Source organism: Hemicordylus capensis, chromosome 3 (genome assembly GCF_027244095.1).
Source record: "Hemicordylus capensis ecotype Gifberg chromosome 3, rHemCap1.1.pri, whole genome shotgun sequence".
Classification (NCBI taxonomy): Eukaryota; Metazoa; Chordata; class Lepidosauria; order Squamata; family Cordylidae; genus Hemicordylus; species Hemicordylus capensis.
Genome location: NC_069659.1, coordinates 210,890,841 through 211,179,198, shown reverse-complemented (window position 1 = coordinate 211,179,198; position 288,358 = coordinate 210,890,841). Strand labels below are relative to the sequence as shown.

Genomic DNA, 288,358 nt, shown 5'->3' with positions numbered 1-288,358 from the left:
TGAGCCACTGTTATTCCTGGATACAAACTCTACAGAGAGGGCAGGGAGGAGTGGATTGGAGGCGGAGTAACACTGTATGTTAAAGAAGGGATAGAATCCAACAAGCTAGAAAACCTAGGAGAACCAGAGATCTCCACAGAAACATTATGGGTGATATTATACAAGGCCTAAAAGGAAATGTATTACTAGGGACATGTTTTTGCCCTCCAGATCAAAACACTTGAGAGTGACCTGGAGTTGGAGAAGCAAATCAGAGAGGCATCAAAGTCAGAACTGTAATAATGGGTGACTTCAGTTAACCTCACATAGACAGACTGGGCAAATTCACATGTGGGTATTGACAGTAAGGCCAAATTTCTAGACATGCTAAATGGCTAAGCCTTAGAAGAGTTGGTTGTTGAACCAACCAGAGAAAAAGCAACCTTGGACTTAGGCAACCTTGGACTTAATTCTGAGTGGTGGCCAGGATCTGATGAGAGATGTCAGAATTGTAGAACTATTGGCGAACACTGACCACAGTGTGATGAAATTCAGTTTATATGTGAGTGGAGCATTGCCAAGAAAGTCCAGCCCAGATGCACTGGACTTCAGAAGAGGACACTTCTCAAAAATGAGGGGACTGGAAAAAGGAAGCTGAAAGGGAAAGTCAGGAGGCATGGAACTTATTTAAAACCATAATAATAGAAGCTCAGTTGGAATGTATACTAAGAAGGAGGAAAGGCACCACCAAATTCAGGAGGACACCAGCATCGCTAACATTTAGAGTCAGAGAAGCTATAAAAGGGAAGAAGACTTCCTTCAGAAAATGGAAGGCCTGCCCAAATGAAGAGAACAGGAAGGAACATAAACTCTGCCCCTTCCCCAAATGCAAGGAGACAATAAGGTATGCAAAAAGAGAGTTTGAAGAGCATATAGCTAGAAGTTCTGAAGGAACTCAGATGTGAAATTGCTGGTTTCTTAGCAAAAATATGTAACGTCCCTACAATCAGGCTTTGGGCCAGAGGACTGGAAAGTAGCTAATGTAGCTCCCATTTTCAAAAAGGGATCCAGGAGGAATCTGGGAAATGACAAGCTGGTTAGCTTAACTTCTGTGCCAGGTAAATTGGTGGAAAGCATACTTAAGGACAAAATTTCAAAACATATAGAAGAATAGGCCTTGCTGAAGGAGAACCAGCATGGTTTCTACAAAGGCAAATCTTGCCTCACTAACCTTTTGGAGTTCTTTGAGAGTGTCAACAGGCATGCAGATAAAGGTGATCTGGTTGACACAGAATAATTGGACTTCCAAAAAACTTTTGTCAAAGTTCCCCACCATAGGCTCTTGAGTAAACTTAGCAGTCATGGGATAAAGGGACAGGTTCATGTATGGATTGGTAACTTGTTGAAGGACAGAAAACAGAGGGTAGGAATAAATTAACAGTTTTCAAAATGGAGGGAAGTAAGAAGTGTGGTCCCCCAGGTCTGTAAGCAGTGCTCTTTAACGTGTTCATAAATGATCTAGAAGCAGCTAAGTGACCAAATTTAGAGATGACACCAAATTATTTAGGGTAGTAAAATCCAAACAGATTGTGAGGATCTCTCAAATGATCTTTCCAAACTGGGTGAGTGGGAAACAAAATGGCAAATGTGGTTCAGTGTAAGCAAGTGTAAAGTAATGTACATTGGCGGGGCAGATTAAACTATTTGCCGCCCATAAGTGACCAGGGATTTGCCGCCCCAGCAAGGGTTCCCCTTTAAAAGTAAATTGCTTGGGAGAGGGATTAAATCTACTTTTAAAACATTTTCAACCCATTTCAGGCCTCATGTACATGTGCACAGAGACCCCCAAAACCCAACCTGTCATTTGGGAGGCAGGTGGGCCTGTGGGAGGAGCTCTCACCACCGTCTCTGCCACCATCCAGCCACATGTACGTATGAAGACAGCCTGACGATCTGTCATGATTTGGGAGGCAGGCACTAGGAGCTCTCACTGCCTTTGCACAGCAGTGGTTTTAAAAGTTTTAAAAGTAATTTTAATTTTCCCCTGCTTCCCCAAGTGCAAGTGGCGGATTAATGCATAGGCAAATTTGCCACTCTTCAAAATTTGCCACCATAGGCAAGTGCCTATTTTGCCTATGTGTTAATCCACCAATTATAATTATAATAATTACACCAATTACAATTATAATAATTGTAAACCACCCTGAGCCATTTTGGAAGGGCGGTATAAAAATCAAATAAAATCAAATAAAAAAATTAATTAATCTATGGAATTTTCTGCCACAAGATGTGGTGATGGCCAAAAGCTTGGATTGCTTTAAGAAGGGCTTAAACAAATTCATTGAGGTCTATCAGTGGCTACTAGTCTGGTGGCTCATCTCAGAGGCAAGATGCCTCTCAATACCAGTTGCAGGGGAGCAACAGCAAGAGATAGGGCATGCCCCCAACTCTTGCCTGTGGGCTTCTTGGAGACATCTGGTGGGCCACTGTGTGAAACAAGATGTAGATTTAGATAGGGCTTGGGCCTGATCCAGCAGGGCTGTTCTTATGCTCTCATACATGCATAGGTTGCCCAAAGTGGGTCTGGAAATCTCACCCCCAGTATGTCATTGGCATGTCAATCATTCTTCTGCCTGGACTCTTCATGTTTAGGACATTTATCTGAAGGGGCCAACTTCCTAAGTTTGAAAGGCCTGGGCCATGGGTTTTCCAGATCAACCTTGGCACACTATGCCTGAACAAGGCTTATCTTATGGTCACCTTGTTTTATGTTCTGTTGTGAGGTTTTGGTCTGCTGTCATAATCTGCTCCAAGACTCACATTTGTTCTGTTACTGTAGGTTCTTCTCTAAACACATATTCCTCTCCCTGTGAATGGAAGAACTTCTCTGGATTTGGGCTCATGTTCTTCATGTAATGCTCTTTTACTAGATTGGGAACAGCCTTTCTGTGAGCACAATATGCTTTTCACTAGCTGCTTTTAGTACAAGCTAATGGACCTCTGTTAGCTTATATTGCAATAACTGGAATCTGTAATTGGGCTCTGTATATATTTTGCCACATGATTACAGTCCAATTGTTGCATGTATGCGAGTGTTTCTCCATTCATGTTACTGTCTGCCCTGTCTTATGGGTAACCTGATATATGAGAATTGTAAAAAATGATCTCTAAATTGCATTGGATAGTGCTGCAATGAGATCTCGTCCCCTTTCTGTTTCACAGTGCCTCCTCCAATAACAATCTCATACCTGGGTGATCTTCTTAGAAGGTCTCATGGCCTTACTATACACCTGATCCAAGAGTAAACTCTCCCAAGAGAACTTGGATGTGCATCTCAGAAGTCCGAAACAGTCTGCTCATTATCAAAGGCTGTTCATTCTCCTAAAGATCTTCAGTGGAGACGTTGGAGGGCACCATCCCTATTGCATGGCTCCAGCACTGCCTGTTTTCTGCAATCATCTCATGGCTGTCAGTCATCTTGACAGTCAGCAGACTGTTTTGGGCTAGAAGAATTCAGTTGGGCTTTGGGCTTTGATCAAAGTCTGAGTTCCTCAAGTTTCTGAAAAGCCTGACCCTAGCCTTATCTGTTATGCACTTACATAGATGGATTATTCTTGCTGAATAGAGATGGGCCCGGACTGGTCCGGAGTCCATTGAAAAGGCCTCCAGACCGGTCCGGACCCTGGTGGTTCGGTTCAGGGGTGGGGGTCGCTTTAAGAGCGGCAGGGGGCTTTACTTACCCCTCCCGCCGCTTTCCCGATGTGGCGCCGTAAAGTTCTGAGTAATTGGGGTGGCAGGGAGGTATCCTGCCACCCCAATTACTCCGAACTTTACGGCGCCACATCAGGAAAGCAGCGGGAGGGGTAAGTAAGCCCTCCCGCCGCTCTTAAAGCAACCCCCCACCGCAGTGCCAGACCGCAGTGTGGCGGTTCTATGCACACCCCTATTGCTGAATGCAAGCTCCCTTCTGGGCTTTGCTTAGCACCCCACAGGTTTAAAGCCTATGTGGACAAGGGCAAAGTGTGTCTTGGGAAGCTTTCATATGGGTTGATGGTAGAGAATAAGCAGGGCTGGCCCAAGGATAGGGGGCACCCCAGGCAAAGTCTGGCTTTGGCACCCTTGCCCCCTCTGCCCATGTGGGCAGCACTTTTGGGCAGGTGGGAGGTCCCCATCACCCATCTCACTGACACTCCTGCTGAAGCTGGCCTGCCATGGCATGTTATAACATCACTGTGCAATGAGGCAATGCCATTATAATGCACCACAGCAGGAGCTGTGGGTGGAGGCTGTGAAGAGAGTAAGCAGGTGGGTGGTCCTTGTTGCCCACCTGCCTGCTCTCCTCACTGCTTTTGCCACTGCTGGTTGCTTATGGGCAGCTAGCCTGCTGGGGATGTGATATAATGATGTTGCTACATGAAGGGTGGGTGGCAGGAATGGGGAGTGCCTGCTCGGATGCCTGCTCATCTCAACCATGGGAGGAGTACCTGCCCGCAGGCGGTGCTGGCGTAGGTCACATGTGGCCCAGGCAATCGTTGCCCTTCCTTAGGTGCGGCACCTTAAGTGACCCCCTAATTCACCTAGCAGGCAGCCTAGCCCTGAGAATAGGTAAAGTTAGCTCTAGTTAACAGTGGCTCTTGTCCTATTGATTAGTAAAAAAACCTAGCATTCTTTTCATGAAGGAATATGCAAGCTTGTCAGATGTCAAAGAATGCATGCTCCTTTATCAACTGATAAAGCTCTGGAACAAATACTGTTCTTTCCCTGAAGTTGTTATGATGGCTGTCAAGAAAAGTCCAAGGCAGAGAGCAGAAGAGTACCTGAAAGGGGGATTGGAGCTCTGCAACACAATAATATTTTGTGGCACTGAGGGACAGTGCCACTTTAATAACATCTCATGTGTTTGCTTATTTGGTCTCAAAACAGCAGGACATGGCACAGAGAGGCTGCATCAATGCGCATGTGCATGGACAGAGTTTTTGGTTACCTTTCCACTCAGCATGACTGTATATTTGAAATGGCGGGGGGGGGAGGCTGCGCAGAATATGACAAAAATCAGGAACATTTAGTCTGAAAAACAGCTGCAAACTGTTCACAACCCTTGTAGACTGTTTGAAAGAAAAGGGAATTAGACTGCCAGCCAATGACTGATTTCTGACAGGAAATATATATCAGAGTGTGGAGAGGTGATAGGGAAGAAGAAAAATCACACAATCATGAAAAGCAGGAGAGAGAAAATTTATAAGAGGAATAAAGCAGAAATCATTGTCCATCTAAAGAAAAAAAAGGGAGGGGGGGAGAAGAAAAATAGGCCACTGACAGGATTTCATGGAAAAAGTTACAGAAAGCAACAATGATTTTAAGTGGGAAGAGACACTAGGAATCAAAGTATGAAGAAAGGAAAGATATACAGGTGAAACTCAAAAAATTAGAATATCGTGCAAAAGTTCATTAATTTCAGTAATGCAAATTAAAAGGTGAAACTGATATATGAGATAGACGCATTACATGCAAAGCAAGATAAGTCAAGCCTTAATTTGTTATAATTGTGATGATCATGGCGTACAGCTCATGAGAACCCCAAATCCACAATCCCAGAAAATTAGAATATTACATGAAACCAATAAAACAAGGATTGTAAATAGAACAATATCGGACCTCTGAAAAGTATAAGCATGCATATGTATTCAGTACTTGGTTTGGGCCCCTTTTGCAGCAATTACTGCCTCAATGCAGCGTGGCATGGATGCTATCAGCCTGTGGCACTGCTGAGGTGTTATGGAAGACCAGGATGCTTCAATAGTGGCCTTCAGCTCTTCTGCATTGTTTGGTCTCATGTCTCTCGTCCTTCTCTTGGCAATGCCCCATAGATTCTCTATGGGGTTCAGGTCAGGCGAGTTTGCTGGCCAATCAAGCACAGTAATCCCATGGTCATTGAACCAGGTTTTGGTACTTTTGGCAGTGTGGGCAGGTGCCAAGTCCTGCTGGAAAATGAAGTCAGCATCCCCATACAGCTCGTCTGCAGAAGGAAGCATGAAGTGCTCCAAAATCTCCTGATAGACGGCTGCATTGACCCTGGACTTAATGAAGCACAGTGGACCAACACCAGCAGATGACATGGCTCCCCAAATCAACACAGACTGTGGAAACTTCACACTGGACTTCAAGCATCTTGCATTGTGTGCCTCTCCATTCTTCCTCCAGACTCTGGGTCCTTGGTTTCCAAATGAGATGCAAAAGTTGCTCTCATCAGAAAAGAGGACTTTGGACCACTGAGCAACAGACCAGTTCTTTTTTTTCTTGAGCCCAGGTAAGACGCTTCTGACATCGTTTGTTGTTCAGGAGCGGCTTGACAAGAGGAATACGACATTTGAAGCCCATGTCCAGGATCCGTCTGTGTGTGATGGCTCTTGATGCACTAACTCCAGCCTCAGTCCACTCCTTGTGAAAGTCCCCAACACTTTTGAATGGCCTTTTCCTGACAATCCTCTCCAGGCTGCGGTCATCCCTGCTGCTTGTGCACCTTTTTCTTCCACACTTTCCCCTTCCACATAACTTTCTATTAATGTGCTTTGATAAGGCACTTTGGGAACATCCAACTTCTTTTGCAATTACCTTTTGAGGCTTTCCCTCCTTATGGAGGGTGTCAATGATGGTTTTCTGCACAACTGTCAAGTCAGCAGTCTTTCCCATGATTGTGATTCCTAATGAACCAGACTGAGAGACCATTTAAAGGCTCAGGAACCCTTTGCAGGTGTTATGGATTGATTAGCTGATTGGAGTGGGACACCTGGAGCCTAGACTGTTGAACCTTTTCACAATATTCTAATTTTCTGGGATTGTGGATTTGGGGTTCTCATGAGCTGTACGCCATGATCATCACAATTATAACAAATTAAGGCTTGACTTATCTCGCTTTGCATGTAATGCGTCTATCTCATATATCAGTTTCACCTTTTAATTTGCATTACTGAAATTAATGAACTTTTGCACGATATTCTAATTTTTCGAGTTTCACCTGTACTGTAGATGTTGGTGCAAAAACAAAAGTCCTGTTAGGGGGAAAAACCCTGTTGACAGCAGTACTACATTCAAGAAAAAGGAATAGCTAGCAATTTTAGAAGTTAATAGAATAAACTGTGGAAGAGGAAAAGGTGCTGAAAAAGTATTAAGGAGAATTTATATATTTTCCACCACTCAAGTGGAAACAACATATAACAAAAGCAGTGACACATTTGTGTGTGCTGGGGGTTGGGTAAGGTAGGTGGTCAGCAGGAACTAATACAGGGGTATTACAGGGTCCAGTACAGGGGTAAGGGGTTGGGAAGTCTCCTAAATATTTGAAACAGATATTAGAAAGTATATTGTCAAATCCCTCATTGCTGAGTAACTACAGGTCTGTCTCCAACCTTCCATGACTGGGCAAGGTAATTGAGAGGGTGGTGGCCTCCCAGCTCCAGACAGTCTTGGAGGAAACTGATTATCTTGACCCATTTCAAACTGGTTTCGGGCTGGCTATGGGGTAGAGACTGCCTTGGTCGGCCTGATGGATGATCTCCAATTGGAAATGGACAGAGGAAGTGTGACTCTGTTGGTCCTTTTGGACCTCTCGGCGGCTTTCAATATTATCAACCATGGTATCCTTCTGGAGCATCTGAGGGGGTTGGGAGTTAGAGGCACTGCCTTGTGGTGGTTCCGCTCCGACCTCTCAGGCAGTTTCCAGATAGTGTCCCTTGGCAACTGCTGTTCCTCAAAATCTGAACTTTTGTATGGTGCCCCTCAGGGCTCCATATTGTCTCCGATGTTGTTTAACATCTACATGAGACTGCTGGGAGAGATCATCAGGAGATTGGGTGCAGGGTGCTATCAGTATGCTGATGACACCCAAATCTATTTCTCCATGTCAGCATCATCAAGAGAGGGCATAACCTCTCTAAATGCCTGCCTGGAGTTGGTGATGGGCTGGATGAAGGATAAAAAGCTGAGACTGAATCCAGATAAGACTGAGGTACTCATTATGCGGGGTCAGAACTCGAGAGTTGTTCAGGGTTGTGAGAGGGCTAATGAGTGCCCCTCCTCCCCTGAATCAGAATCTGGAACCATCGATTACCTGTTGTGATGTGCTTAATGAATTCTTTGTGGAGGAAATCTCTCGTATTCGGGGCGACTTACTCCATCTCCACAGTTACCTCAGTGTCTGATGTGGAGGTGTCCAGCGACTCCTCCTGTGTGATTAGGTTGGATCAGTTCCAGTTTGTGACCCCTGAGGATGTGGACAAGCTGATTGGAATGGTGCAGCCTACCACCTGTTCTCTTGACCCTTGTCCAACATGGCTTATATAATCTGGCAGGGGAGTTGTTGTAGAAGGCCTGGTAGAGATTATAAATGCATATCTGAGGGAAGGTAGGATGCCTCCTTGTCTTAAGGAGGCAATTATTAGACTGCTTCTGAAGAAGCCTACCCTGGATCCCTCGGTCTTGAACAACTACAGGCCTGTGTCTAACCTTCCGTGGTAATTGAGAGGGTGGTGGCCTCACAGCTCCAGACAGTCTTGGAGGAAACTGATTAACTTGACCCATTTCAAACTGGTTTCCGGGCTGGCTATGGGGTGGAGACTGCCTTGGTTGGCCTGGTGGATGATCTCCAACTGGGAATTGACAGAGGAAGTGTGACTTTGTTGATCCTTTTGCACTTCTTGGCAGCTTTCGATACTATTGACCATAGTATCCTTCTGGAGCGTCTGAGGGGGTTGGGAGTGAGAGGCACTGCTCTGCAGTGGTTCCGCTCCTACCTCTCGGGCAGGTTCCAGATGGTGTCCCTTGGCAACTGCTGTTCCTCAAAATCTGAACTTTTGTATGGTGCCCCTCAGGGCTCCATATTGTCTCCGATGTTGTTTAACATCTACATGAGACTGCTGGGAGAGATCATCAGGAGATTGGGTGCAGGGTGTTATCAGTATGCTGATGACACCCAAATCTATTTCTCCATGTCAGCATCATTGGGAGAGGGCATAACCTCCCTAAATGCCTGGCTGGAGTCGGCAATGGGCTGAATGAGGGATAACAAACTGTGACTGAATCCGGCTAAGACGGAGGTACTCTTTGTGTGGGGTCGGAACTCGGGAGACGATTTTGATCTCCCTGTTCTGGATGGGGTCACACTTCCCCAGAAGGAACAGGTACACAGTCCGGGGGTGCTTCTTGATACAAACTTGTCCCTGGTGTTCAGGTTGAGGTAGTGGCCAGAAATGCTTTCCATCAGCTTCAGTTGATACGCCAACTACACCCACTTCTTGAGATAAATGACTTCCAAACGGTGGTACATCTGCTGGTCACCTCCAGACCTGACTACTGCAATGTGCTCTATGTGGGGCTGCCTTTGTATAGGCAGCCCCACATAGAGCACATCGCAGTAGTCAGGTCTGGAGGTGACCAGCAGATGTACCACCGTTTGGAAGTCATGTTTTCTGGAAACTGCAGTTCATCCAGAATGTGCGAGCCAGCTTGGTCTCTGGGTTATCCCAGAGAGACCACATCACTTCTGTCTTGAAAAAGCTACACTGGCTGCTGAAAAGTTTCTGGGCAAAATACGAAGTGCCGGCTATAACCTATAAAGCCCTAAACAACTTAGGCCCTGGGTATATTAGAGAATGTCTTCTTCACCATGAGCCCCACCACCTATTGGAATCATTAGTTGACGTTTGTCTGCAGCTGCCACTGGCTTCTCAGGCGGCTACTCAGGGATGAGCCTTCTCTGCTGCAGCCCCGAGGCTGTGGAATGTGCTCCTTGTTGAAATAAGAGCCTTCCTATCTTTGACAACATTTAAAGAGGCAGTTAAGACACATTAGTTCCCCCAGGCTTTTAATTAGCTACTGTTTTAATAGTTTCAAGATTGTTTCAAGTTTTAAATTATTGTAATGTTTTAACCTTTTTATTTGTTGTAATTTGTATTGTTTTATTGTAAACTGCCCAGAGACTTAAGTTTTGAGTGGTATACAAATATGTTAAATAGTCATAATAATTTTTACACACACATCCCTCTATAGGGAGAGTTTACATCTTCATGAAGAGAAGATGCATATCATTCCATTTTATTTATTTATTTATTTAAACATGTTTATACTGCCCAAAACTTATGTCTCTGGGCAGCTTACAACAGAATAAAAACAAAGTAAAACATTTGTTAAGACAAAAATGGAGGGGTGGGGGAACCACATTACAATTTAAAAATTTTAAAATAATATTTTAAAACAGCATTAAAACCATTAAAACAACATTAATTAAAAGCCTGGGTGAAGAGATGTGTTTTTAAGAGACTTTTAAAAAGCTGTCAGAAATGGGGAGGCTCTTATTTCACTAGGGAGCGCATTCCAAAGCCTCGGGGCAGCAGTGGAGAAGGCCTGTCCCTGAGTGGCCACCAGACGAGCCGGTGGCAGCTGCAGACGGACCTCTCCAGCAGATCTCAGTGGGCGGAGGGGTTCATGACGAAGAAAGTGTTCTCTTAAATACCCAGGGCCCATACTGTTTAGGACTTTATAGGTTATAACCAGCACCTTGTATTTTGCCCGGAAATATATCGGCAGCCAGTGTAGCTCCTTCAATACAGGAGTTATACGGTCTCTCCGAGATGACCCAGAGACCAGCCTGGCTGCCGCATTCTGGACCAACTGTAGTTTCCGGACTATATACAAGGGCAGCCTCACATAGAGTACATTATAGTAATTCAGTCGGAGGTTACCAGAAGATGTACCACTGTTTTGAGATCGTTCACCTCAAGAAATGGACGCAGCTAGCGTATCAGCCGAAGGTGATAGAAAGCATTTCACAATAGGAAGTACTTTTTCTGTCACCATTTTATGGAACATGCAAAGTAGCCCTCATTCACTAATGAAGCTAGCTAGAGCAGTACAAACCTTGGCACCCAGTAGCTGAAACTGTGACCCAATACAGTTAGATGGATCTGCCCCACGTACCTTACATGGGATAATCTTATAGGCAATACCACTCTATACTCATTCACAACTACACACATTTAGGTGAACAATTTTTTCCTTTCTGAAACAAAGGCAAATTTTAAAACGTAAGAGTATTCAATTTAATGAAAAAGAGAACACATCAGCAAGCCAACTTGCATTACATTCTCCTCACGTCAGACAAATTACATTGTTCTCCACAATGTTATATAAAGGCAAAGTACATGTGAAAAAGGGATCAGTGTCCAGAACCATTTCCAAACATTACACAGTCATTCAGAACTAAAAGCTGTATCTTTTTTCATTGCCCTCGAGTTCAGTGGGCATAATGCTGCTAGTGTCTCCTTTGCAAGCCCCATTTGAAATGGATAAGGAATACACAAAAGCACAGCTCTGTTTCTCTTTAACTGCTGTTTATTTCAATAAGGCTTGAGCAGGAGGCATTCTTATGCCCATTGCTAAAAGTAAAGCAAAGGGGAAAAAATGGACCAGTTAGCATTGCGGTCTACTTTTTAAATGCAGTAGTTCCAATTCCCTGTCCTCATCTAGGTGACTTGGCAAATTTCAGCATTTATTCGAAGAACAAGAGACATCAGAAGTGTCATAATGAGGCAGTGAAGTGAACTGCTTGTGTTCAAGACAGCCTTTATCTGTACATCTTGAAACATGCAAAAAAAACATATTTGGCCGATAGCTAGGATAAGCAAATAGTACACAAGCTCAACTCATTTACAATCGGATCATGAACAGCATGACAATATTGTAAACCACTCAATGGCCTCTCTTTTAACAACTTCATGTATATACATATATTTGCATATATTTATGCACCTGTTAATATTAATTCAGTGGATTCTAGCTGCAAAACAAACCATGCTTTTGCACATATTCTTCAGTGGCTTTTGCCTCAGTGTTTTATTCTTCCCATGAAGTGCATACATTAAAAATCTCTTTCTAAAAACTACAGCAAAATAAGCAGTACTGAATAACCAAAGGCAATGGAGAAGACAGTTATTGTTCGCTTGTGATCCTTACCCTCACATAATGCAAATCTGAAAAGTGAAAATGTTAAATAAAAATCTAGATGCATAAAAGTTAATTTTTCCCCCTTTGGTGTGCAGTCAAGCTTGCAAAAGCAAACTGCAACACTTCATTTCATTCAAGTGCCTAGTCTGGTGTGATATGTATGTAACAGCTGGCCAGAGGAAAAAGATCTTTGAACTCCTGTTCAGTGGGAGAGAGGCACTGCAGTTTTTTTTAGCTTAGTTTATTAAGGCTTTAGAAGGATGCTGGTTCATAGCACTATAGAGTCTTAGGATTGCAGGATCATTTTAACCTATTGCTTCACTGTTAGTCCTGTATGCCTGCTTCCGCAGATGGGCCTCAATCTCATCCCTGAACACCAACATCCCAAGATGAGAGTGAGATGCCTCGTTCATTGCTTTAGACTGGATACACATGCGATATTGCTCTGGAGTCAGTTCATCAGCACAATGCTTCTCATGCCAGAGGTGAAAGAGGCCTGGCACTGGAGTCCTGACCACAATTAGGTCACTGTGCAAATACTTTCGGTAAAGGTGAACATCCTCTCCACCCCAGCCTTTGACTTCCAAGTCAAACCCACCTGCCAAAAAACAAGGAGACAAGTCAGAAAGAACGTACTTCTGAAACAAAGTTAGATCACACTCTTTTCTAAGACCATGTGTCTGACTGGTAGGTTGTGTTCCAGCTGGAAGTGAGATTTGCCAGGTGTACCTCAACCATAAATAGAGTGCAGCTGTATGGTGAAAGAGTAACACTACATTCCATGTTTGGAGTTAAAGACAGGTTCTATATTGGAAAAGGTCAAAGTCTAAGGTCAGATTCTAGAGTAACCCAAGAGCAATGAAAATTCTAGACAGTCGCCGACAGCCAGACCAACAGGGTGCTGGTGGAAGAGCTTTCCCCATCATGCTGGGGGTGGGGTGGGGTGCAATTTTCAATAGTTTCTCTTTTCCCCGGCAGATGCCCGTGCCTCCCAAAATGTGTCCCTGAGGTTTGAGGAACCCTCAGAAATATTTTTGTGAGGCACAGACAGTTGCAATTGGGTTAGGGGTGGTGGTGGTGGGAAATCAATGCTCTTCCTTACATGATGGAATATTGCCACACCCCAGCCTTGTGCTAAGGGTGGTAGTCTTGCCTTACCAGACATTGCACAGAAAGCAGAATGCTGCTTTTGTTCAATGAGCACTCGGGGGGAGGGGGGGAAAGAGTTCGTTGTTTGCTGCACATGCCTCCCTACCAGTGGCTCCCTTCCCCCACTCTGATTACAGAATGGGCGCGAGTTCATTTTTTGCTGTCGCTTCCCCCCCCCCACCTGCTGTAATACACAGTAGGCAGGCACTCAACTCATGCCCAGTTGCCACTTGTATGCACTTTACAGGAAAAGCACTGCATTTTACACATGTGTGTTCACTCAATCTTCTCTATTCTCCTACCATAGTCAAAGCAAAAAATAAAGGAAACAAAACATTAGCAGCTGCAATTTTTTACACCAAAGTTAAGCTGAACAGGGCGAAGGGGGAAAGCAATTTCGCATCAAAGGTTCTCAGACTTTGCCATAAAGTGTTTCCCTAAAAAAATCAACACACACTAAATTTAAAACTTCCCAAAATTTAACAAAAATAAAAACCACCCCAAGTCAGCCAAAGAATAATATGTCACTGGGAGAAGGGGGGGATAGCCAAATAAGCCATACATTCACAGACTGAAATTTGCTTTGTGAAATAGTTCTAGATGGGACTTGATAAAGCTGGAGAAAGAGGCATGGTAAAAGTAGCATCTCAGCAACTCCTCTTCATTTGTCTTTGTAATTGTTTTCCTCTTTTCTTCTGGTCTCTCACTTTATTCACTTAATCTGCTGTATTTGCCTCCTCTGATTACAACTCTCCTAGCAACTGATTCACTTTCTTCAGAGGGCTAAACCTATACTGGTGCAAACTATGAATCTAAGGATCTTCTGTAGATGGGAAACTAAGAAGCCAGAGATACAGAGTTACATATATCTTGGCTTAGGCTGTACACAGGAAAACAAGCAATAAAACTGTCATTAACTTGATTTGTCTCAGCTATAGAAGCAGAGTAATTTTTTTGGTGCAAAATGTATTGTGTTCCTGTAAAATATTGTATTATTAATGCAACTAAAAACAAGGCTTATTACATGGGCAATTATATAAAAACTTAGTTAAGCCACAAGGTGGTGCCAAAGTATATTGGCAAAAACTAAAGAGTTCCAGCAGTTCAAGCTGTTTGAAAGCATAAAGTTAGATGCATGACTAATATGCATTTTCCAACATAATTTAAAAACTGGAAGTTAAATCTACTTCAGGAGAAAATCAGAAATAGATTATTCCTTTCAAGAAGCTGTTTAACTAGTGCAAGAGTCATTTTAGTTATGCATTGGAGCAGAAAACTGTTGGAAGCAGCAACATTCTAAGCAAGGTCAATACAGTCCTAAACCAAGATATTGTTCAGGTTTTGGCATCTTACCAACAGTCAAGAAATCTGTTCGATACTGACAAGTCATCCCAAAGCCAAAGTCTCGCCAAAAACCAGAATCCTTCTTGTGCACCTACAATTATAAATATATGAATGTGTTAGGCCTTTTGAGAAGTGTCTCCGAAAACAGCAACAATGTAGAACTTGAAATCAATTATACAGCCACAGTGCCTGTATAGTTAAGGTGAGCATACGATTATGCAATTCTCCATCATCTTCCACTGACCCACCCTATCCTATAATTCCAGATTGACATGTTGCAGAGTAAGTTCCTTTTCTTAAACTTTATGGTGCAAAATGCAACTCACATCCATGCCAATGAGTGCAGAATGAAACTAGACATGACAACGTATTTTGTACCACAGGACTTCCAAGTGCTGCTTGCACTCAGCGCAGAGGCGTAACTATAGGGGGGGCAGGGGGGGCACGTGCCCCGGGCGCCATCTTTTCTGGTCACGTGGGGGGCGCCGCCATGACAAAAAAATTTTTTAATTTTTTTTTAAATTTTTTGTTAATACAAATGTTTTCTGCTCAGTGCAGCAGCACTGCAGCAGTCAAGGGAGCGCGTCGGCGCCCCCTCCCCCACGAGAGGCCTGCGCCCCCCCCCCCCATTGCTTTGCTGGCGCCTGGCGGCCAGTCAGTGGCCTGGCTTAGCGGCGGCGGGCACTTGTGAGGAAAAACCTAAGTATAATGTAGTATGTTGGGGGAGGCGGGGGGGCGCCATTTCAGTGCTTGCCCCGGGCGCCGTTTTCCCTAGTTATGCCTCTGACTCAGCGACATATTGCCTATCTTGAAGAGCACTTCTTGAGCACAAACAGCACCCTAAAGTCTTGGTCCTGTGGCACAACAGCACATGCAACTCTTAAAAGAGAGGAATGCTTGTCTTGTGGTAGCAAGCATGAATTGTCCCCTTTGCTAAGCAGGGTCTGCCCTGGCTTGCATTTGAATGGGAGACTACATGTGAGCACTGTAAGATATCCCTTTTAGGTGACGGGGCCACTCTGGGAAGAGCTTGCACGCAGAAGGTCCCAGATTTCTTCCTTGGCAACTCCAAGATAGGGCTAGGAGAGACTCTTGCCTGTAACCTCGGAAAAGCTACTGCCAGTCTATGTAGACAATACTGAGCTAGACAGACAATGATAGGAGCTCCAATGATAGCTCCAATGATAGGAGCTTCCTATGTTGCTATGACTTGGGAGAGCTGCGCAGAAGCTCCTGATGCATCCCTGCAAAGCGCCTTTACAGTGCACTTTATTAGTCAAGATGCAGCATACCATATTGCAATTCTTCTTTCAGCTAAAGACATACACAAAATATTCCACCATTCATCACAACAGGCATGAGCAAATTGTTCATTTGCTCTGATTTAAAAAAAAGTTAAAAATCCAAATCAGAAGGATTCAGAGTTAACAAGCAACACATAATCCATAGACAGTGAACATGTTGGCCTCTGCCGAAATGTTTGCTTCCTTATTCTAAATATTCTGTAGTGAGGCTACAGTGACTGAGTTAACTCTCTTAATATGAAGCTTCTTTCAACTTCAGTCACTTACCAACTGCTGCTCCACAGGGGGTGGTACGTCTTGATTAGCATAGACAATTGCAGGATTATAAAGGCTAAATACCACAGGATAGAAAACTTTCTTGCCTACAAGAGAAGGAGGTGGTGTTATTCATTGTGGTGAAATCTCTAGCTGCATATCTCCTCCTTGTTAACATACTGAAACTCAGAGAGGTATGGGGAATTCCCCTGCCATTTTCTAAACTTAGGAGAAGAGAAGGGGATCTTACCAGAATGGGTGACATGCATTTGTGGATCCTGTTTAAATTAGGCAGGGACTAATGAGGTTTCGGGAGTGAAGAATAACCTTTTCTTTGCTGCCACCATAAAGCTTTTCTTCCTAGTAGCTGGTTTTGGCTTTGCGCATGGTATGGAACTTCATAGAACAGACCACTTAAATAAGTAAATAGTTTAACTTATTTTTCACAAGAGAATAAAAAGTTGTATTTTTTCCTTACACCTTAGTTGCAAAAAGATGTAAGTTTAAGTAGTAAAAACTGTGGCTTCAATTAAGAGGTTCCAATCCCCTTTCTTAAAGTTCAAATTTCCCCTTTTTCTTTTAAAATTTCATTTTTACAACTGCCCATTGAAAGAAATTTCTTACCCTTTTTTCTAAGCAGAAGGAAACTAGTCCTATTCTGATGCTTTATTCAATAGGATCAGGTTCTCACTTCAGAAAGCCATCTGCCCTGGGAAATTACTTTCCCTTTGGCACCTTTTTGGGCTTTCCTCTTGGTGATCTCTACTTCTAATTAATTAAGGTTTTTCCTTCTTTCATGTACCAGATCACCCTGATCATCCTCAGGCAACAGCAAAACTGAACTCTCAACCATAACTTCCCCCTGCCCCTTCCTAACAGTAACCCACCAGCGCAGCTGAAGTCACACCCCCTAACAACAGTTACTAGGAAATAAACTATCTGAAACAGATTCTCCACAAATAGCAGTTCTCCAATAGCAACAGCTCAGGCTCTTCATGCCGCCATGCTCTGTTTAGGTACAAGCCAGCCCATCTGCATCATCCACTGCTCGCAGATGGCTTCACTTGCTTCAACCAACATAATATGGAATCATAGAGCTATGGCAGGCCCTGTGTACTTTTCATAACATGGAAAAAAGGTAAAGGGACTGGACTTGATGCAGGCCATGAACATAAGAAGAGCCTGGCTGGATCAGGCCCAAGGCCTATCTACTCCAGCACCCTGTTTCCCACAGTGGCCCACCAGATACCCCTAAGAATCCCCCACCAGGAAATGAAGGCATGCCCCCTCCCCTGCTGCTGCTCCCTTGAAACTGATATTCAGAAGCATCCTGCTTGTGAACCTGAAGGTAGGCTATAGCCATTGAATGTAAGCCCCACGTAAAGCCATCCAAGCTGGTGGCCATCACCACATCCAGTGGCAGAGAAATCCATAGATTAGTTATACACTGTGTGAAACGGTACTTCATTTTGTTGGTTCTAAGTTTCCTGGCAATCATTTTCATGGAATGTCCCCTAATTCTAGTGTTGTATGTAAGAGGGGGAAAAGTCCTTTCTATCCACTGTTTCCAAACCATGCATAATTTTACAAACCTCTATCATGCCTTTCCTTAGTCACCTGTTTTCTAAACTAAAAAGCCCCAAATGATGTAGCCTTGCTTTGTAAAGAAAGTGCTCTAGATCCCTGATCATTTTGGTTGCCCTCTTCTTCACCAGTTCTACAATATTTTTTGAGATATGTTGACCAAAACTGTACACAGTACTCCAAATGTAGCTGCACCATCAATTTGTATAAAGGTGTTATAACTTAGGAGAACCTTGTTATTCACGGAACTGTTATTCGCGATTCCATGTATCCATATGGTGTCTCATTGACACCCGTATGCAGTATCCGTGGATACAAAAGGGTTGAAACTCACATCTCCGTGGCTCCTAGAGGGCCGGAAGTAACCATGGAGGTTGCTTCCACCTGCCATGTCATCTTCAGGATCGATTTTGTGGCTCCTTTCTTTACAACAATGGACTATTTCCTGTGAACTTTTGCAGTCGGAGGGTGTATTTCGGGGGATTCCTGGGCACATACAGACCCCCCGGAGCATGCCACAGTTCATTACCATCAGTGTTTTTCGCTTTTTTTTTTCAATTTCCCTCCACTTTGGAATCTAACCCCCATTTCCCATAGCCATAATGCCTCATTACTCGTGGTAGTAGGTGAGTAATGGAACCCCCATGAGTAACTAGGTTCTCCTGTTTTAGCAGTTTTATTTTCAATCCCCTTCCCAATGATCCCTAGCACTGAATTTGCCTTTTTCACAGCTGCTACACACCAAGTTAATATTTTCAATGAGCTGTCCACCACAGCCCCAAGATCCTTCTCCTGGACAGTCACTGACAGCTCAGACTGCATCAGTGTATATGTGAAGTGGGGATTTTTTTGCACAATACACTTTTTTGGACGTTTTAATATTTTAGTTAGCCACCTCAAGCATCTCTTGTTAAGAGAGGGAAGACAAGGTATACATTTTAAAGGTAAATAAAACAAACTGCAGCCTTTGCCTTGAAGTATAGGCTGAGTATCACTTATCCAGACTGCTTGGGACCAGAAGTGTTCCGGATTTCTGATTTTTCCGCATTTTGAAATATTTTCATAATGAGATATCCTGGGCATGGGAATGAAGGGGGGGGGGGTTTCCCTTTTCCCTCTAGCACCAAAACGAGAACATGAAAAAGCTTCACAATAAAAACAGAGCCGCAACTAGAGAGAATTACAGACAAATTACCGCATGTTTAAAAGTAGCAAAATTGGGAATCTGCAAGCGAGTGAGGGGGGCTCTCCTTCTCTCCTCTTCCGCTTTTTAAATGTTTTAAATAATCTTCACCAATCTCAGCAATTTTAGCCAGGGCAACGGGCTGAGCATCTCCCTCTGGGAATGTGCAGCATCCAGCCAGTGGCGTCTCCTCGTGGCGGAAGCTGAGAGGGGGGAGAGACCCAGGCAGGAGGAGCAGCAGGCAGCGGGGGTGGGCTTGCAATTGCAAAGGTGGTCTGCTTTTTCTCGCCTGTGTGTTCTGCTTGTGGATCGAGCACACACAAGGAGAGGAAGGCAGGTAGCTGCGCCTTCAGCTAGCTCGGTTTGGGAACTGAAGTGTTTTCCTTTTGCTAGTGAGCTGTGTGAGAGAGACAGCTATTATTACAGCAGTCGTCAAGGCTTTTAAAAGAAAAAGAAAAAACCACACACGTTTTGTAACTCCCTGCCTGATGGCTTCTGGCATAATCAAGGTCCATCAGGCTGGGACTTGCAATGGGTCTTCTAAAGCTACTAGTCATTGTAGTTCATCGGAGGAAGGCGATCAGGAAATGTATAGGAAAATGTGTAAGAAGCTCGCCCAGCTCACCAAGGTAATAAATAAGTTTTGTTTTTTGTTTTACTACAGTGCACGCTATGGTGGTTTCTGGATTTTGGATGTCCGGATAAGGGATACTCAACCTGTAATGCCAAAGGTTGCAAAACAGTGGGTGGGCAGACTGCCTCTAGCACAGGGGACTCAAACTGAAGCCACCTGCCTTACAAGGAATATATTGATAGAGTCTGTCCATTAGTAGCTATTGATTTATGCTTTCATTTGCCATCATATACACTTAACTCAGGACCCAAACTGTTAAAAACACAACAAAAATACACAATGAGGTTCCCATTTGCATGTTTTTCAATGGATGCAAGTCCTAGAATGCTTCATATACAGGCTGCTGTTGGGTAATATTTATTTTTCCTAACTGATATTAGCTTTGTCACACTAACCAATTACTTCTGAGGACTGCTGCCAACAGCAAGTTGCCATTTATTACCTGGATTACCAAGACTCTGAAAATGCCTCACATCTAGCTCATCCCTGGTTCATATATTTGAAATTCCCCTATATGGAGCAGCCATTTGACTACAGCTGGGTTGCAGAAATAATGCAAGAACCTTGGGCCAAGCTGCTTTCCAGTGCTGACAGTTCATGCAAGCCCACTTCTGCCACCCTCATGTAGATTGCCTCAAAGAAGCAGCATGCCTTGATAGCTCACACACTAATTCTCCAACACAAGTGTACCAACAGGGCCACTATAAGTGGGGGCTGGATTTTGAATATATGAACTAGGGCTCAGAGTTACCACAGTACTGGACTATTCTTTTTCTCATCAAGCCACCAACATTTGAGGACTTCATTTATTATAAGGTTGGTTGCATAAAAACTGTTTTCATTTTATAAGTTTAGCCTCAGACTCATGTTTTGAGATACTGACAATTTCATTGTGTTTGTGTTGTAGTGTTCCACCTTTAAATCAGTAAGTGGCTATAAAAGAGAGGGAATTCTAAGTCAATAATTATTTTCCTATTATGAACATTGAAACTCAAGAGTGATTTTTGTAAAGGTTGTTACACATTTATAAAAACTATTTTAATGAGTTGTTGGGGAGAAGAACTGGTCTTGCAGTAGCAAGCATGAATCGTGGCTAAGCGGGGTCTGCCATGATTTGCATTTGGATGGGTGACTACATGCAAGTGTGGTCTGCTGTAAGATATTCTCCTCAGGGGATGGGGTCATAGCTCAGTGGTAGAATATCTGCTTGCATGTCCCAGAATGTCCTAGATTCACTCCATGGTATCTCCAGGTAGTGCTGGGAGAGATTCCTGTCTGAAACCTTGAAGAGCCGCTCTAAGTTATTATACACAATACTGAACAAGGTGGACCAATGGTCTGATTCAGTACAAGGCAGTTTCCTTTGTTTCTAGGTGTCTTGCACACACCTCAGCCAAGGGCTGCGGGGCTTCCCTTCCCCCCGATCAGAAGGCAAACACCTTGCTCCTGGGGCTGACCCTGTCGACATTTGGTTCTGTCAAGCACCCAGCTTCAATCTTGGGGTGGGCCCAGTTGCTGACGGGTGAAGGGCCAGCGGGTACGTGGGGCTGGCTCAATGCACAGCGTTCTGGTTGCACTGAGCAGTGTGGGCTCCCTGCCCAGAAGCTGGAGTGCCGTCTGATCCAGCAGAGAAATTGGGCGGGAATGAAAGGTTCAGGGTGGAGCTCCATGGGCCACCAAGGAAACAGAAAATTGGGGGAAAGGAGCAGGGGTGGAGCAGGGGATGGGCGGGACCCAGGAGAGTGCCACGAGTGTGCTAGGCTATTTAGAGGAGCCTGCACTGCTGATGAAGGTGGTCAGTGGAGACATGCTGGAGCTGAGGCTGGTTCTCCTGGTGAGGAGCCAGACCTTCACTCTCCCTGGCTGAGTGGAAGAAGGGAAAATGATGGGTCATTTACCTCTACCACCAAGCCCACCACTGTGCTTCTAGCTATGGCCAACCAAATGCCTGTTGAAAGGTCACAAGGTGGGCAGTGGCATTCCCATGCTTGTCCCCAGCATTCTGCATTTGAAGGTAACACTGCCTCGGAGCATGGAGTTCCTATTTAGCCATTGTAAATGACAAAAGGACCTCTCATGGGCAGAATAGGAAGGAACAGCTTTGGATAAATGGAATCAAGGGAAGAAGAGATGGCAATGGTTTTCTAAAGTGAGTGGATCATGCAATCCTGCCCCCTTCCCACCCTATGGAATATTTTAAAAAAAACAACCATGAACCTACCTGGCTCAGCATTCAAGCGGCAGCTATTTAAGAACTCAGCCGTGAAATAAATATCAACATCACAGAAGAACATCAAGGCCTCGCCTTTTTCCCAGGCTCTTGCACCCACGTCCAGTCCTCGACCACGATTAAATTCCTCATTCAAGGAAACCAGAGTGTAATTATGGAAGTTAGCCTCTCTACAAAGGGGAATAAGAAAAAGAGTGCCGATTTCCTCCATTTTTCAGTTCACAACACAACAGCTTAATGAATGGTAAAATATCTCTTAAGTATGTACACAGCCTACCCCAACAAATCTGAAGGAATGTTTTTTGGGGGGGTGGGGGGGTGGTTTTTTTTTTGCATTTATGGATGTGCCATTTGGGAGAAGATTTATACTTGATTCCATCGGTTAGGGGCCTGAAGGATAATTTGATGGAAAGGCAGGGCATAAATCTAATCAAAAGGGTTCCTTGTTGTGGCATTCCATCTCTGAAACTCCCTAAGGTGGCCTATCTAAGCCCTTTTTGGCAGGTCAAGACATTTTTATTTAAGTTGGCATGATGGATCTATTGTTTTATGCTGATTTGGGTTAAAAATGTTTCACACAGATATGCCACATAAATGCTTAGGATTAAGACAGTAGTGAAATTTCATTTATTCCTCTAAATAAAAAAGGAAAAGCTACAACATCTAGATTGCCTAATTATTCATGGTGAAATTAATGCCATTTCCCCCCAGGCCTATCAGCTTAGGTGTCTTTTGAACACAGAATCAAACACACATCAAAATTTCTTCCAATATTTATTATTCTGTTTCCCCATACAATATTTATTCTGGTGCAGGATATTTTTTTAAGCCACACAAAGATTTAGCATTCCCTAAATGGCTTCTTTGAAAAAACAAGAGTGCCTTTGAAAGTTCTAGTAACTGCATTAGGGAATTTATTCTAGAGACACAGGATAATGTGAAGGTGTCCATATCCAAGCATAATGTACACACTACCATCTCTCACTAAACATGCTGGGAACTGTGTCAATTGAGATGTACTTATTTAGAACATTTCTATACCACCAAAACATGCATCTCAGGACAGTTTACACAAATGAAAATACAAGACACAAACATTAAAAGCAACACAAATCTGTTCAAAGTTACTTGAAACCAACCAAAGGCCTGGCTGATGTAGTACAGTATCTGGTTAACCCCAATTACTATCTTCTTCTATATGGCCCCTGCTGGGCACTTCAGTGGCCCTGTGCTTTGTCCCTCCATTTACTGAGGCTCAACAGATGATCCTAAGAGGTAGGGCCTTCTCAATTATTGTGTCATCATTGCGGAATGCCCTCTCCTGGGAGATCCACCTGGTTGCATCACTGTTAGCATTTCATTGTTTGGTAAAAATGGAGCTGCTTTGGGAGGCTTTTGGTAGAGGGAGATGGCTAATTATTCTGGTCATATATGGTGTTCCTGAGACTTCTGTGTAATGATGATTGTGTTGATTCTTTTCTGATGTTGTTGGATGGTTTTAATTTGTGTTGCTAGCTGCCTTGAATTTTCTTTTAAGAAAAGGGTGGAATATTTTAGTAAAATAAATGTTACTTATTAGCTAGTTAGAACATAAGAGCAATTTTAAACATGTCTATCAAATGTTTAGTACTTTGCCCATCTGTCCCACCTGTATCCTGGACATCACCAACCCCGTCCCTGTTACTACAAGCCTTTTAATGTAATTTGGGAAGTGTATCCCAGCATTGTATTAACTGCACACAAAAACCATGAGGCAAGCCGCGCACACACATGCACACACACCATCATGTTGTACTTGTTCAACTCACCTAGCAACTGACTCTAAGATGCTCTTGACTTCAGAAAGTCCCTCTTGTCCAAAATATACTACAGTGAGGTGAATCCATCTGTCCTGATTAATACACACTTCCCTAAGAGGAACAAAGTGGCAGTGTCTTGTTATAAAAGTTTAACAGGAGACCTCAACCAAGCATTCTGTTTAAAGATAAATATTTACCAAAAGGGTCAGTGGGTATGGGGAAGGGAAGAAGGGATACTGGGGTTGGGAGGGAGAATGGCCAAGCTGTAAATCGCATAATGCCATGCAATAAAATTGGTTAATTTTATAAAGGCAGCAAATATCACATATTATACCGACTGTTAAAAAGACATTTTCTTCATTCAACTTAGAAATCGACTAGATAAGATCAGCATGTTACTATGCTGCTTTCTCGAATTACAGGTGGTATGAAGTCTAGTTCACCTTAACAAAGAACTCCTCCATCCCACTTCTTCCTTTTGCCTTCTTCTCCTTTACTGTGTCTTATTTGACTAGATAGTCCTAGTACCAAGATACTACGTATCAGATATCAAATACTTCAGGAATCTTCAGTTTATTGGAGAGTGGAGATCAATGACATTTTACAAGGTTTAAACTGAGAAGATGCTTCTCCACACAAGAAACTGGAAATGCCAATTTCTCCGATACCATTAATTAACAGAATTGTAGCTGGGCTAGTTGTTGCACTAGACGATATACACTGTATTGCTCTTATTTTCCAGGACATGGCTACAGAAGATAGCACAGGGCCTGGTTCCCGATGCACTTACCTGAAATTCTGCATGAACTGTGCAAAAACCTCAGTCCTTCCAGCAAGGGGAACAATGATGTTTATTATTGACCTGGAGATGTCAATAGTTTCACTCTTCACTTTCATTAGGGGCCCAAATGGACGAAACAATGAGACATGCCTGTACTCCATATCATCTGCCTTCTTGTAGAACAACTCATATTGTGTCCCTTTGTCTCTCTCAGTGCGATAATAACCTTAAGAACAATTCACAGGAGGAACCAATTCAGTCAGAAATTCTAAATTTAGTAATGAAGTGTGTTGCTTTAGGAATTGCTACATGTTGGAAGGAATAGGTGAGCACTCTATCATTTACATTATTAGGGGGAACATCCAGCCACAGACTGCTGACTGAGCACATGCTTCACATATATAGAGGTCCCAGATTCAATCCCTAGCATTTGCACTTAAGAAATTTCAGGTACCAAGGCTAGGAAAGACTTTGGTCTGAAATCCTGTGCAACCTCCTGCAAGTCAAAGTAGACAGATCCATCTCCACAGGGCAGTTCCTTAACTATTTCTGTGACCAGAACACAGAGGCATTTCTTCTGCCCCTGAAATATTAGCTGTGTTGCTTACTGTATATATTCCAGTTTGCAGACAGAGTCTGCAGGAACCAATGCTCAAAATAAGTCTGGCTCGTGCTGTCATAATCTATTGTAGAATTTTATTGACAGATTAAGATGCTTAGTAGGTCAAGTCCTGCACTAAGCAGTAAATGATTTGGCTTGACTGTGTAAGCTGCAATTCTAATCCTTTTTCAAGAAGATCAATACTTTAAAATCAGTTTACTAACTTTCACAGAATAAGTCTGTTGTTTTCAAAATTCCAACCCACCTTCAAATCATATTCTTGAGGAAGTATATTTAATTAATTTAGTATTCATAAAGCTATTTTACCAATAGATTTAGGCGCTGAAATGTCAATTTCCACTATCTTTGAAAAAACATTGCTACTTTCACTTTACTAAAGTTTGTTGCATACAAGTAATCTAAATACGGAGAGCACAGGAAGGGGACAAGAGGATGGCAGAAAACAGTATTTATTCTTTAAATTATCCCCATATCCTTAATGTAATCTGCCAGCTTTCAGAAGCCCTGCACTACAGCAGTGTTTCTCAACTGAGATTATTTTATTTATCACTAATAAAAATCACACACACCCGCCCTCAAGGAAAAACAATTTTGGGCTGGTGGGGGCCGCCAGGAGCTCTCCGGAGCTCATTTCCAGGCAGCCCTCACTGCTGGAAAACTTTCATTTCTCTTCCTTGAAATGAACATTATCCAGCAGCGAGGGCTGCCTGGAAATGAGCTCCAGAGAGCTGCCCCAAATTGCTTTTTGCAGGGTGCCTGGGGTGGGGTTGGAGGCAAGGGGGGTGACCCCCTTACTAACGGCTTGTTCGAGAAACTGCGTACGAATAATGTACTGGTCCATGACTCCAAACACATTGAGAAACACTGCACTACAGGATAACAGATTGGGTTATCCAGGTTTGTTGCCACTGACTGCCCAAACAACATTTACTTGGACACTATAGAAACCAAAACAGAAGCAAAAACAGTTTCTTGCAGTCCACCTTAGATAGATATGATCCATTGCAAGTAGTAAATTATCCTCCCTCTCCCTAAACTATTTTGTTGATGACTACATTGGTGAATCAACTGTGGTAGTTCTCTAAATGAACAAATACTATTGCCCTCGCAGAGATTTTAGCCATGCAGCTCACACAGCCTTTTGAATTAAATCTTAGGCGGCGGGCAGAGGGGGTGGGAGCAGGGGAGGTAATTTTAAGCGAAGTGTGTAGAATTCTTCATGAGTAACTCCACTTTACATAGATCAATTTTAAGTATTCACCATCTGCCACAGCTATTCCAGAGAGCTAGTCTAAATGGGCGTAAACACCCAGAGAGTGCTTAGATGCAGAGTGTCTAAGTGGATAATTGTTCTCTACTAGCAAACAGGATTCTCATGTACAGTCTCTACCCACCAGTCCTGCTTGGCTTTCTAAAAATCCAGCCAAGACTAATTATTTCAAAGCTTTGTTCAGATAGTCAGTACACTGTAGTTACAATACCCCTGCCAAACAATTATGTTTCTGGAAATGGATTGCATTCAGATCTTTCAAATGCACACTTCCAAACAAATCATCTCCAGATTTCTGTCTCTTGATCAGTAGAGTGCCAGCTACCATTCAGAATTATCTCCTATCTCCTGCAGTTTGGCATCACCTCACTTTTGCTTCCCTAATAAACTCAAGCCTTAATTACCATTTCTGCTACAAATATCACTTGGAAGCTAACCAAGCTGCCCCAAACAAAAACACCTTGTACAATTACTCAAGAAAGCATATGTTAAAAGCAAACAGTGATGCAAAACTTCTCTGGATTCTTGATTTCTTTAAAGTATAGATTTGCCTCATAATTACCAAGATGAAAAACAGACAGCAGTACTTAACGTAAGTACTGATGGTTAAATCAGCAGTGTTTCTCAGAGAGAGAAACAGGGAAAATGAACATAATTTAATTTGTGCTCAATTATAGCTTTGCAGTATGAATTCTATCACAGAAGACAAATATATTCCTATACAATGTATGCTCTAGTTAGACACTACACACTAAGCAAGTTCATTTAAATACTAACAGTTTTAAATCTTCATTTTTCTATACAATCTCAAGTGAAATATTTAACCCATTTCCCAGGACCAAAATTTATCCTATATAGCAATCTCAGGCACACTCTTGCTCAAGGAGATTTGCATTTTTTTAAGCAGACAGTAAACTGTGGGTATATAAAGCTACCAGAAATATGGTTATTTCATGATTACTTACGTCCCACAATTGAAATACAGACGTGAATGATACAACAGACTTTACCCTTATTAAAAGCTAGTAATAGTCATGATTCTAGAGACAAAATAGTAGACAGAATAGCCAACACAGAAAATAAAATTAGCTGCATTTCACAAGTAATTTACAATATACTTTAGGAGCATACAAACTTTACTTGTACTAGGTAAGTCAATGTGGGGCAGGGAGTTTATGGTGTAAGAGCAGTTAGGTCATAATGTATATTACACCACTATATGGACACCATAAAAGCATCAAAGCAGTTGATAACTAGGAAGCACTCCACCATAGCTGAACCATGAGGTAAGGGGGCAAGGGGGTCCAGCTGGTCTCCCTCTCCAGCAACCCCAGTCCTGGGTCCTTGGTACACACTAACACAGGGCCTGACAAATCGGAGGAATATTCCAGGCCTGACAAACCTGGAAGCAAAGGGGGCCCAGAAATTTAACTGTGATGTCTAGACTAGGATATTCATAGGCTGAGTTATTAAATAAAATCTGCATTGGTCCCAGAAAGCCCTGTTTCTGTCTTAAGTATTTACCTGTACTAAGTATGCTCTAAGTATGTATACTACTTGTAAAAGGACATAAGGAGGAGCCAGTTTACCCTCCAACCATGTATGTTACCAAGTCTAGCATTTTGTCAAGTGCCCATTGTCTGGCTCCTAGATCCAACATTCATATTCCATATACTGATTCACAGGCATTTGTTTATTTACTCAAGGCCTTAAAATGAAGAGATTCAACCAACTGCTTTTAAAAATAAAGCATGCAGAGATATGCCATATATTAAGGATGTGGACGAACCACAGCTCCGTGAACCGGTTTGTCAGACCGACCAGCTGGGCCGGTCGAATCAACAAATCAGCTCAAGCTGGTTTGGATCCGTTCCGGGCAGACCAGTTTGACCATGAACCAGCCCATGCACACCCCTACCATATATAATGAGATTCAAGATATGCAAAGCAGGTGGCTGAATTTGTAAAAACACATGGAAGCATATGAAAGATGGTTAACAAAACATGCTTGTTTTGTTGAAGAACATTTTAAGTCTCACATACTGCTGGGGGCTTCTCAAACAAGTATTGTTGTATGTGGACCTTAGTCCAGCCAGTCTAGCAATCATTCAGGGATGCACACAACTACACACTATGTTCAAAATGTTTGCTAGCCAGCACATTTCTACACAACTCCAGAAATTAGAAGTTTAAGAACATAAGAACAGCTCTGCTGGATCAGGTCCAGGGCCTATCTAGTCTAGCATCCTGTTTCACACAGTAATCCACCAGATGCCTCTGGGGAGCCCACAGGCAAGAGGTATGTGCATGCCTTCTCTCCTGCTGTTGCTTCCCTGCATCTGGTCTATTTAAAGAGAGTAAAATCACCTAATTAGACTCCAGTAAGTCACCATCCTCACAAACTGCTCAACTAGTTCATTGTCTTTGATTCCTGCCCAAAACAACATGATAGATTCAGAAATAAGTGTCCAGCTGGGAAAAGATGAAAAGTAATAAACAAGTTGCACCTGAATGAATCGAAAAGTAGCAATGGACTCTCAGGGAGACTTGATATAAACCCAGTCTTTCCAGGCACAAGCATTTTAATATAATTCAAGGTGAGAGATTTTGCAGAAACCTGTGATGATATTTTGTAATAAAGTGTTCCATAGAACGAAATACACATAGTCTGTCTCTATGCTGCAATTTTTTAATGTTACTGTTCATTATTATTTATTATTTTTATAATTATGAGCTGCCCAGAACCAATTTGGAAAGGCAATATATTAATGTTTTAAATAATCACCACCAGTGGTAACTCTTTTCTATAGCTGGGATTATTTGTTTCTGCTATATATTGCATGGATCTTCTCTGGATTAGTAACTAACAGTGAGAAGTCCAGTCACATTATTCCGCTTGCCTAGAGGTATGGCCATTATCTTGGGGCGGGTGTGTGTGTGTTGTTATAACTGTTGGAGTTGGAGTAAAGCCAGTTCTTTCACAATACAGCTAACACCCTATATTTGTAAGTTCAGGACTAAGTTCTGGATATTTTCCACAGCAATTCATTCTTTATTGAAATCCTGCTGCATCTGGCCAAGCTCTCAGATACAGTGGGTATAGGAAAGAATCACCCCCTTTGATAGACCTTAAATTCTGGTTCCCTTACTTCCTGAAATGAAAACACAAAGAAAATTCCCTTCACCAGCTGTACTTATCCAATGCAACCTATAACATCCAACCGAAAAACATCACAATTACAGTCCAGAAAAAGTGTCAGAAACAAAAAACAAGAATTACTGAGATTGGAAAAGGATCACACACACACACACACACCCAAAGTCAATATTTTGTTGAACCACCTTTTGCTTTAATAACAGCCTTGAGTCTGTTGGGATACTTCTCTATCAACCTTGCACATCTAGACGGAGCAATATTTGCCCACTCCTCCATACAGAACTGTTCAAGTTTGGTCACATTGGATGGTAGGTGTTGGTGGACTGCTATCCTCCCTGGATCCGGTCGGCCCTCCAAACTGGATGGAAGAGCAAGGAGGAAACTGGTAAGAGAGGTTACCAAGAGGCCAATGGCCACTCTGAAGGAGTTAAAGGACTTCATGGCAAAGAGTGGTTGTTCTGTGCATGTGACAACAATTTCACGAGCGCTCCACAGATGTGGCTTGTTTGGGAGGGTCACAAGGAGAAAGCCACTTCTCATGAAAGGCCAAGGCACCTTGAAGATTCTGATGCCAAATGGAAAAAGGTCTTATGGTCAGATGAGACCAAGATTGAACTATTTGGCCTCAACACCAAACAGTACACCTGGCATAAATCCAACGCAGCTCACCATCCACAACACACCATACCTACAGTGAAGCATGGAGGTGGCAGCATCCTGTTGTGGGGGTGTTTCCCTGCCTCAGGGACTGGGGCTCTCGTTAGGGTAGAAGGAAAAATGGATGGGGCAAAATACCGTCAGATTCTGGAAGAAAACCTGCTACCCTCTACCAGACAGTTGAGGATGGGCAGAAGATTCACCTTTCAACATGACAACGATCCGAAGCACACAGCAAAATTGACCACACAGTGGCTGAAAGAGAAAAAAGTGAACGTCCTCATGTGGCCCAGTCAGAGCCCAGACCTAAATCCCATAGAAAACCTGTGGAGAGATTTGAAGATAGCAGTCCACCAACACCTACCATCCAATGTGACCGAACTTGAACAGTTCTGTATGGAGGAGTGGGCAAATATTGCTCCGTCTAGATGTGCAAGGTTGATAGAGAAGTATCCCAACAAACTCAAGGCTGTTATTAAAGCAAAAGGTGGTTCAACAAAATATTGACATGGGGGGGGGTGATCCTTTTCCAATCTCAGTAATTCTTGTTTTTTGTTTCTGACACTTTTTCTGGACTGTAATTGTGATGTTTTTCAGTTGGATGTTATAGGTTGCATTGGATAAGTACAGCTGGTGAAGGGAATTTTCTTTGTGTTTTCATTTCAGGATGTAAGGGAACCAGAATTTAAGGTCTATCAAAGGGGGTGATTCTTTCCTATACCCACTGTAAATCTTGTTGAGATGCTTGACTGAGGTGACCTAGGATAGTCAGTTTGTGCTGCTACGGCCTTACTGCTGTGCATTCTGGCATCACCTCCAATAGGACAATATCTACTGTTAACATGAATGAAACTTTTCAGGATAAAGAATCACAGTCCAAGACAGATCAACAGCAAATCTTGCTATCTCAGTTTATCCTTAAATTTGTCTCCTCTAGGAGCCGCTCTTAATTCAAGTAATTCCACACATGAATTCTTGCCAAGTAAAGGCTGCTCTGACAGTTAAATGTCTGGCCATATCTCTTCCCTCAGAAGAAGCAAAGTGCCAGTGTTTTTAATTTTTATATGGTTTCTGAAATAAAAACAATGTTTAGAAATTAGATCAAGATATGTGCCAGTGTGGTGTAGTGGTTAGAGTGTTGGACTAGGACTGGGGAGATCCAAGTTCAAATCCCCATTCAGCCATGAAACTTGCCAGGTGACTCTGGGCCAGTCACTTCTCTCTCAGCCTAACCTACTTCACAGGGTTGTTGTGAGGAGAAACTTCAGTATGTAGTACACCGCTCTGGGCTCCTTGGAGGAAAAGCGGAATATAAAATCAAGTCTTTATTTTCCAATCCAAGTGAACTACTAAGAAACATTAGCTGTCAAATGCTACTTTAAATACTAGGTCATCAAACTATATTTGAAAATCTGTTCTTAGTTCAGGATTTAACCTCATCTAAATTTCTGCACATGTTTAAAGCTTAATTTGAGAATTCACAAATTCTCTATACAGCTTTGAAAAATAAAAGATTCCAATATCAAATAAGCAATATAGTTAAGAGATCTCAGTTTGGCTTTTTAAAAAAACTTGTGATGTGCACAATATTTAAGCACATTTGCAGGGTGGATTTGATTTAAATCAAACTGATTTAAATCACGATTTAAATCACGATTTAAATCACTAGCAGGGTGGATAAAAATAAAAAAAATCCAATTTAAATCAAAAAAATCCAATTTAAATCAAAAAAATCCAATTTTTTTAATTTAAATTGGATTTTTTTGATTTTTATCCACCCTGCTAGTGATTTAAATCGTGATTTAAATCATGATTTAAATCAGTTTGATTTAAATCAAATCCACCCTGCACATTTGTAATCAATAGCTAGGAGATTTATTTTTAAATCCAGTGAAGAAAAAGAAAAGGATATTGGGTAGCATGCAGACTAAGCCCCACTGAAAATTAATGAAACTTCAGTTAGTCGGGTCTCTTATTTCATTGGTGCTTTGTCATGACTAACTTAGTCTGGATTCTGCCCACCAAGATGTTCCATCAAGAACATTGGATAAGGCAGCTGAGTGAGTCTGGAAAATTACAGTATTTGTTGATGCAAGCCAGTTAACATTCAAGCAGGGCTACAATTTTGTGAAGTGATCAGATATGCAACAAACTGCTGCCACCAGAGGGAACAAAAATATTAAGAGGAAAAGATTCAGTCACCAGTTGCTTAATTCTGACCAAAAATATTCTGTTGGTTTGCCAAAACAGGTTAGCTAATGCTATTTTCTCATACACATAGAAGTGCAGAGTAACTACCATTAAAATACACCCCTAACTCTTGCTAAGAGGACATGATGTTGTATTACTGGGGCCAACAACTAATCAACCAATGATTAATTGCTCAAAGCTATTTTTCCTTTGAGTATTGCAGAATGGTACAATTATGCAAACATTGTCTTGGCCATAAAAAGAGCAAGTTCTCTTTTCATTCAAGACAATATTCTTACGCTATATTAATAATCACACTTAGTACTTCGTGAGTGTTCAAAGCACTTCACATACTATATGTACAGTGTAACAGGACACCATCGTGGGGCCTGTACAAATGAGTGAAACAAACACCACAAATTTTTAAATAGCTATAAACAAATGGCACACGCACACATGCTTACAGAGAGAAAGCAAATTTTAAAAATCATGATAGTACTTACCACTATGATGTGACATCTTGAAAATGACTGTCTCAAGGCAATCTTGGACATAAACATTTTCAGTAAGGCTAAGAATTTGTTGCCATATTTTATGACTGCATTTGGAAACTATGACATGACTACAAGAAAGACATTCCTGCTGCCAGAACTAAAAGCCGTTAGAAGTGAAACCACCATTGCAAGTTTCTTACAGATCAAAATTATTATTCTGCGAGATCTACAGGTTACTCACCTGTAACTTTGGTTCTTTTAGTGGTCTTCTGTACTTCTACACAAATGGGCTATGCGTCTGCACAGAGACCTCATCAGAACTTAACAGGCTCAATTCTCCTGCTTTGGGTGGTAACCCCGCCCCAGCCGCTATATACGACTGTGCCACTCCTCATCCCCTCAGTCACAGAGTCAAGCTTCAGTGACCCAAGTGGGGAGGACGGGAGAGCATGTAGAAGTACAGATGACCACTAGAAGAACCAAAGTTACAGATGAGTAACCTGTAGTTCTTTGACGTGGTCTCTGTCTTCTACACAAATGGGCACAAAACAAGCTAGCACCCAAGGAGGAGGGAAGAACGAAAGCAATATAATCTGCCAGAATTTTTATTTCAGAAACAAATACATCAACTGAAAATGGATTGCAGGACATTCCTGCCAAATACAGCATCATTCCGTGCCCAGGTATCAATTGCATAATGGCCCATAAAGGAATGGGGTGAAGCCCAAGTAGCTGCCTGACATTTAGTATCCAACGGGACCACCCTATCAAAGGCCACAGACCTAACAGAGTGTGCCTTAACCGTAGCAGGCAACTGCTTTTGAGCCAGTTGATCACAAAGTTCAATTGTTCAAAGTTCAAAGTTCAATTTAGCCTCAGTTGCCAGAAGCCTTGTAGGGAGGAGGAGGCTTTAACATCTGCTTCCCAGAAACAGTGGCTGCCCAGGGGTGAGAGCCTGAGTGGTTACTGTTTGCTATTGTCAGCTTGCCAGCCTAGGTGCCCCCTAGCTTGTGGCTGCCCTGCAGGTGAGTCTATGTGGGATTGGAGCCAGAGGGGGTGAGTCAACAGTTCCTGAGGGTCAGCTTCTCAGAGTAGCCATATTTCTGGGCTTACAAAAGGACTGCTGCACTGTGGCGGCAGGCCTGACACCTGTGGGGTCACCACCGAAGAGGTGACACCAAAGGGGGTCACCCCTTTGGGAGAACCACTTCGGGGGGCAACGAGGGCGAGGGTCTGGTGATATTTGCTGGCTTCTGTTGTTGTTTCTGGATCTTGGGTGTTTCAGATGTGTCTTGGTTTGTATGGGGATGGGGAGACATGGGGTGTGTCCACTGACTGTGGGATGCCTATTCCAGTGGTGGTGTAGAATAGAGAAAGTAAAGTTGGCAGGTCAGCACAGTGTTACAGGGGAAGGGAAGCCAGAAATTTATTAGCTGTTTCCCCTTCCGGCTGCTCTGCCAGCTCTTTGACCTTGGGGAGCAGTACCAACCTCCAACGGACTCTCACTTTTCTCCTCTGTAATGCCAGGTCTGCCCAGAATAAGTTGGAAACTATCCATGATTTGATTACCAATGAAGAGGCAGACCTCGTATGTATTACAGATACTTGGTTGTGGGAGGCTGGTGGCCCAGTCTGGTCCCAGCTTCTTTATCCAGGGTACTCTGTTGAGGAGTGGGGGCGGGGACATGATCGCACCTAAGCGTCCTCTCCGACCCACTTCAAAATTAGCCCCTTGGTATACGGAAGAACTACAGGGGCTGAAGTGGCGAGGTAGATGACCGAAGCACAAGTGGAGGAAGACTTGACTCAAATATGACAGATTACAACAAAGAGCACATTTGAAGATCTATGCTCTGGCAATACAGGCAGCAAAGAAGCGATTTTTTTCAGCCTGTATTGCGTCCGCAAGTTCACATCTGGTGGAGTTGTTCAGGGTTGTGAGAGGGCTAGTGAGTGCCTCTCCGCCCTTGAATCAGAATTTGGAGCCATCTATTACCCGCTGATTTCTTTGTGGATAAAATCTCTTGTAGTCGGGCCGACTTGGATTTAGACCCCACAATTACTGCAGTGTCTGAATCGGAGGTGTCCAGCAACTCCTCTTATGTGGTTAGGCTGGATCAGTTTCAGTTTGTGACTCGTGAGGATGTGGATAACTGCTTGGAGTTATGAGGCCTACCACCTGTTCTTTTGTTCTTTTGACCCTTGCCGGCCATGGCTAATACTGTCTGGCAGGGAGTTTGTTATAGAAGGCCTGGTAGAGATAATAAATACTTCTCTGAGAGAGGACGGGATACCTCCTTGTCTTAAGGAGGCAATTATCAGACCACTTCTGAAGAAGCCTGCCCTGCATTCCTCAGAGTTGAGCAACTATAGGCCTGTCTCCAACCTTCCGTGACTGGGCAAGGTAATTGAGAGGGTGGTGGCCTCCCAATTCCAGGCAGTCTTGGATGGAACTGATTATCTAGACCCATTTCAGACTGGCTTTCAGGTGGGCTATGGGGTGGAGACTGCCTTGGTCAGCCTGATGGATGTACTCCAATTGGGAATTGACAGAGGAAGTGTGACTCTGTGGGTCCTTTTGGACCTCTTGGTGGCTTTCGATACTATCAACCATAGTATCCTTCTGGAGCATCTGAGGGGGTTGGGGGTGAGAGGCACTGCTTTGCGGTGGTTCCACTCTTACCACTCGGGCAGATTCCAGATGGTGTCTCTCGTGGACTGTTGTTCTTCAAAAACTGGACTCCAGTATGGTATCCCTTAGGGCTCCATATTGTCTCCGATGTTGTTTAACATCTACATGAAACCACTGGGAGAGATCATCAGGAGATTTGGTGCAGGGTGTTACCAGTATGTTGATGACACCCAAATCTATTTCTCCATGTCAACATCATCAGCCTCCCTAAATGCCTGCCTGGATGCAGTGATGGGCTGGATGAGGGATAACAAGCTGAGACTGAATCCAGATAAGACGGAGATACTTATTGTGCAGTGTCGGAAATCGGGAGATGATTTTGATCTGCCTGTTCTGGATGGTGTCACACTTCGCCAGAAGGAACAGGTACACAGTCTGGGGGTGCTTCTGGACACAAAACTCTCCCTGGTGTCCCAGGTTGAGGCAGTGGCCAGAGGTGCCTTCTATCAGCTTTGGCTGATACACCAGCTGCGTCCATTTCTTGAAATAAATGAACTCAGACCAGTAGTACATCTGCTAGACACCTCCAGACTTGACTACTACAGTGCGCTCTATGTGGGGCTGCCTTTGTATGGAAACTGCAGTTAGTCCAGAATGCAGTGGCCAGATTGGTCTCTGGGTCATCTCGGAGAGATCATATCACTCCTATCTTAAAACATCTACACTGGCTGTCGGTAAGTTTCTGGGCAGAGTATAAGGTTTTGGTTATAACCTATAAAGACCTAAACAGCTTGGGCCCTCGTATTTCTTCAAGGTCTTCTTCGCTATGAACCGCACCGCCCATTGAGATCATCTGGAGAGGTTCGTCTGCAGTTGCCACCAGCTCGTCTGGTAGCTACTCGGGGACGGGCCTTCTCCATTGCTGCCCTGAGGCTTTGGAACACACTTCCTGCTGAAATAAGAGCCTCCCCATCTCTCACAACTTTTAAAAGGGCAGTCACGATGCATTTGTTCAGTCAGGCTTTTAATTAGATATTGTTTTAATTGCGTTTTAATAGTTTTAAGTTTTAATTTTAATTGTTGAAATATTTTAATCTTTTATTGGCTGTTTTTATTGTTTTGTAAACCGCCCAGAGAACTTGTGTTCTGGGCAGTATAGAAATGTATTAGATAGATAGAGTGCAAACTATCCACCGAGACATGGACTGAGCCGAAACCTGGAGACCTTTACGTGGCCCATTGTACAAAACAAACAAGGAAGAAGATTTTCTCCACTCAGCAGACCTCTTAACGTAGAAAGACAGTGGCTTTCTAACGTCTAAATGGTGTAACCTTTACGCATCCGATTAAGGATTTGGAAAAAACACGGGCAAAGTGAGCGGGGACTAACGATGAAACATGGACACCACTTTGGGCAGTAACTGGACATCTGGCCTGAGTACAACCTTGTCCTTATGGAACTGAAGGTACAGCTGGCCAACCCTCAGGGCCCTTAACTCACTCACCTCTTGGCGAAGGTAATGGCTACCAAAAAGGCAACCTTCCAGGTCCGGAGACACAAATAGGTCTTGAGTCAGGACCCCCCCAAGTTACAAATATGTCGCTCAGAACACCATGATGCAATGCCCACTCGTGGGAGACCACTGTCATCCTGCTCAGGGTGTCCGCCTGAACATTCAGGCAACCTTGTACGTGAACTGCCTGAGGCGTCACCGCATGTGCCACGCACCAATGCTAAAAGGTCCAGAGACAGAAACAGAAGGCTCTTCAATGACATGCCACCTTGTCGATTGATGTAGGCTTTTCACTGTTGTATTGTCAGTTTGTATGGTCACTGTGTGACCCCCCAAGCATGGGCAAGAAGCCTTTGAGAGTGTGGAAAATGGCCAACAGCTCCAAATAACTGATGTGCCAGTTGTTCTCTTTGGGGGACCAGTGTCCACTCAGACAAAGTCCGTCCAGGTGTGCCCCCCAACCGAGCTCCAATGCACCTGTTGTGACCACCCACCAGGCTCAAGGGGCTTGAAAGGGAGTACCAACACTCAAGTGCCAAAACTCTGTCCACCACTCCGCAGTCATACATACCCATTGAAGGGGTGTGAGCTCTAGATGGTCCAGATCCTGAAGGGGATCACACAAGTCTAAAAAACATCTTCGAATGTGGGAAAGGCAGTCGGAGGTATCACCGGAACCGAAGGGGGCGGTTCATGATGCTCTGCATGGTCCCCCTTGGGGAGCGCTGCGGTGAGCGGGAACGTGGCCTCCCTTCCGAATGTGAGGGCAGCTCTTTCCAATCCCTCAACAGTAAGTGTTTTCCTTATACGGGATCCTCTGAGTAGCGGGACCATAGCCGGAGTAGTCAGACCAGTCCATTTTGTACTGATTGCACAATACAGAGTCCCAGCGCCACTCGCTTTAAGAAAGATCAACTGCGCTCAAGGGGGAGCGATATGTCATCTCTCTGTATTGATCCAGACAAGAATGTTGACAACAGTCCAAGGATCGGTCTCGTCTGTAAGTTGAGGAGTGTTCTTCCAATCCCCAATGGGTACCACGGTCTCTAAGAGGAACATAGTCTGGTTGGCTCAGAGCGGGTGACCGATGCCTAGGCAGCCATGAAGCATCTTTAGCAGGCCTGGTTGGAGAATACACCTCCTCCAATGAAAGGTGACCTGGTTCCTCTGTCACCACCGAAAGCTCTCTACTCGACTGAGTTCAATCGTGGGCCACGTCGAACGATTCCATCACTACAGGCAAAGTAGGCTTCGTCGATATCGACAACTTCTGAACGGTACGATCTGAAACCACTTTAGTTTTCTTGGCCACAGGGGCCTCTGATGCAGGAACCTCTTCTGCCTCCTTCCTGGGTATAGGGGGGAGGTGACGACCCACCAGCAAGTCCCGATGTAATTTCAGTTTCTTCTTTTTCAACTTCGGTACCGACCCCGAGGGTCCAGGGAAGACTTAGGTACCGTAGGCGCTGGTCACTGGGGAAGATCATCTAGGCGTGCAGGATCACTCAAAGTCGCCGACAGTTGAGCTACAGAGGACGCCAATACCGATATCAAGGCTGGGTTTTCAGACTCCGTAGGAGCAGACACTGCACGCTCTGATTGGACCAATGAAGCCATCTTTACTGACCACTTCCATGACAAGGCTTCCGAAGAACAAAGAGCCAGATCCCACAGGGCTGTGCACAGGTGAAAAGCCCTATTTTTGCGAGCCTGCTTTGTGAACTTCTGACAGTGAAGACAGGTCCGAACAATGTGGGATTCTCTCAGGCACAAGAGATACTCGGTATGAGTATTGGGGAAAGGGATCTTAGATCTGCAGCGGACACATTTTTAAAAGTTTGTCGTGCCAGGCATAAACGCCAAAGGTTGGTCATCCACCACACTCCATCCCAGCTGGGATCGGAGCTCTACAGGAGGAAAAAACCCACAAAATCGCAAAGAACGAAAAACGTTACTATGCGGAGAAATAAAGAGAGCATAAAAAAGAAATCAAGAAGCAGGGAGAAAAACAACAAGGGGATAGCTGGATCCTACTTGTTGTTGAGCTGCTGACTCCACAATGTTCACTGAAGCATGGATGAAGAAAGACTGAGGGGATGAGGAGTGGCGCAGCCGCATTTAGCAGCTGGGGGTGGGGTTCCCGCCCAAAGTAAGAGAATTGAGCTCGTTAAGATTCCGACAAGGTCTCTGTGCAAGTGCATAGCCCATTTGTGTAGAAGACAGAGACCACTTCAAGAACCCCCCAAATACATTGTTTCATGCATCAGTCTACTGCAGTCACAGGAGCTTTCTACTTTTAACTTTTTGAGTACACTACACACTAGTTACAAAAATACAATAGTGCCAAGTACACCCAATCTAGGATCACTAAGATATATTCCATTTAGACTACTCTTTTTGGAGGGTAAAAAAGGTTGCTAAGTACTCTGTTGGAATTCACACTCTTTCTACCTCAGACCTGCATAGTTTGTGCCCCAAAGTGTAGCTGCTGGCCTGGGATTTTTAAAAAGCTTGTGTGTAGATTGACTATGGGGTGGATAAGGGAAAAGAACTCAAGGTAAGATTGAACATGGCAAGTTAGGGGGTAGAAACAAGTCTTGAACTCTCATACTTCAAAATATATCTGGCTTATTCAACATCAACCCTTTACTGAACCAGATACTCAAATAGTGAATGGGCAAGTAACATAACTAAAGGTTAACAACTCTGTAACATGCCAAGTGCAGCCCACCAGATAAATTGATAAATCCTATGGGTTTGAAGTTGCAGGCATGCAAAAAGGTGGTTTACTGAGCCTCTGGACCACCATACATAGTGGCTGGATTCAGATGTAACACAAAACCGGAATTAAAATGGGGCAGAGGCTGGAACTCCAGAACATCCGAATTCATGAAACCATGGTTTCGTGACAAAACGACCTCTAGTATGTCTCATCAAACTCAAATTTGAACCTTCAGTTTGCACAAAGATTCACTGCTGAGACTTCAGGTTGGCTGCTGGAGGATTATGTTTGAACCCAGATGCCGCCATAACTGCGGCTCCATGCTGATTCTCAAACCGCAATCATAGAGGTGGTGGCCCGGGCTCATGCCCATTCCATCCCTGTGGTATTTCTTGCCAGCCACCTCTCCAAGCACCAGCCCCACCCCTCCTGTTTCCAATCCAGCAGTGCAGTTGCCCAGCAAAAAGGGACGCTGACACGGTCCATCCCAGGCTTGTCAACGCCTGTCAAACGGCAAACGGGCATTCCCTCTTCTCATTCTGTCCCTTGCTCCCCTCTCTTGGCAAACAGGAGGGATAGGGGATGGGATGACAGGATGGGCACTAAGTGCTTTGCTCCCCAAGAAGGAAGCAAGATGTATGTTCACAAGCACAAACACTCCAGGTGGCAACATAAGCAGGGCACCCCATCACAGCACTGAGAGCAGATTTGGCAGGGGTGTGAATGCTCAGGATTGGGTTTAAAAGGCAACCTCAAGCAGGGATTCATGAGCAGCCAGGTTCTATTTCTTCCATTGGAAGGTTGGAGAAGAGGGGCCCAGCCCCTTCCCCTTGGGGGTTTGCACTCTCTAGTCTTACTCATGAATGGAGTCTGTCATCAGGGTCAGCAGTGCTCCAGCCAGAATACTTAGTAGTAGCAGAAGGAACATGCAGACCCAGGCTCAAGTGTGCCGGGCCATGACACCCCCTTACAGCTCATGAGAAGGACCATCAGAGGGGCAGGGAGAGAACTGCCAAGCAAAATCTCTAATGATGTCTGACAGGAAAACATCCCCTTCTCTCATGGACTGCTCTCTCATGAGAATACCATGCCACTGGGGCTCTATATCAAACGAATGTTGCTCTATGCAGGAAGGCCGCAGCGACTGCCGCTAAGTAGCTATCAAAGTGTGCCCCCTGCCAGCCTGCCCACCCATGTGCACCCTTGCTTGTGCCCCGAAATGGTGACCCCACTCTCCCAGGATCGCTGGACATCATAGCTCCCCTCTCCTGCGATTCCCCATGCCAGCAGATCTGCATGTGGCACAATGCCGGACCGAACCCAGGAATTTTGAATTGGGTTTTAAGATCCGGACACACACACGGACCGGCTCCGACACATAGAGTGTCAAAATCTCCCTTGGGTCCATCCATGCAAGGCTTCACAGGGAGGGGGTGGGTGCGTTTGCAGCAATTCTGTTCTATTTTTTACCATGGAGAGTTGGGGGCCCCGCACAAGTGGGGTTTCCTTTGGTGGGTTAGTGCAACTCATAAGCATGCAGTACAGAGGGAGACCTAGGAGTTACAGCTGCATGGTCCTCCCCAATAACCCAGCCCTTTCATGAGAGGGCAAGCCCACCAGCAGCAAGCTACCAGTGGAACAGGAGTGTAGTCTGTCTGCATGGACAAGGCGATCCCTTGCAACAGCATCCTAGATCATGGTGTGACAGAACCCCCCCAACAGCCTTTGCTCTCCCTCATATTCATATTTCTTTCAGTATCCACGTTCCCCTCCCTTTCCAGGGTAACAGAAATATTGCCCCAACCAGCCCCCCCCCGCCACCCCGCACGATCATGCCTGTGTGGGACTAATGAGTGCAGAGCTCTTTGGTGCCATTGCTGTCAGAAGCAGTGCTGGCATGGTATTTAAAAGGGGATTTAAATGCTCTTTCCATGCCGAGGGCAGGTGGACCACTCCATCTGCCCTCAGTCTGGCCATGGAGCTTGCTGGGATCTGCCTCAGAAGATGAGCAGAAGGGAAGGGCTCCCTTCTCCTGGATATCGAGGTTGGTGGCAGTGTTCCCTCTAACAGAAATCCCCAGATGTTGTTGACTACAACTCCCAGAACCCCAAGCAAAAGCCATCGGAGCTGGTGATTCTGGGAGTTGAAGTCAACAACATTTGGAAATTCCTGTTAGAGGGAACACTGGTTGGTGGGCCGCAGTTTGACAGATGTCTGATGTGCAATTTACAGTTTAAAATTGAAACTGCGGGTTCACCAACCTCCAATTTCATGTTACATCTGAATCTGGCCAGTGTGCTGCATTATGTTTGACAGATTACATACTGTGCAAGTAATGCTAGAAAGCTCCAGGTTAGAGTCTTGACACACAAAGACATCAAAATACTGGCCTAACCTTTGATAAACTATGTAAAGGCATCCATAAAGACAACTGGCTGACATCCAGACTAAATTACTCCTGTGCAGTCTTAATGAAATTAAGTATTCATTTAGAGTAACTCCTAAGCAGTACTATTTAGTAAGTTAGCCTGGATGTCCACCACTGTGTACAGGCAATGTGAAACCTATTAACTATCATATGAGAACTCTTTCATCAGGCAGGAAGTGTGCACCAATGAAATTACATGTAATAGCTGCTCTAAGATGCTACAGCAATTTATATACATTATGGATTATCTAAAAAATTATGGAGCCCTGAATAACCTTTGTACAGCTTTGTGCACTGGACAAAGTTCTTAGCTGTCAGGTGTCAAATTGAAACCATCCTAATCTAGTAATGCAGATCTGTTTGACAGAGAGGCTGTGGTTTGAAGTACACACAGTTTCCTTAAACACCATGGTAATTTTTCCTCTCTCTACAAACATGAATTTAATATTAAACACATCACAGACACTAGGACAATAATCTTGTACCATCTGCTAGGGTTTCTGAATAACTTGTGTGTCGATTTACAGGTATGCTGTATGGTTCTTAACAATTCCTTAAAGTCTCATAAGCAGAGCAAGTTCTACAAGAGAAGGACTGCTATATAATAAAAATCAAGATAGGGGAAAAAAACTCAGGCATCTATTTTTGGGACGTGTAACTGAGGTTGAGATCAGTCAACAATGAATTAGAATTTAGATATCAGAAGCAGGCCATGGAAACGTATGCACTCTCACCTTTCACACACCAACCACCTTACATATCTATTTTATGCAGTTTTATAATTTCTGTTTTAATTGTTAATTGATTTTAATGGTGTTTTAATGTAAACCACCCTGAGCCTTTTGGAAGGCCGGTATAAATTTTATAAATAAATAAATAAATAAATAAATAAATAAATAAATAAATAAATAAATAAAATACCCGATTTCACAATTGTGCAGCTGTCACCTAGATTGAAAGAGACCTAGGTAAGCTCCTCAACTCATTTCAAGAACCATGTTCAGGAACATACCAGGGTCGAAGGTATAAAAGGATTTCATACATGAGAGTATGAAGTCAGGGGAGGGCTCTTGCAATTAACATAAGAACAGCCCTGCTGGATCAGGCTCAAGGCCTGACTAGTCCAGCACCCCATTTCCCACAGCGGCCCACCAGATGAATGCATGCCCTCTCTCTTGTTGTTGCCTCCAAGGCTGGCCTATAGACAGACTAGTAGCCATTGACAGACCTGTCCTCCATACATTTGTCTAATCCCCTTTTAAAGCAATCCAGACTGGTGGCCATCACTACATCCATGGTGATTCCATGGTCCTATCCCTAAATCCTAGTTTCAGCATCAAATCTGAACTGGACCCAAAGCTGCTCCCAATTAATGTACTTGTTTGCCCAATTAATGATGTTTTTCATACAAACAATACAAGCTAATTCAAGGTCCATCATTTCACAAGTTCTGAAGGTTATTTTGTGTTCAAGCATTTGACACAAAACTAGAACTTCAAGTTTATATAGAGTACCTTCTATGAAATCATTTTCATTGTAAAGCTGTTTCTCCCCTATTCCATCATCTTCATCTTGTCCATCTTCTTCATCCGGATTATTAATTACCTCTAAGCCAGCCTCAATTACTTCTACCAATTCATCTCGCTTATCTTTTCTAACCGGTTTCTCCTCTGGGTGTCTGGTAAGCCCCATCTCCAACTGGAACACCTTCATGGAGGTAAAACTTTCAAAGGGAATGACTCCATATTCACTAGGCAGTTTAGCCCCAACACTCACTTCAGCTTTGTCTATTTGTGAATGCAGATATTCTAAGAGATCATTGGGTGCTTGTTCTTTGGTGCCTTGGTAGCCCACGTTGTTGACTCTAGGGCTTTTCTTTTCCTGTAACAATTTCAATTTATCACTCATTTCTTGGAGCTCCTGCTTTAACTGAGCAATTTGACGTTTGAGGCTCATAGCTCTGGTTTGGTAGTGTTCTTCTTGCTCCTGCAAGAGGGCCTGGTAGCGTTCCTTGCCAAAATTCTCCACTATAATACCAGGAAGTGAGCCATTCCCATCTGTTTGTGGAGCACATTCAAGAAGGTACATGAATAGCAGCAAACTCAACAGCAAAGCAAAACCAACCATCAGCCATCGAGTCCTGGCTTGAAATATTAAGCCTCTCCTGGGCATTCTTAGAACACTTTAGTTGTATTCCAACTAAAATAATTGATGCTTTTTGTCATACCTTGCCAGTATTATCTGCAAGGAGTCATAGTTTTAAATCAAAACAATTTTCTCAATTGTTACACCTATTTGTGAGATTAATTTTTTTTTTTTTTTTTTTGCTTTCAAGAGCTTTCTTGTTCAAGCAAAAACTGCAGAGAATCCAAATCCCAGAATTATAACTTCCATTACAGCAAGCAATTACAGTCTAAACTGTCAGGTACAATTCCCATTATATTCAGAGCATTTTATCTAAAAGACAGAAACTTGAAGTTATGAAGGGTGCCTGTGTTTTCCAAAGATAACCTGTTGAGAATTTATCATCAAACTCTGAGAAAGTATAGATCAACAAAGTTCTCAACTTTTGGATTTTCTTACAGCCATGGGGGCATCTTTTGCTCACATCCATTTATACTCCTCACAAAAGCCATTAATATCTCAGCAATAGTAATTTTCCTTGGACAGCTTGTGTGAGATTTTCCTCTGGCATTTGTGCTTCTCTCTCTCTCCTTGGAAATCTGTGATCTGAGTCAGCAAAATTAAGGAAGAACCTAAAATTAAATAAAAAAGTACAGTCAATTAGAACTACAAAGCAGCCAAACATCTGGGAAACACATGAAGGCAAATTTTAATATCCTAAAAATGTAGACATGATGAATTACAAATTTTGTTTTTTGAGCTGGTCCAGGGGAGGGTTTTAAAGCTTCAGCTGTTTCTACTGTGTTACACACCAGTGATTTCCTCCTTATGGAAATGTCTGAATCAAGCTCATATGAAGGACTAATAAAAAACAGATTTTTCAGCCACACAACTAGGCTGTCAGAAATATCTCCCTCTGCTATTTTATCATTTCTGAAAAGCACCATTACCCGTTTTACTTAGTATAACAATGTATTAAGAAGCTGGAGAATTTAGCTTCCATTTCTGATTATTTGTACTATAACCCTTTGGATTTTCTGTCGTCTTGAAAATTGCACTGAGATAATTTGTGGTTTTTTTACAGAATGGACACTGACCAAATATGAGTGGGGTTTAGCATTTCTGAAGAAATTCCTTATGCTTTTTTTGTTCGATGAGTTGGTATTTACATTTGTCCCCAAAAAATTAAAAAGGAAAAGTGATGGGATGCCTTTTAACCTGCCGGAGGTTAAAAAGGATAGAACATACCTTCTGCAGAAGTGAAAAGAATGCCCTTCTGCAGTAGATCATCCTATAGTTATCTAAGTTGTCACAGCTCTGCAGGCATGTAAAGCAGCATGGGGTGGGGGGGAGGAAAGGAAAATGTTGGTCACCAGGACTCAAGAGCAAGGAGAAGTAAACAGGAAGAAACATGTGGAGGCCACGGACAAAAGTGGAAAGATACACAGCACAGGGTTGTGGTGGTGGGAGAGGGGAGACAGTGAAGGATATTGGGGGGAAAGAGGAGCCACCTATACTAGATCTTTTTGGCTTGCAGCCTGTTCCATTGTGTTTACATGCATTTTTGAACATGCCTTCTCCTCCTTGTTCACATGCCCTGCCCAGAGCCTGAGAACAAGATGTGTCACTCTTTTCCAGTGACACATTTCCTACAGGCATTGGAAAAGTTCCATCACTTGGAACCATCTCCAGCACATAAGAATAGGCATATGAGGCTCTCTAATCTGCACATGCATTCTATACCATTTACAATCTGGAACCTTCAGGTCCTTCTGCACTGCTATCTCCTCAACGCAAATACTCTCAGAACTGAGGACACCACTAGCACCTATATAATCTTGCAACGGCTCTCATTTCATCCCAATTTATAGCTCATGATCTATCTTCTGCCACTCAGCTCATGCTTCCTCATTCTTTTACAGGACTAGACACAATTTATATCAAATCCAGGACTAGACACAATTTATATCAAATCCAAAGATGACTGATCATTAGCAGACCTAAATTCTGCTATGAGGAAGAGGGGGAGATTGTGACTTTCTTTAACTGACTGTGTTTGACCTCCTTCAGTCATGTGACTTTGAAGCCTAAGGTTTATCACTGATGCATCAATGCAACTGGAAACACAGGCTGCTGTAGGTGCAAAAGTACCTTTCACCAGCAATCTAAAGGGTCTTGACTGCATTGGCCAATTCAGACCGCTCTTCACAACCATAAAACCTTAAAACCTATCTGTTTGGCCTAGCCTTCCATGATTTTTAATTAGTTTTAATTGTTTTAATGCTGTAACCTGGTTTTTAGGGTTTTAATTGTTCTGATTGTTTAATTGTTTTTAAGAAGTTTTAATTGTTAATTGGTGTTTATATTTATATTTCTGTTTTAATTGTTATTGGTTTTAATGGTTTCTGTTTTAATTGTAAACTGCCCTGAGCCATTTTGGAAGGGCGGTATAAAAATCTAATCCAATCCAATCTATCAATCAGGCTAGATGGATACATGTGTCTCTGTATGGGATTGGCTTTACAACAAGAGTTCAGCTCCTGAATGGAGTGGTTGCAGAGAATCCTATACACAAAACTGAACAGTTTCAAAGTAGATGGAACATAAGTCTAAATACTACCACTACTCTGGGTATCTGCACTGATTTCCAAACACAATTCATGGTGTAGATTTTGCTCTGTAGAGCCCAAAATGGCTTGAGCCCCACCCAGCCACTTTAGAAATAACTTCTCCCCCCCCCAAGTCCCAACAGTCTTAGACCACCTCAGCATACCCTCTCAACAATACCTATAACAGGGGTGTCAAACTGGCCCTCCAGCTGTTGTTAGTCTACAGACTACGACTCCCATCACTAGCGACTGTGACTGGGGATGATAGAAGTTGTAGGCCAACAACAACTTGAGGGCCAAAGTTTGACTCCCTTGACCTAAACCAAGCACAAGCAGAGATAATTTAAGCAGCTGTCCCACAATTGTATAGCTCTTATCCCCGCCCACCCCCCAAAAACACCTGGCAGCCTGAGTGATGTCAAGACCTTATCTGGCCTGACTTTTAGTGTTAGGGGATGCATTCGGAGGCAGCATGAGATTCTCTCTAGAGAATCTAGAGCAAATTTAATTTTAATTAAGACAGACACTGACAATGTTCATGGCAACTAAAGAAAAGTAGCATGTAGGGGGGAAAGTCTAGAATCCAAAAGAGAAAACTAGTAAGAGTTACATGCACATAAAAGCAATTAACACCAGATGAGTCTTCATATCACTGACCAAAGCTCAGATGTAATTAAGAAGAGAAGACAATACAGCATGAAATGAGAAAAGGCGTTAGGCAAACCCCCATCTTCCCGTCTCTGCATTAGTTTGCTCTATTTATTCCAAGGGGCTGGGGAACACAAAAGCTGGAGTTTAAATCCACTTTTGAGTATTTAGGAAACACTCCTAGTTTATGTTCTTGACTGTGATTGTGCTTCCTTTGAAGGCAACACTCAGGTTCTTGACACAATATAGGGAGTCGTAGGAACGCTCAGTGATGTATGACCATTTGCCACAATCTCAAAATATATTCTACACTTGAAAGAATAGTGATCCTTTTTGCAAAGAACAGGACAGCCAGCGATGGACTCACCATCTGGGTACTTTGAAAAAGAACAAGGATGCAATATCATTTAAAGCCTAGATGGCCAACTAGCAACTCAAAGCCCAGACTTAGGGCATGGTAACTTTGGTACAGCAGAGAGCAGAGAGAGAGAGAGAGTTCTAAATTCACCTATTATATGAATTTGGCATGACCCAAAACATTTGCACAAATTCCAAAATTCTGGTATTTATAGGTAGATTGACCAAGGCAGATCCCCGACTGACAAACAGTAAATTATGTTTCCTATTGTGGAACCTAAAGAGGGTTCCACAACTGTAGCCCTTGATAGCTCATCAGGCTAGGCCACAGCCTTAGCCTCTTGTGGTCCTTGGTTTTAGCCCAACATTCCTACAACTGACCGTCCATCTACCTATCTAGCATATTTCTATACGGCCCAAAACGCAGGTTCTCTGGGCGGCTCACAAAACAACCAAAACAACCAATACTAAGATTAACATATTTCAACACTTAAAATTTAAGAAGTTAAAACTATTAAAACACAATTAAAACAATATCTAATTAAAAGCCTGTTTGAACGAATGCGTCTTGACTGACCTTTTAAAAGCTGTAAGAGATGGGGAGGTTCTTATTTCAGCAGGAAGTGTGTTCCAAAGCCTCGAGACAGCAATGGAGAAGGCCTATCCCCGAGTAGACACCAGACAAGCTGGTGGCAACTGCAGACGAACCTCTTCAGATGATCTTAATGGGCGGTGTGGTTCATAGCAAAGGACCTTAAATACCCAGGGCACAAGCTGTTTAGGGCTTTATAGGCTATAACCAAAACCTTGTACTTTGCCAGGAAACTTATCGGCAGCCAGTGTAGATGTTTTAAGATAGAAGTGATATGGTCTCTCCAAGATGACCCAGACACCAACCTGGCTGCCGCATTCTGGACTAACTGCAGTTTCCGGAGATTACTGGAAACTACTGTTACTGGAGATTTATAGGTGCCACTCCCACAAGAAGCAAGACAAGTACCAACTATGTACTGCTCAACTAAGACGACCTTCCTGCTTCTTGCAAAAGATCTCACTAAGATTCTATAAAAACACAAGTTAACCAAAATTCAAGATAGTTTTGATAGCCAAACATTTCTATTTTACAATGACCTAATAGCACATATTGTTACTTTTAAGTCATATGTGCATTTCATGAAACTATCATAAGGTTTTTGATAGGCTACAAGCTCTTTTAACTTGTTCCGTGGTTATATAACAGTTTAGTGAAGTTCTTAAGTACAAAGTTGTTCATTAATTTCAACTCTAAGAGAAGCCTATTTTTCTTTGATTTTTCCATCTTAAGGAACCAAGACAGATTTTTTGCCAACCTTCTATTTTACATTTACAGGGAATATTACCCTTTATTTATTTTCATGGGGCCTACCCAGAAAAACATCCATAAGAACACACAAAGAAAGCCCTGCTGGATCAGGCCCTAGGCCAATCGAGTCCAGCATCCTGTTTCACACAGTGGCCCACCAGCTGCCACTGGAAGCCACAGGCAGGAGTTGAGGGCATGCCCTTTCTCCTGCTGTTTCTCCCCTACAACTGACATTTAGAGGCATCTTGCCTCTGAGGCTGGAGGAGGTGGCCTATAGCCCTCAGACTAGTAGCCACTGATAGACTTCACCTCCATGAATTTATCTAAACCCCTCTTAAAGCCACCCAGGCTGTTGGCTGTCACATCTTGTGACAAAGAATTCCATAAACTGATTATGTGTTGTATGGAAAAGTACTTTATTTTGTCGGTCCTAAATTTCTTGGCAATCAGTTTCATGGGATGACCTCTGGTTCTAGTGTTGTGAGAGAAAATTCTCTCTATCAACTTTCTCCATATCATGCATGATTTTAATAGACCTCTATCATGTCATCTCTCAGTCATCTTTTTTTTCTAAACTCATGAACCCCAGGTGTTGTAGCCTTGCCTTTTAAGGAAGGTGCTCTAGACCCCTGATCATCTTCCTCGCCCTCTTCTGCACTTACGTCCGATTACTTAAAAGAAAAAAACACTAAACAGGCTTGAAATTACTGGTTTATCCACCAGATGTGTTTTGCAAAGTCAGAAGGCTGAGCTATTCCCTTAGCTGTAAATATTGCTCATCTCATATTCAGCATTTTTGTCACAAAATAAGATCCTGCCACAGCTTAATTCAGTCAAGCAAATTTACAGTCTTGTCTAAAACTCTTTGAAAGCAATATGTTTCTTTCTGAGTTTCTTTTGACCCAAATCCAAAATTCTGCTGGGTCAGCAGCATCAGTAATATACAGGTGAAACTCGGAAAATTAGAATATCGTGCAAAAGTCCATTAATTTCAGTAATGCAAATTAAAAGGTGAAACTGATATATGAGACAGACGCATTACATGCAAAGCAAGATAAGTCAAGCCTTAATTTGTTATAATTGTGATGATCATGGCGTACAGCTCATGAAAACCCCAAATCCACAATCTCAGAAAATTAGAATATTACATGGAACCAAGAAGACAAGGATTGAAGAATAGAACAATATCGGACCTCTGAAAAGTATAAGCATGCATATGTATTCAGTACTTGGTTTGGGCCCCTTTTGCAGCAATTACTGCCTCAATGCGGCGTGGCATGGATGCTATCAGCCTGTGGCACTGATGAGGTATTATGGAAGACCAGGATGCTTCATTAGCGGCCTTCAGCAATTCTGCATTGTTTGGTCTCATGTCTCTCATCCTTCTCTTGGCAATGCCCCATAGATTCTCTATGGGGTCAGGTCAGGCGAGTTTGCTGGCCAATCAAGCACAGTACACTGTATACATTTCAGAGGTCCGATATTGTTCCATTCTTCAATCCTTGTCTTCTTGGTTCCATGTAATATTCTAATTTTCTGAGATTGTGGATTTGGGGTTTTCATGAGCTGTACGCCATGATCATCACAATTATAACAAATTAAGGCTTGACTTATCTCGCTTTGCATGTAATGTGTCTGTCTCATATATCAGTTTCACCTTTTAATTTGCATTACTGAAATTAATGGACTTTTGCACGATATTCTAATTTTCCGAGTTTCACCTGTATGTATACTATTACAACATTAACTGGTCACCTTAAGTGGTGCAGCAGGGAAATGCTTGACTAACAAGCAGAAGGTTGCTAGTTCGAATCTCATTTCTTTTAGGAACACAGGAACATGGTCAGCTGCCATATAGCGAGTCAGACCGTTGGTCCATCTAGCTCAGTATTATCTACCCAGACTGGCAGTGGCTTCTCTAAGGTTGCAGGCTGGAGTCTCTCTCAGCCCTACCTTGGAGATGCCAGGGAGGGAACTTGGAACCTTCTGCATGCAAGCATGCAAATGCTCTTCCCAGAGTGGACCCATCCAGTAAGGGCAATTTCTTATAGTGCCCACATGTAGTCTCCCATTCAAATGCAAACAGGGTGGACCCTGCTTTGTAAACGGGACAATTCATGCTTGCTTCCCAAAGACCAGCTCTCCTTTTGTTGGTTGGATGGTAGGTAGCACCAATCACACTGTACCACCCAATACAATTTGGTGTCTCTAGGACCCATTGGGGTGTTTCAAGTTCCCCATTGTTCCTTATGGCTGAAACAAATCGAACTCTCAGAGTGTACACAAGTTTTGCATTGCAATTTGCAGTGCATTGTCTGTCCCTGCCTAGCAAAACACTGTAGATTAGAAGCACACATTTAAAGGAATCTTTCCCTGCCATTATACGATACACATTTTAAAAAAAACAGTCCAAAAATGGTCAAAAAAGAATCACTGACCGGGAATCCACTGCTAACCACAGTGCCCCGCACTACAGTAACATCATCGGCACAAGTTGCTTTTTTACACACAATTATGACTCTTTGTGTTACTTCCCAGCATTGCAACAGCTGCCACTGGAGCACCCTCAGCAGCAAGGATAGCCATAAGCTCAACTAGAATGTCTTCAGCCACATTTTGACTGAGTACACCTTGCAATGCAGATTGCAGAGCAGACCAAAGTGAAACACAAGTTAGTCTCAAGGCCAGACATGGGGCACATCTCATAGCAATCGTCAAGAAAACATTACACATGCACACACAGAGCTGAGCTGCCATACTGCCCATTACTCATGACAACACCATCTCACAAACAGACCAAACCACAACTCAAGGCAGGCAGGCACCCAAGTTCTGCCTTTATCAATCTAAGATCCAGCAAAACTAGATAGTTAATAATACAGCAGCAATAGCACAGCATATTATACTCAGTGTGGAGAAAAGAAAAACATGAAATCAAACTTTCCTTGATTCATTCCTTCCTCCTCTCCTGATGTATCCTCTTCAAGGGCACCCTAAGGGCTCTCTTTGACTCCCCTCCCCAGGCCCTTTGAAAGCATTTTGAAATTCCCTTCTATTTTGTTTCCCCTCCTTTCCCCCCAAGCCAATGGGTGCATAGTTGCCCATGACAACACTTGATTTGTATGATAACAAGCCAACCAAGAAGCAAGGAAATCTCAAGCCAATTGGAAGCCAGTGCCAGAAAACCATCAGCAAGGGGGGAAAGCCAGCTCAGACTGGTGCACAAATAACCACAAATCAATTTGAGCTCTAATGGAGGTCATTTTGATTAGAACTTGAATCAGAACCGTTATTTTAAGGGTATTTCATTTGGGGTTCAAATCACTCAAAATGGCCCAATTCAAGCTCGAATCAATTCAAACTCATCTCAATTTGCGCATCTCTAGTGCCATTTACATTATGAAGCAGCAGTATCTTCTTTATATATATCTCTCTCTAAGGCATACCTGTCGCTAATCCCATGCGTGCCAGCTCTTGCCAGAGTTCGCAAGCAGCTGCCCGGATAGCGATGGGGATGGGGAAGAAAATGGCGGTGGCCACTGGTGGTGAATGAAAGGTAAGGAAAGGAAAGGGTGGTGAATGGTGGCAGGTGGCCGGACAGTCAGCCAGCCAAAGAAAATGGCATGGCAGCAGGCAGGAAAGTGGATGGGCACGAAGGAAGACGACGAAGGCAGCAGTGGGTGACTGAGCAAGAAGACATCTGGGGTGGGGGTGGGCGGGGAAGAAGGTGGTGGGTGGGCAAAGAAGTAGTGGTGGAGCGTGTGGGGGGAAAGCGGCAGCAGGCGAACTAGAGGTGCACATGCTCTGCACCAGGCCCAGGTAGTACTGTATAGCATATTTCACTGCCAAGTGAATACATTCAAACCCATCATAGGCAGCACAGGCACTAGACAGCATCCCCCCCCAACTCGATATCTAGACATTAGTCAGCCACATTTTTCATGTGCTGTGGTTTGTCAAAAACAATACACATATACAATATGATGCTCCAGACCAAAAACAAATTTCCTAGTGCTGAACAAACACACCTTTGCAAATATATAGCCCAATTCCGTGTATCAACTCAGAAGTAAATTGTACTGCGTTCAGTGGACCTTACTCCCAAGGAAATGCATAAGATAACAGACATAGTTATATCTCTTGCAGCATAGGTTGTATTTGCAGAACTGGGCTACTTACATTTTCTGTTTTGATTTTGATTTTAGAATAGGCAAGTGTGTGCCATACAAATCTGTTCTTCAAAGTTAGAGTCTGACTGGTATTTCTATTTCACACTAAAGGAACAGCAGCTCATCCACAGGACACTATGATAAACACTTTATAATCACTGTGGGCTCTTATAATAAGATGGGGGTAGTTGGGGCTGGGACAAAGGCTCTTACCCTATTTTAGGCAGATGAGCAGAGCCTCGGGGCAGCTCTGCAAGTCCCACTCCGAGACTAGCTCTGCAGCTGTGTCCTCCATAGCTGCAGCTGGAAGCTAGGGGTGGGGGCACCTCCAAGCACTAGGGAAGCCTCCCCAGTGTGTTCCATGGTGCCAGGAGAAGGAAAAACCTCCTTACATAATCAACTGCCCTCTGATTGGCCATGAGAGGAAAGAAGGTGGGGCAAGCCAATTTAAGCCATTTAGGAACATAGGAAGCTGCCATATACTGAGTCAGACCATTGGTCCATCTAGCTTAGTATTGTATACACAGACTAGCAGCAGCTTCTCCAAGGTTGCAGGCAGGAATCTCTCTCAGCTTTATCTTGGAGATGCCAGGGAGGGAACTTGGAACCTTAAGCTCTTCCCAGAGCAGCTCCATTCCTTAAGGGGAATATCTTACAGTGCTCACACATGTAGTCTCCCATGCAACCAGGACGGACCCTGCTTAGCTAAGGGGACACATCATGCTTGCTACCACAAGACCAGCTCTCCTCCCAGTTATGAATAAGTGATCATAGAGTGGGTTGTGCAGAGTGGCACATTCACAGATCACAGCCCCTCCAGCAGCAACTCTCTCTAACCAACATCCTTCTGGATCTCTCAGCGGCTTTTGATTTGATTGACCATGGTATTTTTCTGGGGTGCCTGAAGGTGTTGGGAGTGGGAGGCACAGCTTTGCAGTGGTTCTGCTCCTACCTCTCAGGTAGGTTCCAGATGGTGTCACTTGGAGACTGTTGCTCTTCAGAACAAGAGCTCCAGTATGAAGTTCCACAAGGCTCCATACTGTCTCCAATGCTTTTTAATATGTACATGAAACCACTGGGAGAGGTCCATCAGGGGATGTGGTGCAGGGTGTTATCAAAATGCTGATGAATTCAAGTTCTCCATGTCAACTTCATCGGGAAATGGCCTAACATCTCTAAATGCCTGCCTTGAGGTGGTACTGGGCTGAATTAGGGAGAACAAACTGAGACTGAATCCAGGCAAGACTGAGGTACTCATTGTGGGTACCGTAGGAAGTGGTTTAGATATGCTTGTTCTGGACGGGGTTGCACTCCCCCGGAAAGAGCAGATACAGAGTGTGGGAGTATTTCTGGACCCAAACTTCACCCTGATTTTTCAGGTTGAGGCAGTGGCCAGGAATGCTTTCTATCAGCTTTGGTTGATTTGCCAGCTATGTCCATTTCTGGAGATAAACAACCTTAAAACAGTGGCGCATATGCTGGTAACATCCAGACTTTACTGCAATGCGCTCTATGTTGGGCTGCCCTTGTATGTAGTTCAGAAACTGCAGTTAGTACAGAATGCAGCAGCCAGGTTGGTCTCTGCAGTTGCCTGAAGCGATCATATTACACCCATTTTAAAAGAACTACGCTGGCTGCCAGTAAGTTTCTGGGTGAAATGCAAAGTGCTGATTATTATCTATAAAGCCCTAAACAGCTTGGGTCTGAGGTATTTAAGAGAACGTCTTCTTCTTCATCAACCCCACTGCCTATTAAGATAATCTGAGGAGGTTTGGTTGCGGTTGCCACTGGTCACCACTGCCTGGTGGCGACTCAAAACCGGTCCTTTTCTAGAGCTGCCCTGGTACTCTGGAATGCACTTCCTAGTGAAATTAGAGTTTTCCCTTCTCCGAATGTTTTTAAGAAGGACCTGAAAACGTATCTGTTTAGCCAGGCTTTTAGTTTATAGTTTTAAAGCTTTGGGTTTTAGATTTTCTATTTATATTTTTAAATTGTTTTAATTGTGTCAATATTGTAATGGTTTTTAGACTGCGAACCACCCAGGCACTTTGGCGGTGGGTGGGGGGGGGGGTGGGGAATAAAGATTTTTTTTTAAAAAAGATGGTTTATTTAAAAAATAAACCAACATGGCAGCCAGCTGTCGGGACTTGCAAAACTGGACATACGATCAACAACCCCAAGTACCAGGGCCCCTGTGTAGACTGAGGGTTAGATGCAGGGTTACCCAGATTTGGACTATCAGGACTTGGGGGGTTTTCCCTGGTTCACACGAGCATGCAACCCTGGGTTACAGGAAGGTAACCCAAGTTTAGATGCTTATATGAAGAGGCTTAGATGGTTTCCCCACTATCCTCTGTTGATCAGTCCAGTCTCAACAGCAGAGAAAACTTATAAGCTATGTAGCAGGACTAAGCTCTCCATAACTAAGCCAAAATATAAAGAAATGCAGTTGGTCTGCATGGAGAACAAGCACAAGCCAGATCTTCCCTGAAAGTTCCCAGTTTACAACTGTAGCAAGTTTATTTTTACACCCCACAACATATTTTAAGAATTTCTACCACGCCCCTCACCAGAATCTCAGGGCAGCCTGCCTTTTAAATAACAATCCAGTAAAAACACCACAATAAAGCAACTAACCCTATCAGATCTTACAAATTAGACACCATGTTCGAGAGAACATGATCCTTCAGGTACTGTGATCCAAATACATACAGCTTTAAAGACAATCAGCAGCACCTTAAGCTGCACCCAGAAACAAACCAGCAACCAGTGCAGTTTATGGATATGTAATATGATCCATAAGTCTTGATTCAATCAATACTCATGGCAGCATTCTGGACCAGCTGGTTTCCAAAGAGATTTCAAGGACAGCTCCATATTGAGTGTATTACAGTACTCCAATCTAGATGTAACAAGAACATGGGTCACTGTGGCTATCTATGTCCATCTGTTTCAGATGGATTCATATGGTGCACCAGCTGAAGATGGGCAAAAGCTTCCCCAGTATCCAGGTGTAACAACAGGCAACAGGAATGCCCAAGCTACAAACATCTCTTTCAAGGGGAATGCAGCAGTCTGTACCAGGAGAACCTCCATCTTGCCCATATTTAATTTCAGCTTGTTAGCCCACATCCACCACCATCGCCAAACATCAGTTTGGTACATCAACTGCTTTTCCAGCCAAGGACCCACAGATATATGAAGCTGGGTGCCATCTGCATATTGGTGACACCCAATGACAAACTACAGACAACTTTCCCCATAGTTTAATGCAGATGTTAAAAAGCATGGGGGGCAAGATAGAGTCCTATGGGATGCCAAAGATCAATAGCCAAGGTATTGAGCAGGAGCCCTGCAGCTTGGAAACTATCCTGCAGGAAGAAGTGGAGCCACTGCAAAACTGTGCCACCTACCCATATCCCCACAAAACCATTCAGAAGGATATCATGGTCAATAGTATCAAAAACCATGGAGAGGTCCAGCAGAACAGTGAAACTCTCTCATCCAGCTCCTGATGAAAGCCATCCACCAGAAAGATCAACACAGTTTCAGTTCAAAAACTAGGATGGAAATCAGACCGAAAAATGTCAAGATAATCTGCTTCATCCAGGTCCCCTGGAACTGAGTCACTGCTACCCACACAGGTATCTTTCCCAAGAACAGTAAATTGGAGACTGGCCAATAATAATCACAAATTGCTTCATCAAGGGAGAACTCAAGGTGGTCCATCCCATGTTTTAAGGCCCAATGACACGACACAGTCAATATATCCCCTGTACTAGTTAGCCAGTTCTCCCCCATCTGTCTTTATCAGCCAAGGGTTGAGAATGCAAATGGACACCCCCACACTCCCAAGGAGCATAGCCAGATCACCAAGAAAACAAGCTGAAAAGAATCCCTAACAGGGCAAACACCATCAGTTCAACACATGGAACGGTTAATGTAAATACAAGTCATGGTGGATGTGAGCAATTTTATCTGTAAAGGGCTTCAAATACTGGTCACCATGAGCCAAAGAGGTTTCCTTCAATCAACTGGAAGGGCCAAGATGCAGCAGGCCCTGTGCTATCCAGGAATGACAGAAGAGTGATATCAGTCTCCACCACCACTAGCTCACCCACAACCCTATCCACAGTAAAACACTAAGTCAAGAGTGTGACCTGCTAATATTATCTGAGCTGTTGAGATTTAGCTATGTATTTCTGATCTGAGTGCTTCCAGAGCACAAGCAGTAACCCTCTTGCACAACAGGATACATGCAGGCACATCCTGGCACATCCCCCCCAAGACCACAATGTTGCACTTTGTTAGTTAGGATGTCAGCCAGCGACTTGACCAAGGCCATTCATTAAGTTTCCCAGCTGAGCAGAAAACCGAGCATGGGCTTCCTATATCCAACCCTAGCAATCTACACCACACAGATGGTGTATATATTTTAAGTCATTAAGACCAAAAATATTGTATACGCATTTTTTCTGGGTGAAATGTTAACCCAGTTGTCATTGTCACCCTATCCAAGCTATCTGAACATGTGTTGCATAATATGATTCAACATGAGACAAAATTCTTAGTTTGCTCTGATTAACTTTTAATTAGATATTATTTCAATTGTGTTTTAATAGTTTTAACTCTTTAAATTTTAATTGTTGAAATGTGTTAATCTTTTTATTGGTTGTTTTTATTGTTTTGTAAACCACCCAGAGAACTTGCATTTAGGGCGGTATTAAAATATGTTAAATAATAATAAAATAATAATAACTTGGAGGACAAAGGCAACTTTATAGCTTGTTTTTAACAGTTACAGGCATAAACAAATAAAAAAGGAAGTGATGACAATGCAGTTGTATACTAAAGCATCTCTCTGCTTCTCCTTCACTCCCCTACAAAAAACTATGAGTCAAACTTATTTTGACAACAGTAAACTTGACGAATCTACTTAGTTTCTGGAAACAGATAGCTAAGTAGTTCACTGGGTACAGAGTATCCCTCAATTTACTACATTCCGAGCTGTGTACACACTAGTGAAAACTCTTGATATTCTGCAAGGAACAAGTTAATAGAAATAAAGCCTTCTGTGAACACAAAGCAACCACCCATAGAGGCTGCTGCCTAGTGTCCATGCATCTCTCTGCTCCGGCCTCACTTTCTAATAGTGGCATTGATAATTCTGCTGGATCTCTGCACTAAGTGTGAAGAAGTCATTTAATTGCTCCCAGTGCAAAGATGCAGGAAACTTACCCATGCTCAGGAGATGCGTACCTAGAATGACTCATATGGAATTTTCCCAAACGGCAAATGAACACAGCTTTGCTACAGTTAGGTGGGAGGGGAGTTAATACGAGGGAACTATTTACAGCAACGTCAGTACAGCAACAGAAGCTGCTGTTCATACAGCCAATGAAACTATTCAGCTTTGCTCCCAACGATTCACTGTTACCGTGCATTATGTGCATCCTTTAAAAGTACCCCTTTGGTGAAGTGCTCAAAATGGCTCAACTTTAGGCACTTCCTGCTACAGTAAAACTGCCCATCTCGGAAAGCTCATGGTGGAGGAGGGTGGTCTTCTCCCAGAGACCATATAGTCTTATTCAGTCTCAAAGTAAACATTGGTGGGGGGGGGGGGCATAACAAATTTTAATTTTTTAAAAAAAATAGTGAATTGAAGTCAGAGGCACACGGCAGCTTGGAAGCATTACTTCTCCCCAATATACTAACTTGCTTGGTTCACTTTTTCTTCTCTTATCCTTCTCTCTCCTCTCTCTCTCACATATGCACGCACACACACACGTAGAATGAAGCAGTACAAGAAAAGTTTACGCTTTACAAGAAGAGTTTGTCATTATTGTAATCAATTGGCCAGCCCATGTTCTTTTTGCAGGTTTAACTAACAACCAGGACAATCACACAAAAGTCAGCAGTGCCAAAATACTGCCACTTGTATCAACTACTGCAGGGGTTCCCAACAGCATCCGGGGGGGGGGGGTTACTCAGAGGCTTCCTGCCTACCCCATGCAGTAGCCACACTATTTGTTCCCCATTTGAGAACTGCCAGCTTGAAGCCAATGTATCTTCTGTGATGTGTCCACAGCAAAAGGGGAGGGAGGAGGGTGGAGGGTAAGAACTAGGGATGTGCATGGAATGGGTTTTGCATTCTGTTCCGAGCTCGGAATGCAACGCAAAATGGCCCGAACATGCCAACCACAACACTGAGGCAACCTTGTGGTTCTACAGAACAAGCCCATTCTGTTCAGAACGTTCTGGCTTCTAAACAAATTTTAAATTTGTTAAATTTGTTATTTTAAATTAAATAACAGGGGAGATTTTCAGGAGCTGGTTTCTTAGTCTCTGTGTGTGTGTCTGTCTGTGTGTGTGTATAATCGCAAGGGTTAGAGTTGCAAGGGTTAGCTAACTCCAGTGTTAGCTAACTCCGGTGTTTGTCCCTGCAAGGGTTAGAATTTGCGATGGTTAGGTAACTCCAGTGCAGTGTGGCCAGAACCTAAGGGGTATACTCATGAGTCAAATGGGCCGTAACCCAAAATTTGGCTTTAAAAAAGCCAAATCTGGCAACACAGCTCCAGTGTTTGTTCCTGCCTGGAAGGGGTAGAGTCAGCTAGGGCCATGGGAGGCCCCACATTCCTTTGACTCACATTCTGTGTCAGTTGGAAGACTACTCTCTACATAAGAGGTTTAGGGCCGAGAGCATAGTGAACAGGAATAGCAAACAGGACATAGGAGTTTTGCAGGAGTTTAGCAGGAAGTGTGCGGGGGAGCCTGGAACAAGCCCCGGCGATCACAAGGAGACTGGTGGAGAAGAGATCGTAAGTACAAATCCCTTCCTCCTATTCTTGGGAAAGGCTGCTTGGACAGTAAATACCAGACCATTACAGCTGAGACGTATCCTTCTAATAAGCTATCTCTAAATACTGTAAACAGCCAACAAAAACAGTATGAAGACAGAAGGCCAGCAGGGGAGGGGACACTTCCCAGTGTATTGCACAGAGTGCCACATGTATTACTATTTGCCCCATGGCAGAAGTCATGGGTGTGTGCTCGGTGCAAGGAGCTCCTGGCTCTCCAGGAACAAGTTCGTTCCCTCGAGAACAAGGTGGCAGATCTGGAGAAGCTCAGAGATACAGAGAGGCATGTGGACGAGACCTTCAGGGAAGTGATAGAGACATCCCATTCCAGGGCTGATAGCTCCTCTGCTGTCAGGGAGAATGAAGGTCTCGGGCAAGGAGGACATCGGTCTGAAGAAGAGGGAAATGTTCCTTTAGAAGGGACCCCTTCCATGGATGATGAGCCCATATCCTCTCGCACAGGGGATATTCCTCTGGGGGGTGGGGGCCTCCTTGTAGTAGGTGATTCGATCATGAGAGATGGGTTTGTGACCCGCGTGTTGATCGCACGGTGACTTGCCTGCCTGGTGCGAAGGTTGCGGACATCACACAGCATCTAGATAGGCTCTTAGGCAGTGCTGGGGAGGAGACAGCTGTCGTGGTGCATGTCGGCACCAACGATGTGGGGAAATGTAGTCGGGAGGTCCTGGAAGCCAAATTTAGGCTGATAGGTAGTGTATTGAAGTCCAGGACCCACAAGGTAGCATTCTCAGAAATGCTACCTGTTCCACATGCAGGTTCATTGAGACAGGCAGAGCTGAAGGGTTTCAATGCGTGGATGAGACGTTGGTGCCGGGAGGAAGGGTTTAGGTTTGTTAGGCACTGGAATACATTTTGGGGCAAGCAAGGCCTGTACAAAAGGGACGGGCTGCACTTGAACCAAGATGGAACCAGACTGCTGGCACTTAAAATCAAAAAGGTTGCAGAGCAGCTTTTAAAATGACGCCTGGGGAACAGCCGATGGGAGCTGGACAGTATGGACAATAATGCTTCATTTATTTTATAACCTAGATCTGAAGATACTAAAGCACCAAAAATCTGTAGTGTGTGAAGAAAGATACTTCCATACTTGTTTTTGGCATGCATTTTAAAGGATTACTGTAATTCAAAGAAGTAGGTCCATATTCTTCAGTGTTCCAGACTTTGTTCTTTTAAGAGAATAAGCCACAACCCTGCTTTACCTTTTATGTCAAACAAGAATCACTAGGCTCATGCAGGATTACCATATGTCCCTTGTTTCGTAACCGTTTCCCAAACACCCTATAGGTTTTTTCAGTTTGGGAAATGTTGTCAAACAACCTGTAGACATGGAAAAGCACGTAAAAATGCTATATTAATTTAATATGCCCCCACACACCCCTTCAGATAAAAGCCACGATGAGGTTAATACAAGGCAGGGAGTAGACAAGGGAACAGCTGTCCTCACTCCAATGAGATGCCCCATGTGTTACATATGCTCTTAAGCAGCTGCACAAGAGGAGTGTCTAGCGAAGTCTAAGTTACTTCATTGGGATGGAAAGGTATCTCTCTACTTGATGGTTCATAGCTAAAGATGTGAATTGAGAAGAACTGCATATAAGTTGATATGTCGGTGATGCAATCTGCATAACACCATCTCAACTCTCTTCAAAAAGACCCTTTATTGCACAAAAATAAAGTTGGTATACATAAAATAAAAACATTTCGGCATACACACCATCATTAGTTAAACAAACAAGCACAGATAAGAGCAGTGTTCCCTGTAACACAACTCCCATAAGCCTCAGCCAAAGGCCACTGCAGCTGAGAATGCTGCGAGTTGTAGTCAGCAATGTCTGGGAATCCCTGTTACAGGGAACACAAGGTAAGAGGACTCTTATCTGTGCTTATTTGTGTAAATGATTATGTTACACCAAAACATTTTTATTTTATGTATACCAACTTTATTTTTGTGAATAAAGGGTCCTTTTGAAGCGAGTTAAGAAGAACTGTCCGAGGTGATGCTTAGAGATATAAAGGCTCTCTCAGGATAGTTTCACACATGAAAATCATCACTTGATATTTGCTGTCATTGAGTGCTGAATATGCGACTGTGAACAAGGTCTTAAGCAGAATTGACTTGATAAGCTTATTGCTCAATTCAATTATCACACTACTTCTGTTGGAGGTTAAGAGGACATGTACAGTCGCCAGTTTAAAACTGTCTCCAGCTTAAAACAGTCAAGCCAAGAAACTTATCGTTTGGACGATACCCCATGCTGACCAGGAACACCATCCAGGTATTATGAAATTTCCTGATGATCAACTGAATAACTATGTCTAGGGTGGGCGGGGGGGACTTGTATTATCCTTTGGGTGTGCTGAAGTTTTAAGAGTACCGAAAAGGCATATGAGACTTCACCAGTGTAAGTGTGTTGCACAAGCTTTATTATTCATGGGGTAATTTATTAAATGTGTGTCTGGAGAGGCTAGCTGTCCTTACCTCTGAGGACGGAATGGTGAGGGGCCCCAATGCGACAGGGATGGTTGGCAGCCAGGGAGAAGCAGAGGAAAAACTGCCAATGGGGAGGGGCTCGGCTCCAGTGGAGGAGAAGCAGAGCCCTGAGAAGGCCGAAGGGGAGGCGTGTAAAGATAACATCAGCAGCATGCCTCCCGAAGGGAGGGGGTCTGAGCAGGAGGAGGGAGAAGGGGGAGAAGCATTGGCAACAGCTGTAAAGGGTAGAAAATTACTGGGAATAAAGAGGGACATTTGCCCCATAATTGAGGGCGGGCGATGCATAGCCTGTGAGGAGGCATATAAGGACCTGGCCAGGGATGAGAAGGGGGATGGTGGAGAGTGTCAGGTGTCCCCGGAGAGGGGCAAACACAAGGAGCAAGCAGCCTGGGACTGAGGAGGCACAGGGTGACACTCAACCCCCACCCCATCCCTACTCTGAGGCCAGACCCAATGAGCCTAGCCAGGCTTGGTAAAGGGGACAGGGATGAGTAGCCGGACAATGTGCATTAACTATCTATCTGTGCCTGCATAGTACAAGAGAGAAGCAATACCATACTCTTTTCCATATTAATGTTTCTGAAAAGTCTTTAAGATTATTCCGTCCAATCCTCCTCAAATCTGGCCAGAACAAGTACATAATCACCATTACCACATCTAGTGATGCTCTTATGCCAGAGATGTAGCATATTTTAAAATCTCTATAGCACTATTTTACATACCTCCTTTTTCATTTTTTAAAATCTCCCTCTCATTATAACCAATAGTTCAGGTCTATACTTGAGTTGATTATTTTGCTTTTCAAAAAGCCATCAGATGACTGGTTTTTATATTATGAGGCTTTACAGTCTCCTCTTTGAATATGGGCATCAAATCAGTCACATGTGAGATGGGGGCTTGTTTTTTTCAGCTTTGTTTCCCCAAAATATATGGTGTCTATGTCCCCACCCACACAGATGAGGAAATAAATGAAAGAAGAGGTAGGCCCTTGTGTCCTGCAATAGGTTTTATACTTACTTGCAGTGTTCCCTCTAAGGCATGCACATGTACACGCGCACACCAGTGTTCCCTCTAACAGGGAATCCCAGATGTTGTTGACTGCAATTCCCATAATTCTCAGCCAAAGGCCATTGCAGCTAGGGATGCTGGCAGTGAACAACATCTGGAAATCCCTGTTATTTATTTTATTTATTTTTTATTTATTAATCAAATTTGTACACCATCCCTAACTTTCGTTTCTGGGCGGTTAACAATAGCATAAAACAAGTTAAAATATATACAAAAACTGTTAGAGGGACAAGTGGCACACAGACACTTTTATGTCCGCTCAGTTAATTTTAGATCCCGCTCAGGTTGAATCAGGAAGGCCCCACCCTGAATGCATGTGCACACACACTGCCTTGATACTGCCACCCAGAACAAAATCTAATTCCGCACACAGAGAGAACACTGCTTACTTGTCCTAACTTTTAAAAAGAGAAAGGAAGAAACATCAGTTTCAATATATATCAAGTCTGTTACACATTCCAAAGTGCTATAAACTAAGACTTGAACAATTTCAAGATGACAGACTTAAGCAAATCACGTTACAAAGAAACACAGGGAAGTGAAATTATCTAGAAATCTTCAATGTAAGATAAGAGTAAAGTCTCACCACATTTTTCTGCTAGTCTAACAAGTATGGAGATTAGAAGCTAATGTCGTGCTGAACAACAAGTTTGACAGGCAAAACTTCCTCAGCAGTTTGCTAGAGACTCCCTTTATTCATTTCTACCAGATATGTTACCAGGTAAAAATTCATAATTGTTCTAGCAACTGAATGCGAAAGTTTAGCCTGCTTAATTTGTTCCTGGTCTCAACTTGAACTTCCAGTTCCATACTGGTCGGACTATGAGAAAAATGGGGGAAACCTTTTCCCTCATCTTAAACCAAATAAGATATTTAGATATTTTAATTAAAATTGTTACCAGATGTATTGATAGCTATTAGCAGTGACAGATACTGTACAATCCAAATGAAAGCCACACCACCAAAACTGAATTATGTTAAATAGACCCATTATACACGGCTCACAAGAATCAGTAGAAGAACACATCCTACAAAGAAAATATTTGCAGTGGAGCCCTTTAAATATTTTTTAGACATCCCACCACAGATCCACAAGTTTAGGCTTAGCTCACTAGCTATTTGCTGGTCAATGACTGAATAAACATATATCCCCCCCCCCTCTCTCTCTCACTCACTGGTTATTATTTGTGGTTGTCACCAATCTCCCCCTCTTCCTTCAGATCTTTTTCTGGTGCATATGCAGGGGCATAACTATAATAGGGCAAGGGGAGACAGTTGTCTGGGGGCCCACTGCCTTGGGGGGCCCCCAGAGGCAAGTCACATGACTGACTCCCCCAGCCGCGCACCCGCCTGGGCTTCCTTCAGTTGTATTTATCCTCTGAAACTGATGTGAGTGTTAAGACCTGGAGCTACCAGAAGAGCATGTCTTTCTCTAGTACCATTAAATGACTTGCACCATCCACAATTTACAAAACCTTATTAAAAATAATTTAGGATGATGTTCTATTGTGGCACATAGGAGAGAGAAAGAGAGAAATTTTACTATGCTTTTTGTTACTACTATTCAGCCTCATTTAAGATTTCTTTACTTCATGAGCTGAGCTTCGGGGGGGGGGGGGGCATCTTAAAATCTTGTCTCTGGGCCCTCTCCAACCCTGCTACGCCCCTGTACATATGCAAAGAAGAGCAGCGGGGCTTCTCTCATTTGCATTACGATATGGAGATAGTAAAACAGCTAGAGTCCTCTCCTATTACTCAGAAAGGATCCCTGCTGTTTCTTACCTTCTCAAAAGTGGCAGTGACTTCTGGTGAGGAGATCTGGGTGGTGCTATGTGTCCTGCTTGCCAGCTAACTTTTGTTATACATTGTGGATTCATCTGATAGCAGTGACAGGAGTGAGAATCACTTTCTTCCTAGGCCTTGGATTCATACACTCCTTGTGTAGCAGGCACCACTCCTGCACGCCCCTCCCCCCACTTCTGCATCTCTTTCCAGAGAACTTTGGCTCTCTCTACTCTTGGTCTAGTTTACAGTCAACTTGTCACCGGAGAACTGACAGTGGATTTGTAGATAAGCATTCATAGGATCTGTACACATATCAGCTATCCTATGCACACTTATTTTTGTAGCTGTGTTGCAGCAAAGCTCAAGAAAACGCTAACAGTGATCTTTGTTGCTCAGTCCAACAAGCAGGAAAGGCAGCTAGGGATAACGCAGTCTCTCAAGCTTGTAATCTAAAGTAGGAATTTTACAAAATTCCTTTAGGAACAGGATTGTATCAAATAAGTTTCATTTTGGGGCTCTCCTCTCCAACACTAAAAAAAAAGGGAAGTCAAGGACTCTGCATTCATGGTGTACCCTCCTCTATCCTGTGGCTTGGTATGGAAGAACCAGCCCTGGGGCCAATCTTACAAGATGGTAACCATGTTGGCTAGTAACAACAATTGGGCAGGGGGAACAAAGGCTTATACCATTCTGTGGGCTTTAGTCATCTTTTTGCATTTTGGAGTCTAACATGTGCAGTCTTGTCTGGAAGATCTGTGCAGATTGCATTGGGCAACCTTCTCTCAGCAGGGGATAGAACTATAGGAAGCAGCACAGTGCACACTTGCATTTACAGCATAAAGCTCCCATGGTGCATGAATGTGTACTACATTACAATTGAAGCCACTGCCACCATACAAAGTCTTAGTATGAGAGTACTATGGAGAACCCACATGATTCTCAAGTGCAAAAATGATTCTGCGGGGTGGGGGGCATTTGCCGCCTCCAGTTCTGGCAACTAATTAAAGAGTTAAATTTGGCTATGGGCCACTGCAATAACAGTTGCTTTTCACTTCTTGCTTTCTCTTGAACCCTGCATCCCACTTCACAAACGCCTGCAATTAGCAATACATGCCAGTAGGACTACTAGACCATGCGGCTAATTGAGAGTAGAGAGAGCCAAAGTTATCTGGAAAGAGCTACAAAGCGAGGGGCTGCCCGCTACACAAGGAGTGTATGAATCAGAGGGCTGGGAAGCAAGTGATTCTCACTCCTACCACTGCTATCAGATGAATCCACAACGTATAACAAAAGTTAAGAACTGCTTACACAAGGGTAGACTCGACATTTTGAAATACTTTATTATAATAAGAGATCAACTGACTCATTAATACAGCACCCCAAACTAGTCCTTCAGCAATATTTTTTTCTGAAAACTACCCTAGATACTTTGTTGAAAGGTGATCAATATTCCCTTTAAGGCGTGCGCACTCAAACAGTTTTTGATGTCCATTCAGTTAATTTTAGATCCTGCTCAGGTTGAAACAGGAAGGCCCCACTCTGCACGTGCATACACATTGCCTTGATTCTGCTGCCTAGAACAAAACTCATTCCGCACACAGATGAAAAAACATTAGAGGGAATACTGAAGGTCCTGGACTGGACAGGAGAAGATACCAGAGGATGAATTTTGTCTGCTTGTCTCCTTGGTCTCGGCCAGGAGATATATCACAGTCTCCCCCTCTAGCCCAGCCTGGATAGCTGGAAAACCGGCTGTGCCTAGCTATTGTTCTGCTGCTTTGCTTTGTTCATTCCTTTGAGTGCCTGACAACTCCACCTGTGGGCACTAATTTCCATCTGCCCCAGCTTGAAGCCATTTGTGAGAGGGGTGACTGAGTTTTGGATGCTTATAAGGACAAACAGGGTGCTGGTGGTGCAGCTAACAGCCTCACGGCAGGCGGCTGCCAGAGGAGGGCAGCATTTGGTGTGGGAATGAGGTCTGGGGAGGGGGAGTTATATTACGGTGGGATTGGAGGTCTGGGCTAAGGTTTGTTAATCCTCCTTTTAATGGGTTGCCCCAGGCCTTTTACTGCCATATGTTTGGGCTCTCTGGGGAAAGGTGATGCAGGGGGTGCATCCGGCAACCTTGGGGCAGCTATTACTGTTGTGGCAAGGAATAGAAGAATTGGCATTGGCAGAGCAGCTGGCTGTTACAGGGGAAGGGAAACTAGTAATTTAGTAACAGTTTCCACTTCCGACTGCCCTGTCAGCTCTCAGGCCTTGGGGAGCAGTTCCAACTACCTGCAGAACCTAGCTATGCTCTAGGCATGTGCCCAAAACGTTTCAGAGGCCATTGTAAAGGCCTCCGAAACATTTCGGCGCTGGGGCAGTATTGGGCGTTTCGGCACGGCGGGGTAGTGCTTTAAGGGTGGGGGAGGGTGTACTCACCCCACCCCCCTGCCGGATTTTCCCCACCGGCGCTCTGTAAACTTTAAGCCCCTTGGGGTGGCAGTGTTCCTCCCTGCCACCCTATTCCCCCCATCGGCCAGAAGTGGCCGGAAGTTGCGAGTGCGCATGTGCCCATCGTGCATGCGTGCACCCATCTGCTGTGCACACGGACGCATGATGGGTGCATGCGCACTCGCAACTTCCAGCCACTTCCGGCTAACAGGGGGAACAGGGCGGCAGGGAGGAACGCTGTTGCCCCAAGGGGCTTAAAGTTTACAGAGCGCTGGCAGGGGAAATGCGGTGGGGGGGTGAGTAACCCTCCCCCGCCCTTAAAGTACTACCCCCGCCGGTGCCAAAGACCATTCGTGCACATCCCTACTATGCTCCTTTGTAATGCCAGATCAGTTCAGAATAAAACCAAAATCATCCATGACTTGATCGTGGGTGACGGAGCCGACCTGGCTTGTATAACTGACTCCTGGATTGGGGAGGCTAGTGGCCCAGTTTGGGCCCAGCTTCTCCCACCAGGTTATTCTGTTGTGAAGCAGGCTAGGGGAAGTGGACAGCAGGGTGGAGTGGCTGTGATCCATAAGAATACCATTTCCCTTACCAGGGCTCCTGTGTGACAGTTGAATTATTTTGAGTGTGTATTTTTGCGGCTGGGTTCTAGGGATAGATTGGGGATTCTTTTGGTGTACCGTCCATCCTGCTGCCCAACTGACTCCCTAAGTAAACTGACAGAGCTGGTCTCAGAGTTAGTGTTGGAATCACCCAGACTTTAGTGCTGGGGGACTTCAATATCCACTTTGAGGCTGACCTGTCTGGTGCGGCTCAGGAGTTCATAGCAGCCATTACAACTATGGACCTATCCCAATTAGTTTCAGGACCAACTCATGTGGCTGGTCACACACTCAATTTGGTCTTTTGTTCAGATCAGGGGGGTGTTCAGTGGGTGGGGATCTTGTGGTTTCCCCATTGTCATGGACGGACCACCACTGGTTAAGTCTGGTTTCACGGCCACAACTCAGCCCTGCAGCGATGGTGAACCTATTAAAATGGTCCGTCCGAGAAGGCTGCTGGACCCAGTAGGATTCCAAAAGTCCTTGGAGGATTTCAATATTGGTGCTGCCAGTGATTCTGTCGATGCCCTTGTTGGGAACCTGGAATAGGGAACTCACCAGGACAGTAGACATGATCATTCCCAAGTGTCCCGACCTGCTTTAAAAGTGGCCCCTTGGAATAAAGAGTACATGGTCTGAAGCAGCAAGGTAGGCGACTGGAATGCAAGTGGAGGAAAACTCTGCTCAGATTTGACAAGACACAGCATAGAGCCCATTTGAAGGTTTATGCAGAAGCGATGTGTGAAGCAAAACACACAATTTTGGTATGCACACATTTGCTTCAGCAGGTTCACATTCATTCAGCAGAGTTGTCCCTGGTTGTGAGGAGTTTGTTTCAGGCTCTTTCTAGTTCTAACTAGTCCCCAGAGACTATGTTCTTCTGTAATGCCTTTAATGGGTTCTTTGCAGACATAATCTCTTGTATTTGGGCCAACTTGACCTCCACTGTTTTTGCAGTCTATTAAGGCGGTGTCCAGTGATCCCTCTTGCAGTATTAGATTGGATCAGTTTCAATCTGTGATGCCTGAGGAGGTGGACAAGTTATTTGGGGCAGTGGATCCTAGCACTTGTTCTCTGGATCCTTGCCTAACTTGAATGCTTCTATCTAGCAGGGAAATTGTTGGATGAGGCCTAGTTAAATAGGGATGTGCACAAGTCGATTTTTTTTATTCGATCTGTTCCCAAATCAAATCACACCTGATTTGTTTTGTGTTCAAATCTACACACACACCCCAAAATCACCCGATTCAGTTTGTATTTGATTTGATTCAGATCAATGTGGACCACTTAACAAGGTCCTAGGGGCACCAAATTTGGGTGGTGGGTATATCACCATGGGTGCCACCCACCACCCAAATTTCAAGGTGGTGGGGCACTTGGTGGATTTTTTTTAAAGTTTTTACTGATTTTGTATATTTCTGCCATAGGAAATAATGGGGATTTGAAGTCACCCTATCCTAACCCTAACATGGATTCCCAGCTTTCATTAAAAAAAAAAAAAGCTAAGCTCTAGCCCTTTTAGAAGTGAAGTTATGGAGCAAAATGTGCACTCATTATTTTTCAAGTGTTTGGATTATATGGTGCATAATAACTTTTCCTCATGATGAATCCTTATGAGGATTCGTTGCACACCTTCATTTCTTCTATTTATTTTGACTGTCTTTTGGACAGTGCCAACGGTCAACTGCCATGTGCCAACACCCCCCTCCCACCCGCAAAGCAGTGGGGTACTATGCAATTTATGTAATTTTAGACCTTAGCTTTTTTCTTTCTATGAAAGCTGGGAATCTAGGGAAATTAATAGGAAGGATTTAAATCTCAAATTGATTCAATTTGGACCCGAATCTAGCCAATGGATAGACCACAGCAGTGATTTGCTCTTTCTCCAAATCACCTGAATCAGCTAGATTTGTGTACAAATCAATTTGTACCCGAATCGGTTCGCACATCCCTACTAGTTAATATCATTAACTCTTCACTGAGGGAGGGTAGGATGCCTCTGTTTGAAGGAGACAATGATTAGGCCATATAAGAAGGCTTCCCTGGATTCCTCAGTGATGGATCGCTATAGGCCAGTCTCCAATCTCCCATGGTTGGGCAAGGTGATTGAGAGAGTGGTGGCTAACGAGCTCCAGGCAGTTTTGGAGGAAACTGATTATCTAGACCCATTTCAAACTGGCTTTAGAGCGGGCTAGGAGGTTGACAGCCTTGGTTAGCCTGATGGATGACCTTTATCAGAGAACTGACAGAGGGAGTATGACTGTTTGTTCTTCTGGATCTGTTAGTGAAGTTTGATACCATTGACCATGGTATCCTTCTCGATTGCCTTGGGGAGTTGGGGATAGGAGGCACTGCTTTGCAGTGGTTCCGCTCCCCTCTCTCAGGCAGATTCCAGATGGTGGAGCTTGGTGACGGTTGCTCTTCAAAACAGGAGCTATTATATGGAGCCCCTCAGGGCTTCATTCTGTCACCAATGCTTTTTAACATCTACATGAAACCGCTGGGTGAGATCATCAGGAGATTTAGTGCAGGGTATTCCCAGTATGCTGGTGACACCCAAATCTATTTCTCATCATCATCAGGAAATGGCATTCACTCCCTAAATGCCCGCCTACAGGCAGTAATGGGCAGGATGAAGGATAACAAATTGAAGCTGAACCCAAGTAGTACGAAGGTGCTCATTGTGGGGGGTTGGAATCTGAGGGATGAGTTAGATCTTCCTGTGCTGGATGGGGTTACAATCTCCCAGAAGGAACAGGTATGCAGCTTGGGAGGGTCTCACCCTGGTACCTCAAGTAGAGGCTACGGCCAGGAGCATTTTTCATCAACTTTGGCCGATTCGACAGCTGCATCCATTCCGTGAAGTAAACAATCTCAAAACAGTGTTGCATCAGCTGGTAACCTCCGGGCTTGACTATTAAAATGCGCTCTACATGGGGCTGCCTTTGTACGTAGTTTGGAAACTTCAGCTAGTTCAAAACGGGGCAGCCAGACCCATCTCTAGGGTAACCTGGAGAGACAATATTAGGCCTGTTCTCAAACATTTGCATTGGCTGCCAATATGTTTCCAGGCAAAATACAAAGTGCTGGTTATTACATTTAAAACCCTAAACGGCTTCGGTCCGAGTTACCTTAGAAAGCACCTTCTCCTGTATGATCCCCCATCTCACGTTGAGGTCATTCGGAAAGGTCTGTCTCCAGTTACCAACATATCTGGTGGCAACTCAGACCATCTCTGGGACTTCTCTGTAGCTGCTCCTGGTCTATGGAATGCACTCCAGGCAGATATCCGTAGTCTGGGCTCATTGTTGGCCTTCAAGAGAACCCTAAAGACTTACTTGTTCTGGCCTAGCCTGCCAAGGTTTTAAAGTTGCTTCTAACTATTTTTAACTGGTTTTAAATGGCTCTGAACTGTTTTAGATTTGTTTTTATATTGTTTTAACTCGTTTGTTTTAATTGCTATTTGTTGTAGTATTTTGCCCGTTGTGCACTGCCCAAAGCTTTTGGATGGGGTGGTACAGAAGTGTAATAAATAAATAACTAAATATGCTTTTTTATATAATATATAGAAGTTGACCAAGTCCAAGGCAGAGATCTGGCCTCCCCACCTCATGGAGTGGGTAGACCAGGTCTCCGCTCAGGACTTAGCACATCAGCCTGCCTCCGAGGTCTGGACTATCCACCGCATGAGGTGGGTAGACCAGGTCTCTGCCCCGTTAGGCCAGTCCTCAGAGGTGGGCCAACACACTAAGTCCAGGGCGGAGGCCTAATCATAAGAACCTAAGAAAAGCCCTGCTGGATCAGGCCCAAGGCCCATCTAGTCTAGCATCCTGTTTTGCACAGTAGCCCACCAGATGCCGCTGGAAGCCACAGGGAGGAGTTGAGGGCATGCCCTCTCTCCTGCTATTACTCACCTGCAACTGGTACTCAGAGGCACCCCGCCCCAAGGATGGAGGTGGCCTATAGCCCTCTGACTAGTAGCCATTGATAGACCATGAAGTTATCCAAACCCCTCTTAAAGCCATCCAGGTTGTTGGCTGTTACCACATCTCGTGGCAGAGAATTCCACAAGTCGACTATGTGTTGTGTGAAAAAGTACTTCTGTTGGTCGGTCCTAGATTTCCTGGCAATCAATTTCATGGGATGACCTCTGGTTCTATGTGAGACATAGAAGAATTTCTCTCTATCCACTTTCTCTACACCATGCATGATTGTATAGACCTCTATCATGTCTCCACGCAGTTGTCTTTTTTCTAAACTAAAAAGCCCCAGGTGTTGTAGCCTTGCCTCATAAGAAGGATGCTCTAGGCCCCTGATCATCTTGGTTGCCCTCTTCTGCGCTTTTTCCAGTTCTACAATGTCCTTTTTTAGATGTGGTGACCAGAACTGTACAAAGTACTCCAGGTGTGGCCACACCATAGTTTTGTATAAAGGCATTATAATATTACCAGTTTTATTTTCAGTCCCCTTCCTAATGATCCCTAGCATAGGATTGGCCTTTTACACAGCTGCTGCACATTGAGTGGATACTTTCAATGAGCTGTCCACCACAACCCCAAGATCCCTCTCCTGGTCAATCACCGACAGCTCAGATCCCATCAGCGTATACTTGAAGTTGGGGGTTTTTGTCCCAATGTGCATCACTTTACACTTGCTAACATTGAACCGCATTTGCCACTTTGTCACCCACTCACCCAGTTTGGAGAGATCCTTGATCCTTTTGGGGCACCTCACAATCAGTTTTGGATTTCACTGCCCGAAAGAGTTTGGTATCATCTGCAAATTGGGCCACCTCGCTGCTTACCCCTGCTTCTAGATCATTTATGAATAAAGCACCGGTCCCAGTACAGATCCCTGGGGGACCCCACTTCTTACTACCCTCCATTGTTAAAACTCTTCAATCAGTTAGCAATCCACACATACTTGTCCCCTTATCCCATGAATGCTAAGTTTCCTTAGGAGTCTTTGATGAGGAACTTTGTAAAAAAGCTTTTTTGAAGTCCAGGTATACTGTGTCAACTGGATCACCTTGATCCACACACTTGTTGACACTCTCAAAGAACTCCAAAAGGTTAGTGAGGCAAGATTTACCTTTGCGGAAGCCAAAGGTCTACCAGCCGCATGTGGCAGGTAGACTAGCCCTCTGAGGCGGGCAGACATGCAAAGTCTGGAGCAGAGTTGTGGTCTACCCACTGACCCCAACTGGTATACCAGCTCTCCCCTGAAAAAAAATCCCTCCCAAATGGTGCTTGAAGCACTCAAAACATTTCAAATTGAAACAGGGTCATTTTGTTTCGAGCTTGAAGAAGGTCCTTTGTTTGAAGCACATTTTGTTTCGAGCTTGGGGTACTCGGAATGGCCATTGGAGCTCGAGATGTTTCACACATCTCTACACAGGTTACAGAACATGCCAAGAGACATTAACACGTCCTTCTACTTTGCTTTTCTCTGACCTCACTAAAGCAAGGCTGAAGTGTTAAGATGGATAATAGAGATATATTCCAAGGATACAAATTACTAATAGTTCACAGTGATGTAGTTCACAGACTAGTAGTTCACAGCGATGAGATTTATCATCAGTATAAACTACAACAAATTTATTCAACTGATACTAAATCACTAATATAAGGCAAGCTGAATTTGCTTACATTGATACAAAAAGCAAGACTTCACTGGTCATAAGACTGATTTGCTTCCAGTCAAAGATGACCCTGTTAGCTGCTAATGCAGCTTGTTGATTTACTATGTTTTCCCCAAACCTGAACATACTTAATACTAGAGACTTGCTGCCAATGATATTGCTGTTACTCTTTTCTACAGACAAGAGTAACACTTTTAAGTCACTTTCATTGTTTATAAATACTGTAGTGTCAAAACAAAAGTTAGAGTTATTGGTCAAAGCACCTCACATACATTATATCAGGATTTGATAAACTCTAGGTGCCAGAGAGCCATGGAACCTATAATTTAACTGTGGCACCTAAACTAGGATATCCAGAGAGAGCAGTATTAAATATAATATTTATTGGTCCCAGGCAGCTCTGTTTCTGTTCCAAGTAAGTTGATTGTACAGTGGATAAAGAGAAGCCCATTTACTCTCCTCCTGCATAATGCCCACCACCAAGTCTGCTAATTTTGTCAAGTGTCCATTATCTGGCTCCCAAGTTTTTGGGCTGGCTTCTAGATCCAAAGAAAATTTGTCCAGGTCTGCATTATATAATTACAATAATTTCAAATCAGCTCTGGAAAGTAGGTTAGCATTATCCACACATTGCAGATGGAAAGCAAAAGTGAAGGGGGTGGGGCTTTGTCTAAGGTCTAATAGTGAATTCATGAAAGAAGTAATGGTTCAGCCAGAAGCTTCTTCATCCCACAGCTCAGTCTCTTTGCCATTACATTACACACAGTGCCAGTCAGCTTAATTGGCTTTTCTCTAAAACTTTGAGTGGGGGAGGGTGGTGGCCTCCCAATTTGTTCCACTATACCTTTTTTTTATTTTTAAGGAGAGTACACAAGCTATTGGAATAATCAAGTGCCATAACAAGGCAGGGAATAGATAAAGATGAGTTCAGTTTCTAAATTCAACTTGTTCTAAACACTGCCCAGCATTAGTTTACCATCTCAGGCTTCTCATCCTAAAACATGGCTTGCAAAAAAAAGTTTAGACCACAAGCAATACAGAAATAAATCTTTCAGGCCTGAAGACCAACCCAGGAAGAGGAAAAGCTCTTCTAGGAGCAAGAGAAATCTAAAGAAAAAGAAGAAACTAAACCCCCCAAAAGGGGGGTAGGTATCAGTTTAAGGAAGAATAAATACACCATGGGACATGTGGCCAAAATTAACACACTTTAACCATTATTTTGGATTCACAATTAGAATGGGATAAGTAGATGACTTTTAAAGAAAATTCTTGCACAACATACTTTTCTGTAAAGGAAGACTTCTGGAGTATGTTAGCAACTGCAACAACAGAACAAGGGAGCGGGAGAGAAGAGTGCAATTGTATGCAGTTAGCTACAAAAAGGGACCAAGGAAGAGTTTCAACACCACCTGGCAGATAGGAGAAAGAAGCATACAAACAAGGAAAAGGAACTACTGAAAAACCTCAGTAATCTCGGTAAGATTACTAAAGTTACAGAAGAAAATTACTAAAGATAACTTATATTAATTCGTTCTGAATCACTGCTAGCCTTGCTACTGTACTGATAAATAGTGATCAGATTCTGAATCATTACTCCCACAAGACATGTACATCTAAAAGGTGGGTGGGGGAAAACGCACCCTTTTACACACCCCGAGTGTGTATAAGAGTATACTGTACTGCGTTAGCCGATTTGCATTCAACGATGCTCAGCTAATTGTCCTAAAACCCCGAGAGGATTTTCGGGGAAGGGGGGAGGTGTTGTGGTAGGGCAGGGCAAGGCTTAAGAAGATGCAACAAGACACAAGAGGCAGGAGGGTTCACTTGAAAAGAGACATACGCACAGGTAGGGTGTGTGTACACATATATCATACATACACCACCGGGGGAGGGGGAGATAGGGAGGTGGAGCCGCAAAACAATAGATTGGGGGTACGTGGAGGGCTGTATTTTCATATCTCCCCTAAACCTGTTCTGGAGTATAAACATATGGGTGCCCTCGAGGGGAGGGCTGGGATTCGTGGAGGCAGTCATGACAGGGAGAGCGAGAAAGGGAGGGGGGGTAGGTGGGTGGCTGCCTGCCTGCCTACCCACGGCAAACACAGCGAAACAGTGATCCAGACAAGCACACCGAAGTGCGGGTACAGCAGAGCGGAGAAAGAAGAATGCAGCGCTGGTGCTCGTGGCTGCAAATCATCACCTTCCCCCCGAAAAGCGAGACACTCACCTCAGCCGCTGCCCGCCACCATCTCCTCTTCCTCCTCCAGCGCTCAGCCAGCAGCTTCTCGGGCAGCGGCTGCCGCTGCAGGCTGCGCCGCGCAGCAGCGGCCCCACTTCCTGTGAGCGAGCGAGGAAATGAGAAGGAGGCGGCGGTATTGGCTCGCCTCCGCTATTACTCTCCGCCCGGCCGCGGCAACCCCTTAAAGCGATAGGCACCGGGAGGGACGGGGGAGGCGGACGCCGCCGCCGTGGTCTCCACCTCCTCCTGCTCCCCGTCTTCCCTCAAGCCGCGCTATCTGCCTCGCCCTCCCTTCAATTGATGACAGAAGAACTAGCTACCCCTGGCAAGTCTGCCCGTCCGTCCTCCCGCGATCACCCGATGGCACCCCCCGTCGCCTCCCCCTTGCCCTCTCTGCCGCCGCCCTACGAGTTCCTCGGTTGGCACAGACCAAAATCTCGCTCGTGCTGCGGTGTCCTCCTCAGGGGCTGCTACAGTGTCCTCTTTTCACATGCTGGGATCGCTGCTGCTGCCGCCGCCTCAGAGTCGCACCAGCCTCCTCCCCCGCCAACAAGCAGCAGAGTAACAATTTTCTCTTCGCAGGGTGGGAAGCCTTCGTGCAACTCAACGTCAATAGTTCCTCAAACACGGCGAACTTCGTAGAATGTTAGAGTTGGAACTGGACGTTAAGGTCTTCTAGTCCAACCCCTCCTGCCTGTGCAGGGCAGACATCTGCAGTACAGATGGCCGCGCTTCTTTCAAAACCTCCGGCAAAAGAGAAGGGCGGCGGACTGGTCCGCTGCCCAACAGCTCTTAAGAGTTCGGAAATTGCTCTGTCCCAGTCCCCCTAAGCTAGTACATTCACTTCCGGGTAGGTGTTCAAGCCTTTCGATGTCAACAAGTCAAAATGTATAAGGTAACTCTGGTGTACTGGCACAAAAGTTGTAACTTGGGCATGTACTTGTTAAACATGACTGAAGAGGTGTCTGCAAAGAAATAATCAAATAAAATATATACTGAGGATGAAGGTGCACCTAGGTAATTTTGGAGCCAGGACTTAAAGGCCTTTGGAGACACACACACAGCCACAAGTTAGGCATCATCCACCTACACACACCCCATGACACATGTATTGTTTTTAACACGTGGGTTTTGAGAGCACAAACAGTAACTGAACTCACAAGAATGCAAAAATATAAAACAGGTATATTTATGCAAATATGCATTAGCAGAAACATTTCAACATGCAGCTTAACATATTCCCATCCCACATATTTCTTTCCCTACTCCTCCTTCTGTCTCTAAAGCAGCAGGTGCGAGTCACAGTCCCACTCGGATGCCTGGCACAGTGCAGGCTGGCGCAACCACACCATCCAGGACAGACCAAAGAGGATTTGGGGCCCCAGTGGGTGGGGAGGCCCTGAACTTTGGCCTGGAAGTCCAGGGGTAAGAGTGCCCCTGAGGAAGATCTTACCTAACCTATTCCTACCCTGATCCTACTCAACCACCTCCTTCACCATTCCAAGCCTCACTGACTTAAATGAAACATCTCAGCAGCCTTTCCCCCTAACATCCCACCTCCTCATATCCTTCCCCTTCCTTCTTGCCTCACAATCCCATGCCTCAAGCAATCGCCCCCTCTCATCCAGAAACAAAAAGTGTGGTTCATTACTCTTCCTAATGTCTAGCCTGAATCTGCTTCTTTGCTTTTTCAACCCATTGATTACAGCCCTGCCCTCAGGAGCAACAGACAAGTCTGCTTCTCCTTCTGGGTGACTGCCCTTCAGATATTCACCATCTTGAGGTGGCCTACAGCCACCAGACTCGTAGCCATTGATAGACCTGTCCTCCATGAATTTGTCTCTTTTAAAGCCACCCAAGCTAGTGGCCATCACCACATCCCATGGCAGAGAACTCCATAGATTAATTCACTGTGTGAAAAAGTACTTCCTTTTGTTGATCCTAAATTTCCAGGCCATCAGTGTCACAGGATGACCCCTGGTTTTAGTGTTGTGAGAGAGGGAGAGAGAAATGTATCTCTGTCCACTCTCTCTACCAAATACATAATTTTATACACCACTATCATGTCTCTTCATAGTTCCCTCTTTTCCAAACTAAAAAGCCCCAGATGTTGTAGTCTTGCCTCACAATGAAGGTGCTCTAGGCCCCTGATCATCTTGGTTGCCCTCTTCTGCTCCTTTTCAAGGCCTACAATGTCTTTCTTAAGATATGGTGACCATAAATTGAAGCCAATAATCTAAAATAAAAACAAACTTTTAAAATGAATTAAAACAAATTTATCATAGCCAAAGCATTGAAGAGTAGCTAACTACAGAGAGCATCAATGATAAAGAAATGCGTTAAATCTATGCACTACTAGAATTCTTCCACAATGAATGTATTTTTTTCTGATTGGTGCTGCTTGAATGAACGTGTATGTGAGAGAGTGTGTGTGAATGTCTGAGGCTCTACACACAATCCGTGTGTAGAGCCTAACCTGGCTCTGTGGGGAGAGCAGGCTTAGCAACAGGGAGCTCACCCTGGGTGGCCAAATTGGCCACCCGAACAACTAGCGGCTCCGTCATGGAGCCAGTAAGGGCAGTAGGGATAGGGGCCGCCTGGCCCCCGGAAGTCCCAGAACGTCCTGTGCAAGTGCGCAGGGCATTATGGGAAGACCCCTGAGGCTTGTTGTGGCCTCCCAGTCAGAGGTCTCCTCGTGAGTCGCCATGGCGCAGAGCAGCGCCGTGGTGACTCATAATTGCCAAAATGGGGTTAGCGGAGTGCTCGTTCCACTGACCTTGTTTAAGGGGGGAGCATTAAGCAGGCTAACTGCCGGGAGCCATGCACTCCCGGCGGTTCTCACGACCACTTGAAAGTGGGCTGGGTTCCCTTAGCCCACTTTTGAGTGGTCGTGTGAATAGCCTCTCTAGTCATTCCTTATACATTTCCACACCCTTTGAGCTATCGGCACCAAACTTGGCAAAGTTACTTCCTAGGACCCTACGAGTAACATAAGGCACCCAGGAACCCTGACAAGCACCTTGCACAGACAGACAGATGGATATACAACCAATATCCACAAAATAGATAGGTATGCAATAACAAAGAGAAATCCGTACCATAAGCCCAAGCAACAATGGGTACTCAAAGCTAGATAGCTATAATGCTAAGATTCATCTCCCAAACTATCTCTTCTCACTATGTAGAATAGCCATGTGATTGGCCTGGCTTGCCCTATGCTTGACCACAGAAAGGTCTTTATCCTACAAAGACATGAGAATGACCTTGCTGGTGTACATGATGAAACCGGTATAGTAAGGCTGATTTTAATCAGCTTTGTCAGTTCTGGTAATAGCTGTTGCAGATGCTTCCCTGTCCCACTCATTAGATCAACCACATCTTAAAGAGCTGAAAATTTAACTTTCCGCTCCCTTGCAATATCCAGCAGCCCCTCACTCTGCATTGGGCTACAGGGATTTGATTTTCCCAGGCTTTTCCCCATCCTCCAGCAGTGACTCATTTAAGCCTGCTCTCCTCTGAAATCTACAGACAGAACCTTTTTCCAGTCATTCAAATGTAAGGATTCTTAGTATCTCTTGCCGTCTATCTAACAAGCAGGGCAGCTGCAGGCTGGGAACCAAACTTTGATTTCCAAGACCAGCAGGCCAGCCCAGAGCCCAAAGTGATTTTTGTTATTTTAAATAGATAAAATAATGACTTACCTCATGCTCTCCCATAGCTGAGCCTTGCTGTGGATCAGGGAAGGGCAACATGTAGACCAAACTATCTCAATTAATTCACATGGTTGAAATCCCTCCCACATTCAATAGGGAGAAAGGAAACATGGGAGGAATTTGCATCCCAATGCAGGTGTTCACTGGTCATTGCAAAACATTAGCCTTACACAATCACTGACCATTGAAAGACATTAACCTGGTCATTTCAAACTGGTCAAGCCAGTTATCACTAGCTTTTCTCCTTGTTATAATCAGAGAATCATAGAGTAAAAGGGCCCTGAGAGGTCATTCAAATCTCTCTTAAACTCATTTCATTATGGTTTGTATTTCTGACCTGGCAGTTTGCTGAACTGTGGCCCTGTCCCACAGCCCCAAAGTAACATAAAGGGCGGCGGGGCGGGGGGGAGGTCAGCAAAATTCAGGGGGTATTTATTCCCTCTAGAGGGGTGCGTAAGGCAATTGCTCATGCCCAAACCTTTCAGCATGAACATAGTACAATAAACAGTCTTCTGTGTTAGGCAACAGTAAGTGTGCCGTCGAGTCGATTTTGACTCCTGGCGCGCACAGAGCCTTGTGCTTTTCTTTGGTAGAATACAGGAAGGGTTTACCATTGTTTCCACCTGTGCAGTATGAGATGATGCCTTTCAGCATCTTCCTATCTCGTTGCTGCCCAATACAGGTACCAGCGGGGATTCGAACCAGCAACCTTCTGCTTGTTAGTCAAACATTTCCCTGCTGTGCCATTTTACTAAGACAAATACCTAGGACAACAGTGCAGCATAAGGTTTCCAACATGGAAACACCAGTTACACTCCAGCTGCAGTAAAGAAATTATCCCATCCAACCACTCAAGCAAAACAGAATTGTCAAAATAGACTTGAGCAGGTCTGCTGCTGAGGCATCATTGGTAAATGGATTCCACCACTGTTCCCTCTAAGGCGTGCGCACGCGTGAGCGCTCACAAGTTTTTGGATGTCCGCTCAGTTCATTTTTGATCTCGCTCAGGTTGAATCAGGAAGGCCCCATTCTGAATGCAGGTACACACATACTGCCTTGATACTGCCGCCCAGAACAAAACTCATTCTGCACCGAGATGAAAAAAATTAGAGGGATCATTGGTTCTGTTAATCTTTCTTACCCTCCCTCCAGGCTCTTTCCCCATTGTTTCTTCACAATCAGCATTACCCCCTGCCTGCTGAAAGTCCTCCTCCATGTCTTATCTTTACAAAAACAAACAAAACAAGCAACTTGCCTCCTAAGAACTTGCTGAATTGCTACAAAAAACAACACAGGATTGACTGATGAACTTGACAGCATGAGAGCTTGCTGATGCTACCTGGTACCCAGGAGGTGGGCATTGCCCCCGCCAGGAAATCTGGGTGGGGTGGGGTTTGAGCCCTGCTGCCCTACCCCAGAAGTTTAGCCCTGCCTTGGCACATTTCCCCTGCCAGTGCTCAGTTATCTAAAAGTCCATTGGGGCGGCAACATACCTCCTTGCCACCTGGTTTGCTTTGTTGTCCGGATGTTCCTGGAAGTAGTGGGTGCACCTGCATATCACGTGAGTGTGCCTGACGCACGAACAAGCGTGACATGTGTGCACTTGCGCACAGCTGCGCCCGCTACTTCCGGGTACATCCGGACAATGTAGCAAATGGGGCAGCAGGGAGGTACGCTGCTGCCTAGATGGACTTTTAGATAACCAAGTCCCAGTGGGGAAATGTGGGGGAGGGAGGGGTAAGTGCACCCTCCCCCAACCTTAAAGGAGCAGCACCTCTGCTGTCGAACTACCCCTGCCGGTTCCGTGCACATCCCTATCAGATTCTTGTACAACAATCTGGGTGCTGGGGGGCGTTACCTCACTTGATTTTTACATTGCTTTCCACTCACATTTTTAAAAGTACCTTTCAATTATTCTCCCCTCCTACAAGACCATTTTCCAGAGATTTTTAAAGAAGAAGAATCTTATTTCTCTGTAAAGTCAAAGCTCTAACCAAAGTTTGAGATAAGGGAATTGGCTTTAGGGGTTTGTTTAATTCCCAATTAGCAGGCAACCCGAGATCACTGTCTCTTTCAAGACCTTTAACTGTAAGGGGAAGAAAAATGGTTTTAAGTTCATCAATCTTAGTTTCAATAAGACTGAGCCTGTCCAAGATATGAGTGAGCGTTTTACCAGTTACAGCGCAAACTTTCCCCAAATTAGCTTTGTCCTCTGAAGAGGAAGAGACAGCTGTATCACACACTCCTCCCTTTAGTAAAGTGTTAGCAACCAAAGGCGTTGTAAATGTTGGATCTGAAGCTGCCAGAAAAGATTCAGAAGACACAACTTTTTGTTCTCCTTTTCTCTTGACTCGGCTGGCACTCCTTAACTTGGAGTTCAGGGGAGACAAAGCTGTATCTAAACCTGTTAGAGGTTGTTGATTTTTACCCACAATAGGTAAAACAGCAGAGCACTAAGGAATGAGCACACACTCCAGTTACAGAGTAGGTAGCAGAGGATGGTTTGGATATTGCAGCTATTTAGAGAAAACACATGGAGATCCTTGTGTGACTAAACACTAAACATTTATTGGTTAAATACACTTAGACAGGAAAGACCTATATCTAATCTAAAGGACTACACAGTGGATAGGTAAGAAGAGAGAGAGAGATGTTTCCATCTGCTCTCTAGGAGGAAAGGAAGGATTGTGACTCAGCACAGGAAGTGCTGCAGAGTCAGTTCAGGGGTCATAGAGTAGGGACAGATAGGGAGACCCTGACTCACTGTCTCTACTCCCAATGCCCCTAGTGGTCATTAGGACAGTTGGTGCAAAAGGTCGATGCACTGGAAGTTCATCTCCAACAAAACCTGCACCAGTTGAAGATTGAGAAGTAATCAGTAAAGAATTTGTTTCTAATGGCTGGAAGCTGTTCTCAGTAGGAAAAGCCGATAACACACTCACTGTTTCTGCTATTTCAGATGCAGGTGCCAGTCCCGAACAAAAAACCTGATCTAACTTCAGCTGCTTCTGTTTATCAAGACGGGTGTCCAAAGGCGACACTCTCGAGTGCTTCTTAGGCATAATTAATAGTTTTTAGCCAAGTTTTAAAGCTAAAAGAGATAAAAGATCCTTGGAGATCACGGAGCAAACTGTTAAACTTCCACCATCTTGGGATATCCCCAGAGACTTTTAAAGTGTCTCCTCATTATTTGGAAGCACATCCCACTGAGTTTAATAGAGTTTACTTCCTTCTAGGTATGCACAGAGAATTGCAGGTTCAGTTATCAAAATGCTGCTGGAAAAGGTATGTGAACTCCAGCCCAAGCTCCAAAGAAATGCAGCAAGGAAATCCCAGAAACCATTCCCACCCAGTGCCAACAAACTATTATTATGGTGTAGGATGCCCTTGAACATGAAGGTTCTACATGAAAGCCAAACTGCTTGTGAATATGCAGGTATCATTTCTTAAATAAGGTCAAGTGAAGCTTCCACATTCACAGGCAGTTTGGCTCTGATGTAGAATCTCCAGTGGTTTTTAGGATTTCCTTGAGGTTCCTCCTTTGGAACTTCCTAGCATGGGGTCCTTGGTCCCATCGTATACATTTTTTCTCAGAAGTAGGTCCAAGAAATAAATGGCGTTCCTCCCCTCAGAAAGGTTGCGAACTTCTATGCTTTACTGAAGGGCTGAGAGGAAGAAAAAGAGAGAGCCTAAAGTCCTGCCTAGTATCTCTGCTGGTCCTGATTCCTATGTGTGTTTATTCAGTAGTAAGCTCCAGTGGAATCGATGGGCTTACTTTTTAATAATTTAGTTCAAGCTTTGCTGAGCGGCTTTGCTTCCCCACTTTGGTGTGGGTAAGAGAAAGGGGGCAGAGGGAGAAAAATAAATAAATAAATGAGCCGGTGTGGTGGTTAGAGTACTGGACTAGGACCGGGGAGACCCGGGTTCAAATCCCCATTCAGCCATGATACTTGCTGGGTGACTCTGGGCCAGTCACTTCTCTCTCAGCCTAACCTACTTCACAGGGTTGTTGTGAATAAAAACTTAAGTATGTAGTACACAGCTCAGGGCTCTTTGGACGAAGAGCAGGATATAAAATGTAAAAATAAAAATAAACAAATAAATGAGATGAAATGAAATGAAATACATAAAAAACAAATGTCCATGAATGGACATGGGGGGGGGGAATAGTTGTTTAACTATACAAGTGCCAGAGTGCTCATAGATTGTCTTTTCAAGCACCTATGTTCAGAACCAGGAAGTCACTCGCTAGAAGTTGCCAGGATTTGCCACTGCCAACTTTGGCTTCACAATTCTTAGTGGGCAGACTCAGTTGTGCTCTTAGCTAACTTTCCCTTAGTTATTTTCCCTTTTATTCTGGGAATTTCAAACAGTAATTACTCAAAATCACCAGTCCAGTTTGGATCTGAATTTTGGGGGAATGCTAAAAAAAAAACCCAAAACATTTAAAAATATACATTATCGGTGGTGAAAAAAGTTCACCAACACTTTGAACCCTCTTTTTAGTAGTTAAAAACTGCTGTATCTCAGCCATTTTGCAACGGATTGCACCAAATTTGGAGGGTTGTTTGCCTTATCCCCTAATTGATATGAGCACGATTCCAGAGGTATTGGAGGAATAGTTTTGATTTTATAAGCAAGAGAATGTTCAGGGCTTATAATGGCAAAATGTTGAAAACACTCCTCATCTTAACTATACTGGCATGACTGTGCCAATATAATGGCATTATAATATTAGCATTTTTATTTTCTATCCTCTTTCTAATTATCCCTAGCATGGAACTTGCCTGTTTTCACTGCTGCTGCACACTGAGATGACACTTTCAATGAGCTGTCCATCATGACCCCAAGATCTCTTAACTGGTCAGTCACTGACAGCTCAGACTCCATCAGTGTGTATGTGATGCTAGGTTTTTTTGCCCCAATATGCATCACTTTACGCTTGCTTACATTGAACTGCATTTGCCATTTTGTCAGCCGCTCACCCAGTTTGGAGAGATCCTTTTGGAGCTCTTCACAATCTGTTGTGGATTTCACTGCCCTAAATAGTTTGGTGTCACCTGCAAATTTGGCCACTTCACTGCTTACTCCAACTTCTGGACCATTTATGGACAAGTTAAAGAGCACTGGTCCCAGTACAGATCCCTGGGGGACCCCACTTCTTCCCTCCATTGCGAAAACTTTCCATTTATTCCTTCTGTTTCCTGTCCTTCAACCAGTTACCAATCCACATATGAACATGTCCCTTTATCCATGACTGCTAAGTTTACTCAATTGCTGGGGAACTTTGTCAAAAGCTTTTTGGAAGTCCAAGAGCTGGGTATCATGATCGGTGAGACCCGGTTTAGCAGGGTGTGCGGAGAGAGCGGGCTAAGCCCACTCTCCCCACACACGAGCGGAGAGGGAGCCCTGGGTGGCTGGATTGGCTGCCCACACGGTTGCCGGCTCTGTGATGGAGCCAGCGGGGGCTAGGGAGCTCAGGGGCTGCGTAGCCCCTGGAAGCCCCAGTATGCCCTGTGCGAGCACGCAGGGCATACTGGGGAGACCCCCGGAGCTGGGAGCTGGCTTTTCGCCTCCCCTCCAGGGGTCTACTCATGAGTAGCCGCAGTGCGGAGCCACGCTACGGCTACTCACAATCAGATAGCCTGGGTTTGCGGAGCACTCGCTCTGCAAACCTGGCTAAGGTGAGGGCTAAAAAAGCGGGTTACCCACTTGTAAGCCACAGTGGTTTACACGACCAGCCAAAATCGGGCTAGGCTCTCCTAGCTTGATTTTGGCTGGTCGTGAGAATAGCCCCCAAGTATATTATGTCAACTGGATAACCTTTATCCACATGCCTGTTGACACTCTCAAAGAACTCCAAAGGTTTAGTGAGGCAAGACCTGCCTTTGCAGAAGCCATGCTGGGTTCTCCTTCAGCAAGGCCTATTCTTCTATATGTGTAACTATTTTGTCCTTAAGTATGCTTTCCATCAATTTACCTGGCACAGAGGTTAAGCTAACCGGCCTGTAGTTTAGCAGATCTCCCTGGATCCCTTTTTGGAAATTGGAGTTACATTAGCTACTTTCCAGTCCTCTGGTACAGAGCCTGATTGAAGGGTCAAGTTGCATACTTTTCCTAAAAGATCAGCAATTTCACATTTGTGTTCTTTCAGTATTCTTGGGTGGATGCCATCTGTTCCTGATGATCTGTTAGTTTTTAGTTTTTCAAGACAGTTTAGAACAGAGAGCCAGCGTGGTGTAGTGGTTAGAGTGCTGGACTAGGACCGGGGAGACCCGAGTTCAAATCCCCATTCAGCCATGATACTAGCTGGGTGACTCTGGGCCAGTCACTTCTCTCTCAGCCTAACCTACTTCACAGGGTTGTTGTGAGGAGAAACACAAGTATGTAGTACACCGCTCTGGGCTCCTTGGAGGAAGAGCGGGATATAAATGTAATAATAATAATAATAATAACATCCTCTCAGGTCACCAGAGTAACAATAGACCAAACCAGCAGCAAACAAATTCATATGTGATAGGTTGTCTTTTAAGAGAGGATTTGAATGCTCAGATTACGGCTTTGTATATGGTCATGAGAAATGTTAGGATTAAAAAAAAGAGAGGAAATCCAAATCCAGATTCAGTTTGCTTTTTGTCTTCCTCACTTGACTGTTTCCTTACTTTATAATTTGCAAGTAAATACAATGCTCCTTGAAAATACTTTTCATGAAATGTTCTTTGCAAGCAATGCCATGTCTTAAGTTTTGTCTATATTTGTGCCTATATGCTATACTAGAAACTATATAAGTAAACAGATTTTTTTTTAGAAGTGTTAATCTCATCTCATACTTAGTTATTGTCTGTACCCTATTGTTATTGTTGTTGTCAATACCCTAATGAGTGAACTGAAATCATTTAGTGACACTCTGGATTAGTGCCTTGTACACTGGTTTTCTGATATACTTTAAAGCTAATCTAAATACTGTGGTGTGAAAGGTCATCTACCAGAAGCAATCTACAATATTTTGATAGACAGTAACCTAATCTTTATACTTTCTAATGTTCAGCATAGGGATTTAAAAAGATTTTTAAAACTTGTGGTTCATTTCAAGCTGATTATTTACTTTAACGATCTATAATGCAATCTTTATCAATCTAAAAGGTTTCCAAGGTAAATTGCACAATACAACAAAGATGCTGCTGCTGGGACCGCTGAGACATATGCTGTAATTCAAACCACTGGCTGCTCTCCGTAAGGGGCTGGACAAGTCTTGGAAGGAGGCTCCCTTCAGGAGGATTGTACTGCCAGACAACACCAGACAATATAACTGACACTCTGGTTTTGACCCCCGGAGCCGGGAGGTGGCTTCTCGCCTCCCCTTCGGGGGTCTGCTTGTGAGTAACTGCGCCGTGGAGCCGCACCGCAGCTACTCGTGATCTTTAAAACCAGGTTTGTGGAGTGCTCGCTCTGCAAACCTTGTTTCAGGGGAGGGGTACTTAGGCGGGTTACCCGCCTAGGAACCACCAGGCCCGCAGCCGAGCCCGGTGGTTCACATGATGGGGCGAAATTGGGCTAGCCTCCGCGAGCCCGATTTTGCCCCATTGTGTGAATAGCCACATTGTCTGCCAGATGGAGAATCAGAGATTGGTGAATGAAAGCTAAAATGTGTCAATGTGTATATTGCTTCCTTCCTGAGAATGGCTAACTCCACTGTCTAAACCAGGACTGCTCAACTTTGGCCCTCCTGCAGATGTTGGCCTACAATTCCCATAATCCCTGGCTATTGGCCACTGTGGCTGGGAATTGTGGGAGTTGTAGTTCAAAAACAGCTGGGGGGCCTAAGTTGAGCAGGCCTGGTCTAAACTTAAGTGAATATGTCTTTACTTATTCTTCCTGATGTAGACAGTTAATGATCTCCAGCAGTCTATATTATATCCAGCTGATAGTTACTATGGCTAACTGGGACAAAAGTTCCCATGTTCTAACTGGGCCTTGGGAAACCACTGCCATTGGCTTACAGATAACCAGTATATGATCTCACCCTCAGGTTACTAGGCAGTTTTAATATACAAATATGGTTTAATAGGACTGGGGGGGATTGGTCCAGATGTAACCTTCCTTGCTATAGTTTCAGATAGTCTGGCAGCCTGTTCCACACACAGAATGTTAACCTGATTGCTGAAAAACCACACCTGATGTGACATTAGCCTAACCTGAAATAAGACATTTGATATGCATTTTATGTTATTTAATAATATATCCTATTATGCTTTCCTTCTTTTTGATGCTCTAATAATTCCTTCTTGCTTTAAATGCCTTGTATATTTTATAATGCTAATGCTACCCACAATCTGTTAAAGGCTAAAGCTGCCAGTAAGGGCTGGAGTGGTATAGATAAAGGAGTAAGTTGGGGGAAATGGTATATGGTACATGGGCAAGAATTCTTGTCTGGTATATGTTTCTGAGATCTAGGCTTCTACTGGCCATGAGACAAAATGAGTAACTCCATAAGTGGTAGCAGCATTAGCTTGGGGTTTGGTACCTGCTTTCACAGTAGAAGAACCAATTCTTCTCTTAATCCTGTTTTTCAAATCACTGGTCAAGGCCTCAGGCAAAAAAGGGGGAAGTTAACTCCTTCGAGTAGCTGCAGTGCATCACAATTAATTATTGATATTTGTGCCCGTATGGCTGGCGTTCTCTTAGGATGGTGCACAAAAGAGATTCCTAGCTGGACCCTCTTATTTGTTTGTTTATTTATTTGATTTCTATACCACCCTTCCAAAAATGGCTTAGGACGGTTCTTGTTTCAGCTGCAATGAGAGTCCACAGGGCAAGCCTTGCAGGGCAGAACCGGAGCGGGAATAATCCAATAATGGGAAGCAGACAGAGAACAAGTGTGGGCATTGCAGGACTTGGGAGAGTTCCCAAGACAGTTGTTGTTTTGACTCTAGACAAAACCTATCTGATCTCCTAAATAGTGAAAGGCCTGCTGAGTGTTCAAGTCTCATCCCTAAGAGAAGAGCCCCAGCCTGACGTCAAGCATCGCAGTGACACTGGGTGTCCACTAATTGGGGCTATTCCCACGATCAGCAAAAATTGGGCTAGGCTCTCCTAGCCTGATTTTTGCTGGTCGTGTAAATCGCTTAATTGCCCCTGCCCATAGCCGAGGTTAGCAGAGTGAGTGCTCCGCTAACCCTGTCTTTGAGCTCATGTGTTGCCGCGATGCAGCTCTGCACCATGGCAACTCACGAGTAGACCCTCAACTGGGAAGCTAAAAAGCAGCCTCTCAGTTTGGGGGTCTCTTCAGTGTGCCCTGCACACTTGCGCAGGGCATGCTGGAGCTTCCGGGGGCCATTCGGCCTCCGATCCCTGGCCGGCTCCGTAATTGAGCTGGCAGTTGTGTGGGCAGCTGCTGCAGCCACCCAGGGCTGCTTCCCTGCTCATCTGCGGGGAGAGCGAGCTTAGCCTGCTCTCCCTGCAAACCCTCCAGAGGTGGGTCTCATTGTGTATTTTCTTAGTCAGGAACTTATGAGAGCTTGGGCAATTGGTGAACTGGCAGAACTGTGGCTTCTGATTTTTTGCTGGGTAGTTCAGAGTTGCTCGTGTCACTCTATGATCATCATGGCAGCTGGTGAATCCTGATTAAACACTATTGAAATAAATGGGACTTGTATTAACCACAGACTGAAATTGATTTCAGTGGTGCTTAGTGAGGATTCACTAAGGCTGTTCTCACAAGCACTTAAGTCTGGGCTTGGCTGCCCTTGAGAACCGCTGAGATCCATGTGGATCCTGGTGCTGCTGTGCCGCCAAGCCCAATGGATTCTGGGCCCAATGGCTTTGACTGTTAGTAGCAGTGGGGCTTCCCTGTCATCCAGTATACAGTAGCTTACAATACACATATGGTGATTTGCCTTTCACAATTGACAATGAGACCTTGCTGTGGCCATCGTTTTGTAGATCAACACAGCTATATCTGCACTATACACCTTTTTATCTTACTAGCTTGAACTCATCTGTTTAAATGTTTGGCTAATAACTGGTGAAGAAATTAGGTCAACAGAAAAGTTCACAAGATTCTTAACTGTTTTCCTGCGAATAGTTAACATATTCTCAGCTCTGAATCCACACCTATGTGCCTTCTGCCATTCTCACAGTTAGATCTATTTTTGGTGATGGGTATTACAAAAGAGACTAAAGTTAGCTTGCTAAGCATAGAAAATGTGAGGTGGCTGATTTTTAAAGGAATTGAAGGAAGGAGTTGGATGATTTTTAACAAATGTGTATGTGTGGGTGGTGGGGATGGGATGGTAAACCATTAAAAAAATGTTTCTGTGTATAAGAACCACTTAGTAGCTTTGAAAGGAAATGCACTGTGAATCCATGGCAGTGATTCATAACCTTGTAGGAAAATGTTCACATTCCTGACAAAATGAGGTCACTAGTTCCTGCTTTAATGAACCTACATTTATATATTTAACATCTGCAACAATACTTGCAGTAAGATTATGAGCTCATCATCCTATATAATGTCTGTGCCTCACTGAATGACATACTCACTGGGGTATGAAAATGGTTAGGGTACTTTCTCGACAGACAGAGAGTTGAAATTTGGTGCTTATGAAATGCAAAACATCCTGATTCTGTGGTGGTGGTGGTGATCTGAAAATGGGAGCCTGTGTGTGTGTGCGGCTTGAAAAGATATTGCAACAGCAGTAATATTTTTAAATTTCTTTGTAAAATTATTAAGCTTTGTGATAATCAAGTTGGTGTTAAAGTAGCTTTTATTGCTGGCTATAACTCTACATAGTTCAGAGATCATTTATGCCATGTGTGTCCCATCACCATATTTATGGGTTGCTAAAAGGTCTCCCTTAACAGAACCCCTCACAATGAAAACTGAGTGCAAAGATAGATAACTGGAGTATGTATCCTGCTTAACTCAGGCTGAAGTACTAATCAGACTATAGAATAAACCTTTTTCAAGGAAATATGAAGAAAAGAAAATTTGCTTCTCTCTACCATAGTGACATGCCATTCTAGGGAGATACTGTGATCCTCTAGGGATGAAGATGCATGTATGATCCAGTCCAAAGTTAGGCCAGAGATTAGCTGCTAGCATACATGCATAAAAAGTAGACATACAGTGGTCTGGGAAAGATTTTACAGAATGTGTGGGTTTGGGAACAGGGAGATAGCTTGATGGGTCGAGTGGAAGAATATTTCTGGTAGAAGGACCCAAAGGCGGATTACTGCATAGGCAATAGAGACAATTGCTATGGTGGCAAATCTTGGGACGAGGGGAAGTTATTATTATTACTTTTAAAATTGCTGCTCTGCGGCAGCAGTGGTAGTGAGAGCTCCTATTGGCCCGCCCACCTCCCAAATCCTGTCGGGCACAGCAGGGCGGTGCCTGCCTGGATGGCGTTGGAGACAGCAGTGAGATACCTTGTCACACAGGCCCGCCTTCCTCCCAATTGACTGAGGTCAGGCTGATTTTGGCCCTCTGCGCAGAGGGCCAAAATCGGCCTGACCTCTGTCATTTGGGAGGAAGGCGGGCCTGTGTGACAAGGTATCTCACTGCTGTCTCCACCAGGGAGAGAGGCAGTGAGAGACCTCCTCACATGGGCCCGCCTTCCTCCCAAATGGCAGAGGTTGGGCCAATTTCGGCCCTCTGTGGACGTCTGCAGAGGTCTTTTGCCACCATCCAGGCAGGCAGTGCCCTGCTGCATCTGACAGGATTTGGGAGGTGGGTACACACTAGGAGATCTCACCACTGTCCCGTTGCTTGTGCAGCAGCACTTTAAAAGGTTTAAAAAAAAAAAAGATTTAACTCTCTTCCCCACCCCACATGGCTGCCTATGATTTAAGCAAAAAAACTTAATCCACCCCTGGAAGGACCAGCATGGTAGATGGGGCCTATAGTGGGAACTGGTGAGCTACAGAGTGGGTAAAGTAAGGAAGTCTGAGGGGCTTAAACCAGGAATCTTGTGGGCAGAGGCTGGGCATAGCCTGGTCAGCTACCTGGAACCAGGCGTGGGCCATGAATGTGCCTCCGGGGGGGGGGGGGGAGTGGGTGGATCCTTTAAGTGTAAATGGAGCCGGTGCTCCAAGCCACCCAGCAGCTCCCACGGCGGGGAATCACCTCCGCCGCTCACCTGGCCGCTGGTGGGGGCTCACCTCCGTGGGAGCCAGGTAAGTGGCGGAGGCAATTCCCCACCGTAGGGGCTGCTGGGTGGCACGGAGCACTGGCTCTGTTTACACTTAAAGAAGCAGCCCGCCGCCGCCCCCACCCCCCTGAGGCACATTCATGGCCTGTGCCTGCCTGGAACAGTGCATAATCAGGTTTCAGAGCCCTCTTCAGATACAAGAGAGTGTGCAACACTGGCCCCTTTGATTGCTAGGCAGTATGAATTACCTGGTTGGAAAAGGCTTGTCATACATACTAGCAGCTAGCTTGGTCTTTCCCTAGAGAACATGGCAATATCTTCTGCCTGCAGGACTTCAGGCTCTTGGCTTCAGCTTTTTTAAGATATTGATTTCTGGTATTTGTAATTCTACAAGTAGACTGCAGAGAATTCAGAATATGTACTTTTGTCAGCTTTCACCATCCTTTGATAGAATTTAGGCATCAGATGATTAGTACAAATTTCCTCTTCATAACACATACTTGAGTATAGTAATGTTCCTCGAATTATGTTTGTTTGAAGATTTATGCAAATATTGTGACCAGCTCTCTACCACTGGTAGTACACAATATTGCAGGTTGTACTAATGGATGTCTGTGGTGATAGGAGATGAATGCATGAAGTTCATATGATTTAGCTGAAATATTATTGGTAGAATAGTGGTATTGTTAGAAAATGGAGTAAAGCATGCCAAACACTGACACGTTAACAGCCCCCCCCCCGCCCAACTTCTAGAAATGGACAAATAAAGGAGGAAAAGATTCCAGAGCAAGTTCATTCCCACATAGAGTTCACAATTAACTACCCAGCCGTAGTCTGAATCAGTTTATAATTCCAAATTTCCATCATGGGGCTGGGGCGGGGGGAGGTTGCTTACCTGTAGGGATGTGCACGAACCTGTACGGGCCTCCGAACAGGCTTGAACATGGGGCAAGTTCAAAGTTCGATGCCAGCAGAGGTGCTGCTTTAAAGGCAGGGGAGGGTGCACTTACCCCTACTGCTGCTTTCCTCCCGCCGGCACTCGTTGCTGGTAAAAACCTTTGGGGAGGCAGCATACCTCCCTGCTGCCCCTTGCCCCTTCTCAGCCAGAAGTACTGGGTGTGTGTCCGCCCATCACACGTGCCCATCTGACATGCACACATGTGCACGCGGTACTTCTGGCCACTTCCGTCTGAGGAGGGGCAAGGGGTGGCAGGGAGGTATGCTGCCCCCGCCAAAGTTACCAGCAACGAGCACCAGTGGGGGGAAGTGGCCGGCAGGGTAAGTGCACCCTCCCCTGCCCTTAAAGTGGCACCTCCGCCAGCATCAAACTGCCCCGCCGCAGTTCTGTGCACATCCATACTTACCTGTAGTTGTAACTATAAATGGGGTACTTGCCTGCTTCATTACATGGTGCTTAGAGTGCATGGGTGAGGGGGAAGTGGCTTGTACCTATTACTAGAGCCTTCTAGAAGATTCTGCATGCGACCTGCAAAGACATATTTATGTAATTGTGGCTACAAATGTTGCAAGGGGAAAAGAGCATTTGTAACTTTGCAGGTGGTATTTGCATATGGCGTAACTACTTCTGCTCTCCAAAAGCAGAATGGCTGGCTAAAAGGTATCAACTTCAACACTGTTCTTTCTTCAAGTAAGTGTGTGGCTGCCATTTCCTACCATGAGTCCTACGTGAGTGAGTACTAGCATAACTACCAGTATGTAGGCAACAAAAGTACAAAGATTCAGCTTAGAGCCTGCTGCTCCGAGAGCCGAACTGACTTCATGGATAACAAAGCAGCTGTCAATACCCCCAAAGGAATACATATGATTTTTCTTTAATTTGGTAAACATGGCAGGTGTAAATGAGACACTGTGAGATCCAGCTCTATGCAATCAGTGCCAGACCCTGCTCCTATGCAATCGAGAGCAGGCTGAGGCAAAAGTTGAGAGGGAGCGAGAAAAAACTGATCTGTAGCTGAGCAGAATGTCTCCAATTTGCTCATTAGAGCGAGCAAGCTGGACCCAAACATTTTACAGAAGTCAAGTATCAAATAAGCCACTCTGGCATAGTGGTGTAAGGAGCCTTCCTCGACCGGAACCAGGTGATGGCACACAGACTGCATCCTCAGTTGACCCTTCCAGTTACCAGCAATATCCACTGTGCACTTGAGTCCTTACAAGGAATTTATCTCAATAAATATGAACTAGAATATTTGACATTTACATTTTTATTAGTTGAGATGAGTGCTTGTTACAGTATACTCAGGGCTGTTTCACATCTCTGTAGGCAGTTATATATATTTTTTGTAAACACAGTGTCTAGTGTAGTCATTAGCTTACAGAAAGAAAACATCCCCCTGCCCCTTTGTCTGAGAACAGGTTTACTTTCAGACCATTTTATCCAAATGAGGTGTTCAGACTCTTGCATGAAGAGAGTGATTACAGTTTTTGGCAATCTGACTCATTGATTTCTGGAATAATAGGGACATGTAATGGAGACACACAGAATCACACAGCAGAAACCTAAGAGACAGAAGCGATACTTTGGTATAATTTTTGATTATGCAAGAGTATCCAAAAAAGGATAAACACATATTGGATTGACATTTCAGCATTATTTAGAAAAACATGATGTCCGCCGCTCTCTTCAACATTATGAAATTACAAACAAAATACAATAGTGTAATGCCCTGTTAACCATTTTACATATGCTCTGTAAGAGTCAGATCATCTTCCAAAACACCATGCCAAAGTTAAAGCATCACATCCCTTATCAGCTTTATTCTTTTTCTGGGTGGGTGGAGAGGGCAGGACTTCAGTCCCTTAGATTCATTTTCCATACTTGCGGGGGGTGGGGGAGAGCAAGTAAAAAAGAAATAGAGACTATACTGAGTTAAAAAAAATGTCTGCACACAACTTGCAAAATAAAAATTATCTAGAGCTGTCAAATATTCTCCAGGAATTAGTAAAGGTTCATCACTGACTTCGTGTTAACTGTAGTTAACCTGGAAAACCTCAGGAATGTGCCACTTCCCCCCATGACCTCCTTTCCTTTTTCAGTCAGTTTATCAGCACTAAAATTAACTGTGACTAAGGATAACCAGGGTCCCTATTTTACCACAGCATGAAACTATGGGTTGAAATGGGTTTGGGATCCTGCAATAAGGGGAACCCTGGTTAACTTTAAGTATGGTTAACAATGGTGTCAAACAACCGTTTCACTGCATTTGGGGTGGGGATTTGCTCTAAAGAGCAGAGCCACATGCATTCCCGAGGCTGGCTCTCAAATTATTTACCATGGTTAAAAGGAACCAGTGATGCATCTGTTCAATCCTATTGGCTGTGCAATGGATGGTAGAAATTAAGACTTTGAGCTGAGAGAATTGAAACCCACTGGACATGACTGCAAACCAGGTCCCTTTGCTTTAGTTTAGTTCATTTCAAAACATCCTGAGCAGATTTTGACATCTCAGTAAAATGAATATGAAGGAAAATAAGTTGTGTCAGGAGGGCACTCTGAGATCAAGTCTCTAAAACAGTATAACTGGTATCAAAGTTTCCCATTGTGCTAAAAAGGTAAGAACAATTTAACCCTGATTTTAAATATGCTCTTTTCTCATTAAGTCAGAACAATATATTTCTCTAGGTTTGCAAGACTCCAAATACCAAAATCTCAGCACTGACCTGAATCACTCAGTGCTCTTGGTTCCAAACCCCCATTAACTCAGGATTCATTACTGCCAACAACATGGTAACACTTAACTCTAGAGCAAGCCAGGAATTTTTGAAGAAAATTGTTCCCATCATATAATTTGTGCTTCATGCTTTGATCAATTTGCTTTCTTCTTAGCAATGACCACAGAAAAAGAAGTTTAAAATGCAACAGGGTTTCTCTCCCACCCACCCTTTATGACTGTTCCAGTACTGTGCCATTCATTGCCCTATACACTGAAAGCATGAAGTCCACCAGCCACAAGTAATACATAGCTACCAAACTGGACTACTTGGAGAATGGCAAAAAACCAAAATAAGCACTGGAACTGGAATGTGACCCAGTTTGATATGCTTTTAAAAGGGGAGAAAGTCAATTATAGATTATCACAAGAGAGAAAACACTTTAGAAACTACCAAAAAGTAGGGGGAAACTTCCCATTCTAGAAATTCCTGTTGCTTTACCCAATTGTTATTATACAAAGAATGAGCCAAAGGAAAGGCCATTCTTTGGACATTTGTTCCCCTCCTGAGTCCATTACCTTTCACCAAGAAATTGTTAACTATCAAACTTGTCCATTAATTTTGCCGCTGAGGGTGAAACCATCCAGTTAGCATATACACTATCATTTGCATATCTTGAAAACACAGACTTAGGGCCATCGCATCTTGTGAGTGGAACGGGGCTCTCCTCAGGCCAGTTCGGGTATGACATGCCTAAAAATGAAAACAGATAATTTTTTCTGCACTGAAGAACCAAAACTTCATGTGCAGACAGTAAGGCCCTTGGCAAAACTCCCTTTAAAAATGGCAAGCCAAATTACAAAATATTCCCCACTGCCACTAAAAAAAAACCCCAAATAGATAACTGTGTTTCAAAGGCACTGAAGCACAAGTTGCAGGGAAGGCAAAAACCATTTAAAAAATTAAATAAAGTGCTCTTTTGATATAATCCAGTACAAGCTAATACATTTACTCCTGATAAATCTTTGGATCTCAGAATGATATATTTTCATGGGAATACAGCAGCAAAGTGGTTATTACAATGGGGTATTCCTGTGGTACATAAAGTGCTCAAAGCAGTAATAAGCCTACATAGTCCCCAATCCTGAAAACACTTAGCATGCATGTTTTATTTCTAAAAACACTTACTCATCCCACTGAAGTCAACAGGACTGCATATATATAAGTGGGTTTAAAGTGGGGGTGGGGGTAGGGGGTGGAACAGCTTCCATAGGGGTCACTGACATTCATGAATGCATACCTGCCAACATGCCCCTATTTTCCCATTCAGGTGAATGGGAAAACAGGGACATATTGGCAGGTATGTAAATGTCAGATCTGACTCCAGCCCTTTCTCTTCTTGAACTGTCTAGCTGTTTCTGCTTAGGTTAAGGGACAGCCCAGCACCACTCCTTGAAAGGACCCCATTAAGGCTAAGACACTCACAAATGAAACCACAATTCAAGAGTCTCTTTTGGAACCTGAATATAATAGATATAGTCTAGACTGTTCAAAGAGCATTCAAAGAACTCCTTGACCTCAACAGAATTGGCTTGGCATTTGGCCATCTCAAAAAACATGTCCATAAATGTAAGCGTCTACATATGAATTTAAGAATTTGTTTTGACAATCTAAGCTCAGGAGATTAGGCTGCAAGTAGTATCTCGATGCTGACAATTTTTTTAAAAAGCATGGGGAAAGGAGGAAGCTACACTGCTTGAATTAAAGTAATTTAAAAGCACTAATGGCATGTAGAGTGTTTAATTATGAGACAAAAATGTAGGAGTTTTGGCAAGAACCATCTTTACTGTCCATCTCACCACCACAATATTAAAGCACATTCCTTTTAAGACACTTGCGACAACATTCAAAACACGGCTTAGATGCTGACATTTTCATGAGAAACCAAAAGCATGTGAAAACAGCGGAGGACGCTTTCATGTGGTCCTCACCAGTTCAGCTTCCAAAAGAGCTATGCAGCTGCACTTCCTCTGCTCTGACTACCCTGCATTGTAAACTAACTCTTCCAGACTCCCTTTCTCTACCCCTCAACCTAAATTCCATTAATTAGTAAGCAGCCATGGCTGACTGGGAATTTAAAAATGTACAAACAACAGTTGGGATTCAGATATCCATCAGAATAAAAACAAAAAGTATTATGCAATGGACTGTAACAGTAAAATGTTTGGGGGCAGGGGAAAATATTCAAGCAAAAGAAAAGTTTTTCTCTATTAAAAAGCAAGAATCTCTATCACTGAAAATTAGAGATGCCAAATGTAATAATGCACTTCAAGTGCTCCCAACCCCTTAGATACACAAAAGTATAGTTTTAATTGAATATTTGCTAGCATATATTTTTAAACTTCCCCTGAGAGTACTTCCCTGATCCAGGAATTTTTTTCTTTATCATACAATATATATTTAGTAATGTTGCACGTTTTCACATCCTTTTAAATTTGTTTTAAACATAGCTGCAAAAAACTGCTAAAGTAAGAACCTAATGCAGAGTTTGACAGTGACAAATGAAGAAAAGGGAAAAAAAAGACTTGCCAAGCAAATTTTGATTGGTTTCATTCAGACAAATAACACTCTAAAAGGTATTACAGAGAGTGTGAGGACAGTGCAGAAGAAAATCACTGTGGGGTGTGTGTGTGTTGCTAGAATCTAGTAAATGCATGTGAAATTCTACCATAGAGTTTGTTTTCAATCCATGTGGAAGGGAGGGTTCGAGGGAGGGGAGCATTATTACAATCCACGAGAGGTGTCTCCTCTTCTGAGAGTCCATCATCATAAAGCAAGGAGTCCGAAGGAGTGGAAGCTGCAAGGTCTAAATAGTCCTAAGCAGATAAAGAGAAAGATGGGTTAGGCTTGAGTCACAATGCAGTTCTTTGGCTACAGTTTCTACTCACATTTCTCATCCCTTAAACTGAACAGTGAAAGGCTCAGCGTGGATGAGATCATCACCAACTTCTGTTTTCTGCGAGAGTGGTATCCTTGGCGACACATTTGTTTGGAGTAATACTAGACACGCTTCCTTAGACATATGCTCAATCACTGCTCTCCATGAGTAGTGTTCTTTGCCAGCAAGTTAACACAGTTAGTCTGGCAGGCAAACCTGGAAAACCCCTCCCCCATCCTTGTAATCCTGTGGCTCTTCCAGGGTAGTGGAAGGACGCTATCAGCACAACAGATTGCCTCTCTCAGCAATAAATGAACGCACCCAAATCCATTATTTCACATTAAGGAAGCCATATCAGAAGCACTACATTTGTATGATGAATCTAGTACAGCAGTAGAGCACTGCTGGAATCAGGAAGAAAGGTGCATGCTTTACTTTGATGTGAAGCTTCAGAGATGCATAACTGGGGATAAGAAATTGTGTGGGGTGATCTTGTGATATGACGGAGTGCTAAAGGTTTTTACTTGAGATAGAGCTCAGTAAGTGAATTTTCTAAAATGGTATGCTGGTTTTCTTTCTGGGAAGTTCTGGATCCCATAGGTGTATATAGCAGGGGAGGATCTCATAGGTGTATGTAGCATGTTGCCTTCATGCCCTGCTTATAAGCTTCCCAGAAGCATCTGGCTAGCCACTCTTGGAATCAGAGTGTTTGACTAGACAGACATTTGGTTTGCTCCAGGAAAGCTGTTTTTATGAGACAAGGGGGCTGTTCACACAACCACACATGCAGTCGGGTAGGGGAGAAGCCAGGGTTCAACTTACCTTCCCCCAGACAACTGCTCTCAGCCCCAAAAGTGCACAAGCTGCACACCCACATGACCAGCACTGCTGGGAGAAGTGTAGATGAATCTCTGTGCTGCTCCTGGCAGTGTGGTTAAACAGAGACTGGGACTCTGTCCTGGCTTCTGGGAATCCCACAATGCACTGCATGACACACATGATGCATTGGGGGATTCCCCCAAGAAACAGATGCTCTAGGCGCCCATCTTTGTGTCAGTGCAAGCTGTAAGCGGCTTTTGCTGACACACAATCCCAGCACTGAGGGTTTAAAACCCCAGCACTGAACTCTTAACCTTGGTTAGGAGCCGGGCTGTGCCACTGGGTTGATTTATTTATATTTCTATAGTGCCTGGTATGTACATCTCTAGGCAGTATACAAAATTAAAACAAGTAAAAACAGATTAATAATCCACAAAACACAATTAAAACAATCTCATAAAACAAGTTGTTAAAACAAATTATTATGATTAATCCCAGTTAAAAGCCTGCGAGTTCTCGCGGGCTTCAGCCTGGGCTTGGCTGCTTGAGGGAACAGCCTCAAGTTCTGGTTAATTACCATGTTTCAGGTTAACAAGGTATTGTATGTATTGGTTTATTTCGGCCCAAGGCCAGCATAAATACCAAAGAAAAAAGAAACAACAGGAGTAAATACATAAAATAGATAAAATACATAAAACATAAAATACATAAAACATTAATACCTTCAGATACCGTATACATAGCTAATTTCATTCAAATAGAACCGGTTAATCTGAAGAACACAACCCGGCATCTCATGCCTCAATCATTCTAAACCGAATCTTGCTTGCTATGAATAAAAATTTTGCTACCCTCCTGTAAGCATACTCTGACTTAGCAGCAACCACGAAAAGAACCTTGTCCTTGCCAGAAGGGCAATTAGAATTGTAATGAGTTAGCAGTGGGGAGAGAAGCTTTCCCCTTAATTCAGTATAAAATCTGCACTTCAGCATCAGATGTTCCGTAGTCTCCACTTCACCGTTCTGGCAGGGGCATGATCATAGGGCACCTTCCCAAAACGTCCTTCCAATACTGCCGTATGAAGGGCGTTAAGTCTAGCCACTGAAAGAGCCCTACAATGATTCCCGTTAGAGATCCTAAGTAAATATTCAGTGGGGAAATGGCTACTGATTTGGTCTCCTAGGAATAGGCCAGGACCTATTTGGGCAACATCCCCACAGGTACGTTGGGTTATGGCAATTTTGGCCTTGCTGTGGCCAGTTAACAAGGTATTTGTCTTCTACTGGGTTAAGCACATTGTAGGCAGCTTGCCCTGGGAGTTGATTCTCTTGCATTATACAGCTTAGTTTAGTGTGTGTACATATATGTACGTGTGTGTGTGTGTGTGTTTAATGTTAAAATTCAGTTACTCCTTGCCTGAGGTACCTCTCTGGCAGTGGTGCACCTTGCTGGCTCCAGCCCTCTATTTATGCACATTATGGACCTTTCCAGAGGACTATGTCTTTGTGAAGTGAATGTGCATTTGTAATGGAACTACAGGAAAACCTTGGTATTTGTGGGGGCTCCATTCTCCGACACTGCCGCCCCTGCTAACTGGGCAAACAGGTGATTCTCTTTATTTAGCAGGGGGAGAGTAACTGGCCCTACCTACCCCCAGCACAGTACTTCCAGTCAGGGGCGTAGCAAGGTTGGAGTGGGCCCAGAGACAAGATTTTAAAATGCCCCCCCCCCTTACTGACACTCAGCTCATGAAGTGAAGAAATCTTAAATGAGGCTGAATAGTGGTAACAAAAAGCATAGTAAAATTTACACACACACACACACACACACACACACACACACACACACACACACACAATGTGCCACAATAGAACATAATCCTTAATTATTTTTAAAAAGGTTTTGTAAATTGTGGAGGATGCAAGTCATGTAATGGTACTAGAGAAAGACATGCTGTTCTGGTAGCTCCAGGTCTTAACACTCACATCAATTTCGGAGGATGAATGCAACTGAAGGAAGCCCGGGCTGGTGCGTGGCTGGAGGAGTCAGTCATGTGACTTGCCTCTGGGGGCCCCCCCAAGGCAGTGGGCCCCCAGACAACTGTCTCCCCTTGCCCTATTATAGTTACGCCCCTGCTTCCAGTTATTGTTGCTGGTGTCTATCTTATTTTCTTTTTAGATTGTGACCTCTTTGGGGACAGGAGCCATCTTATTTATTTATTATTTCTCTATGTAAACCACTTTGGAAACTTTTGGTGAAAAGCAGTATATAAATATTATTTGTTGTTGCTGATAAGGAAACAGTGAATGCTAGATCATTGAAGTCAGTGTAATTGTGAGGGTTAGGTTCCTGGAGGCTGGGAAATTGCAGTAAAAATGGGCCAAAACTGGGGCGGGGGATGCAAAATGGTAAAGTAGGACAGTTTACCCTGGTCTGTGGACCTCCAGAACTCCCCCAATGCCCTCAAGAAGTGCCAAAATCCATATTCCCCCCATGAAAAATCACGATTATTAGACCTTTTAAACAAATATAACGAGCCACAAAATGGATCCATTTCACAAAATGGCAGCCGGAAATGACCTCCATGGTTATTTCTGGTTGTCTCCGATCCATGGGCATGTGGATTTAACCCTTTTTGCTGGTTTTTCCTCACGTATACCGAGATCGGGTGCCAATTACCCAACCGCAGATACTGGGTCCGCAAGTAACGAGGTTCTCCTGTATTGTACACAGGCATTTTCCCCTCATCAATACATTTACTGCAGGGAAACTATATTTGCCCAGTACTCAAATAGCTGTTTTTTATTGGAAAGTGTGATGAACCAGACTCCTACTGGCATTAATGGCTGAGATTTGGCCATCTTGCTATTCAGGCTTCCAGTGTCAAAATGTTCTAGATTCCATTTTGGGAATTAGCAACGTGAGTTGTTTTTTTATGTGTATTCTACTTCTGTCACACACAGCAAGGAATCAATCATATATTTTTCCCTGACCAGGCTTGTGTATTGCTGGTCTGCCTTCTCATTATTTTCCATGTAAATACTAATACATTTCTTACCAGGCAGAAACTAGTTACCTCAATTAGTCTTGATTAGAATGAAGAATGGACACTTCTTATTAGCATACGTTGCTCTGAATGGCTTTTCACTAGCTCTGCTCCTTGCCATCAAGTATAGTACTGACTGATCCACTCACATTAGATGAGAGGTAGGCACACTTTATCAATTAAAATTTAGATTTAAAAAAAGAGGTCGACATCTCCCTCTCCCATTCATTTTATTAGATGCTAAGGTGATGAACATGTTGTATAACTAGAGCTGCTCTGAGTTGGGGGCAGCCTGGTAAACGTGGTCAGTGTCATTTTACATGCTTTGAAATGACTTGAAAAATAGTTGGGTTGTTGGATGTGTCTGGGAGAGCGGAGGACTTGGGGCAGTGATTTCTTGAGTAGTGGACAGAGGGAGATATGGTGGTGGGATTTAGGCAGGCCATTACAGGAGAAAACAGTCCAGACATTTGAGGACTGTTCCCTTTTCTGGCTCTCCTCCGGTCCTGCTGCTCCAGGGAGCTCTGGGAACATGCTCAGGGTGCTACTGCGGAATGCCAGGTCAGTAAATGGTAAAACAACTCTTATTCACAATTTGAGGGTGAGCATGCTGACCTGGTTTGTGTGACGGAGACCTGGTTGGATGAGCTGTGTGGGGTTGGTCTCTCTCAGCTCTGTCCTCCAGGTTTACTGATTCTTCAGCAGCCCCGCACTGGAGGGTTGGGGAGGGTGCTGTGGTCATCTATCATGAGACTTTCCCCCTTCCCAGGCAATCTCAGAATTTTGAGTGTTTGTCCTTGAGGGTGGGCCTCTGAGAGAGGCTGGGGATTCTGTAGGTGTACGGACCACCCTGCTGCACTTCAGTTTCCCTACCTGAGCTGATGGGGGTAGTCTCAGAGTTGGCATTGGGTTCCCCCAGACTTATTGTCTTGGAGGACTTCAATGGCCATGCTGAGGCCCCCCTAGTAGGGGCGGCTCAGGATTTTGCAACTGGTATTGGGTCCTACCCACACAGTGGGAATTACCTTGGATCTGGTTTTTGCTGACCAGGGATTAAATGATTTGGAGATGGGGGAATTTGATACAACTCCCCTGTCATGGACAGATCATCATCTGTTGGGGTTTAATTTGACTGCTCCATCTACCCTCTGCAGGGGTGGTGGACCAATTAGATTGGTCTACCCCACGTGGCTTAAGGATCTTTTTGGCTTCCAGACAGCCCTTGGGGAGTTTCCAGTGTTCAGAGCTGGCAACTCTGTTGCAGCTCTGGTGAATCTCTGGAATTTATTTATTTATTTATTTAAAATATTTCTATACCGCCCAAAACTTGTGTCTCTATATGGAAACAGCCCAGGCTATTGACACGGTTGTTCTTAAATGCCCTCTCTGGATTGGTGGAGCCCATTCTGCTCCTTGGTTTTCTGGAGATCTCAGGGCAATGAAACAACTCAGACGGCTAGAATGATGCTGGAGGAAGAGTCATGACGAATCTGCTGAACACGGGCTAGAGCCCATTTTAGGGACTACTCCTTGGTGGTGGGGCGGCAAAGAAATATTTTTTCCTCCTCCTCCATTGCAACTGTTTAATGTAGGCCAGCGGAGCTTTTTTGTGTAGCAAAGCCATTGCTTCTCTCTCTCTCTCTCTCTCTCTCTCTCTCTCTCTCTCTCTCACACACACACACACACACACACACACACACACAGAGAGAGAGTAATGGGGGAGAAACCATCTATGACCCATTGTGACCAATTTGCATTCCACTTTGCAGATAAAGTAGCTCTCATCCGTGCCGATTTGGACTCCAGGGTTCTGGCAGTTCTGGCAGACATGCCTCAGGTACCATCTGGTCCTATTATGTTGGATTATTTTCAGTAAGTGCAGCCTAAGGATGTAGACAAGATCCTGGGCAGTGTGCGGGCAACACTGTGCACTCTAGACCAGTGTTTCTCAACTGCTGGTCCGTGGACCAGTGCCAGTCCACGAGGTGTTGGGTACCGGTCCGTGAGGCATCACTAATAAAAATCACACACACACCCAAAAAATTTCTGACCACCGCCGGGAGCTCTCTGAAGTGTATTTCCAGGTAGCCCTCTCTGCTGGATAATGTTCAGTTTGAAGTAGAGAAATGAGTATTATCCAGCAGCGAGGGCTGCCTGCCTAGAAATGAGCTCTGGAGAGCTCGTCTGGGCACTGTGGACCCTGGGCTCCGCCCCCTCTGTACATGACATCACTGGGAGGTGGGGGGGTGGCGAGGGGGACAACCCCTTTACTAACTGCTGGTCTAACAAACTGTGCATGAAGAATGTACCAGTCCATGACTCCAAAATAGTTGAGAAACACTGCTCAGACCCTTGCCCTTCATGGCTAATACAATCTGCCAGGGAGGATACAGGCAGGTGGTTAGAGGCTATAATCAATGCTTCATTAAGGGAGGGCAAGATGCCATTATGCCTCGAGGCAGTGGTAAGCCCATTATTAAAAAGCCCACCCCCCTCGACCCCTCCAATTTGAACTACAGATCTGTTTCTAAGCTTCCCTTTTTGGGCAAAGTGACAGAGCATATGGTGGGGTCTCAGCTGCAGAGGGTCTTGGATGATATGGATTATCTAGATCCTTTTCAACCTGGCTTCTGTCCTGGGTATGGAACTGAAACTGCCTTCGTCGCCCCAGTGGATGACCTGTGACCTGGACAGGGAGAGTGTGTTCGTGTTGGTTCTGCTGGACCTCTCAGCAGCTTTTGATACCATCGACCATGGTATCCTTCTGAACCTTCTAGTGTGCAGATTGGAGGCACTGCTTTGGAATGGTTTCAGTTCTTTCTTGGTGGGGAGGGTCCAGAATATGATGGCCATTGGTCTGTGGGGTCCACAGGGTTCTCTTTCGTCCCCCATGCTGTTTAACATCTACATGATACCACTGGGAGAGGTCATGCAGGGACTTAGACTGAGTTGTCAGCAATATGCAGATGATACTCAGCTCAATCTCTCCTTACCACCTGATCCTTGGGAGGCAGTGGATGTCCTGAACCGGGGGCTGGAGGCAGTGATGGGCTGGATGTGGGCTAGTAAACTGAGATTAAATCCAGACTGAGCTGCTGTTGGTCAGCAGGAGAGCCAATCAGGATGAAGGGATTTGACTAGTTCTGGATGGGGTTGTACTCCTTTTGAAAGAGGAAGTGTGCAGCTTGGGAGTACTGCTGGATCCATTTCTGCTTTTGGATGCTGAGGTGGAGGCAGTGGCCAGAAGTGCCTTTGCACAGCTGTGGCTAGTGCACCAGTTGCATCCCTTTCTCAAGAAGGCAAACCTGACCCACACCTTAGTTAACGTCATGGCTGGATTACTCTACATGGGGCTGCCCTTGAAGAATATTCAGAAACTACAGCTAGTGCAAAATGCGGCACTTAGGATTTGTCCAGAGCCACCCACTGGGACCATATTACACCCTTTCTTAAAGAGCTGCACTACCTACCACTTTTTCTGGGTCTAATTCAAGGTGTTGTTTTTGACCTGTAAAGCCCTTAATGGTTTGGACCCTGGATATCTGAAGGACCACCTGCTAGGGGTGTGCATGAATCTGGTTTCTGTGGTTTGGTCTGAATTGGGACTGAATTTGAACTGGACTGTAATCCACAATCCGGTTCGCTTGAATCAACTGGGTGGTCTGGTCTGTTCAACTGAACCAACTGGAACTGGTTCGGCAGTTCAAGGGGCAATGCTTGTAGCTTGGAATTCGGTGTGGATTCCCCTTTACAAGCAAAGGGGAAGACTTCACAAAAGGCTTCTAAAGAGCGGGGGGCAGTGAGAGGTAACTAACAAGAGCAGATGTAGATGAGAATTGGTGTGGTGGCTGCCCCACGATACCGCTCCTTGCTGGCTAGCTGCTCTTCACACTCACTGCTGCTATTGAGCAGTGGCGCCTACTCCCTCCCTCCAGCAGCCCACACCGACCTGGCTTTTAATTTTTTTCCTTCTAATTATGAGGTGCTCCTGCACAAGAGCACCATGCTGTCAAAACTAGGATGGTGCTCTTGCACAAGAGTTTTGTGCAATCTAGTTTTGCCAGCATGGTGCTCTTGTGCAAGAGCACTTCATTAAAAAAATATAAAACATTAAAAGGCCGGGCCATGTCCCCGCATGAGCTATGGGCTGCTGGAGGGAGGAAGAGTGTTTTGCTGCTCCTTAGCGGCAATGAGTGTGAGGGGCAGCTGACCAGCAAGGAGGTACCACAGCTGCTGCTGTGCCGGTAAGGAGCTTCTCATCTACATCTATTGTTGTTAGCTGGTTGCCTCTCACGCCCCCTCCCACCGCCCTTTAGGAGCCTTTTGTGAAGGCTTCCCCTTTGCATTTATTTATTTGATTGATTGATTGATTGATTGATATACCGCCCTTCCAAAAATGGCTCAGGGTGGTTTACATCAAAATAAAAACAAAACAGTTAAAATCATTGCCCCTTGAACCAACGAACCAGGCTTGGTCTGGTCTAATTGTGCACCAACCAGCCTTCAAGAAGGCTGGTCTGATTCATGATCGGACCACTCAAACTGGCCCGGTTCGGTTCAGACTACTTGGTGCACACCCCTACCACTTGCTCCCCAGGATTTCAGCCTGCTTGACAAGATTATCAGAGGGGGCTCTGCTCCATGGGCTGACTGTGAGGGAGTCTCAGCTGCTGAGCACAAGGGACAGGGCCTTTGTGGTTATCACCCCCAGGCTTTGGAATTATCTCCCAGCTGGCATCCACTCCTCAGTCTCCATCACAGTTCTTAGGAAACAAGTACAGTCATCCAACCGCTAGGATTACATTCTTGCAAAACCCTGTGGTTGGCAAATTTGTGGTTGGTTAGACATAGGAATGAATGGGAAAAGGGGTTAGGGGAACTGCAATTGCAAAAACACCTCAAAATAAAAGAAAATGCTCAAAAATAGCTTAAAATCACCTTAAATCCCTTTATATCACCAAGAATCACCAAGAAGAATGAGCAGTTTGAACCTCTGAACCCCACAAAATCACTAAAATGCCCCCCACCCCCAAATCACTAATCACTAAAATGCTTTGCCAATCGTGGATACCCGGGTCATGTTTGGCAAGACCAATCACAATTTCTCTTTCATGGATATTTAAAACCGTGGTTGGTGAGGAATGACTGTAATAATGCAGTTCTTCAACGGAGGCTTTTATATGAGGGAATGTCTTTTATATGAGATAACTGTTTTGTTTTGTTGCTTGTGCTGCTCTTTGTTTTGTGTTTTACTGTTTTACATAGGTTTTTAAACTTTATGAGATGTAGTATTTTTATATTTAAGTTTAATATTTGTACTTTTAATTGTGTATTGTTTTAATTGTGTGTTTTAATGCTACTGCCCTGGATTATTTTAATGAAAGGTGGTTGTATAAATTAAACAATAAAATATACTTAAAAAAACTAAGTAATTTACTTCATTATGTGCTTGTTCCTTTAACCATCTCTGATAAAGAAAATTTGCTTTGCAGCTGGATTTAGAAATAGCTTTTCTTTTATATTTAAATGCCGCAATTCTGATTTCCCATGAATAAGCCTACTTTTGTCTACTGCACCAACCTACATTTAAATTCAACCCTCTGCACCTACCCACACTTAAATATTCTATTCTACTATACTTTGCAGAGGAACAGAAATGTTAACTTTGTATGACTAACAGAACCATCTCCAAATGCCTAAGGGGCTAAAGGAAAGCTTTTTTGGGATGGCAGTAAGCAATAAGTATTGTGCATTTCTTTTTTAAAATTTGAGGTGCAGTTCAAGCAGTTTGTAAAACCCCATGCTAGATCCTAGGATTCCCACACTGAGCAAATGCACTTTGTCATTCTCTAGCCACTCTTCAACCAGCCTAGTAGTACGGCTGAATGAGAACAGCCTCCTCTTCCTCCTTGGACAAACTCCAAGTCTTTAATAGGGCTTCTGTGGATTGAAAACCTGTTGCTCCCAGCAGCTGCTACTCACAGTCAACAGTTTTTCCAAACCTCAAATGATTCAAAGCCTGCCCACGTCAGCTTCTGATGAGGAGTGAGAGGAGGAATCCCAAGGAGCTTGAAAAGAACTGGAGTTTATTGTGAGCGGCAGCTGCTAGGAACAACAATTTTAAAAGCACAGACATTTTTGAGGGGCTGAGAGATTGCTGAATGCAGCCCCAAACTTCAGGTTTTGCAAATGATGCTATACCAGTTAAGGAAAACAAATGCCTTGGGAGGTTTTGGTCATATATGTCTGGTTAAGCCCTAACATCTGAATCATGTGGGTAGATCTATGAAAGGCAATTGAATACAGAAGATCTACTCTCCTTACTGATGTTTGATCTTCAGTTATCCACTTATTTATTTAATTATACTAATCAAGGGGAAGTATTTTACAATTCTGCATCTGTGATAAACAGCTTAGGTTTGTTTCACACATTACAAAACAGTGAACCTGGGTTTGCCACAGAGTGTACGGAAAGCCACGAACTAACCACAAATTAATCATTACTCTTTGATGAATGATGTATTTTCAAAAAATCTGTTTGTTGCACACACACAACTTGACATTTTTGCATATACACTGGAAAAAAAGTGTAAAAAGGCTTCTATATCCACTTCTTCTTGTACCAATGCTCTCTTTCGCCCGAATTGCACTATTTGTTTGCTATAATCACATGGCACAAAAAAGCATCATTTTGTGATATGCAATCATTTTCCTTCTCAGTGTTAACTTTCTGAGACTAAATTGGTCCAGTGCCTTGAATCTACTTTATGGATTCAAAAAGTTGTTGGGCCTTTATGGAATCCATCTACTCTACATTCAAGGTGACTCTATAAAGTAGGTGTTCTATTCTTCTGATTCTTCAGACTTTGCAATTGAGTTCATTCTTTTTAAAAAAAAAAAAGGATGAAAGAAAATGGATACCGTGTCGACTTGAATAAGATATTACCAGTGACTTGTATAAATTGCGGCACTGGGAAATCATTCTAACTAACTTTCAAGAAGGGTGATAAAGCTTAGAAGGTACTTACTCTACTCTTTACCATCATTTTCTCCAATTCCTTACTGATCTCAGCAAACGTTGGCCTCTTATCTGGTTCTTGTTTCCAGCATCGAAGCATCAGATTGTACCTGTGGGGAAACATGTAATAATATACTGTGTATGAATTAAGGACTTATTCTTCCTCTTTCATAAAATGTACTGTAATAAATGGCATGATCTAGCTGCCCTGGGCCAGCAGGGGAAACAAAGCACAGAGGTCTATATATACACAAACAGACCCAGGGGTTTAGTATGTAGTGCCACAGGCCACAGAATGATAATGGAAGGTCCTCTATACCAGGGTTTCTTAACCTTGGCCCCCCAGATGTTGTTGGACTACAACTCCCATCATCCCCCCAGACATGGCCTTTGTGGCTGAGGATGATGGGAGTTGTAGTCCAACATCTGGGGGCCCAAGGTTAAGAAACCCTGCTCTATACAGATACAGACAGACATACCATGGCAAAGTAATCGAAGGTGCTACTATAGCAGGGTCCTGACTGTGGGGTGGTAGCACAGAGGCTTCGTGTGTCCTGCAACCATTTACTAGTTGCTTCACCTAGGATAGTTAGTACACACACGTAACTAGCTCCTTCTTGCTCTTTCCTGGTTCATAAATGCAACAACTGAGGAGTGCTGGATCCTCCCCACGCTACTGGAATGAATGCCTTCTTCTGATGAGGACTACTGCACACCTGCACTTTCTGACCCTGACAGGTAAGGGCTGGATTGTGTCCATTTTATGAAATGCCAACCCTCCACCCTACAAAAACCACAAGAATCTTCTGGGTTTGTTTCCTCAGGCATTTCTCTGATGCATAAATAATTAATTTTCTGCATGTTGACATTAACTACAGTGGGAGTCAATAATGAAATAAGGGCCTACATATGTGCGGAACTCTTTGCAGGACTGTAGACGAACTTCCTCAAGCTCCTGTGTGGGGAATCAGTTCTATCTTTGCAGATACACATACAAAAAAGCAGACAGGAGCCTGCAAATATAACTGAGGCACAGATGATGGTGATTAAAGATGGCACCACACATGCACCCACCATCCTACTCCCAGGACAATGTATATACAGAATGTGTTAGAAGGCAGATAATTCAGCTTCCTGAAAAATGTTTTCTGTCTTTTTTATTCCAAAAAAGCAAGTTTCTAGCCCTTATGCCTGCAAGGTTATACTTGAAAATGTGTAAACCAGGGTTTCTTAACCTTGGGACCCCAGATGTTGTTGGACTACAAGTCCCATCATCCTCAACCACAAAGGCCATGTCTGGGGATAGGAACATAGGAAGCTGCCATATACTGAGTCAGACCATTGGTCTATCTAGCTCAGTTTTGTCTTCACAGACTGGCAGCAGCTTCTCTGAGGTTGTAGGCAGGAATCTCTCTCAGCCCTATCTTGGAGAAGCCAGGGAGGGGACTTGGCACCTTCTGCTCTTCCCAGAGCAGCTCCATCCCCTTAAGGGAATATCTTACAGTGCTCACACTTCTAGTCTCTCATTTATATGCATCCAGGGTGATGGGAGCTGTAGTCTAACAACATCTGGGGGCCCAAGGTTAAAAAACTCTGGTGTAAACAATGCCTGTTGAAATCTCAGAAACCAAAGGGGTAGCTAAATAGAAATTTCAGTGGTTCACAATGAAGCTTTATCTCTTTGCCTTTCCTCTTGACTAGCACTTTGAGAACAAATTACCATATATAAAATAATACAAACAACAGTATCAATTATGTAAAGTAAAAAATTATGCAAATTTGCCTCATGTACAGAAGCGGCAAAATTCAGCTTTATTCTGGTGCAGAATTTAGTGCAGAATATATAACACTCAGCCTATTCCTTTTTCCAGAAATGGAGGAGGAGGACACATACACGGTGTCTGGCAGTTTGGAACAGCTAGAGAGGTCATATAACAAGCAGCCCATTGTAGTCAAATGGATCAGTGGGTTTTTAAAAAAAACACACACACAAAAACAACCTTCTCTTTTGTTAGCTACGGTGAAGCTTGTACTCTAGCAGCAGAAAGTTTATCTGAGCTGGCCCAGAAAAGTAAGCATTATGTCACATGAACGAAGAAAAAAAAAATCAAATAAAGTTTTTAAGAGTCTCCAGACTTGTGAGAGAGGCCTCGAACTAGCAAGTTCTTTTAAAAAAGATGCTGGGGGCCAGGATTGGAGCAGTCACCAGGGCATATTAAATATTACTGCAGCCTCACAGGAGCCACTTTTCCATATGCAGCTCCCACAGAGCTGGTTACAGATGTCACAACTATGTAAGAAAAGGCCAGTTATGCAGGTTCTGATCATGGAATGAGCACCCTGTTGGCAGAAGTGGTAGCAGTGGTGCTGATTCCATGGGAAAGACTCATGTGATCTCCACACTCATCAGTCTGGCTCTTACCCCAGGTGCAAGGGAGCTGCTCATGGAAAAAGCTGCCTCTGTGGGACTAGGATAATCTCATCTCTGAAAGCACAGAATGGCTTCACCTGCCATGGCGAAAATGTAGGCCATCTTGTCGATTAAAGGCAAGAATTCATCGAAAAGCTCAACCTCTGTTTTCAGCTGCCTGCTAAGTCCATTATCCAATTTCCACAATATATATGAATGAATACATCATTTTTTTCACCTCCTCCAGCTCATATCCTTGATCCACTTATATGTCAATTTTATTTCTGAGCTCATTACTTCTCACTATAGGTCTATTCATGCATTATGAACACTGTACAGAACTGTAGGTGCTGTACCCATGTAACCAGAGTGCACCAATAAGCCCTACCCTCCTGTTCCTTAACTACATCCTCCCACTCTCCATGCATATAAGGTTGGTCTGAGCACCCAGTGTTTTTAATCATAGGAATGATCTCTTTCCAAATACAGGATTTGTCTCTGCAGACAAACGCTGAATGCATGAAGAGCAGGGAGTGTAGTAAAAGAATGCATCTGAATGGGGGTGGGGCTGGCCTGTAGACTCCCATGGGCGCTGTACATGGTCACAGCGTCCACGGTTTTCATAATGAGTGAACCAGACTTGTGATGGCACGGTATGCCCTCTCTTCTTTTTCTTCAGACTTGGGGCCAAACTAGATGAGACATTAATCACATTGTTTGGTCCTATATGTATATTTTTCTCTGTCAAATAAGAACCAAGAATGCATCAGGATCAGGACCATGGCAGCAGGGAAGAGAGGCCTTAATCATGGGAATAAACCCATTCCTTCTGTTGCAGTCCAGATCTGAATTAGGATGCCAATGGCTCTTTGACTTGCAAGGGAAGCTGCTATCAGCACCAATGATAGCTTCCATTCTGGGGCAAATAGTAGCCATGGGCCCCCCGATCTGGATCCAGGCTATGGTGGAAGGAAAGGGCTGAAGCCTCCCCACAACCCTTCTGGAGTTCCAATTCTAATCACTCCCTGCTCCACATGCAGTGGTTATTTAACAGAGAGAAAATAAATATACAGCCAAACAGTGTGATTAACACCATGTCTAGCTGGCCCACATTCAAGACTCAGTCCATTAACTGCAATTCAGTGCATTGCAATGGTGAGCAATTAAAAGAATGGAGACTCCAAATATTTTCAACAGATTCCAGCTAATGATCCAATACATGGCAATTGCCTTGCCCTGCTGAGGCTCTTCCAGATGTTGCAGTCACAACAGGAGGTCTGTGGGGCTCAGCCAGATTACATCGCCCCAGCAAATGCTCCGGTTACAAAGCAGTAGCTCTTAACTGATAATGAAATCTCTGACACACATTCCTAGGAAATAGCAATTCCCACTGCAACAAGTGTTCCCACTTCATCTAGTGTGTGAAAGTGGCACAGGTACTATTGAGGGGAAAGGCTGTAGCTCAGTGGCAAAAGGTCCCAGATTCATTCCCCGCAGGAACCCTGCCGGAAACCTGGAGAGCTGCTGCTAGTCAATGTCAACAATACTAGCCTAGATGGACCAGTGGTGTAACTCTGTGAAACTATTCCCACAATCGGTAGAAAGCAGGCTAAGGGAACCTAGCCCGCTTTCTACTGATCATTGGAATCACCGGGCTCACGGGTGAGCCCGGTGGTTCTAAGGCAGCTAGCTTGCCTAATTCCCCATCCCCTTAAATGAGGTTAACGGAACGAGCACTCCGTTAACCTCATTTTTTTGCTTGTGCGCCACAGCGGCACGTGGCGACACACAAGTAGACCCTGACTGGGAGGCTGCAGCCAGCCTCCTGGCCTCGGGGTCTCTCCAGAATGCCCTGTGCACTCACGCAGGGCATCCTGGAACTTCTGGGGGGCGTATGGCCCCTGATTCCTACAGCCCCCACCGGCTCCATGATGGAGCAGGCAGTCGTGTGGGCAGCTGATCCGGCCGCCCAGAGCAATAAGTTTGATTGTCTGCAGGGAGAGAGGGTCAAGCCTACTCTCCCTCCAGACCCACCAGATGCTCTTCTCACTGATTGTGAGAAGAGCTTCAGTATAAAGCAAGTTCCTATGCAGGCATCTCCTGGAAAATGATACAAAATATGATGCAAGTGTTCCCTCTCTGCAAGACTGTAGCATACGTCTCCTATAATTCTATTTTTAAAATGTTCCAAGGCTGACTTAAGATGAAGAAACGAATATCTCTGTAGATGGCTGTTACTAGAATAGTGCTAGCCACCTGGATGGTTAATGCGGTGGGATAAGACCTCCCATCTAGCAAAGACCTCAGACAGAGCTTCTAGTCTGATCTTGATTACTGTGATCAACTAGTAGGATGTTTTGGATCAGCAGTGCCTGCAGTTTGATGTTACTTACATTTCCTCGCTGCAATTTTCTGGCTTCTCCATTCTATATCCTGTTTTTAAGAGGTTAAACAGTCTCTCAGGAGCAATACCTGGATAGGGATTACCTCCCAGGGTGACTATCTCCCATAGCAGTACTCCAAATGACCATCTGAGGAGAAAAGAAAGCAGCAATTACTGGGCAAGTTAGAATATAAAGAATTTAAATTAGAATTTTCTCCTGATCCTATAGTACAAATGAGTACATATGAGTGAATCTAAAATTTACAAACTTAAAATCTGACAAAGCTGTCAATTTTTTATATACTGACATGAATGCAAATGGTAACAAACAGATCTGAATGAAATAGATTTTGAATTTGAGGATACAAAACTGTGAAAATAGTTTTAGGGCACAAAAATCAATATTCAGAGTACAAAAGTCAAATTATGGAATTGTGTTCCACACTTCAAAGTGCTTTCTATTGAAACTTGCTGATCTGCAATATAAATTTACAAATTTCACTTTCTGAAAAGATTTTTTTCGGTGTCCAAATAAACAATCAGTCATAGGACCCAATCTAGTGGAAGTCAGACACGGCTGTTTCTTTGCAATCAGTCGTATCAAAATGAAAAACTGCATTTCTCCCTTGGGACTTAAGGTGTAACAAATGATTGTGGCCTATAAGGTATGGCTAATGATACTGGCCAACATTTTGACTGATGCTGCAGAGGCAATGCATGCAAACCACGTCTGCAGCATTTAGTAATTTAAGAGTCCTGCTGTGCGGGCACTTGCAATTTTAACTGATCTCTCCTTCCCACAGAAGTGCTCATCGATACGGTACTCCTGAATATATCCCTGAGGGCTGTACAACCATCAGAGTTGTATTTGTAGGTGTTAGAGTGTGCTTCTGAGGGAAGAAGATATCCCCCCACTGCAAACAAGAGCCCGTGCAGCATGACTATGGATTATTAAATGCTGCAAAGCACTTTGCCCACAGTGCCTCCAAAGTGCTAGTCAGTACGTCTGCCTGTGGCAGGAACTGATTCCTCTATCTTCAGTTTTGCAGTCATAAGCTGTGTTTAACTCCCTGGGATACCTCAGAAAACCATACTTGGAAAGAATTTGGCAACCAACACTTTTTTCTTGGAGCAGCATTTGTTCGGCTTTGTAGATTTTGAGGAATTACTTCAGTAAGGAATTGGTCAGCAAAAATGGTTACATAGTTATTGAAAACTGCATGTCTCACTTGGTCATATGATAATGTTTTAGTTTCCTGTCTTTTTTGTATTCTCAGTAGGCCATTATTAGCATAGAAATAAAATGTCCATAACTTTGCTGAAGTCTGGATTCATTCATGTCTCTATTCACAGTATGTTTGAAGCCCATTTGTTCTCCCTTCATGCACTTTATTTGAGTTAATGCCTCCTGCACACCATATTATGATTCTCTCTACTGCTATGCCAAACAGGGTTTCTAGTGATTTGGGTTTTATTTCAAAAGACCTTCCTTGTTGATGAAAAAACAACTGTGTATTATATTTTTATTCTACCCTTGCTTGAAAGTCAGTCTTCCCTTCCATTTTATACCAATGACACTGTGAGACAGGTTACAGTTGGGATTGGCCCAAATTCATCAGTGAGCTTCATGGCTGAGTGGAGATTTGAACCTGAGTCCCTCAAGTCAACATTTAATAGTGTACCCCAGGGGTGTCAAACTGAGGCCCTCCAGCTGTTGCTGGCCTACATCCCTGGCTACTGGCCATGGTGATTGGGGATAATGGGAGTTGTAGGCCAACAACAGCTGGAGGGTCACAGTTTGTCACCCCTGCTCTACCCACTCTGTCATACAGGCTTAATATTCAAGTTGGCTCTCAGATTTAATTTCCCTTTAAATGGTGGGGGGAATACCTCAACACGGGACATTTTCATGCTACTGTAGCTGTTTCTTGAATTGATCACTTCTGGGCACAACTGAGTGTCATGCTGTCCTGCACATCCAACTGAAATGAATAGGGCCTGTGCAAGAGCACTACTATGATCCATTATTGATGGTATTTGGCATTTGGTATTCCTTAAGCAGGGTAGTGGTGGTGGATAGTACTGGCAACTTTTTCTATTTTCCCATTCTTTCCAATAAGAGAACTTCTCACTGGAGCATATCCTAGGTCTCCTAATGTAACACATCTCTGCTTTGTTAATCTTGAAAACAAACCTTCGCTTTCAGGCTTGTTGCCAGGATTCACCTGGCCACCAACCCTGAAGAGAGCGAGTCCAGGGGAGGAGGAGAGTCTGCCTTGGCATCAGGGACACTTGTCCCTGATGACAGCCTGCAAGGTCCAGCACTGCCAGGGCCACCAGAGCCAGCTGCTCCAGCAGAGGAGTCCTGGTGCTCAGTGAAGTCCTGCTCCTCTCTTCTGATTCTCCTCCATTGCCCCCAGGTCCTTAGGAACAGAAGTGACACTGGGCCTCCTCAGGTGGAAGGGGAAACTAGCCGGGGTGTCTTCTCAGGAGGAAGGCTACCCTAGGAGTCTAGGAAGGGGCAGAGCTCGAACTAGCCACATAAGCTATCAGTCCTTGCCTGCACCTTTGCTGGTTCAACAGCTCCACTATCTGCTCCTGTCTCCATCTGCTTTGCTTTGCTGCCTTGATTGCCTCGCCTGTTTTGCTGGCTTGCTTGATTTAGATTTGGACACTTGTTCAACATGGCAGACTTTGCCATTTGAATGCTTGACCTGTAAACAGGTCTAAGATTAAGATGGAGATTTGTGTAACAGCTGCTGGTGTCACAAAGGTAATGTTCCTCCTTAAAGCCTCCTATGTCATTTACTAGGGAGAAGGGGGATTTAGGGGACTCCTTCTAATGGGAAAAGTTTGCAAATTCCCCAAGCACCTTCCCTCCCTTTCAGCTTTCCAGCAGTTGTTCATGCTGGTAATGTGGTGCAGGAGGAAATGTAGACATGTTCACAGAGAAGTGAGACATATGTAATAACTGAATATGGCATTTGTTTGCAATATTGTAACATTTATCTTATATAATGCAATGGTTACAAATATAACCAACACACAGCATATTCAATATTCCAGTTTAAAAAAGCATTTATAATATTATCTTGAGGATATTTCTATAATATCCTCACATTCATTCATTTCGATGGGCTAGGGCCCCTAGAAACAGATAGGATGAGAACACTGGAGTACTTGCCTCCACCACGCAACATGTGTATCTCTATCTCAGACTTGCTATGCAGTTAAACCTCAGTTATATAACATGGGAATGTAAGAATTGTCTTGTGCGATCAGATCTATGGTCCATCTTATCCAACAGCTGTCAAGCAAATGTCTCCAAAAAGGCTGCAAACAGCTCATAAAGGTGATGGCCTTCTCCCACTGTTTGTCCCCAGCAGATGGTACACAGAGTTATACGGTCTCTGTAGTTTGAGATTCCATGATATAAAAGCCACAAGCAGTTGTACAGATTCAGGTGACCAGTGAGCACAGGTGTTTAGCACTTAAGAAATGTTTACCAACAACCGTTTTAAATAATGCATGTTAACCTGTCAGTACTAATTAGCTGTTTAGCACTACTCACATAAGAGGCATGGACTCCTGAATACATATTGAGCAAATGAGTTTGAATTACCAGGTTGGACTGTATTTGTTAAGCTTGCTTCATCACTTGTGGCAAGCCGTTTTTGTTACAGTTCAAGCTGGCTGTTTCCCAGTATTCTGTGGTTACTTCTCCACAGTTACTGGAAAGTGAGCAAGAATCTTGCTATGTAATAAAGTATTCACTATGCCCTCGACCCTGAAGAGTCTTTAAGTTGCAATTTCTTTCTATTTCCCTTCCCCACCTCCCCACATTCTGATGTCTAAACTTCACTCAAAAGAAGCCACAATTTCCTCATAGAATTTTTCTTTAACAGTTACAGAATGTTGAAGTAAGAAGAAGTAAAATGGAAGTACCAACAAAGGCAAAATGGATAAACTCAGGGATTCCTGAACTCTACAGTTCTCAGATTCCATTTAGGCAAGTCTTTGCTCTTAACAGCTGCACAAGAGAGAGAACATGGGAAGATGAAACATTTCCCACCACAGCTACTTTAGGAATGCCATATCTCCACAAATCCCCCATCACAGAGGAGAGCTGTTCTTGTGGTAGCAAGCATGACTTGTCCCCTTAGCTAAGCAGTGTTTACCCTGGTTGCATATGGGAGACTTAATGTATGAGCACTGTAAGATATTCCCCTAAGGGGATGGAACCACTCTGGGAAGAGCAGAAGGTTCCAAGTTCCTTCCCTGGCATCTCCAAGATAGAGCTGAGAGAGATTCCTGCCTGAAACCTTAGAGAAGCCACTGCCAGTTTGTGTAGACAGTACTGAGCAAGATGGACCTATGGTCCGACTCAGTATATGGCAGCTTCCTATGTTGCTCTGAGTATCTTTTGGGCACAGTGGAGTGAAAAGGTTGTTGGGTCAAGCCCAGCTGGAGAAAAGTCTCTCTTGGGAGATGCACTCAGGGTCATTTTTTTAAAGGGGGGGGGAGGAAGAGAGCTGGTATTGTGGTAGCAAGCATGACTTGTTCTAGGAGAAGCTACTGCCAGTCTGTGTAGACAATACTGAGCAAGATGGACCAATGGTCTGACTCGGTATATGGCAGCTTCCTATGTTCCTATGTATGCAAACATTAAAGGTATAGGGATCTGGATGTACATAAGAGCTGACAAGCCTAGAGAGCCGGACTTACCAGTGGATCAAAAGAGCATTGTGGGTAGCTGGCTGCTGGAGACATGCACCATAACAAACTAATTGCTGGTGGTCTGTAGGCAGGCTGTCAAAGCATGCAACTAACATGTGACAATATTCTATGTGATAGCAGCAGTAATTAATAGGGATGTGCATGAACCTGTTCGGAGGCCCGAAGACACACACGCACCCAGTACTTCCAGCCAAAGAGGGGGAAGGGGCGGCAGGGAGGTATACTGATGCCTCAAAGGCTTTTATGGAAAAAAAAAAGAACAGGGGGAGAGGTAAGTGCACCCTCGACCACCCTTAAAGTGGCACCCCACCCCCTCGAGCCACCTCCTCCCAGTTCCATGCACATCCTTAGTAATTAAAGGTTTCTCCCTCGTCACTTACAAGATGTAGTCACCTTCACACATGCACCCAGGAGTATGGAATCAAATCCCAGGTGAAAGACCCACTTACATAATCAGCTCTCCCTCACATTCTTCTCATATGTGCCCCAGCAGCAGGTGAGAGCATCATGCAGAAGCAGCTCCCACACTGCTGTGCATGTGAAGGGAGCCTTTGCAATAGACCATCTAGTATAGGGATGGGTAAAGGGTACATCATGGATAGTAAATCCCCAAGTATTTGTGACTCTCAATAGTTTAACATCTGCAATAGCAAAAAGACTTTCCTCCCCTAAGTAAGGCAGCTGAAATGAAGAAAGCTTGGGAGGAAATCATGAAAGGGTTGTTGGGTTTTTTTGGTGAAAAGACTGTGAGCTCAGCTCTAGTTCTGAAAACAAATTCCTGGTCTGAACATCTGCTCAAGAGATGTCCTGGTCCTTAATCCTAAGCATACACCCAACCAACTATTTTGTACTTCGATCTAGTTAGTAGACCTTGGGATTCTAGAGTGAAGCAAAGTAGATCCCACAAGACTGTATCTACCCATTTCTCATCTACTGGACCTGTTCCAGATGATGACTAAGTCTGGGTTCTTCTTGGAGCCAGAGACCAATTATTGCCCACTGGGTCATGCTAACCATTTTTTTTTTTTTTTTTGCAGACAAAATAACGATATGATTGTGAGGCCACTAGACTGACTCAGCTTAGAACAACACCAATTCTGGGAAATTCAGCTTTGTCTAGCTTATTGCAATCCATTTCAGCATAAACTGTCCACTGTTGCAGCACATGTGTCTTAGAGAATGAAATCAGCCAGCTACAAATTGAATCCATGTATGAAGCTATTCCCATGATCAGTAGAAAGCTGGCTAAGGGAGCCTAGCCCACTTTCTACTGATCGTGGGAACCACCGGGCTTGCGGGCGAACCCGGTGGTTCCCAGGTGGCTAGCCCACCTTTCCCCCCTCCCCATAAATGAGGTTAACGGAGCGAGTGCTCCGTTAACCTCATTTTTTTGCTCGTGTGCTGTGGCAACACACAAGTAGACCCCCAACTGGGAGGCTGCAGCCAGCCTCAGAAGTCTCTCCAGAATGCCCCGCGTGCTCACGTGGGGCATCCTAGAACTTCCAGGGGCCGCATGGCCCCCGATCCCCACAGCCCCCACTGGCTCTGTGACGGAGTCAGTAGTTGTGTGGGCAGCCAATCCAGCCCACTCTCCCAGCAAACCTCCCAGAAGCTCTTCTCACTGATTGTGAGAAGAGCTTCTATATCTTAGCTGGTGAAGGCCAGTTGGGAGAGGCTAGAATGACTGCTGGTTAGGGCATGATGCCTCTCTTAAGGAGGGCAAGATGCTTAACATCTTGTTTAGGCTTTGCTCAAGAAACTGATTTTTGATACTGACTTCCCAGCCAAATAGGGTCCATTCAGTTTTCTACAGTAGAGCTACAGAGCAGGGGCCTTTTGGAAGCCTGAGGTATTCTTGCACAACATAGATCCAAGGAAAAAGATGAACAGGGAAGGAATGTAAATACACAGACTTACACATCACTTTGTGTTGTATAGATGTGATCAAAGAGAGATTCTATTGCCATCCATTTTACAGGTATCCGGCCCTGGAGGAAGAAATGGACATTACTGCTTGCAAACACTCTTTTGCACTGCTTCTCAATGTCACTTTTGTCACAGACATTTCACTTTTTTCACAGTTGTCTTGTGTATGCCGTCAACCACACTCACATGCCTTTTCACAGAGAACAAGGGCCTTTCTTTCACATAAAAAATGACAAATCATACCTTAACACAGATGTATGTTTTTCCAAAATACTTTATACTCATGTCAACTATTGTCAAACACTGTAGCTACTTGCTGCTGTGTCGCCTGAACCTGCCCTTAGACGCTAACTGGTGTGACAGTGGAAGACTGCGCTATTTCTATTTCTTTAAAGTCCATCCACTTCTTAGTGCATGGCATTGACATGATTGAAAAAGATTAATTTGTGTATTTTAAAATCACATTTTTAGACTTAAGATTTTATAATAGTAAGTATCCATGTGCATCCGTTTGGGAGGATAGGCAGGGCCTCAATGAAACAAATAAGCAAGCAAATTTAAAAAAGCCACATTATGCAGTTCATGGTGATCAGAATACTGTTATTGCAGAAGCAATTTCCTAATGTCATAGCTATAGAGATGCAGACATAGGTTTGTAAGGAGCTCCTATTATAAAATGTAGCTTAAACTTTGGTTTCTGATCTGAGGTGTCTATTCAGATACATATGACTTTACAATGAAAAGAACACTCCTCATATTGGAAGACAGGCTTCAGATTACATTTTCTCTGCATGCACGATCTTACAAGTGAGATGTTGTCATATGCTGAATATGACAACAACTGAATATGCCAATGACACACCTAATCACATGGGAAGTTGATAATAAATCACTGAGATGGGGGAAAATAATGGATTTAAAGGGGCAGAAGTATTCCTAATTGCCAGATAAGGAGGCACTTCACATGATTAGTGTGAAGCGCTTGAGGAGGCAGACAATTGCCCGCAGAGCCCTGGGTGGCCAGATCAGCTGCCCACACAACTACTGGCTCCATCACTGAGCTGGTGGGGGCTGCAGGGATCGAGGGCCACTCGGCCTCCAGGATGCCCCACACAAGTACATGGGGCATTCTAGCGGGACCCGAGCCTGAGAGGCTGCTTGCAGCCTCCCGGTTGGAGGTCTACTTGTGTGTTGCTGCATGCTGTGGCAGCACACAAGCAGAAAAACAAGGTTAAGGGAGCTCTCACTCCATTAACCTCATGTAAGGGAAGGGGGAATTAGGTGGCTAGCCGCCTTGGAACCACTGGGCTTGCTCCCTTGGCCCACTTTCTGGTGATCATCAGAATAGTTTCAAGGAGTAGTAGTAACATGGCAAAACTCTGGGCAAGAAGGAGCCCAATACAAACCACGAACATAGTGACTCCTCTGGCAGTGTGTGTGTGTAAGGAGTAATCAGGCCCACACCTCTTAAAAAAAATTACGATTATTCTATAGAGCAAGCACTCAAGTTAACACACACTTGTTTTAATCTAAATATTTTTGAAAAAATCTTTTCACATCAATGGACTTGAAGTAGTGGCTCTTCATAAATATGTTATTGAAATGCAATGTAACAATTATTTTTCTTGGTGCTTCTTTGAGGTTCTCCTCCTGTCTTTGCTTTTGCCTATGACAAAGTGCATCAACATCATTTGTCTGTGTTTCACACCTGATAATAACCACTGACAAAGTGCTGTACCTTGCTTCTCTTGACGTAAGAGTCCTCTTCATAAACGTCTCGCGACAGGCCAAAATCTGAAATCTTCATTTTACGCCCTTCTGCTACTAAGACATTTCTGGCTGCTAAATCACGATGTACAAGCTTTGGAATAAGAAATGAAAATAAGCAATTAACTTATTGTCAGCTACTCTAGAGGTTAGGAAGACATGGTTGAGAGTGGGGGGGACCATACCTTCATTTCAGCCAAGTATTGCATTCCGCGAGATATTTGCCATGCAAATGAGATTAGGTCACCCATGGTTAAGGCTCGCTCATCTGGATTGTCCAAGTAGCTGGAATTTCTGTTGGCATCATTGCCCACATAGCTGGGTCCAACTTTCCGGCTTTCCCTTAGAAAACTCCTCAAGGAGCCATATTTGGCATATTCCACTATTAAGTACAAAGGCCCTGAGGCAAAAAGGGAAAGAAATAGAAGTAGAATTAGGTCAGCTTGCTCTCAAGAATCAGACATAAAATGCCCTATCTACCAACAGGATTGTATGTCCCCTGTGCTTTAAAAACAACAACCCCAAAACAAGTTGTCCTATAAGAACTAATCAGCCTACTTTTTTTTCCACAGTCTCTACAACTGGACTAAATTTGGTTTACATCAAGGTCCGCAAGTTAGATCTCTTGCACCTCAAAATGTTCATGCGTCCACCATCTTGGATCGGGGTGGATGACATCATCACAAACTATGCTGCTGAGGTGTCCCTGTGTCACTACAGCTGCAGCAATTTTGATTCAAATTGGTTAAGCAGTTGACAAGTTAGTGCACCTGCACCTCCAAAGTTTATGCATCCGCCATCTTGAATCGGTGTGGATGACATCATCACAAACTATGCCATTGAGATGTCCCTGTGTGTCCCTGCAGCAGTAGCAAATTTGGTTCAAATCAGTTAAGCGGTTCACAAGTTAGCTCACTTGCAACTCAAAAGTTCATGCGTCCGCCGTTGAGGTGTCCCTATGTGTCCCTACAATTGTACCCAATTTGTTTCATATTGGTCCAGGAGTCGCAAAGTTGATGTGGGGGGGGGGCACACATGAACACACACAGAGAATGCTGGGTGATCTCATAAGCCTACTGGAAATTAGGCTAAAAACCTGCAGAGAAAATTTTAAATTGTGTAACCAGTATAAATCACGAAAATTGAACAAATGTGAATATATTGCTTATTGTGCATCTGCTCCTAGAAGAAAAAAAGATGGACAAGGAACTTCTATAGCACTAAAACTAACCCCCTTGGCTCTTGGAGATTTCACAAGCATTGCTCACACACTTTCAAGTCTTCCTTTGCAGCCCTAAGGGCAAAATAATTTCAAAAAGTGAAACAGAGATAATCAGGAAACTAAATTCTGTGCACAATACCAGATTCTGCAGGTTTCTGTACATGCACAGAATACACACTGTCATACCTAATGGGTTGTATATCTGAGCTTTGATTAAAGCCACATTTGTTCCCATCATTTCACACTTCTATTTTTAGATTATTTTCTTTGTTTCCTAGATTTCAGCATCTAAAGGAAAAATAAGTTTTTCCCTTTCTTAAAAAAAACAACCACACAAAACCAGGACAGAGTGACACGTTGAATGTGTATGTTTAAAAGTCCTCTCATCTCTGCTTGCCTTGCACTCCCCACCACATGGGAGTGAGCATAGTAAAATTTAAAATGTGCTTTTTTTCTGCTCACATGCCTTTGGGTCCATACCTATAGAGAGCAAATGGAACTATGCTGCATTTCTGCCAAAGCTCAAAAAGAAAATATGCAAAGTGTTTAGGTTTTATAAGATGTTTAATGCAGATTTCTGTACAAATTGGCCTGAAGAACCTATTTAAAGAGTTCCGTTTTAAAACATGCACATTATTTCCTGCAGGTTGTGGTAATTCTCCCAGTATCTTGTACTTCCTGCACACTAATTAGAGTGGCTTGTTACTCTCTTGTTGAGAGTATACTTAATACCCTCAAGTATAGGCTCTCACAAAAGGATCCTGACATTTCAGTCCATTAGCAAGCTTTTCCTCATAGCCACCCACATGAATTCAGTTGTCTGCAAGATCAAAGCCTTCCTATCCCAGCTTTAACACACTAACAGAATCAGCACCCTTCTCAGCATTGTCCTCTGCTACATCAAACGCTTACAAGAGTGTCACAAGTTTCCATCAAATTTTAGCCACAGCCCCAACTTGAAATTTAGCTTCTTGCCAAGCTTTATGTAGCCCGGTTTTGTGAAATCTGTACTAAAACAATGAAGTGCCAAATAAACTCAACACTTTAATTGTTGTTTTTGTATTTGTCATTGGAGGACACTAAATGCAGGGGACTAAAGCTCTCACCACAGGAAATTCTCCTGGGCCCTGCCCCTTTCTTGAGCTCAGCAGAAATTGTCTACAGATTTTAAAGCTTATCTTCACAGTCATAAAGGTTAGAAACTTGCTTGTTTTTTTTTTTAAAGATGAAAGCTGAAGTGCTCTGGAAGTTGAATACTTTGTGCAAAATCACAGAACATGTGCAGCCCTTCCCAGAACAATGTTCTGCAACTACAATGGGCTGAAGCCATAGGTTGAGGGAAACAGAAAACACGCAGCTGTATTTATTCAAATAGCTACAGCTACTTTTTTTTTTAAGGGACTGAATAGAAATGGTGCCACATGGAAACATATTGTGAATAGGACTTACTAGGAATTCCAGATAACAAGTTCAGGACCTGGGGTTAGTCTGAATATAATGTATTGCTGCACACATTGATAAAAACCAATGTGGCAAATTTGCAAACTGCATGCCAATTCCTTGTGGCACAGTTCCATGAAAATGGGAGACTGTCGCTATGCAACAGCAATCACCAGCAGAACTGTTCAGATACCCCCATTACCAGACTAATAATATGGCCCTTCTTTCTAACTACACATTATATTTCTAAACTAAGATTTGGTTATTTAGTAAATAAGCCTCATAAAGAGATCAAGACAAATCTATATATTTAATTCTCTTGGGACATGCGTGCCCAGGATTTGGCGGCGGAACTCTTGCGACATTCTGCAAGAGTTCCGAAGAGAGGACTGAGGAGGAAAGGGGGAAGGAAGTGTTGGTGGTGGCCGGCCGGCCGGCGGAGGAGTGGGGAGAGAAAGGCGGTGGAGGGCCGTGGGCGGGAGGAGAGAAAGGCAGAGGTGTGGGGGGGACAGAAAGTGGCGGCGGGCAGCGGGGGGGGAGAGAAAGGTGGAGGCGGGCCATGGGCGAGGGGAGAGAAAGATGGCAGCAGGCGGGGGGAGAGAAAGGCGGAGGCGGGCAGCGAGCGCGGGAAAAGAAAAGCCGCGGCAGCAGGCAGACGGGATACAGGAAAAACGGCGGTGTCAGGGCCCGTCTTGACCGCCTGCTGCAGCTCTGTGTGGAGAGAGGAATGGGAGGGGAGGAGGGCTGCAGAGCGCAGGGATAGAGGGAAGGGGAAGAGAGGAGAGACCGGGGAAGGAGGCAGAGGGAGGGGAAAACAGCCGGCCCCAAAGTGCTGCACAGATGCTCTGTGCAGGGTTGGCTAGTATGGAGTATTTCTTGCCTGACTGTACCTGTGTCAGTGAAATCCTCACTTTTGTGACCAAGGTAGAGTGGCATGGGTGGTGGTACCATTTTAGTAGACTTAAAGCCAAACCAATTAATATGCCTATTGTGCCATTTGGTCCAGGGTTCCAGTCTAAGCCATTTTTTGAAGGGCGGTATATAAATCAAATAAATAAAAATAAAAATAATAAACAATAGATCAGAGCCACAGCACAGAGGAGGCAGGCTTTAACCCTTTGCCCATGCCACTGACGCAATCCAGATCAGCCCTCCTCCCACAGGTGCTATTTGCCCCAGAAGGAAAGCTTCTATTACTGCCAATGGGAACTTTCCTTCTGGGCTAATTGGAAGCCATGAGGCAAGTGATCTGGTTCAGGATCAAGGTGGTGGCACAGGGTTAAAAAAAACCCTTCTCCCCATGTTACCCCAATTTGCATCGGGGGACATGGCTGCTTTTTACATTAAAAACACACACACACACACCCCGAGAGCTCCAGTTACAGAACAGATACATCATCTCCTTTGGCCCTAGTGCACATGTTGAGATCTTATCCAGTAATGTACTTATATGAACTTTTTCTTGGCCTCTCCCTTCACAACAGCAATCCTACCACGGTCTAACTGGGTCATAAATACCTTCATTTTGATAATCTGACACAGTGGCCAAAATCCAGACTCTAATGTCACTCTAAGGCCTTTTCTGTTGTGCAAGGAGGATTAATTTTCTGTGACACCCCACCCTCTGCCCTTCAACTGTCTGTACTTTCTGAAAATGAGGTTGTTCACAACCAGCCTTTTGTGGGGTAGGAGAAGGAGAGGGTTCTGCTGGGTAGAGAGGATCCTCTGGAACAACAGGTTACTCACCTGTAACTTTTGTTCTTCTAATGGTCATCTGTACTTCTACACAAATGGGATATGCGCCTGCGCAGAGACCTCGTCAGAAACTAACAAGCTCAATTCTCCTGCTTTGGACAGGAATCCCGCCCTCAGCCGCTATATGCAGCTGTGCCACTCCTTATTAGGGATGTGCATGGAACTGTGGAGGCGCGATCTAGCGCCAGCGGAGGTCTCCCTTTAAGGGGGGGCTTGCACTTACCCCTCCCGCCGCTTTCCCCCCGCTGGCACTCCATTTTTGAGAAACATTTTTGGGGCGGCAGTGTTCCTCCCTGCTGCCCCTGCCTCTGTTGTTATCCAGAAATACCAGAAGTAGCAATTGCGTCTGCCACTGCGCACGTGCCCGCGGTCACATGGGCAATCACTACTTCCAGTAGTCAGCAGTGCAGCTAAAGTAGTTGAACATTTCAGAGCACTGGTGCTTCTTGCATTGTTCCAGTGATTCATAGGGATGTGTACAAAACCACCTGGCCCGGTTTGGTTCAAGTTTGAAATGAACTTGAACTGCACCAGGCCAGTTTGGTTTTGGCCCCTTCAAAACACACACACACCCATTCAGTTCAACAAGCTTTTTTTTAAAAAAGTTTTTAAAAAAATTTACACCCCCCCCCAGGGGGCTTCTCCAAGGTGGCGGAGGTGGGGTGTCCGCAGAGGTTCCCTCTACCCCCGCCGGCCTTTCTTCCTTTAAAATTCACCTGGATAGGGTGTCTTCTGCCCTTTCTGGGCCCATTCCCTGCTGCAGCAGCCATTTTGAAGGCTGCTGCACCTGCGCAGTGGGACCCTGTGTGGCCTGGGTCATGAACCTCCATGGACCTCACCCCCCCCCCGCACCACCTTGGAGAAGCCCCCCCGCAGGTAGTAAGTTAAAACAAATTTTTTTAAAGCTTGTCGAACCCCTGAACTGGGGCGTGTGTGTTATGGTTCAGGGTCAAGCCAAACTTGGCGGGGGGGGGTGTCAGCTCAACCCTGAACCTTCAAACTGAACCATTTCGACATCAAACCGGTTTGGTTTTGAGCCTGTTTGCAGACCCCTAGTGCTTCGTCAGTAAGGATGTCGACCCCTGAGTGGAATTAAGCAAGTTATTTTTTCAATATAACTTATCTTAAAGGGCTGTTGTAAGAATAAAATGGGATAATCCCATCCTGAACTTCTCAGAAAAAGGCTATGATGCAAATGTGATATCTCCATTCCTATGTCCTTACTTAATTCCACACATAATGCATACAACCAAGCGCATATGATCTTAAAATATCCATTCCTTGGTGTTTTTTGGATTTCTGATAACCAAAGGTGTGCTTTTTCTGAATTAAAGTTGCCAACATGCTTCACTCTTGCACCCCAAAATATTTATTTTTAGAATACTAAAAGCAATACTAATCATCCAATTCCAGCGAACTACCCATCCCATGCATACTTCCTGTTCTAGGTAGGTATCCTCTGAGGGTAGATAATTCTGCACTGTCTCCACATTGAGAATGTAAATCGTACCCATGCAGAGGTATGGCAAAATTGCATGCCCCTATAGAGGATGACTGGAAAGAGGGAAGGCCAGAGTGCTGAGCTATGGGCATTCAATTTGTGCTCACATGGGCATTCAATTTGTGCTCACATGAGCCTTTGTTTCATGTATTTATTTTATTTTATCTATCATGGCAAACTAGAACTTCTCTTCCAACACACACAGTTTGGGAACGATCAACTCATCTCTTGTTCATAATGGGCAAAATGTAATGAGTCCCTGACACTTACCATCCTGGCTGCAAGCTCCATAAAGTTTGATGACATGTGGATGGTTGACCTGTTTCAAAAGATTGAATTCAGAAAGCAGATCTCTCAGTTCGCTATTAGAAGCATTTTCTGCAGAAAAGAGCAAGATGATAAGCCCAGTTAATTAATTCAAAACACTGTCCCCATAATGTTAAAATATCAACATATTGCTTGGATCTCTTTAGCACTGGCTTCCAATCAGCAAGCTATAGAGATCTGAAGGAAAAAATCACCAAAACAACTGTTTTTTCATAAAACTACTATAAACATAATGTGATAACCTGGTCATTTGGAACTTCCATAAGTTATTAAGCTATCAGAGATATTAAAGAATACATTTCTTTGAGATGATTAAATATCTCAAATATCAAAGATATTTCAAATGTCTTTGTTAATTTGAGATATTAGTAAAGAGATATTAAATAAATGCATTTCCTTTTTATTCCACCTTAAAAAACAAACAAACCCAAGGCAGCTACCATAAAAGCAGAGCTATGCAGTATATGATCTACTTGGGTTGTCATCAATAACAGGAAATGGTTTTAGCCTCATAGATGCCTGCCTATAGGCAATAATGGGCTGGATGAGGAATAATAAACTGAAGCTGAATCAAAGCAAGATGGAGGTACTCATTGTTGGGGGTTGTAATCGGCAAGATGGGATATAACTTCCTGTTCAGGTTGAGGTTACACCCCACCCACCCCTGCCAAAAAGAACAGGGTCATAACTTGAGCGTGCTCTTGGACCCAGGTTTCACTCTGGTGCCTCAGGTTGAGGTTGTGGCCAGGAGTGCTTTTTACCAGCTGCAATTGATTCAACAACTCCGCCCATTACTTGAGAATGGCCTGAAAACAGTGGTACAGCAGCTGGTAACCTCCAGGTTGGACTACGGCAATGTGATCTAGAAACATAGGGACCTGCCATATACTGAGTCAGACTATTGGTTTATCTAGCTCAGTACTGTCTACACAGACTGGCAGCAGCTTCTCCAAGGTTGCAGGCAGGAATCTCTCTCAGCCCTATCTTGAAGAAGCCAGGGAGAGAACTTGAAACCTTCTGCTCTTCCCAGGCTCCATCCCCTGCCTTCAGGCTCCATCCCCTGAGGGGAATATCTTACAGTGCTCACATGTGGTCTCCCATTCAAATGCAACCAGGCTGAACCCTGTTTAGCTAGGGGGACAAGTCATGCTTGCTCCCACAAGATCAGCTCTCCTCTCTCTATGTAGTTCTATGTAGGGCTGCCTTTGTACACAGTTCAGAAACTTCAGTTAGTTCAAAATGTGGGAGCCAGATTGGTCTCTGGAGTACCCCGAAGAGACCATATTATGCCTGATAAACAGTTGCACTGTCTGCCAATATGCTTCCGGGCAAAGTACAAAGTGCTGGTTATTATCTTTAAGGCCCTGAATGGCTTAGGTCCAAGTTACCTGAGAGAGTGCCTTTCTCTACAAGATCTCCACCGCTCATTGAGATCATCAGGAGAGGTTTGTCTTCAGGTGCAACAGGTTATTCTGGTGGCGACCTGGTATAGGGCCTTCTCAGTTGTCGCCCCTAGATTATGGAATGAGCTGCCCATTAATGGGAGGGGACTATCTTCCTTGGAGGCCTTCAGGAGAGCCTTAAGGACTCATATTTTAAGCCTGGTTTTTAATGATATTTAGTTTTAATATTAATTTTAATCTGCTTTTAAGTTATTTTTTAAATTTAAATTGGTATGCATTTTAGTGTAAACCACCCTGAGCCACTTTAGGAAGGGTGGTATATAAAATAAAATAAAATAAAATAAAATAAAATAAAATAAAAACAAATAAAAACAAAAACAAAAACTGGGATGAATCCATTCCTTGTGCTGTCCTCTTGCACACAACTATTTAAAAAAACAAAAGAGAAGTTCTGTCCTCCTCTTTTGCATCTAATCATTCAAAAACAGTTCCCTGTCTTGCTGTAACAGCATGGTGGCATACAATCAGCATAAAGCTAGACACTGTGATGTCAGCAGTGTGGTCAGTGGCCCCTGATGGCTCTTCAGGTAAATGGTTCCTGGCAACTAGCTGAAGTTGCAGAGGTGAATACAAGAAGCCTTGGACCTCTAGTCATCCAGGGATGGCATATAATTTCTGGGCTACAGAATCACACAAATAAATCAGTGAAGGAATTAGGTAAAATGGATGGGGCACAAGATGCCACAAAAGGAAAAGTGTTCAGACAAGTTCCAGAGAAAAGTAACATATCCTACCAAGTGATTTCTGACACACCAGTACCAGTGAGTGAAGCAATGACATCCGTTTAAGGAGTTGTCAGAGTTCCCAGCCCCTGATCATGGCAGATGCCAATTTGTGACTGACTCACCCCTAAGTGCATCCTCCAGCATGTGGCTGACATGATGCCAGAAAAGCCAGAAGCCCTGTCAAAGCCCTGGTGTACTCCTGCTCATGTGAGAGTTGCTGCCTGGGCAACTAAAGGGAATGAAGGTGGGAGCAAGACAGGGGACATTTGGGAGAGTGGGTATGGGGCACAATTATGAAGCTGAGACAGTCCTACTTGGAAGGAAGAGGAAAGGGGTAATGGTTGAAATATGCTCTTCCATACTGAGGCCTAAAGAGGGGGAGGGAGGAAAATATATTCTCAGGCTACACAGAGAATTAGTTACTGCTACTGTTAATATGGCAGCAGAAACTTAAAAGTGCTTCTCTGGATTCCTGACAGGATTTGAAGGAACTAAATGGATCCATCTCCTCCTGAAGACAAAATGAAGCCCATTCAAGCCCTAGAAGATGGTGCTGAGAGGCATGAAGTAAAATGTCCTTTAGTGCTTATTTATATTCAAGGTCCAAATCTGTAAGGTGGGCAAGCAATTGGAAGAAATTGCATTAATTTTACTTTGTAAATGTATGAAATAAAGCAAAGTTGTGCTGTCGAGTCGGTGTCCACTCCTGGTGACCACAGAGCCATGTGGTTTTCTATGGTAAAGTACAGGAGGGATTTACCATTGCCTCCTCCCACACAGTATGAGATGATGCCTTTCAGTATCTTCCTCTATCATTGCTGCCCGATATAGGTGTTTCCCATAGTCTGGGAAGCATACCAGTGGAGATTCAAACCATCAACCTCTTGTTCCCTAGGCAAGTTTCTTCCCCACTGCGCCATTAGGTTACATCAACATAAACCAGGATAAGACAGTGAACAAGGGGAAAATGTGTAATGGGGCACATTTAGGACCTTTCAGGCAGAAGGTTATAAAAGAACCCTGGATTGGCTTGACATACTTTGGTCCAATAGATCCCTCAACCAACACCCACTTTTAGCAGTTTGTTGCCATATCAACCCCTCACATTTGAGCCCCAACATTCTATTGCAAAGGAAGGTGCAGGAGCTACAGAGTGAATGCAGATCAAACTGCTGCTCAGTGGGTGAGGATTTTTAATGATTTCGAGAATTTTGCTTGAAAGGTATGTTGGAATAGTTTGACAAAAGGGAATAGACAGAGTTACTTGGAAAACTAAAGGATTTCAGGATCTCTGTAGTGTTCCAATGGAACCCACTCCTCTTTTAGTAACCCTCTATATTTGTCATTGCCTATGCAAATCCATTCTTTCAGTCAGATCTGTGATGCTGCAGGAAAACAAGGTGATTCCAGTTCCTCATAGGGATGTACAGTATATCATTAGGAGAGAATGAACATGGATGATTAGAACAAAATACTAGTTAAATACCCGTGGCTTAGATGGTTTCAAAAGTTTATCAGACAAATTATCAGAGGGCAGGTCTGCCAGTGGCTATGAATCATAGCTGGTATAAGTCACCTTCAGATTCTAGGGCACTAAGCCTCTGAACACCCATTGCTGATGGGAGACAGCTATTTGCCTACATGCCCTGCTTCTGGGCTGGTTGCCAATATAGGAAGTAGGATGCTATACTACATAGGCTTTTGCTCTGATTCAGCAGGTCTCTTCTTTTATTTTAAATTAATGGAAGTTGGGGTATTGTGGGTGGGGAGTCCTGCCCTTCTTACTACCCTTGTTCCTGCCTCTCTTTCTTTCCCTCCTCTAGTCCTTCCCCTCTGCTCTCCCCTCCCCTGATGCACCACAGCCCTATCTCATCATTCCAGGGAAGAGGCAGCAGACACTGTATAGTACCCTATGCCTTTGTTCTGGGCAAGTCAAGACCAAGAGTTCTCTAACCATTATGCACCCAGAAAAAAACAAACCATAGGAAGGGCAGGAAAGGGAGCAATGGGTGTGTGTTTGCGTGTGAGTGAGTGAGTGTGTGTGTGTGTGTGTGTGTGTGTGTGTGAGAGAGAGAGAGAGAGAGAGAGAGAGAGAGAGAGAAGGTTGGCCTCCTGCTTTCTCTTCCATGCCCTATTCTATCTCTCTACGATGGTGACAAACCAAAAGGCTCCAGTGTGATATGAATGAAAGATCTGACTACTGTATATCGTTACAGCAGCTGTAGTCGGGGCAACTGGTAGACAGAGTGCTTAGCTTGATATATTAATCTTAAAAGTTATATGACACAACGAGACACCATTTTTTGTGTTAAAACATCTGAAATAGAGTGTTCTCAAAGAACTCTGGAAATGTCTCCGTTAGATGACAATTTGAATGAGCTGCATTGACGATGCTAACTCCTGTGGCCCTTGTGCCCCCATGGAAATGACTGTCCTCATCACTGCAGCATAGAAAAGTGTCAGAATATAAATAGAACACTCCATGACACTGGGTCACAGTGTTGGAGGAGTCTGATTGCCACTGGACTGCTTCTTGCTTCCAAGCTAGACCTCTGTCAGATGCATTAAAAGGTTTCTAAACAATTTGCAGATCTTCCCAGGCACACACACAAAAAGTACCTTTTAGCATTTTCACTGCCACAGTGGTATATCCAGCCTTTCCCTTGAGTCTGAATGCAGTTGCCTTAACAACCTTTCCAAATTCTCCTTCTCCGAGTGTCTTGCCAAGCACCAGGTTCTTCCGAGGAAATTCCCACTTTGGATCCTCCTGTGGGGTGTGGAGAAAAATAAAATCCTATGATATAGAAGTGTAATAACTTTTGATACCAGGAATATTTTACTCCCTTCCCTACTCTGTGCATTGCGGATTGGCTAGTAGTATTGCTATCAACCTGCCTCTGCTCTGGGTTAAGCTGCAGAGACTGGTAGATGAAGGAGGTCTTGACTTAGGTAAAAAAAAGACCATTCCTCACTCAAGTCAAGCCGCCTGAGTTATGGCTTTAGTGACAAGCCCCCCTCCCCGTGCCTCTTTGTCTAAGATATCTGGCAACTAAGGTAAGGCATTTTTAAAATCAGAACTTTCTATTAGTCAGCTGCATCCAATAGGAAATTTGGTACAAACCAGAAGCACTACAATCCAGTGTAGAGTCTAGAATTCACTACAGCCCTGGATAAATTTATACTATTGGAGGACATGGTTTACTAGCCAGAGAACAACTTTCTCATCATTATAGTCTTTGTCAAATATTTTAATTATTTTAAAAGCAAATATTGGACACTGGGGGGACAGCATCCACTTGCATAACATGATTTGTGCAATTATTTGCTTTTTGGAGAGATGGGTGGGTACAAAACAAAAGCAACTCTTCCTTTAGTACATGCATAGCACTTCTATCATTCACGTACACTGCCAGGGCTAGGCTGGGGCCATGGGTGGTTATACCTGAATCTAGATCTGAAGGGTCTAGATTCTCTAGCACAAGGCCTCTAAATAATTGGCTTGAGTTGAAAACAGGAGAACCTGAAACCTGAGGTGTACCAACAGAAGGCACTACTATCTCGACCCAGGAGTAGACCAGATGCCCAATATTTATAACAGATCTAGCCAATTCAGAGGCTTCATCCAGCTTGCTGATCACAGGTGCTGAAGTTACACACTCCTTCTGTACCTGAAGCATGAGAATACACATCCATGCTAGATCCCAGCTCCAGTGCCCCTGACAGATACTTTACAGAACACTAATTTCTATACATGGTGGGTGGCAATGATGGTGAGTTCTGTTTCTGAGTTTCAGTGGTGCCAGAATTGAGGACTAAGTGTTTGTTGCAAAAGAAATAGCAAAAACATTTTACCCTGATTTATAAACTTTGGAAAACTGAAGGAGAGGGGGAGCTTCGTTTAGAATTCATCTATTCATCCCAGACAATTGTCTTTCTGTTTTGGGAGACTATCAAGCCTGACAGTCACAGAACAGTGATAGTTGTATAAACCAGCTGAGAAATAAAAGCAAACAGCACACATGCTTCTATGAAAGCATCAGTCCCTAACACCTAAATATATCATATGAGCAGCACACACAAAATAGTGTTTTACTGGCAAACCACCCCCCTCAAATGCCTTCATATGGATGCCAGGTAACACAGAGAACTCACATAATGCATATACTCACAACTCAGGGCTACATTAAGAGGATCTTTTAAAGATTATGATACTAGCTAAGACTACTGGGCTTAATACTCCTGAAACTGAGCCTCCAATCTCTGTTTTTTAAATTTAATATAGCATGTGTGCAGCAGTTTGCCATGCAAATGGAATCCTGTTATTCTTGGCCATTAAATGTGATATGGATAACATTAATTTGAGGCCTTCTTTTGGTTGATAACCTGCAGATGTGGTCATTTGGGGCAAATTAAGATGTACAAGTCTGGAGAATATTACTGCTACTGGTATTACCAGTGTTTTCATGAAACACCATTCATGCATCTATTATCTCACCCTATCCCACGTGCTCAGAGCAACTAACCAGAAGATGTGAATTGTATACAAGGGTTGATCTCCATTAAAGGCTGGCCCCTTTAATTGTTTCTGGTTCTCTCGAACAAGGTATTTGTTTCACATGGCCACCTTAAGAGCATATCATGTGCTAATTCCTTCAAAGAAGCACTTCAGTTTTGAAACTAGCATGCAAGTCTCATGCATTCTGCTTTTAGCCAAGTCAGCACTACATATAGAGGGAGTCACTCTTTCCAAAATGAGAGTTTCCCAATGGTTTCCCAATGGGAGAATCACCTACAATCTGTTACAAGGCAAATGGTTACACACAGGCACTGAAAGACCTTTTGCAGGTGTCCCTCACCTTGGGAAATGAAAGGGATATCTGCCAAGTAAGAAGGAACAATGCACTTTACATTCCTAATCTGGCATGGAAAGGGTGGCAGGAGGTTGGGGAAACCCAGGGTCAAGGCGGGATGATTGCCAGTTGGCCATTTCTGGCCTAATCTTTAGGGCTGCCTGTGATGAAACACATGACCGTATCATAGTAAAGAGAAAGTAAGATTAAAAGTGGGGGATGAAGATGATCATAAACCAAATGTTAACTTATTTTTAAAACACTACTATTATTTGCATTTTTAAAAGATGCAGTACTGTATTTAAAAAAAAAATTAAGGAAGCAAATGAGCTCCACAGATTGTGCTAGTTGATACAGCTGCAATGGGGAGTAGCCAAGCGGGGTTACTAGGAGACATTACAATAATTAGTCGCAGGCTTTATGGGGAACTAGTTTACTGTAATCTAATTGTTCATTCCAGTAGAACAAGTGATCACTTATGGTTCCATACCAGAGGACGCATAACTAACAAACAAGCCATTGTAAGTTGGAATAGTCACAGAATTGAATGGAACATTTTCTATTCACATGGGTCTGATTTTCAAAAAAATACACTTTCAGCAGCTTGTTTTCCAAAATGCATATAGAAATTGGCCACAGGCAAAACAAGGAAAGCAAACTAATGATAAGTAATACTTGGCATAAATATATAGCACAGTGCTTCACATTCATTATCTTGTTTCAATCGTTATAGCAATGCCATCAGATAGGTCAATATTATTATCCACATTTTGCAGATGGGAGGCTGAAAGAGTGATTTGCCTAAGGCCACCTACTGAGCTCATGTGGAAAAACTAGTTGTTCCCATTTGGGGTGCCCACCTGCATGAAAAGATGAATCTTTCCATTGGATGAGCACCAAATTGAAAATGCAGATGCACATTCAGATGAGCATCCATGTAGGCCGTACATATGGAATTGGATCTTCCTTGCTGGATTGAGCATTTAAGACTTTAAATGGATTAGACACCACATACTTGGGTGTGAAACTCCCCCTGGATATTTTGCTAGTCCTGTTAAAACACTTTTGGCTTTCCTAAAAATTTCTTAGATGTTTTGCCTAAAGAAGAACCTCAAATTTATTTTTTATTTTTATTTTTTTCATTTATATCCCACTCTTTCTTCAAGGTGCCCAGAGCGGTGCACATGGTTATGTTTATCCTCACAGCAACCCTGTGAGGTAGGTTAGGTTTGTAAACGTTTGGTGACAACTTTAGCTACATAGCTTGGATACGTTTTTTCTCTCTCTCTTTCTCTATCGATAAGGCATCCTCTTAGCAAGGCTGTTGTCATGACTGAAAACAAGAAGCACAGACAAGCAATCTCAGCAACTGGGGGTTTGCTAGAGTGTCTTGTGGGTTGGCATTTAGCAGCCAGGATCTAAGCCAGTAGAGGGCTATTGAAGCTTTAAAATTATTTTTTAAATAGTTTAAAAGCTTTCAGTTTCAACATGCTATTTGCTTTGAGATTTTTGGACAGGAAGGGATATAGATAGATAGATAGATGATGTGCAGGATACAAACTAAATCCCATTGAAATTAATGGGACTTAAATCATTCATGTCTGGGTCCTGCCCACTGCTCAGTGTAGAAATATAAGAAGTCTGCTTGTGAGTTATTTATGACTCAATAGGCACCTGCAAATAGGCAGCATAACAGTTTCCTATAGGACAGACTCTATCAGTCATAGTTGTTTACAAAAAGGTCCCACTTACTTGGGAATGTCCCACTGAACTCAGTGGGAGTTGATTCTGAGCAAAGTTAGAAGTAAGTAGCAGGAGCTGCATTTGTGGAAGACTCTGCAACACAACTCAGCTCAGCATTTTGCTAGACAAGCAGAAGGGGAAGGGGGATAACAATTTTTGCTGCTTTCAGTCTCCTCCCTTGAGAAGTACCTTTTGATTTCAGAAATTTGTCCCTCAGGGCTGCGTACTATTAACACTGGCTCACGTACCACACAGTGTTCCACAGACATTCTGTGCACTGCAGACACTGCTGTGGCTTCTAATGCAAGTTGCACTAGAGCACCCATGCACGCACACTAAAATTGTGCAAGGGAGTTGTGGGATTGTACAGCCATTGGAAAGAATGACTATGCAATCATGCCACTGGCTCACATTCAGCGCAGTGAAATGCGGGTGGTTCAGCATCTTTCTAAACCCCATTCACACTTTTGTGGAACAAGGCAATTCCACGGCAACTTAGTTGTGCAAATGCAGTTTTATGATGTGATGCCCATTGGAAATAATGGGTGTTGCACTTTGCAACTGCTTTTGTGCAACTTTAAGCTGCAGCAGAACTACCCTGTTTCACAATAGCACAGGTTGGGTTTAGACAGGTGCAGCAGTGTGGGAAGTGCTGAACCACCTGCGTTTTGCTGCACTGAATGTGGGTTACTGCTTTGAATGTCAGCCACTGGGACTTACTTCTAAGTATACCTGCTGTAAGTAAGTATCCATCATAATTCTTTAAGTATAGTGAGTGCTCAGTAGGCTATGTGACCCTTGAGTGACCTTCAAGTTCTATGGAACTATGATCTCTATAACTTGAATCTTCCATTATACAGTATATTTTGAAGAATTTGTGCAAATAAAATCATAGTTCCTGATGATCTACAGATACCAAATTCTGCATATACAACCCTACCACCTGAAATTAGTTGAATGTACTACTTTTTATACTGGAATATGCTGGGGGAAAGGTGTGTGTGTATGTACACACACAAACACACTCTTTTAGAAGAAATTCTGGATATAATCATATTTTAATTGTTATTGTTTCTCAACAGATTTTTAACATTCAATAATCAGATCAATAATTTCAAAATGACAACATCCCCAAGAGAAGCAGAAGATCTTTCTCAGATTCAGATTTACCATACATGGTTATTATTCAATAAAATGAATAATGTTTGCAGTTGAAATCCTAGAAATTTCAAACTCTTCTTTTACTTCCCTTTTGCAAGTACATTAATAGAAAAATCTATGACATATACATGTGGTCCTTAAATAGCAGTTTTGCCAATTCGGGGGCCATCTCCCTGTATACCAATTTAGTTATAGTGGGGTTAATTTCAATTATTCACCATTTCCTACCTTCACTCCGCTACACTGGCATACTATTAAAATAGCCATTCTCCCCACTTCTCAGCTGGTGTGCAGGGAGATTTAAAGAAGCAGAACAAGAAGCAAAGGCTGCTCCATCCACTCTCGCCTCATGCACGGCTTCTTTCAACCCACTGTGCATCAGCTAAGAAATGGGGAGAGTGATTATTTAAACTTTATACCTTCCCACGCTTCTCAGATTATGCATGAGGAGGCTTACAGTTTAAACAGCTGCTTTTCCCACTTCTCAGCTGATGTACAGTAAGGTTTTAAGTTTAAATGGTCACTTTCCTCACACAGACAGCTCCATCCATTGCTGCCACAAGAGTGGATTGTTTAGCTAAGGAGCCTAACCTCATTTTGGGGGTTAGGTCAAGCACTCTAATATCATAGTTTCCATGAACATTACCCCAGTGATGTTAGAGGGGGCCCTGGATTTCATTTCTTGAACTTTCCTAGCAGTATAATCTATGGAAAATGACTTTGCCTGGTCAACAACAAGCCTCACCTACAAGTATTGTTATAATGTAATTCATCACATCAATTAAGTCCTATTAAGCAGCGAAGTGTGCTGAAGTCTAGAGTATAACTGCCTTGGGATACGTTTTATGAAAGGTGGTCGATAAATCTAACAATAGAATAAATAAAAATAAACATAATTTTAGCAACAAACAATAGCAAAAAAATCTTCAAAATTTCAATGATCCTGTACTCATTATATATTTTATGGGTGGGTTTCCATACTGCCAGGTTCTCGGTATACTGGGGACCAATGCTACATAAGAGGCTGGAGACAAAGTTCCTACGGTATGTGAACATGAAACTTTGGAACTCTTGCTTCTTAATTATTTCTCCTCCTAATCTTGTATGATTTTCCCTTGATAAACACTCTCTGTGACAATATACAACTAAATAACAAATAACAACTAAAGCATCAATGAGCTTCCGTCCATGGGAAGTATCATAAGACTGCAAGAACTTACAGGTATTTTAAATGTGTCTACTGATACTTGGTTCTCAGAGTCCATGGATGGCCGACGGACATTAGTCGATGAGTAGCTTATAGGGTAGGACTGGGCTGGTCGCCGGAAGGTCATCTCTGCTGAGGCAATAGGTGGCTTTGGAGAATTCTTGTGGTAACGATGGATGAAGTAGGAAGAAAGGAGCACAGAAATAATGAAGGACAGCAGAACTGCCCCTGCAATCACAGTTTTGCACATCTCATCACAAAATGGTTCTGTGGACAAAGAAAGATTTTATGAGGCCACTCATCACAATTCTTCCTTACATTCCATTTAATTTGTAAAACTACTATATTTTTCTATGAATAGGAAGGATGGGGTATATATGATTTTGCACTCCAGGGAGTTTGTGTGTGTCTGTGTAATATAAGTGTGAGGAGTATACAACATAATTTTTACATAGGAGCAGCCATTTAAAGATAAAATAGTCAGTGAAGGCAATTATCATTTGCCGAATACTTTTATTTGACAAGGTGTTCTTGTGCACCTGCACTGCTGCAAAAGTATTACTTTTATGTCTTCAACTGTCTTGTGTGTGTCATCTAAGATAGAAGCAGCTGCGATCAATGTTCACCGACACTTTTTTGTTTGTTTGCTAAGATTCTTGTGCAACTGTGCTGCTGCAAAAGTATTACTTTCATGTCTTCAAGTGCAGGTATACAAGAAAACCTTGTCAAACAAAAAAAAAAAGCTGCAAAGAATGATAGTCACAGCTGCGGCTACCTGCACTCATTTACAAAGCTAGAAGAGGCGAAGAAGCTATTTCTAGCTTTGAATGGCCATTTGAATGGTGCAGGCAAATGCAGGTAATACAATGGTGTGGGTAACACAATATTGGTTTGGGGTTGTTGCTGTTTTAACAAAACTGCCAATCTGTTGCGGATTATACTTGCATATGGGTCTGCAAGTACTAGAGAAAAAGTGATGGGAGAGTTGGCAGAAGATAATCTCCTTCATTTATCTCAGAAAAACTTCCCCTCAGATGTTGAGGCTGCTTCTACTGCCACTAATGAACCCTGTCAACCTGGTCTACTCAAATGAGCAGACGGTCTCTGTCTATGTCTCCAAATCAACACATATATCCTGGGATACTTCCTCACAACCTTCAATTATCTTCAGTTTCCCTTTTGATCAAGAGTTAATTGGAAGATGACTCTCCCTTTGGGTGAGAACATGCCCTTGAAAACTTAGGAGCTTTCTCTGTTTTCATCTGCACTTAAAAAGGATAATCTAAACAGCACAATGATAATTATTCTTATTGCTATTTACATAGGGCCATCAATGTAGATGGCACTTTACAGAATAAGAACAGCTGTATGCATTAACTTTCACAGCAGGAAGCTTCCCATGTCCTAAAAGCAAACTTTGCCATATGAGTTGGAACCATAATTAGTTGGAACCATTCATCTTATTTATTTATTATTTCTCTGTGTAAACCGCCCTGAGCCATTTTTGGAAGGATGGTATAGAAATCAATCAATCAATCAATCAATCAAATAAACAAACAAACAAATAATGTAACGAGGGGTTACCACTGACATGGAGCAGGGAAATTCTCACACTGAAGTGGTTTCAATTTGTGCAGAGTGTTTTGCTTCATAACAATGCAGGAGGATCCTGATCCTGAAGGCAACAGTAATGTACAGGCTAGCTCAAATGCATACATGCAAGGATTCCAGAACTCACTGCAAGTTCATGGTGGCCTTAATACAGGCCAGCTCAGCTTTGGCACCCCAGCTGTTTTTGGACTACAACTCCTATCATCCCCAACCACAGTTGCCAATAGCCAAGGATTATGAGAGTTGTAGGCCACCATCTGCAGGAGGGCCAAAGTTTATCAGGTCTGCCTTAAAATGACCTGAGAAATGTCAGTAAGATGAGATAGTAGTTCAGAATTCTCTGCATATATAAATCAATTGTTGGTTCAGGGACTTTGGGTGGGGGAAACCTCCTGAAAGAAAATAGTTGTTTATTTCACTGCACTGCCTCAGAATACATGTGAATGATCACTTGTTTGAATACTTTCCATGTCAAAATGTCTTTCTATGTCACATGTTTCCAGGCCAAGAAGAAGGCGAAATGTTTGAACTGACTCTAGACTACCACCGATTATGTACTGTATATTGGTTGACATCCAGAGCAGTCTTCCAGTAGTGGGAAAGGAAGACACACAAGCACAAACGAGACACCCCCCTCCCCCCGGCACCACCACCACCACCACTATCACTCTGGCCATGTAGCCTCAAGTATGCACAAGATGGAGGTCTATAAAATCATGCATGTTGTGGAGAACGTGGATATACAGAATTTCTTCTCCCTCTCCCATAACACTAGAACCAGGGGTCTTCGCATGAAATTAATTGCCAGGAAATCTAGGACCAACAAACGGAAGTACTTTTTCACACAACATATAATCAACTTGTGGAATTCTCTGGATAGCTTTAAGAGAGGTTTGGATAACTTCATGGAGGAGAGGTCTATCACTGGCTACTAGTCAGAGGACTATAGGCCAGCCTCAAAGGCAGGATGCCTCTGAGTACCAGTTGCAGGGGAGTAACAGCAGGAGAGCGGGCATGCCCTCAACTCCTGCCTGTGGGCTTCCAGTGGCATCTGGTGGGCCACTGTGTGAAACAGGATGCTAGACTAAATGGGCCTTGGGCCTGATCCAGCAGAGCTGTTCTAAGGGGAAGACATATTTTGACTATTTGCTCCAAGAGTGCCCTATGTCGTCTGATAATGTGTCCCTGAGAGCTGTGTGACTCTCAAAGCAATTTTTGGGTGATACAGAGCACTCCTGGAACCAGAGTGAATAATCAACATTCACCTCCTTTTTGCTGTGTGCCAAAGGCTGAAGAGCCCCAGCACAGCTAGGAAAGCTCTCTCTCATGCTGGCGAGTCTTCCTGAAGTGCTACTAGAAGATTGTTCAGGATGTCAGCCACAGTCCCCTAACTGAATCCATGGTTTAACCAATGCTTTGTATGTTTCCTGCCATGCTTCCTACATTTATCTTTAAACATGCATGGACATAGTGGCTTTTACCTATCCCAGATTTAAATGTTGTTATAAACGTGTTGGAGCATTCACTATTGCAAATGTAAAATCAACCAAACAGTGGTCCCTCTAATTTTCCCCATCTCTGTGCGGAATGGGTTTTTTTCTGGGCAGCAGTATCAAGGCACTGTGTGCACATGCATCCAAAGTGGGGCCTTTCTAATTCAACCTGAGTGGGATCTAAAAATAACTGAGCAGATGTCAGAAAACTTGAGAGTGTGTGCATGTGTGCACGCCTTAGAGGGAACAGTGCAACCAAATAAACTTCAGACTCACCTCTGATATCAGCTTTCTCACAATAGCAGGGTCCTCCTGGAAAGCAATGACAGACTCCATGTCCTGCCTTAATTCCAAGAATGCCTCTCTGATGGCCACCAACAATTTCGTTAGCTAGATTAAAGAAAGATGTAAACAAGTTTCATTTCATAGGCAGGACTTGACAGCTCATGTCAATATGGGTTTGTTCTATTGAGTATTTGAAATTAGACTCAATTTAAAGCAGGAGAAATGAAACTGGGTGTAGAAACTGCAACTCTCTTTGGAGTTTAGCTCCAAGTCTCCATGAGAAATTGTTACAGAACAGACCGCCTTAAATATAATATTAGAAAATAATGTGTACATTCAGTGGAATTCACAGTGGCTTGCACATTTGCTGAGCATACAAAAATAGCTAAGCCATTGCTAATGTTCCTACAAATATTCTTCAAAGTTGTAACTGTGGATAGCTTTACTGTCCACAGCTATGCAGCAGCAAGTCCCTTCAAATCAATGGGACTTATCCACAAGTAACTATATACCAACGTTAAAGTGTTGATTTCTGTTCCTAATATTTGTGTCAGGGCTGACAGTCTGTAGGAGGTGAAGCAAGGCAGACAGATTAATTGGTGGTGGGGTGGAGCAAGTAGGCTGTCAAGCAGATAAGCAGGTACACGGATGATGAAGTGGACAGGCAGGGGACAGGTAGGCAGAGGATTCAGTAGGGGCAGTTGGATGCTTGGTTTTTACCCCCCAAATGGGTGAATTGCTCAGTCTGAAGAGCTAGATCAGAATCAATGGCTCTGGCCAAATTAAGATGTAATGCAAAATCACAGTTAATCCATGGTTTACCATGATCTTATGGTTTGCAAATGAGGAGAAGAAATTTACAGCTGTTCCTAGTTTAAAAGATGCCAGGATTTGTTGTTATAATTCCCAGTTTATTATAACCATAGCTTGTGAATAAACCAGGATATCAAACCAGGATCTGGCTGGATGTTTGTAGAGCTGCACAGCCCACAGGGACATATTTTTTGCGTGCTACTGGGTGCTTCAAGGGAAATGAGACTCCCTTTTCTTGCACAATAAATGCTGCAGAGCCCCAAAAGCCTTCAACAGCAGGGAAACATCATCCCAGTACATGCATACCACACACTTAGTGAGGATGTTGGCCCCATGCACTACAAACTAGTGACAGTCCTTATGGCTGTATGCTTATTGTGGGTTGGTTTAGCCTTAGTAATTCTTAGAGCTAGGCTGGAAGCTACCTAAAGACTGGATACCACCAGTTGATACATGCTGGTGCCACTGTAATATGTTATTTTAACAGAAGATCCCACAATTTTCAAGCTACATTTCTAAGCATTCTCAGTGGCATCCCAACCCACATACTGGTCATCATGAGTTAAGTTACAAGTTAACACTTTGTTTCCACCCTTGGCCACTATATAGGCAGCTATTTAAGAAAGCACTCTGAAGGGGGAATTATCCTTTTGCAGCAGCAAGTGCAAGAGATTTGCCTCCCTAGAGCCATCCTGGTGCATCTAAGTTAGGTGGTCAGGAAAAACAGGGTCAAAGAAAGGACAAGGGAAACCGATGCTACAGCATAGCAAAGAAGGACTGGGAAACCAGGAAGGAGGAGAAGTGGTTTCAAGACTAACCAGGAAGTGTGAATATATGTCACCTTCAAATTCTCAAAATAATTAGTAAATAAATAAATACAAACAGCATGTTTGATTCAGTAGTCAAGGTCACTGAGAGGTATTAAAGACAGGGGGAGCCCAGAACTCCAGCAGGATCTGGCTGGCTGGCATGGCTTTGCAAAAGCACATGCACATTATAATGGAAACCCTCTTGGATTGTGTTTCAGGTGAAGGGAATTAATCAACTCCAGGCTTTTGATTAACTAATAGCTGAAGCTATTTCTCTAATGAACAATGATTTTGCAATTATGTTTCTAGAGATACAAATGCAGGGGGGAAAGCCAATGTTGTGTGCGTGTGTTCATGTGGGCAGAGGTGCATCTAGGTAATTTTGGAGCCTGGACCTAAAGGCCTTTGGAGCCCCCGCAAGTTAAGCATCATCCCCCTACACACACGCACCGTGACACACATAGTATTATTAACACATGGGTTCTTGAGAGCACAAACAGCAACTAAACTAACAAGAATGTAAGAATATAAAGCAGGTATATTTTTGCAAATATGCATTAGCAGAAACATTTCAACACAGAACTTAACATATTCCCATCCCACTTATTTCTTTCCCCACTCCCCTTTCTGTTTCTAAAGCAAAGGTCACGCTCGGTCACAGTCACGTTAGGCTGCCCGATGCAGTGTGGGCCTGCAGCATGGTGTGACAACCACACTACCCAGGACTAAAGAGGATTTGGGGGCCTCAGGAGGAGTGGAGGCCCCAGGAGGAGTGGAGGCCCTGGACGTCCGCCCAGAAGTCCAGGAGTAAGAGCAGCTGTGTGCGTGCGTATGTGTGGCAGGGGAGAAATAATTTGGCATCAGAAAAATGTACAGTAGCCAGCCAATGGGACAAAGTTCAAGTCTGAAACTAGCTGGAAAGAAGGAACCAAGGAAGAGGGGTGCTGGTCCAAGTGGATGCTGTTGCTTTGGGGGCAACCAATTGAGCCTTTTCTCACAATCCATGAGAAGGGCTTGGTGGGTGGGTGGGAAGGAAAGTTCACTAACCTTCCCTTCCCTGCAGTCGATCTGCTGAAGTAGCTGGGTGCGTGGATCATGCACCCAGTTGATCTTCCGCTGCCTTAGGCAGCACAGAGGGTTGGGGGCCAGGACATGTCATTCCAGCCCCCAGAAATCCCATGATGCACTGCATGAGTGCACGGTGCGTTCTGGGTATCCCCCCCTCCTTGGTGATGGGCAGGAACCCCACAGTCTGGCAGACAATAGAAAAAACAGGGCTAAAGAAATGCTCGCTTCCTTAACCCCATTTAAGAGGCTTGCCTCTTTACTGGGTTTGCCATGGAAGTGTCGCCAGGATAGGTCGTGATCCTGATGGTTCTTACAATCAGCAAAGAATGGGCTTGGCTTCCTTAGCCTGGTTTCGGCTGATTGTAAGAAGTACAAGACTGTACAGACTGAGTCCTTGCCTGCTTTCTCAGGCTGAACATGGATATTTGTAAATAAACTAACAGATTTTACAGAAATGCCATGAGTCTCTAGTGTTCTCTCCTTACAAGGGAACAGATTGCTTCTGGAACTTATAGCACACGAGCAAGTGAGCATACAGGAAGGAATCTCCACCAGAGTTTAATAAACTAAGTAGTGTCACCAGATAACATGAGTCCACCAAGCACAGGCATTTAATAATATGGTCTGAGGGAAGGGGCACCATCAATATTTTATCTAGAACACTGCAGTCCCAAGGCTGATCCTACTGTGACACCCTACAGAGACAATGGTTGATTTTCCTTGTGGTCTGTGAACCAAAGAAACATGCATACTATAATATCTATATGCCTGCCCTTTCTGAGGTCAAACACATGAGTGTACTTATGTCTTTTGAGACTGGGCCTGGCCAATATTTGGATGGAGCAAAGGCTGGCTAGAAACTCTTAAATATGCTACCTTGAGCTCTTTGGTGGAATGTAGATGTAACAATAATACAAATCAAGTTTCATCTATAATACAATGTAGAAGGCAGATCAAGGATAAAAGGTCAAGCATCAGACCCAGGAAAATAACTGTTCGTTCTACGTCTTGAAAGCGTCAATTACCCTCATTGTTACTGAATTTCTTCATTTTAAAATGGAAATAATAGTGATACCCAACAACTATTTGCAGAGTGCTCAGAGACACTTCTAAGCAAGGCACTCAACAGAAGTGTTAAGTATAACTGCATTATTTCATCTTTTAAATAAGCATTCAATTATGCAGACACGGTATATGCTATTATTTAACATAACCATCAAATCCTGTAACTGTACATTCTTTAGAACTAGAAATCATTGTGCAGATTAATTGTAAAGTCAAAGGCTAATTCAATCATTATTTTAAAAAACCACTATCACATAATATAAGTATTATTGTACAATTTTGCATATATGTTTTGTTTTCATTCCAGTCCTGTCTCACTACCCTGGAAACCCAGGGCAACTTCAGAAATGGTGTCTGATGCAGAAGAGCTGCATCGGGATAAAACCAACCACCAAAACATAAAGCCAACAATTAGTGAAACCTAGGGATGAAAGCTCTTCTATATCCCTAAAGAAGCTAGTGGGCAATTTTAATGTATATTCTTCCAGAGATTTACTACTAGTCATAAGAACATAAAAACAGCCCTGCTGGATCAAGTCCAAGGCCCATATAGTTCAGCATTCTGTTTCACACAGTGGCCCACCAGATGCCACTAAGAAGCCCATAGGCAGGAGCTGAGGGCATGCCCTCTCTTCTGATGTTACTCCTCTGCATCTGGTATTCAGACGCATCCTGCCTCTAAGGCTTGAGGTGGCCTATAGCCCTCAGACTAGTAGCTGTTGATAGATCTCTCCTCCTTGAAGTTATCCAAACCGCTCTTAAAGCCATCCGGTTGTTGGCTGGATGGTCAACTGTAAAATGAATTACAAATTTACTTAAGAACATAAGAGCAGCCCTGCTGGATCAGGTACAAGGCCCATCTAGTCCAGCTTTCTGTTTCACACAGTGGCCCACCAGATGCCTCTGGGGAGCCAACAGGCAAGAGCTGAGGGCATGTTCTCTTTCCTACTTCTACTTCCCTGCAACTGGTATTGAGAGGCATTGTGCCTCTGAGGCTGGAGATGGCCCACAGCCACCAGACTAGTAGCCATTGATAGACCTGTCCACCATGAATCTGTCTAAGCCCCTTTTAAAGCCACCCAAGCTGGTGGCCATCATCACATCCCATGAAAAGAATTCCATAGATAAATTATGTGCTGTGCAAAAAAGTACTTCTTCTTGTTGGTTCTAAATTTCCCGACCTTCAGTTTCATGGAGTGACCCCTTGTTCTAGTGTTGTGAGTGAGGGAGAAAAATGTTTCTCTGTCCACCCTCTCCACTCCATGCATAATTGTATATACCTCGATAATGTCTCCCCTTAGTTGCCTAAGACTAACAGTACTTGGCTGTTCCCTAAAAAGGGTCATTGCTCTTTCTCTGCCCACAGCATTCTAATAGCAGTGGTTAGTTTACATATAATATAATGAATCCATATTTTTGTACACTAGTCCTTAACTGATGGGTTTTAGGCCAGTCATTTTATGGTTAAACATCAAACTAATTGCAATGAAATTAAGTTTGCTTGTTTGTTTTTAATCAAAACAAAACGTGATTTGACTAGTATGAACGCAGAAAAATACTAATATCTGGTCCTCTGTTCCAATTAATTTGAAAATTACTTGCCTAGCCTAAAACTTACCTCAAATTAAAGATAATAAAATTATTGATTGTACCATTCAACTAAGATGTTATCTCAAATAGCTTTCACTAGGAATACAAAGAAATATCCAGTATATGTTTAAATGAACAAAGAACTGGTGCTCTGCATCCCAAAGTGAGTCCTGGGCTACCTCAAACCACACCTCAAGAACTAGAAGAGTGTTCCCTACAAGATATAGTAGCATAGTCTCTGATCCAATGCTTCGTTTCTGCACAGGACATTCTGAAACATAATTCTCCCCTATCAGAAACATCTAATACATGTTTAAATGACCAAAGAACTATTGCTGCACACCTCAAAATAAGCCTTGGGTCATTTCAAATCACACACACCCATGACCAGAAGACTCTCATATCTTATATCGTATTTTCCATTTTTTGCAACAGTCATTTGTGTATCAACTAATGAATCATTCACCAACACCTTAAATTTCATTTATTGCATATTTTCTCTAGTAATTGAATAATATTACCTAAAGATAGGTAATTTCATTTGCATCACAGTGACAACTTTCTTGATTTGCCACTGGCTAGCAAATGTTGGATTAGGGCTGGAAAGGTCCAAATCTTCACTCAGCTATGAAGCTCACTGGATGACCATGTGACAATTACTATCTTTCAGTTTAATCATCCTCACAGTTGTGCAGGTAAAACAGGGGTGGGAAGAATCATGAGCACCACCCCAAGCTTCTTTGAGGAAGGGTGGGACATAAATAAAATTTCACATCCAAATTTTTCAAGATTGCAAATTGCTGCCAAATATGCCAATGAAATTTAATCTGAAAAGAATAATCAAAGTTGTGTTTCTCTCTTGAATGCAGAAGAGATCAAACTAAAACACTGTGGGACTAAGCAGCACAACTGCTATTCCACCCGTCCCTTTTTTTCTTTTCTTAAGCAGTCCGAACTTCTTTGGTTCTGTTTTTTAATGCATTTGAGACAAAGCCAACATGTAACCTAAACATGGAAAGCAAAACATATTAGTATAAAAAGTAATGTGAAAAGTATTTAATTCCATACCTGTGCAATCTTGAGGACATATGTTTTCATCTATGCTCTCAACAGCATCACAGATGCCATCTGGACAGGACTTGATGCTGGGGCTGCATGTAGAATAGTTTGTAGTAATTCCTAAACACCGAAGACAAAAAAGTTCTCATGTGAGTCTTAACATTTTTAGAAGTGCTACCCAGCAAGATGATCAACTTAAAATTCACCCTGAGATCTTTATTAATACTGCATAAAAGACCCATGCAAAACAATTTCCAAATAATATTTTAAAAATTCTGATTTTTCAAGTTGATGTACTTTTTGCACATGAATGACATGAGTGTGGGCCATTTTGGAAGGTTCACCCTCTTACAACTCAGATGACTATGGATTCCAAAGACAACACAGAAAGATCATGTTAAGCAGATCGTTGGCAACAGCAAAGAAGATCTTGCTAAGTAATATTATTTATTTCTCTAAAACCAAAAGATCACCACAAGACATTGGTAGAGGTTAATAATAATACTTATATAATCCATCCATGCCACATACACTTTCAGCACTGATCAAACAAATCCTAATATAAACTGTCTCTATGGTAATATACTATACTGGTCTATGCAAAAATTAAATTTCTATGATTATGTACCTTCTCTGTAAGCAAAGCTGTCATAAATTAAGTATCTTAATTATACAGCAGATTACATAGTCTCTCAGCCATTCTTTCTTCAATTCTGCACAAAATTTCATATAGAAGCTTTTCTCCAAGAGAAATACAAGCAGTGAAGAACATTAACAGATAATAAATTCAAATTCTTGCAAACTACAATCACAAAGTTTCTGATTTCCTGGTTATCTGTAAATACTCTCTGTAAATACTCTCTAGTTATCTTTTTTAAAAAAAACCCTCTCCATAACACTGAGGGTGGAGAGCAATACAGTCTCATGCATGGAGTATAATGGTAAATCACTGCAAAATTATTTCCTTTGACATTTGAGGGACAAGATTCCACTTTATCCCTTACTGAATATGTGTCTGGACCACCCAGACTGTGGTCCTTGTTGACAAAACTGCCAATGTTTGTCACAAATTTGGCTCTGGTCTACTCTGGACCCCCACTCAGTTGCTGAGTAGCTAGACATACCTTTTCCATCTCCCTGTCTCCACTGGCACTTCCCCATTAGTACACCAGTGCCACCGCACTCTTCACACTCTGATTGGCTCTTGCTCATAGCACAAGACTCTGGGCAGTCTTCATCATTCTGTATGACTATAAAGGAGAGAAGCAGAAGATTTGTATTGTCAACATAAACATCTACAAGGGTGAGAAAATAGCCATATTTTCATAGTGAATTTCCTCAACCTTTTATAACTGAAAGAGGAACGAAACAGTAGTGAGCTGCTGAAATATATGAGGGGAGGATTCTGATAAAGCCACTGTGGCTTTTCATATTGGGAGTGGGGAAAAGAGACAGAGAGGCTCTACACATGATCGGTGTGTAGAGCCTAATAGGGTTCTGCAGGGAGAGTGGGTCAAGCTTGCTCTCCCTGCAGACAACCAGGAGGTAAGCCCTGGGTGGCTGGATTGGCCGCTCGCACTATTACCGCTCCATCACAGAGCCGGTAGGGGTGGTGAGGATCCAGGGCCTCCTGGCCCCTGGAAGGGGAGCCTCCCAACACCAGGAGCCTTGTTGTAGCCTTCCGGTTGGGAGGCCCCTTGTGAGTCACCACGGCATGGAGCTGTGGCGCGGCATCTCATGATCGAAAACATGGGATTAGTGGAGCGCTTGCTCTGCTAACATCATTTTAGGGGAGGGCTACTTTGGTGGGCTAGCTGCCGTCGCCTGCGAGCCCAGTGTTCTCACAATGGGGGAAAACCAGACTGGGCTCCCTTAGCCCAATTTCCCCCCATCATGAGAACAGCCTCAGAGAGTCCTTTGTCTATGCCTCATTTGCATGGGAGAAACTGGATGCTCCATAAAAACAACCAACAGTGGAGAGACTATTCAGAACTCCTCACTAGAAAGGCCAAATCCAGAGGTAACTTACGTGCTCCCTCTAACACAATTGTAAGACGGGTGTGAGATTCTTGCTTGCTCTGCTCTTCTTTGGCTAGCACAGGATACTGTATTTCTTTGCAGTCAGGTCTCCTCAGAACAGAAGAATCATTCACATAGAGGCTTCCATACTTGTCTTCATGGCCCCATCCCTGAGCAATCTTCAGAGCATAGCAGCTAACATTGGGAGTCTTTAAGCTGTATGTGATGTTGACACCACAGAACTTCATACAGTTGTCGATGCAGATTTTTCCTATCTAGGCTCAAAAAAAGAGAACCCAACAAAAATGTCACCAACAAACAATAGCAAAGGAGTACGAAGTGGCTCCTTACTCAGTCCCTTGCAAAGATACTCAAGCAATTAATACTATAGGCAGCAACACTATATTCACAACTACTAGTCTTCTATGACACTGTTTACCCAATTTTATATAGATTATGGGCTGTTCACCCAATTTTATATAGATTATGGGATCTGGTATGAACCTGTCCCATCTGGTAATGTAATGGGAACCTGCCATAAGATGCTGCTCCTGATCAGGGCTTGAATCAGTTGAAACACAAGCTTGGTAGGAATGTTCAGGATTCACTGAAGTTTGGGGACGGGGGAATAAATGGTTCAGAAGATGTCCTTTCCCCTCCACCCCTGCCAAAAAGTGCTAAAGGATTCAGGTTTAGGGCTTGCTGCCAGTCCCAAACCTGGGCAATTTATTGCTATATAATTGTGAGTTTTTGGAGAGTAGGAAATGAAAAAGATTTATTTATTTAACACATTTAAATAAATAAAAGATGGGATAACCTCATAGTATATATCCCTCCCATAAACCCCATATAGCAATAGCAATAGCAATAGCACTTACATTTATATACCGCTCTATAGCCAGAGCTCTCTAAGCGGTTTACAATGATTTAGCATATTGCCCCCAACATTCTGGGTACTCATTTTACCGACCTCGGAAGGATGGAAGGCTGAGTCAACCTTGAGCCCCTGGTCAGGATCGAACTTGTAACCTTCTGGTTACAGGGCGGCAGTTTTACCACTGCGCCACCAGGGGCTCTTCCTGGCACTATGAGTGCATTACAAACTGTTAGAGGGTCTGTCTGAGCAGGCCAATTTCTTCTCACTTTCCATTTGCTTTCTTCAACTGATACTCAGCTACTCTCAACATAGTGTGGCACCATTTCAGTCCTTATCACCCATTTAAGGAAAGTATGCTTATGAGATTGCCAGGTGTGTGTGTGTGTGTGTGTGTTCCTATCAACTTTGCAATGCTTGGGCTGATTTAAACCAAATTTGGTACAATTATAGGGACACACAGAGACACCTCAATGGCTTAGTTTGTAGTGATGCCTTCCACCTCAATTTAAGATGGCAGATGCATGAATGTTTGAGGCGCAAGTGGGCTAACTTGTGAACTGCCAAATCAATCTGAACCAAATTTGGTACAGTTGTAGGGTTTGGTTTGTTTTTTGTAGGGACACACAGAGACACCTCAATGGCTTAGTTTGTGTCATCCATCCATTTCAAGATGGTGGACGTGTGGACATTTGAGGAGCAAGGGAAACAGATTTAGACCAAATTTAGTACAGTTGTAGGAACACACCTCAATGGCATAGTTTGTGTTGATGTCATCTACCCTGATTCAAGTCAGCAGATGCATAAACATCTGAGGCACAAGTGGGATAACTTCTGAAGATGGTAATTTTCAATTAGGATAATGGTGAAAGGAAAGTTGGCAGATTAGTTCTTACCAGAACTTCTTGATTTAATTCTTCTTTTATGTTCCTTTTAATTTACAAGTGAATATATTTTTTCATAGCTAAAGATTCCTCTAGATATGCAGAAACTACTACTTTGTCTGTTGGTGGCCATGTTTCACTGCCCTACTAATGGGCATGGAACAATCAAGTTCAGTATTAGAAAGAACAACTGGGGACTCACCCGAGACATTTGGAGCCCTGTTCATTACTTACAGCTGGTGGGGGCTGGATTTGAGAGTGCGGAAGGAAAAAGGAACACCTTCCCCCCACCACATTTTTCCTCCCAAACCCCTGCCCTATGTGCTATAAAGCATAAAAGGACTCAGGTTTGGGACCGGCAGCCAGACCTGAACCTGAGTGCTTGTTGTTAAATGGGGAGGGAGATTTCTGTAAAGGGAAAATATATCCTCTTTTCTTACCCTGCTCCTGACACCACTCCACATAGCACACAAGGGGGCATATTTTTAACCACATGATAGCATCTCCCTAACCCTTATCCTGCCTCCAGGATACTGTTATTAGGGCTCAAGCACAACCCCCCACTTTCCTTTTTGCTGCAGTAGACACCCTCAACATTCGGTAGGTCCTGGAAGACACCAAGCACAGATCCTTGTCAGGCCATTCTAATTAAAACAACAACAACACCCACATTTACCCTCTAATTTACTTGTGCATTCCTTAGGAGTTCCCAAACATTGCATAAATCACTACCTTATTTGTGGGAGGCTCATTTCAGTCCAGGGCATGGCACCACCTAATTTCAATATTAGTGATAACAACTGGGAACTTTCAAGCTAATGTTGCAGAGTATCCCCTGCCACTAATAAAAGTGTCCCTGTTCTCAAGACTCGGATTCAGCCAGCCTGAAACAGGAACCTTGTAGCACTGTTGGGAGTTTACAGACAGGGTGGGAGATTCCTGGAAGCAGGAGGAAAGGGGCCACCGTTTTCCTTTACCACCCTCCTGAAACCTCCCCCCATTGAAAGTCTCTGGCTGCCATCCCTGAACCTGAACACTGTTACTATAAAGCTATAAAGCAATACCCACAACTGAAACATCCCTCTATACTAAGGGGAGGCATGTTTTTAACTTCATGATATATACGCCCATATTTACTATAACTGATAAGGAGGACTTGAGCAGTCCCCTAACCTGTTATGTTTCCCATCCATTTCCCCATTTCCCCTCAAGTGACAAACATAACATTCTGTTTTGAGATTTTAATTTTCTTTATTTATGAACTAATATGTTGCTGCATACCTAGGGAGTCAGCTGAGTATATAGAAATTACTACTTTATTTTGGAGTGGCCCGATTTTGCTTCCAAACTGGTAGGCACAGATCCATCCAAGTTTGGTATTAAATAGAATTACAGTATGATGAGCAAAACTGGTTATGTGGTGTGAATCTGCATAATTTATTTTCAGCAAAGATCATGTCTGGGTGAATTTTTGGCTTAGTGTACGAATGGTTCCGAATATATTCGGACATAGTCTTTATTGTTTAAAGGTAAGTGTGCCATCAAGTTGATGTCGACTCCTGGGGACCACAGAGCCCTGTGGTTGTCTTTGGTAGAATCCAGGAGGGGTTACCATTGCCCCCTCCCTCGCAATATGAGATGATGTCTTTTCACATCTTCCTATATCACTGCTGCGCGATATATGTGTTTCCCATAATCTGGGAAACGTACCAGCGGGGATTCTAACTGGCAACTTCTGGCTTGGTAGTCAAACCATATCCCTGCTGCACCATTAGGTGGCTGCCTTTATTGTTTACATCCAGTAACATTGAGTATAAAATTCTTTTTGAAATGCCATACCAGATACCAGAATATATTATAGAATATAATGAAACCAGCTAAAAGTCTGTCAATTCTAAGGATTTGAGAATTGAGAGTTCTAGTGATTTCCCACACCACACTATCCCCACTGATAGTGCCTGGGGCACCCAGTGTCAGAGTGGGAGTAACATTTTATTATTATTTATTTTATTTTATTAATTCTATTTCTATACCACCCTTCCAAAAATGGCTCAGGGCGGTTTACACAGAGAAATAATAAATAAATAAGATGGATGGATGGATCCCTGTCCCCAAAGGGCTAACAACCTAAAAAGAAACATAAGATAGACACCAGCAACAGTCACTGGAGGTACTATGCTGGAGGTGGATAGGGCCAGTTACTCTCCCCCTGCTAAATAAAGAGAATCACCATGGTAAAAGGTGCCTCTTTGCCAAGTTAGCAGGGGTATTTTTGTCTCCACTGTAATGTTATCACAAAGTGGAGTCATTTATGGAATTTACATTCACAGGCACAAATGACAGGCATTCACTGATAAGGAAAAAAGTAAACACACCCTAGGTTACAAGCTGAACATTCTATTGCCAATCCCAGGACAGGAATTGAGAAGTGTGTTTTCAGGGCTGGTCTGCCCACTAGGCAGACCAAGGCAGTCACTTGGGGTGAAAACCTTTGGGGGACCCCACTGCCCCCCCAAATAACCCCACCCCATCACCCACCCACCTCCTCTCCTGGTTCTCAGCATCCGCCTGCTTCCTCTCTCACTCTCCCTATCTGTGTCTTCTTCTCCCACTTGTTTCTGCTTACCACAACACGGTAATGTCATTATAACATGTCATAGGCCAGACTTGGCAGAATCAGCTGGCAGTGGCAGAAGAGGATATGGAGGCAGCAGTGGCGGCAGCAGGACAGCAGACAGGAGAGCACCCTGCCTGGGGGATGAGGAGCACCTGCACAGGTGACACAGGTGTGGGCACCCAAGATCCTTGGGCTAGCGCTGCACGTTTTGCCCCTTCTCAAGCACATCCCAGATTGCATCCCTTTACTTTGTCCCACAGAACACCACGGAAGCCACTGAGAACTGAGTCAACTTCTATCTGCATAGGCTCACTCCTGGTATCTACAGAGTCCTATCATGGGGGTACTCTTTCTTAGTCATGTTAGATTGTGATGGGAACAGAGCATGACAAAAGGTCCTCTTTTCTCACAAACAGAGCTATGTAGGAACTGCTGTTGCATAGTGTTCTTTCTAACAGCAGTGGCATATGTATGGATATTATAACCACATGGGCAAGGCTGACTGAGGGGGTCTTTCCTACTTGATTAGCACACTGATATGAGAAAGCATGAGGAAAGCCATGCAACTGATCTGCCCACATTGTTGTGATACTCACAAACATTCTGTGGCCCTGTGCGAGAGCATAATGGGAAAATAGTTCCCAAGCAGAACTGAGGGACAAGCAAGGAGAACAATTGTGGGGAGCTGGCTATTATATATTCAAATTTGCAGTAGTCATATGTCTTCTCTTTAGGGCTTATATTCCATTCATTTACATATTTGAAGAGCAGTTTCAGCCATCACATTTATCTGTATTGTACAAATAGATGAATTCTAGCTGTGTTAGATTGCTGCTGCTGCAACAAAAAAAAATCTTATGGTGCTTTAATGATTAACAGATTTATTGTGGCATTGATACGATAAGAGGGTGGGCATTGATGGTGTTGATTTCCCCCTTATCATACCACATGCAGCCAACAAGCTGTCTCAAATGTTTGTTTTCTGAGATTCGTGGGTGATTCTGGAGAAGGAAAGATCACACACACACACACACACACACACACACACACACACACCTAGCTGTGAGTTTTAATGGGCTTTATTAAGGCTAATGATTACAAGGGTAGGTGATTAGGCATATAGGCAAGTAGTTATCAATTTCATGTTTCTATTATTGTAGTGTAGTGTTCAGTAACAGCTAAAAGTATTCCTAAAATCATTTCCCCCTTTGCCCAAATGCAGAGCTGCTAACTAGAAATCAATTTAGCCTCACCAAAAGCAAGCAGCTTAGGAATTCAGTTCTGTGTGAGAAATAACTTATCTGTCCAGTTGCCTAGGCTACAAACCACAACAATTTTCCCCAGCTCAGTTCTGAGGGCAAAGCACACAGTTCAATCAGTGTTTCCCTTTTAATTTGGTCTAATAATTTCTATGACAGTTAACTCATACCAATAATAAATGCAAGGCATCTTTGACTCTTAACAGAAAAAGCATTTCTTTCTGACTCTTCTACTAAATGCTGAATAGTTTAAAACAGTTTCATTTCATTAGGAGCAAGTAGTTGAAGGCCTTTTGCTATCTCCTGATTGTTCCAAAACAATCCTAGAAGCTGTGTTGGCAGAGAGAGAGAAAAACCCTAAAGTACAGTTTTCAAGGAGGGAGGAAGACCGACAAGAGGAATGTCCATTAAAGCAGCTTAGGAAGTGAGGAGGAGGAGGAGGGACCAGAAGGAGGAAAGGGGGAGACAGACCAGACGCTGCGGCAGGGGCTTTGCTGGAGCTCAGGAAAGGTAAGAGAGAAGATCCAGGGACAGAGGGGAAAAGAGGGAGGAGGGGGGGAACAGGTGTGTTAGTCAGAAGTGGCTAGTTTGTGACGGCATGGCTTTGGCAAGATTTACCAGTTTCCAGGTGAGCTGGAATGAAATCTCCGCTGGCTTCTCTAGTGGGAGGGTGACTGGCTCTGGAGATACAGGGAGGGGCTACATGATGCCTCTTCCATGAAGCAGCCCATGCTTACCCTTCCACCATGAATGGCTGTCTCCAGCTTTTTATACCTCTTGGGCTGCCTCTCAAAGCCAAAATAATCACCTCATATACTCAGAGTATCTCTTTGATAAACAGATTCTGGCCCGGCTCCCCGAATTCCTCCCTCGCCCTTCAGGGAGGAGCCAATCAGGAGGCTGGCCTGGCTCGTTGTTTGATTAAATTCAAGATAGAGACACTTTTTTTTAATGTCCAGCTGACCCTGGCTTGTAGCCATTTCAGATCTTTGTTGATGTTCTTCAGCCCAGGGAAATATGTTAGGACAGAGAATGTTACATAAGCAAGGGCGGAGGGGGTCTCAGTGTTATATGAATATAATGTCTCCCATAGCATGGTGTAGGCATTCTTATCTATATGTGGTTTCTTATAATTTCCTAAATCAGCTAGATATGATTATGCTTGACATGTCAAACCCGTTCTCATGAGTGGTTTTAGCAAGTCACGAGCAGCCCAAGGCTTTTAGCAAGGCAGTAAACAGCTTCAAGGCTGAGAAAAAGTGTGAGGGAAAATTTCCCTTCTTTCCCAGACTCTCAAGAATAAGCATGGCTTGGCTTAGAGAAAAAAATCAAAGTCAGGCCTCAGCTTCCTGCCTGAATGGCAATCCAGATGCAGGCCTCAATCTAGCCTTTTGGGGGTCTCAGAACAGGCCCTGGTTCTAAAAGGGGTCCACCCACCTGTTCGTATCAGAATAAGCATTTGCTGATGGGAGATCACTTCATCAAATGCATGGAGGACAACACACAATGAACAAATATCATGTGCGTACATACACAGGTCTGGAGGTAGTGAATGGTAAACAGAGAGTCCAAAAGGCCATGAAATGCAAAAGGTCAAAAGGTCTGTGACATTTGTATACAAAATGAATGGTAGAGTTCATTTCCTGTACTATACATTTGAGTTTTGAACAGAAAAATGCCAGGCTTTCTTATGTCTCATGGCTTTGGGGGCTGATTGCCTTATCTGTCGCTTATTGATACTCATGTATCTGCCAACAGAGAATAACACTTCATCACAGATAATACTTTTGTCTAACCAAATGAGCACAGGACTTGGCTCTTTGAAGCCATTAAGGAATTAAATCCAATTTCTGATGTGGGACAGGCAGCTGCCAGGCTATATTTCTGCTGCTCCATTCATTTGGCTATCAAAATGGAGAGAAATGGCATCAGCCCAAAGGTTAATTGCTTCCTCACACTTTCATATTTTTCCTAAGGGCAAAAGGCCATTTAACCTTCATGTTCGTTCCACCCGGCCTGTCTCCCAGCGCTAACTAACCATTTCAAATTTTGCCTAATACTTCAAGAATGCAGTATGCCATCCTCTAGGGACTAAAACATTTTCATCACATTGGCTTTGCTACAGCCACAGAAAGGGCCAATACTTTGTCCTCAAGAATAATGAAAACTGGGTCTCTGCACAAAGCCAGTACGGAGAGAGGGAGGGAGGAAGCTAGCTCACTAACATTATGCCTAGCTTCTGAATAACTAAAATCCAGGGTATGTAGAATGATAACTGGTCAGCCAGTTGCTGTCTTTTCCTTACTCTTTGCCTGCCTCCCTGCCAGCTCTCTTTGTAACCATGTGTCTCACATTTCTTGCTGCTGGCTATTTTCTCCCATGGAACACAGCAGCAATGATCACTTATGATTAGAAAGGGACCAGTTCTTTTTCAAATTGAATGAAGGGGGATGAATGTTGGTTGTGCCTGTAACAGAGATTCTTTGGGACATGTGGAAGAATAAACACAATATACCAATTATTTCCACTCTAATTGAAAATCTGCATTAAAAAGTTTTCACAGTAAATAAGTAACTGATGCCAAAGCATCACACACGTGTGAAAGTAAACCAGTCTGAAGAAAGCCTGAACCTATGGAATGATCAGTAATGTATACGCTATCTACAAGCCTCTGGAATAGGCATTTGGAGTATATTTTTATGTTCTGTCAAGCATAACGAGGCAGAAACATTGTGAAGCAATTTGGTACTACTGAGGCACAAATGAGATATGGAAGGGAAGTGTATAGGGGGCAAGTCAGCAGCATGAGCTAGCACAGAGCAGGCTAATGGATCTGGACAATATACAAATGGTGGAAGCACTGCAATGGTAGTCAGCAGAGAGGACTCTCCATTGCTTGCCCACCTAGCATTATTACAAGACTCCAAGGTGAGGTTTCAACAATTTTTGCACTGAATTTTTGTGTGGTTTTTTTGAAGCCCATCTAGCTCAGTACTAGTTTCAGTCCAGAAGCCTGGTGCTGGAGGGAATGTCTGCTGGGCACGTTTGGGACCAAGATGCCTTACTCCCTGTGCCACCAGATAGCTTCCAGGAAAGGGTATTGGCCTGATCTTTGCTGCACTGCAGTCCAACCCAGGTAACAGCCTGACTGTCCATATGTAGCTGTTGTCACAGGCTTGGTTCCATGGTTTGAACAACTTGTCAGACAATGTAGGTGTTCTAAAGACTGCCTCATCCCAGTCCCCTGCCATTGGAACTTCCTGCTTCAGATTATGTCTCTTGTCTCTGGCCTTTCTGACTTACTACTACTACCACTACAACGACGAATATTTATATACCACTCTTCAACCAAAGTTCACAAAGTGGTTTACAAAGAAAAATAAATAATACTTAAATAAAATGGCCCCATCCCCAACAGGCTCACAATCTAAAAGAAACATAAAGGCAGATACCAGCAACAGCGACTGGAGGGATGCTGTGCTGGGGCTGGATACAGCCAGTTGCTCTCCCCCCGCTAAATATAAGAGAATCATAATTTTAAAAGGTGCCTCTTTGATCAGTTCACAGGGATAAACTTACAGTTGCTGCCCTTGGGATTTGACCTCTTGCCTGCCTGAGACTGTGAGCTGATTCACACGTACAGATTAATTGTATTTAATGTAACAGCAGCACATTCGAACACATCCGAACACAAAAAACCGCTGTTAAGCTTCAAAAGTCAACTCCAATCTTCCCTGACTAACTCCAATTTGCACCCAAGATCTTTCCTATGGTTTACTGCAGATAGCAGTGGTTATGCCATTGAAGGTGTATGCCCAAGCCCAGAACTGGAGTTAAGCACCTTTGTCTGACAGCAATCACCTCTCGGATATTCAGCCCTGCCCTCTCTTCCCTGTTCTGTCTGGCAAGAGCGACGTGTGCTGTGAAATTTAAAGAGACACAAACACAAATCCCCTACTAATTCCTGCTTCAAGGAGCTATAAAGTCTTTTGTTTCCCAGTAAAGTAAAATCAAAAGCAAGCCACACTTTTACAACTGCAATCTTCTGCACTTTTACTTAAGAGGAAGCCCACTGAACTAAATCATTTACTTCTGTGCAATCCCATTTGTTTACAAAAGGAGCAGTCCAGGGCAGGGAGAAAGAACTGTCACTTACTTAAGAGGAAGCCCACTGAACTGAATCATTTACCAGCAAACCTGAAAACCATTCTCAAAACTCAGAAGAACAGCTACTATTTATTCATGACGCCCAGGCCCTTCACAGCCACAGACTCTTTCGGATCTTATCTTGACATGGGACTCCCATCTCCTTCAGCTCCAGTTAGGCTAACTATACGTCTGCAGTGTGAATTGGAGTTAGGATTTTTAACTTCAGTTAGCATTAAATCCAGTTAAACTGTACCTGTGAACCAACCCTATGCTACCTGCCCCTAGCCCATCTGACTATCATCCCTGGAAACTGACCGATGCTTGCCTTGGATGACAGTATTTTTCTCTGGCCCCTCCAGCTGGCTGTTGCAGATCTATCCTCACTGGGCCCCCAACAGTGCGCAGTTAACAAAGCCCTGGAAGGGCTTGCAGGTGGGGGAGGGAAATAGAAGGGCAGTATCTGTAGCAAAAGCGGAAGGACAAGAAACAGGAAAGCTCTGCACTTCTTGAGATCAGAGTAAAGAGGCAGCAAGGAGATGAAGAGCAACAGGATGTTCATCTAGACCCCTCCCCTCTAAGCCAAAGCCCAGGGAACCCAGTGAATAGACATTACCGGATGGGACAGGAAATGTTGCATGTCCCTCTTCCCAGGCTGAAAGGGACACCCTAGCAGAACCCTCCCACCCCACACCCCATCCCGATGCAAGAAATAATATTAATTCTTGTTTAAAATATAATTTGGAAAGACAAGACAAGAAATTATCAGACAAAAATTCCATTTAGAGGCAAACCTTGCCATTCACAGATCCGATATCCACAGTCTCAGGTATCCATGGTTGGGTAACTGACACCCAACCTTGGCATACTTGGAAAAAACCAGGTGCACAAAGGGTTAATTTCACATATCCATGGGTCATGGCTGGAAATTACCTCAGAGGTCATTTCCGGCCACCATATTGAGGGCAGGAGCCATTTTGTGGCTCATATGCAAAGACACACACAAACACACCCCTATCATAATTTTTCATTTAAAAATGGCAGAATTGGGCCTTTTGCAGGGCATCGCTGGACATCTGGGGACCTGCAGAGCACAGTAAAACACTTTGTATTATTTTTGACCACTTCCAGCCATTTTTAGCCATTCCCACCCTGCTCCAGGACTCCTGAGTCCCATTGATTCAATCTTCCCGTATCCGCAGTTCTGTTATCTGCGATTGTAGTGGAGAAAGGAACCCCTGCAGATACGGGGGTTTGCCTGTATATACAGATTTTTCTGCTAGATGACTCAACTCTAAAAGCTTTATTTCAAGAGTGGGAAAAGAGTTAGCCATTCTTACTTGTGAAAAGTTGGCAGCATTTCTGTTTACTTTGAAATGATATGTCACATTTGAAAAGTGGATGCTGATTGGAAGAATTGAGACATTGAAGTGGAGCATCAGGGATTTGTCAGGCCCCTTGTATTCTGTATCATTCACAACAACATCCAGCTGGAAGGAGCGTCTTTCAGTAATTGAAATGCTCTTATTTAACACCAGTTCTGCAAAACAGAAGATTAGACATTAACAAACAAGCATATGAGTGAGATTCCCTTGGGAAAAGTGAAGAAGTAACCAAGAGAGACACCCAGTGGACACAGAATGCAACACAAAGAAGAATAGTTGGGCTTCACGGGTGAGAAGGTCACATCAGCAAAGGCAGGAGCTAATATGAAACATTGGGTATACTGAAACATATATTTCTGTTCTATGGACAAAGCAAAATGGGCACTGAGCATGTACAGCAGGGATTGGTTACAGAAGCTATTTGCCTGCTGTTGATGTCATGGCCCAGCCCAGGACAAAAAACCCTTCCCCAGTCATATTAGGAATGAAAAAGAAAGACGGGGAGTGATGGGGCAGGGATGCCCTCCACATGCCATCATGGGACCACGAGAAATCTTTGGGGTGGCTTAACTGAGTCCAATTGCCCAGGGCAATGTAATTCGAATCTCATACACAACTAGTAATTCGAATCTCGTACACAACTAGCTAATTAAGATGGCATTAGTGGGGATTATCTCCAGCTTAGCTAAGCTTGCACCAAAAGAGATTCTTCGTTCTCAGTGGGTAACTGTCTCCTCTTTTAGGTTTATTAAAGTACAGTCACAATGCAGTTTTGCTGCGCTCCTATGATCACAAAACATCATGCAGATTCTTTTCTTAAAACAAAAGTTTGCTGCCAAGGGACTGAATGACAGCTGAAAAATATATGTATTCCATCACTACGTTTACTTAACATTTTGAGCCATCAGTATTGCTGCCCACTGGGAAGATACAGGCTAGAAATTACAGTTCATTCTGAAATGCACTGCAATTTTAAAAATCTCAGTTTGTTGTGATCACACAAATACCAAGAAGACTAGTCAATTAAAAGTCCTGTGTAATACAATTTGCAAATGATCCAGTTTATAAAATAACAATAGAATGGGGCTCATTTACCTTATTTTTGGATAAGCATCTAACCACTTTTTCTATTAACAGTACTTGGACATATGCCTGCAAGTGGATTCTAGACTGAAGCTGCTGACCATGAGCCAGTGAAGTGTGTGTACAATGGCATCCCTCTGTTGGCTACATGAGGCAAACAACTGCAAACATATCTAAAATATTTCCAGTGGTTGGCTACAGGCTTATGTATATATTCTTGCCTTCCACAGCAAACAACAGTACTCAGGCATAGTCACTGGATGACAGTCTGAGTTCCTCCTGAAAAATCTATTTTACTGTTTTTTCACCTGAGCTATTTCATAATTGTGGATGGACACTGTTACCTGAATCTAGCAAGGAAGACAGATACCTGTGTGTACCTGATGGGCATCTCACTGTGACACTCATCCAGGCCTCACTGAATGTAATGGGATGGTTGATGATCACAAGAAGATACATCCCCATCTAACAGCATTGGTCAGGCACTGCATTTGCTGCCTCTATGAGTTGAAAGAATGTATTACTACAATTTTATCATCATCAATCATCATCATCTCCTCTTTTGTACTTGTCAATGTACCACACTGAAACATTGTCTGACTAGACCAGGGGATGATGGGAGTTGTAGTTCAGCCACAGCTGGACAGCCAAGGTTGCCTACCTCTGCACAAGACATTTTTTCCTTATGTCTGATATTATGATTTATCTCCTCCAGCTAACGATTCAAAAGATGAACAAGGCAGCCCAATGCAGCTTTGGCAATGCACATAAACTTACTGTATTCATGTTGTGTTCCTCTCACTTGATTGCCACTTGGGCTGAAAGAGATCTCGTGGAAGAAATGCTCCACTCGAAATTTTTCTTTTATCCATGGATCAGATGTGCTGATGGTGCCAGTATATTTTCTTCTGCTACTCTCTCTAGGGAAAATAGGTGTGGTGTCTGCATCATAGACCATCAGTGCTGCCAGAACAGTGCCCTTTAAAAAAAATTAAAGGAAAAGCAGAGAAAAATTGCTTGCAGCCACAATGCACATTTCTGGCTTGGTCCTTAAATCTGAATGAAGATATTCTGCGTAGGACAGATTTACACAACCATGTTTTCAACAAATTGATAGTAATTATCATATTAGGCCATTTGAAGCTTCCATCACATGTTGGTTTTCATGACAGCCTTTTCAAGCTGTGTAGAGCAAGGCCGTCAGTGAGAGAAAAGTTCTGTTTGGAGATCTATTACATAAAGCAACCAGACTCAGCTGCAGATATAGCTGAGTACGCTTTGCTACCTCAGGCAGAAAATCCAAATGCCACCCCCATGACAGTAAAAATATAATCAACGCAAATTTAAAAGCAGTTCCCTGTTGTTTTAATGGCGCCTCAAAATCTATGATCTGAGGTAAGCAATCTCCCCTGATTCAAGGTAAGGCTGGCCTTCCTCAGCGACATGGCAACAGCACCAACATTTCAGGGACCTAGACAGCATTACTGCCTCCTGGCTGTGGTAACACCTCAAGTTCTACAGCTCAAATCCCAAGCTTCCAAGATGAATGATTTCACGTTAGCTGAATATTATATTCGCTGTTTACCTCCTGATTGACTCTGAGCCCTAAAAGAACCACACTTCCTTCAAACAAACAAAAAGCCAAACCCCATTAGATCCTCCTATATACATAATCTAGCAACACTTTACTCCAAATCTCAAAGAGCATGTATGGATATAAATGAATAAAAGAGCAGGAGCATGTATTCCCTTGTAATGTATAGATGCCTGCTCATATTTTGCTTTATCAGTGACTATATCAATAAAAGCAGAATCTAAAAAATATGGGGGGGGGGTTTACACAGTTGTGTGAAAATGGTCTGAGGGCTGGGTTTTTTTAATCTGTTAAAAATATGGGGATACAAAGACCATCACTGCAACCCACAAGCATTCCTGCTTTGCAGCTTCCAGGGCTAAAACAAGTCACCTACTTTATGTGGATTACTGGATTTAGCCGCAGATAGATATCTTTTCCCAGACCAATATCCATGATTAATTTTGCTGCTTAGATTATTATTTAGCATTTTTTAAATTCGGCATCAGTGTTCCTCACATTTCAACTCTACATAACCTGGAATCGCTGGGGTGGACAAAGTGAACACAAATAATTCTGGCCTGTAGGTGGAAGCAAACATCCAAAAATGGTACAGTGCTCTTAATACAAAATAGAGCAGGCCAGAGAAATAATCTGTGTGCAAAAGAAACACATCGGCTTTTTAGAACTGTAGTAAAAGAAATGGCATGTGTGCATCTGTTGACATTTTTAACATAAACAGAGTTCTGACATAACTGCTGTTTGTGAAAGATTCTTTTCTATCTGTGCATTTCTTCTTAGGACACAATGAAGACATACAAATATAGATCCCAAAGCAGTAACCATGCTACTCTGTCACAGCAAGAAAGGTCAAGCCTGTTGCAGTTGCAGCACATTAGGCTGAAGACAGATTATTTATCTGTCTCTTTTCCCCCCCAGAACATGGAAGGCTGAAAGCTGGTGTAGCATCACTCAAATGATCTGCTGTATCTGTCCACTGAAGACAGGGAAGAAGCAGAGAGAGAGAGAGAGAGAGAGAGGTCTTGGTAGGAAATGTCCCACTGACACAATAATGCTAGAGGTCATATTTCCACTTTTAGAAGGCTTTTCTTGCTTTTTTTTTGGTTGTTTTGTTATTGTTGTATTGGTTTGTAAAAGAAAAATCTCAAAATATTTAAAGACTTGTAGACAGGTGATTATTTAATTTTACTGGAAATGAAAATCAATAGGCATGTAGATAACTCCTCCTAACTTAATGTCCAAATTTCTGTTATAGGTATCAGTTGTGGCAGTGGGCTCAGGTGAGAAATAACCTAATTTATACATTTGAAAAGTTATGTTTTATACATTTCAAAATTTGTTTTTCATGAGTACTGTCAAGGCTGTAGAGCACTTTTTTTCAATAGGATTTCTGCACTTTCCAAAAAACCTATCTCCCAAGTAACTGATGCATGTCTGCCATAGAACACGTGCATAATGCAGAGTCTTCTGGAGAACATTTTAGAGTAAACACTCAAATGATTTACTGGCCAAGCATTTTGAGTCTCACCCATCACTGCATGCAAACTGAGAGCATGGCCTAGGAAACATAAACCACTTTCCTGTGGCTGCAGAATGCAATGATCACAAATGACAGTCTTTGATCAAACTCTTTACTTGATCTGTAAACTGGGCATACAGTTAAAAAACTTCTGCTTTAGGGCAACTTCTACATCTACCACAGTCACTGTTCATGTCAAATGGGACTACTTACAATGTGTTTTCCCGACAATCTGTTTAAAATACAATTGAGCTTCTTTATCTGTGTGGTATCACTGAAATCCAGTTCAGGAAAAAGGATTCCATTAATCCAGGCAGCACATTTAAGCTTTGTAGTACCAACATATGAATGTCAGAATCCAACATAACATTATTCTCTAACGAGTTGCTTGTGAAAGTGACCCCCAAAATGCATTCATGAGGAAACACTTCACTGGATTTGGTTATCCACATAACTCTTCTGGAATGGATCCATTAGGAGACTCCTAGGCATGAGGGCCTATGGAAATTTTAGGAGGGTAATCAATTACACCTACATCAGACAGCAGCGATATAGGAACATACTGAAAGGCATAATCTCATAATGTGTGGGAGGAGGCAATGGTAAACCCCTCCTGTATTCTACCAAAAGAAAACCACAGGTCTCTGTGGGCACCAGGAGTCGAAATCGACTTGATGGCACCCTTTACTTTACTTAATCAATTCCAACGTAATATTTCTGTCATGTATGGATTCATCAGAGCACTTCACAACATGAATCTGTGAGTGCCAAAAACTGTGTGAAGAGGTGCAAAGTCTGTAAGATGCCCATGCTCAAGAGCCCTAATCATTAAAACAGGCAAAGCAGTTCCATTACCTCCTCATGGAACATGACAGAAGCAAGCAACTACCTCTTTCCTGATGAACTCCACCACAGCATCTGCTGTGTTCGTGCCGTTGGGAAGGAAGGGGGGCATGTCATCTTCATCTAGTACATTTACAAGGAAAGGCACCTCCTTGATAGTCTCTTCAGAACCTTCTCTCACTATACACTTAGCAATCAGCTGATACTTCTCTCGTTCCTCCCGATCCAGATACTGTGTTACATTAATGCTTGTGGTGTCCTCATCATAATGAAATGGCAAGCCTTCATCTGGAATACAATAAAAAAACATCTATTTCTCATTAATCACTACCAGAGCAGTAGCTGTATATTATATAAGCTCTCTTCTTAGCTCTCTGCTCTTCTCTCTCTACATGCTGTCTTTGGGTGATCTCATCAAATTGCATGATTTTCAGCAACTTCTATGTACTAATAATATCCAGTTCTGTTCCTCCACCCCAGAATTTTCTGCCTCCATGCAATATCACATCTTCAAGTGCATCTCTAAAATTTCCAGTTGGACACTTCTTCAGTGCCAAAGCTCAAAATGTCCAAGACTTAAATTCCTATTCTTTCCTTCCGAGCTCTCCTATACTCATTAAAGCCTTCTTATTCACAGGCAATTTCAACATCCACCTTGTAGATCAGACACATAGCCTTGGTTTTCTCCTTGATCCCTTGCCTCCCATATTCAGTCCACTGCAAAATCATGTTGCTTCAACCTTTACAACATTTCAAAAGTATGAGCCTTCCTCTCTATCACATCAGCAAGAACTCTGGTGCACACCGTGGTCATGATCCAGCCATGCAGGGTCCCACTGCGCAGGCACGGCGGCCTCCAAAATGGCCTATACGCCAGGGAATAGGCCTGGAAAGGGCCAAGGACACCCCAACGAGGCAATTTTTAGGAAAAGGCTGGTGAGGGGGAGGGGGAACCCCCATGGACCCAGCCTGCCACCTTGGAGAAGCCCCTCTGAGAGGTTAAGTTAACAAAAGGGGGGGGATTTCTTTTTTTAAAAAAAGTTCATTGAATTCCCCGAACTGAACTGGGGGGGGTGTTTCGAAGGGGGCCAAAACCAAATTGGCCCAGTGCAGTTTGAGTTCAGTTAGAACTTGAACCAAACTGGGCCAGGTGGTTTTGTGCACAACCCTACCATCCAACCCTACCACCCTCAGTTACTGAAAAAGCCCTGCTACTTCAAACATTTCCCCGTGCTTTCCCTTATGTCCAACACACATTTTAATCATTTCTCAAGTCCTACATTTTCCATAGAATCTTGTCTCAAGCCCTAATTCTCACAGTCTATCTATCTATCTATCTATCTATCTATCTATCTATCTATCTATCTATCTAAAATATTTACACACTGCCCTCCAGTACACTACTGCTCGGGGCGGCTCACAACATTCATAAAAGGACAGAATATAAAAGTAAAATAAGACTAATAAAATTAACCAAATTTAAGTTAAACAAATTAAAACCAGGCTAAAACCATATTTAATATTACTTTTTTTTTTAAGTTCCAATTTAAAAGTTTTTAAGAAGCTGAAAAGTATATAGTATACTAGTACGAAGACTAAGTAAGCATACATTAAAAAATGATTACATCTTTCCCCCCAATTTCTCCTTACATTCACTTGTCTAGTGCTTCTTTGTTGTGTATGTCTCTTTTAGATTGTGAGCCTTGGGACAGTGGCCTGTCTTTTCATTCTGTGCTAAGCATCATGTACATGGATGGTGCAACCAAAATAGATAGATAGATAGATAGATAGATAGATAGATAGATAGATAGAGAACAACTTAAGTAGAGTGCTCTGCAACACAACTCTATAATTCACAATCAGTACATTTTGTAACTGGAGCGGATTTCTCAATTTGCACATACATATGTATTTATATTCTTCATTATATCCAAATTTTGACCATTTCTAATTATTTTAGGGTTTTCCTAATTGGTTTGTTAGGGCCTGGGAAGTGGGCTTGAATAGAAACTAAGGATGACGGGATTTCCCCCAGTCTATTACTGGCAAATGTAGTTCAGTGTTGGCAAGTGTAAAGTCATGCACATTGGGACAAACAACCCCAACTTCTCGTATATGCTGATGGGATCTGAGCTGTCATTGACTGACCAGGAGTGGAATCTTGGGGTTGTGGTGGATAGCTCATTGAAAGTGTCGACTTAATGTGCGGCAGCTGTGAAAAAGGCCAATTCCATGCTAGGGATCATTAGGAAGGAGATTGAAAATAAAACTGCTAATATTATAATGCCCTTACACAAAACTATGGTATGGCAACACCAGGAGTACTGCGTACAATTCTGGTCACCACTTATTCTTTATGATAAATAAAATATGATAAATAAATAATTAACGGATATTGTAGAACTGGAAAAGGTGCAGAAGAGGGCAACCAAGATGATCAGGGGCCCAGAGCACCTTCCTTATGAGGCAACGCTACAACACCTGGGGCTTTTTAGTTTAGAAAAAAAGATGACTGCAGGGAAACATGATAAAGGTCTATAAAATCATGCACGGTGTAAAGAAAGAAGATAGAGAGAAGTTTTTCTCCCTTTCACATAACCCTAGAACCAGGGATCACCCCATGAAATTGATTGCCAGGAAATTTAGGACCAACAAACCAAAGTACTTTTTCACACAACACATAATCAGAATTCTCTGCCACAAGATGTGTTGACAGCCAACAACCTGGATGGCTTTAAGAGCAGTTTGGATAATTTCATGGAGGAGGTCTATTAACGGCTACTATTCTGAGGGCTATGGGCCAGCTTCAGAGGCAGGATGCCTCTGAATACCAGTTGCAGGGGAGTAACAGCAGGAGAAAGGGCATGCCCTCAACTCCTGCCTGTAGGCTTCCAGCAGCATCTGGTAGGCCACTGTGTGAAACAGAATGCTGGACTAGATGGGCCTTGGGCATCTAGCAGGGCTGTACTTATGTTTATCTTGCTTGTTCTGCTTGCACCTAAATTCCATATATTCTAGGAGATAGTTTAAAATTAGTTCCTAAATTGGGTCATACACAATTTGCTGAACTCAATTGCTTCTATTTATTTACATTCCCCTTCATAATTACTGAATATATAGATTACCAAAAAAGCAATCTTGATGTGATCATAGGTATGGTTGCATCAAGATATTGTGTGTGTGTGTGTGTGTGTGTGTGTGTGTGTGTGTGTGTGTGTGTGTGTGTGTAGTTTTAATGGTGTTCACATGTGCTCCTGCATCCTCTTAGCACTCCACACAAAGAGAATACTGAACCAACTATATGTGAAATCACACCAACGTTGCCATTTTAAAGCATCTTTCTCAAAAGAATCAAAGTTGGAACAGACTGGCCCATGCACTGTGCTTTGTATAAGATTTAGAAATTATAAACTGAATAATGGAGAAATCCTGTTATATGAGTTCCACTTCGGAAACACAACCAAATAATTCAGAATACCAAAATCCAGGCTGAAATCTGGATGAGAAAAATTCTGGAAGGGTTAGGGACTTATCAGGAGTCCCTGAATAGGGATGTGCACGGAACCACAGAAGCGTGGTCCGGCACTGGGGGGAGTGTCTCTTTAGGGGGGGGCGGGAGTACTTATCCCCCCCCCCCCCCCGCCGGAATTCCGGACCGGTCTGGAGGCCTTTTCTATGGCCCCGGACTGAACCATGCACACCACTATCCCTGAATATTGTGGCAAGGGAAAACAAATGGCTTGGACCAACTTTCACCACTGGGAAAGCCTTTTGCTGTACAACAACCCCCCCCCCCGCCCCACCTTTTGAAATCTGATGGTAAGGTTGGATTCCAAATTATCATCATTGAGAGGCTAGAGCAGAATTATAGTTTTGCTCATCACACCTCAATTTTGGGACTTGAAATGGCAAGTTTAAGCCCAATCGTGTGGGGTTTCAGAAACTAGTAAGAAATTTGCTGTTCAAGTGAATATTGATCAGAGTTAATCTGATGCTGCATTGGTTGTAGTATGTGGCCATGAAATTGGTGCTGGTTTTATGTAACTGTTTTATGATTATGTTTTGACTTCTGTTCACCACTCTGAATGTAACTAAAAGCAGTATAGAAATATTGTAAAACAAACAAACTAGCTTTTCCATTTTATGAAAAGGGAGTCATTACCTTAGCTTGGCCTTTAAACTCTAACAGCCTAGAACCAGGCTATCTTAAGACATCTGTCCTCCCGAATATACCTGCCCAAATGATAAGGTCAACCTCAGAGGCCTTGCTCTGCATCCATCTCACTGTCAGAAATACAGGGAGCAGAAACAAGAGACAGGGATTTCTCAGCTTTAGCCAGAAGCGTTCTTACCTTTGAGAACTTCGACTTTGGGGCCGAAGTCCAGGTCCTCCACAGCCCCTGCCCCCCGAAATCTTCTTTAGTCTGTCCTGGGTGGTGTGATTGCCCAGCAGAGCCCTAAATGCACCTCTGGCTGTAGCACAATGGAGCACCCTACTTAGTTTCTGATGGGCCTTTGCTTTGGCAGTCAGTAAATGAATTGTGTTTCCTGATAATTGTTTAAATAATATCGCTTATTTCCTGTTGAATTAGTTAACAGCTACTGTTTTCAATGGATAGCATGCAGATTAGTCTTTTGCTAGCAAAAGTGCCGTGGTACTAGTGTAAGAATGTCACACATGCCTGTTGCACCCCTGTTCCAAATTAGATCCTTCACTACAGCAGCTCTTGCAGAAGCCCATACACACACATACACACACACACACACACACACACACACACACGAAAGACCTTGGACAAACTTTGGAGAAATCTCTTGTGTAACCTGTTGCATAACCTCTTTACTAAACCTGCCCTGTATACATGCAAATGGAGAACACCTTGCACAACATGCATCCAAGGTTGTTCTTCTTCTGCTAGAGGTAGTGCAATCTTGTGGAGCACCACAGCCAGAAAGACTCCTTACACAAGGGCCACTATGGATGCTACAAACAATCCACTGAGAGCATGCTACAGATGGGACAAGCAGACCGAGAAGAATTCAGCCTATGATTTAGCCACAAGTTACAGAGACTGGGAAGCCAGATCAAAGACAGGAGCATTACAGAACTAGGTAGAATTCCACTGGTCCCAAGTCACTGCTCCAGAGCTCAGCTGACAACTGCAGCACTACCCGCTAGCTATCCATAGTGGTGGTGCTGAAGCACAAAGAGAGCAGGTCAATTGTTAATTGCTGGACCAAACCACCTTGGTGCTGCAGAACATACAGCAGCTATATTCTATTGATAGAGTTCCTAGGTTAAGGCCCACAATACTAAGCAGCAAACATGTAGAAGAAATGTCATTATTCATTCTAAATGTTTATATCCCACCTTTCCAGGATGCTGAAGGTGGCTCACAGCATAAGTATAAACATTCTTTCAAATCACAATCTAAATCAAATGGGGCAGAACCCAATACTAGTTTGGCTTGTTAAAACCCTAATTAGTGGAAGCCCTTTCCAGAATAGTTTTGACTTCTAATTATTTAGCAAAATAAAATCACACACATTTTCTAAATTCTTTGCTGCAGCAAAGAAAGTGAAAAAATTTCTCTCCTTTACACGAAAATGAAAATGTGTTAGCACGGGTAAATGTTGACTTAATACCTTTTTGAAAATAATAAAATATTTCTAATAAAATTATCATGCCCATAAATTCAGTGCTTATTTGTAGTGTAAATTAGAGGGATATGATGTACTATTACATACAGAGAAGAATTTTGTATCATTTCTACTGCACAAGAAGAGACAAAATGCAAAAGGTTATGACCAAGTGCTCCTCATATCTCCTCCGCAAGTGCATTCTGCTTTCCCCCACCCAATGCACCTTTTGCCTAGCATTCAGTACCTCCCCAAGAAACCGGGGGACAATTTTCAGAAACATGCCCTAAAGCAGCAGAGGCATTCCAAGAAAACAAGAATCTGTAAATGCAAAAGTGCTCTATCTACATGTCTGAGAGCCAACTGGCTAAACTGTTGTTTTACCTGCTATCACCTTGTAGGAAATGCTCACATTCTGGCACTGTTGTTGTAGAGATGATGACTGGAACTGGTAAACTGTTCCTGGGGGCTTGTTTTCCTTGATGTGGAAAGACAGATCCATATCAGCAAAACACAGCTGTCCTGGCACCAGAGAACTACAAGCCGGCATGGTGGCATTGATGACTGAGAGGTGAACTTTGGCATATGAATCTGGGCAGTCTTTCCCTTGGAAAGGTTGAGAGGAGAGGTAAATCTGGAGTATCAGCTTTGGCACTGTCACCCAGTTCCCTGCAACTATTGTAAAAGAGAAAACAAAGATTACAAAGGAACAAACAGTCTTCGTCAACATCTATTTTTTTCTGCCCAGCTGGACCCACCAAGTAGTTTCATATTCTCCATTATAAGCATGTTCTTAATCCTCAGATTTGCCCACATTCCAAAATGAGTTTCATTTTGTGTGGCAAGGAAGTTAAAATATTATTATTTATTATTATTATTTACATTTTATATCCCGCTTTTGTTGCATGGATTGACTACAAGAAAGCCTTCGATTCATTGCCTCACACATGGATACTAAAATGTTTAGAAACAACTGGTGTCAGCAAAAACATTCAGATATTTATAAAAAAAGCAATGAGCATCTGGAGTACACAGTTAACAATCAATGGCGAGACACTTGGACAGGTTAGCATTAGAAGAGGCATTTTCCAAGGGGACTCACTATCCCCTCTGTTGTTTGTAATCGCCATGACCCCACTTTCACAAATACTCAACAAAACAGGCCTCGGATACCAAACATCTGAAACATCAAGTAAAATAAACCATCTACTGTACATGGACGATCTGAAGTTGTACGGAAAGTCCCAGTCAAAAATTGAATCACTGCTAAACACTGTCTGTATATTCAGTAGCGATATAGCAATGGAGTTTGGACTAGACAAGTGTGCTGCATTAATAATGAAAAGAGAAAAAATAACAAAAACAGAAGGAATAGAACTGCCCAATGGAAGCAACATCAAGAACCTGGAAGAAAAAGAACATTACAAATACTTGGGCATTCTCCAGGCTGATAACATTGCACACACTGAAGTTAAAAGAAAGATTGGAAGTGAATATATCAGGAGAGTTAGAAAAATCCTCAAGTCCAAACTCAATGGCGGGAACACAATACAAGCCATAAACACCTGGGCTATACCTGTTATCAGACATACTGCAGGAATAATAGACTGGACCCAGGCAGAGCTAGAGACGCTAGATCGTAAGGCCAGGAAAATCATGACCATCAATCATGCTCTGCACCCCCGCAGTGATGTTGATAGGCTATACCTCCCTCGCAACTCAGGTCGAAGAGGAATGCTGCAAGTCCATCAAACAGTAGAGGAGGAGAAAAGAGGCCTTGAAGAATATATCAAGGACAGTGAAGAAGATGCACTTCAAATGGTCAATAACGAGAAACCATTCAACACTAATGAAACAAAGCAGGCCTACAAGAAAGAACAAGTCAAGAAACGAGCAGAAAAATGGAAAAAGAAGCCCCTGCATGGTCAATATTTGCACAATATAAGTGGAAAATCAGACATCACCAAGACCTGGCAATGGCTTAAGAATGGCAACTTGAAGAAAGAAACAGAGAGTTTAATATTGGCTGCACAAGAACAGGCACTAAGAACAAATGCAATAAGAGCCAAAGTCGAAAAATCCACAACAAACAGCAAGTGCTGCCTTTGTAAAGAAGCAGATGAAACAGTGGACCACCTAATCAGCTGTTGTAAAAAGATCGCACAGACTGACTACAAACAAAGGCATGACAAGGTAGCAGGGATGATACACTGGAACATCTGCAAAAAATACAAGCTACCTGTAGTTAAAAATTGGTGGGACCATCAAATTGAAAAAGTGGTAGAAAATGAAGATGTAAAAATATTATGGGACTTCTGACTACAAACAGACAAACATCTGCCACACAATACACCAGATATAACTGTAGTCGAGAAGAAAGAAAAACAAGTCAAAATAATCGACATAGCAATACCAGGGGATAGCAGAATAGAAGAAAAAGAAAAAGAAAAAATCACCAAAGATCTACAAATTGAAATTGAAAGGCTGTGGCAGAAAAAGACCAGAATAATCCCAGTGGTAATTGGCGCCCTGGGTGCAGTTCCAAAAGACCTTGAAGAGCACCTCAATACCATAGGGGCCACAGAAATCACCATCAGCCAATTACAAAAAGCAGCTTTACTGGGAACAGCCTATATTCTGCAACGATATCTATAACAACAGCAACAACATTGACAATAAAATTCAGCCATCCCAGGTCCTTGGGAAGGACCTGATATCTGGATAAAACAAACCAGTCAATAACACCTGACTGTGTAAACAATAAATAATAACCTCAATGGGTGGTGGGATTCATGACGAAGAAGACATTCTCTTAAATACCCAGGGCCCAAGCTGTTTAGGGCTTTATAGATTATAACCAGGACCTTGTATTTTGCCTGGAAACTTATTGGCAGCCAGTGTAGCTCTCTCAATACAAGAGTAATATGGTCTCTCCAAGATGACCCAGACACCAACCTGGCTGCCGCATTCTGGACCAGCTGTAGTTTCCAGACTACAAACAAAGACAGCCCCATATAGAGCGCACTTCAGTAACCCAGTCTGGAGGTTACCAGCATATGTACCACAGTTTTGAGGTTGTTTATCGCAAGTAACAGACACAGCTGGCGTATCAGCCAAAGCTGATAGAAGGCACCTCTGGCTACTGCCTTGACCTGAGACACCAGGGAGAGGCTTGGATCCAGAAGCACCCCCAGATTGCGTACCTGTTCCTTCTGTGGAAGTGTGTCCCCATCCAGAACAGGCAGATCAAACTCATCTCCTGAGATTCAACTCCGCACATTATTTCTTCAATAATGCAACATTTTTAAAAAAAAAAATCTACCCAATGTTACTATGTCTACCCCATCTCACTTCTCAGGAAATCCAGGGAACACTGGAATTTTTTAAGAAGCAACCAGGCAGTTAATTTTGATGGCCGTAGTGTGGGTGGGTCAGCAACTCCAAAAGAGCTGCGTTCCAAGAATTTCAATAATGCACTTAAATATGTCCTTTGAGTGAGCTGTTTTAACTGATGTACCAGAGAACGACACACTTTGCCCTTCAGGTTGGCCATAGGTCAAACTACAATGGGTTATTTTCATATAATAAATTGCTGCTTTCAAGAACCAGTTTTAGGCCTGCCTCTGAGGCTGGTATAGGTTTCCTGATGCATTTCAAATGAAAGCTTTCAAAAGAAAAATAGATAGTGCTATTACCAATTAGGGATGTGCACAGAACCGTTTGGTGCTCCATTCTAAGACCGCCGAACCACTTCCGTCAACCGGCCTTTGAGCCAGTTTGGAGGGTGGGGGTTTTTTAAGGGGCAGGGGAGGTGCTGCCTACCTGCTAGCCCCTGCCTCACTGCTCCCCCCCCCACCAGTGCTCTCACAAAAAGCGGGTGCATGGGGCTACAGCATGCCTCCCTGCTGCCCTGGTCAGCATCACCATGCAAATGTCTGACACACGTGTGGGTGGGGGCTAGCAGGTAAGCAGCGCCTCCCCTGCCCCTTAAAGATACTCCCACCCTCCTGGGAGTGCGCAGAACTAGTTCCATGCACATCCCTATTACCAATGTTTTCTTCTTGTTGTAACATCTTTAAACTAATATATCTATGATTACACTTTATAAGCAAGAACAATTCAGGAAATCCATCCTACAATGCATCTATTAGGCTTTGAGATGCCACAACACTCATCGTTGTTTTTGCTGCAACGGGCTAACATGTTGACAATTCCTGTTAGTGTTTGCTTTCATATTGTCTTAATGCTGTTCTGTGTAAAAGGAGGTTCATGGCTATCCTCCACACTCTGCAAAAAAAAGGTTGCATCTATTCTATACCCACTAGATAAATCCCACCAAGTAGAATGAAATTCAGCATCATATACCATGTACACGGCTGTAGTGATCATATACAATGTATACTGCTGTAGTGAGGGCTTTATCTGAGTGACTTACACAGTGTATCAAAGTCTTCTCTATCCAAACTCTTATTGAGGAAGAGGAGTCCTGTTTTCCCTTGGATTTGAAACCAGAGATTATCTCTCATTCCGAATCGTGAGACACGGAGCTGTGGACATAGCCAAAAGTAGACTTTTTCATCCTCTGAATCTTTCAAGGCATTCATTTGCAATAGGGTGGTTCCCCTGGGTTGATCAAGGTAGACAGTCTCATAGTAGTCTTTCTTGGGAAAGTAGAGGCCAAAGGCAACTGGAAAGGATTAAAAAAACAATAATAAGCAAAGCTGTTTCAAGCTGTACAATTTCTGAGTAGTCATTTGAGAAACCAACTTTCAAAAAGCCAAATAAGCTCATGTCTATAGCTAATAAGGGAGAAATTTGCATGGCTGATACTTTGGTTCATCACATTGTAGCAGCAGGTCCGTATATATCATTGAAATGATACCAGTCAGTACCAGCTGGAGTGTGGCCTTTACATTTATTACTAAACAAATAATAATGAATGTATTAATTTATTAAGTACATTTAATAATGGTATGAGTGGCGGCCATGTGCATGACAATGCTACATGCAGGCTGCTAGTACCAGCACTACAGCTGTGTGCAGCTTTTGGGGCAGTGAGTGTCATGCCTGGAAAAGCGGTGGGGTGGCGGAGGAGCAGGTATGGACCTGCTTACCTGGTTTTTAAAGGAACCACTCCCCGCCCCACCCAACTGGTTCAGATGCGGGTGCCTGAGCCAGGTCAGCGCTTGCCTAAGGAGGTGCCAAACCAATTTGGGTACATCCCTATTCTGAACACACGTCTTCCAGGGGCTAAGCATGAACCCGTACTTGTCTGCATCAGATCTACGAAATATGTAACAGGGTGGGCCTTATGTTATATAGTCATTCCATTAACTTCAATCGGTCTTAATGACACCTGGACCAGACTACAGACATAGAAAAACCATTATAACCTTTGCTCTCGGAAGATTCACTGCTTTATAAAGGAAGCAAATTGAAGGGCCATAGACTGACCGCTATGAATTAATACCATCTGTTATATCTTGACACTTTATTGTTTTAGGAACTGTGGCAGTGCTACCTGATAATACACCAAAACAGAAATTGAGATCTATGTCTGGCAAGCAGGAGAGAGCAAGTCTGCCAGATCTGTGTGGCTAGCAATGTAACATTCTCCACAGCCCTTCCAGAAAAAGCAAGCGCAGGGTTACACCCCTCCTGTGGAACTGAAAGATCTTTAGGGACCCACATAAGGCACCATGGGTAACTCCCCAATCCTGATTTCAGTAGTGCTCTTGGCACTACCACATTGCCACTGAGGAGCTAGAGGCCACTATGCTGATTCTTCTCCTGACACCATGGCATGTTGGTCCAAGCTGCCTATTCAGAATCCTTTCAATCAATGTTCTCAACCATTTTCAAGTTTTCTTGTACACAAGTCCATAGGATAAGAGTTGCTGTAATGTGGTATTTGCTGGTCCGTTCAATCAGTTCAAATAAATTGATTCCCATTTACTTGAACAGATACAAAGCTAGATGTTATGTTGCCAGACATGCCTTCTAATTAAGGCTATTCCCATTTCCCATGATATAAGGGGGGAACTCATAGAAAAGAATATCCTTAATTTCAAAACTCCACAGACACCTATAATAAGCTGTATCACAGAGTAGACTGACATTTTATTGGAGAATGTTTAATGTTATATTTACAAAAGGAAACAGCAGTGGATATGTTTCCCCCCTGAAAAAATACCATCACATACAAAAGAAGATGGGGTTGTGAACTTGCAATTACTACACTATAGTTCAAACATGATTTCTCTATGATGCAGGGAGGGGAGACAAGCCCCGCTCCCTAACTGAATGACACACAAAGCCAGGAACATTTTTGTCCAGAGACATGCACACCATTTAAAAGCAGGTTGCAAAGAACCAGACTAAAGTTCTTTTAACCACAGTGTTCCTTAAAGTGGAGTTCAATAGTGCATGAAATCACAGCTCATTTCCTGACAGCATGAAAAAAAGTTGAAGATTGTGTGTTGCAGAAGCCACGATTCTTTTTATTACACGTTTACTGGAAGAATGTAGATGCATATACAGAAATTGAATGTATCTTTATGGGACAATAGAATAAATGTCCTTCCCAGATGCATTAGGAATATTCATGAGCTACAAAATTAACTTAGCTAGTGATTAGTGTTAGACCCATATAATCAAAGAAACGAAAAGATACAGTAGAATACTGTGAATTACAGACTTGTATTTCCATTTGGAAACATTACATAATCCTTTGAAATATAGTCATGATTCATGAGATCACTGGATCTTATTATGAATTATAACCGTATGATTTACAGCTACTTATGTGATTTGTTCTGCATGTACTGTACATTAAACTAATAATCTAGTAAAGTAATAAAGGAGGCAAACATTTACTAATAATTTCTCTTTGAACAGTTAGAGCTGCATACCTTAAGTAGCAACGTGAAAACTAACAGCTCCTGGGAGCATGGGCCTCTTTCTTTTTCCCTTTCTGAGAGAAGGATTTATTACTGGCATTTTGTTTGGTATCTTATTACCATGTGCATGTTTATTACACATAATGGACTTAAAGGTATCTGCCCTAAGTTTGTCATTTTATAAAATCACTTCTTTAATCACACTTAAGCAAAAAAATCGTTCTATAGTTAATTTACATAGGGCCTCACTGTCCCTAGGCATAGCTTTTCTCTCCTTGGGCATGTATATCATGCCACCATCTCACTTCCTTCAAACAGATGCTCACATCAAACATTTCTGAAAGGCGTTATCCTCAACCCCCACTCTAACCAAGCTTAAATCTGTGTAACTGCACTTGCTCATAGTACAGATGCAATGCAAAATCATGGTTTGGATAAACATCTATGCCTGAGCTTGCTCACAAACCATGGTTATTTTGGACTGACAAACCAGGACCTGAACCTATGGTTTGAAGCCAACATCTGATTTTTAAATTTTGTTTTAAACCCCACTGGCCTCCACCACTGCTTCTTCATTTAGCCCAGCAGAATGCATTGCTGCTGGGCACAAACTGTAGGGTGATCAGGGCACCAAAGAGAGCCCACAGTCCCAGTAACTCTGCCTCTTCCTTTTAGAATGCCAAGAGGGCCTGCAGGTCACCAAGACTGTGGTCACTGCCCATGTAAGATCCGACAGAGCACTGCAGGGCTGCTAGGACCACACCCCAAGAGAGCCCAAAATCGCAGTGAAGCCTCCTCCTTCCGGGACAACAGAGTCTGCAAGTCACTGGAGTTGTTGCCCCAGCACAGAGTTCTCACAGGGATGCTGGGACCATTACTGGGGCCACCATCTCAAGACAGTCCAAAACTCCAGCAACCCTGCTTCCTCTTTCCAAGCCACATGTACCATACTGGAAGGGGAGAAGGAAGGACTGAGCACCTTTTTCCCAGAATGGAAGAAGAAATGGGGAAAGGCACTTCATCCACCCATCCCCTTTTCATTACAGTACATACAAGGAATACAAGAAGTTATGGATGGGCAGAGGAAGTGGTGACAGAGACCACCCAATGGGTTGGAATTAAAGTTCTAGCTCAGCATGTTCCCCAACCTCATCCGTACTCCAAACAAGGTCAGGGGAGGTGCTGGAGATCTAAGGCACCAAGCAAAACATTTGTGGCATGTGCCTGAGGGTCCCAGGGCTAACAACACCCCTGGCTTTGGGTCACTAGTTAGTTTGTTAGTCTAACTTACAGCCTTACAAAGTTGTGGGGATAAAATATACATCAGTCTGAGCTCATTTTGAAATATCAGGATACATGTAATGCAATAACGTGTATAACATCAACAACGCTATAAAAACATAATTCAACTCTAAAGCTTACGACATCTATTAGTGAGACTACCATGGCTCCAGTAACTGTGATAGTTTTAGTTTCTGAAAATAATTCTCAGCTACAGACATTTAGTGGTGAAAGATTTCAGTTCAGCAAGCACCATACTCTTCCACAAAGTGCAACCTATGTTCCTTCCTCTACCTGGAAGCTGAGAACAGCAGCCATTAGAGTAAGACTTCTTTATTGTCTTAAAGAAACAGGCAGATTAAACAACAGGAACTCTCTCTCTCTCTCCCTAGTTAGTCTTCATTCATACCAAATAACAGTACCACATACAGTCCTGACTAGGACATATAATAAACATTCCCACATACTACCTTTGCAATATTTTCAGAACAGAGTATTTTAATAATAATAAAATCTTTCCCTACTGTGCAATAAATTTCATTTCTCAGTTCCAGCAATTTACCACATTTTATTGAAAAAACACCATGTTTATATTCCTATCCATACTGATTGTAAAACTAAGCAATTTTTTTAAACATAGAGGAGATAATCATGTTACCAAACAAGATGCTCCTATTAATAACCCACTATTTATGGCTGTACATTAGATTTCAGCAATCAATTAGCATGGCAGTAGGAAGGTCTTAAAATGATTGCTGTTATTAATGATAATTGACAGTTATGTTTGATTGCAAAAATTTACTACCTGATATTTTACCATCCTACCATAAAGTCATAAAGTGGGCAGGTATGAGTTGTTGATAGTTTCTGAATGGAACCTGCACAAGATTGATTTCACATGTACTTCGTTGAACTTGTGCAGAAAAATAGTAAATTTGTCTACAAACAGATGTTCAGTCTTCTGAAGGATGTAATAATCACCACAATGCACACAAACACTGTAATGAGGCTGTTCTCACAACACAATCAATGTTTATTTCAATCAAAGGTCTAATACAGAGTTTAAAACAAACAATAAATACATAAAAATATTGCAGCCAACTGGATCATGACTGTGCCAATTGTTGTCATATTTTCACTGCTGGTACACAAAATTTAGATACCATGCAGGTTATGGTTTGATTTGTATCGGAAAGCAATAGCTTGGTATAAAACTCCTCTAATCTGTCTGGGTCCCTCTGCAATAGAGGGGAAATATATCTTGTGCAGGAGTCTTTGTAAAAGGGGCAGTATAACAAAACATGTTGGATCGTTTTTATCTCCTCTGCCTGACATAAGCAGATTCTATCAGCCAATGGCACTTTTGAGTATCTACCCTGCAAGGCTGTGGAGGGAAGAACATTATGTCTTGCCCTGAAGAATTCCTTTTGCAGCCCCAGGAAGGAAAGCATTGTTAAGTAACTTGCAGGTTCACATACAAAATTTACTGCCCAGTCCCTCATGCACTGGGGCATTCCGTTAACATCATTTTGATATTCTATATCATCTACCCATTGAGAAAATGTCTGCTTGGCTTGGTTGTAGCCTAAGGAAATAAGGAGTTCTATTGAAAGACCCAGTGAAGTAATTTCTAATTTCCACTTGGACAGATGGTCATCTGAAAGGACCAAGGGAGTTAATCCAATTGGGAAGAACTGCACTTTAAGGCAATAGTTGATCATACACTTCCAAGCCTGTTGGTGTCTATCTTGTGTTTCTTTTTAGATTGTGAGCCCTTTGAGGACAGGGATCCATCTTATCTTATTTATTATTTCTCTGTGTAAAACTCCCTGAGCAATTTTTGGAAGGGCGGTATAGAAATCAAATCAAATCAAATCAAATCAATAAATAAGCAAGCAAGCAAGCAAGCAAGCCCTCACCTCAATTTTGGGCATCCCAGTCTCAAATCTAAGCACTGCATTGGGCACACATCTGGGGGCAGCAAGAATAGACTGCAAGAATTTTGTTTGGATTTGCTCTATGGAAACTCGGTTGAGGTAAACACTAGGGATGTGTGAAACGTTTCGGGTACAGAACGATCTGTACCCGAAACAGCGAATTTCGGGTGATTCAGAGCCGAACCGAATCACCCTCAAAGAAATCCGAATAATTTCAGATCCGAAATGAATCACCCCTGTTTCAGATCCAAAATATTCGGATGTTTCGGAGCTCCATTTTGTGGCCTTCTTTCCCCCCCTACATTCTGAACAATGACGTCTAGTTGAATTTCCCGCCTTTTTGCATCCCATTGACTTCAATGCAAAAAGGTCTGATGTGACGTCTGCTCAAATTTCAGGTCCCAGGGGCAAAAGAGTGGGGTGAGGTGGTAGTGCCCAATGGGTGGAGGCTACCACCCCAATTGCAGAGGGATTGGGCAAAGGGCTGATTTTTGGTGAATTTTTGAAGTTTTAGTGTCTTTGGGGCAGATTGGGGGCATAACGTGGGATCTGGGCCAAAGAGTGGGGTGGTAGTGCCTAATGGGTGGAGGCTACCACCCCAATTGCAGAGGGATTGGGCAGAGGGCTGATTTTTGGTGAATTTCTGAAGGTTACGCATTTTTAAGGTTTTTTCCCCATTAGGTATAATGAAGGGTGTATCACTTCACGTCAGGGGGAAAGGGGTGGCCTAGAGTGGTGTGGGGTTGGTGGTAGTGCCGGGTAGGGGCAAGGAAGCTACCTGAATTTTTTCAAAGGATTTGGGCAGAGGGCTGGTTTTTGGTGAATTGTTGAAGTTTACGCGTCTTTTAAGGTTTTTCCTCATAAGGTGGTATAATGGAGCTTTCAGCAGCCCCATAAGTGCACTTGGGGGGTGCTGGGGTGGCCCAGAGCGAGTGGTGGTGTAGTTCACATAGGGTGCCAACCACCCCCATGGGTTTCTAACCCATGGGGTACAGGGTTCTGTTGTTTCTGAGGTATTCTGAGTGTGGATTCTATGATAGCAAATAAGATTTTCAATGAGACACCATGAATCCACTCTAATTTGCTATCATAGAATCCACACTCAGAATACCTCAGAAACAACAGAACCCATACTCACTTGGGAGAAGTTTGCTCTTCTGAAATTCAAAGTGTCTGTGTTAGACTTCCTTGGTGATTCTCTCCCTGCACGTATGCTGAATTTGATGGCACTATGGTCACTGTTCCCTAAAGGGTCGATGACACTGATATCACACACCATGTCCTGGGTGCTACTGAGGATTAAGTCCAAGGTCGCCTTCTCTCTGCTTGGTTCAAAGACCAACTGTTCTAGGGCACAGTTATTCATCGTATCTAGAAATTTGACCTCTCTGTCATTACCTGACTGTGAAGTTATCCAGTCTATGTGTGGGTAATTAAAGTCACCCATTATTACTGCCCTGCCTCTCCTTGAAGCCTCCCTGATTTCCTCCTGCAACTCCCAGTCACTGTCAGCGTTTTGATCCGGAGGGTGATAGCACATCCCAAGTAGCACATTTCCTTTCAGTCCTTGTATTGTTGCCCACATGGTTTCTGTGGAGGACTCCAGTCCACCTAGATTTTTCACCTTGTTAGATTCTATCCCTTCTTTAACATACAGTGCTACTCTACCTCCAAGGCGCCCCTCCCTGTCCTTTCTATAGCATTTATATCCAGGGATTACAGTGTCCCACTGGTTCTCACTGTTCCACCATGTTTCTGTTATGCCCACTATGTCTATTTCTGCGTTAGCAACCAAGCACTCCAGCTCACCCATCTTGGCTCGGAGGCTTCTGGCATTGGCATATAAGCACCTATATGCTGAATCTCTCAACTGGTGCATGCTATCTTTCTTTTAACTCTTTGACCAGTGGGCACAGGCTTCCTTCTGCTCTTTATTATTATTATTAATTCGATTTCTATACTCCCCCCTCCTACTTTTCTATACTTTTTTCTATACTATTATTATTAATTCGATTTCTTTTTGTGGTTCTGCTCTGACCCATTCTGTTTTATCTTAATCCTTTGCACCATCGCACTTTAAAGGATGGTATCTGTCGAACTGGATACTGCCCAGTTCCTGTCGGCTATTCCCCAGGCATCATTTTAAAAGCTGTTCTGCAACCTTTTTGATTTTAAGGGCCGGCCGTCTGGTTCCATCTTGGTATAAGTGCAGCCCGTCCCTTTTGTACAGGCCTTGCTTGCTCCAGGGGCATATCTAGGGTGGGGCAGCCAGGGCACGTGCCCCGGGCGCCACTTGAAGGGGGGTGCCATTTCTTAAAATTTAAAAAAAAAATTAAAATGGCCACCAAAAACAAAATGGCCACTGGGCATGCCCAAATGGCCTCTGTGAGGTCCTAGGCCATGCCAGGCCTCGCAGAGGCCATTTGAGCAAGTGTGGTGGCCATTTTGTTTTCAGTGGCCATTTAAAAAATAAAAATAAAAAATGACCACCGCACATGCTCAAATGGTGCCTTATTGAGGCCCTAGAGGCCAGTGGGAGGAGGGGAAAACTTTGCAGACCCCCCACAGCCTTTAGGAAGTCCCCCAAAGGGGCTACAGGTTATTTTTTAAAAAAATAAAATAAAATAATATAAGTCACTGTACACCTATTCAGATTGGCACTATGTACAGAGAATCAGGGCTTGTGAATACTGCGCTGAAGTTTATGAGCTAAGATTGTATTCATTTGCTCTTACTTTGTTTCTTGTGATAAGTGAGTTAAATGTGATGTCTTAATAATATGGCTATTAATGGTGAGTTTGTCTTTGAATCAGTGTGAAATCCTTAGTATTAAGGCCCACTGGGAGTTTCTTGCTCTTTCTCTCATTTTAACTGTCTTTCTGAAATACTAGAATATATTCTAAGCAGTGACACAATTTACTCTGCATATCCTTTAATTATTTTCAGAGTATCTGGGAAAAGTCAAATTCTCCATTTATTTTTAAAACTTATGTAATCGTGATGCTACAATGCATAGCAGAGAATTAGACAGGCACTTCTATTTAGTTTTTCCAAGTACACCTCCGCATAACATTTGGGTATTTAATGAGCCCCAGCATACTGAAATTTGTAGTTTTCCAGAATTTTCTTGGTCTGGCTATGTCCACTGATAAATAGTTTTTGAAATATTAAAAGATTAACGAGCTTGACTTGCATTTTTCAGCTGATATTATGGTAAAGTTATCTGAAAGATGGGTGTCAGATGTTTGGACAGGGGGCACAATTTCAGTGCTTGCCCTAGGCGCTATTTTCCAAAGATAAGTCTCTGGCTTGCCCCAAAATGTATCCCAATGCCTAACAAATCTAAACCCCTCCTCCCGGCACCAACGTCTCATCCATGCATTGAAACCCCTCAGCTCTGCCTGTCTCACTGTACTTGCGTGTGGAACAGGTAGCATTTCTGAGAATGCTACCTTGGGGGTCCTGGAATTCAATACACTACCTATCAGTCTAAATTCAGCTTCCAGGACCTCCTGTCTACATTTCCCCACATCATTGATGCCGACGTAAACCACGACAGCTGTCTCGTCCCCAGCACTGCCTACGAGCCTATCTAGATGCTGCGTGATGTCCGCAACCTTCGCACCAGGCAGGCAAGTCACTGTGAGGTCAACACGCGGGTCACAAACCCATCTCTCTATACCTCTAAGAGATAGAGGGTAGCCTGATTTTTTAACCTTATACAACTAACTCAAAATGAATTTTATGGATTCAATAGAGATAAAGCTTAAGTCTTTGAAGAAAGTCCTACATTTACCTATAGTCCTTCGTGATGAAGCGTACGTGAAAATAGCTGATATCTAGACAGCTTTTCAAGGTCTATTTTGATTACATCCTGGCAATATTTGCATATGCCTATCTAAGTGTTACTTGCTTAAACCTTGGAATAAGATTATTATTTCTCTAACATATGGGAGTCTCATGAAGATTTTTACAAGACTAATACTTTGGCTGGAGTGAATCACTGAAGGAATTCATTCTACTGGATCCATGCAACAAGTTCAGCTTCTCCTTTTACATCATTGCATCTCCATGAGTTTACCTTCATCCATTCATGGCATATTTGTGAGGGGCTTCACTGCTTTCAACTCTCCTCCAACAACGGATGAATTTTTCCACTTTATTATGGACTCTTATTTTTTGGATACTGGTATTTTCATCAATGTTTATGTATAGCCTTTATAGAATTGTTGCATTATCATTGCTTATACTTTTATATATATATTGTTTATAGTTATTCATCTTGTAATTTATGTTTCTTATATTTATAGCAAGTACATTTACAGTAAGTTTATTGATACTCTACATCATTCTTTATGACTTAGAATCCATAAAATTCATTTTGAGTTAGTTGTATATGGTTTTATTAGTTATCCACTGCATTTTTCTTCTTTCCACACGTTTTTTTTTCATTTGTGGTTTTTTGTTTTCACGTGTTACCCTTTTTTTGATCTGTGACTGACTTTTTAACCTGGCTTTTACCAAGGTAAAATGGACCTTTGTGTGTGAACAATCACCCCTGGATAAAAAGGCTTCTGCCTGGCTGGTAACTATTTCTGGCAGTGAGCCGGGGGAAAGAACTGGCATGCTTGTGGCATGGGGCGCTCTGGTATGCAGGAGGGGGAAGTCCTCCTGCTCCCAGCTGTTTGCTGCACCGCTGCTCATGTGGGCGTGCGGCGCAATGAAGGGAAAAACTGCAACACTCATCTACTGGGGAAAGCAGGTGAGCTCCTGACTTTCCAACTGACCTCCCAGTGGTGGCATGACGTCGTGAGAATGACCTCCCACTGTGCTTTTACATTTTTCTTGAATAAGTCACCAGTTCTGAAGAAACTGAACTTGTGTAGCTAAGGAACTTGGTTCCCATTTTACATTTTTGGCAAGACATATATTTCATCCCAGAAACTCTGTGGTAACCAGTGTAGTGACATTTTAATTCCTGCTAACTGGGCCAAGAGATACTTTTTAAAGAGGGGGCTCTCTTATTTAGCAGAGGAAGAGCAACTGTCGTCATTCAGCCCAGCACAGCATCCCTCCCAGTAGCTGCTGTGGATGATCTTCTCCTGTGTTCCTTTTTAGATGGTGAGCCCCTTTGGGACAAGGGACAATCTTCTGTCTCTTTGCTATGTAAACCCTTTGTGAATTTTTTGTGGCACCCGAGGCTGTGGACCAATATGCAACTCCCTTCCTCAGCATACAACATTCTCCCAAGTATTTTTTTAAATGCATGATGCATGCACCATACAATTTTCTCGCTGCTCTATTAGCCTTGCCATCTCTCTTTCTCTCTCTGCACCCCCACCCACCCAGGCACCCACCCAGCCTGTCATATCCTTCCTTTCTCTTTTCCCTCCTTCCATTCCCGCAGCTGCACCTAACCTGTTGCTCAGCTAGCAGGAGATCTAGATGAGATGTGCATGCCCACCATGCTACATGATTTGGCAGGGTCAATCGGATGTATTACCTAAACTGGCCCATTATAACCAACATAAACTATACAGTGCATATGTGTGTGAGTGCAATATGAAACTCCCAAAGAGAACTTTTTCCTGAGGAGATGATGGCAAACAGAAGCCAAAGTAAAAATCCAGCTTTGCTCTGAAATGTGTTTGCTATATCAAGTTAATCTAAATGCATGACTTTCTATCATTGTGCTCACTGGCGTCCATCCAGAAATAATTAGGTATGTGTGACTGAAAAAGTTGAAATGAATTAAGGACAGTGACATCAGCTTAAAGAAAATTGATATTGACAGTTGCTTGATAAGAGAATGAGCGTTTTTAGCCTTTCAACACTTCAGTTACACAAGCTCAGCAGCTCTTGAACTGTAAGGCAGGCCTCCCTTAGGAAGCACAGGAAGTTGCTATGGGAGATGCAATCGTTTCCCTGACCATTTGCGGTGTAATGGATACTGTCAGACTCGGATCAGGAAGACCTTGGTTTCAAGTACACACCCATGCTCAGCCATGAAGCTAAATGGGCGGCCTTGGGCTGGTCACCATTTTTCAACCTAACCTCCCTCATGCAGTTGTTGTGAGGGTAACGTTGATGTCATGTACACTAACTTCAACTCCTTGAAGGAAGGGTTGGGTCAAAACGTAAAAAGCAAATAACAATGAACAAAACATCTCCCAATCTCCCCTAATCATTGCCAGAATCAAGCCTATGTACTCTGTCTTTCCTGTGATTAATACTGAGGTATCAGTGAGGTATGTTATATACTGTCTCTTTATGGGGCAAACCCAGAAGGCTTCAGGGTGAGATAGGCCATGTGAATGAATGGAAATGAACCACTTCTCTTTTGCAGTAGAGTTTTCTGTGCATGAGCCTGTACAATCTGAGAAGCCTGAACAGTCCTAGGTCCAGTTGGAGCAGTAACCACAGATAGTTAAACTGGACCTGTTATTGCTCAATTTAGGTTTTTTCTGTTCTCCAGCTCTTCCCAGTGTGCCCTAGACAATAAATAGAAGAAGTCTGGTGTATGTGCTGTCTTCACATATCCAATACAGCTATTAATGAAACTGCCTCGAGGGTGTTTGGTCGGCACCCCCAGTTCAGGCAAATGTGGGGAATTTAGCTCAAAAGGGGAGACAGTTCCAATCAGCCTTAATTTGTGCAAGCGTGTGAACTCAATTAAATTGGCTTGAGAGACAGGTTTTTATTAAACCCAAAAGGAGTTTATTTAAAATAAAATCAGAATAAATTACTATGTGGTCCTAGTTTGAAGGCACTACAAATATGCTAAGAAACAGACTACTGTAAGGCACATTTAGCTTAAAATTCCAAATTATGTGTAAATTCCCAGGCAGGCTAGAGAGGTACTTTAAGATAGAGGAGCAAGATTTCAAAAATAAGAGAAAGGGATAGATTCAGCCCTGAAGGAGCTGAGCAAGAGGCTATATCACCTCCCCTGAAGAGGGGAACACCAAGGTGGTCTGCTGGAGTTTCTTGTTGCAGTCTGATGGGGTCCAGAGTGAGAGGCACTGAGATGTTTCGCAGTGGGAGTCCCAGGAGTAATATACATGAGGAAGCACACTGGGTCATGGAATTAGGGATACTTATATCCCAAAACGTGTTTTGAGGGCACATTTCTTTTGTCTTGCTCTGCTGAATAGGAGAGCCCAGACAACCTTTTTTTGGAATGCATTGTGCCTTAGTCCTTCCTGGGTAGGAATGTGTGTGAATCGCCTATGGCATTCAAGGCTGACTGCGAGGACAATTGGAGTGTGCAGGTACATCCAGAGCATCCTGTGCTGAGAAGGGCTTCCCAATAATTCTATCCAGAGTTTTGATGGGCACCTCTTCAAAGTTACATCACTGACTCATCCCTATTGTAACAGAGTCTGTTGTTGCCCTTCTTATTTGCTTTTCCTTCCTGGCCTGAGTGCTTCCTTAACAACAGGTGTTATCTCTCTTTGCGAGAGGAAGAGGGGAGTTTAGATTTCATTCCAAGGCTGAAATGATCTTGAATGCCAGACAGTTGCAGTAGCCAGTTCTGGAATCTGCTTAGCCAGGGCCCCCTCACAGAGAGGAAGTATGGATCTAATCCCCTTTCTAATTTGTGGGGTCTGTAGCCAAATCTAGGGACGGCCAGTCCACTGCCAACTAAGCGACTTGTCCCCATGTATAACATAGACTGGAAACTCACTTTGCAGTGTAGCTCCTGAGCATAGCAAAAGTCCAATCTCCAAGCCTGGAGATGCAGTTGCAACCATTGTTCCCTCTAAGGCATGCTCATGTGCATGCGCTCACAAGTTTTTGGATGTCCGCTCAGTTCATTTTCGATCCCATTCAGGTGGAATCAGGAAAGTCCCATTTTGAATGCACATGTGCACACACTGTCTTGATACGGCTGCCCAGAACAAAATGCATTCTGCACAGAGAAGAATTAAAATTAGAGGGACCACTGGTTGCAACCAGGGAGGCTTCTGGGAGCAGAAAGAATAAGCTCAGCTGATAACACAGCAAACCACCTATTTTTCAACAAGCTATTTGAGTCCATAGGATCTTTCACCTAAAGGTCCTACAGTATGTGGTGGATGCATTTTTCTGTGGTTGCTTCTTTGGGAGACACTTCAGAGTTGAGAATAAAGGTGCCACATATGAGAGCCATATCTGGCCCTGTGCTATTGGTGGAGTCATATCTCCACCAATAGCATTGGGGATGCATTGTACAAATGGGAATAACAACGGGGTGCTATATCATCAATTCCAAACTCCTTCTGAGGAGAAAAGCATGCAGTGTCTACTCTAGCTAGCTTCTTTCATTGCTAAAAGGTTAAAAGTTCAATAGGCAAAGAATCAAATATGATTTATCTGCTATACAGAAGAATCATATCGTGGAGAAGAGGAGCTCACTATAGGACACACACCAACACAATTCATTTTCATTGGGCAGTTTATGGCATCACTTTACATCTGGGTCAAATGTATAGTACTTCTACAAGTCATCAGAAAAAAGGACAAATCGAAGATAAGTTCACTTATTTGATTGCTATTTCCATGTAAACATAACTCCTTCCCCCCCCCCCGCCACTCTTCCTTATACCTGAAACCTTGGATCAGTACAAATGTTTGCCAGGCAGGGGGGAGGGCAAAAATCCTTTTAATAAAGAAGACAACCCTACACCTACCATGGCCCCTATCTGGAAACAGCCTCCATCCACTGAAGCTGCTATTTGCCTAGGAGAAAACATATTCTGGTTGGAACCAATGGGAGCTTTTCCCCCAGGGAAAATAGCATTTGCAGGGAGGGGGGCAATTTGGGTTAGGTAATAAGTTAAAAGCTCCTTTCCTTCATGCCACAGTCCCAGTCCGGCTCATTTATACATGAAAGAAGTCACCACTTGACACTGCATTCAATAAGTGACAAGCCTGCATGAGTGAAATGGCCCAGACACTGCTTTCACACATGAACCTAAAAAAACCCCTCATCTTCCTTGTGCAGATTTTGCAAATTGTGTCTCATGTGAATGTTGTTAATGTGGTACAGAATGTGTGTGTGTATGGGGAGGGGGGGGGGTGACACATACACTGCAGCCAAGGTAGGTTTTATTCTCATATTATAAACCAGTTAAGGTTTAAGCCTCATGTTCAAAATCAATAAGCCTCATATGTGAAATAATTAAGCATCATGTATGAAATAATGAATACTAGCTTGACATCTGTGTGCTAGTACTTGATTGCTCCCCTCACCCCCTGCCACAGCCCCCCCTCACTTCAGAGATCTCTCCACCCTCACCTGAGCCACGCTCCTCCTCCTCCATCCCGTTGCTTCCATCGCCCTCATCCCTCTTGGTCACTCCTCCATCCCTTGACTCCATCCCCCTCACCCCTCTTGGTCGCAGCTGCAGCACTGTGGCACCTACTGGCCACAGTGCTGCAGTACTGAATTCACACAACGGCAGCTTCCTTCTCCTGAAGGGGCTCTTTCCTCCCTCACAACCCCTCTCTTCGCAGACCCCTGACCACAATCTATCTATCTATCTATTCCTCCTCTACAATCAAGAATATCTTCCGACCAGTAACAGTTGCATTCCAACTGACCTTAACCATCACAGGCTCCTCCCCCCATCTGCATATGGAATCACCACTGCAGAATCATCATGATGCCACAGGCTCCTCCTCCCTATCTATATATGGAATCCCCACTGCCCAATCACCATGATGCTTCTGCTCATAAACTCTTGCGAGAGCTGCCATACATGGAATTAGCCACAGGTACGCCTTAGATATTACATAGATAGATAGATAGATAGATAGATAGATAGATAATCTGCATAAAAGGGGTGGTGGGGTTGAAATGTTACCCAAAGGTCCTCTCAATGTTTACCTTCTTCATACCTGTTTGCTTTCCCTCTTGGCAACTGCTTCAGTGTCATTTTAAAAACATCTTCCTCTTTTTGTTGCTGGCTACATGATCCCTGATTGGCTGGGATGATGTGACATCATCACACTGGCTACATGATCCCTGATTGGCTGGGATCATGTCACTAGTGTATTGATGTTACAACTTCTTGCAACTATCACATTTGGCAAACTAACAACCTATATCAAATTTATAGAGGGGGAAGTGCTTCCTGCCCTTATTCTGAAAGGGTGAATGCTTTCATCCATTTTGCAGCCTCCCCCCCCAAAAAAAAAACCCCACAAAAAGAGTATTTTTATAGAGCATGAGAGTGTTCAGAAAGAAAACCCAGAATTCCTCATTTCAGCTCAGTCTTAATGAAACAACTCTTCTGAGGGAACAGACAGGACCAACCAATCAAAATTAATTTCCCATATTTTTTGTGCACAGGCTCATGCAAAACACTTAAATCATTTGTGAACATCCAAGGGACAGGTGTGCCTAGAGGATGGGATGAGATTTAATTCTTCACTGTGGGCCAGTTTGAACAATACTTCCCCAGCCCACATCCTTAAATGGGGAATGTACAAATATGTGCTCATCATGACATTTTTCACAGATGTCCCAACACCTTCCCAGCATATCACTTTATCATATGGTGGGCTGTCTGAATAGCAGTTTAAACTAGTATTTGGAACATATGTAGAGAAGTCATTCAGACTACAGGTGAAACTCAGAAAATTAGAATATCGTGCAAAAGTCCATTAATTTCAGTAATGCAAATTAAAAGGTGAAACTGATATATGAGACAGACACATTACATGCAAAGCGAGATAAGTCAAGCCTTAATTTGTTATAATTGTGATGATCATGGCGTACAGCTCATGAAAACCCCAAATCCACAATCCCAGAAAATTAGAATATTACATGGAACCAAGAAGACAAGGATTGAAGAATAGAACAATATCGGACCTCTGAAAAGTATACAGTGTACTGTGCTTGATTGGCCAGCAAACTCGCCTGACCTGACGCCATAGAGAATCTATGGGGCATTGCCAAGAGAAGGATGAGAGACATGAGACCAAACAATGCAGAAGAGCTGAAGGCCGCTAATGAAGCATCCTGGTCTTCCATAATACCTCAGCAGTGCCACAGGCTGATAGCATCCATGCCACGCCGCATTGAGGCAGTAATTGTTGCAAAAGGGGCCCAAACCAAGTACTGAATATATATGCATGCTTATACTTTTCAGAGGTCCGATATTGTTCTATTCTTCAATCCTTGTCTTCTTGGTTCCATGTAATATTCTAATTTTCTGGGATTGTGGATTTGGGGTTTTCATGAGCTGTACGCCATGATCATCACAATTATAACAAATTAAGGCTTGACTTATCTCGCTTTGCATGTAATGCATCTGTCTCATATATCAGTTTCACCTTTTAATTTGCATTACTGAAATTAATGGACTTTTGCACGATATTCTAATTTTCTGAGTTTCACCTGTATCAGGGCCATCCACATGATATGGATGTGTATGGAACATGCTGGGATGTCCACATAAGACATCATGATGGGCATACACTTGGTGCATCCCCCTTTTAATTCTGTGGGCTGGGCTGGGGAAGCACAGTACAAACTCCCCCTGTGTAGCCTCTGTTTACAGATAATACATTTGTCAAAAACAGTGCACACTGAATATGTATAAGAATCATGGAAGAAAGGAACAATACATTCCACAAAACAGGAATCTACTGTGTTTTTCCCATTCCAGTCCATAACCTAATTAATTTTTCAGTCTGTATTTGTACTAATAGAAAGTGATTATTTGTATTATATGAATAAATAAAAGGAAAATATACCTGCAGCAGACATACTGTGCTAAGGAATCTCACTAAGTGTTGAAATGATGAGATACTTTATGGCATTAAACTAGCACAAAGGGAAATTGAAACATCCTCTAGCATTATATGTCTCTCTTCCTTTAATATTAATGGCAGTACTATTTACTGTCAACATTAGCTTGAATAATAGTAATTCATATAGGATTACTGTTGAGCTAATACCATCCAAAGACATTGGATCAATATGTAGTTGGATTGGAATGTGGTTATAATTATGCTTATCTCCTAAACCAGCCCTCCCATCCCTCTCTCTTGTTCAGCAAAGACACAAATTAGTTGTTACCATATTTTCCCTAAGCATAACTTTAGGGACTTGATTGTGAATCAACAAAGCAGTCACTGCAAATAAGTGTAAAGCAGTGGAATCCTTTCATGCAGACAGGAACAAATTACTGATGAAAATCAGCAGGGATAGTTAGGTATAGTACATGTATCAGGGCCGGCTCCAGGTGCCAAGAGGATTTTTGTAAGAACGTAAGAAAAGCCCTGTTGGATCAGGCCCAAAACCTATCTAGTCCAACATCCTGCTTCACACAGTGGCTCACCAGATGCCTCTCGGAAGCCCACATGCAAGACCTGAGAGCATGCCCTCTCTCCTACTGCTACCCTGCAACTGGTATTCAGAGGCATCTTGCCTCTGAGGCTGGAGGTGGCCTACAGTCACCAAACTAGTAGCTATTGATAGGCCTGGCCTCCATGAATTTATCCAAACCCCTCTTAAAGCCATCCAGGTTGTTGGCTGTCACCACATCTTGTGGTAGAGAATTTCATAGATTGATTATGTTTTGTGTGAAAAGTACTTCCTTTTGTGGATCCTAAATTTCTTGGCAATCAGTTTCATAGGATGACCCCTGGTTCTAGTGTTATGAGAGAGGGAGAACTGAACTTTTCACAGCTGCTGCACATTGGGTCAATACTTTCAATGAGCTGTCCACCACAACCACAAGATCCCTCTCCTGGTCAGTCACAGACAGCTCAGACCCCATTAGTGTCTATGTGAAGTTTAGGTTTTTTTACCCCAATATGCATCACTTTACAATTGATAACACTGAATCTCATTTGCCATTTTGTCACCCACTCCCGATGTTTGGAGAGATCCTTTTGGAGCTCCTCGCTCCAAAAAGATGTCTTTTGGATTTCACTACTATGGGGAACCTCCAAGGTGGAGCCAATCACCATGGGTAAATGCAGCGAGCTTCATGTTGATGCTTCCCTCATCCGGGTCTTGCAGGGAGGACTCTATCGGGGGGGGGGGAGAAGTAAACATCAATACACACACCTGGAAGCGTTCATGCTGGAGCTATATAAGGGAGGACTGGCCAGTGAGGAGGGGCCAGTCCAGGAAGAGGGCTTGGTGTGGAAGCAGCCCTGGGACTCAGGCTGTTCCTTGGGGATAGCAACACTAGGACGGGGCTGGTGAATGGAACAAGCTCTGCCTGTAAATCTTGAAGCTCCCTCGGCTGAAAACTCTGAGGCCAGCTCAACCTCCTTTGGCAACAGAAGGCAGATGGCTGCACCGAGAGCCTGACAACTATCCTAAATAGTTTGGTGAATCTGCAAATTTAGTCACCTCGCTGCTTTCCCCAATTTCTAAATCATTTATGAACAAGTTAAAGAAGACTGGTCCCAGTACCAATCCCTGGGGGACCCTGCTTCTTACTTCCCTCCATTTAGATAACTGTCCATTTATTTCTACCTTCTGTTTCCTGTCCTTCAACCAGTTACCAATCCACATATGAACCCGCCCCCTTATCCCATGACTGCTAAGTTTTCTCAATAATCTTTGATGAGGAACTATGTCGAAAGTTTTTTGAAAGTCCAGGTATATGATATCATACAATATCCACACATCTGTTGGATAAAGAAAGTGGTAAATGGGCCTTCTCTTACCTCAGTGGCTCCCTCCCCCAGAAGGTGCTAGGGGTGGGTGGGTTGTAGGATGTTTTTGTTGCTTCCTCTAGTGATGGTTTCCCAGCAGCAGCAATAATGACATACTCCCTGGCAGTCATTGGTTGTTGACAGCCATGTTGTTCCCTACAATGCCCAAACCCGCCATTGCAACTATGTGGGGCATTGTTGAGGAGAAAATATAGCAGCTGGTCACTGTGAACTGGAATAACATTGTGTCCTACATGTACCACAACAGCTGCTGCCAAGGTGAGGGAAAGGGGTCCACCAAGCTGTTGACTGCATTGTCAAAATGTCCCCAAGAAGGTGTGAGCCCTGCTTGATTTTAAAAATAAAATAAAATGCAGGGCTTTGGTAAGCGGGTAACTGTACTGAAGCCCTGTTTAAATTCTCAATGTGTGGGAACAGATTGCAGTTTCCCAGTGGTTAGAGAAAGATATTCTATTCCCATTCATCATATATTACTTCATATCTATTTCTTTTAAAAAGGAAATATTGCTAAAGATGGGATGGTAAAGTTAAATGATTAAAGGGGGTTCAGTGGGACAATATTAGACAAAATCTACGTCAGTCTTCTTTTTCTACCAGAACAAATACCATGTTCCAGATTTCCAGAATCATCCCAGAATGTTTCTTTTTGAATCTCTGTTATGTGCTGTATTGTAAATGTTACTAGGTTAATTTAATTAAGTGCATAATGAGAACATTCCTAAGAAGAGGTCTAGAAATCCAAGAAAGAAAAGAATTGAAGGAAAAGAATTTGTATAAAAATCATCCCTCCCAAGCAGGATTTCTCAGCTTGCAGGTGGTCACAATGCTGTTTTCCACCATTATTATAATTCTAATTGCTCAATTACTGGTATCCTACTGTGAGGCAGTCTAATAAAGTGCTTGAAAATCAGAATATATCAGCTTATCAAGGTTCTTAATAAATATGTGACTGTTGACAAAACACAACCTAGGCAGAATGCATGCCATTCAAATTAAGCTAAGAAAAAATAAAAATACATGGTTAATTTCTTCTGTTTAGATCATTCAGTGCCATGCTGTGTTTGAACTGGGGGACTGATCAACAGAGAGATAATTTACATATTAGGTCTGTGCACATTTGCAAATGTTGGGACTGGATCCGACCTGATCTGATTTGAGCCCATAAAAGTTGGTTTGAAGTCCTTTGCACTCTTCAGAATGTCAGGGTCGGGATCAGGTTTTTTCAGCAAAAATCCCCAAGAAGATTATGGGGAAAGTTTTTAAAAATCATGGTTGGAGGTGATAAAAGGGGAGCTCTGAAAGCTGCCCCACAAATAAGTACGGGTTGCCAGAATCTGTGTATTTAATTACAAGTGATTGCAACCATCCATTGATTTTAAATTATTACTTTTTAAGTAACTGGGAAATCATATTCCCTGTGAAACCCGGAAGAAAACTAATGTACCACCAGAGAATCACAGGGGGAGTGATGTAGCATCTGAGAATCTCAGAGAGAAACTTGGAAATCAGCCACTTCTTTTAAAAATACAAGTTTAAAAATAGGCTAAAACCATTTTTTAAAAGGAGATAAATGCACGTGCAGGCAGAGGGCACAAGATGGTGTTTGTTGCCAGCTGTGATCATTTGTGGGGGGGGGGGAGACAGCAGATTCCCACTGCCATTTGGAGCTTTGGAAAGCTCCGATCTCTCCCAAACGAGGTTGGAGAAATCCAAACTGAAATGGGTTTCCCTAACGGGAACTTCTACAACATCTTCTAAAATGGCAGTTAACATGCCATTTCCAATGCTCCTGACCCAACACTGCACAGCCCATTGTGGCCTTCACAGGAGGTGGGCCAAAAGGTTTTGCCAATGTTTGCGAATCTCATGGCCTCATCTGCTCATTAGACATATAGCCAGCTGGTCTTGGTTGTTTTCCAGTTGTTGTTTTGTGATACTCCACACCCCAAATTCTTAAAAACAAAGGCAGCCATTTTAATTGAGAGAAAGCATTCTGGCCCATAGAGTCAGGCAAACAAAGATTTAGAAAGCTGTAGTGGTGGATAAGAACTGTATGGATCCGATTTAAGGTAAACACGCATCGGCCACTTCCGGTACGACGCTGACCGGGGCTGCAAGGAGGTACACTGCAGCCCCGCACCTGATATTTTGGGGAGAGTGCCAGCAGAGGGAAAGTGGTGGGGCAGGTAAGGGCACTCTCCCTGCCCCTAAAAAGAACCCCCCTGCCTCCCAGGAATGCATGAACTAGTTCTGAATGTAACATTCTGAATGGAGCGTTGCAACCTGAAAATTCTGAACTGAAAACCTAAACATTCCAAACACGATATTTCTAAAGGAACATTCCAAATTGGACATTATTCTCATTCCTTACGATTCTAAATGGAACATTCCAAATGGATCATTCCGAACAGAACATTCCAAATGGAACATTATGAACTGAATGTTCCATACTGAACATTGTAACCTGAACATTCTAGTTGAAATTAACAGAACTGCACATTCCAAAATGAACACTCTGAACAGAACCCTGGCAACTGTAACTCATGGCCCTGGCAACTGTAACTCATTCCCTCATCACCTCTCGGTTGGACTACTAAAATGCACTCTACCTGGGGTTGCCTTTGAAGACGACTCGGAAGCTTCAGCTGGCCCAAAATGTTACGGCCTGGCTGCTTATGGGCAGTAGAAAATATGATCATGTTTCAACTTTGCTGAGGTGCCTGCATAGGCTGCCAGTTTGCTTCCGGGTCCAATTCAAGGTGCTGGTTATCACCTATAAAACCCTTCAGGGTTTGGCGCCTGTATACCTTCAGGGCCGCCTCTCCAGTCCAACTTTGACCCGCCCTGTGAGGTAATCTCAGATGAGCCTTCTCAGAGTTCCAGGCCCAGGGGAGCTATGTGGGGCCCTGGCTCATGGAAGGGCCTTCTCTGTTGCAGCCCACTCCTTATGGAACACTCTGCCTCCTAAGATTCATAATGTCCCCTCTCTTCTGTCCTTTAAGAAGCTCCTGAAAACCTATCTCTTTTGCCAGGCTTTTAGTTTTTAATAGGGATGTGCAAAAAATTTCGGGCACAGAACGATCTGTGCCTGAAACAACAATTTCGGGTGATTCGGGGCCGAACCGAATCACCCCCTATGTCCCCCGATATTTTTCGGGCACGAGCCGAATCACCCGAATTTCGGACCTGAAATTTTTTTTCTGAGGTGTGAATTCTCATTCTATCATAGCAAATGAGATTTTTTTCAATTAAACAACTCTCATGACCCCACTTTCACTTTTTCACACCTCAATTACTATGAATAATATGAGGAAGTAATCAATTTAGCACACTTCACCTTATGAAGACAAACCTCATAAATTCACCAAAATTCACCCCTCTGCCCAATCCCCCTGAAATTGGGGTGGTAGCCTCCACCCATTAGGCACTACCACCCCACCCCACTATTCTGCCCCAGGCCCCACTTTCTGCCCCAATCTGCCCCAAAGACATGAAAATTTCAGAAATTTCCCAAAAATCAACCCTTTGCCCAATCCCCCTGAAATTGGGGTGATAGCCTGCACCCATTAGGCACTGCCACCCCACCCCACTTCTTTTGCCCAGATCCCATGCTATGCCCCCGAACTGCCCCAAAGTCACTAAAACTTAAAAAAATCACCAAAAATCAGCCCTTTGCCCAATCCCCCTGAAATTGGGGTGGTAGACTCCACCCATTGGGCACTACCACCCCAAAATTTTGCCCCTGGGCCCCTTTTTACCCACCCGAATCGATTCTGATTTGGATTAAATCTGAATCCGAACCGAATCAAGGGTGATTCGGGTGACCCAGATTCGGGCACAAAACAGAACAGGGGTGATTCGGTTCAGGTCCGAGCCGAATCACCCGAAAACCCGAATTGCACATCCCTAGTTTTTAACGTGTGTGGGGGGGGTTGTTTTTCCCTTCCCCCCCCCACCTTTCCCCTCTTCTTCTCTTGACTTTATAGTTGTTTTAATTTATGTAAACTACCTTGAGTCTAAGGAAGTCAGGCGATCAATAAATCTGCTAAACAAACAAACATTCTGAGCTGAACGTTCCAAATAAAACATTCTGAAGGGAATATTCTGAATTGAACATTCCAAAAGGAACATTCTGAATGGAGCGTTCTGAACATGACATTCCAAAATGAACATTCTGAAAAGAAAATATTGCACTGAATGCTGCAACCTGAATGTTCCAAAAGGAACGTTCCAAACTTTCTGAACTGAACATCACATTCCTATCTAAGCATTCCGAACTGAACACTGCAAACAGAACAGCCCAAATGGAACATTCGGAACTTAACATTCTGAATGGCACATTGCAACCTGAGAATTCTGAATTGAAAAATCCCAGCAGAACATTTTGAACTAAACATTCCAAATATTTAGCTCCGTCTTTAAACTTAATTTGGTTAACTTTGTAAATCTTATTTTACATTGTTTCTATTTTATTAACGTTGTGAGGTGCCCCAAGCGGTAGTGTACTGGAGGGGAAGGGTATAAATATTTTAAATAAATAAAATATATAAATATTCTGAACAGAACATTCTGAAAGGAACATATCGAATTGAACATTAAGCACATTCCTTACCGTTCGGTAAGGAATGTTCTATTCTAAATAGAACATTCCAAATGGATCAATCTGAACTGAACATTTTGAATGGAGAATTCCAAACTGAAATTTCTAATCTGAAAATTCTAAATGAAACACTCAAAAAGAAACAATGTGACCTGAACCTTGCAGTTGAACTTAACATTCCAAAATGAACACTCTGAATGGAACATTTTGAGCTGAATGTTCCAAGCTGAATTTTCCAAATAAAAAATTCCAAACTGAATATTCTTAACTGAACATTCCAACCTCAAAATTCTGGCCTAAACATTCTGAACTGAACATTTAGAACAAACATTGTGAGCTGAACATTCCAAATGCAACATTCCAAAAGGAATGTTCTGAACAGAACATTCCAAACATTCTGAACATTTAGAAACATTCCTTACTGAACCTTCAGATTCGAATATTCCAAATTAGTCATTCCAAACTGAGCATCCTGCACATTATAAACTGAAAATTTAAAAAGGAACATTCTGACCTGAATATTACAAATGGAACATTCTGCACAGAACACTTAGGGCTTGGAATGTTCCCTGCTAACTTGGTAAAGTGGCACTTTTTAATATGGCGATTCTCTTTATTTAGCAGGAGAGTAACTGGCCTTATCCACTCCCAGCGCAGTACCTCCAGTGACTGTTGCTGGTGTCTATCTTATGGGTTTTTTTTTTAAGATTGTGAGCCCTTTGGGGACAGGGATCCATCTTATCTATTTATTATTTCTCTGTGTAAACTGCCCTGGGCCATTTTTGGAAGGGCGGTATAGAAATCGAATAAATAAACAATAATAAATAATAAATTATGAACATTCTGAATGGAACATTCCAACCTGAAAATTCAAATGGAACACTGTGAATTGAACATTGTAACCTGAACATTCTAAACACAACATTCTAAACATCGCAAACAGAAGATTGTGGTCAGAGCACTACGAACAGAACATTAGTAATAGAATGTTTTAAATTGAACATTCTGAACTGAACATTTTGAACAGTATACTGTGAGCTGCACATTCCAAATGAAACATTCCAAAAAGAACATTGTGGACACAGCATTGCAGATGGAATGTTCGAAACATTCTGAACTGAACATTTAGAAAATAACATTCCTTACTGAACCTTCCAAATGGTACATTCCAAATGTTCTGAACTAAACATTGAGAACATTCTGAACTGAACATTCCTAAAGGAACATTCTAACCTGAACATTCCGAATGGAACCTTCCAAATGGAACACTGCAGTTGGAAAATTGAGAACTTTAAAAAAAAAAATTCTGAGTGGAACATTCCAACCTGAACAAACCCAATGGGCCATTCCAAATGGAGCATTCTGAACAGAACACTGCAACTTGGAAATTCCAAACTGGACATTCCAAATGAAACATTCCAAACACTCTGAACTGAATGTTCCAAAATAGAATGTTCTGAACAGAACACTGTGACCTAAACATTCCCAACTGTACATTCTGAACTGAATAGTCTAAAGATTCTGAACTGAAAATTCCAAAAGGAACAATCTGAATGAAACACTGTGATCTGAGCTAGGGGTGTGCAATTCGGATTTTCGGGTGATTCGGCTTGGACCCGAGCCGAATCACCCCCGTTCTGTTTTGTGCCCGAATCTGGGTCACCCGAATCACCCTTGATTCGGTTCGGATTCGGATTTAATCCGAATCCGAATCGATTCGGGGGGGTAAAAAGGGGCCCAGGGGCAAAATTTTGGGGTGGGGTGGTAGTGCCCAATGGGTAGAGTCTACCACCCCAATTTCAGGGGGATTGGGCAAAGTCCTGATTTTTTGTGAATTTTTAAAGTTTTAGTGACTTTGGGGCAGTTCGGGGGCATAGCATGGGATCTGGGCAAAAGGAGTGGGGTGGGGTGCTAGTGCCTAATGGGTGCAGGCTACCACCCCAATTTCAGGGGGATTGGGCAAAGGGCTGATTTTTGGTAAATTTCTGAAAATTTCATGTCTTTGGGGCAGATTGGGGCATATTGGGGCAGAAAGTGGGGGCTGGGGCAGAATAGTGGGGTGGGGTGGTAGTGCCTAATGGGTGCAGGCTACCACCCCAATTTCAGGGGGTTTGGACAAAGGGGTGATTTTTTGAGAATTTTTGAAGTTTTGGTGACTTTGGGGCAGTTTGGGGGCAGAAAGTGGATCTGCCCCAAAATAGTGGGGTGGGGTGGTAGTGCCTAATGGGTGGAGGCTACCACACCAATTTCAGGGGGATTGGGCAGAGGGCTGATTTTTTGAGAATTTTTGAAGTTTGGGTGACTTTGGGGCAGTTTGGGGGCAGAAAGTGGATCTGCCCCAAAATAGTGGGGTGGGGTGGTAGTGCCTAATGGGTGGAGGCTACCACACCAATTTCAGGGGGATTGGGCAGAGGGCTGATTTTTTGAGAATTTTTGAAGTTTGGGTGTCTTTGGGGCAGATTGGGGGCAGAAAGTGGATCTGCCCCAAAGGAGTGGGGTGGGCTGGTAGATAGTGCCTGATGGCTGGAGGCTACCACCCATCCCCAATTTAAGAGTGATTGGGCAGAGGGGTGAATTATGGTGAATTTATTTGTATGAGGTTTGTCTTCATAAGGTGAAGTGTGCTAAATTGATTACTTCCTCATATTATTCATAGTAAAGGAAAGTGTGAAAAAGTGAAAGTGGGGTCATGAGAGTTGTTTAATTGAAAAAATCTCATTTGCTATGATAGAACAACTCTCATGACCCCACTTTCACTTTTTCACACTTTCCTTTACTATGAATAATATGAGGAAGTAATCAATTTAGCACACTTCACCTTATGAAGACAAACCTCATACAAATAAATTCACCATAATTCACCCCTCTGCCCAATCACTCTTAAATTGGGGATGGGTGGTAGCCTCCAGCCATCAGGCACTATCTACCAGCCCACCCCACTCCTTTGGGGCAGATCCACTTTCTGCCCCCAATCTGCCCCAAAGACACCCAAACTTCAAAAATTCTCAAAAAATCAGCCCTCTGCCCAATCCCCCTGAAATTGGTGTGGTAGCCTCCACCCATTAGGCACTACCACCCCACCCCACTCCTTTTGCCCAAATCCCATGCTATGCCCCCGAACTGCCCCAAAGTCACTAAAACTTTAAAAAATCGCCAAAAATCAACCATGAACCGAATCACCCGAATTTTTTGTGCCCGAAATTCGGGTGATTCGGCTCGTGCCCGAAAAAATTCGAGGGGCATCGAGGGTGATTCGGTTCCGCCCCGAATCACCCGAAATTGTTCGTTTCGGGCACAGATCGTTCTGTGCCCGAAATTTTTTGCACATCCCTAATCTGAGCATTTTGACCTGAACATTTCAAATGGAGCATTCCAAAAGGAACATTTCAAATGGCACATTTCAAACATTCTGAATGGAACTTTCTGAAAACAACATTACAAATAGAAAATTCAGAATGGAACATTCCAAACTGAACATTCCTTAATGGCTTGGGTCCAGGGCACTTAAGATAGCGCCTCCTATGTCATGAAAACCTGCTGCCTATTAAGATCGTCTGTGGAAGTCCGGTTACCATTGTCACCGGCTCATCTGGGGGCAACTCGGTACTGAGCCTTCTCTGTGGCTTCCCCAGGGTTTTGGATTATGCTTCCTGTCAAAATAAGAGCTTCTCCATCTCCGATTGCTTTGAAAGAGACCCTTAAGGCACACCTTTTCCCCTAGGCTTTTAATTAAAAATGATTTATAACCCTTTTAACTGTTTTTATTCTTTTTTTAAAAAAAACATTTATTGTATTTGGATTAGTCACACTACCTAAAAATACATATATCAGATTGTATATAAATCTGATAAATAAATAAATAAGCAACATTCCGGAACATTTCAACCTGAACGTTCTAAATGCAACATACTGATCTGAAATATTGGAACATTCCTAACAGACAATTCTGAACCGAATACTGCAACTGGAACATTCTGAATGGAACATTCTGAACATTCCAAATGGAACATTCCCCCTGGAATATGCCAACCTGAATAATTAATTAATGTGTGGATCTGAACATTCTAACCTGAACATTCGAAATTGAATATTCTGAACATTCTGAACAGAACATTCCATACTGAACATTTTGAAAGGAACATTTCTTACTGAACCTTCCAAATGGATCATTCTAAACTGAATATTCCAAACATTTTGAACTGAATATTCTGATCTAAAAATTCTTGATGGAACCTTCCAAATAGAACAATCCAAACTGAACATTCTATACTGAACACACTGAAAGCAACATTCCAACTTGAACAATCCAGGGTTGATAAAAATCAATTTTAAAATACATATATTAAAAACCAGATTATTAAATTTAAATCAGATTTTTCAAAATTTAAATTAGATCTTTATTTACACTGGACTTTAAATTTTATCATTAAAAAGAGAACCTAGGTCAAAGATATAATCATGAATATTAACCATCTAATTATATTCTATGAACTTGTTAACAGCAGTATATGGGGATGAAAGATAACAGATCTGATCAGTCTCATTCTAGAGGTGGTGTACATGCAGCGCACACGCACACGCACACGCACACACACACACACTCTTAAGCTCTTGTCCCCTCCTCTAAAATTGAAAAGACAAAGAAGGACAATGAATGGAGGATTTGGGGGGATGGAGTAGCTCCGAGAAAAGAGGGATCTGAATATAAAAACAAGTAATAGGGGAGGAGAAAAGAAAGTGAAACCAAAAGTGAACAGAACATATTCATGCTGTCCTGAGGAAAGTTTTTTTGGAGTGTATATACCATTATAGAATGGAAACACCTATCATGGCAGCAGGCTGTAAAAGAGACCCCATTTTGGAATAGTTTAATGAAGTTCCTATACATGTGGGTAAGACAGGCATATGTGCAAAATGCAAACTGTGTAACAAAGAAATGCAAGGCATGGTTACCCGGATGAATCAGCATTATGAGAAGTGTGTACCTACCTTCTAAAAATGAAACCTATATCTATTTCTGAATATGTATTAAGTTTATATTAAAGAAGAATGTACTTTTGATTGAAAATGATGATTAAATAGAATCATCCTGACTGGTGATTTAAATCATTAAAATAGAGTCCTTCTGTGAAGCATTTTAAATCATGATTTAAATTGTGATTTAAATCAATTTGATTTAACCTGGAACAAATCAACCTGGAACAATCCCAATGGATTATTCCAAATGGAACATTCCAAACACAACATTCCAAACATTTTGAACCAAACATTCTAAATGGAACATTCTGAACAGAACATTGCGACCTGAACATTCTGAACTGAACAATCCAAATGAAAAATTCCAAACACAACATTCCAAACATTTTAAATCCAACATTCCATACTGAACATTCCAAACATTCTGAAAGGAACATCCTGAAAGGAACATTCAGAACATTCCAAGCATTCTGAACGGAACACTGCAACCTGAATATCCCTAATGGAACATTCTGAACTAAACATTATAAAAGGAACTTTCCAAACATTCCAAACCGAACAATCTGAACTGAACATTCTGAATAGAGTATTCCAAATGGAAATGGAACACGCAAATTGCACATTCCAAACTGAATATCATGACTAGGGGTGTGCACAGAATCGGCTGGCCCAGTTCAGCTTGAATCCGGATCGGGTTCAAGCTGATCCCGCCCATTCCCAAGTAAAAGGCTGCAGTGGGAGGGGGAAGTTTTTTCTTCGTTTTTACCTTTAAAAATCACCACTGCACAGTGAGATGTGTGTGTGTGTGTGTATGCAGAAAGGCCCGAAACAGAGGCAAGCGGGAGGTTGAAGGGGGTCCCTGCCTCTGTGGTTGCTGCCACCACCATCTTGCCATGCAGCAGCGATGTTTAAAGTTAAAAACAAAGAACTCCCCCCCCCCCAAACCCTTTACTTATAAAAGGGGTTGGGTTTTTTTTGGCCAGATTCCCCTTTACAAGTAGATCGTCAAGCCAGCTCATGAGGTGGGGGCTCAACTCGCCATTGGCCTGCCCCCCCCCCGCCCCCCGCCCATTCAGCTCAAGGGTGAGCCTTGAAGCTGAGCTGGCTCTTGTGCAAACCGGCTTGATTTTGAGCCGATTCACACATGCCTACAAAACCCCCCTCAAACATGGCATCATTCTCTCTCTTGCCAAACTTGCTGTCTGTGCACTCGTGTGCTCCTAAATGGGGATGTATGGTTTGACCCTGACTTCTGTTATTGTTACTACTAAACTGATAGCCTAGTATTCTAAATATCTGACAGCATTTGACAATAGTGTTGTCAAACAATAAGCTTCAAGTAACACTGATGAACAATAAATGCCAATATTTCAGCTAGGAGTATAGAGGCTATAGTGGTTTGCACAGTACACATCAAACCCTCGCTCAGACGGTTCTGTGTTGGCGGAGATAGCCCATAGGGATGTGAAAAAAACAAGGTCCGTGCACAGGTTCGGCATCAGAGGGAGAGCAGTGAGCAGGATGTTTAAAAAGGAGGAGAGCAGGCCCTTACTTGCTCTCTGCATGCCCCAAGAACCCACGTGCAGTGCCAGCACGCACATGTGCCATGTGTGGGTTCTTGGGGGGAGCGCTGTCACAGCAGGAAGCTGCATGGGGTGGTGGAGAGCAAGTAAAGACCTGCCCTCCTCCTCTTTAAAACATGCCACTCGCCCCTCCACCCCGGCAACACCAAACCTGTATATCCCTAATAACCCAATCCACTACATGTAGGCCGCAGCAAGGGTAAAGGCCCTTTGATCATTACTGGAAAATTGACAAAAGAATCAACTCTGGATAAAGGGCGATGAGCTCTGTATTTTGGCGTTAATTTGCTCAGAAACGTGATTTATGTGTCTTGCTTACTGAGTAATTACTTTGCTTTCTAGAAGTCCCTTCCTGCTTATTTGTAAGGAAACAGTCAATTAAGAATCTAATGAATTCTCTCCCATGGCAGAATTAATTTGAAATGCTGTGACCTCATGTATAGAAGAAGCATCAGAACTAGTTAATATATGACAGACACAAACACACACACCATGCAGAATAATGATCCTTGCCTGAAGTGTACTTGATGTGCAGCAGCTCCCAGCAAAACAAGAAATATTTTGCTTTGGCAAAATAAAGACTGCCCATTGGAAATATACTATAACGTTAAGAGCAGACAGCCGTACCAGATATAGCAAAATTTATGAAGTTTAATCCCCAAAGAGGAAACTACTACAGTTTTCCACCTGTGCTTTCAGACACATGGCAAGCTCATTACCAGACCTCCAACAACTCAAACTGAAGTGAATCGGACCTAGCTCAGATGCATAAAACTTGAAATGACAATTGTATTTATATGAATCAAGTTGGGGTATTCTTTACAAGTAACCTCTTTATACTCAAACAATAACCATTACTCAAAGTTGCTAACTGTGAGCTGGATTATTTGATGGGCCCAGAAAATTCCATCTGAAATGAGACAGAGTCCATCAGCTGCAATAGAGCCCTCTAGACTAATTATGCCATCAACATATACAAGATTTCTGTAGAGACTTCTGAGAGTGTTGTGGTCTGCACAGTGAAAATCAAGCCCTCCCACCCCCTTGCATGATTCACGTTGACCTAGTCCACCATGTGCAGGGCACAGCAGGGGCCCAGACTCTTTGGTCATCAGCATGTGCCAGGACCTGCAGACTTCTGGATCATATAGCACAGACTGGGAAAACAGCTCTGGACAGAATTCACCACTAAAACTGCCAGAGTGTGACCTGGGGTTTTGGAGTTTTAGCCTCAAGAAAAAGAGTACATTATTATAATGTATTTAGTCTTTTGGTTAGGCACCTTCAGGGTAGCTCCCAGTGTGGATACAGTCAAAACACAAAAAGAATGCAAGACAAACATCATGATCAGTAAAATCTACGAGATTACAACTAGGGGTCAGATTATTTTTTGCTTGGCTCGATGAGAGTTTCTGCTAACAGCTACACTACCACTTCCATTAAGCTCCATCCTCAGCCACTAGGCATCACCTCTTGACCTCCACCAGGTGCCAGTATGCACCATTAAGCTCTACCTCTGATCTCCAGGGGTTCTTTTCTTCCAAGTCTCAGGGACTGAAGCTCCAGAAACAAGCCAACTCTATCCCCAAAAGAATCCTGGGACATGCTCAACTCTGGCCCTTCTGCAGATATTGGCCTACAATTCCCATAATCCCTGTCTATTGGCCACTGTGGCTGGGGATATGGGAGCTGTAGTTCAAAAACAGCTGGGGGGGCCCTAATTTGAGCAGGCCTGTGTTAGACATTAGGAGGAATTTGTAATAATGGTAAGAATTGTTTGGCCATGGAACAGCCTGCCTCAAGCAGTGGTGGGCTCTCTTTCACTAGAGATTTTCAAACATGGGTTGGACAGCCAACTGACAGGGCTTCCATTGCAGTTTCTTGCTTTGTGCAGGGGGCTGGGCTAGAAGGCTGGGCCACCTCCAGCCTCAAAGGCAAGATGCCTCTGAGTACCAGTTGCAGGGGAGTAACAGCAGGAGAGAGGGCATGCCCTCAACTCTTGCCTGTGGCTTCCGGTGGCATCTGGTGGGCCACTGTGCAAAACACGATGCTGAACTAGATGGGCCTTGGACCTGATCCAGCAGGGCTGTTCTTATGTAAGACCTTCAAGATCCTTCCCAACACTAAAATGTTTTGATTGTATAAAAGCCTCTCCTGCTATTCACACTGGGAGAGAGGGAGTTAAAGAGCCCTGTGCCTAAGTTTCAACTTGGAAGAAAGTGGCTGAGGTGACCAACAGTGAATGCAAAAGTGTGCAGGGAGTGCTTTGGACAAGGGACCATGCAGGGGAGCAGATGAATAGCCATTGGGATACATATTTGGCCTCTGGGCCAGTGTTCTCTCTAATATTTTTCATCTGTCTGCAGAATGAGTTTTGTTCTGGGTGGCAATATCAAGGCAGTGTGCACACACATATAGCACGCGCCCATTGCGGTGCGCATGTGCCCATCAATGCCATGTGTGCGCACTCCGCACACATCACACATTGCGTGCGCAGTGGTGACAACGGTCGCATGGTTGCCCTTTTTGCCGGGCAACGACGGGGGCAGAGGCAGCAGGGAGGGACGCTGCCACCCCAAAAACTTTGCTAAAAAGTCGAGCGCTGGAGGGGGAAAAGCGGTGGGAGGGTAAGTATTACCCCCTGGCCCTTAAAGCTACATACCCCGGACTGCCGGACTGGCCCCAATCTGAACCGGTTCAGAGGCCTCTACCATGGCCCCAGACCGGTCCAGTGCACATACCTACTTCCTATTCAGCCTGAGTGGGGTCTAAAATTGACTGAGCAGACATAAAAAACATGTGATCACACGTGGCACATGTCTTAGAAGGAACACTGCTCTGGGCCTCCAGTCACTATGTAGCATTATCTTTTTATCTATCTTACTTATACAACAACAAATATTTATATACCACTTTTCAACAAAAATTTCCAAAGTTTTGTCAAAAATTTATTATATTGAGAGAAATAAATAAGTAAGTAAGTAAGTTGGTCTCCTGTCCCCAAACAGCTCACAATCTAAAAAGTAACATAAGACAAACACCAGCAACAGTCTTTGGAGGGGTACTGTGCTGGATGTGGATAGGGCCAGTTGTTCTCCCCCTGCTAAATAAATAGAATCACCACGTTAAAAAGGCACTTCTTTGCTCAGTTAATAGGGGTTGCTAACTTACACTCTGACTTATCACTTTGCCTTAAGACAGCTTACAGAAACTAAGTTTAAAAAGATACATAATGAAAAATACAAAAACAGCAGTAAAACAACCACAACACCTAAAACCAGTCAGGTAGAACCAACTGATACATTAGCAAGCCAAAGATAGCTGAAAGTGTATAAAAAGACATGGAAACAAACACATGCGAAGAGGTGGGCACTCTGCCTGGCAACAGCAAAAGAAACAACACAAAGGTGGTGCCAGGCACAGATGTTTGAGAGAAGGAATTCCACAGTCTGGGTGCCATCACTGGAAAGGTCCTCTTTCTATAAGCCATCCACCTACTTTGAAGAAGTAGGAGTCAAACTTAATTAGTGAACATGTTCATGTGGAAGAAAGTTATCCTATAGATACTTGGATTCAAAAATAGTTTGGCCCACGTATTATAGAAGTCAAGTGTAGTAGAAGTTACTCTAATATAGAAAAATGTGGCAAAATAATCTCTCTCCAAGAAGGTACACAAGCTGGCACACCAGCCAAAACCGATGAAAAGCACTATGCCATGTGGGCACCCAGCAACAGACTTGGATCTAAGAGTATTTCCAAGCTGTTCATAGGCTTTTAAAGGGAAGTGCTACCTTGTTCAGAAAACACCAAATACCACTTGCCTGGGTTGACAAGTAACCAATCAACACCACCTCTGTGGATTTAGCTTCTGTTTATTAACCTTCATCCAGACTATTACTGACTTCAGGAACTTGTTCAGAGAATATACACAGATACACCTGGATATGATGAAAAAGAAAGTTAGAGCTGGTGTCATCCGTGTAATGATGGTTCCCCACTCCAGAACTATAGAAACATGTTACAACAGCATGGGGGCAAAAACAGAACCCTGAGATGCATCAGAAAAGCCCTGCTGGATCAGGCCCAAGGCCTTTCTATCCAGCATCCTGTTTCACACAGTGGCCCACCAGATGCCTCTGGGAAGCCCACAGGCAAGAGCTGAGGGCATGCCCTCTCTCCTACTGCTACTTCCCTGCAACTAGTATTTAAAGGCATCTTGCCTCTGAGGCTGGAGGTAGCTCAAATGGCATGGTGCTAAACTATATTCCCCTGATACCAACTTCAGGAGCCAACTGTACAGGTTGGCAAGAGGAAGTTCAGAGGGCCAACCCAGCCATTGGAAGCAAGTCAGCCATAGGCAGTAAGTCAGGTAGCAAGTAAGATGAGGATGAAGTCACAGGACATCTGGTAGCTCTTCGAAGACATATTTCCTCTGACAATGTCTGGAGCCCAACTGAATCCTTGCATCCTCCCTGGCCTGGCTACATAGTTCATTAACATGTGATAGAGTACAGTACTACAAATTGTTCTTTTCACAGGACTAGTCCCTACATAGCTGGGGGGGGGGGGAGTGTCACATACTATATTTGTTTTATTTTCAATTAAAATCACATACATTAATTTCCAATTCATCAATATTCAGAATTACAAAAGAGCATTAACCTGAACTTCACAGTACTTCTGTATAAGGAGAAACTGACCTCTCAGAACAAGCATTTTCCTAAGAAATAACCAACAGCTGTTATTTTCTGATAACTTTAACAGAATTATTTCTCATTTCCACCCCCCACCACCACTTGGAAAATATATCTGGAAAACCAAAGTGGAAACTCACTTCTATTGGCTAACCTTTTAAAGGGAAACTATTGCTAAATCAATGTTTGGCGGCCACAGGACTCAGCATGTGAAATGTCGTACCCATATACTCTGGAAACATCTATCCGTTTGTGGCTGCTACACTTCATTTTTCTGTCCTTACTGTAAAGACACACTGCAGCACAATGCCCTCTGACCCCATACCAATCACAACCTGAACCATAAGCAAAGCATGCATAATTTTATCTTGCCACAGATGAGTGGCAACAACCACATAAAGGCTTTTCATAATAGATAAGATATGATTCAAGCCTAAGCCCTGATGTGATAATTGTAGTTTTTGCATGAAGATCAGGATTATCTAAATCTGTCCTAAGGCCTGGCATGCTAATTGTACAAATGTTGAACACAGAAACAAGTCTGAGGATCATGCACACTGCCTATCATGTACAAAACATGTTGTGTGATTGAGCATATATCCATGGGCACCACATTCAGATATACTCACTCTGTTGACCTCTTTATGTGACTAATGGATACTATGGCAGGGCATACATGTGCAAGGATACACATATGTATACAACTAGTCACACAGCACTTTCTAAGCGCATTTTCACACAGCACTCTCATGGGGTTTTTCAGCCTGAAAAAGCCCAGGACTATACATATGTTTAAACACCTGTTGAAACTACATGCAAGAACATTGTAAACTCCTTGGCTGATATCCAGAATAACACTGCCCTGGTCATGAGGGAGAAACTATTTTCACTTACTCTCCCCTTCCTTCTGAAGCCCTCTTTGCCTCCCAAAAATATATTCCTGAGGGTCATGCAACATTACTCTGTCGGTCCTTATAAGGGACATAAACCTTTATCTCCAACTGTTGTACAGAACAAGGTTTATCAGTACTGGAGAGCAGAAACATACTTAAGCAGTTAATTAATGGCAACTTTTAACAGGACTCATTAAAAGAAAGGTTCTCAGACTGTGTTTTACTGGGACTCCCTATATCAGAACACTAGCTATCAAAGGCTCCCAAGTGTAATTTGATTGACTGATTGATTGAATAAGTGCCGTCAAGTCAATGTTGACTCTTCGTGACCACATAGATAGATTCTCTCCAGGATGATCTGTCTTCAACTTGGCCTTTAAGGCCACTCAGGGTGCATTCATTGCTGTTGTAATAGAGTACATCCACCTTGCTGCTGGTTGTCCTCTTCTTCTCCTCTTCCACTCCCCCCAGCATTATCAAGGGAGCTGGGTCTTCGCATAATGTGTCTGAAGTATGATAGTTTGAGCCTGGTCATTTGTGCCTCCAGTGAAAATTCTGGATTAATTTGTTCTATGTTCCATTTGTTTGTTTTCCTGGCTGTCCATGGTATCCTCAAAAGTCTTCTCCAGCACCAGAATTCAAAAGCATCAATGCTTTTTCTATCTTGCTTCTTCAAAGTCCAGCTTTCACATCCATAGAGTGTCATGGGAAAAACCATTGTCAGAACAATTCTAATCTTTGTAGGTGTAGACACGTCACGGCATCTAAATATCCTTTCTAAGGCCTTCGTTGCAACCCTACCAAGTGCTAGTCTATGGCATATTTCTTGACTGCTGGATCCTTTACTGTTGATGGTCGATCCTAAAAGGCAGAAGCTATCCACCACTTCAATGTCTTCATTGTCAATTCTGGGGCTGGTTGCTGTACCCGTTGTCATTAGTCCTGCTATGCTGCCTCATTGTGGTGGGGGTGATCCTGGGAGGGATGAGCGAAGTACGCCGGGAGGTATACTCCCAGTAGGGTCACCCAAAGCGCGAATGTCATCCCAGCTGCCCAGCTAAAGCAAGCAGGCACCTATATTGGGCAGCAGCGATATAGGAAGGTGCTGGAGGCGGACAATCACTTCAGTGACAACGACAAAGGAATAATTTCATACAGCATGAGAGAAGGCAATGGTAAACCACTCCTGTATTTTACCAAGAAAACCACCAAGTGTAATTTAGAAGACACAATAGATTGCATGTCTTTGGCATTTGCTCTGCTTGAGGTAAAGCTGAGGGCCATCAAAGCCCACAACACGTTCTACACTAGGGCTGACCAAAACAGTTACAATTTTCAATTTTTGCTTCCAGGTATATGTTCTCAGTAGTGCTTGGCAAACAATACTCTTATTATTTGAAAAAGCATTCGTTTCAGAGCAGTCTCGCTCCATTTCCCCCCCCCCCCAATAATGTTTCTGCTTCTACACTAGCTGCAGCAGCAATTTCCTCTTTGTAGTAAACCACCCAGAGACGTAAATTTTGGGAGGTATAAAAATATGTAAATAATTAATGAATAATGATGATGATGATGATGTCCATATACTCAGCAGCTATGGAAAAAGGTAAAGTGATCTGCTGCCACTACAAGAAAAACAGAACCTGTAATGCAGGCTCCATAAGGAATCACTTGAATGCCCTCCTGAATTTCTAGTCTCTGGACACATATGAAAATTCCACTACATCTTTTCTGGGGTAGGGTGGGCTGAGATGAAATTTGGAAGAAGGAAGGTGAATGAGAGAGTGTGTGTGTGTGCAGTTGCTGTGTGTGTAAGAGAGCAGCTAAGCTTCTAAAAATCCTCCCCATAGCTTTAGAGTGCTTATTTCAGAATTAAAGTTTCAATGAACATAAATGCAACATTTGGCAATCTTCCATATGGGTGTGGGTGGGGGGAGCTGCCTGATTTTCATTGTGTAAAGGTTTTTGCCCTTAAAACACAAACCAAGGCTTTCCTCCCTCTTTTTTTTTTTTTTTTTGGCAATTATTTTGATCATTTGTGCAATATAGAAAATTTCAATTACTTGCAAGGTTTTTATGAAGACATTGCCAAGCTTATGGATATAGTTTACTGGTAACCTGAAGACATTGAAGGGAGAAAAAAAGTCAAACCAGCCTAGGACATGGCTGACACGCACATGGAAGTTGGATGCATACCAAAACGCTTGGCACTATCGGCACTTAGAACTATTAAGGAAGTCTACCTCCTGTCAGGAAGGCATTCAAATGAAGTGGCTATCACATTGATCACTGTTCCAAGTCACTGATCTAACACTACCGCATTTCTATAGCCAGAGGAGGACAACATAGAGGGGCTGCTGTTTTTTCTTGAAGGAAATTATGGTTGCTACCTTGCAACCCAAACATGGGAGACCTACTTTTAAGTTGCCCAACCCAGCAGAAAACCAGATTTTCCCAAGTTGATTCAGATTAATGTTTGAGTTGTAAGTTGTCATTGACCCCTGCTAACTTGGCAAAGAGGCACATTTTAACATGGTGATTCTCTTTATTTAGCAGGGGGAGAGTAAATGGCCCTATCCACCCCCAGCACAGTACTTCCAGTGACTGTTGCTGATGTGTATCTCATGTTTCTTTTTAGATTGTGCGCCCTTTCGGGACAGGGATCCATCTTATTTATTTGTTATTTCTCTGTGTAAACCGCCCTGAGGCATTTTTAGAAGGGCAGTATAGAAATCGAAATACTACTACTACTACTAATAATAATAATAATAAATAATGTGAGGAGAAGCAAGAGCATGCTGCTGCTCTTCTAGCTGAGCTAGAAGGACCAAGGGTCTGTACGTAAAAGGCCTAGGTTTTCAAGTTGCAGGATTGTAGTGAGCAATGGCTCTGATTCCACTCTCATCGTGCAATGACCAGCTGGCTAAAAGGGACCAGCCCAGACCCAGGTCCTGACACTTGGCTGAACCCTGGATCTTAACCCTGGAGTCAGAGCCCCCAAAGACAGCAACTCCAAACTCCCCAGGGAAATAGCCTCCACCAAACTAGGAATTTCATGTTCCCTGTGATTTGCACACTGGTGCTGGCAACAGGCCAGGGGAGAATTAGTGGTGAGCAGAAGGAATGTGGGACTCCAGGCCAGATACCTGACCTTTTAAGACTCTCCAGGCAACAGGGCCGGCACTAGGAGGGGTAGTCTGGGCCTAGGGCTATTAAAAGCCTCAGCCAAACTCTGAACCTTGTGGGGGCAAGTGGCTCATTTAGAGCTGAGGCCCATCTACTCCATTCTGCCTTGCTAAAACCTATGTATACTGCCATCGTGAATGCTGGGACTTGGAAAGTGAGATATGCTGCAGCTAAAAGAAAAACAGTGGTCTCTGGGATCCCTTCTCTCTGAGCTCCTCAGTGAGAACTCTGCAAGTTGCAGGTGGAAAACAGAGCTCCTTAGCTCCGGTCCTTCTGGTCAGTGCCTAGAGTTGCAGCTGGGTGAGCTCTATTGCCAGGCAAGAGAGAGGGAGTGGCAGAGGTAAGGGAAAGGGAGTAGCATGTCTGCTATGATATAGTTCATCCTGATTCATGCTTTCATAGGCAGTCACTGCATACAAGTCTCTCCACTTACTCCAGAAGGTAAAGTAAGTTTGGAAGGAGGGCCCAAGTTCATCATGTTCTGAATAACACAGGCTTCTGGAAGAACAGGGGTTTGGGGGTTTTTTTTAAAGAAAAGTTAGGGAGTGTGTGTGTGTGTTAAACCCTTTGTGGCATATTAGGTTAACTCGTGACCACAACCCTAAAATATAATGCTGACACACTGGAAAAAATGTGCTGCTTAAAACTTTCTACTGCTGTAGAATGATTGTACAATTTCTAATTCTAGTGTCACTAGAGATGAGGAAACTATATTAAGAGATGGAGAATAAACTTGCTCAACTTCCTTTTCTCCACAGAGGCTTCATTATCTGAGACAATCCCAAAGTAACATTACTCAAAGTTTTCCACCTTGAATACCAGTTTACCCCTCTAGGGTGGAAACAGATGATTGAGAACCAAAAAATATGGATGTCCATGAATCATGATTCAAAAGTTCTGGAACTAAGCCCTGGTAAACCATGGTTCATTTTAAGCAATGAGCCTTAGGCGTACACAAATAATTTGAGAATTCTATCAGGCTGAAGGCTTCAATTGTGGCAGAGGACATGGCATTATAATTAGGGGTGAAAAACTTTAATTAATTAAACTAGAAATGGCTTTTATTGATTCTTGATGGGTGTAAATTTTATTTAGTGGGGCTGAGTGTTAACGGCACATTTGTTAATGTTTCAGACTAAGCTGTTTGTGTCCTGGGACTGTGATAAGAAATGAAAAAGAAAGCATTAAAAAAATGCCATTCCATTGGACAATGAATCGTACGCTTGCTTATTACATCAAAATCATACACTTCCTCCTGTGTCTTAGGAAAGCACCTCAACTGGGCGACAATGAGAAACCTTATTTGTAGGTAATCAATTAATTGGTTAAAGACAGATGATTTATCAACTAATTCTGTGTTTGATTAAAAATTGGATGTGGCTGAGATGAAATTCCATAACACTTAATTATCCAGTTCACAGGGAGTATGTCTGCCCTATTTACTGCAGTGCTAACTGCTCTCCTCACTACTACTAGGTGCCATCTTATTGTGTGTGTTTGTTGTTTTCTCTGTTGTTTTTGCTCTCACTCTGTTTTGGCATTATGACAACCCAACCAATGATATTTATTTATGTGATTATAAGCCAAATTAGAGTAAAGGCAATCCTTCCTGCAAGGGATGTGCAAAACAATTCAAATTCAAAACAATTCAAACTCAAAATGGGCCATTTTGAGTGTTTTGAAATGAAATAAAATGCTCTTAAAATAAAGGGCCTGTTTCAAGCTCAAATCATTTTGAGTATTTCAAGCACCATTTTGGAAGGCTGTTTTCCCCATGCTGACTGGTTTTCTGGCAGTCTGATTGGCTTGAGATCTCCTTGCTTCTTGGTTGACTTGTTACCATACAAATCAAATGTTATCATGGACAATTGTGCCACCATTGGCTGGTGGGAGGCAGGAGGAAGGACAAAGAAGGAAGTTTCAAATATATTTAAGCTCCTGGGGGCAGAGATTCCTTACACTGTAAGGTCCTTACTGGCACCTTACCATGAACCAGTGCCTCTTGAAGAGGAAGGATACATCAGGAGAGGAAGGACAGAGACTGCAGCACAGCAGCAGATGAGAACAGAGTGGTGGTGTGTGGCTGTGCCAGGCCCAGTGGAAAGAAAGAGAGTGCCTGTGGTTTATCTGTCTCTTTTTTTCTTAACAACATAAGAACAGCCCTGCTGGATCAGGCCCAAGACCTATCTAGTCTAGCATCCTGTTTCACACAGTGGCCCATGAGCTGCTTCTGAGAAGCCCACAGGCAAGAGCACACCTTGTCTCCTGCTGTTGCCTCTGAATACCAGTTGCAGAGAAGCATCTTGCCTCTGAGGCTGGAGGTGGCCTAAAGCCACCAGACTAGTAGCCATTGAGAAACCAGTCCTCCATGACTTTCTCCAAGCCCCCTTTTAAGCCATCCAAGCTAGTGGCCATCACCACATCCTGTGGCAGAGAATCCCATAGATTAATTATGCACTGTGTGAAAAAGTACTTCCTTTTGTGAGTCCTAAATTTCCTGGCCTTCAGTTTCATGGGATAACCAATGGTTCTAGAACTGTGAGAGCGAGAGAGAGAGAGCGAAATTTCTCTCTGTCCATTCTCTTTACACCATGCATAGTTTTATATGCCTCGATCACATATCCCCATAGTTGCCTCTTTTCCAAACTATAAAGCCCCAAATGCTGTAGCCTTGCCTTATGAGGAAAATGCTCCAGGCCTCTGATCATCTTGTTTGCCGTCTTCTGCACCTTTTCCAATTCTACAATGTCTTTCTTTAGGTGTGGTGATCAGAACTGCACACAGTACTCCAAATGTGCCCGCACCATAGATTTGTATAAGGGCACAAAATCTGTATATGATATTAGCATATTTATTTTTAATCCCCTTCCTAATAATCCCTAGCATGGTATTTGCCTTTTTCATAGCTGCCACACACTGAGTTAACACTTTCCATGAGCAGTCCACCAAGACCCAAGATCTCTCTCAGGGTCAGTCACAACTCAGACCCTTTCTGTATACATATAAAGGGAGGTGCCCCAATGTGCATCACTGTACACTTGCATATAGTGAACCACATTTGCCATATTGTCACCCACTCATCCAGTTTGGAGATATCCTTTTGGAGCTCCACACAATCTGTTTTGGTTTTATCTACCCTAAATAGTTGAGCGTCATCTACAAATCTGGCCACTTCTATATCTTTTATAAATAAGATTAAAAGCACTGGTCCCAATACAAATCTTTGGGGGATCCCACTTTTTACTTCCTTCTGTTGTGAAAACTGTCCATTTATTCCTACCCTCTCTTTTCTGGCCTTCAACCAGTTATCAACCCACACATTAACCTGTCCCCTTATCCTATGACTACTAAGTTTACTCAAGAATCTTTGCTAAGGAACTTTGTTGAAAGCTTTTTGATAGTCCAAGTATACTATGACAACCGGAGCACCTTTATCCACATGCCTGTTGACACTCTCAAAGAACTTAGTGGGGCAAAACTTGCCCATGTGGAAGCCATGCTGGTTCTCCTTCAGCAAGCCCTGTTCTTCTATATGTTTAATAATTTTGTCCTTAAATATGCTTTCAATCAATTTACCCCCAGAAATTAAACTAACCAGCCTGCAGTTTTCCAGATCCCCCCAGATTCCTTTTTTTTTTAAATTGGAGTTAGATTATATATTTTCCAGTCCTCTGGTACAGAGCCTGTTTGTAGGGACATTTTACATATTTTTGCTAGGATTTCAGCAGTTTCACATTTGAGTTCCTTCAGAAATCTTGGGTGGATGCCATATGGCCCTGGCAATTTGCTAATTCTTAGTTTTTCAGGACAGATTAGAACATCCTCTCTCATCACCTCAAATTGACCCAGTTCTTCAGTCTCCAAGCCTCAGGAGCTCAGTTCCAGAGTGGGTATATGGTCAGTATCCGCTGTGAAGACAGATACAAAGAACTCATACAGTTTCTCTGCAATCTCCTTATCCTCCTTACTAATCCCTTTCACACCCTCATCATCTAAGGGTCGAACCACCTCCCTCGGCAGGTTTTCTACTTCTGATATATTTAAAGAACTTTTTGTTATTAATTCCCCTTGACACTTCTAGTGATATGCTCCTCAAACTCTCTTTTTGCATCCCTTATTGTCTTCTTGCATTTCTGTTACCAGAGTTTATGTACCCTTCTGATCTCTTCATTTGGGCAGGACTTCCATTTTCTGAAAGAAATCTTCTTCCCTTTCATAGCTTCCATGACTCTACTTGTTAGCCATGCTGGTGTCCTCCTGAACTTGGCATGCCTTTCCTCCTCCTTGGTATACATTCCAACTGAAGTTCTACTATTATGGTTTTAAATAAATTCCATGTTTTCTGGAGTGATTTGACCCTCCTGACTTTCCCTTTCAGCATCCCTTTTACCAGTCCCCTCATTTTTGAGAAGTTTCCTCTTCTGAAATCCAATACATCTGTGTTGTATTTCCTTGGCAATACTCACTTATAAGCTGAACTGGATCATACTATGTTCACTGTTCCCTAAAGGTTTCATGACACTGACATCTTGCACCAGGTCCCGGGCACCACTCAGGATTAAGTCTGAGGTTGGTCTCCCGCTCTGGTTGTTTCCACAACCATCTGTTCTTAGAAACAGTCATTTAGCATGTATAGAAATTCAGCCTCTCTGTCAATATCCACACATGAATTTGCCCAGTCAATATGAGGAAAATTAAAGCCACTCATTATTACAGCTCTGTCTCCCTTTGATGCCTCTCTAGTTTGCTTCTTCAACTCCAGGTCAGTCTCGGTGTTTTCGTTTGGATGGCAATAACAATTCCCTAGTAACACATTTCCTTTCAGTCCTTCTATTGTCACTGATAATGTTTCTGTGGGAAATTCCAGTCCTCCAAGGTTCTCTAGCTCGTTGGATTCTATCCCTTGTTTAACATACAGTACTACTCCACCCCCAATCTGCCCCTCCCTATCCTTTCTGTAGAGTTTATATCCACAAATAACATTGTTATTGGTTCTCACTATTCCACCAGGTTTCTATTATGCCCACTATATCTGTTTTCATTAGCAATCAAACATTCTAGCTTGCCCATCTTGGCTTGGAGGATTCTGGCAGTGGTATGTAAACACCGATAAACCAAGTTGGTGTGTGCTATCTCCCTTACTGTCATTTGACCAGCTGTAATGTGCTTCTGTCTGCTCTGTTCCTGGTTCTACTCTGTCCTCTTCATTCTGGTTTATCTGAAACATTTGCACTCTCACGCCTTAGGGGATTTTGGTTGGCGAACGAGGTACTACCAAGTTCTTGTCAGTAATCCCCTGGGTGTCATTTTAAAACCTGCTCTGTGGATGTTTTATTTTAAGTGCCAGCAGTCTGGTTCCATCTTGGTTCAAGTGGAGCCTGTCCCTTTTATACAGGCTTTGCTTGCCTCAAAATGTATTGCAGTGCCTAACAAATCTAAACACCTCCTTCCTGCACCACGGTCTCATCCATGTATTTCGACTCCTACACTCTGCCTGCATCATTGGCCCTGCATGTAGAACAAGTAGCACTTCAGAGAATGCTACCCTGGGAAGTAGGGTGGTTAGGGGTGTGTATGGAACTGGGAAGTTCAGTTCCATGCACGTTAAGCCAGGCCCCAGTTCGGCTTGAGGCTGAACCAGTTCAGGCCAGGCTTGAAGGATGCGAGGATGAGGTTCTACAACTAACTTTTTAAGGAGAAAAAGAAAACTCGACTGGGGCATGCAAATAGCCAGTGAACATGCGCGGCAGCCTTTAAAATTACTGCTGTGAACAGGAAGAGGGCCAAAAAGGCCCCAAAACTGCCCTAAAAAGATGGGGAGTAAGCCAACAGGGGGAGCGTAGCATCCCCCGGAGGCCACCAGACCCAGTGGTATATTTTCTTTAAAAATATGGGAGGGGGGTTGCAGAACACCTGAGCTGGCCCTCGGGGAAGGGGGTTTGGTGTGAGGTCATGCCGAACCAGGCCCAGTTTTGCTCGAGAGTGAGCCATCAAGCTTGCCCATTCTGCACATCCTTAATGGTAGTATTGGGCAGTATGCTACTCAGCAGCTTAAATTTGGCTTCCAGGACCTCCCGACTGCATTTCCCAACATTGTTGGTGCCAACATGCAGCATGACAGCTGACTCCTTACCAGCACTACCTAACAGCCTATCAAGATGCTGCATGACATCCGCAATGTTCGCACCAGGCAGGCAAGTCACCATGCGGGCTACACATGGGTCACAAACCCATCTCTCTATGCCCCTAATGATCGAATCACTCAACACTAGAAGGCCCCCCCACCCCTGGAGGATTATCCTCCGTGTGAGAGGATATGGTCACATCACCCAAGTAAAGGGTCCCTTCTAAGGGAACATTCCCCTCTTCCTCAGACTGATGTGCTCCTTCCCAGAGATGTTCATTCCCCATGACAGCAAAGGAGCTGTCAGCCTGGGAGTGGGATGCCTCTATCATATCCCGGATACCTCTCTGCCTGCATGAGCTTCTCCAGGTCAGCCACTGTGGCTTGGAGAAAACAAAATTGTACCCTGAGAACCAGGAGCTCTTTGCACTGAGTGCACAACCATGATTTCTGCCTGCAACACTTTGTGCAATACACTGGAAAGCACCCCCTCCCCTGCTGGCATTCTACCTTCATAACTAGTTTTGTTTGCTATTTAGAACATATAGAGCTTGTTTACTTGAAAGTTAGGTCTTTGCTGCAGTTATCAGCTAATTAGAGGTTTAAAGCTCTGTTCTCCGTAAGTGGGGCAGTACTCACCTTCTTGTGTTATGTGTTTCCTTTGTGATGAGGGGGACCACTTGAGCACCTCCTTGCACACTTCCCCTCTCAACTCCACACAAAACCCCTTAAATATCTGTTAGCAAACTCCTGTTTGCAACGCAGAGAGCAAATCTTCCCTGGTGTGAGCCTTGTCTTTTCAAGAACTGCATCCAAACTAAGCCGCCTAAGGAATGTGGCCCCTCCCACAAGCTATATGACTCACCTGTGTTACAGTACTTTCCCCCTTTTAATCTGCAGTGCAAACAACTGCTTTTATTTTCTCTTTATTTAATTGTACCAGCAGCCCCAGTGGCTTTAATTGGGTGCTACTTTGCATTTCTTCTTCTTCTTTTGATGTTCCCCCCTTCTTGTTTGTAGCTAACCAGACCCCAGTGGCTTTAATAACTGGGTGCTGTGCTGACTGATGGTTTTTTCTTTGCAGCCCCAAGCTGCACCTCTTTGCTGCTGCTGCTGCCGCTGCTGCCTATCTGGATTGTATTGCTTTGTAGGGGTTGGGCTGGTTTACTGTTACTTTTGTCTGGTGCTCAACTTGCACAGGCTCTTTCTGTTTCTCTGGTGTTCCTTCCCCCCTTTCTTTTTTCCATTGTTTGAGAGGGTGCCTGACTGGTCCCCACCTGCCCTCCCCCCAGCTGCTGAGTCTCGGCCCGAGTGCCTCAGGAAGCAGCACCAAACTCCAGCAGAAAAGACTGAGAGAAGATGCTGAAAGGTAAGCCCCGACACACACACCGGTCAGGTTAGTAGAGAACTTAAGAGTCCTTAATCTTTAAATAGAGCCTAGTTCGGGGAAGGGATTAGGTAGGACAAGGGGCATAAGGAGGCTGGAGTGGGCCCAGAGACAAAATTTTAAAATGGGCCCCTCGCTGATACACACACATTCACTTCACATGTGACTTGCCTCTGGGGGGGGGCTCGAGGCGTGGGGGGCCCCTTGAGGCGTGGGGGCCCCCAGGCAGCCGTCTCCCCTTGCCTAATGGTAGTTACGCCCCTGGGTAGGCCACCGCCAACCTCACACCCCCCTTTAAAAAAAAACCCAGCCTTAAAGGCACTTGCTCCCCACCCCACCCCCACGCATCAGAGTTAGGGCTTCAATTTTTAAAACCCCAAAATGTCGCAGCTTAGGACTATAGGATCCTATGGGGTTGGGTTTTTTGTGGGGGGGGGGAGGCTTAAAAACAAATCATCTGCTTGTCCATTTCTTTTGCGGGCTGGATGGTAGTTAGCACTCAGCATGCCCTACCACCCAATCCACTTTGGTGTCCTTAGGATCTACCCATGGGGAACAATGGGGTGTTTCAAGTTCCCCATTGTTCCCTATGGCCAACACACTTGAAGTGTTTTGAGTTTGTTTCATTGAAACAGCCAGGTTGGCCACTGTTTCAATTAAATGTTTTGAGGATCTGGCATTTTGTTTTGAGCTCAAAATGAAATGCAAAATCTGTTTTGTGCATATCCCTACTTCCTGTCATCCCTGGGATCTTCTGAACAACAAGATGGTGGTAGGGGACACACTCCAGAAGCAGCAGGAGCACAGTCAGTGCCACAGCCATGATCAAGAGGTGAAAAGCAGTAAGGGGGGCTTTTCTCCTCTACAAGCTTCCCTTTCAGTTTAAAACCTACCCTAACATGCAGTCCAATTATTTAACAGAATAGGATCTTCAAGGAACAGTCCAGTGTGTGTGTGAGCACGCGCACACACACACACACACACACACACACACACACACACACACACACACTTTTAGAAGCCTAATCAAAATTATAGATTTGGTTACTGGTTGAACATTGCTGCATATTGCTTTTATGACACTGCTGATACTGTGTTTTTAAAATCAGCATGAGGAGCAGAATTCTGGCACCGCTCTACACAGTTCCAACAATTCCTTGGAGACTTCCCCACTGACCAAGTCCCTGCTATTCAGCAAATTCCTGCCAAGAGGCAGAGGAGGGCACACAAGAGAGTTGTAATAGCTACGTCCAGATCAACTGGCACGGAACTGGTTCTGAGGCCCTTTATGGACCCCCGAACCAGTTCGAAAGTCCAGCAGTTTGGCTAGTTTGAAGGTGGAGGGGTAACTTTAAGGACTGGGGATGGTGCTCACCACCACCCCACGTTTCCCTCACCAGCACTGTCATTAAAATCAGTCCCACAGGACGGCAGCATGCCTACTTGCCACCCTGAAAGTTGCGGACCGGAATGCACACATTGCAATGTGCGTGCAAATGTGATGTGCACATCCACGTCACAACGTGTGCACATGCAGCAGACACTTTCGGTCTGCGACTTACCAGAGCAGAAAGGAGGTATGCTGCCATCCCATGGGACTGATTTTAATGACAGCGCTGGAAGGGGAAATGCAGCAGGGGTGTGTGTGTAAGAGCACCTTCCCCAGTCCTTAAAGTTATTCCCCCACACACACACTTTGAACCGGCACTTGCCGGTTCCATGCACATCCCTACATGTGGCCCAATGAGAAGATCCTGCCCCCCACCCCAGAGCATCAGAAGCAAGGCTGAGGCTAGCAATCATTCCAGGAGGGAATGGATATTTAAACTGGGCCACTGTTAGTGGCAGGTGTGACCACAGAGGGTCGTCACCAAAGGGGACTGTCCCTTGGGGGCACATCCAGCGGGCAAGGGCACTACCCTAACAAACATGTTACCAAAAGACAGTTAATTCTTTAAGTCCCTCTTAAAGTCCCGTCCCGTGAAGAGGGGACGTGAGTGTTACAGTACTTCCCCAGATGAGAGCTATTTCAGAGTAAGAGGTAGGTAATTTACCATCTTCATTTAGTATGATTGGTTTTCTCTTCCCCATGACACAGAACAGAGGCATTGTATTGAGCAGAACACCCTATAGAAGAGATGTGGAGGTTAGTCAGCTGCAGTGGGAGGCAGACGGCCAGCTGCTGTAGATGGAACTGGGAAGGTAGCAAATGCCATTGTATGATAACTAGGTAGAGAGCAAGGGCTGGCTCCAGATTTTTGAAAGATATTAATGACTCCATTTTTTGCATTAAAGAAACATATGCTCTCATTTCATTATTCAGTAACATATAATGGTAGAAGCGCACAGTCACAAAAATGCAGTCTGTTAATATATTATGTCATATTTAAGCATATACTTGACTGCTGGCATCCAGTTTAAAACCAGGAAGACATTTATGCCCACTATAAGAGCTCTTCAAAAGGCCACGTCTGATAAAATCACTTTAAGAGAATATTACATATGACATCACCCGTCAGTGACTACATTGACTCAGGGCAATTACTGCTAATCAGCTTAAGACTATATCTGTGTAGTTATTTTTAGATGTTTCATTGACATTTATCAGGAAAGCATACTGTAGCACATCCTTTAACCAAGTTGCCGTGATGGTCAATTATTTCAGAGGTAGGGCAACTTGTTCCTTGTGATGCTATGTTTTTTTCTTTCATATCTGAACTCTCAATAAATACTATTTTCACCTTACTGTTTACTCTTGAGAAACTATGCATCCATTAGTCATGGCTGATTTGCACATTTCTTTGCACTGGACCAGTTCAGATTAATTTCACAGAGCATATATGCTATACACGGTGGGAGAGTGAAATTGTGCCTTCCTGCCTGACCACTGAGCACTAGAGATGCGCAGAACATTCCAAGTCGGAATGTTCCAAGCTCTGAACAGGCCATTTCGAGTGTTCTGAGCTTGTAACAGAACACCGCTAAGAAGTGTGCAGAGGCCAGGTGACGTGAGCTCAGTTTGGAGACACACTGCCATGTGGGATATCAACTAGAGCTCCTCAGCAGCTTGCAATGCCACCATTAGTACTGTTAAGAGAGAGCTTTGATTAACAATGTTAAAGCAGATATCTGCAAGAGGTTCTATTAATTTAATGTTAAAGGTACCTCTCATCACCCTACAATGTCACCCTCACTATCTAGAAAAATATTTTTTAAGCAGAGACACTCAGAACATTCCAAACAGAATGGGCTTGTTCCATTAAAATACTGGTCATCCCAAATGTTTTGGTTGGAACGTTTGGGCCACTTTGTGTTCCAATCCAAGCATTCCAAGCTCGGAACAGAATGCAAAACTGAACACATGCTTGTCCCACTTGCAGGACCATTAGATGTCCATGTACGAGTGCAAAATTTGTACAAGACAGAGATTTGTAAATGTCCAACATGAACATGTTTTTGTGAGCCTGACCTTGCATAACAAAATGACACATTATTGTGTTATGGAACAGACTGAAATCAAGATTCCTTCCACCTCCATGATGCAGCATATTGCAATTTTGCCACAGGGAGGAGATTCACAGGACAACTTATTGTATGAAAACTTAAAACTGAGGGAGAGGGTGACTTCACCACCTCAAAAATAGATGCAAATATATTATGCACAAATGTAGGCATTTCATGAAATCAGTACCAACCTCTTGATATGAACTTTACATTAAATTGATCATGCCCCTTTTCTTGTAACATTTTTCTATAGAACATCTCTCCTACTTGAGTCTATTGACAGTGACTTCATAATCAACAACATGTTTAACTTAAGAAGATAGAGGGAACACTGCTTCCCATCCTAACAGATTCCCAGGTGTTGTTGACTACAACTTCCAGAATCCCCAGCTGCAATGGCTTTTGCTTGGGGATTATGGGAGTTGTAGTCAACAACATCTGTGAATCCCTGTTAGAGGGAACACTGGTAGGGTAGCATGAAAATGCTGGAATTCCTTTGAAGTTTATCTGGGATCCTCAATGAGAAGATCAGTAATAGCGGACAAGTTTCCTGGAAAGACAAGCTCGACTGCCATTACTGATTTTCCCCTGCAACGGCTATCTTCAGGGTAGCAACGGCTATCATTGGGTGCCTTCAAAGAAAGGCACACTCTCAGTTTGCATGGGAAAGCAAGTAAGTCCCATAGACTGAAAAATACTTATAACTGAGTCATAGCCTCTATCACCAGTTTTAATATACTCTGGGACCCCGTTAACCCCTAGATACTTGTTTTCCACCCATTATGCTGCAGTGCAAAGTGAAGCCCTGACAGCATGTAAGGCCTCTCGGAAAGTGTCCATCTGTTAATTATTTGCAGTCTAAACTTCAAAAACGTGCTCAGGATGGAGACTGGTAAGCACTGGGATTCAGAATCACTCTCAGTCTTTTGTTCTCAAAAGGCTTTACAGCCCAAATTCCCAACGGGATCTTCCATGTCTCATTACTGATGAAGGTGGAAAATATCCAAAAGCTTTGAAATCGGCAGCTAATTAACCTATGTAATCTCTAGAGAACCAATACCTTTCCACCGGTAGCATGCTAGCATGCTAAAATGTTTATCCCCCATTGGTTATCTCTTCTGCCAAAGCCATGATATCATTAGTTTGGAGTTCCCCAGGACAATTTTCTATAAAACAAGAAGATCAAATAAAAGGGGCAAGTTGTTGGTGTTTCCTTTTTGTGCTGTTGCCTTTGGGGAAATGCCTTTGCTCCATTTCTTCAATAAGTATGTGACCTATCGGATAACAGAAGCAACAAGCAAACCTGAAGTACCCTGCATGAGGTAACAGCTGTTCAATGTAGTACTTTTTAGCAAGAAATATTTTCTTTTATAAACCAAATATCTCTATTCCTTTAGTACCATGAGAAAATGTTTTATTTATTTACCCAGGAATGTTGCTTGTGAAAGATAGATAAAAGCTCCTTTTACCCCATATTGCCTTGCATCACTTAGCTACATACAGTATAGAGTAAGGTAAAGGGAATTAATGGTTATTTAGAGTTCAGGATTTGCAGATCTGAGACTAATGCTGCCATTGGTGGTCAAATGTTGGTTTCATGGTGTTTTAAGAGTTTATCCATAGCGTTAAAATGAATAAATGAAATCTCTTCCCAAGCCTGAGGCAGCTGAGCTACAAACGTGAGTTCTGAATGGGAGCTGTTGAGCCAGCAGGAAGCTGGTGCTATCTGAAGGCTTATGTAGCCATTGAGAGTCCCGCCCCTTCCTGGATCCTTCCTTTAGAAGAGGCACCCAAGCTGCCCCCCCACAAATAGACCCAGTGGGAAAGGAGCACTCTGTCTTTGGAGCTAGAGCTCTGCCCTGTTGCGGTGATGCCTCCACTCCTGGAGACCTGAGGTTGATGGAGTGGGGCTCTGAGGAAAGGCAGGAGTTCCACTGGAGGGCATCACAGAGCTCCAGGGATCTCCGAAAGCAGTGACCAGCTCCAGTTGCTCCAGTACTGAAGGGTTGGGGTAGGGTATCAGGTCTTGGGACTCAGCATAGGATGGGCTCCTCCTGCTCTGATGGGGTCTCATCGGGGTCAGTATCTGGGTAAACCCTGACAGATATTGGCTTCTGTTACAAACCCAGCAGTGCCCCTGGAAAAATGAGAACATGCCCTATAATTTAACCCAGAATTCTTTGCAGTGCACAGAGTCTTAGTGGAGAAATCAAAAGAAAAGTTTGAACAACACTAAAAATTAAATTTTCAGTTAAAATAACACTTTAAAAGAGCATTAATTATCTAGACTGTGTTTTTTTCAATCTCTTATTCTCTTCACAGAAATATGTCACTCCCATTATTGTCAACAGAAATTATATGGGTCCTGAACAGCAAAACCAACTGCTCTAATATTGAGATAACTGTTGTACATAGCCCTGTTCTAGTACTATTCACAGAAAAAGATGGAAAAACTTATTTGCCCCTCCCTTCAGACAATATAATTCAAAAGATACAAGGAATTTTAATTTTTCTTCTTTCTTAAGACGTAATACTTGGCAGAAAGTCCTGGTCTAACTTGCTAAGGACAACTTACAGGAAACCAATAGGACAGAACATTTTAATTCCTACCATAAATTGCATTAGCGTGCATAATAAAAAAAAATCCAGGCCACTGTTATCAATTAAATGTAAAACTATTTCAAAGAAGAACATTTTCCACTAGAGTGTGGCATTTCAATGTCTCTTAAAACCACAGCTGCTCTTCAGAGAAAGTACCATTATTAATCAAATGAACAGAAAAATAATCAGCGCAAATGGAAATGATGCAATATAAAAGTCCAGAAGACTGAAGAGACTAAAGGAGAATAAAACTGAAATTATGAAGCCAAGAGCAAAGCTAATAGGTATAATAACTAAGATCTGGGGAGGGCAACTTAGTTGGGTTGGGCCTACAGGTAAAGGAGTGGGGGAGAACTTCTCATATTTATTTATTTATTTATTTATTAAAAGATTTTTATACCACCCAAAACTTACGTCTCTGGGTGGTTTACAACAGAATAAAAACAAAGTAAAACATTTGTTAAGACAAAAATGAGGGGGCGGGGGGACACAGACATTACAACAATTTTTTTAAAAAATAAATAATATTTTAAAACAGCATTAAAACCATTAAAACAACATTAATTAAAAGCCTGGGTGAAGAGATATGTTTTTAAAGACTTTTTAAGAGCTGTCAGAGATGAGGAGGCTCTTATTTCACTAAGGAGTGCATTCCAAAGCCTCAGGGCAGCAGTGGAGATGGCCCGTCTCTGAGTGGCCACCAGACGAGCTGGTGGCAACTGCAGGCGGACCTCTCCAGCAGATCTCAGTGGGCGGTGGTGTTCATGCCGAAGAAGGTGTTCCCTTAAATACCCAGGGCCCAAACTGTTTAGGGCTTTATAGGTTATAACCAGCACCTTGTATTTTGCCTGGAAACATATCGGCAGCCAGTGTAGCTCCTTCAATACAGGAGTTATATGGTCTCTCCAAGATGACCCAGAGACCAGCCTGGCTGCTGCATTCTGGACCAGCTGTAGTTTCTGGACTACGTACAAGGGCAGCCCCACATAGATCACATTACAGTAATCCAGTCTGGAGGTTACCAGCAGATGTACCACTGTTTTGAGGTCATTAACCTCAAGAAACAGACGCAGCTGGCGTATCAGCCGAAGCTGATAGAAGGCACTTCTGGCCACCGCCTCAACCTGGGACACCAGTGAGAGGCTCGGATCCAGAAGCACCCCCAGACTGCATACCTGTTCCTTCTGGGGAAGTGTGACCCCATCCAGAACAGGCAGATCAAAATCATCTCTCGAGTTCCGACCCCGCACAATGAGTACCTCAGTCTTTAGCCAGATTCAGTCTCAGTTTGTTATCCCTCATCCAGCCCATCACCGACTCCAGGCAGGCATTTAGGGAGGTTATGCCCTCTCCCGATTATGCTGACATGGAGAAATAGATTTGGGTGTCATCAGCATACTGATAGCACCCTGCACCAAATCTCCTGATGATCTCTCCCAGCAGTTTCATGTAGATATTAAACAACATTGGAAACAATATGGAGCCCTGAGGTACACCATACAAAAGTTCAGATTTTGAAGAACAGCAGTCTCCAAGGGACACCATCTGGAACCTGCCTGAGAGGTAGGAGCGGAACCACTGCAAAGCAGTGCCTCCAACTCCCAACCCCCTCAGACGCTCCAGAAGGGTACTATGGTTGACAGTATCGAAAGCCGCCAAGAGGTCCAGAAGGACCAACAGAGTCACACTTCCTCTGTCCATTCCCAGTTGGTGATCATCCATCAGGCCAACCAAGGCAGTCTTCACCCTATAGCCAGCCCGAAAACCAGTTTGAAATGGGTCAAGATGGATAAAATCAGTTTTATCCAAGACTGTCTGGAGCTGGGAGGCCACCACCCTCTCAATTACCTTGCCCAGCCATGGAAGTTTGGAGACAGGCCTGTAGTTGTTCAAGTCCAAGGGATCCAGGGTAGGCTTCTTCAGAAGCAGTCTAATAATTGCCTCCTTAAGACAAGGAGGCATCCTACCTTCCCTCAGATATGCATTTATAATCTCTACCAGGCCTTCTATAACAACCCCCCTGCCAGATAGTATAAGCCATGTCGGACAAGGGTCAAGAGAACAGGTGGTAGGCCGCACCATTCCAATCAGCTTGTCCACATCCTCAGGAGTCACAGACTGGAACTGATCCAACCTAATCACACAAGAGGAGTCGCTGGACACCTCCACATCAGACACTGAGGTTACTGTGGAGACAGAGTCTAAGTCGGCCCGAATACGAGAGATTTTCCCCACAAATAATTCATTAAACACATCACTGTGGGTAATCAGTGGTTCCAGATTCTGATTCAAGGGAGGAGAGACACTCACTAGCCCTCTCACAACCCTGAATAACTCCGCTGGACGTGAGCTTTTGGATGCAATACAGGCAGAAAAGAATTGTTTCTTTGCCACACGTATGGCCTGAGCATAGGTCTTCAAATGAGCTCTATGTTGCAATCTATCGGATTCAAACCAAGTCTTTCTCCACTTGCGCTCCAGTCGTCTACCTTGCCGCTTCAGCTCCCGTAGTTCTTCTGTATACCAAGGGGCCAATTTTGAAGCAGGTCGGAGAGGACGCTTAGGAGCAATCATGTCTACTGACCCAGTGAATTTGCTGTTCCAATTCTCCACCAGGGCATCAACAGGATCACCGGCAGAGCCAACACTAAATCCCTCCAAGGCTTCTTGAAATCCTATTGGATCCAATAACCTTCTCGGGCGGATCATCCTAATAGGACCCTCGCCCCTGTGAAGGTGGGAAGTGATTGTGAGTCCGACCTTAACCAGATGGTGGTCCGTCCAGGACAATGGGGAAATCACAGGATTCTCAACCCATGGAACACCACCCTGATCAGAGTGAAAGACCAAATCAAGCGTGTGACCAGCAATGTGCGTTGGCCCCAAGACCACTTGGGATAGGCCCATAGTCCTCATGGCTGCTATGAACTCCTGAGCTGCCCCGGACAAATTGGTCCCAAAGTGAACATTGAAGTTCCCCAGCACCACAAGCCTGGTCTCCAGACTTAAGTACACACATTCGATATGGTCTGACACTCTAACAGGGATCCTGGTAAGGGAAAGGTTTTTCTTATAGACCACAGCCACTCCACCTCCCCGCCCACGGTCCCTCACCCACTCCTCAACAGAGTAGCCTGGAGGAAGAAGCTGGGACCACACTGGGTCTCCAGCCTCCCCCAGCCAGGTCTCTGTAATACATACCAGGTCAGCACCTTCATCCAGAATCAAATCATGGATGGTTTCTGATTTGTTCTGGACCGACCTGGCATTACAGAGGAGCAAGGTGAGGTTCCAAGGATGATCAGCACTGCTCCCCAAGGTCAAAGAGCTGGCAGGACAGCCAGAAGGGGAAACAGCTATTAGATTTCCAAGTCCCCTTCCCCTTTAACGGCCCGCTGACCTGCCAACATTACTTCTTCTGTTCCCCACCACAACCAGAATGGGCGCCCCACAGTCAGTGGACACACCCCCTGTCTCCCCATCTCCAGTTAAGCCCAGACACATTCTAAGATTGTCTCACCCAGGACAAATTAAAACAGAAGCTCCACTATTAAATGCCCCCCCATATACAAATACTTAGGCCTAGGCCAAGAGACCTGGCCCTCACCCTCGCTGTCCCCCGAAGTGGCTCCCCCAAAGGGGCAACCCCCTTTGGTGCCACCCCTTCAGTGGCGACCCCGCCACCACTGGCAGAAGCCTATATAGCCCTGAGCAGGCAGCTCTAGGCAGATGGAATGCAGGAAACTGCCAAGTCACCCTCCTCCCCGGCCCCAATCCTGCAAGGCCTCACCTCAGCACAGCAGCCAGTCCGGGGGGGGGGGGCAGATAACAGACAGGGGGGCTGCAGGAGAAGCAAACAGGCAGGCACCCAGTCTCACACCCTGGGGTCCACCTAGGAGCAGATGTTGTGTCTCCTCTCCTCTCTCCTGCAAGCTTCATATCACATTTAAGACTACAAGATCTTTCTCATTAGTGAAACCCATGTTTGAAGAAAAGTTAAAATGCAACAAGACAACTATAATACATGGCAAGAACACATTATTTAACTTGAAGACAAAGTTACTGCAGCTGTTTAAGCCAACAATATGCTATACTGTCCAATGCACAATGAAATATCTCCACTACCACATGACTGCAAAAAGCCACGCTGCTGTAGAAATAAAGATAGTGTTAATGTACTCTGAGCTTTCTTTTTCAATTCCATTGTCACAGAGGTTTCATAGGATATATAGTTCTTTAACCCCCACAAGTCCTGCTATGCTGCCTCATCATGTGTGGGTGTGGGTGTTCTCGGAGGGCTGAGCAAAGTACGCCAAGAGGTATACTCCCAGTAAGGTCACCCAAAGTGTGAAGGTCATCCCAGCTGCCCAGCTAAAGCAAGCAGGCACTTATATTGGGCAGCAGTGATATTGGAAGGTGCCGCAGACACACGATCACTTCAGTTATGACGACAAAGGAATAATTGGGGGAAGGTGATGGTAAACCACTCCTGTATTTTACCAAGAAAACTACATGGATAGACAAAATAGAATGATTGTTGAAGTAGTGCTGGATGACGGGCTCCTCGGGTCAGATGGTACTCAACATGCTACTGAGGAAGAGGATGGTGTTTATGACACGGTTAGACTAAAGCCTTTTGGACATCTAGCAGCTGTTGTTGCCATGTGGGAAAAGAAAATCCGATGCTGCAAAGACAGAATTACAATGGGAACATAAGAAGCATGAATATGGGAAAGCTCAACACAGTGAAAGATCGAATGAATTGACTACAGATTAACATCTTGTGCATCAGTGAATTCAAATGGACTGGAATGGGACACTTTCAGTCAGAAAATCATACCATTTACTACTCAAAACATGAAAACCAAAGAAGGAACGGTGTTGCTTTCATAGTCAAGAAGGATATAGCAATGACACTACTTGGGTACAATGCGGTCAGTGACAGACTAATATCAATTAAATTTCATGGACAACCCTTTAACATTACAGTTCTTCAAGTCTATGCCACAATGAATGATGCAGAAGAAGAGGAAGTTGATGAGTGTTATGCTCAAATTCAATCTGAAATTGACAGAACATACAAGCAAGATATGATGCTTGTGGTTGGAGGCTGGAATGCCAAACTTGGAAAAAGTAAGGAGGAAAACACAGTTGGCCTATATGGCCTAGGAAAGAGAAACAAAGCAGAACGACTTATTAGTTTCTGCCAAGCTAATGATCTCTTCATTGCTAAAACATTCTTCAAACAACCAAAGCGGTGCCTATACACATGGATATCATCAGATGGAGTACACAGAAATCAAATTGATTACATTATTGGTGCAGGGAGGTGAAAGAGCTCAGTTATAACAGCAAAAACGTGACTGAGGGCCGGTTGTGGAACAGATCATGAACTGTTCATGTGCAAGTTCCAAGTCAAGCTAAAGTGGAAAAGCAAAGTTATCCAGCTTCCACTGTATGATCTTGAGAATGTACCCACCATTTTCAAGGAGAACATCAGGAACTGCTTTGAAGTTCTGAACCTCATTGGTAGGGAACCAGAGGAACTTTGGAATGAAATCAAAGAAGTTGTTCAGGACTAATATGAAAAGAGACTGCCAAAGACCAAGAAAGAGAAGAAAGAAAAATCTGTACAGAAGGGACATCAACTTCCAAGATACTCTAGAAGATATTCCCTACTTGCAAGAACCTCTAGTACGGGAAGATGAAGTTAGATCAGCGCTCCGGTCATCACCAAGTTGGAAGGCTACAGGAATTGATGGAACAGCTACAGAAATATGGCAGGCAACAGAAGAAGAATCAGTAAAGGCTCTAACCAAACTATGCCAGCAAATTTGGAGAACGACACAGTGGCCAACAGATTGGAAGACGTCAGTCTACATACCCATACCAAAGAAAAGAAACTTAACAGATTGTACAAACCATCACACAATATCCTTAATTTCACATGCTAGCAAAATAATGTTCAGGATCATCCAACACAGACTAGAGCCCTATGTGGAAAGGGAAATGCCAGATGTTCAAGCTGGTTTCAGAAAAGGCCGAGGAACAAGAGACATCATTGCTGATGCACACTGGATAATTGAGAAAGCCAAAGAATACCAGAAAGAAGTTAATACATGCTTTATTGACTACAGAAAAGCCTTTGATTGTGTCAACCATGTCAAGTTGTAAAATATCCTTAGGAAAATGAGTGTCCCAGAACATCTCATTGTTCTCATGAGAAACCTATACACAGGACAGAAAGCCACAGTCCAGATGCAACATGGTGAAACAGACTGGTTCCAGATCGGCAAAGAAGTAAGACAGGGCTGTATACTTTCTCCTTATTTATTCAATTTATATGCTGAACATATACTGAGAGAAGCTGGATTGGAAGAAGATGAGTGTGGTTTTAAAGTTGGAGGAAGAAACATCAATAACCTGCGCTATGCTGATAACACCATTCTGATAGCTGAGAATGTGGATGATCTACAAGCTCTAGTAATGAATGTCAAGGAGCAAAGTGAAAAAGTGGGACTACAACTAAATGTAAAGAAAGCTAAACTAATGACAATGGGTACAGCAACCAGCCCCAGAATTGACAATTAAGACACTGAAGTGGTGGATAGCTTCTGCCTTTTAGGATCAACCATCAACCGTAAAGGATCCAGCAGGCAAGCAATATGCCACAGACTAGCACTTGGTAGGGTTGCAAGGAAGGCCTTGGAAAGGATATTTAGATGCTGTGATGTGTCTACACCTACAAAGATTAGGTTTTTAGGTTAGGACAATAGTTTTCCCGGTGAAACTCTATGGATGTGAAAGCTGGACTCTGAAGAAGCAAGACAGAAAAAGCATTTATGCTTTTGAACTCTGGTGCTGTAGAAGACTTTTGAGGATACCATGGACAGCCAGGGAAACAAACAAATGGATCATAGAACAAATCAATCCAGAATTTTCACTTGAGACACAAATGACCAGGCTCAAACTATCATACTTCAGACACATTATGTGAAGACCCAGCTCCCTTGAGAAGTCCATAATGCTGGGGAAAGTTGAAGGAAGAGAAGAATAGGATGACCAGCAGCAAGGTGGATGGATTCAATTACGACAACAATGAATACACCACTGAGAGACCTTAAAGGCCAAGATGAGGTCAGATCATCCTGGAGAGAATCTATCTATGTGGTCACTAAGAGTTGACACCAACTTGACAGCACTTAATCTATCTATCAATCATTAAAATTGTGCCATCGAGTTGGTGTCGACTCCTGGTGACCACAGAGCCATGTGGTTATCTTTGGTAGAATGTAGGAGGGGTTTACCACTGCCATCTCCCATGCAGTATGAGATGATTTCTTTCAAGAACTTCCTATATTGCTGCTGCCCGATATAGGGAAATGTACCAACGGGGATTCGAACCAGCAACCTCTTGCTCCCTAGGCAAGTTACTTCCCTGCTGCGCCATTAGGTGGCTTTACTCTGGCATAACCTGGATACACATAGAGCATTTCATTGGCTTTGAAAGGCAGTGTCTGACCCGAAACATCTTGATACTAAAGCTGTTGCCAGTGCAATAGCATCAGAGGAGATAAGGTGGAAATGGAAAGAGGGGCCATGGGGGCAGGGCCTTGTCCCACCTAGCTGCCCAGCACCATAGAGGCCTTTTTTCGATCCACCAGGCACTGAGGAGAAGCCAGCACACCTTTTAGAAAAGGAAAAGGAAAGAAAATATACCATTAAGGGGCTATTCTCACATGCAACCTAACCCAGGCTAGAGAAGTCCAGCCTGGGTTAGGCTGCATGTGAGAACCGCCAGGATTGGGCCCAATCCCAACAGGGCAACACTGCCTAGTCTCGCTTTTAAACCCGCCTCTTAGCCAGGGTTCAGGGTTTGAGTGAGTCCTTAACTGGGGCTCCGGGATTGTGTGTTCGTTGGGGCTGTGCTCAGCCCCAGTTGGCACAGAGACTCCTGAGGGAATCCCCTAATGCATCATGCATGTCACATGGTGCACTGTGGGATATCTAGAGGCCAGGATGTGTCATCCCAATTGTCTTGGAGCACGGTGAGTTCCACCAGGCTTTCCCCCCACCTGTCTGCCGTCCCACCCACACGCTCACATGAACAACCTCCAAGTGTTGCACTGACCAGAAGCAGAACTGCGTACACTTGCCCCACTTGTCAAAAGTATGCCGAGTATTTCAATAAAGATCATTTCCACATAAAGCTCTGAATACAAACAAGTACACTAAACTGTGCTTTATTGATTCCCCCTGCCCCTGAAACAAGTGTTTCAGTTCAAATACTATTAGGAAAACTTTGCAATATTTATACAACACATCATAGAATGAGCACAGGATACTTTTTTCTTTTTCTTTTTCTAGTTTTGCTTACTAATGTATAAGTCAAATAAACATGCCAAAGCGGTTCACAATTCATTTAGGGCATTTGAAATTTTTATACAAGAGCCACATCACTGGCTTGCTCCTAATGGACTCAGGTGCAAATCACAAGCAAACATACATAACAACTATGGCAGAAGTGTTTGTCATATGTATGCTGCTAGCCTCTGTAGGAAATTAATCACATGAGAAGAGAAAATATACATCTCCAAACACCCCAGCAGGGGTGTAGCTATAACTGAGCAGCTGGTTTCAAAGAACTCCCCCACCCCAGGTCCACCCCTCTCTATTTTTTTCATTATCTCCCTCACTTTGAGGGGCTGCCAGGGAAGGGGTTAACATGGGCCCCCACTCCCCTAACTATAGTCCCACATCCCAGGAACATAGCAGGTAGTCTCCATTTTTAAACATACCTTTCATTTATCATGTTGGCACCCTATCTTTCTTTCCAGCATACAAGAGATCATCTAAGTCTTGTCCTCAAAAGAATTCTGTGAGGGAGGCTAGGCTGAGAATAACTGTATGTCCAAAGCTAACCAGTGAGATTTGTGGCAGAGAATTTGAACCCAGGACTCTCTGCTTCAAGTTCAACATTCCGTGCACTGCACCCCACTGGCAATGAGTGTCTGCACATCCCTGGCACGTTACCCTCTGTGCGTTCCCAGAGAGAACACTGGTGTGGCAAACACATCTGCTATTGTGAAGTGTGAACCGGTTCAGAGGATAGAGCAGATTTAAATCAAGACTGAAGGGTGAAAGAAAGAACCTCGATTAAGTACCTAACTTGTGAAGGACAGACTTAGACAATTCTGTCTTTCTTTTTATTTCTTTCAAAAATCGCTTTCGGGGCGGGGGGAGATATTTAAGGCTTATTTTTCTCTTGTGTGTTGTTTACATCCTGTTTGTAATGTTTCCTTTCCAAAATCAATTCCAAAAATAAAAAAGACTCAACAGCGCACACTTTTTTACACTTGGTTTGAGTAACCTGTTGTTACATATTCTTGTTCTTTTTCAGCAGCTGCTGCTCAGATTATTTTCCTTTAAAGAGGCAAAGGCTATTTACCTCCTCAGTGCTGCTCCACCTGGCTTTCTTGCCTCAGTAGCTGGCCCCATCCTAAATATGGGATCTGTTGTTCTTGCATGAGTAGACTTCAAATGAAATACAGTCTATGATCCCTGATCCTGGAGTGGCAGAAGCCGACATCAGGTAATGCTGTCAAGACTTTTTCTTATCACTGTATCAATTACCAACCTGACGCATGTATTGAAACAAAGAAAGTTAGCTGGCTAAGCCTCCATAACCTTCTGGCTTTTGAATGCCATGTCATACTTATGTGCTGTTTATTGCCCAGTAATCAATGTCACCAAATTCAAGAGTTTACTGAGGCAGAAGAAGAGCAAAGAGGTTCTCTATGTAAAAATGATTCATTAGAGCTTTAATGGGCCAGATGGGTTTTAGAGGTGGACAGTGGAAATATGCTTTCAATTAACTGTGCCTTATTTACCCCTCTTTCCAAGCTGTCGCCACACAAGATAAGTTGCCCTTTTAGCTTAGTAACAGAATAGAGTGCAACCTCCAGGAGAGCAGCTGATAAAGAGCATGAGCTATGGGCAAGACAGTTTGAGACTACATGCTGCCCTAGGGAGCTCAGCCAATCCTACTTATTATTTATTACATTTGGAGTCTCCTGACTCTGCCTGCCCCATCACATACATTTGTTTCTTAATAACATAACAGCAATAACATAAAGTTTGTTGTGTCATCAGGTTATGGGAGGAGAGCTGGTCTATGGGAGGAGAACTGAAAATGTGGCAGCAAGAATGAATCGTCCTCTTTGCTAAGCAGATTCACTCTGGTTTGCATTTGAATGGGAGACATGTGTGACCACAGCAAGAGATTCCCCTTAAGGCATGGGGCCGCTCTGGAAAGAGCATCTGCATGCTTGCATGCAGAAGGTTCCAAAGTCTCTCCCTGGCATCTCCAAGAATGGGCTGATTCAGTATAAGGCTTAGGACCAGGCTATTTGGGAGGGCGCCTTCTTCTGCATGATCCCCACCCCACTTTAAGGTCATCGAGAGAGGTCTGTCTCTGGATGCCGCTAACTCGTCTAGCAGCAACTCGGAAGCAGGCCTTCTCTGTAGTCAATCCTGGACTGTGGAATGCACTCCCTATAGATATCCATGGCCTAACATTTTTGCCAGCCTTTAAAAGAGCCCTTAAGGCACATTTTTTAAGCCTGGTTTTTCGTAATTGGATGTTTCAAATTGTTTTAGCTTATTTTAAAATAGTTTGCTTTATTGTATTTTTATTGTATTTATGGTTGTGAACCGCCTACAGCCTTCAGAGTCAGGCGGTATATCCTCTATAATAAAAGCCTTGAGCGTGATCCCGTGTCCTTTTCCGGCCCGTGTCTTTCTCGGCCGTTCTGGGCATGCGCTCTGCGCATGCCCAGAATGGCCGAGAAAGATACGGCCACCCAGACACGGGCGGCCATGTTGAGAGCATGTTGCCTACGGAGAGGGCAAAAGCAGCAGTAGGGGGACTGGGAGGACAGAGGCGGCAGCGGGGGAACCGGGAGGGCTGAGGCAGTAGCGGGGGAACCGGGAGGGCAGAGGCGGCAGCGGGGGAGAAAAAACCGGGAAGAAAAGAGAAGGGGAAAAAACCGGGCCAGCGGGGGGACCGGGAGGGCAGAGACGGCAATGGCGGGAATACTAAACTGCAGCGGCAGGGAGATGAGAGTGGGGAGAAGAGACCGGCCCGTCCGCCGCGGCGGAAACATAATGGCGCCCATGTTGACTCTCGGCATGGCGGCGGCAGGAAGGACTGGCCCCGCTGGCGGCCGCCGCCACGGCGAGAAGACTGGCCCCGCTGGCGGCGGCCGCAGCGCGGGGACTGAGCCCGCTGGCAGCGGCGGCCACAACGGGGGACTGGGCCCGCTGGCGGCCCAAGAAGAGGATTGGGCTTCGGAGCAAGAGCAGCCCCCCCCCCCACTAGAGCCCGTTATTAAAACGGGCTTAAAAATACTTGTAAATTAATACAATATAATAATAAATAATAAGGCAGTTTCCTATGTTCCTTTGATTGAAACAAACAGTACTGCTGCGATTTCCACTATTGCCAGGGCCTTGCAAGGTTGGCATGGATCTTGGGATAAAAAGCAAAAATGGGCCCCATTTTCTTCTTGAGAGAGCAAAAAGTGAGCTGTCACCCAGCCAGCAAGCCCCCCCCCCACCCAGGACATTTACCCACCCCTCCACCCTTGCTCAATTATAGCTATGCCCCTGCTCGATGCTATTTTAACCCATGGACTAGGTGCATTTGTTTTTTGAAAATTTCTCCTGCCTGACAGTCACATGAACTTATGTGCTAGGCATGAGAAACATGACATTTTGTTCTTCCCATGAACTACACTAAGATTTCCACCATTTTTTACTCCATCATTCCACTTTTTTAAAAAAAGGAGTAGGCCAAGAAAGATGGCTTAAAACACTATTAAAACAAATATAAAATTTTAATGATACACCAAACTCAACACACAAATACAAGATTTTTGTTGTTATTAAGTACCTGGGGCAAATAGGACAGACTTGGTCTGGCATCCAGAAGGTAGCAAGGATGGCACAGATGAAGAGGGAGAACTCTATAGCCAGGACACCATACTAGAAAAAGCTCTCTCTTGGGTAGCTATTATTTGCTTAAGCTCTAAAGGTGGGGACACCAGAAAGGCCTCCAATTAAGCTCTCACTTGATCACATGGAAGAAGATCGCATCCATTCCTTAAAATGCCCCAGTCTCAGGCCATTTAGCACTTCAACTGTCAAAAAGAGCATTTTGAATTGTGCCTGGAAAGAACTAGGGATGTGCATGAAGAATTTCGTGCACATCTGGCAGGGTGGAGAGTGGGCACTTTAGAAGGAGGAAGGCAGGTCCTACCTGCCCTCTGTCTCTCCCAGCATGTGCAGATGCCTTTTACATGCTGATGCACTCCAGCCGTGTGGCGCGGCGTTTAATACCAACATTGCCGTGATGCAGCGGATAGCTGTGACAAGATCATCCAGTTCCTTCCCCACTCATTCAGCCATCCTGGTAGGCTGCAGCTACAAGATAGCTGGACATTTTGGCTCCCAGGATATCAGGATTTGCATGCAGGATAGATAGATAGATAGATAGATAGATAGACACACACTGGTAGCAGCATATCACGAGTTAAATCTTACATGAGCTAGGAGGTGTATGCAGCCAGCTCACCACAGGCAAGGAGTCAATACATGCTGATATTTCCAGCAGTTTGGGGGTGGCTACCACACCCCTAATAGTTACATAACCAGACGCTTAAGGTGATATCAACCTTCTCTGCCTTTTGATGAGGAAATGTCCATTCCAACAGGAACTGCTCAGGTCCCACCTCTATTGTCACCGTCTCCTTTTAGTCAATATGCTTTAGACAGGTTCTTGGAGCTGCAGGAAGGCAAGACTGTTGCAATTTCCTTTCAAAGATTCCATATACTTCTTGAACAGCCTCCCCATCCCTCCAGATTTCTCTTGCCTCTTGGGGGGTGGGGGATCAAATACCTACCTTTCGAAAAACTTGAAATGTGAGAAATGTAAACACTATTTACCATGTGCTTAAACTGTTTGTTTCTCAACAGCTGTTCCACATGGTTGAAGCTTTATGTTGTCCTACAACAGAACAATGAAGAGGTGATAGTGAAGCCTTTCAGTTGCTGTAACTCAGAATAAATGAAGGTTTCAGGAAGTCTCTGGAAAGGAAGAATGTGGTGCCTTTGTTTCCTTCTCAGTGCAGTTTATTTAATTTGGAGCCTTCCCATCTCCTCTCTCTCCAGCCCCCTCTGCCCCCCTCAGGCCAGCAATTAGGAAGCAGTGGCTGCCAGAAGGCTAGTTCCATACTCATTGCGACGCAGTTTAGATTTAAGTGCTTCCTTCTGGAAAATCCTAGAATGGAACAAGGAAGCTCTCTAATGATGAAATGTATTAGACTGTGAAATAGACTCCCCACCCCCAGAGCAGGGCTTGCTTAAGAGAGTTCAAGCTAGCAGAAAAATATGCTTTGGGGAGCAACCCTGAAAGCACAAAAACCTGGGTTCCAAATGTTCCAAAGACGCAAGTCATGATTCATTTTGAAATCATGTTAGCTTTGAAATAATTACTTTCCAAAACAGTCATCATAGTATGGTGTGTGTGTGTGTGTGTGTGTGTGTGTGTGTGTGTGTGTGTGTGTGTGTGAGAGAGAGAGAGAGAGAGAGAGAGAGAGAGATATTTCTTTCACACGCCTCCCCTCAAGTGTTGGGAAGTTCCAGATCAGCTTTGCAGGAGGTTGCCTTGGAAGGAGAATATACCAGAGACTTGTTTTTGCAATTTCTGTTGGTTTACATAGAGGTGGTGCAGGAAAGTTGGCACATCGCTTCTGCTCTGCCAGCCTAAGGCAGAGTCAGCCCCTTAACTCTCAGAGCAGAGACCTTGGAACTTTGTATCATCTATCCACAACCACTTCTTGCCAGCCAGCTTCAAACATTCGAAGTTGCTTTCCTTTACTGCCCAGATTCAAATTGTACAAATGGTTCCTTCCAGCCCTATTCTCAATGCACATAGCGCTTAAGCAACATTCCACATTGGGAGTAAGGGTTTCACCTGATCAGCTATGAACGAAACTACCCATTGTATGAACCTATACAGTATATGGTGTACACAGGAAGCTGCCTCATAACAAGTCAGACTATTGGTCCATCTAGGTTAGTGTTTATACCAGGCCTATTCAACTTAGGCCCCCAGCAGCTGTTTTGGGACTACAACTCCCATAATCCCCAGCCACAGTGGCCAACAGCCAGGGATTGTGGGAGCTGTAGGCCAACATCTGCAGAAAGGCCAAAGTTCAGCAGCCCTGGTTTACACTGACAGGCAGTAACTCTCCAGAGAGGCATCTATCTTAGCCTCACCTGGAGATGCCAGGGGTTGAACCTGCAATCATCTACATTCAGAGCATGTACTCCATCATTGTGCTATAGTCCTTCCCCTCTCAATTGTTCACCATGAACTAGCAAACAACATGATCACCTGGTAAGAGAGGGTAATCTCATTACCCAGTGGAACAGAACAGCATGGCCCTAACATCATGTCGCTTCTGATTGCTGGTTTACACAGCACTTTTATCCTGCACATGAGCAGTCCCCAACATTCTTGGACTGACAACAGAGTTGCTACCTACCCACAGGGAAAATGGTCTGGCCCCCTCCTCAGCCTTTAATAATAGAGGCTTCATCTGCACAAATGAGATTCTCATGGCATGGAGCTAAACGTTATCATTTGCTAATTGCTGCAGATCAAACTATCACTAAAGGCAACTACAGAGCCTGGCTCAAAAACTGGCAACCCTAACAAACAGGATAATCCTAACTTGTGAAGAGAGCAGTGGTTCCCAGCCAGGGTTCTTCCAGATGTTGCTGAACTACAGCTCCCATAATCCCCAAGCAAAATCCATTGCAGTTGAGGATTCTGGGAGTTGTAGTCAACAACATCTGGGAATCTCTGTTAGAGGGAACACTGGCCACCAGTGATAGCTATAATCACAGTTAACTGAAGAAAACAGTGGATTTGGGGGCTATCTTGGTACTTCAGCTGACACACACACACCCCAATTCAATTTGAGGATTAGGATGTATGTGAAGCAGTTCAGTTCAGGCGATACAGCTTCAGGCTGCTTCACCAGTTCTCCTCCTAAATCCTTTACTTATTAGAAGGATGTGGCTTGTATGTGAAAAAGAATGCTAGAAGATGGTTTTAATTCCTCTTTTTGCAGTCCTATGAAAGGCACAAGATCTTCTGGGGAAAATAGTCTTTTCTGGGGCTGCACTCATTGCAGCCCCACGGCTTGGAGGGCTGTCTAAGTAGCCAAAAGTAAAGTAGGTTGAATTTGAACCAGCTGGAACTGAACTGGCCAGCATTTTAATTTGACTTTGTTCAGACCAAATTCAAGGAAAGTGGTCCACTTCTTTGCTTCAGAGCTGAATACCAGCCTGAAGCTTCACATAGCCCATGAAAATACTAGCAGCTGTATCTCTCAATTCACATTCATGTTCCTCCACACAACTGTGACTATGTTTATGACCTGCACAACTTGCATGTAAGTCCAATGTTCTGCATCAACTTGCCCTGAGTTGTTACACTAATGCCTCATCTTTAAATCTAATCTTCAAAAAGTGAGAAACATTGTTTGAAGCTCATTATTATTATTATACTCAGGGAAATCTTACTGACTCTTCTGTAGCTTTCATACAATTAATGGTTCAAAGACTTTGTACCTCTATAGAATGATTTGCAATTACAAAAATTCAGCAGCAAGAAACCCCACCAGTAATCTGTTTGAGGAATGCAGAGAAGTGATTACTCACTAGTGGGTAAATACTACTGTGTGGTTTTTTTTAAAACACATAGCAGTATTTTTAACTACTTGTTCCCACATAGTGCATATCATGTAATATCTAATCAACGGTTTGCATAGCTCAACAAATGCTACCATTTTATTAGTAGCCAACAACACTCCCTTCATTCTATAAGGCTCTCCAGCGGCATCTGGTGCTGAGCAGATCATCATGTGAGCAGTGTGGAGAACCCAAGAGGCTTCTGCAGGGACAGTGGGCTTGACCCGCTCTTCCCGCAGATAAGCAGGCAGCTTGCCCTGGGCAGCCAGATCGGCCGCACAAATTATTACTGGCTACGTCACGAAGCAGGTTGGGAGCGGTGGGAATTGGAGGGTCTCCCAGCCCCCAAAAGTCCCAGCATGCCCCATGCCACTCTGTGGGCGATTCTAGGGAGCCTCCTAAGAACATAAGAACATCCCTGCTGGATCAGGCCCAAGGCCCATCTAGTTCAGCATCCTGTTTCGCACAGTGGCCCACCAGATGCTGCTGGAAGCCACAGGCAGGAGTTGAGGGCATGCCCTCTCTCCTGCTGTTACTCCCATGCAGATGGTATTCAGAGGCATCCTGCCTTTGAGGCTGGAGGTGGCCTATAGCTCTCCGACTAGTAGCCGTTGATAGACCTCTCCTCCATGAAGTTATCCAAACCCTTCTTAAAGCCATCCAGGTTGTTGGCTGTCACCATATCTTATGGCAGAGAATTCCACAAGTGGATTATGTGTTGTGTGAAAAAGTACTTCCGTTTGTTAGTCCTAGATTTTACCTAGGTAGTAGCTCCCAGTTGGGAGGCTACTCATGAGTCACTGTGGTGTGGAGCCACACCGTGGTGACACACAATCAAATTAACAGGGTTAGTGGAGTGTACATTCCACTAACCTCATTTAAGGGGGGACAATTAAGCGGGCTTGCCATCAGGAGCTGCACAGCTCCTGGCGGTTCACACGTGTGGTGGAAACTGGGTTGGGCTCCCTTAGCCCGGTTTCCACCATGTGTGAGAACAGCCTTATTATCTATCAAATAAAATATAAAGTGGGGAAAATCTGAGTCCTGCACTCAGAAACATAAAAGATGCTGAACATCAAGTGGTCACCTTGCAAGGCAAAGGTCTCCCAAAAAAGGAAGGCAAGAGAATATCCTGAACTAATCTGATTAGAGGGCACTCTTGAATAGAGTTGCAAAAACAACAACATTTTAATTCAAGATCTCAGTGTTTGAAGATATTTGAAACCAATTTCAAATGTGAAATGTCAATTCCTTTCTATTCAATAAGTATAGAAAATTTCTATGCTTCTATTAGAAGTGCTAATATCCTGGCTTGTCCAAAAAGGTATACGGACACAGGTAATAGCTGAGAATCTGAATGAATAATTTCCCTGCTCACACTTGCAGCTGTCACGCCAGTACTGCATATGACAAGCAGAAAGAAAGCATGTCCTGAGTCTACTGCAAGTGGTCTCTGTGAGTGCAATTATTGCTATTAAAAATATGGTCAAAATCTGGGTCTCCCAGTACTTTGCAGCTGTATGTCTGCATATATGAACTATCTTTTAAGTGCTGTGCAAACAATCATTATACAGATGAGTGAATTAGAAGCACTGAGAAACCATGCTTGCAGATAACCGATTAATGTTGCTACAGCCACAGAGGACACAGATCTAATTCAGGCCTCCTCTGGTTTCTTGGTAGGTTAATACTTTAAAACAGAGCTTTCTTTTAATGCTCAAGACCTTTCCCCTAAAGAGGAGAGCCTGTCTCTGACCTTTCCTACTCTCTTGCCATGTGAAACAATACTAGCCTCTCCAGGGTGCATAGTCCCCAAAATGGTGAACAGGGCAGGAACTAGAGAGTGAGCATTTTGTGGATGTCCTGGCTGTTGCTGCCATTATAACAACATTAGACTACAGTTGCCCTCAGGAAAGCAAAATGTTCTGCTGGTCAAGTTGTAGTTCAGCAACATCTGGAGGAACCCAGGTTGGGGACCACTGGCCTAGATGATGGGAGAGGGTGACATCAGAAGTCGCATTGCCAGGGCAGTAAACACCCTGGTTGCAATTTCTCAGGTACTTCCTAGCTGACCTTGCTCAGCAGGAGTGAAGCATAGGGAGAAAGGAAGACCAGCAACATCCTTCGATGAGCCAATTGCTGTCTTCACCATATTCCTCTGTGTCTTTTTATATCCACCATCATTTCCATTATTCCCTTTAGAATCCTTGGGGAATTTTTTCCTCATGTTGCAGGCAAAGACATAAAGAGGGGGAAATAGAGGTGGGGAAAATGCCACTTCCTTTGAACATGCTTTGACCAGGCCTCCCTTCTCAGCCCTGGACTTAGGATCTTCCCAACCTACATGATCTCCTGCCTGCGAGGGGAGAATGAGGAATCTTTTACCTCAAGGCTCTCAGCATGTCAATCATCTTATCTGGTGTCCATTCTCTTTTGGTCCCATCAGTGCTGCTTGCCCGCTTTGATTTCTTTCAACAGGTTTCCACCATGGTTTCTTGGAGAGCTTCTGTGAACTCAGACAAAGCCCCAGCAACCCATGCAGTCAAGATGACATCACAATCAGATATGAGACAGTCTCAAATATGCCTTTTTGCATACAATATATGAACATGTTCACTTGTGGATGAAACACTGAACAAGAAATCAGAAGAAATGGTGAAATTGTGGAATATTCAGTGGTGAATTCCCTAAGCAGACCTGTAAGGCTAGTTATAAAACACCAATATTCCTGGAATAACCAACATAGCCAAGCCAAAAAAATTGTTTCAAAGAACTTAAATCTGCCTATACTGTCTCCTTTGCATGATTATTAATAATGGTTGTTAAAAAAAACAACAGCCCCTACCCACCAATTAGAGCCAATCAACTTTCAATATCTGCTAAATATAATGTTTAATTAGTTTTCCAAATGCATACACCATTAGGTAACCATTAGGAATAATGTACCCATTTTCTCTTGCAGAATCAGAAAAAAATATGCTGATTTAATTAGCTGAAATCCTAAAGGTAATTCAGCTGAATAAGTGCATTTGTGTCATTATTAACTCAGTAAGCTTTTTTATTTCATTCTTTCTGATCATGGCAAGATATAATTTCTTCCTGAAGGTTTTCTCAATCCTAATGCCTCTTTCAGGACATTTCAGTTTGGTATCCACTGGAGAGCAAGAGACTTTGGAGCTTCATGATGACCCAAAAAAAGCCCAGTTATTGAGAACAACCACTGAACAATGTAATGCAAATGGCTGAAAGACATTCTGATAACTGACTAAGACACACTTCCCAGTCTTGCAGAGTGAAAGTGAGAAACACCCATCATTGCTTTCCACACCAACCAAAAGCATTTAGTGTGTGTGTGTGGGAGGGGGGGATACCATTATATCCCATAGCCCTTTCTCAAAAAGTTATTCAAGGCTCTGGGACAAGCATTGTGTCATGAGGAAGCCCATTCTCCCATTTTCAAAGCTCCTCCTCACATACCTTCAAACTTCAAAAAGTTACTCAACTCCTGCTAACTTGGCAAAGAGGCACCTTTATAACATGGTGATTCTCTTTACTGAGCAGGGGGAGAGTAACTGGCCCTATCCACCCCTAGCACAGTACCTCCAGCAACTGTTGCAGGGTGGATAAAAATCAATGAATTTTTTTAAAAAAAATAAAATAAAATAATCAGATTTTTATATTTAAATCGGATTTTTAATAAAATGCTTTTTGAGGGAAAAAGTCTATCTAAAGATAGTTTTCTGCTTAAGATACATTATAGTCCAAAAGTTATTCATCATGAAATAAGGATACGTTTTTAATTATGTAGCATGAGGCTGTATATATGCAATGTTTAAATTTTTTGGTAAATGAATTCCATTAATCCATTCACAATGTCATGCTCTTCCAGAGGTTTCTGTAAGATTATTTTAGGCAATTTTTCTATCTAGAAGAGGACCAAAAATGAAACTTTCATCTGGTTGTAAATATTAAGATTATACCAGCAAGAATGAGACTTTATGTAAAAAAAAAAACATGATTTAAATCTAGTCTTACTGACTAGTGATTTAAATTATGATTTAAATTGATTTGATTTAAATCAAATCAAATCCACCCTGCTGGTGTCTAAAATTTATTTTTAGACTGTGAGCCCTTTGGAGACAGGGACCCATCTTATCTTATTTATTTATTATTTCTCTGTGTAAACTGCCCTGAGCCATTTTTGGAAAGGCGGTATAGAAATAAATGAATAAATGAATGAATGAATAAATAAATAAATAAATAAAACATTCAAGGCTCTGGGACAAGCATTGTGTCAGGAAGAAGCCCATTCTCCCATTTTCAAAGCTCCTCCTCACACACCTTCAAACTTCTTGGGTCTCTCTTGGGACAAGCAGGGTCAAAAGACCCCTTCTCACTTCCCAGACTCTCACCTTTCCAGGTGTCTTTCTAAATGGTGATTTATTCCATCTTCATCACTATTTCCTATGAAGAACATTGCTCGAGATCTAATGTTTAGCCCCTTGCAGATTTTTCTACCACAATTAGCCTTCTAATTAATTTTTTTTAAAAAAACCAGTATTTTGCTACTACTACTTTTTCCTAATGTGAAAACAGAAGGCAAAGTACTACATGTAGAGGAAAGGTTGAGGACAGGCTATAGGGCAAGCTGCAGAATTCATGAATGAATAAATAGTTCATTTCGGTCTTTGATCAGTAATCACAGCAAACAATAATACAGTATAATTAACCCAAGCAAACAAAGAACCCCATTGCTAACATCTCATTAGTTAATCCACACTAGTCTAATCCATACTATTATCAACCAGTAAATCTTTCCTATGTAATAGAGATTGAGGCTGTTCACACGATCAACCCGACCCGGGGCTTGCACAGCCCTACGCGCATAGGGTTGCACATATTGAGTGCTGGGATCAAGCCCAATCCTGGCGCTGCCCAGCCAGGTTATCTGCGCCCTCCCCCCTGCTGGCTGTTACCGAGAGAAAAGGTTATAAGTGTGCCCCTTCTACCTCAGATCCTGGCCGTGTGTCTGCTTGGACGACCTAGAGCGCCTGGCACTGGCAGTGGGAAAATCCCCCAATGTACTGCACCACTCATGTGGACGCACAAGCTACATGACCCAAGAAAGTGAAGAGACCATCTGGGGGTGGGTGGGAGGTAAGAGATCCTGTCTCCCCCTCCCCAGCACTCCCCACCCTATCATCCAGGGTTATGTGAACAACCTTACTGTCTGATCGAACAGGCAGCTGCTGTAGGGGAGTGGTTACCTGCATAGACATGATGATGTATGGGAGGGTTGGCTCATCATATTCCTAAACTTCTATACCTGAGCACACCTCTGAGCACATCTCTGTTCCAGGGTGCCCTTCTCTTCTAGTTCTCACCCTTCATGGTCATCTCTTCTTTGACTAGATGCTTTGAGTAACTTCTCAGCCCTCCGTTCATACATACATATACATATATATGTGGTGTAGCCAGCATGGTGTAGTGGTTAGAGTGCTGGACTAGGACCGGGGAGACCCGAGTTCAAATCCCCATTCAGCCATGATACTTGCTGGGTGACTCTGGGCCAGTCATTTCTCTCTCAGCCTAACCTACTTCATTGGGTTGTTGTGAGGAGAAACTTAAGAATGTAGTATACCGTTCTGGGTTCCTTGGAGGAAAAGCGGAATATTAAATGTCAAGCTGAGCCAGCTTGGAAGGGCGGTATAAAAATCGAATGAATGAATGAATGAATGAATAAATGTAAAAATAAATAAATAATAAATAAATATATCTTCACATATATATATCACACACACACCCCTCTCCTTGTGTTATTCTGCTATTGGGGGTGGGGGGAGAATTCCCATACTGTTGACAACCACTCTCCCTGGTACTTGGAAGTACTGTTCCCTCTAAGGTGTGCGCATGTGCGTCTGCTCACACATTTTCTGATGTCCACTCAATAATTTTAGATCCTGCTCAGGTTGAATCAGGAAGGCCCCACTCCGAATGGACATGCACACACATTGCTTTGATACTGCCGCCCAGAACAAAACTCATTCCGCACACAGATGAAAAGAATTAGAGAGAAGACTGCTTGGAAGACACTTTTTCCCCCCTGCTATTGGGAAGTGCTCCCTTTTCCCTCTACAAGTTCTTGCCCAGCACCCTTGTGCTTTTGCCAGTATTCATAACTGAGCAACTTTTGAAATTTTAATGTTTTTCCTTTTTACTGCAAATGGCAGGAAATGCTCACACAATGGTCATGGTGCCTAAGGGAGGTCTGTATGCCCTGCGTGCCCCCTTGCTTCCACCCCGCAGGAAACCTCTGTTCCTGGGAACACTTCTTTTCTGGTACTCAACCTCCAGCAGTCTTTTTTTCTTTTTCTTTTTTTTACATTGCCACTTAGGCTGCTATTAAGGTCTTTCAACTCCCCATTCTACCACTGGCTTTTAAAGAAACTGAATTGTAGGGCACAATACAGTACGTCTATTTTTAAACTTCTTTTTTTTTTTTTGCATTTGTTACATTGCTTGCAACAAATGTACACTCAGCTACATTATTGGCATTGACTAAACTGCCTCCCTCTGACAGCGGGAAAATTTAAATGGAAGGAGAGTGGCCAGCAGGGAGAGAAAAGGCAGGATTTGCATAGTTGTGAGAGCTGCGTGTCTTTCCTGCTCAACTGGGCTTTCAGCCATTCCTGGATCTTCTCCTTCTCCTCTCCCTTTGCCCAAGTATTTTAGTTTAAAATTACACACACACCCCGCCCATGAACACTGAGTGCAAAATAATAATATAATAAAAGTAAAAAGAGAGACGAGGACATGGTGGCTTGAGCATCACACGCTGCATGTTTACTCAGAAGTAACTCCCACCATGGTCAATGGAGTTTATTTCCATAAAAATGTACACAGGTCTGCAATCCAAGTCATGAAAAGGGACAGATCTGGAGGAAGGAAACTAGTTCGGGAAATAATTAAGCAGTATTCTTTTTCTCCTCTCCCAAAGCCACTGCCTAATTAACAGTGTCCTGTTTCATCACTCCAGTGGACTTTTTGATATATAGTTGTATAGAGGGAATCTCTATGGAGAGATAACTGGGTTTGGGTTTTTGTTCTATTTTACAATTAAGAGTGCCTCCAGATGCCTCTTGGGTATGGATTTTCTCTTCTCTCCTTCACACAGTGAGTCACAGGAAACCCTCAGGTGGGATTGATACATTAGCATATATCTCAACCCACCTGTCCCTCTTTACTTCTGGAATGTTTCTTCTCTTGTAACTGTGGCCAGTCACAGGGCCATCATTGTTACTCAAATAACAATACAAAGAATACTGGAATGAGAAAAAAGAGCTCTAGATAGATATCAGGGTGCTCAATATGCTTTAATACAGCCACCTAATGGTGCAGCGGGTAAATGATTTGACTAGCAAGCCAGAGGTTGCTGGTTCGAATCCCTGCTGGTATGTTTCCCAGAAACCTCTATCAGGCAGCAGCGATATAAGAAGGCACTGAAAGGCATCATCTTGGCACAGGAAATGGCAATGGCAAACCCCTCCTGTATTCTACCAAGGAAAACCACAGGGCTCTAAGGTCGCCAGGAGTCGACACCAACTCAACGGCACACTTTACCTTTAATAGGAATTTTTTCTTTAATAGGAAAATTGCCCAATATTCTTTAAAGCAGCCACCTGTGTGGGCAGGCAAGAAATATGTAATGGCTGTAAGGAGGAATATCATGGAACTTTGGCAAGTTGGAAATGCACTAAACCAGAAGTGATTTATTTATTTGTTTGTTTGTTTGAAACATTTGATATACTGCCCACTCCGAAGACTCTGGGCGGTGTACAAAAACATGCAAAACAAGACAGCATTAAAATTACATTCTAAATAAAACTAAAGTAATTAACGGGGGGTGGGGAACAGATAAAATACAGGGTAAAAGCCTGGCGAAAAAGAAAAGTCTTCAATAAAGATTTAAAAATCAACAAGGAAGGAGCTAAATGAATCTGCAGGGGAAGGGAATTCCAGAGAAGTGGGGCGGCAACCAAGAAGGCCCTTTCACGGGTCCTAGTGCCCCAAATCTCTCGGAAATCAGGGACCAACAAAAGGGCCATCTGAGCAGATCTGAGCAGATCATTATTGTGCAACAACAAAATGTAACTCAAGTAAAATTTGTTGCTCTTAGTAGGGATGTGCAAGAACCTGTCTGGAGGCCCTTTTACGAGCCTCTGAACAGGTTCAAACACTGGCCATTTCGAATAGTTCAACTGTAGGGGCAGGATAGCTTTAAGGGTGAGGAAGGGTGCACTTACCCCTCACTCCACTTCCCTGCTGCCGGCACTCACTGGAAAACCGATCCGGTGGGGCAGCAGCGTACCTCCCTACTGCCTTGTCTGCTCTTCAGACCAGAAGTAGGTGGAAGTAGCTCACTTGCGTGCGTGCCAACATGCACACATGCACAAGCTACTTCTGACTACTTGCGGTCCGAAGAGCAGATGGGGTGGCAGGGAGGTATGCTGCTGCCCCACCGGACTGGATTTCCAGTGAGAGCCAGTGGAGGAAAGCAGTGGGAGGGGTAAGTGCACCCTCCCCCACCCTTAAAGTTATCCCGCCACCGCTGGTTCCCTGCACATCCCTAGCTTTTAGTGCATGCACAGATTTAAGACCTTGAGGAGTGAAAATGGAAGGGCTAGGGAAGGATCAGAACCTGCAATGTCTGCGGGGGGGGGCAAAAAAGAGTGGGATGAAGTACCTTGGTGATACTGCTAGGTGCAGATACTAGGAATGACTCCACAAAAGTTCCTACAACAAAGCCTTCTGATGGGACACCTCTCTCTCTCTCTCTCTCTAACACACACACACACACACACACACACACACACACACACACACACACACACCCCAGATCTTTTTTTAAGCCTCTAGAAAAAAGAAGCTTCCATAGAATGGAAAATGACATCTTCACATTTTTAGGTCTGTCCTGGAAAGACATTCAGGAGTGTGTGTGTGCACACAAACACACATGCTTGTGCGCGCACACATTTGCCAGTATTTGTTTAAATGAATATATCTGCATATAAATACATATTTGTTTAAGTGCATTACGCACACGCAGACAGGCAGAGTTCAGAATTCTGTCCAGGACAATCAATTCTGTACCATCCATCATATTCCACTTAATCCAAGAAAATGCAGTTTGATTAACATTACCAGGCTAGGTATGTGGGATATATAAGACTAATATGGAATTTGGTATTGTGCACAAAAGAATCTCAGCATTTTTGAAAAGCAAAGTTTTTGGCTATATGGCTGCAAATATATACTTGAAAGCAGAACTCCCCTTCTCTTGGTACATAATTTTGATTTGTTTTTGCTTAAATGAGACTACAAATCCTTAGCACAACTACAACAGCAGCAGTAGTGGACACTGCTCCTTAACCAATGCTGCCATTTTAGAATCCATGTGCCCTGCTCCCTGACATAGTGTCAGGGTTCCAGGGCATTTGAGAATCCTAAAACACTAAAGGAAGAGCTGCCATTGCTGCTGTCCACTGCCCAGTAAGCTTGCCACCTGGGTGGCATTGGGACATGGGCAATTTTTAATCAAGCTTTAGAAGCAGAAGAATATGAGAGAGTGTGGCATACACTTGCTGGCAGTGAAGAACTCATGGTGTTATCATTTATACTGTTTGTGTAGAAAATACTGATGTTAAAAGTTTATACCCCACTACCTCCAGTGACAGTTGCTGATGTCTATCTTGTGTTTCTTTTTAGACTGTGAGCCCTTCGGGGACAGGGATCCATCTTATTTTTATTCATTATTTCTCTGTGTAAACCGCCCTGAGCCATTTTTGGAAGGGCGGTATAGAAATCAAATTCATCATCATCATCATCATCATCATCATCATCTCAATATTTATTTATGTATTGAAAACCAGGAAAATAATTACCATCAATCATGCCCTGCACCCAAGAAGTAATATTGATAGGCTGTACCTGCCAAGAAATGAAGGTGGACGTGGAATGTTGCAAGTCAGACAGTCCGTTGAAGAAGAAAAACAAACATTTGCGGAATACATCAATAAAAGTCAAGAAGAAATGCTACAAGAAGAGAGTAAGACAGGACAGTTGAAAATAAAGGAATCAAAGGATGAATACAAAGAATAGCAGATGAGGAATCGATGAGAAAAATGGCACAACAAACCATTGCACGGACAGTTCTTTAATGACACACAATCAAAAGTCAACAATAGCACAACATGGCAATGGTTAAAGAAGAGGATACTGAAGAAAGAAACAGAAGTTCTCATTTTTGCAGCCCAGGAAGAATCACTACAAACAAAATTATAAATGCAAAAATTGGTAAGACCCAGAAAGACAGTACATGTCAGTTATGCAAGGAAGAGGATGAGACGGTTGAGCACTTTGTATGTTGTTATAAGAAAATTGCACAGACTGATTATAAGGAAAGACACAATAAAGTTGCTGCGATGATCCACTGGAACTTTTGCAAGAATTACAAATTGACAGTAAGCAAGAATTGGTGGAATCATCTGATTGAGAAGGTCACAGAAAATGAGGAGGCAAAAATACTTTGAGATTTTTAGAATAGGCATTTAGCAAACAATATGCTGGATCTGACAGTCATCGAGAAGAATCGGGTTCTGATAATTGATATTGCAATCCCAGGGGATAGACAAGTCGGCAAAAAAACAATTGGAGAAAATAACTAAATACGTGGACCTTCAGATTGAAATTGAGCAGCTCTGGAAAAAGAAAACAGTAGTGGTGCCAATAGTTGTTGGTGCCCTTGGTGCAGTACCAAAAGAACTTGAATGCCATCTTGACAACTGGGCATCGATAAAATTACAACACAGAAGGCAACACAACCCAGGACAGCACGAATACTACAACGCTATCTTTAATTTTGCTTTGGTTATTCTAAACCCTTGGAAAGAGCCTGATAATTAAAGTACCAAATCCAGTCAATAACATCTGGTAGACTGTGTGTAAATAGCATAACAACAACAACAACAACACCCCCCACAAAGGAACTCAAAGCAGCTTACAATGCAAAAATTAAACACAACGAAATGAATATGACAACAAAGAAGCACTATTAAAAGCAAGCCAGAATTCAAAAGGCCTAAGGGAGAGAGAAGTAACACAATCACAATAAAAACAACAGTACAAAAGGTGGGCAAAGAAGATCTGAGAAGACCTGTCTAAAGAGTGCAGTCTTCAGCTTTCACCTGAAGACACAGAGGGAGGGTGCCAATTGCTGCATAAGGTGGGGACAATTACAGAGAAAACCTTCTCATGTGTCCTCATCAGCCAAGCTTGCTGGGGTGGTGGAAAAGCAATAGTGCCTCTCTGAATGTTCCAATGGGCCAAGCAGATTCATGCTGGAATACGAACACAGGAGCTCTGAACCCAAGGCTTCCTCTGGCATTTTCAGCCTTTTCTACTCCTTGTCGGGGACTTGAGCACCCATGTGCTCTACATATGGGTTGGCAGGGGCCTTGCCAGGAGACACTGCCAGGGGTGCATCAAGGGGAGTTGCCATAATCACCAGCCATATGCCACCTCTGTGTAGGCCCATCAAAAAAAATTAGAAACAGCCCACCCCCAAATGTCACTGCTCCCTGCGGTATAATTTCTGATTGTTATTCAAAATCTAAATGGAAAACATTAGCACTAGATACAGAATCCATTGGCTTCTATTGTAATATACCTAATGCATCATCAAACTTCAGTTTTGCTAAAAACTGAACCACATTTTCTCTGCTTCTGCTCTCTGCCTTGAAAGGGCCCTGTGTGTTCCAATTAGTGCTAGATACAGACCCAAATAACTGCTGTTTATATTTTCAAAAAGAGAGTACTACCTATTGCTTTCTCTCCCCCTCCCCACCAGTATGTATGTATGTATGTATGTATGTATGTTTGTTTGTCTGTCTGTCTCTCTCTCTCTCTCTCTCTCTCTCATTCACACTCACACAGCTTTGGCTGAACCCAATGTATTTTTACACTGGACATAAATTAACATAATGGATCTGCAAATAATTTCATGAACCACCATTTGGACCTTCTAGATGGGCTGCCACCACACTTATACAAGCAACATATTTCTATCTCCTTCTCTCCATACTCACCTTTTCTGTCAATTTGCTTAACATCCAACCTGGAGTTCCATGAAACTCAAAAGCTAGCTTACTCTTTTGTCACTTTCTGGCCTAATTAATGAAGTTTGTTGTATCATGATATCCTTGCATGAACATACATTTTAAATTTCTAAATGCAATTTCCCACTAGTAGATCATTAAAAGGGGAATATAATTTCAAAGTTAATCAACAACAGAGGTAAACCCAGTTATCCGCGGCAGTTCCATTCTCCACTACAACCACGGTTAACATGGCATTAGGTTAATGGGACTGGGAGGTGGTTTAGGTTCCTGGAAGTTTAAAAATCATAATGGGGTGGGGGTCAAAACAGGGTGAAAATAATTGAAACAAAGTGCCCTACCACACTTCATAGGTCTGCAACTGTCCCACAAATGCCCCCCAAACTAGGGATGTGCATAAAATCAGTTTGCCCGGTTCGGTTCGAATTCCAATTGGGTTCAAACCAGGAGGGGGTGGTTCGGTTTTGGTTTTGCTCGAACCCCCCCTCTGGTTTGGTTCAAATTCAAACTGTTTTGAACCGGTACAAACCTCCAAAAGTGGCTGGGATGGTAGCTGGCAACCATGGGTACCTGCCACCCAAACCCCAAGGCAATCGGACACTTTATGAATTTTTGAAATTTATGAATTTTTGAAATTTATTTTTTTCTCATAGGGTATAATGGGACTCGAACCAGCCCATTATTCCCTATTGTGGAGCACCCATGGGTGCCAACAACCACCCAAACCCCGAAGCATTTGGACACCCCTATGATTTTTTATGAATATTTTAAATATTTTAAATTATTTTTCTCATAGGGTATAATGGGACACAAACCAACCCATGTCCCCTATTGTGGAGCACCTAGGGGCACAAAAGTGGGGTGGGTGGTAGGCACCCAGGGGTGCCTACCACCCACAAAACCCCAAGGCAATCGGACACTCCTCTGATTATTGGTTGATTTTAAAGGTATTTTTGAATTCTTCATAGAGAATAATGAGGATTGCAGCAAATGTATAGCTTCACGTGGGGGGAAAGGGGTGTCCTAGAGTGGAGTGTGCTGGGTGGTAGTTCCAAAGGGGTGCAAGGAAGCTATCAGAATTATTTGATAGCAACCCATGGGGGTGGTTAGCACCCTCTGTGCACTACACCACCACTCACTCTGGGCCACCCCAGCACCCCACAAGTGGCTTTAAGGTTTTTCTCCATAGGGAAGAATGGAGGTTTCAGCAGCCCCATAACTGCACTTGGGGGATGCTGGTGTGGCCCAGAGCGAGGGTAGCAACCCATGGGGTAGTGGGTTTTCTTGTTTCTGAAGTGTTCTGAGTGTAGATTCTTTGGTAGCATATAAGATTTTAATGACAAACCATGAATCCACTCTCACTGCTAACCTTAAAGACATATAAACTTCAAAAATCACTTAAAAATCAGCCCTTTGCCCAATTCCTTTCAAACAACTCTGATAGCTTCCTGGCCCCCCTTGGGCACTACCACCCACCACACGCTGCTCTAGGCCACCCCTTTGCCCCCGACGTGAAGCTATACATTTGCTGGCACCTCCATGCTTCTTTATGGAGAAAAACCTTAAAGATGCGTAAATTTCAAAAATCACTTAAAAATCAGCCCTTCGCCCAATTCCTTTCAAATAATTCTGATAGCTTCCTTGCCCCGCTTAGGAACTACCACCCAGCACACCCCACTCTAGGACACCCCTTTCCCCCCCAATGTGAAGCTATACATTTGCTGCAATCCTCATTATTCTCTATGAAGAATTCAAAAATACTTTTAAAATCAACCAATAATCAGAGGAGTGTCCAATTGTCTTGGGGTTTTGTGGCACACACAAAACCTTTTGTGCTCTACTTTTGTGCCCCTAGGTGCTCCACAATAGGGGATATGGGCTGGTTTGGGTCCCATTATACCCTATGAGAAAAATAATTAAAAAGATTTCAAATATTCATTAAAAAAATCATAGGGGTGTCCAATTGCTTCAGGGTTTGGGTGGTTGTTGGCACCCATGGGTGCTCCACAATAGGGAATAATGGGCTGGTTCGAGTCCCATTATACCCTATGAGAAAGAATAAAAATAAATTTCAAAAATTCATTAAAAAAATCATACAAATGTCCGATTGCCTTGGGGTTTGGTTGGCAGGTACCCATGGTTGCCAGCTACCATCCCACCCACTTTTGGAGGTTCGAACCAGTTCAAATCAAACCCCGCCCAGTTTGGTTCGAATTCAAACCTGCAGCTCGAACCTGATGGCTGGTTCGGTTCAAATTGAAACCATCGAACCACCCTGATTCGAGTTCGAACCAGTTCGCACATCCCTACCCCAAACACCTATAATTGCCAATTTTTTTTGCAGGGAATACACATTTTTAAAATGTGTTTTAAAGGCACAAAATTGCTCCGTTTGAGAAAATGGTGGCTGGAAATGACCTCAGAAGTCATTTCGGCCACCCTGAACCCATAGCATCAGCCCTTTTAAAACCATGCCTTTAACTACATATGCCGAGGTCAGGTGTCAATTACCCAGCCGCAGATATGTGGAACTGCAGGTACTAGGTCCACAAATAGCGAGGTTCACTTGTATTAATCAGCTTTTCAAAAGTACCATTTTTACTCAAAGGGCCGGTTCAGAAGTCACATGGAACCTCATTTTAAATCACGCTCTGTAGCCATGAAAACACATTATTCCCCTCCCATCCCTGCATAAGCATCCACTTCCACTCTATATTAAAATAAACCTGTCATGATTTCCAAACCCATAAATCTCACTTTATTCTAGACTACTTTACTCAAAGCTTGAAGCGTTAGAGATCTCAGCTTATTTGCAGTAACCCTCCTTCTGAGCAAAGAGGCATCTGTTAAAGAGGCAATTATCTTATGTTTAGCAAGGGGAGAGCAACTGGCCCTATCCAACCCCTCCAGTGTTGTCTAACTCATGTTTCTTTTTAAGACTATGAACTCTTTGGGGACAAGGAACCGACTTATTTATTAATTATTAACTTTTCTATGTAGACTGCTTTGAAAACTTTGGTTGAATAGCGATGTATAAATATCTGTAGCAGCAGTAGTAGTAGTAGAAGGCTAGAAGTAGTTCAGGCATCACAACAAATCTCAGTTCACTTTAGCCAAGAACAGAAGTGGACACTTGTGTGGGCATGAGAGTGAGGAGGGTGCACTCCTAAAACTTAGAGACATCTTACAGAGTCCAGCTTCAACCAAGGTTCCACATGACATCTGAACCAGTCCAAAGAGGCAGAATCCCAGAGACATATTCACTAATCAACTAATGAGGAACCCCTTTCCAGAAACCTCTTTGGATCGGGGGGGGGGGAGCTGTAAGTACAGGTATGTCCAGCTAGAAATCCAATTTTCAGCCCATATCCTGGAGTTTCTCTTCCTCTTGACATTGCTGTCTCATCAACCAAATTCTAAATAATTTACAAGGTTGATTTTGGCATGTTATATTTAAACAGCAATCATAAAGACAAAAAGTAAGAGTTTGGAATTTGAGATTCTTGGATGGAACACTTATAAAACTGAATCTAATATTCCATGAGTGGGTGAAAACTATAATTACATATTTAAAATTAAACATACAGGATGACTACAGTTCAGCTGCAATTCCATATTTGTCACCACTGAAAATATGCCCATGCCTTATTTATTTCCATTTATGCAAACAAACATTAGAGGGACTATCTGCATAATCCGTCCAAATTCAGGTTTCTTTTCCCCCAAGAACCCTAGACTGCCTGGTACTTATTGGAGTGTTAAAAGCTGATGTTTGTTTATAGTTAAAAACAAACAGCAACATGCTGAGAAGTAAATGTGTTTTAATGCAATTTGCATAATATCTGTTATTTGAATAATTTATTCTACTTATGATGGACTTGCAGAGTTTAGCTTTCCACATTGTGGCACTGCAGGTTTTGACTTTCATGAAGTAAACCATTTTCCCAGCCGGGGCGGGGGAGAATTAATCCGGAGCTAATCCTGCAGCAATTTAAGAGGAAGTGGGCTTGAATGGTAGCCACTGGTTGGTCAGTATCCACTTGGAACTTACAAGGTTCTGGTTCCCATTTATCAAACCTTAATCTAGTGTGCAGATACAACCAAGATTAATGTCAACAATCAGTCCATGTGAGAAACCTAATTTAATAAAGTGCTCTGGCCTATCTATCATGTTCTACTGAATTCAATGTTTCACATAAAAAGTTGGCTTTTTAATCTTCATATTAATTTTTTCCTAAGGAATCTTTGACCATGACCAAACTTATCATGAGAAGCAGCACAAGGACTATGAAGTGAGGAAGCAGTCTGATTGAACCTAAATTGAAAACCGCAACAAATATTTGATGGACAATCTAGAGCAATGGAGCACTTTTGGGAGGATACTGAATTAGTGCTAAACCATTGCACTATCTAGTTGAGATAAGTCTGGCATTTATGTTCTATGCTAGTGATGTGCTACTGCAAGCATACTTGTGGTTGTGCAACATTTCTGCAAGTGTAACACACCTCATTTCTTTTAATGGAACTTTTGAGCAAGAGCACTACAGCACTCTTACACAAATCCCCATGCTTTAACACAACTAAGCCAACTTAGTGTGCTAAGACAGGTGTGCTTGATCTGTAAATGCACCATTGCTCTGGATGTCAGTTTTTGTTACTCCCCAACTACTGGAACAGAGCTGGGACAATTATTTTAGAAGGTTCAACCTAGGGATGCGCGGAGGCACGATCCAGCACCAGGGGGGGGTGTGTCTCGCTTTAAGGGCGGGGGGTTGTACTTACCCCTCCCGCCACTTTCCCCCTCCGGCACTCCGTTTTTGTGCAAAGTTTCTGGGGCGGCAGCATTCCTCCCTGCCACCCCTGCCCCATTGTTGGCCGGAAAAAGAGGAAGTAGCTGTTATGCATGCACCCGCCGCAGTGCGCGTGTCCACCACACATGCAACGTGTGATGTGCATGGCGGGCGCACGCATGGTGGCGACAAACATGCACGTGCCGCAGCATGCACATGCGCGACAGCTACTTCCTCTTTTTCTGGCCAACAATGGGGGCAGGGGCAGCAGGGGGGAATGCTGCCACCCTAAAAAATGTGCACAAAAATGGAGCGCCGGAGTGGGAAAAGAGGCGGGAGGGGTAAGTACAACTCCCCTGCCCTTAAAGCAAGACATCACACACACACCCCAATGCTGGACCACCAGACTGGGCCACATCTGAACCAGTTTGGAGGCCTCTAAAATGGCTTCTGGACTGGTTCGTGCACATCACTAGTTCAACCCAACCATATCAGAACCTCATCAAAAACAAACACTCAGGTTATTGGTTTGGAATAAGAAGCTGACTTAAAATCATCATAATCACCACCACCACCACCACACTCCATTCTGCTGCAGGGACCATTGCCATAGTTAAGAGGGGCAACTAACAAGAGCAGGGCCTTTTCTGTAGTTGCCCCAGTACTTGGGAACCCCCTGCCACCAGAGGCCTGTTTGGCCCCCACTCTGCTCTCCTTCAGAAGGCTAGTTCAATCTCATCCATTCTGTGAGACATTTGGTTTGGGCTAAGGGAGGGCTGCTGTTCGAAATGTTTTAGGGTGTTGCTGTGCCATATGTCATTGTGCTAATGAGATTAAATTACTGTGCTGTCTTATCATAGGCTATACTTTATTGTTACAATACCATTTATAATGTTGTTTCTATGGTACTATGGCAGTAGGTCAATGGGGGAAACCAAAGCTGCTGGCCCTTCAGCCCTGTCTCAGCTCAAACAATTGTCCACATTACGAATGTGTTGCTAAGCGGAGTCTACGGGATTGCTCCTTGATTAGCATTTTTAAAACTTCTGCTGCATTCCTGACTAAAGTAAAGGTAAAGTGTGCCGTCAAGTCGGTGTCAACTCCTGGCAACCACAGAATCCTTTGGTAGAATACAGGAGGGGTTTACCATTGCCATCTCCCATGCAGTGTGAGATGATGCCTTTCAGCATCTTCCTATATCACTATATCACTGCTGCCCAATATAGGTGTTTCCCATGGTCTGGGAAACATACCAGCGGGGATTTGAATTGGCAACCTCTGACTTGCTAGTCAAGTCATTTCCCCACTGCACCATTAGGTGGCTCATTCCAACTATAGTTCCTTAAATTATTGTAGCTATGGGTTTATGCCTCGGTTATCTACACTCTTAGAAGGTGGTGGCCAAAATATCTCAACAGCATCATCTATAACAGCTACCATAATGGAAGTGTTTACTCAATTACTCAAAACATATGTCCACATGGAAAATTCCCACACTGCAATGTGGCTGCATCAATCCTCTCACTCTCTCACACACAAGGACAAAAAAAAGCATGAATTGCTTTTGCTTGGGAATGGGAAGGAGGTTTGTGTGGAGGGAGCTCAAATGAATGATTCAAGGGGTGAGCAACCTCCCACTTGCTGATTATTTCATATATATATATATATATATATATATATATATATATATATATATATATATCAACTTTATCTTTTAGTAGGCTACACCTTTTCCATGAAAATAGGGATCTGCCCCAAAAGAGGGGACAGTCTGAACTGTGTCAAGCCCAGTTCTAATCGAACCTGTTCAAACCGAATCAGTTGGATGGTTCGAATGTGGCAGCTACCATTACTGCACCATCTTTACAATTTTTCTGCCCTCCTTACTGGTTTTTGGCCACTGGCAAAATTGGCCAGCAATCTCTTTTGCTCTGGTTGGCTTGTTATTAAAATCAGTGTTGTCAGGACAACTCTGCTTCCATCATCTGCGGGTGATGGACAAAGGAGGGGGAAGCAAAAAGGAGGGAGTTTCACTGTATTTAAAGCCAGGTAGTGCCTGCCTGGTTTTACTCTTTCTCTGGTTTCCAAGAGCTCTGGCTGTGCTGCTGTGACTTTGGATTGTTACAGTTCACTTGGTGGACTGTTGCTGTTATGGAACACCTACCCCCTACGACCCCTGCTTCTCTGTCCCTGATCTGTTGCCCTGCACCTGCTGACCCCTGGAGACCCCTTTGGATTCCTGCCCAGTCTGAGGAGAAGCAAGAGAAAGGCATTCCTATTGCCCCTGGACCTTTCCAGCCATGGACAATGGAGGGCAGTGGGGGTGGCCAAACAGCAGGCCCAGTAGTGCTGCCAGCACCCAAGTGGTCTAAGACCACTTTGAGCACTGTGTGGGACCACTTTGAGCACTGCCAAGATGAGCCTACACGTGCTGTCTGCATCCACACTGCAGGGTACAGGTCAGCAGGGGAAAGGACTCCAAGCATCTGGGGATGTCATAGATGTAGAGGCACATCAAACAGCATCACCCAGGTGTCCTCGCTCCTGCTGGCAGCACTAGGCAGCCTGCTCTACCCTTGACTAGCAGTCGCAAGGAAGCAGGGCACCTGTGCTCAAGCAGGGCATGTTGCCCATCATGCAATGGATGCGTCTGGTAGGCAAGCGGTCTGGTCTCCCAGGGGCACATCTCATAACCCAGGCCATTGGAGAGATGATGGCTCTGGATGACCAGCCATTTCAGAAGGTGGGGAATACCGCCTTACGCTGTCTGTTCTTGCCCCCAGGTACCAAATCCCTTCATGCACCACCTTTAGTAGGAGAGTGGTGCCCTCCCTGTAGTAGGCATGCAAGGAAGTTGAGTTGGGGCGGTTGGACTCAGCAGGGCCTGACACCAGTTTGCACTTCACTATAGATCTGTGGACCAGATGTAGTGGAGTGGAGGCTGTTTTCCTGTCTCTCATTGTACACTGGTGGGAGTAGTAGAGAGAGGGGACGACATCAGGTGCTTTCATTATTATATATTGATTTGATTTCTATACAGCCCTTCCAAAATGGATGTGTTTTGGCGTGGCCAACACATCCCAGGCAGCAAAGCCCAGATGGGTTCTGCTGCATGTGGAGCTGCTAGACACACACTACACAGCAGATGAGCTGTCGGCGGTCATCAGGCACCAAGTGGAGGAACAGCTATCCATGTGGCCAAACCTCCACAGGGGCTTCATGATCACCAACAATGGTACCAACGCGCTGAGGGCAGCACTCCAGCTGCAGTTTGTGCCCATACGCTGTATGGCACACACTCTGCAGCTGGTTGTGACGGAGGCACTTCACATCAAGGAGATGAGGGCGAGGGAACATAAGGGTCTCCCCCTTTCAGGGGCTGCTGCTGCAATGGATGCTCTTTGGGAAAGTGCTGCAAGATAGCAGCCTATTTCCACTGCAGCAAGAAGGGTAGGTGAATGCTCCAGGAAAGGCAGTGTAGCTCGGCCTACCTCCTACCTGGACACATCATCCCTAGGGATGTTGTAGAACTCTACCTTTCTCTTGCTCCAGTGCCTGCAGGAGCAAAAGGTGACCATCCATTACCTGGAGAGGAATTATGGCTTGGGCGTGTGCGATGTACCCACTGCAAACTAGAAGCTCATGACTGAGCTGGTCTTGGCACTCTAGCCATTTCTCCTTGCAACTAGCAGCTTGTGTGCTGAGGCAGCAGCTCTGAGCCAGGCTTTGCCTGCTGCTTTTCTCCTGGAGTAGACGATGCATGAGCTCCAGCCCACTCTGGCCACTGGGGAGGCACATGCCCTGGCAGGTCGGTTGAGGACTGGAGCGGAGGATCGGCTCAGCACCTGGACGGGTCAGTCGGAAGAGCATGAGCATGTTCTGGCCTACCTGTATGTCCCAAGCATGAAGGGCAATACCATCACTTCTGGAGAGCTGCTCCTGGTTCAAGAGGTGAGGCAGACAGAGAAGAGGAGGCTGGGTCAGCACCAGGAGGGTGCTGGAGCACCTACTTCTAGAGTGCAGTCCATGCCCAGCAGCACTGTTTCCCAGTCCAGAAGCATGGTGTCCCTGGCAGCGTCAATGAAGCCAGCATTTCCAATTCGTTCCACCCTCTGGTTCAAACAGGTATGCCATGACACTTTGCCAGGAGTATGGGAGGCATGCCCTGCACTGGTGCCGAGCAGAGTGTTCTGCAGTAGCTGGAGGAGCCAGTGGTGGTGGACCCCTAGACAGAGCTCATCCAGTTTTGGGCAATGCATCACCAAGTCTAGCTGAATTTGGTAACAGTTGTCAGACAGCTCCTCTCCTGCACCCCTACCAGTGTCCAGAGTGAGAGGGTGTTATCCATGGCCAGGGACATGGTGACACCCCATAGCTCATGCGTGGATGCTGGCTTAGTGGAGCAGCAGGTCTTCCTGAAGGCCAACCTCCACCTGCTGGGCTATCCCAAGCTGGATGTGGAGGGTGACTAACTCATGGTCACCCCACCCAATGCAACACCAGCTCACCCTGGACAAAGTAAATGTGTCATAGTCTGCCCATTAGTGCTGCTGACACACACAGACATGCATGCATGCCACTGCCAGGTTGGTGATGGACAGATGCCCCTGGGCCAGCACCCGTCAAGAGGCCGTGGTGAGGTATAGGTGGTTTTTTGGCTGGCTTTGAAATGTAGTTGGCTGTTTACTTCTGCAGCACAGCCAGACACACACTCACGCATGCGCAACGCGCTCACACACAAATGCCCATGACAAGTCTAGACTGGTTCCCTGACGTGTATCAGCCTGCCAACCAGGGCCCAGCCCAATCTGAGGCCAACTTACTGCAGACATGAAGAGATGAAAAGAAGACTTTTCATCAAATATGTGGTTTTCTTTTCTCTATCTCAGCATGCAAACACACAAACACAGACACACACACACAATTAAATATGCTTGCTTTTGCTGGATCTCAGACTGACAAAGGCAGAAGAAATTGGTTTCATTGCCTGCCCTTCCTTCCTCAGACTTGAGGTTCGGTCTGCAAGATGTTGGTTTTGAGTGAAATCTCTGTGCGTTGTTGATTTTTAGTGTGAGATTTGCTCCATGACATTTGTCAGTCCTCATAATGTGCTGTGTGGTTTGGTGGTCTGACTAGTGTTCCCTGTAACAGGGATTCTCAGATGTTGTTGACTACAATTCCCATCACTCCCAGCGGCAATGGCCTTTGGCTGAAGATTATGGGAGCTGTAGTCAAAAACAACTGGGAATCCCTGTTACAGGGAACACCGGATCTGACTCTGTGAATTATGCATTCTAGATGTCAGGGGCAGCTCGTGGGCCACTGTGTGAAACAGAATGCTGGACGAGATAGGCCATGGGTCCGATCCAGCAGGGCAGTTCTTATCTTCTGCCAAAAGAGAGCTGCTGCTGTTATGGAGTGTGTGTGTGTGTGTGTGTGTGTGTGTGTGTGTGTGTGTGTGTGTGTAGCAACTTGTGGCAATGATGCACCAGTAGGCAGGGTATCTGGCACTGTGTGGCTGGCACAGAATCTGGGTTAGTGATTCTTTTTTGTACCATGTTATGTGGAGGATATCTGTCTGCAGGGAGCAATGTCTTGACCACAATTGCTCCAAAATTACCAAATAACCTCCCTAGTGAAATTTGAAACTGTACTGCTCATACCACCTTCAAAAGGTCTATGGCTGTTGAACAAGAACTTCTGTTTTTGTAATGAAGCTGCTGGAGAAATTTTATTTTACTGAATATTGTCTATGATACTGTATTTTTAAGTAATTTTATTCTTCTAGGGCTTTTGCTTATTGTTGTTAGAAACCACCTTCCATTTTGGAGACAGGATCAAAATGTGTCACACACTGGCCTGTGATCAGCATCTCCAACTACCTCCCTTTCCTCTGCATCAGTTCATAGGCTGTGGAAGTGGCCTCAGAAGTGCTGGGGAAAGGCTTAATTGTCACCCTATCCCTCCACCAGCTGTCAGTAAGAGGGGTAAGACTACTCCTCAGCGGGCTCTAGATCCAAGTCACTCTCATCTCTCCAGACCTCATCCCGGCCATCCAAGCCTTAAATAATGCCCTGCAATCAGGGCAATCCCAACCACCCTCTCCCAACTCTGCTGTCTCCAGTGTAGCTGCCTGCATCCTCCCTCCTTCAGCTATTACCTGTCTTGCCAGCTATTGAGGCCCTGCCTTCTCCTCTTCACCACCAGGAGGCAACCTGCTGGGCCATGCTGGCCCATCCACAGTCTGTGGGTTCCTGGATGTCCTGACTCCCCCTGGCAACTGTGTAAGGTCCCAGCTAGCTTTGCATGTACTCAGGAGCTGTACTGCCTCCAGCTTCTCAGCTCCGCAACCAGGTGAGTGCTCGCCCCTGCCCCCTGTGGCTGGTGGGAAGGCCCAACAAATGTTTCCAATGATCTTCACTATTATCTCCACTCCAGAACAGAAAGAATCTTTTAAAGAAACCAACTGTAACCAACGGTAATTCTAACTTGTATTCTCAGCCTCCATAGTCCCATGAAGTATACCATGAATTTCCAAACTGGATGCCATAAGGGTAAAAACAGTTCCAGGGCTGTTGCGAAGAGTGAGAGACGTCAAGTGGAAAGCGCTGCTTTGAGTTGAATCATCTGTATGTAAAAAAAGAGCTAGAATTGTTGGTAAGAAGAAGAGGACATAAGACAAGTATCATGGAGAAGAAAAACGGTGAGAGGAGAGAAAGCCTAGGAACTATAAGCCTGAGAGCCGTCTCCCCTGTGCATAAGGCATTCAGTTGGAAGCCTGCGGAGTAATTCTGTCCCCAATTGTTAGACTATAAGCATACATCTGGGTGGGGCTGATGAGCTCCTAACACAGGGGAAAAGAACCCTTCACGGTAAGCCAATGTTCCTTTTCCCCCTGTGTAGGAGCTCATCAGGTAGGGACGTACCCAAGCTAGGAAGTAAAAGGCCAATGAGAGGGAAGGGTGTATCAGACCACCTGCTGAAGAACTGCGCGGCCAAAGGCAGCCTGGGGAGTGTAGAAGGAAGACACCTTCTAATTAGGGATGTGTGGACCAGTCCAGCAATCCGATCCGGATGTTCGGGATCAAACTGAAACACAGAGTTCCATCCGGACCGGAACTGAACCTCTGGACACGTTTGCGAATTTTTAAAAAAATAAGTTAAAATAAATCTAAAGTACCTTTAGCCTCTTCAGCTGGCTTCCCGTATGCCGGGGTGTGTGGGTCCGCGAGGGTTTCCCTTCCCCCTGCCGGCCTCTGAAGTCATCAGTGACCAAAAATGATCAATTTCCAGGGGCCACAGCAGTGGCTTCAGAGGCCGGCAGGGGGGAGGGAAACCCTCACGGACACCCCCCTCCCATGGCATACAGAAAGCCCCCCGAAGGGGCTAAAAGTACTTTTAGAAATTTTTAATTTTTTTTTATTGCGAAGTGTCAGGATCCAGACAGGACTGGGGGCGGGGGTTTCCGATGGGGGCCAGACTGGACTTGGCAGTCTGGTTTGAGTCCGGTCTGGACTCGAACCAAACCGGGCCAGCCGGTTCCATGCACACCCCTACTTGTAATGGTGGATGAATGGTGAACAGCAGATTTCTGAGAGCGGTGTGTGGGCCAAAAAGGCTGCAAGTGTGACCGCGCTCCTGGTGGAGTAAGCGGTGATCCCTCCAGGAGGAGGTAGGTTAAGGGAGGCATAGGCGAGGAGAAGGCAAGACTTAATCCAACTAGCGAGAGAGGCCTGTTACCCAAGGTGGGTGCATGAAAGGAGACAAAGAGTGAGTCTGACTTGCGAATGTCCTTGGTTCGACAAATGTAAGTGCGTAGGGCCCTGTGCACATCCAATTTATGCCAGAGCTTTTCTTAGGGATGGACCGGGGAGGGACAAAAAGAAGGCAGGACAATGACCTGGGACCTCTGGAAGGTGGAGTTAACCTTCAGTAGGAAGGTAGGGCCGAGCTGTAGGTTGACTGAGTCCGACTGAACGGTGCAGAACTCCTTGCACACGGAGAGGGCGCCTAGCTCAGATATCCTTTGTGCTGAGGTAATGGCCCCCAGGAACAGGACCTTGAAGATTAAGGTCTTCAGAGGAATAGAGGAAAGAGATTCGAAGGGAAGTTTGGTTAGGGCATCAAGGACCTTGTTGAGGTTCCATAATGGGAAATGTTTGAGAGGTGGGGGAGCCAGATTGGAGGCCCCTCTGAGGAACCTGGATATGTGCAGGTCTAGAGAGGCTTGGCCCACCTCTTATGAGGAGATCTGCAGCACTGACGTGAGTGCCAAAGCTTGTCGCCTAAGGGTATTGGGTCGAAGACGTAGTTCTAAGCCTGTCTGCAGAAACGTGAGAACTTCCAGTACACCGGAGGACAGAGGGTCTTTATGGTTGATGCGTGCCTATCATATAAAAGCTGCCCAAGTACCTTGGCAGACCCTGTTGGTGGACTGTCTATGAGATGTCAAAATGGTGTTTTGGATCTGCCTGGTGTAACCCTGGGACACTAGTCTTGCATGCTCAACTTCCAGGTGGAGAACTGTAGCCTCTTGGGATCAGGGTGGACCAGAGGGCCCTGATGGAGAAGGTCTGGTGGTTGGATATGTGCCACACGGGTCTTACTGACAGATCAAGGAGGTCGGGGAACCATGGTCTGTGAGGCCAATGGGGTGCGATGAGAATCGTCTCCTCCCTTTCCTGGACCAGCTTCCTGAGGAACCCAGTGATTATGGCTGTAGGAGGAAAGGCGTAAAGGAGAGTGTTCAGCCACAGTGAGTTCAAGGCATCCGTCACCTCCACTTGAAGGGAGTGGAACCTCAAGAAGAAGCATGAGAGGAGATGGTTGGATGGGGAGGCAAACAGGTCTACCTGTGGGGGACCGAAGACGTGCGAGATTTGAAAGAATACGTCTGGATGAAGAGAACATTCCGCGGGGTCAAGGGATCTTTGACTGAGCCAATCTGCTTGTGTGTTTTCCACCCCCTTGAGATGTTCTGCCATGATGGACTCAGGTTGGTCTCTGCCCACTGGAATGAGGTCAGACTCCTTCATTAGTGACTTTGACCATTTGCCACCCTGTCTGTTGATGTGCGCCTTGGTGGTAACATTGTCCATCCTCGTGCTGACCTCAAAGGAAATGTTAGAATTGGATGATCGTGAGGCAGACTGCGCGGAATTCTAGCCAATTTATAGATCTTTCAGATTCCTTGGGAGTCCGCAGGGCCTGTGCTAGCTGACCCAAACAATGGGCTCCCCAGCTAGATAGACTGCCATCTGTGGTCACCACGATTCGGTGGGGTTCTGACAATGAGAGGCTTCTGAGGAGAGCCGGGGAGAGCCACCACCACAGAGACTGTCTGGTCATCTGAGGTAGAGGAATGATATGATGGGTCAAAGATATAATCAGGTCCTGAAAGAGTAGGAGCAGGCACTGAAGGGGGCAGGAGTGCCATCTGACCCAAGGCGTGCATTCCAGACACATGATTATGGAGCCCAGGGCCTGGGATAGCTCCATGATATCTGCTAAACTACTGTGGAGAAGAGGGAGCAGTTGGTTGGAGATATTTTCTCTCCATTCCGGTGGGAGGAGGATGGAGTCCTGAGTGTCAGTATCTGGCCACCTGGCAGGGAAGTTCACAGTATCAAACGGAGCTGCAGAAACAAGATACGGCTCGGACACAGTTCTTCTTTATCGGGCTTGGCTGCAAGCTGTTGACACGAAAGTTGACAAACGTTGCTTTCCAGCAGTTAATTTAAAACTGGTGACGTAATTTATAGTACAAGCCGAGAGCTCCCAGCAGGCAGGAATTCAAGGCTTATCAGCCCTCTGCAAGAGGCGTTTACGCCTCCTGATAGTTTCAAGCTGAGTTCTTCACCTTGTAAGACGCCTCTGTTGTGGAGTCAGTGGAGGTTGCTTGCATAGCTCCTCTTCTGATTGGTCCATCACGGTTTCTACTGTCTCAGGTTGTTGTGCCTGCTCTGAATTATCTGCCTCAGCAGTTTTTTGGAAAATGACAACCGTGCTCTGCCCCTCAGACACTCCAGCATCGGCTGAAAAATTGACAGCTTCCCCTTCCTCCTCACTGTCTGAGATCGAGGGTGTGACACTGAGAGGTGTTGAAGAGGGCCCCTAGGTGAATCAGGGACTTAGAGGGAACAAGGTGACTCTTTTCCCTATTCACAAATCCGTGGTCCTGCAAGGAGCAGAATGTCATCCGGACGTCCTCTTGGGCTTGAGCTAGTGATGGGGACCTGATGAGCAGATCGTCCAGTACAGATGGAAATGGATCCCCCGGAGGCAGAGGGAAACCATGATTTTGGTGAATACCTGGGGAGTGGACCAAAGCCCGAATGGCAGGGCGCGATATTGGAAATGTTAGCCGTTACACAAACCGGAGGAGAACTCAGTGTTCTGACCTGATGGGGATGTGAAGATAGGCCTCCGAGAGGTCCACTGAGACCAGGAAGTCCCCTGGGCATATGGTCTCCTTGATCGTGTGAAAGGATTGCATCCTGAATTTTTTCTTTTGCATAAAGCGGTTGAGGAACTTCAAATCAAGGACCACTCCCCAAGACCCATTCTTCTTGGGGACAAGGAAGAGGATAGAGTACATGCCTTAAAATTTTTGCATAGATGGAACGCATTCTATCGCTTGGATCTGGAGAAGATGGTGCACTGCTTGAAGCATCCACAGATGTTTGGCCGGATTACTGGAGCGTGGCAAAGGCAGGAAACATTAAAGAGGGTAGGAGAGGAGTTTGAGGATGTAGCCATTGGATACTGAGTCGATCACCCAGTTGTTGGTAGACGTGGATATCCAGTTCATTGCAAATTCTGACAACCTGCCACCCACTGGGACAACGTCATTGTCTGCGTTGGGCAGAAGCGGGGGGGGGAGAACAGGAGGTGGCCCCCCTTGAGTTGCCTCTGTAGCACTGACACCACTGCGGTCTGCCAGTCCCTCTGGAGTTCTGGGGATGGAAATCCCAGAACTGAGTGTAGGGCTGACTGTAGAACTGCCTGTTGGAACGAAAGGAATTAGTCGGGGACTGGAAAAACCTGCATGACTCCCTCCGGGTGGAGGGCAGAAGCAGGGAGAAGAGGAGTTAAGTCAGGTGTCATAGAGATCAATACAGGAGGAGGGGTGGGGGGTCTAGGTCGTTTGGGTCTCGCAACCTCCTGAGAGGAGGAAGAGGATGAGTGTCTGTGCTGCCTTTTGCACCTGGGAGGTAGTGGCCTCGGCACGAATAGCCCCCATTCAGAACCTGGAATGGCTCGTCTGCACAGGCTAGACTCCGGGGAGGAGGAAGATACCTGGTCACTGCCCCTTCTGAAGGGTATCCGGCATCGGCTAGGGCCAGGTGCAAGTGGGACAGGAGCTGCCGGCACATGTATCAGAGCCACAGGTGACTCATGAGAAGGGCCCACCGAGGGAAGGCTCACTGGAGGTAAAGGGGTTTGAATATCCAGAGCCACAGGTGGTTCAATAAGTGGAGCCGCAGGTGGCTCAATTGGGGGGCAGTCGGGCAGCAGTTCCCTCCAGAAGAATTCCTTTAGCCAACATGTAACCCTCGGGGAAAATGGCGGGGCAGGCGTACTTACAGTTGTAGGCGAAGAGGAAGAGACATCAGAGGGAACAGCAGGTGGAGGAGAATGCCTAGGAAGTGGGGAAGGAATGCGCGGACCAGCCGGTTCCCCCTCAACCACTGAGCCCATACCGGGCGAGGCTAAGGATGCCAGGACATTGCCCAAATGGCACTCGGGAGACAGCAGTTTGTGATGGCGCACTTTCGTTTTTGAGCACTTGCAGGCTGCCTTTACCAAGCGCCTCTCACTAAACCGAAGGCTTTCAGCTCCAGACATGGTCTCCCTGCACTACTACTTCTTCGGTGATGGTTGACCTTCACAATGTTTCAATTTCTTAGGAGCTTTGGAAAATAGTTGCTCCGAGGGCTTGGACGCCGGACTAGAAGCCGCGGTAGGCACTGAGGAGGCTGAAGCTGCTGGCGCCATGCAAGCTGGGGCTGCTATCCCCAAGCTGCCCAGGTCCTGCGGCAGCTGGGACCTGTCTGAGAGGGAGCCCTGTAGGAGCTCCTTGGCATGTGCCAGCTCCATAAGTCTGAGCCCAAAAATCTCTTTTGAAAAGGTAGAACAAAAACTAATACTCCCGTTTTCGTTTTCCAAACAGCCTAATCAGAACAGAAAAAGGAAATCAATTTCGAGGTTCTTCCTCTGCCAAATTGAGAACAGCTCTCTTCCTACCCTTGCACAATCTAATGGAGAGGGAAGAGAAGAAATAAAGCACAAAGCGCTGCAGAGCAAAGAAGAAAGTCAACAAATGCTAGGCAGCAAGAACTCTCTCCACACACGTCCTATCTCAAGCTGGACAGAACTGGAACTGGGGGTGGGAGGAGCCTTCGGCTGCAAATCAAGTCACATGATCCAGTTCAGTCTTGAGCATGCTCAGTATACAACCCTACCTGATGAGCTCCTACACCGGGGAAGAAGCTACAAGAAATTCATTAGTTTTATCATTTCAGGCTGCTGTGACCACAGGGCACATACCCCACTCACTGAAGATGATGCCTGCTGCCCCTCTGATTGAGTGAGTACGCTGGCTTTGCCTCTTCTCAATCAGAAGGCGCACACAGAACAGTGAGTCATGTAAAAAGCACAGAGACTGGGACGAGTAATTCTTTCTTTTCCACACACTAAAAGTAAACTGTTTGTAGCACATGTGTGAAATGTGCCTCCTATTTCTATTAAAATAAGGACATTCCAGTCCCTATTTTAATAAAACATATGTGCCAGTGGCAGGCCCATCTGTCACAATCAAGCATGCTGCTGACTTGAGAGAGATTCAAAGTATTTGCATGGGAGAGAGATTCAAAGTATTTGCATGGGAGGGTTGCTTAATTCTTCTGCTCCCCATGCTTTCCTCCAACCATTTTTCTTTCAGTGGAGCTCTGAGACCAACAGTCAGGGGGAAATCAGCAGGGGGATATATGTTCCTGATATGAAGCCAGGGTAAACATATGAAGCTGCCTTATATGGAGTCATACTATTGGTCCATCTAGCTCACTATAGTCTATTCTGATGGATAGCAGCTCTCCAAGATTTGAGACAGCTATTTCCCAGCCCTACAGGAGATGCCAGGGACTGCACCTGGGACCTTCTGCATGCAAAGCGGATGCTCTACTGTGGAGTGACAGTACCTTCCCGATTCCTTAACAGGGATTCTACTGTGCTAGCTATGTCCCCATCCCTATGATAGGGTGGATGGAGGGCTAGGGGATTGGATTAGCCAGGGGAAAGGTTTAACATCCCCTACTGTGCCATCTAACAGCGCAGCAGGGAAATGGCTTGACTAGCAAGACAGAGGTTGCTGGTTCGAATCCCCACTGGTATGTTTCCCAGACTATGGGAAACACCTATATCGGGCAGCAGCAATATAGGAAGATGCTGAAAAGCATCATCTCACACTGCATGGGAGGAGGCAATGATAAACCCCTCCTGTATTCTACATCGACTCAACAGCACACTTTACCTTTACTGACCACCTGTCCTGCACTTTAAATTGTCCCTTACCGCACCCCAGCTTTATAGGAATTTGATACAACCTATGTCAGGCCATCCTGCCATCACATCTAATTTGATCCTCACTTAACATGAAATTTGTTAAAGACTTGCCTAAATAAATCTGAATGGAAATCACACATTCCGGTGAGCATCACATTGCCAAAAACAGACTGACATTTAGTGAAATTTATTCCAGTTCTTAGCCTGGTACTTGACTTTATCAGTGACCTAGCTTCACAGTTTGATCTCATTAGCATTTCCCAGAAGTAGAGATTGTAATATACGTTCTGCTCATTTTAAAAAGAACTTTAAAATACTCTAATTGGAGGAGTCAATTTTTAAAGCATTTCCCCACAGAAAACTAAGAGTGCTTACTTCACACATTACACGGCAGTGTTTTTCATGTTCTGCAATGGAAGTGAAAAACAAACTTGATTTAAAAAAATATAACTGACTAACAAATGGCTCTCTCTTGCATTCACACTTGACAAAAATACTGCGAGAGAAGTTCAAAGGCACTTCTTTTTGCATCATGCATTAAATTGGTCCAATACTTTCCAAATGTATTGGTATTGAATGCTGTACCAAATTGTTGAAGCTAAGGAAATGTGGTCTTCCTCAGTGCTTTGATGGGAGATCCATGAAAGCCACTTCCAGATTTCCAAAGAACAAGATCCAGGTATACATACATAAAATGTATTAACCAGAATCTACAGTAAGGTGCAGCCATAGAAACAATATAAAATGGCTATAAAAACACAGCCCATTATTGAATAAAAGACCTAGTAGATAAGTTCATCCATATTCTTTAAAATCTAGTGAATAAAAACCCAATGACAAATCATATTCTGTGAAATAACCTTTCTTCCATATGGAATCATTCCACAAAATGCCTATTTCTCTCTTAACTTTGACAAAACTATGTATTTTGTCATGTTGATAAGTGGTCTCATGAATGTCTACAGCAGCAGAAAGGTTTTTCTTTTTCTTTTAAAAAAGTATCTTCAGGAGACAATACAACATGGAATGATTGCATTAATCTTTTTTAGTTGCACAGAATTCAGTTTCCGGTCCACATAATTAAAAAAAAAACCACAATTCCAAATGGCTTACTTTCATATGAGGTTCCCAACCCCTAATCTCCCTCATAACAGTACGGCAGAGGTGGGAAGACATCAGTGGATGAAAGAGAATACGTAACCATAAGCCCCTCGTTCACCAATTCTCCCCCACATCATCTGCCCCAGCTGTTTTTCCTAGTTTTCCTCTTTCCTAACTGGAAGGAAAATGGTGTAGTGGAGTGGTAGAGGGCAAATCCACAAGTAGAAGATAGGGATGTGAACAGTACTGGCAGGGGGTGGTTCAAAGGCAAGGGGCATACCTTTAAGGGCGGGGGAGAGTGCCCTTACCCCTCCCGCCACATTTTCCCCACCAACACTGCATTTTAAAAGTATCCAAGTATCCAATGGGGCGGCAGCGTATCTCCCTGCCACCCCGGTGTCCTCTTAGACTCGAAGTAAAAGGGAGTACCTGATGTGCATGCATGCACTAGGCGTGTGCACGCCATGCTTGCGCACATGTTAGGAACTGGCCAAAGAGGCCACCAAGGCAGCAGGAAGGTATGTTGCCAACCTAATGGAATCTTTTTAAATGGAGCACCAGCAGGGGAAACACGACAGGCGGGGTAAGGGCACTCTCCCCCGCCCTAAAGGTATGCCCCTGACTGCGAACCAGCAGAACTGCTGGTTGCTCAAACCAGTTCCATGCACATCCCCATGAGAAGAAAGATTAAGCGTAAACACAAACACCGGTTATCCTCTACATAGGCCTGCCCCCAACACAATCTTGCAAGATAGTCACTCATCACCCACTATTTACCACAATGCAATTCACAGACAATTCAGTCAGCTTTTTGTGCTTCCATTCTCGATTTGGACAAGTAGTTGTAGGTTGTGAATTTCAGTCCTAATCAGTCTTGAACAACTAACTGGACATTCAGTAAGCCTGACTAATCCAAATCTTGTAGTGAATGACTATCCAGACTAGCAAACCCTCTGGAATAACTGTTCTAAGGGATTTGTTGAACAGATCTGTTGAAAAGCTACACATTACAGTTAAAAGAACAGTTAAAGTTCTTATGGCCAATTTCTCACCAACTCAGTAAATCTGTACCTGGGCTGAACATGGCTGAATGTTCTTCGAGACAAAAATCCTGTGCATATTGAAAATTGAATATTACAGGAAAGACTAGGTTACAACTCTGCTCTATGACATGCACGTTTTCTATGGGAGGGTTTTTGGGTTTGTTTGGGGGGTGGGTTTTTTTTTGGGGGGGGGGGTGGAAGAGCACTCTGCTATGTGCATCCCCATCTACCATCTGAAGTGGTTTAGCCCAGACATAAAGTTACCTCCACAATAAACTAAACCTAAGATGCCAACAGCACTGAATAAATCAAAGGTGCATTAACAGAATATGAGTGTAAGCATATTTCTTAGCTACAATCTTGTGTAGAGATTAGAGATGAATAAAGCTTTTCACTTTGGTGATAGCAGCCAAGATTCCTTGATTCTACTATAAACTTATTTTTACATCTGAAAAAAATCACCCCTGCAAATAGATACCAAAAAGGATTTACTAAATAATTTCCCCTGTGTTAGTACACTTCTTGGTGTAGCGAGTTCCACAGATTGGCCACCCTGACATAAAAGCCTTTATAGTTCTAACCTTTCCTTAAGTTAGACCTAAGTATGTGTGTGGAGGGACAGCTTTCTATTACTCCTAACCTATTTACCACTGCCACCAAGTAGACTTTTTTGAAGGGCTGAGTCCACTGCATCAGCTCTTCAAAAATTACCAGAACTCCAAAACTCTAGCGGTGTGGAAAGACATAGGTGTGGGGTGGAGACAGATAAAGAAGCTTCTAGTTTTTTATAACAAGAAAGTTTACTTTTGGGGGGAAATTGGTTCAATTAAAGCATTACTTTTGCAGCAATTTTTTTTTTAATTTCAAAACAATTAACAGAGCAGGTCAGGGAAAAATAAAAACTGGGAAAACGCAATCACTACCTGGCTCTATATTGGTCCCTACTCGGAGTCCTCTGGGCTTTCTTTCTGCTTGGCGGCTGGGAAGTCTCTCTCTTATTTATTTATTTGATTTCTATACCGCCCTTCCAAAACGGCTCAGGGCGGTTTACAACAGAATACAAACAAGTAAAACCAGTTAACAATTAAAATCAAAACAGAATAAAACCATTTAAATGTTCAACAGCTAAAAACCCTGGAAAACCAGGGCAAACATTAAAACAATTAAATTTAAAACCCTGAAAGGCCAGGCCAAACAGATGGGTTTTAAGGGCTCTCTTGAAGGTCACTAAGGATTTAAGATTACGAATTTCTGCTGGGAGTGTATTCCACAGCCCGGGAGCAGCTACAGAGAAGGCCCGCCTCTGAGTCGCTACCAAACGAACTGGTGGTAACTGGAGACGGACCTCCTCAGATGACCTTAACGTGTGGTGGGGATCATGTAAAAGAAAGCGCTCTCTAAGATATCTTGCAGTAATAATTACAGTACAGGTCTGGGGCTCAATCCATCCTGGCTCTCCCTTCTCTAGTGATTTCAGCTCAGCTTCTCTTCTTGCTGGCTGCTCACTATCTGCTTTCCTGGATTCACTCTAGCAGACTTCCAGATTCTCAGCCCTGACTTGCTTCAGCAGACTCCCCTGACTTCTCCTTCCAGGACTCTCTTCTCTTGACTTGCCTGGCCAAATCCTCTCGGCGCTCCCTCTCTCTCTCTCTCTCTCTCTCTCTCTCTCTCTCTATATATATATATATATATATATATATACACATATGTATATATATATATAGAGAGAGAGAGAGAGAGAGAGAGAGAGAGAGAGTGTGTGTGTGTGTGTGTGTGTGTTTCTCTGGCCCAACAGTTTTTTAAGCCACCCAATTAGAACAAAATTTCCCTCTGTTTTTTGAAATCTCTTTCCCCTTCAAAAATCAACTGTCAAAATGCTAAACCAAATGTGAGACTACAGAAAAACAAGAACAAACTTTTGACCCTGCACCTTCTCCATGCATAAGGACTTACAAGTACAGAAATCCTATTTACAATATTGCAGAGATTTTAGGAATATCAATGTAATATATAGTTCATTCATGATACAAGTGCTACTTACAAAAAGAAGACGTTTGGGCAATATTAATACACTATACAATACATGGGCCTTTTTACAAAAACCCAAGAAAGAAAGCCCAGAGTCCTTGTTCCTTCACAACGTGTATGGAGCTAGGCCTCAATTACTGATCCAAAAGGGGAGGGAGGTCCATATGGAATGAAGAACCCTTGGCACTCCAGCTGTTGATGAACTACAACGCTCAACATCTCCAGCCAGCTGCAGTGCCAAAGGTTGCTTACTCCTACTTTAAGATATGCAGAGCCCAGGCCATGTAGGGCTTTAAAGAAAGGGGTCTCTTTGTACATTACCTTTTAAAATGTATGCCTATTTTTTGAAGCATACAGATAAGCATGCAAAATGCATGACAAACAGGTGTCTGGGACACCTGCATCATACAGGTGCACACATCAGAGAGCTGGCATTGACTGTGGCTCCCTGTTGAGGATATGCTTAGTGGTAAACCCAGGTGTGTTGCTGTGTAACACGTGAAATGGCCCTAAAAACAAGCTGGAGAGCAACAGGTTTGACACCACTTTGGAAATTCATCAGAAATGTCACCCTCCCACCCATTCACTATGGTAATGTGTGGATTTAAGAACATCATCAAAAGTTGATGTCTCTTTCAAAGTGAGATAACAATTTTCTCTCTCATAACAAATAAGCATAAATGGAAACCTTCCAGAGACAGAAGTTTGGGGCAGTCTACAAATATAATAATTAAATAAATAGGCACTTTTCATGCTAAATATCTTGCATTCCCGATGAACACAGTCTTAATTCTATTTAATCGTTTCAAAAGCACATATCCAGATTTTAGGGCAAGAGAACGATAGTGAACATTTGTAGCTACCTTGAATTATCATGTTAACATCCTCATTAGTCATTCATTCAGATCTAGAAGTAGAAAAGGGGCATTTTGAAAGTAAACTGCATGATTGGATTAACCATCTCCAGTTGTTTCATTTTTAAAAGATCAGCCTCATAAAGTAAGAGAGGAGTCCCTTATGTTAGGAGGAATTGGGATTTGGTCCAAAAGGGTGCAAACAAAACTTAGATCCTCTGCTCTCCAAAGTACGATCACTTCACATTTATTGACTTTGGACCTCAACTCTCACTTGTGCCGCTCTTGGATATATTTAACCAGCCAGATGTTTTAAATAATCAGAAATATGGAACTTCAACTCACATGAGGAAAGTTAGAACCCCGATGCGGAGAAGAAAACATTGTACTGGGGGGAGAGGCTAAGAAATGTTCTAATGTGCTCACTTCACCATGGACCCACAACCTACCCTGGGCATTTTAAAAGGTTCAAGCAACTGCAGTAAAGAAGAAGGATGCAGTGAGGAAGGAGGACGCTAAGCAATGTCCACAAATGTTCACTCAAAGAAAGGTCCAAATCATCCAGGCTTTTAAATGCAAACATAAGGCGTGCCGCATCTTTCAATTCCATAAGTATATCATGTGCTCATGTACTACACCTGTGCAAATGGGCTTCTGCAGGAAGACATTCCAATGTATTCCCTTGCACAGAGTTTACTAGTGACACACTTCAGTCTCCCCACCTCAACTCCTGCACCTATAATTCAAATTTAAGACCTAAAATGGTGAGAAACCAGAGTCAGTTTAATAACAGGTGTCTCTTGCTTTCTATCTGGATTTGCCACTCCCCTCCCCCTTTTGTTGTTGTTGCTGGCAAGGCTCTAATAACACCTGCCTAGCACGCAGACAGGTGTTAAGTTGAATGGTGACAGCTTTCCCCACCACAGAAAAACGGTGAAGGGCACATCAATATAAGCTGTGTTTCTGGTTGCCCTGAAACTTTAAAAGACATAGGAGCACAACTCTATTTCTACTGCATATCAGCAATGTTCAGAAGTGATACTATAAGGCATCTGTAGCCATCACTTTCTGAACCATTTTTTTTAGCAGTTTGCAGGTTGTGAAAAATCAAAGAATGGTGCTCTAAGCAGCTAACAATCAAAACCTGTGCAAGTTTACGCAGAAGCAAGACTTACGAAGTTCAATGAGGCTTACTCTCACATAAACTGTAAAACTGCAGCCTAAGACACATTTAAAGTTGAAACTCGATTTTTGAACAGGTGTCTTCTTTCCTCATCTATAACACAGATGTTAAGAACATAAAAGGGATTATATATAAGTTTGCAAGCATTAAAGAGATGAAAAAGGAGAGCAAATAACTTAATGTTAAAGGGATAAACATGTCTCCCATTTCAGGATTAGTTTATGCAATAAGCTATATTCAATTTGGAAGAAGACAACTTAAAAAAGGAAAGGCAGATTTAAATTAAATATAACCACTATTATTCAGAATTATAAAATGTGAAACCATTTTCAAGACCACTCATATCTGTTAAAAATGTAATCATGCTAAAAAGATTAGTTATAAAAGATAATTCTAAACTGCCGTGCCTGCCTCTATTCTGTCTTGTTCTCTGCCTCTGTTGCCTCCCCTACTGGCAAAATTTTGGATGTAACTTCCCCTGGATAGGGACCTGCCCTTTCTGCTTAGGTTACTCTAAAGCAGGGAGACACTCTCTCGCACTCTCTCTCCTCCCTTCATATCTATCTATCCATCAATATAGCATCAGTTTGGTGTAGACTTTTGGATTAGAACTAGGGAGATTGAGTTCAAATCCCCACTCCGCTATGAGGCTCACTGTGATTACCAACCATCCGTTTTCAGAACTGTTTTGAGGACAAAATGAGGATAAATCCTGTATGCTGCCTTGAGCTCCTTGGAGAAAGGGTGGGAGAGAGATAAGTATCAGACGCAAATTAGCAGGTGAGAAACAACCGAAGCAGGCACAAGAAACTATTAAGACAGAAAGCATTCAGTACATTTGTAAAAATGAAAACAAAACTAGTGAGTTTGTTGTTTCGGTTCTACCTAGCTGTTTTGTCCTTGGGGTTATATGCCTTCGATGAAGCTACAAAAACAACTGGAGATGGGTAGCTCTTTCTAATGACAGTCTGATCTACTGATAAAATAAAGTTTATCTATCTTTCTAATGAGTGATGGATGGACAAAGGTGGGGGAATCTCTTTGCCTTTACTAAGATGATAGACTAAGGGAGCGATTCTTAAGAAATGTGCAAGGGAGGCGGCAAAAAGGCTTGTGCAGATCAATCAACACCCCCACAAACGAAACCCAAACCTCCCTCTTTACCATTGTCTTTAATGGATGATTATTTCAGTCACTGTGGACAGGTTTGAAATGAGCAATTCTGAGCGAGCATTAAGTGAAAAGGAGTGTTGGAAATCACACAACAGCCAAATGCTCCACCTCTCGATCAGCCAGGGCCGGCTGCCCGAAAAAGGGCAGATCTTTTGTTTTGTTTGTAAGTTCTTTTTAATGACTTCAATGGGTCCCTCACCCCAGGAGAGCGCAAACAAGTTTCCTTACTAAACACCAACTTTGATTTATTCACGTAAACATCAGCACCGCTTTGGCAAACATCGGCCAGATGGAGAGCAGGCAGATAATGGATTTTTCTGTTTGCCTTCGAAACAAAACAGCTGCGGGAAGCATCATCTGCGTGGCGAGCCAATAACTTTTCATCTTGTAGCCTTTTTTTCCATTTATCAACCTGAAGCCAATTTAATTTGATGATGGGGGTAGAGAGAAAGGGTCGAGGAAAACAAGGTATTGAGGTTTCTTTCAAGCCAGGGGCCCGTTATAATTTCCATTCCTTTTTATACCTAATGTATGCCTAATGTACTCGAAATGAGGAGTTGTACACCAAGTACAATCCGAGACTCCAAAACAACAAAAAAAGGGACATTTTTTTAAAAAACGCACAGAAAAATCACAGAAATTTTAAGGATGGTGGCCTTTAGACCTTATTAACCAAACAAGGCTCCAATCCTGTGCGTATGGAGAAAGCCCCATTCAGTTCCCTGGAAAATGCAACCCGTTCCTGTGTTTACTCCGAAGCGAGTCTCGCTCAGATGTTACGTCGAACTCCCGAACAAGTATACGCGATGGAAGCGTTAGATCGGAATACACTGGCCTCACACAGGGCTGCGAGCTCCCCATGTCTTCCAGTGGGGTAAGTTCAAGCAGGTGCTGTTTAACTCATCCCACCTAAACCAAGGCAACTCCACATGCAGCCGCCTCCTAGGCACGTCCATTCGGACTCGACGGGGTGCCCAGCCAAACCAGTGCGCAGAGCACCGCAGGCAGCCTCCAATGCGCTGCCTTTGGCCGGATCGCGCCCCGCTCAGCCCCCCACCTCGCCCGACAAGCTCCGCTTACCTTGACAGAAGAAGAAGAGGCGGACTGCCCATCTCGCTCCAGCCATCTTTCCCCCTCTCGGTAATCCCATTTCCCTGCGCGGCCAACTTCTCCGACGGCAGAGAAGCGCTCCGAACAGACTCGAAGGGTCCCGGCGACGGGCTGTGTTTCCCCCTCGCCAGAAATGGGAGAGCTGCCCCTGCCTGGAGTTTGGTGTGGAGAGGCAACGGTCCCTCAGCCCGGCCGACCCATCGCCTGAAGCGCCCTCCCTCTCTCTGCGCGCTCGCTCGGGGGTGCTCGGCTCCCTTGCGGTCCCGCCGGGGTGGGGGTGAGAAGGTGTGTCCGCTGGCCGGCTTCTCCGCTTTCACCGAGTCGGGACCGAAGCGGAGCGTCGCCGACCTTCCGGCGGGAAAGGAAGCCCACCTGCCCAGCGCTGAGCTCTGGAGGGTCCCGTCCGCAGCCCCTTCTTGCCCTGTGCTGTGCCCGATGCCCCAGACTTAACTCCGGCTTGCCTCCCGCGGGCCACCCGAGTCTAATCCAGCAGCAGCAGCAGCAGCCACGCGGAGGTGAGGAGGGCGCTTCTTCATTGAATCTGGCGGCGGGCGCGGGGGATTTCGCAACTGGCCCAACCCGCGACCAAAGGCAAGCGCATGAAGAAGACCCGCTGCCTCTCCTTCGCCCGGGAGCCCTTGCGGTGCTGCTGCCGCCGCCGCCGCCGCCACCACGCGCAGCAGCCTCGGGATCGGGAACGGCGAAGCCACGCAGTTGATCTCCTCCACGCGCGCTCCCCCGCCCAAGGGAAGGGCCGCTCTTGTGAGACGAGGATGCTCCTTTCCCCGCTCGCTCCAGGCGGGGATGGCAGGAAGTCCCTCAGCCGTCCCTCCTTGCGAGATCCAAGCGCCTCGGCTTTTGTGCTGAGCAAGGTGGTTGCCGCTGCTGCTGCTACTGCTGCTGGCTGCCGCCTGGGGTGGTCTGGGCCAGCTGGGAACTTGCCATGGTCCTTGTGGCGGAGCTGCCGGTGGCCTAATGAGGCTGCTGGCAGGCAGCAAACAGGCAGGGCTGTGTGCCCCCCCCCCCACCACCACCGTTGCGCTGGAGCTGCTGGGATCACTCCGTCCGGGCAGCGAATGGACAAGCCGTCCTTCCCAACTTAATGAATAAATTGCAGCAGGAGCGCGCGGAGAGAGGGGGAGTGTGAAACTGATAAGAGGGAGGGGAGAAGGGGAAGGGCAGGGAGCGAGCGAGCCCTCTTGCAGAAGCACGCACCGACCCGCTCGCATCCTTCCAGGGAAGAGCATCGCTGATCTAAAAGGAGATCACATCAAGGGAGAAGAAGGAAGGGCAGAGTAAAGGGGAAATAAAAGACATACTTGGGAAATGTGTTGCTAAGCCCATAAGTCTGCCCTGGAGCCTGGAGGACATCGCCACAAGTCAATGCAAGAGGCCAAAAGCCCAGATACCACGAGGCTAGCGTTATTTAACGATTTCATACCATTTCAAAAGAAAAATGCCAAGTGTCCACCAGTCTGGAATAGCATCACACCCACATGACACTTGGCTAAAGTGATCAGGGATACCACCTTGCACAGACTTGGTTGCAAGGTTGTATAAACACTCAAAGTGTTGCTTTGCAAAACTGCTGAAGGGATCTGATGCATCTGCAGAGCAGGGTCGAGAAAAGATGTTAAGCATTGACTTCCAAAAAGGACTATGACCCCCCAAGCTGAATTTAAGATATGAAAAGTTGTGTGTAGATAGGGGGTTGAAAGGGTAAGCAGCATTGGCTGGTGCATCAAGATCTGGGGCAGTGGTGGGGGAGAGATCAGCAGCAGTAGCTGCAAGCTGCCCCCTGCAACTGCAGGCAGTGTAATGCAAATGTACCCGTTTGGAATAGTAACTTGCCCCACCCGGAATACATTAGACATGTTGAATAATTAATTATTGGGAAGCAGAGATTTTTGCCTGATGGTGAGAAAGATGCTTAAGGGTAGTCAATCTACCTGGCAGGCACCCAAAGCAGCCCAGAATGTATGCATCCTGCTTATTAGTAGAACATCACTTTTGAACCACAAATGAGGGGAAGAAAAACTTTTAACAACCTATTAGCCTTCCCAGCAAGCCATCAATATTCAGCTAAAAGCCCCAGCAAAAGAAAACGTTCCATGGAATGGAGTACTTCTGCCACTTTTCTTGTATAATACAACAAGCTTACCAACACCATCTCACACACATCCACAGTCCCTCTGGGTGTAATTTTTTTAATGTT

The 288,358-nt window shown here is 43.7% G+C and overlaps 2 protein-coding genes across 8 annotated transcripts; both read right to left on the bottom strand.

The window, feature by feature from the left end:
* Positions 1 to 11,058: 11,058 nt before the first annotated feature.
* Positions 11,059 to 77,023, bottom strand: CSGALNACT2 (chondroitin sulfate N-acetylgalactosaminyltransferase 2). Of its 4 annotated transcripts, none has more exons than XM_053310466.1 (10): positions 76,754 to 77,019; positions 76,312 to 76,421; positions 44,493 to 44,681; positions 43,440 to 43,982; positions 24,249 to 24,465; positions 23,468 to 23,569; positions 21,651 to 21,829; positions 16,041 to 16,135; positions 14,479 to 14,560; positions 11,059 to 12,574 (listed from the first exon to the last, which is right to left on the bottom strand). In XM_053310466.1, exons 3-10 carry the CDS (start codon positions 44,512 to 44,514, stop codon positions 12,282 to 12,284), a joined length of 1,533 nt encoding a protein of 510 aa, XP_053166441.1. In that variant the 5' UTR covers positions 44,515 to 44,681; positions 76,312 to 76,421; positions 76,754 to 77,019; the 3' UTR covers positions 11,059 to 12,281. The 4 variants fall into 4 exon arrangements, with proteins under 4 accessions (XP_053166441.1, XP_053166440.1, XP_053166438.1 ...); XM_053310465.1 differs by having other exon boundaries at positions 44,509 to 44,681; XM_053310463.1 differs by having other exon boundaries at positions 43,440 to 44,681; positions 76,754 to 77,023.
* A 17,374-nt stretch (positions 77,024 to 94,397) lies between these two features.
* RET (ret proto-oncogene) lies at positions 94,398 to 287,208 on the bottom strand. 4 transcript variants are annotated; one of them, XM_053311676.1, is made up of 20 exons: positions 286,114 to 287,208; positions 178,390 to 178,641; positions 174,339 to 174,629; positions 168,361 to 168,602; positions 165,136 to 165,337; positions 163,231 to 163,430; positions 152,121 to 152,385; positions 151,216 to 151,341; positions 150,101 to 150,211; positions 143,679 to 143,792; positions 140,312 to 140,565; positions 133,957 to 134,104; positions 129,093 to 129,200; positions 123,090 to 123,304; positions 122,876 to 122,998; positions 121,129 to 121,199; positions 114,485 to 114,622; positions 109,692 to 109,791; positions 98,589 to 98,736; positions 94,398 to 96,613 (listed from the first exon to the last, which is right to left on the bottom strand). In XM_053311676.1, the coding sequence occupies exons 1-20, from the start codon at positions 286,181 to 286,183 to the stop codon at positions 96,456 to 96,458; spliced, it is 3,336 nt and encodes a 1,111-aa protein (XP_053167651.1). In that variant the 5' UTR covers positions 286,184 to 287,208; the 3' UTR covers positions 94,398 to 96,455. The 4 variants fall into 4 exon arrangements, with proteins under 4 accessions (XP_053167651.1, XP_053167652.1, XP_053167654.1 ...); XM_053311677.1 differs by lacking the exon at positions 168,361 to 168,602 and having other exon boundaries at positions 174,367 to 174,629; XM_053311679.1 differs by lacking the exons at positions 163,231 to 163,430; positions 165,136 to 165,337; positions 168,361 to 168,602; ... (1 more) ...; positions 178,390 to 178,641; positions 286,114 to 287,208 and adding an exon at positions 158,553 to 158,654.
* Between the last annotated feature and the right edge of the window lie 1,150 nt (positions 287,209 to 288,358).

Bases quoted from the DNA above. Each gene is read 5' to 3' on its own strand.
- CSGALNACT2 (XM_053310463.1), bottom strand. From the start codon at position 44,097: ATGCCCAGGAGAGGCTTAATATTTCAAGCCAGGACTCGATGGCTGATG. The intron at 24,466-43,439 runs GTACTCTATATA...ATTGTTCTTAAG, and splicing joins TGAAAATGATTTCATAGAAG to GTTATTATCGCACTGAGAGA. The intron at 23,570-24,248 runs GTAAGTGCATCG...TGTTCCTCTTAG, and splicing joins CAGTTCATGCAGAATTTCAG to GGAAGTGTGTATTAATCAGG.
- RET (XM_053311676.1), bottom strand. From the start codon at position 286,183: ATGGGATTACCGAGAGGGGGAAAGATGGCTGGAGCGAGATGGGCAGTC. The intron at 165,338-168,360 runs GTAGTTGCTTGC...TTTTTTTTAAAG, and splicing joins TGGAGTTCATCAGGAAAGAG to GGCACTGTTCTGGCAGCACT. The intron at 123,305-129,092 runs GTAAGTGTCAGG...TTTTTGCCTCAG, and splicing joins TGGAGCTTGCAGCCAGGATG to GGCCTTTGTACTTAATAGTG.